Source organism: Phacochoerus africanus, chromosome 3 (assembly GCF_016906955.1).
Source record: "Phacochoerus africanus isolate WHEZ1 chromosome 3, ROS_Pafr_v1, whole genome shotgun sequence".
Classification (NCBI taxonomy): Eukaryota; Metazoa; Chordata; class Mammalia; order Artiodactyla; family Suidae; genus Phacochoerus; species Phacochoerus africanus.
The window spans coordinates 11,514,754-11,801,524 of NC_062546.1; the positions used below are offsets into that span (position 1 = coordinate 11,514,754).

Sequence of the window (286,771 nt, forward strand, 5' to 3'; positions counted from 1 at the left end):
CCATTTACCAAAATACCTTTCCCCAGGCCTATGAGGCAGGGACTACTTATCAAACCCATTTTGTGGAAGAAGAAGTTGAGGTTTAAGTGATGGTCCGAGGGAGTCTGCTGGCCCCTGCAGCTCCTGGTGTCCCCACTGACTCCATCCTTCCCAAAGGCCCAGGGTGGTGGGAAAGGCTAGCGATGCTGGATGACCTTGGGCTGTTTGCTGGTCCCTGAGCCTCAGGCCCCTCAGCCCGACATAGGCCATGACTCAGCGCCCTGAGTCCTCTCCCAAAACCCAGCCCCAGGAGGAACATTGTAACCCCCTGCTCACTCCCAGCCCAGGACCAGATCCATTAGGCTGATGTCTTGTAACATTTTTTTTTACCCAAAGCCAGTGCTTCCTGTGAAATTATAGATAATGTAACTCTCAAGCCTGGCCAAGCAGAGACTCTCCCGGGCTCTGGGGCCCAGGGAGGCAGACCCCAACCAGCTAGGCAGGACCAAATGTGCGAGGGCTGTGTGTGGCAGTCTCCACAACACCACAGCGCTGTTCAGATAAATCACAAAACCAGCTCCTTGACCGGACATGGGTATAGCCAAGCACCTTCCCGGCCTGAGTTCCTGGAAGCCAGCACAGCCCTGATGCGGAGGGGAGAGGCTGGGCAAGGGCCCTGAGGCTCAGAGAGGGATACCATTGGCCGGAGACACACAGCTAGCAAGTGGCTGATGGGAGCTTGAAAAGGGGGTTCTGAGCAACTTCATGGCTGAGCTGCAAATCAGCTGCAGCTGCTGCAGTCCTGACCCACGGGGGCGGGGCCCTAGAGACGGGTGTGGGCGTCCTTGAATTGGAGGAGCAGAGAATGCTGTGTGTGTGAGTGTGTTTTAAGAGAAAGAGAGAGAGAATGTGAATGTAGGAGAAAAATCTAAAAGGAAACATTCCAACATTTTAACACCCTCACTGCAGCCACCAGTTTGAGAACATCCAGGGACTGCCCCTGCCAGGGTCACTTGGCAATGTCACAACTGTGGCGGTGCTACTGGCATTTGATGGGGAGAAAGCAGAGGTGCTTACCATCCCGAGTGTGCAGGGGTCAGCCCCCACGGCAGGAAGCAGTCCAGTCCCCTACGTCGGCAGTACCCGGGCGAGAGACCGTGCTCTAGCCTGTGTGAATGCGGGAGGGGGCTGTGTTTTTACCCTTAAGCGTGTCCTATTTCCTAAAGAGAATTGGTGCAGCCAGGACTGGGCTGTGTGCCCTGGGCAAGCGTCCTTACCTCCCTGATCACCAGCTGTGGCCTGAGGGGCACAGGACACTCACCTCTGGTGGCTGTGGGAAGATTCAGTGAGACAAGATCTCTGAAGGGACTGACTCACTAGATCCTCAATTCAGGAGAAGTTCACCTTTGTGTCATTAGGAAAAATAACAGTAACACATCCAGGGGCTGGGCTGGCATGTCACGTAAAGTCACTCAGTTCACCCTCACCTAGCCCGCTGAGGGAGAAATTTTTTATTGAGCCACCCAACAGGATGCGGAGTTCCCCAGGGCCAGAAATCAGATCTGAGGTGCAGTCACCACCTGTGCTGCAGCGACACAGGATCCTTAACCCACTGTGCTGGACTGGGGATAGAACCTGCATCGCTGCGCTCCCAATCTCATTGCACCAAGGGGAACTCCAGAGGGAGAAATCATTTCTTTATCCCTTATTTTGCAGATGAAGAAATTGAGGCACAGAGAGGTTAGGCAACTTACCCAATGTCACACAGCAAGTGGCAGAGCAGGGATTGGAACCCTCATTTCAGAGCCTAAGTCCCCACCCCCCAACCAATGGGTCCCTCACTGCCTCTCACATCAAGTAAAGGGATTTTTTCAGTTGAGTTTTCCCAGATGTCTTCTTCAAAACTTGAGATGATTAAGTCTTTGTTGGAATTCAGATCACTGCTAAAATGGCAGGTGTCCCTTGTACCTGGCCACTGCCCTCCACCTGGGCTCCAGACACCCTGCTTTATGGTGGTTCCCGAGAGAAGGTCCAAGACCAGTGGGACTTTCACTCCCCCTCCTGTCCTGAGCCAACTTCAGAATCCTCCTTGTCATGAGCCTTTTTTTTTTTTTGTCTTTTTGTCTTTTTCTAGGGCCACACTTGTGGCACATGGAGAGTCCCAGGCTAGGGGTCAAATCGGAGCTGAAGGTGGCGGCCTTTGCCACAGCCACAGCAACTCGGGATCCAAGCCACGTCTGCAACCTACACCACAGCTCACAGCAACACCGGATCCTTAACCCACTGAGCGAGGCCAGGGATCGAACCCATAACCTCATGATTCCTAGTCAGATTTGTTAACCACTGAGCCACGATGGGAACTCCATGAGCCTTTTTTATAGGCATGAAATCCAAGCCTTGGTCCTTCTGAAGATATGGAGCTCCTTGCGGGTGGGATGGCCTTGTAGAGCCACTGGACAAGGCCACGGGGCAAGAGTTGGGCTTTGAAGGGCTCTGCAGCAAAGTCTAACCCCTCTTTGGGATTTGGGACTGTGTTCTGAGAGAGTGGGACCACAGGCCCATTCCTCTTGGCGAGCACTTGTGGGCCAGGCTGGTGCCAGCCCGGGACAGCCTTCCTCTCATCCACTCCCCACACCAGCTCCCACCACACTGGGCGGCTTTCCCCCAGTTACAGACGGGGAAGCAGGCTCAGGGAGGAGCAGCCACTCACCCATCCCTCAGCATAGAGCCAGGTTTTGGGCTCTTTGCCCTGCATCCTGCCACCGCCTCCTGACTGCCAGAGGCTGCAGCAAGAGGGATTGAGGGCAGACAAGGGGAGAAGTTCCTTCCCATTGTCCTGGCTCTGGGCTCTAACCAAAGGTGCTGAGAGTCCCTTGGGTGGACATTCTGGGGAGTGTCCAGGGTGTGGGGCATCAGCATCAGTGGGGTGAGGTCCCCATTTATTCAGCCTCAGGTGTCCCTGGGTGTGGATGTGGGTTTCTTGGTGGGGGGAGTGATGCCTGCAGAATCTGATTCCCTTGTCACTTCAGTCAGACAACTTCAACTGCTCCTCACACCCACCCCGTCACTGGCTGGACCGCCTCCAGCTTCCCCTTCCTTGCAGGCCAAGCTAGCATCCTAAGGGATGAAGGCTGTCTCCTGGCCACCCATGACTGGCCCTGGACCACCCCCCACAGCTGAGCTGCTCTTGGTCTGTCCCTCCGTTGACTTGAGCATCCACAGGAGCAGAGGCTGTATGCATTTCCTGTGGCCGCTGTAGCAAATTGCTGCAAACTTGGTGGCTTGAGATAAGAGAAATTATTCTCCCACTGTTCTGGAGAATTCAGAAATCAAGGTGTCAGCAGGGCCACGCCCCCTCTGGAGGCTCCAGGAAAGAATCCTTTCCTGCTGTTCGGGTTCCCGGAGAGCTCCCAATGTTCCTTGGCTTGTAGATGCAGCCCTCCAGCCTCTGCCTCCATCTTCACATGACCACCTGGGTGTCTGTGTCCTCTGCTCAGAAGGATACCAGTTGTTGGACTGGGCGCGCCCACCCCCAGTCCAGTATGATCTCATCTTAAGGTCCTTGACTAACGACATCTGCAAAGATGCTCTTCCAAATATGGTCACATTCTGAGTTTCCGGGTAGACGTGAATTTGGGGGGACACTGTTTAAGCCACTGCAAGTGCCTACTGTGTGCTCCAGGCCCTAGGGGTAAAGTAGTGAACTAGACAGGGCGGGCTCAGCCCTCATGGTGTTCCAGTTCAGAGGTGGGCTGGGGAGAGACAGAAACGGGTAATTACAGAAATGATGCTGCAATTAACTTTGCCAAGAAATGTTGGACTCGGGACACGAACGGCAAGAGGCGGAGCCTTGGGCTGGGCAGGGGCCAGACCATCAACCTCCTCTAGGTCTGTGTGCTGGCCTTCCTCCCTGCTCTTCGTCCCCTCCCTCGCTTCCTGGGACCTCGGCTCAGAACTCACCTCTTCTGGAAGCCTCCCCTTGACCCCACAGGTGCCCCTTCTGGGCTCCCGAGGCTCCCTGAATTCCTCCCAGCCCTGGTAGCTGGTAGAGTTGTATTTTTTTTTTTTAACTTGGAAATTCTTCAAGTTTATTTATTTACAAAAAGAACGCTTTCTATAAAAATAATAATAATAATTTAAAGCAATGATAGAAAAATGCAGTGACTTTCTCCCCTCCCTAAGTCCAAAGTCTGGAAATTATCTTTCTTGGAAGGTAGATTCACTCAGCATGGTCAGTGGTACACAGTAGGTGCTCCATAACATTTGAATACATGGATGGCCAATGCTAGGCCCTGGGGACAGCGAGATGATTCCTGACCCCCAGGAATGCATTGAGGTACAATCTCTATGTTGCCCAGTCTAGAGTGGGGCATAGAGTTGGTGCTCCATGAATGCTGGCAGTGGTTGGGGAGTTGCCTGTGGGGTCCCCTCCATCTTTGCTGCTGTCCCTGGGGAGGGGAGTCCTTGGCGCAATGAGGGTTGAGACCTTGGGTGAGGCGGGCCCAGGAGGCTGCTTGGTGGGACGGCGGCTGGGAGAGGTCCTGGCCGTGCCGCAGGGATGTGGGAAGTTCCAGCCTGTGGTCTCGGGGAATTTCCTGCTGGGCCTCCACTCCGGTGGCCAACTTTCAGCATCAGGGTCTTTGTCCATAGTCACTACCGAGGCATCAGGGCCTTGCAGGGTGGAGTCCAGTGGTCAGTCCATTAGCATTTATTGAGCACCTACTGTGTGCAGGGGGGCTGTATACATTCTCAGTGGTAAATAAGACCAGCCCTGGAGTTCCTGTCATGGCTGAGTGGTTAACGAACCCGACTAGGATCCATGAGGATGTGGGTTCAATCCCTGGCCTTGCTCAGTGGGTCAAGGATCCGGCGTTGTCATGACCTGTGGTGTAGGTCGCAGACACAGCTCGGATCTGGCATTGCCGTGGCTGTGGTATAGGCCGGCAGCTGTAGCTCTGATTCAAGCCCTAGCCTGGGAACCTCCATATGCAGCGGGTGCGGCCCTGGGAAAAAAAACCAAAAAACAAAACAGTCCTGTCTCTCCCTGATGGAGCGTGTGTTCCAGGCGGGGCAACCCCACAGACAAATCTGTAAGATGTGGGGACCCAGTGCCAGGGAGAAAGAAGGCAGAGCGGTTCAGGGAGTGGCAGATATTAAACAGATCAGGGCGGCCTCCTGGAGGAGGTGACATTTGACAGAGAATCAGAAGGGAGGAGGGCGTGTTAGATGTCTGGGAAAGGACATTTGAGGAAGCAGAGGAAAGGCCCGAGGTGTGACATTGGCTTCAGGGGCAAGGAGGAGGGAGGAGCCGGCGTGGAGCCAAGGGCGGAGGGCAGGAGGGAGCACAACCCACGGGGCCTTGTGGACACTCTGAGGACTTTGGTTGTTCTCTGGATGAGGTGGGAGTGAGCCATGCAAGGTAATAGCACAGAGTAGACGTGACTTGGGTCTAATGTGAAGTCCTATCCTCAGCACCACTGATGCCAGGGCCAGAGCGGTCTCTGTCGTGGCGCCGTCCCGAGCACTGTGGGATGTTTGGCAGCACCCCGGCCTCTACCTTCTGGACCAGTACACATCCCTTTGCCTGTTGTGGCAATCAGAGTGCCTCAGACATGGCCACATGTCCCCCGGGGATGGGGGGAGGGGGGCAGAAGCACCCTGTTGGCCTGTAAGAGGCTGTCAGGAAGCGAGACGGGAAGTGGGGAGACGGGAGAGGAGGGGTCTTCGATAGTCCAGCCAGGGAGGCTGGTGGGAGTGGGAGGTGGTAAGGAGAAGTGGTTGGCTCTGGATCTAGTTTGAAGTAGGCGCAGACGGGAGGTGCTGACAGGTTGGATGGGGTTTCTGGCCTGAGCCACTGGGTCCAGGGACCGTGGAGGGGTTGCTGTGTGATCTGTGTGGGATGGGAGTGGAGTGGGGTCTGGACACCTGGGTCCTGGGAGTCTTTGGGCTGTAGGCCTCGGTGGAGCAGGAATAAAACATACTAGACCTCCCTGAGGGGGGCAGAGTCAATGAGAAAGTACTGGATTCAGCTACACAGGTGTCAGGGAAAGCTTGCCACAGCCGCCCCCTATAAAGCATTTTATTTTGGGCTACCCTGTACCCACGTGATTTCATTTGATTCTCACAACAGCCTTTCAAGGCTGGTGCCTTTGGTAACCCCAGTTATGGATGAGGATGCAGGGACCCAGAGAGGCTGAGTGACTTGCCTGAGGTCACGCAGCAAGTTAGGCACGGAGGTGGAGAGGAATCCAGCTCACCCAGAGGTCCAAACCTGGTCTGTATCCCCGTGGCAGGCTGGGGGGTGGGGTCCAGGGGAGGAAGGCTTTATTTTCTTTTTTCTTTTCTAACTTTGTTATTTTCTTTATTTTCTAAAGTTTCTGCAACGAACACATTTCTCTTTTGCATTCAGAGAGAAACAAAGAAAGGAGGTTTGGGGCTTGTTTTTTTAACAAGCTCCTGGTGAAGCTGTTCCCGCTCACCCTGCAGGACAGCTGATTGGCTCTGGGTCTCAGTTTCCCTGTCAGCAGCATTGCTGGTGAGCTGACACAAGGAAACCAGCTTCGGGAGGGGCGAATTAGCATGAAGAGTGAATATGACATCTCTGAGATTCCTCTTAGAGCTGATCATGTAGAAAATACTTGCCTGGAAGAAAGAAAAAGAAATACTTGCTTAAGTCCCCAAAGACACCACGTATGGGGATGAGGTCCACTTCAGTGTGGTCTGTGGTAGTGAAAACAGGCAACAACCTAAATGTTCCTCAAGGAGAGCCTGGAAAATAAGCTGAGGTGACTTACCAGGGTGGAATACTACGCAGCTATGAAAAAGAACAGGGCTAGAGGGAGGGCCCAGGATATGTTGCTGAGTAAAAACCGCTCCAATGTATATCTTGATACTATTGTAAAACAAAGACAAAATAGGAAAGAGAATAGATACGGATTCGTTTGTGGATCCTCAGACAACCTCTAGGAAGGACCAGATTTATTTTGTTTTTGAAGCATGGAGAATTTCCCCAGGCCAGGGGTCGAACCCCTGCCACAAGAGCAACTGTGGCATTGCAGTGACACCCGTGCCCCTGCAGTGACAGCACCAGATCCTTAACCAGCTGTCACTATAGACCTCCCAGAAGACACTCTTAATGGGGGCAGGGCTAAGGGTCAGAAACAGGAAGAAGTCCTGGCTTTTTCTCTTTTTCCCTCCAGTTATTATTATTTATTAATACAAAAGAGTTTAGGCCAACAAAGAAAACATAAAGAATAACATCCCCACCACCAACCCAAGAAAGAAAGTGTGGAGAGAACTGGGCCCCAGTGACCCCTCCCGGGTACTTTCCTCCCCACTCACAGGAACCTCCGTTCTAAACCCGCAATTTATTCTTCCCACGAGTGTCTTTGCTACTCACTTAGCACCCTTGAATTTGACTGTTTCGTGTTTTGTTTTTTTTTCTTCTGTGTGCGTTACCTTCCCCCTCAGAGATGTAGAAAATTAATTTCAAAGAAGTTTTCTTGCATCATCACCCCTCCAGATTGCTCCTGGAGCTCCGGTTTCCTGGAACAGGGGGCTTCACCCCTGGTCTGGGCCCCCAGAGGCCCCAAGGAGAGCAGCGGAGCTGGCGGGGGAGCAGATGAAGCCCTGGGCACAGGAGTCCAGGCTCGCTCACTGGGCTTCTGCAGGCCCGGGGCGTGGAGCCAGCAGGCTGGAGCCAGGCGGCCTCCCGGGCCTCCTCACAGCCGCTTTTGATAAAGCCCCTCTGTGCATGGGGTGGGGGGGCCCGGCCGGCTGGAGCCAGCTCACATCTGGAGGCCAGCACAGGCCCGGGGCAGCCGGCGCGGCTGACAGCGGCGCCACCCCGAGCCACACGCCCGGCCCTGGGTAAACAGGCCCGCGCCCACCCAGCGGCTCACCTTTCGCCCACAAGGCTGCCTTTCTTCTCGGACCCGGGCCGAGGCCACCGCTAACATTCCTCCCAGCACAGAGCAGAACGGGCCGCTGACCTCGAGGCTGGGCCAAAATGTGAATCCAGGCGCCAGGCGGTAGGGTGGGGGGTGCATGGGAAAGCACCTACTGTGTGCCGGGTACCAACCCTGTTTCAGGTTTACTGCCACCCTGGCAGGGATACATATGGTTAAAAGTGTTTGATCTGGAGCTAGAAGACCTAGGTTCAAATCCTAGCTCTGGCTGTGTGATCTTGGGCAAGGCACTCACCCTCTCTGGGCCTGTTTCCTCTTCTGTAAAATGGGAATTAAAATAGTCCTTCCCCCAGCAGTTTATGTGAATATTAAAGAAGTTTTAAGTTTTGCTCAGAAGAGTGCCTGGCCCATAAGAGCTCAATATTATGATTCTTCAGTCACTCATTCGGCAAAGCTGTACTGAGGGTGTTCTGTGCTGGGTACAAGGGTTAAGATGGTGGAAAAAAGGGGACTCAGCTGTCAAGGAGCTGCATCCCTACTCAGCTGAGCAGGGACACTTCTGAGAACAAGGCTCTCACCTTGTCCCACAGCCTTCTCCCCTGGGACGAGTCTACTCTTCAGCCACCCAAGGGACATCCAGGGCCAGCCTGGGCTCCAGACTGCAGGGGAGTGGACAGTCAGGCCAGGGCTTCACACCCCTTTCCCCAGGGCTTACCACCCAGGACCGGCGTGGGGCCTCACCTCCTGTGCCAAGAGGTTGGTGGGTGGGGGCAGGAGAAGCAGCCAGGTTTCCTGACTTAGGACCAGGTGAAGCTTCTCCAGTGCACACCCAGCTCCTCCTTTTCCTGGCACTGGGGCCCTCGTTTCTTCATTTGCAGGGATGAGGGGGTGGGGACATCAGGTACCTCCTGACCTTCTGTTTCCCCATCTGCCAGAGGGGCAATAGCACAGGTACCAGTCATGTCATGGAGTTGGGGAGGGCCCTTGAGAGAGGCCCCGGGAAGGGCACGGGGCCTGGCACAAAGGGAGAGGTCTGAGTGGAAGTCAGGGCGCCTTCCTGGAGGAGGCCATTGTGCTCTAGTGGGGGAAGGAGAAGCAGGAATCAAAGGAGCCTCAGGGAGAGAGAGAGAGAGAACTGAACCACTACCTGGTACACAGCCCACATACCACCCAGCACGTCACCAGAGCCAGGTCCAGGTCACTGTTCCAGCAATCCAACAAAGTCTATACTCTAGCCACCCCCATTTTACAGATGAAGAAACTGAGGCCCAGAGAGCAAAAATAATGTTTTCCCTCAGGAACTAAAAGCCAGGAGGCCATAATGCCCCCCCCCCTCCTTCTTTCCCTCCTCCCTCCCTTCCTTGGGTCTCACTGCACCCTCATTCTGCGCTGATTCGCCGAGCCCCTTTGCCGATCCCCTTCACACTGCTGTCAACCACCAACCTGGAACCGTCCTTGCCTCTTCTGGGCCTCAGTTTCTCTCCTCTGAGCAATGGGTTCAACCTCTCCAGACCCTCTGGCCCAGTGTCCCTGACTCAGGGCCGCAGGAGTGAGCAGCAGCCAAGGTCAGCTGGGCTGGTGGGGGCACCCCTACTCCAACAAGGCGGGGTGGGGGTCCTCCACCTGCTGCCACCCCCCAGTTCCCCCGTGAACCTGCTCGCCAGGCTGGAGCCAGCCGCCATCTGGAGCGACGGGCTGTTTATGGAGCCAGGCGGCGGCGGCGGCGGCCCTGACCCGGCCAATCTGGAAGCGATTAGCAGCCCGGGCTGGGGAGCGTTTGGAGTTCTCATCAGTGGGTCGGGACCCCCCCAACCCCCACATCCCACACCACCCGGAGCCAAGGCCGCTCTGGGGGTCTCCAAGGAGCCCCCTTTCTTGCAGGGCACTCCGGCTCGGACCTGCTCCAAGGCCTAGAGCTCTGAAAACCGGCAGCGGTGAGACTGGGCCACACACAGGCCAGGATGCGGGGGTGGGTGCAGAGGGTGGGGGGTGGGGGAGAGCTGGGGCCTTCCTGGAGGAAACTTTATGCAGAATTGCTTTCTGGCATGTTTGGTTTTGAACATACATACGAGTGCACAGAGGACACACACACACACAAAACTCAAATAGCACAGAAGCTGTAAAAAGTATGAAGCAAAAAGTCGGTGCCCTCCCCTCCTCTTCCCAGGCCCCGACTCCCCCCATCAGACAAACCCAGTGTTCTCAGCGTCCAGAATCTTCTGAGATGGTGGGAGCATCTACACACACATCTATCTAGTTATTCTTTTTGCCTTTTTCTACAACTGGCTGCCTGCTTAACATTCTATCCTGCCTCCTCTCCCTTGAATTAATCCGTATTTCTACCTCTATTACTGTGAATAATTCTAATGTTAATAATAACAGCAGCAGCTATTATTCTAAGATTTCTAGAGGGCTTACTACGGGCTGGGCACAGTTCCAAATACTCTTCATGGATTATTGATGAATCAAGGGTGGGAAAATGACCCTACCTGAGGACTGTCTATTATTTTATCACCCCCAATTTGTAGATGGGGAAACTGAGGCACAGAGTGGTGAGGCAATTGCCCAGCGCCACACCGCGGTGACTAGCAGAGCTGAGATTCAGGCCCAGGCCTTTGGGCTCCCACGTCTATGCTCTGAAACTGCATCATCCAGCCTCTCCCAAGGTTCCAAAACATTCTACTGTCTGGATGGATCTGGTGGGTTTGATGAGGCCTCGGGTGATGCACCATTGGGTTAATTCCATCTTGGGCTGGTGCCAGATGTGCCTTCCCCCACATGGACCTGGTGGGAGGTCCATTCTCAGAGGGGCCTTAGCTTGAATCACACTGTTGTCTGATGGCTCTCTCTCCCCTGACAGAATATCAACTCTAGGAAGACAGAAATTTTTGCCTATTTTATTCATTTGGGCATCCTCAGAGCCTAGAGCAGAGTCTGGAGAACAGTAGGTGCTCAAAAAAATTTGTTGAGGAGTTCCCATCATGGTGCAGTGGAAATGAATCCAACTAGGAGCCATGAGGTTGCTGGTTCGATCCCTGGCCTCACTCAGTGGGTTAAGGATCCAGCATTGCCGTGAGCTGTGGTGTAGGTGGCAGAGCAGCTCGGATCCTGCGTTGCTGTGGCTGTGGCGTAGGCCAGCAGCTATTGCTCTGACTCGACCCCGAGCCTGGGAACCTCCATATGCCACAGGTGCAGGCCTAAAAAGCAAAAAAAAAAAAAAATTCATTGAGGAGTTTCCCTTGTGGCTCCGTGGGTTAAGAACGCAACTAGTATCCATGAGGAGGCAGATTTGACCCCTGGCCTCGCTCAATGGTTTAAGGGTCCACCCTTGCAGCAAGCTGCAGTGTAGGTCATAGATGCATCTCCGATCTGGTGTGGCTGCGGCTGTGGTGTAGGCCAGCAGCTCAGCTCTGATTCAGCCCCTCACCTGGGAACTTCCCTATGCTGCAGGTGCAGCTGTTAAAAAATTTAAAAATTGTTGAATGCATGAAGGTATGAACGAACGAATGAGTCACTGGGGAGCCCAGATCTGTCCTGAGGTGGGTGGGGTCCAGGCCTAACCCTGGGGAGGGGGAAGGAGAAGGGGGTACAACTGGGAGAGGAGGAAATACAGAAGAGTTTATAAAGCACTTGCGGTATGTACATCAGGCACTTTCTCATTCCTTGGGCCTGCAAGACCCATCACACGGATGAGGAGACTGAGCCCCGTTCATTCACTCCACAAACTCATCCTTCAGTTTCCAGACCCTGGGCTGGAGGCAGGGGTGATAGCAGAGAACAATCCAGGCACGGACTCTGGTTTTTTAGAGCTGGTGTGAAAGGCGAACCCAACAGGAAGGGAAACAGAATGAACCAGAGCTCTTGTCTGGGCATCTGAGCCACACCACTCCACAGCCAGCTGCTGATGTGAATCCTGGCGCCACGCTGAGTGACTTGGACACAAGCGATGGCTCTCTGTCCCCACTTCTGGATGTTCAATGACAATTAGTATCGTGGGTAGCACTTATGTAGCGCTTACTGTGTGCCAGGCCCTCACCTCAGCACTTTACACAAATGAGCTCCTTTATTCTCAGCAGTCCTCTGAGGGGGGACTGTTACCATCCCCACCTTACAGATGAGAAAACCGAGGCCAAGAGAGGGTAAGCGACTTGCCCAGGGACACACAGAGGTAGATCCGGGAAAGTAACATTGTGACATCGCACCTAAGGTCATGGATGACAAATTCAGGATGAAATCACGGTTAGAGGGAGAGCGAGGGCTGGTCAGGGGGGTCTCCCATGGTCTCTGCAGGTTTCATTTCTCTCTCAAAGGTGGGAAAATGGATGCTCAGTCATCATTTCCCAACTCTCTTTGTGAGTCCACAACAGCACGTCGCCACACACAACCACATTACGTGGAATGACTAACAGTGGACTCGGATCTGAGCTTTGACCCAGCTCTGTCTGACTCGGGGCTGAAAGCAGCCCGAGTGGGGGGGGGGGCCCTCCTGGCCCCCCCTCAGCCTCTGGGTCCTCCAGGCTCTCAGTGACGCAGCTGTGGTGGCGTTTGGCAATCCAGGCTGCCCGCAGTTACGACAGCCCCAGCATCTGCCAGGGCGGGTGGGGGAGCTCAGGGCCAGGCCCTGCCTCTACCAGGTGACCCTCGTCCCCCCAGCCCTCCTCTCCCGCCTCCGCCTTTCTTTATGTCCTTTTCACCAGGGGACACCTCAGTTGTTCACCGTGACCAGAAAGCACCTTGAGGGCAGGAATCTGTCTGCGCTTGTCGCCACTCTCTCTTCCCAGAACCAGCCTACAGCTGGCACTCAGTAAGTACTTGATGAACGAACAAGTGAAAAACTGGGTGGGGAGTTTCCATTGCGGCTCAGCGGAAACAAACCAGACTAGTATCCATGAGGATGCGGGTTCAATCCCTGGCTTCACTCAGTGGGTTAAAGATCTGGCGTTGCTGTGAGCTGTGGTGTAGGTCACAGACTTGGCTTAGGTCTGGCATTGCTGTGGCTGATGGCTTTGGCTGGCAGCTGCAGCTCCGATGTGACCCCTAGCCTGGGAACCTCCATATACCACAGGCATGGCCTAAACAAAAAAAAAAACCCTCCCAAAAAAACCACAAAAAAACTGGGTGAATGAATTGCAACCCCTCCTATTCTTCTTTCCTTCCTTCTTTCCACAGATCCCTGATCAATAACTGACCAGGGATCAGTTATTGAGCACCTACTGTGTGCCAGGCTCTGCACTAGGCTCCAGGGACACAGTGGTGAGTGAAGCAGGAGAAGATCCCTGTCCTCCAGGAGCCAATGTTCTTTTTTTTTTTTTTTTGTCTTTTTGCCTTTTTGCCGTGGCATATGGAGGTTCCCAGGCTAGGGGGTCTAATCGGAGCTGTAGCCACTGGCCTACACCACAGCCATAGCAACTTGGGATCCGAGCTGCGTCTGTGACCTATACCACAGCTCAGGGCAACACCCGATCATTAACCCACTGAGCAAGGCCAAGGATCGAACCCGCAACCTCATGGTTCCTTGTTGGATTCATTAACCACTGGACTGCGACAGGAACTCCAAGGAGCCAGTGTTCTAAAGAGGATGCTGTTCCCCAACGTCGTGGTCCCGAAAAATGCAGAACCGCAGCTTGAGAAAGGACAGGGGAGAGGCTCCGGGTGTCACGCACCTGCAGCAGGTGGCTGGGCCTCTGGGGGTTGGAGGTGTCTCCCGGAGGTGACTCTGCCGTGGCTCATTGGGCAACGACCACGTGCCAGGTAAGGCAGCAAAGCCTGCCCCTCCTTGGGAGGCCCGGAGGAAAGCCGTGGGAGTGAATGGGATACACGTTACACAAGAGGAAACCCTGGGGCACTGACCCTGCCCTCTCAGCCCGGAAGGGCTCCTGAGGAAGTGACGCCCTGAACACAGGGCCAGATCTGTGGCGACAGCACTGACCGTGACTTAGAGGAAGAATATCCCTTCCCGGCAGGGGCACCCGCCTTGCAAAGGCAGGAAGGCTGCCACGCCCCTCAGAAGTGGGCGGCTCTGCCCGGGATATCCCCCTCTGGCCTCACTGTACCCTTCTGCACAATGGGAACAATCCCCTCACCCCCTGCCAAAATCAAGAATGCTTGAAGGTTCTCTGGGAGCCTGTTAGGGCTGGGCAAGGTGCTTTATTTAATTGTTTATTCTTTCCCAAGGCACATGGAGGTTCCCAGGCTAAGGGTCTATCTAATCAGAGCTGCCACTGCCGGCCTACACCCCAGCTCACAGCAACTAGGGATCCAAGCCGCGTCTGCAACCGACACCACAGCTCATGGCAATGCCAGATCCTTACCCCAGTGAGCGAGGCCAGGGATTAAACTGGCATCCTCTTGCGTGCCATTTGGGAGCATTACCTCTGAGCCAAGACGGGAACTCCAAGACACTTGATTGAAATCCTGCAGGGAGAGCTGTTTTCTCCCTGTCTCCCTGCTAGGTTGTGAGCCTGTGGGAGAGGGCCTAGCACAACCTGCACACAGTAGGTGCTCAGGGAGCGTCTGTGGATTAAATGAGCCAGTGAGTCTGTGTTTCCTCATCTGTGTGATGGGATGATGCTGACTGGCCACAGGGAAGGAATGAATGGCGTTTACAGCTTGTGTTGTCTCCCTCCCCAGCTCCTCGTGGTGGGTGAGGCCTCTGTGAGCCCCCTCCTCAGACATGACCCTCTCTGAGGACTGGGGGAGATGGAGATGAGAAGGTGGAGGGAACAGCTCTCAGCTCCAGACTTTGAGGCAGGATCCTGAGATGCCTCGAAGGAAATGACAGGCAGCCTCATTTACAATGGAAGGAAACTGAGGTACAGCAACAAAAATAATACAATCCGATGCTTACTGAGCGCTTACTCCCAGCCCAGCGCTGTGCTAAGCCCTTTGACCCAAGCTCTTTCATTTAATCCTTCTAACCATCTTCCTTGTCAGAAGCTAGTACTGTGACCCTTATTTGACAAGTGGGAAAATGAAGACTTGGGGAGGTAAGTCAAGACCATGCCTCCTGGTTTTGTTGTTTGTTCGTTTGTTTTGGGGCCCGATTCCGAAGCATGTGGAAGTTCCCAGGCCAAGGATCAAACCCACACCACAGCAGCAACCTGAGCTGTGGCAGTGACAACACCAGATCCTTAACCTGTTGCATCACAAGGGAACTCCCAGACCATGCCCCCTGTTCATGGGGGATCTGGGGTGAGCATGCAGATCTGGTTCCAGAACCCAGAATCATAAACTTGGCACTTCCGGTGGGGAGGTTGGGGGTGGGGTGAGGGAAGGGATGAGGGAGCCCTGGGGGAGACTGAAGGTAAGCCCTTGGCTGGAGATCAAGGACAGTGGAACAGATAATTGCAAAAGCGAGGGATCCAGGGTCAGTTCCATGTTCTTTCTACCCCGGATGGGCAGGAGGAGAAGCCCCAGTCTCCAGCCCACCCTGGGAACTTAGAGTTTACTCTGTTTCATTCATTCATTCAATCATTCAGTCAACAGAAAACAAAATACAGGATGGCACAGACCAATTATATCCCCGTAGACAATAAATGTGAACAGGTTGAAAGAGTCTATTAAAACACAACGATTTTATATTACAGCAAAGGTCAAAATGTATTCATTTACTCATGGGACAGATTTTTTTTTTTTTTTTTTTGGTTGTGCCCATGGCATGTGAAATTTCCCTGGCCAGGGAGCGAAACTGTGCCATGGTTGTGACTTGCACCACAGCTGCAACAATGCTAGATCCTTAATCCGCTGCATCACAAAGGAACTTCCGCATGGGGCAAATGTTTATTAAATGTCTCAAATATTCAAGGTCCTGTTTTAGGTTCTAATGGTAGAAACTAAAAATAAAATTTCTGTTAAGGAAGGAAAAATATTGGGAAAAGGTGATCCGGGGAGAGAGACCTGCTGGTACCAAAGCTGTGAGGCTGCAATGATTTGGAGGATGGAGAAGCAGAAAGAGGGCTGCTGTGGTTGGAGAACCATGGCAGGGGTGAGGCAGGAAAGGCCTGCAAAATCAGGTGCCAGAGAGCAGAAGCTGCACCACGGAGGGCTGAGATGCAGGGGACTTGGCCAGAGTCTTGACACTTCCCATCGAGGAGCCCTCCCCACCGCCACCAAGAGTCTGGGAAGAAAACTTACCCTGAATTGAAGTCCTACTGGGTGCCAAGCTCTATCTTTGGTGGTTTATACACTTAATGAGCTCATTAAGCCTTGCTATCAGATTATTTTGCTCTCATTTTGCAGAAGAGAAACTGAGCCTCAGAGAGGTAGAGTGACCTGTCAGAAGGCACACAGCCAGAGAATGGCAGGCCTGGGGTTTGAACCCAGTGTCTGACACTATAACATGCCTTCTTGGCCCTGCATAGCTGCCTCCCAGGAAATGGCAGCAGAGGCCTCAGCTGGCTGGGTCTTCTCGTGAGTAGTCCTCTGACCTCTATGACCTCAGTTCTCCATCTGGGAAATTGCACTCTAGGTCTGCGTTAGGCCCTTGATGACTCTTCCCTGGGGCAGCGGGTTCCCAAAGAGCTGAGCTGGCATTTCTGATTCCACCCCCACAGAGACTCCATCTGGCAGAGGTGGAAACTGAGGCTCAGAGGAGGACGTGATCCTCCAGGGTTTTGGCCTCAGGCTCTCCCAAGGGCCTGGGACTTCTGCTGAGTGTGTTCATCAGACGATAAGAACAGGGACCCCCCCTCCCCCAAGGATGCAGAGACATTGAAGGGGGGGTGGGGGCACGGGAACAAGGACACACAGGCAGTAAGGGAGAGGAGGCCAGGACCCTGCTCCCAGCCTCTGCTCCTCGTTGTATCCTGGGGAGGGTGGGGACCTGGCCCCTCAGTCCAGATTATTTCCTGAGAACGGGGAGGGGCCACGGGAAGTCTCCCCGCATCGCCCCACTCAGGTCCTGCCCAAACAAACAGGAAATGCCAGGCAGGCCCCCCCCCCCACCCCCACCCTGGGGGCGTGGGAAAGCTCTAACTGGGATTCCAGGGCTTCCAGTGCTGGCCCAGCCTCAGTGGGGATCTAGACCCTAACACGGCCTGCATGACCTTGGGCAACGTCCTTCCCCTCTTGGGCCTCAGTCTCCCCCTCTGCCACCTTCCAGCTGTGTGACCTCAGGCAGGTGGCTATGCCCCTCTGAAGCCCAGCTCCCTCTTTGTAAGATGGACAGTGCACACAGAGTGTGCTCCATCCACTGAGCCATCACTACCCCAGGCAAGGGTGTGACAGAGAAGGCTGGAAAGATCCCTGTGGCCCTCTTGGAAGGATGGCCTGGCTTCCTTGGACCCAGAACCGCCCCAGGTGCCTCTCTGAACCTCACTTTCCCAATCTGTAAAAGAGGCGGAGCCGTGACACAGGCTGAGTCACAGGGATTGAATGTCAGGAGAAAGGATCACAGGGTCAGTTTCAGGCTGCAGGAGAAGGTGGCACAGAGTGGATTCAAGAGAGGTACAAATGGAGCTCCCACTGTGGCACAACTGGATTGGGAGTGCTGGGTTGCAGGTTCAATCCCCGGCCTGGCACAGTGGGTTGAGGATCCAGCGTCACTGCAGTTGCAGCTTAGGTCACAGCTGTGGCTTGGACCTGATCCCTGGCCCAGGAACTCCATATGGCTCGGGACGGCCAAAATAGAAACAGGAAAAGAGAGAAGTACAGATGCCGGCTTTGGGGAGCCTGGAGAACGCGGTTTCCTGGTTATTTTCTTCTCTTTCCCAGAGAGAAAGGGCAGCCAGAAATGGGGAAGATGGGAGAGATAGACAAGGCTGGACCCTATCTCTTGGTGACTTTCAGAGTTTTAGCAGGGGGCAGGGTGGGAAGAGAAACGGGCCTGGGACAGGAGTGAAGGTGGCTCTATTGCTTCTTCCTGGGCCTTCCATGCAGGAAGCAGGTGCTCCCAGGCCTTGAATGAGCAGTCCTCAAGCCTCAGCCCAGAGTCTTCTCAGCAAGCCGAGACTCTAGAGTTGGCCAAGCCTGGCAGCTCAGAGAAGCACAGCACCCTGCCCTAGGTCACACAGCTGAGTGGCCACCACTTCTTCAGGTCCTCCCTAGAGACAGTAGGAGTCTCAACTATGAACAGGCAGAAAGTCACCTGCCAGTTCCATGCTGGGATGCAGCCTGAACCCCAGACCCTAAAGAGACTTGAGGAAACTAAGGCACCAGGGAAGGGAGGTCCTCTGGCTCTGAGGCACCGAATGTGCAATGGGCTTCTGGGTTTAGGCCTCGCCACCTCCCGGTGCCAGGCATGTCCTGGGGCAGAAGAACCTGGGAAATAGGATGAAGCTCTCTCATTCCATTTTACAACCAGTGCCAAATGACTGCCCTCTTCAGGAGCTGGTTTCTTTGTTGTGAAGTATAATAGCAGGTGTGGTAAAGGTGAGAGATACCGGATATGAAGCTAGAGTCCAGAGCACAGCGCAGTAAACTAGGGCTATTGTAGCTATTACTGTTAGAGATCTGTTACTTAATCCCTCTGAGCCTCAGTTTCTTCACAGGTAAAATGGGATTAACAGTCCCTACCACAGAGTCTCATCGAGAATTCCAAGAGTTATCGCACCTAAAGCATTTACCATGTGTCTTGCTTTTTTTTTTTTTCCACTCTGGTTCAACCTTCCAGTGCCCAGCACCTAATAGGAACTCAATGTTTTAGCTGTATTATAACTATTATTATTATTATTATTATTATTATTGCTCAGACTCCAGCTGTCTGGGATCTTGGGCAACACCAACTTCCTGCCTTGCCCAACTTCACTTTCCTTCTTCAGAAAATAGAAATAAAGGAGTTCCCTTGTAATGCAGTGGGTTAAGGACCTGGGTTGCTCAGCCTTGATCCCTGACCCAGGAACTTCCACATGCTGCAGGCAAGGCCAAAAATATTAATTAATTAAAAATCAAATCAGGAATTCCCGTCATGGCTCAGCAGTTAATGAACCCGATTAGGATCCATGAGCATGCGGGTTCCATCCCTGGCCTCCCCCAGTAGGTTAAGGATCCGGCATTGCCGTGAGCTGTGGTGTAGGTCGAAGATGCAGCCCGGATCTGGCGTTGTTGTGGCTGTGGTGTAGGCCGGCAGCTGTAGCTCCAATTTGACCCCTAGCCTGGGAACCTCCATATGCTGTGGGTGTGGCCCTAAAAAGACAAAAAAAAAAAACCCAAATCAAATCAAATCAAAATAACATAGTGCCTGCCTCCCAGATCTGAACAAGGATCCATTCATATATTCTACAAGCACTGATTAACCTTTTTTTTTTTTTTTAGGAACTAGGAATACTGCTGGGGACTAAACAGAAACAAACCTCTCCCCTCACGCAGCTGACAGACTCCAGGAGGAGACAGACAACATGAGTCAGTACTTTATACGGTGTGTTAGAAGCTGATAAGAGCAGGGAAAGGCCGTCTGAGCGAGGGCTTTAGTAGTTTTACGTGGTGAGGCTGGACGGGGGAGGGGGGGAATGTTGGGCCTGTGGGCTGCGGGAGGACTGGGGAAGGGGGCCTTTCTGTGTGGGGTGGGAGCCCTGGAGGGTTCTGAGCAGAGGAAGGATGCGATCTGAACCAGGTTCTGTGGCCCAGAGCACACTACAGGGGGCTGAGGGGGGACAGAGGGGCCTGGGGAAAGGATGCTGCATAATCCAGGCCGGAGAGGACCGGGCTGCACCAGGGGCGCTGGGGAAGCCTGATAAATCCTGGGTCTGTTTTCAGGCTCAAATCCTCCTCAGGTGGATTTTGATCCCTCTTTGGCAGCTGAGGAAACAGAGCCTCAGAGGGAGCTGGTAAGAAACCCTGGATTCCAGAGCCGACCTGGCCCCAGAAGGCCCAAGGCCTGGGAAGGGCTGCTTCCCCCGGGGCCTTGGGCTGTGTCCCAGACAAGCTAGAAATCCTCGCTTCTGGGGCCTCCCCTTGCCCAGACTGCCCAGGAGGAGCATGTGAGGAGCCCAGACCCTCACCTTCTGCTGCACGAACCTCTGTCAGTCCTGCTGCCGGTGACGAGGCTTCTGCATTAGGACGCCTAGGGGTCGGCACCGTGATCATTAGATGAGCAAGAAACTATCATTATAAATTATAATACAGTTCCTGTCGTGGTGCGGCGGAAACGAATCCGACTAGGAACCATGAGGTTGCGGGTTCTATCCCTGGCCCTGCTCAGTGAGTTAAGGATCTGGCATTGCCGTGAGCTGTGGTGTAGGTCGCAGATGCGTCTCAGATCTGGCGTTGCTGTGGCTGTGGTGTAGGCAGGTGGCTACAGCTCCAATTAGACCCCTAGCCTGGGAACCTCCTTATGCCGTGGGTGCGGCCCTAAAAAGACAAAAGACAAAAAAAAAATTATATTGGTAAACTCCATGTTCTAGATGCTAGAGATACTATCATTAGCCCCATTAGCCTCATGTGAAAGCCAAGGCTGGAGTTGGAGGAGGGGGGTGTCCGCACAGGGGCAGGAGCGGGACTCCCGGATCTGAGGTTCCAGAAGCCAAGCTCTTGTCAAAGACACAGAAATAAACAAGCTGTCCAGAGGTTGCACTCAGCCCCTCCTGCGAGGTGAGTGGGGAAATAGGCCTGGACAAGCTCAGGGACCTGCCCTTAGCTGCGCAGAGACCGTAGAGCAAGTCCAAGAGGCCGAGAGGCTGTTCCCACAGGCTGGGGGGCTCTGGGCCCTACAGGAAGTGGCCACGGCTAGGACAGGCCTGCTGCTTTGATCAGCTTTACGAGCCATGGCTGTTTATGGAGGCCCAGGCCCCCACCCCCTGCCACCCGGGACTGGGTCTCGTCACCGGCACTCGGGATATTAGCCGTCCCAGGAGAGTCTGCCAGCCGGGGTCTTGGCCCCATTTCCTCCAGCCTGGCCCTTGCCCTGCCCCTTGGCCTCAGCCCCTGGGAACAGGCAGGAGAGTCCCCTCAAGCCAGCTCCCCTCACTGAGGGGCCTTCTGGCAGTTGTCTGCAAATGCAAAGCAAGCTCGGTCCCCCTCAGGGCCTTTGCCTGGAGCTGTTCCTCCTCCAGGCCTCTCCTCTGAGGCCGCCTGACCTCCTGGTCTAAAGCGGCCCCACCCATCCCCCTGCAGCACAGCCTCCACTGAATTCTTCATCACCTGTTTCACTGCCTGGAAGTTTCTTGCTCATTCTTTCTCTTAGGGATTTTCTGTCTTCTCCCCCGTGACAGGGACCCGATCTGTCCCACTCACTCCTGTGTCCTCAGCACCTAGTGTGGTTCTGGCCCATAGTAGATGCCCAGTAACAATTTCTTTCTTTCTTCTTTGTTTTTTTTTTTTTTTTTTTGCTTTTTAGGGCCGCACCCACAGCATATGGAGGTTCCCAGGCTAGGGGTGTAATCGGAGCCACAGCTGCCAGCCTACACCACAGCCACAGCAATGCCAGATCCAAACTGAATGTGCAACCTACACCACAGCTCACAGCAACACAGGATCCTTAACCCACTGAGCGAGGCCAGGGATTGAACCTGCCACCTCATGGTTCCTAACGGGATTTGTTTCCGCTGCGCCACGACGGGAATTCCCGGTAACGGTTTCTTGGGTGAAAGAATGATAAACTCTTTTAGGGAGTGAGCTGTGGGCAGCCTGAGGCCCCAACGCATTTCTGAGAGTCTCCCATGCCCCACCCTGCACATGTGCCTGGAAAATTCTCGGGCAAACATGCTGCACATGAAGGGGCGTTTCGGCCCCAATTTATGGATGAGGAAACAGAGGCTCAGAGAAGGGACATGCCTTGCCCAGTGTCCCCTCCTGAAGGAGCTGGGCTGGGATTCCATGCAGAGTCCCTCTGCCCCAACCCCCCCTCCTCTCATGTCCTTATGCCCCCCCAACCCCCTCTGCCACCTCACCCAGGGCCGGCTCATCTGTGAGGGCTCTGGACAAAAGCATGGGAGGACAGGTGTCAGACCAGCCAGGCCGGTTCTGGGGCAGGCGTAGGGGCACTCCCCCACCCCAGTCATGCCTAGGGCTGACGGTGGACACCTGCTCCCACACCTGCCCTCTGCCTCCTCACCCTCCTTCAGGCCCTTCAAATCCCCTGACACCCACAAGGCTACAATGGATGGTTTGTCCTCAGAGACCCCAGGATGCCTGCTCCCCACCCCCTCAGTCCCCCGCCTGTGCTCTGTGACCTGGGGCAGGTGGGCCCCCCTTCTGGGCCTAGGAGGGAGCAGCAATCAGGAGTTTTCCATCCTTCTGTGCACACGCACTGATGGGCAGTATCCCCCTTCACCCTAGCCTGCTGGGGAACCTCAGGGCGCAGAGCAGGGGGATGGGGGGGTGGGGGGTGGGCACCTGCTGAGGGTGGGCTGGTTCCAGTGTTCACAGAGTTTGCTAGGCTTCCCGGCAACCCTGGAGGCAGCCTGGGATCGTCCCTTATTCTAGTTGGGGCCGTGGGGGCCCCCGACTCAGTGAGGGCAGGGCCCTTGCCCCGGGGTCACCCAGCAAGCAAAACTGGAACCCAAGTGTGTGTGTTTTTCCTGTTCTTCTAATTTGTCCCTCCTTGGGCCATCATTGTCACTAGCGTCTTGGCTGAAAACCTACTAAGCATCAGGCATTTAGCCAGGTCCAAATTCATTCAAAAACCCTTGTTCAGCAGTTAGAGATTTGTCAGGCACTGGGCTGGGCCTGGAGATAGAACAGAATGAGACAGACACGGGGGCCCTGGGGGCTGACCTTCCAGTGGGAAGATGGAGAATTAACAAGAAAGGGAAGAAACCAGCCAGATGATTCAGACATGATAAGATGAAAGGGATTTTAGAAAGGGAGGGGGCTGCAGGGCTTTCGGGGCAGCGGGCCCGCGGCGGGGCGGGGGGGCGGGGTTTGCCGGTGCTTGGGCTGCAACTCGGAAGAGGAGAAGAGGAAGGGGCCAAGTGAAGAGAAGTGGGTCCCACGAAGGTGACCCACACATGCCAGGGCCCTGAGGAAGGGGTGCACGGTGTGTGTCTGAGAGATCGTGGGGGTGGGAGGTCACTCAGGGTCTGGGAGAGGGAGGAGGGGAGAAGGGGTGCCCACGACACAGAAGAAGATGGGCCTTGGTTTTCTTATCTGAAAACTGGGTCAAACTGCTCCTGTAGTTACAAAAAGACCACGGGCCTTTAAAGTGGGTGGGGCCTGCCATTCCTAAGGATGGTGAGGTCATCAGACTCCCCCCTCCTGCTCTGGGGGACCTTTCTTCTGCCTCTCCCTCCCTAACTTAAGTAAAGAGGAGGGTCTGGGCCCTGGGATCCTGGGTGAGTCAACGGCCCCCGGGAAGCTCAGTTTCCCATCTCTCAAATGGGCACAGCCCTGCTCCCCGCTGCTAGGGCACAAGGCCAGGTTTCCCAGGACGGGCTCAGCACTCAGCAGGTGCTCCGTTTAACAGGGCTCCCATCTCCTTCCTCCGGGGTGGGGTGGGGCATTGCTTAACCCCTTGGAAACTCAAACCTGCTAGGCAGCTGGACCTGTGAGCTCAGGCCCTGTCCTGCTCCTAGCTGGAAGGTTCTCAGCCCTGGTTCAGGCCCAGAGAGCCAGGTCTGGAACCATAAGAGGGATCACAGCAGAGATCCAGGGTTGGAGAGGCTCCCGGGCCTGTCACTGCCCATCCAGACAGGGGCCTGGGTGAACCCAGACTCCCACAGCCAAACTGCCTCGCACACAGATGAGGACACTGGGACTGGAGGAACCTGGGACCCAGAGAGAAGTGACTTGTCTGAGGACTTAAAGAGACAGGGCTTTTGTCATTTATTCAACAAATATGTACTGAGCACCTCTTCGGTGCCAGGCCCAAATAAATAAGCAGGGATCAGACAGACAAGCTCTGCTTTTATGGGCTTCACCACCCCGTGTGGTGGGAGAGCGAGACATCGCACCCTTCAAAAGTGAAGTGCTCCACGCTTTGCAGAAATACCCCCAGTTTGAAGTTTGAACTCCCAGTTGTCACTCATCAGATATGTGGCCTTGGGCAAGTGCCTTAACCTCTCTGTGCCTGTTTCCTCATGCATAAAATGAGAGATAATAGGAGTTCCCGCTGTGGCGCCGAGGAAACAAACCTGACTAGTATCCATGAGGATGTGGGTTGAATCCCTGGCCTTGCTTAGTGGATTAAGGATTGGCGTTGCTGTGAGCTGTGGAATAGGTTGCAGACGTGGCTCGGATCTGGCATTGCTGTGGCTGTGGCGTAGGCCAGCAGCTGTAGCTCCGATTGGACCCCTAGCCTGGGAACCTCCATATGCTGTGGGTGTGGCCCTAAAAAGCAAAAAGGGGGGACGGGGCAAGATAATAATAGCACCTACCTCATAGGGTTGTTTACCTTTCCTACTGTAAAGGAAATGCTCTCTAAAGCTATTGTCTTCTAGTTTTTTATTTTCCAAAAATTTATTGAGTGGTCTGGAAACAGAGGGACACAGAAGTGACCAAGATGACATAGTCATGGAACAAGTAGGGGTCTGGTTTGAGCCTAGGTGTCTGACTCCCAGACCAGCAGCTGGAGCACTACTTCTAGGCCCACCGCCTCCTCCAGGAGGCCTTCCACAATGACCCCAGCCTGCTGGGACCTACCTCACTCTGGGGTTTCGTAGGCCAACTCTGACACCGGGCCCTCCACCCACCGGTGCCCGGAGCTGGCGCCTGTCTCAGGATGGAGAGGCGGGCCTAAGCCCTGGCGGGATGTTTTATCCATTAAGGTTCTGACAGACGCCAGCAGATGGGTGGGGTGGAGGTGGTGGTGAGAAATGACTTTAGCAGGCAGGACAGTGCCTCCCCTGTTGTCCAGGCCTGCCTCTCCCCGGACAGTCCCAGCCCTCCACCACATGTGTCCTCCCCTCGTCCTGGCCATGGAGAACTGAACACAGAGTGGCCTGGGACTTCTCCAGGGCACATAGCAAGCTCCCAGGTTCCAGCCTCCGCCAATAGGCAGAGACCATAAATTGGGAGCCCTCGGACCAAGCCAGACCCACAGAGGGACAGAGGAGTCATTCTGACTCCAAAGGATTGGAAACAACTGGAATTCCTTGCCCCAGATTTCCATCGAAATCCAGACTTCCCGTTTCCCATGGCAATGAGCCTACTTTCCTGCAAGACAGTGAATCTTGCCCACCGCAGTCCCCACCGAGCCCTATTGCCCCACCCTTTGCTCACTTAAGGACCTGCCTGAGCACTCATGTGTGTATGTGTATGTGTGTGTCTGTCACTGCACACCAATTTGTCCCTACCTACACGTGTCTGTCCTGAAGCACACACTTATCCCTTCGTACACGCGTGTGTCACCTGTGCACACAAAAGCATGCCATCTCATCCTATGCTCCGGCATGAACTAAGTGCATGTAGTTGCCCCATCATGTATGGGCACTAACCCAGGTCTCCCTTGGGGGCCAAGGAGGCCAGAGGTCCTCGCTGGCCCCCCAGTTACTCAAGCACCCCCACTCCCAGGCCTGCAAATGTCCTCCCACTCCGCATCTCCCCTGGCGGCTTCTGATGCCACAGGGACCCTGCAAGGCCTTAGAAAGGGTAGGTGAGTTGAGCCCTCGACGCTTGTTCTCTCCTGCTTCTGCTGGCCTGGGGCTAGGAGGGTGACCCGCATGACACGGAGGAGTGGGCTTGGGGACAGGCGGGGGACTTGGGCTTCTGCCCTGGGGATCAGACTCACCCCTCCCCACCTCGACCCGTCTATTATGCTGCTGTGTGTCTGCAGGGAGGGTCTTGCCCATGACCTTGCACCCACGGGAACCCAGATGCTTGTCACAGACCATATCGCAGGAGCACAGACTCTCCTACTACACTCATGCTCACACCGCTCCCCAAAATATGCAACACTCAACACACACCTGAGCAAAAAAACAGCTCCATGTATGACATATGACATACATGGACCCACACATATACAATCACACAAAATCCCAGACACACAACACACACACACACACACATACACACTGCATGTAGCCACAGACACCTGCGAATACAGAAGCACAAACATCCCCAAATCAGACACGCACAAAGCAGATGCAGACATGGATACACACCCCAGTGCCCACATCACAGACACACACTCACCACCTACCATTCAAGGACACCTCAGCCAACCCACACTCCCACCAGCCCCACAGGGAGCTCTGTCCCTCCTGTTCCCTCCTGCTTGGCATCTGCCTCCTCCAGGAAGCCCCCCAGCCTGCCTGTCTGACATCACCCCACATCTCTCCCTGCCATCTACTCCTCCAGCAGTGGGTACCCAGTGGCTGTGGTACTTGCAACAATTGTGGCTGTGCATGCAACAATTTAGCAATTAAATATTTTTACCCCACACTAAACAGGGCCAGGGATCGAACCGGAGTCCTCACAGATACTAGTTGGGTTCATTAACACTGAGCCACAAGAGGAACTCCCAGCTTCCCAGCTGATTCTTCTTTTTTTTTTCTTCTTTCTTTCTTTCCTTTTTTTTTTTTTTTTTTAGGGCTGCACCTGCAGCATATGGAAGTTCCCAGGCTAGGGGTCCAATCAGAGCTGCAGCTGCCAGCCTACACCACAGCCACCCCAACACCAGATCTGAGTCACATCTGTGACCCATACCATAGCTCATGACAATGCCGGATCCCGCTGGACAAGGCCAAGGATTAAACTCACATCCTCATGGATACTGGTCAGGTCCTCAACCCACTGAACCATAACAGGAACTCCTGAACGAGCTGATTCTTGTAAGGGCTCAGAAAAGGGATGGCCTTTGGTGCTCATGGCTATTGTTGGAATGGGTGTTACTTCCCTCTTCCGAGGCAGCCAGTGTTTACAGCTTTTGCTGGGATCCTCCATCAGGGCATCCCCTACTGGACTTCTGAGCTCCCTGTGGGCGGCGACAGTGTCTACCTTGCTCCTCAGTGTTCCAGCTCAGTAAATGCTGGTGGAATGAATGAAGGAAGGAAGGAAGGAACCAGTCCTAGACCCCGTTACAGCTGGCCCAGCTCCAAAAGGCAGCAGGAAGACCATTTGGCAAGAGCAGGCCCCAAACAGCAAAGGTTTGGACCAGAATACTGGCAGACGCAGCTCAGATTGTGGGGTTTGCTGCTATAAATCTGTTGGGAAGGCAAAACTATTCTTGGAAATTCTTAAATTGCTTGAAAGTCACAAAAGTTTTTTTCCCCCACCCATCTCTCCTAGTGTCCCCTTGGTTATCTGCTCTAGCCACAGTGGTCTTCTGGCTGTTCCTAGAACACATTTGGCACATTCCTGCCTCAGGGCCTTTGCACTTGCTGTTCCCTCTGACCGAAATGCTCTTCCTGGCCCTTCAATAGCTCTGGGCCCCCTCCCTCACCTCCTTCAGGTCTCTGCTCAAATGTCACTTTTCAGTGAGACCAGTCCTGACCCCACTGCTGAAAGCAGCCCTTCCCTGTTCGGCTCTGTTTTATGATCTGTCTTTTGGCTGCCACTTCCCCCCACTGCTCTCACCACTACCTGATGTTGTTCTTTTTTTTGTTGCTAGTCTCTCTGTGAACTCCCTGGGGCAGGGTTTTGCTTTATTCAGAGTTGTAACTCTAGCACCTAGAACACTGCCCCGTGCATAGGAGAGGCTCAATAAGTATCTGTTGCACAACTAAATAATAAGCACAAGAGAATAGAAAGGAATGGAAGGCCTTGGAACAACTAGAACACATGGTAAAACAGAAACAGTGCAAGAAGGAGTTCCCATGTGGCTCAATGGGTTATGAACCTGACTAGTGTCCATGAAGATGCCGGCTGGATCCCTGGCCTCGCTCGGTGGGTTAAGGATCTGGCATTGCTGTGACTGTGGTGTAGGCTGGCAGCTGCAGCTCCGATTCAACCCCTAGCCTGGGAACTTCCATGTGCTGCAGGTGCAGGCCTAAAAAGAGAAAAAAAGAAAGAAAGAAATAATGCAGTGAAATTGTTATGATACACATGACAACACAACACAACACAGAAGAGCCAGGCCGACCGTCAAGGCCTCAAAAGTACTGAATGGAACAGCCAAGAACCCTCTCCTGAAACTACTCTCCAGACCCCAGTGGGACCAAGGGCTGCATTTGGACTGGGGGGCTCTTACCTCACTGCCTGCCCCCAGCTATCCTGGTCTGAAGGCTTTTCCGCCCACTCGGTCCCTGTTCCTGTCCAGCTGGACAGGTCAGGGGTGGTTTCTGGTCTGGGCACCAGGGTCCTGGCTCCTGTCTGGGGTGATTCCTGCTGACTCACCGGCCATGGCTCTGGACAGGATCCCACGGGACTGATCGTGTTGGGGGCGGCGACCACGGCCAGAGGGATGAAGCGCTAAGTCTGTGTGTGTGTGCATGTGTCTGGGGAGTGGGGGGTTGGGCTAGCCGCAGGCTGCTTCTCCCCCTCACTGGTGGTTTCTGCCTCATCTCTGCCCCCTACAAGGCTCTGGAAGGGCCCAGTCTCCTTCCCCCAGCCATCTCCCAGACCCGACCAAGGGCCTGGTTAGCCTCTTGGTTGTGAAAGAAAAGGAGAGAAGACTTAGGGTAGGCCCGCTCCCCGAAAGACCTCCATGGGGGAAGGCTGACCCGTGAGAATCTGCGCTCTGCCCAACCCAGATCCAAGCCTGACCTTGAAAGCCCCAATTCACTTTGGGGGTGGTGTCCTGCTCCCAGGCTTGGGCCTCATGTCACTGCAGGAGTGACGGAGGGGGGTCCCTGCCTGTCTGCCGGGAGGGTTGGGAGGTCCTGATTCCAAACTAAGCATTTTCCTGGTGCCTCCCTCTCCCTCGCCCCTCCCCAGTCCAGCTCTGAGACAGCCAGTTCTCCCCCTAAATCTACCTAGAATCTGACCATGTCTCACCACTTCTGTGGCCCCTCTGCTCAGGACACTCCAGAGGCTCCCACCTCAGTCAGAGCAAAAGCCAGATCCTCCACCTGGCCTGCTTATCTGCCCACCCCCGTGCCCTGGCTGACCTCATCCTGCCACGCCTACTCTGCTCCAGCCACACAGGCCTCCTGGCTGCTCCTTGATTATGTCACATTCCTGCCTCAGGGCCTTTGCACCTGCTTCCCTCTGCCTAAAACTCTTTTTCCAGATACTCACATGTTCCCCTCCCTTCCTTTCCTTCAAATCTTTCTGAGGGACCCCTTCCTTCACCCCCACCCAATGTGGAGACCACTCCCTCTGGCATCCTGACTCCACCACCCATCCCTCCTGAGCCTGCCCACAGCACATGGTAGGTACTACATGTTCCCTCATGCTAGTCTGCCCCCTTGATGGAATGGCAGCAGGGAGGTTGTCTGCTCTGTACAGTATTATATTTCACAGGCCCAGAGTAGGGTCTGGCTCCTGGATGTGGGAAATGCGTGAATAGATGAGCTAGAGGAATTGGGAGAGGAAGTAGGAAGAGCACACTTTAAAGCTCAGCTGGGAGTTCCTGTTGTGGCTCAGTGGTAATGAACCTAACTAGTATCCATGAAGATGCGGGTTCCATCCCTGGTCTCGCTCAGTGGGTTAAGGATCTGGCATTGCCGTTGGCTGTAAGCCAGCAGCTGCAGCTTCGATTTGACCCCTAGCCTGGGAACTTCCATGTGCCGTGGGTGCGGCCCTAAAAAGCCAAAAAAAAAAAGCAAAAACCGAAAACACACCACGCTCAGCTGGTCAGGGAGAACCTCTGGAACCTCTCTGAGGAGGTGACATTCGAACTAAGCCTGGGGTTGAGAAAGAGCCAGTCCCTTGAAGTGCAAATAGCAAGTGCAAAGTCCCTGAGGCTGGACCCTGATCTACAAACTCAAGAAATAGACAGGTCATGGAGCTGAGTGTGTGTGGTGGGGGTAGGAAATTTGGGGGTTGAGTTTACTGCCTGTAACCCAGAGGGGTGCAAGGATCCCACTCTGGCACCCCAGGACCCCCTCCATCTCTGACTTGCTCCTGAGAGATGGTCTCCTCTCTGTCCCCACAAGAGCCACAGCTGGCCTCCCCGCTCTCCGCCCACTCCCCAGGCTCCCCTCCCCTCCCCCCTGCCTCCACCCACCTGCCCCCTTTCCCGTGGTGCTGGCAGGACGGGAAACTGTGACTCAGGACTCTGGCGGGACAGGGGCCTCCCTCCCCCAACGTCCGTCCGGGCAGGCGGCCGGGCAGGAGCCGGCCTTGGCCGACACCAGGGGCCCTCCCGCCTGACGTCCGAAAGACGGGGCTCGGGCCAGGGGTGTCCTCCCCTCGGCAGGGCAGACACTCCACGTGGAGTCTCACTGGCGGCAGTGGTGGGAATAAGAGCAGCAGCCCCAACTGTGAAACCCTCCCCACTGCATGTGGGGGTTACACCCACCTTCCCGCAGAGGAAACCAAGGTTCAGAGAGGCTGTTAACACTCGCCCAGGTCACAAAGCAGAACGGACACCTGAGAATGCAGTGCTGGCAGTGGTGGCGCCCCGTTGGCAAGACTGCGACAGGAGGCTGGGTGGAGCCGAACCTTTGCCAGTGTAGACAGACCACACACTGCCCCAGGCACCTCCCAGGCAGGAAGAACCCTGTGCTGTAGACCTGGCCTTGGATCCCAACACCGCGCCCCCCAGCACCAGAACTGGGGTCTCCCTTCTCTTACAAATCCCCCATCCCCCCCACACACCAAGAAACAGCCAGGCCAAGAGTCCAGGAAGGAAAGTACCCAGCAAACGGGACACTGGGTACTTCCTGGGGTGCTCTACCCGCTCCCCGTTTCCTCATTAGCAACCTCCCACCCATCAGCCAGTGACCTCAGCCGGACGCAGTCACTTAATTTTGCAGAACACGAAACGCTTTTCCTGGCCTTCCCTGAGGAAGCTTCGTGCGCCTTCATCTGGCTCCTGACTGCCTGGGTTCAAATCCCAACTCAGTCACTTCTTAGCTGGTCAGCCCTAGGCTGGTTCCTCCACCTCGCTGGGCCTAAGTTTCCCCATCTGTACAATGGGGCTTATAATATTTTTATTTATTTATTTTTATTTTTTGTCTTTTTAGGGCCACACTCAAAGCATATGGAGGTTCCCAGGCTAGGGGTTGAATGGGAGCTAGAGCTGCTGGCCTACACCACAGCCACAGAAATGTGGGATCCCAAGCTGAGTCTTCGACCTACACCACAGCTCATAGCAACGCCAGATCCTTAATCCACTGAGCGAGGCCAGGGATCCAATCCATGTCCTCATGGATCCTAGTCGGGTTCATTAATCGCTGAGCCACCACGGGAACTCCCAGCGGGGCTTAAAGCCTCCTGGGCTTGTTTTTTGTGTGGAAACGAGTCAGTGCATACAGCCAGTGCTCAGTAAATGTTCTCATGGTTCTCTGTGTTTGTAAGCCCAAATCTGTGCCAAGTTCAGCCAAGAGGCTTGGGGACCCCCCAGCCCTGCACCCGCGTGGAAAGCTCATCTGTGAAAGTTCTCAGTACCTTCTCCGTCCCGTTGGAGTCACATGTCCAGGTTAGATTTTGATTCTCTGGCATCCACGTAACAAGCCCTAGTTATTATTTCTGGCCTAAAATGCAGTGTGGTTCTGGGGAAGCGATGGACCCAGGCTGCGTTCTCTTCTGATGAGGTGGCGTCCGAGCGTTGCTGGAAAACTGTGCGCTATTTTCCCATCCGAAACATTCAGCGTCGGCATGGACGTGGGACTTCAGGTGGATGCCATCTCCACCCCTGGGTTGCCCGGCCCTTCCAGCCCTGGGGCCTGTTTCCCTCCAAACCCCTCTGGAGAGGAGATTCTGGAACTCCCTTCTGCCCCCAGCACCACCCAAACCAAGAACATGGGCTCTCAGGGCTGGAGAAACCTCTTTTCCTTGTAAGAAAAGGCATGAGAATAACAATATTCATAAGGAAGACAGCAAGGGAGGGCTTCTTATTTCATCCTTACAGCTACCATGCGAGGGAGTTTCTTTCCTTAGCACCACTGAATGGGAAATAGAGGCCCAGAGAGGTGAACCAGCTTGCCCAAAGACACACAGCAAGGAAGGAACAAGGAGGATTGGAATCCAAGCGAGTCTGATAGAGAAACGCTGCCGTTAACCGCCTTCCTCTGCGTCCTCTGTAGTTGGATGGAAGACAGCCCAGTTCTTTCTCTCCCTCTCCCTGTCATGTCAACTGGGTTCAGGGTAGTTTGGAATCCAATGTAGTTTGGACCCAACCTCATCACTTCTTATCAGTGTGCCCCTGGCTCATGAATTCCACTTTCTTTTCTTTTTTTTTTTTTGTCTTTTTAGGGCCACACCTGCAGCATATGGAGGTTCCCAGGCTAGGGGCCGAATCAGAGCTACGGATGCTGGCCTACACCACAGCCACAGCAATGCCAGATCCTTAACCCACTGAGCCAAGCCAGGGATCAAACCTGCAACTTCATGATTCCTAGTTGGATTCGTTTCCACTGCGCCACGACGGGAACTCCATGAATTCTATTTTCTGAGCCTCAGTTTCCTCATCTGCAGAATGTGGGCAATGCAGAGCCTCCCTCACTAGCTTGTTGTGCGAACCGCCCAAGGTCATGGACACTTTACAAAGCGCTTAGCTGGCAGTTCCTCAATCAATTAAACATAGAATTACCATATGACCCAGCACTTCCACCCCCAGGTAAATACCCCAAAGAATTGAAAACAGATGTTCAAACAAACACTTGTACACAGATGCGCATAGTAAGACTTCACAAAAGGCAAAAAGTGGACACAAATGTGCACCAGCTGATGCATGAATAAACAAAGTGTGGTAACCCATACACTAGACGGTTATTCAGCAATAAAAAGGAACGTGGTGCCGACAAAAGCAACAACATGGAGGCACATGTGAAAGCGGCCAGACACCAAAGGCCACATGCCGCAGGAGTACATTCATATGAAATACCCGGAGCAGGCAAATCCACAGAGACAGAAAGTAGGTTAGCGGTTTCCAGAGGCTGGGGGGGGGGCGGGGAGTGGGCAGTGACTGTTTCATGGGTACAGAGTTTCCTCTTGGAATGATGAAAATGTCCTGGAGCTGTACAGTGGGGATGTTTGCACAACGTTGCAAATGTACTAAATGCCATGGAATTGCACCCTTTAAAAGGGTCAACATGGTAAATTTTAGTCTCTTTTGCCACACACACAGACACACACAGACACACAAAGTGCTTAGCCCAGTGCCTGGCGTAGAGCAAGCATCCAATGAAAGTTAAGCATGATGACACTCTAATTTCAACAGAATCCCGTTGTACTCAGGGCTCGGGTTCCAGAGTTGGCGTGTGAAGCTTAAGTCAAGTCAAAACTACAATCCACAAAACACAGGACCTGTTTTTCCCTGCCATCCATCAACGGCACCCATGCTCGGGTCCTGTGGTCACATTTTCCATGCCACGCCGCAGCCAACAGGTAACTGTGCCCAGCTGACATTGCAATTACGGGGAGAGAAAGACAACACATCACCATACACCCAATAAACAGAGACTGATGCCACAAAGTGATGAGTGTTATGAGGAAGAATGAAATGGGGGCGAGTTTAGCCAAGGTCATCAAAGAAGGCTCCTTGGAGGAGGTGACTCAGGGAGCCAAGAGGATTTCTAACTGTGATCTTCTCAGCCCTGCATGATTCACCCCAACTCCCTCAGCCCCACCAAGCTCCCCCAGTTCGCTGCATCCTAGCAACACCTTCTCAGTCCCCTGGCTTGCTCTGTTCCCAGACCTTTGCCCTTGCTGATCACTTTGCCAGGAGCCCTCTCCCCATACGCAGCCCAGACTGGCTGCTTCTCACCATCTGGGTCTTTTCTTAAATGTCACCTCCTCGGGGAGGTCCTCCTGGACTGCCCCGTCTCAAAGGGGCCCCCAGCAGTCACCTTCTGTCACTTCCCCCTGCTTGATTCCCATCCTATTTTCCCATTTGAAATTAGGTTTTTATTATCTGTCCCCCCTGTAAAAGCATCAGCTCCATGACAGCAAGGCTTTCTATCTGTCTTGCTTTCTGGTAGGTCCCCCTCTGCCCCACATATAGAACAGTGCCTGGCACACTGTAGGCATTCAAGAAATATCTGTGGAAGTAGGAGTTCCCATCATGGCTCAGCGGTTAACGAATCTGACTAGGAACCATGAGGTTGCAGGTTTGATCCCTGCCCTTGCTCAGTGGTTTAAGGATCCAGTGTTGCTGTGAGCTGTGGTGTAGGTCACAGACGCGGCTCAGATCCTGCGTTGCTGTGGCTCTGGTGTAGGCTGGTGGCTGCAGCTCCAATTAGACCCCTAGCCTGGGAACCTCCATATGCCACAGGAGTGGCCCTGGAAAAGGCAAAAAGACAAAAAAAAAAAGAAAAGAAAGAAATGTGGAAGTAAAGCACAAATAAGTGAATGAATGAATGTGAGTGAGTGAATGAATGATGCCTCTTTGCAGAGAAGGGGGGCTCAGCCCAGAAAGGGGCCAAGACTTCCTCAAGGGCACACAGGCGGGAGAGGGGGGACTTCAGGGGTCTGCTATTGGCCCAGGACTCAGCCAGGGTGTCAGTGAGGCTCTGCTTGTTGGCGAGGGGCTCTGGTGACCACAGCCCCACCTGTCTCCCTCCCACCGGAGGCCCGCTCTGCCCACACAACCTGGGAGTGCTGCCCACCTAGCTCCCCGGCCCACATCATGGCTGTGATAGCCTCCAGCCCTGGGTGGCCCCCGGGGACATCCCTAAACAGGTGAAGTCTGGGGCAGGGAGAAAGTGCTACGAAGGTGCAACGCCGGCCTTGTGCTCCCGAAATTGCCATCTAGGAAGTGAGCAGGCGGCGGGAGAGGCAGTGGGGCTCTGCTGAAGGCTCCCCCAGCACTGAGGCCCCGGCCTTCAGTCAGAACACCTGCCAGAAGGATCCTAGACGGTCGGACACACTTCTCTGAGCCTCCAGGTCCTCATGGGTAAACATGGATGGCTAATTCACCTCACAGGGCTGGGTGAGAGCAGATGGGGCATTGTGAGCAAAATGCCTCACACTGGGCCTCTCATGGGGCTGCGCGGGGTATACTTACCCTGAGACACATTGCACTGGCTACACTTGGACTAAACATTTGTTTGTTTCTTATCTGAGATGCAAATTTAGTTGGGGGAGTTCCCGTTGTGGCGCAGTGGGAACAAATCCGACTAGGAACCATGAGGTTGCAGGTTCGATCCCTGGCCTTGCTCAGTGGGCTGTGGATCTGGCGTTGCCGTGAGCTGTGGTGTAGGTTGCAGATGCGGCTTGGATCTGGCATTGCTGTGGCTGTGGTGTCGGCCAGCAGTTGTATCTCCGATTCTAGCCTGGGAACCTCCATATGCCCCGGGTGTAGCCCTAAAAAGACCAAAACAAAAAACAAAAAAACAAAGGAACACACACAAAAAAACAAATTTAGTTGGGCATCCTGGTTTTTGTTGCTGATGTTGCTGTTGTTACGGATCTTGTTTCTGTTTACACTAAGTCTAGTAACCTTAGCCTGGCACGGAATATGTTCAGAAATGTCCACTGAATGAACCAAGCTAAAATATATTAGCATAAACAAATGAAGGGGTGCTTAAAAGCCCATTGTACAGGCATTGTCATTGTTTTCTCAAAAGTTCCTGCCTCAGGAGTTCCCGTCGTGGCTCAGTGGTTAACGAATCTAACTAGGAACCATGAGGTTGCAGGTTCAATCCCTGGCCTCGCTCACTGGGTTAAGGATCCAGCGTTGCCGTGAGCTGTGGTGTAGGTCGCAGATGTGGCTCAGATCCTGCGTTGCTGTGGCTCTGGCATAGGCTGGTGGCTGCAGCTCCAATTAGACCCCTAGCCTGGGAACCTCCATATGCCACGGGAGCAGCCCTAGAAAATGGCAAAAAAAAAAAAAAAGTTCCTGCCTCTGAGAATATTCTTGCTCCTGTCCCAGGCTGAGGCCATTGGGAAAAACTGAGGCTTGCAAAGCAGAGCAAGTGACTCACCCAAGGCCCTCAGGGCCTGTCTCTTCTGAGGCCAGGCCGCCCACACCCCAGGCAGCTCCTGTCCTCCATACAGTGAATAAAGCTCACCCCAGCCTGACGCACGTGACCCATCTGACTCTCAGGACAGCCCCACCAGCCTAGGACGGCTGCCCTCCTGCAGAGCCAGTGAGGAAACTGAGGCTCAGAGAGGTGGCGTGACTCGCCCAAGCCGGTGGTAGCACCTCCTGGATGCTGCTCTTCCTCCCGGGGCAGAGCCTGGGCCCAAGAGCCACAGCTGGCAGAGCTCCAGGCTCAGCTAGAACTGATGAGTCCCACGGCCCCACGCCTGCCCTCCCAGCCGCTGCTGGATGAGGAATTACTCAGCCCCTGCTTAACTTCATGAAGGAAATTCCTCCCCCTGGCAGCCTTCCCACAAATCCCCAGCTCCACGGCCGGGAACTGCCTCCCCCAAGGCCCAGCTCACCTCCTGGCAGCGCCAGCAGATGTGGAAACCCAGGCTTGGCTCTGAGCTGGCAGACAGTGGGTGGAGGGCGGGGCCTGTGCCAGACACGCTCTGCCAACGCAGTTCAGCTCTGCAGTTCATTCAGTCATTCAACAAACATCTATGGAGGGTCTGTTCCAGGCCAGGCACTGGGCTTCTTTCTTGTGTTGTCTGGGGGAAAAGTGGGTCAGATGACAAATGTTTAAAAAGCCAAACACACAGCAAGTGCTCAGGTATCCATCCTTCTCCTCTGAGCACCTACTGCGTGCCTGGCGCCAGCCATAGCTCTGAGAGAGACAGGGTCTCCCACATTTAGGGAGGATGAGCTCCTACATGTAGGGAAAATGAGCCATGATGGAGTACATATTAATTGAGTCAACTCCCTTCAATGGGTGATCATTTATTCATTCAACAAATATTTGGTGAGAACTACTATGTGCTAGGCACTGGGGACACAACAGTAAATAACAAACCAAGCTAAAATTCTGCACAGTACTGGTAAGAACACAGAGTCTGGAGCCAGATGCCTGAGTTTAAGTCTCAGCTCTACCGCCTACAAGCTGTGTGACCTTGAGCAAGTAATCAGACCACTCTGAGCCTCAGGTTTATGTTCTGAAAAACTAACAAGAATGACAGTACTCACCTCATGGAGCGGTGAGGCTTTAATACATTTCTCTGTGCCAAGTGCTGAGCTCAGAGCCTTGTATACACTAACAGCTCAGCACACACCGGGTTTTTTTCTTTCAAATATTTTTTCTCAGATGAGTAAACCAAGGCTCAGAGAAGTTATGGCACCTGCCCAGGGAGAAAACTTCGTTGAGGTGGACCTTGAATCCAAACAGCCTGAGAGGCTGAGAGGGCCTCTCCCTCAAGGCACCAGCCTCAGGGCACTCCAGTTCAGAGGGGTCCAGAGCCCCAGCCCCTATCCTGGTACAGCTTTTAACCTTGATCTTCAAGCCTTCCAAGGACACCCTTGTGCAGTGTCCCATAAATCACCTGCATTCCAATCTCCACTGGGTCGTCATCTCCAACCGCTGTGTTCCAATAAGCTTGTGTCCCCCTGGGGCCCTGGGGTCTGTGCTGTAATAATCAGGGAGCAGGGCTAAGATGGAGGTTGTCCAGGCAGCACTGAGAGCACAACCCAGGTGTGAGGTGGGCTGGAGTAAGTGATGTTTTAATTCAGACAAGAGGGCGGGTGGGAAGAAAGGAAGGAAGGAGGAAAGGAAGCGGGGGGAGGGAGGGAGGAAAGAAAGGTGGAAGGAAGAAAAGGGGAAAGGAAAAGAAAGAAAGAAGAAGAAAGGAAAGAAGGAAAAGAAAGAGAAAAAAAGGAAAGAATTTTCATCTGGCCAAGCTTGCCCAAACCAAGTTTGGGGCCAGACCACAAGGCTCTCATTTCTCCCCTGATTTTTCTGCCAGAGGCAGGAAACATTCTCCCTTGGGATGATCAGAAATAGCTGAGTTCAAAAACTAGTCTGGGTGAGAGAATTCCAGGCTAGGGGGAGGGGTTTACACCAAAGGGCTCCGTGGAGTCTGGAGGTTCAGGGCACAGCCGCTGGCGCCAGTCGGCCTGGGTTCAAATCCCTGTTCTGTCGCTTCTTGGCTGTGTGACCCTGGATCTGGCCTCAGTTTCTGAGCCACAAAGCAAGAACCATAATGGTACCAGGCATGGCCGCAACTGGGTATTCAGATTTCATCCTCAGCACTTGCTTTCTCTCCATTTTTCCTGGCTCCTCTCTCATTCAAGCTCCCCGCTCTTGAAGCAAGATGAACTGCACGTTCCAGGCTTCCATTCAGTCAGCAACCCCAGTAGAATTCTTTTTGGTTCCAGCTAAAATATCAGACCCATACCTCATTGGCTGAGAGGATATGCAGTGCTCTGATTGGTCAATGCTGGGTCACAGGCCCCACCCCTAGGGGTAGAGTTGGCTCCACCTAAAACCTCTTGACTGAGGATTGGAGGAGGAGAGTGGGTGCTGGTAAGAAACCAACCCCTATAGGGGCCCATGAGGGATAAGAATTTGAGAGAAGGAGGATGTAATACCCGGGGAGGTCCTAGCATGTGCCACTTTATTTACAAAGTCCTGGTAAGCTTCCTGACGATCTCCTTTGGAAAAAGCTCCCTTTGGGGAAGTGAACAGACGGGGCCAAGACGACCCAGATCTTGCCTCGGCTCCTCAGCCCTCCCGGCCTCCCCCGCCTCGGCCCCCAGGAGAGGGAAGGTAGCAGGGATGACTTATGGGACGACCGCCTTGAGAAGAACAGGCCCGTTCACTTCCTCGTCTGCATCCCTATCCCTCCCCACACCTCCTGGTCGTCACCTGAGGCCCTGAGAGGTTCAGGCACTCGTCCAAGGTCACACAGCAGGGAGAGAGAAGCCAGGGATCTGGACCTGGTGCTGCCTGAGTACTCTTGGGGCCTGGAGGCAAGGCTGGCTCCTGCCAATGGGGTGGGGACAAGGGTGGGGGGAGCTGGGCCTCCTGAAAGGTGGCCTGGGTTTGAACCCAACTCTTCCTTTAACTCCTGTGTGACCCAAGGTGAGGTGAGCCCTGGTTCTCTGGGTCTCACCTACAAAATGGCCCTAAGCCCAGGAGACACCCCCTGGGGTTGTTGAGCTGATGCTCATAACCAGCGCTGGTTGAAAAGCTGTGTCACAGGACTCCGGGGCCCCAAGCCTGGCCTACGCAGTGTGGGCCAGGCTGCTGTGGTGAGACTGCCTGGAGGGAGGGAGGGGCTGTCATTATCATCACCTCCATTTTACAGAAGAGAAACCGAGGCCCAGAGAGATGGGACTCAGCGGAGGTCACACAGCCAGAAAAGGGCAGAGCAGGGATTCGAACCCAGGCCAGTATGGTTCCAGAGCCCACCTCTTAACCGTTATCCAGGGCCCTGCACACAGTCAAGGCTGACTGCCATGACGGTTCTTGCTGCTGTTACTGCTGTTTTGTTTTGTTGCTGGGTAGCTTTCTGGAGTTAGGGTCCTACCCTGACTTGGGAACTAGGATCGGCCCTAACTTTCCAGAATCCTGTGCAAATGGCCACCCTGCCGTGACCCTGCTGGGGAAACAGGCACAGAGTGGGTGTCTGTGGTGCCCACAGTTGCACAGCCCTGGAGTCGCTGCGACTTCTCAAGGCAGCGGCCCCCACCCCAGCCAGGATCTCCTGGACCACCCCCCATCTCACAAATACACACACACACACACACACACACACACACACACACACTCCCCCGTGGGGCAGGGGCTGCCTCCCCCGCCTCCCCCGGCTCCACGCTGGCTGCAGGACATTTGTTACTGTGTCAGTTCCAGCTCCCGCCCTGATGGGGGGCCGGCAGGCAGGGGGCTTCCTGGCGGCTCGGGGAGGGAGGAATGCGCCCCGCCCCCAGCCCCATATGGCCTCCATCCCGGCCCATCTGCTTCCCATTGCCTGACGCGGCCACTGCGGGGCCGCCAGAGCTCGCCCGCAGGGGTGTGAAGTTTATGTGGCCGGGCCTGGAGCCGGCGGTGACAGGGCCACACACGCTCACACAGACACACACTGGACACCCCCCACTAGCCCCGATGTGTGCACCCACAAGCAATCCATCCTTCCATCCGCCCCCAAACTGAACCATGTTCTCACACGCACACCACAAACAGCAAAGGCTCCAGGGACCACCAGCTCCCACATAAACACACACCAGAGCCCCCCCACCAAACGCTGACACACCCAACAATCCACACCCAGAACTGACTCCCCAATATAACTACTCACAATCACACACGGACTCACACACAATCACACGGCACTCCCCACCCACCGACACACACACACACACCCCTACACAAATACGCACTCACACACACACACGCCCACTCTGCCCCAGATGACACCAACACAAAACAGTGACTTACTGTCACTGGGTCCCAGACAGGCCACCAGGCACAGCCTGGCCACTCCCCCTCTTTCAGAGCCTTGTTTCACCCTCACACCTTCTAAGCCTGAAAGGTGCCATCAGGCCCCAGACCCCTGGGCTGGGCTTCTGACATTTACTGTCCTGCCCCATCGTCCCTCCGAGGGGCCAAGAGCAGGGGACCCAGGAGACCTGGCAACCGGCACTCTCCACCTGAGTCCCCCAGAGCCAAGAGAATTCGAACCCAGACTGGGGGGACTCTGCATTCAGTGCCTTCTCTAGAACACCTGAGGCTGTCCCCACCTGACTCACCTGGGCTCCTGGACCATCCCCAGAGCAACCTTGTCACTCACCACAACCTCCAAAGCCCCCGGGTGGAATTTAAGGGCCCAGGGGCTCAGGCTGCGGAAGAAAGATACATCTTGATGCTCACTAACCAGCTGAAATCTGGCATTACCTGCCCTTACGGGTGACGTGGGAAAGAAACCTCGGCTTCAGGACTGTGGCTTTGTCACTCAGAAAACACACACACACGTTGCCTTGGCCCTCTCCAGTGTCACAGAAATAGCCTTTATCCTCTTTCCACCTTCAAAATGACACTAGTTACTAGGCCCTGCCACCCGATCTTGTCATTAAATTGGTTAGCAAAGAAGCACAGCTGTTGCCATATCAAACATGTGACTATTAAATATTTTAATTAATCTATCTCAATATCATTGGTTTTCCTTTAGTCCCATACACTTTAATTTATAAATTTAAATCTAAATTTATAAACATAAAAGGGCCCCAAAGCAGGTGGGAGCCCCCCCACTAGGTCCAGGTACTGTATTATTTCACATTTTTACTGTTACTATACCTCTTTTACGGTAAGGACCATAGTGAGTTTTGTGTAGCTTGCCAGGATCACACAGCTCCAAGTGGCCAAGCTGGGATTTGAACCTGGGCAGGTTGGCTCACCTTGAGCTCTATGCTATTCTGTCTATAGAAACCCAGAGTCCATGTCCTGCCCCCAAGAAGAGGATCCCAGGGTCTAGGAGACGCCACCATATACACCATCCAGCCTGGGGCCCCTGGGAACCTGCCAGCCAGCCCAAGGCGGATCCAGCTGGCTGCTGCAGCCAGAAGGGAGCCTAGCTGCCTTTATAATGTGTGAGATTTCTCACCAGTGGCAATGACAGGTAGAGCAGGCTCCCACCTCCCAGGCCTGAGGGTCCTGCTGAGGCTGCTGCAGCAAGTTGAAAATGAGCTTCCCTCTGCAGGGCCCCAGGAGGAGGGAACAGCCGGTGGGCCCTGGAGTCCTCTGTCCCCTGCCCTTCTATTCACCTGACCCTCTGTCTGCCTGCCTGCAGCTCAGGAAACCCACCCCCTACAAGCCAGAAAGAAACAGTCACCAGAAAGAAAGGGGAGGCTTTTTTTTTTTTTTGCCATCCATGGCTTGGCTGTGTCCAATCATTCATTCAGTCCTCAGTCATTTATTGAGCCCCTACTATGTGCCAGCCTGGGAGAAGAGGCTGCAGCTTTGAACAAAATCACCATCCTTGTCTAGCTCATGGGTAAGTGGAGGAATCAGACAAGAAACACGTGAACAGGGAGTTCCCATTGTGACACAGCGGTTAACGAACCCAACTAGCATCCATGAGGACGGTGGTTCGATCCCTAGTCTCGCTCAGTGGGTTAAGGATCCGGTGTTGTGGTGAGCTGTGGTGTAGGTTGCAGCTGCAGCTCAGATCCTGAGTTGCTGTGGCTGTGGTGTAGGCCGGCAGTACAGCTCCAATTGGACCCCTAGCTTGGGAACCTCCACGTGCCGTGGGTGCGGCCCTAAAAAGACAAAAAAAAAGAGAAGAAAAAATTAGGAAAAAAAAAAAAAAAACACGTGAACAAAAAGGTATAGACTATAATAATAAAATATAAATCAGGGCCGGGGCAAAGAGACAGGCCGGGGTGGGGGTGTGTTCAAAGAGTGCCCTGGAAGGCCCTGCCAAGGAGGTGGCCTTTGAGTGGAGGCCTGGAGGAAGAGGGGGCAAGAGCTCTGGTGACCAAGTGGAGAAAGGAGCAAATGGAAGGCCGCCCCCATCCGGCTGCCCTGAGCTCTGCTTTCTGCCTTCTTTGAGGCTGAGTGTGAAATTGGGCCCTCCGGGGAGCTTGCCTTCTGTCCCCAGTTTCTGCATCCTGGGGTCAGGGCTTCCCTTCCTGCACTCATCCTCCCATTCCTCCCTCCCTCTCTCTTCCCCACCCAGGGCCCAGGGTGTTAATTACATAAGCCCCTGTGTGACTTTTCCCTCTTTCAAGGGAATCCCCTTTGGAGTGGAAGCCCAGGAGTCCGGACGCTGGGGCCTGCTCCCTGCTCTTCCCCCAGCACCTGGTACAGTGCCTGGCCCTTGCCCATTTACCAGATGTGAAGACAGAGGTTCAGAGCAGCACCCTGATGGATTCAAGCTTCGTCATGGCAGCTCTGCACCTGGGCACTCGGCATTGTCAGACTCCAGGTCCCGCGCCCATAACCTTAAAGTGGTGGGCTCTTTTGCAGCGACTGCCCTGATTCCAAGCCTGGCTCGAATCTCACCACAGGCGGTGGGGGGGGCGGGGGGGCGCCAGCCCCCAAAGCCAAATGTGCGCGGTCTTTTCCTGCATAGCTCAGCCTCAACTTGTGGCTGATGAAATCAGAATGTTAACAGGATCCACAAATTACTACCTTTGCCCAGGGCTTCCCACGGGCTGGACACCACCGCCTCTATGAATTCACTTCATCTTCCCACCCTCCCTAAGAGGGCCGTGCCCATCCACCGGAGGAGGAAGTCGAGGCGCAGGCAGCAGGGCGCCTGGAAGGGAGGAATAGCCGAGGCGGAGGCGAGCAGAGCCGAGCCGCACGGCACTCCCCGCCTCCTCCACCTGCCGGGCCACGGCCACGGGCAGCGCGGTCCCGGGGGGCCCGAGGAATGCGCGGGGGCGGAGGGCGCCCGCAGAGCCCGGCTCACGTTTCCGTTGCGGCCGGCAGCCCCCTCCGCCCCCTCGCCGCCGCCGCTGCTGGCGGCCCCCTCATTAAGGCGCCTTGCCTTCCACCTCCGAATTTTCCACGCAGGGTTAGCCTGGCGACGCGCTGTCTGCGGGCCCCATAAAGGCCGCCGTGTGCTGCATTCGTCTCGCTGGGGGCCGGCGGGGGAGGGGGCCGCGGCTGGAGGGGCGCCCGGCCGGCCCGGGAGGGCGGGGGCTGCGCCGCGGAGGCCTCGCCGGCTCCTTGCAGAAAGGGCCCCCCTTCCCGGGACGGACGCGGCCTCGAGAATGCCACATTCATAAACATCCATTAAAAAACCCAACCAAACAAAAACACTCAGCCTGCTGAAAGGACCAAGAGAGCTTCAGAACCGGCGCGTCCCACGAGGCCTTCCGAGCAAACTCCCCCAGGCAGAAAAGCTGCTCTGGGCCCCGTTTTGCAGGGGAGCAACCCAAGCCCAAGAGCTTGGAGTCAGCCGTCCACGGTCCCACAGTGTGGGGTCAGCTGAGCGAATCTGAGCACAGCTCGGGCTTTTCTATGGAGCACCTACTGTGTGCCAGGCACTGCTCTGGAGATTGGAATACGGCGGTGAACGAAGCGCGAAACTCCCTACCCTCCTGTGGATGACCTTCCAGTGGGGGAGCCAGACATTGGCAAATAAACACCTAAAATAAAGTGTCAGATGGTGGTGACTGTTGGGAGAAATAAAGCAGGAAGAGGGGGTGGGGAGTGAAGCTGGTGGGAAGGGGCTCTGTGACGGGGGTGCAGAGTTCATAAGAGGGTGGTCAGGAGGGCTCGCTCTCTTTGTTTTGTTTTGGTTTTGGTCTTTGGCATGTAGTTCCCGGGCCAGGTATGGAACCCGAGCCACAGCAGTGACAATATAATCCCTAGGCCATGAGGGAGCTCCTGGGAGAGGTCTCTTTGAAGATCCAGGGGTCTTGTGGACATCTAATGATTGAAGGGTGTTCCAGGCAGGAGAAACAGCACGTGCAAAGGTCCTGAGGCAGGAGCAGGCTTAGCTAGCATTTCTTGATCATTTAGCATAGGTATCTCTCATGCATTTTTTTTTTTTTTTCCTATTCCTTTCAACCACTCTGGCCAGTCCAGGAGTCTGTATAATTCTCCTTTCCCAGATGAGGAAATGGAGGATCCAAGGTTTTTTTCTTTTCTTTTCTTTTTTTCTTTCTAGGGCCACACCCAAGGCATATGGAGGTTCCCAGGCTAGGGGTCCAATTGGATCTGTAGCTGCCGGCCTACACTACAGCCACAGCAACACAAGATCCGAGCTACCTCTGCCACCTACACCACAGCTCACGGCAATGCCCAATCCTTAACCCACTGAGCAAGGCCAGGAATCGAACCTACAACTTCATGGTTCCCTGTTAGGTTTGTTTCCGCTGTGCCCCAATGGGAACTCCGAGGCTCAGAGATGTTAAGAGGCCTACCTAAGGTCCCTCAGCAGGTCAGTGGCCAAGGTGGGATTTGAACCACAGTCTCTTGTGCTCATAATGATGTAGTGCATTGATGTGACATGGACAAGGCCAGGTCTGACTCCCCATTTTTTAGCACAGGGACTGGCTAGGTCAGTAGTGGAGGGACGGGAGGGAGGAAGAGTTTCAGAGCAATGTCCACCTGCAACCATTAGCGGTGGGATTCCTCCTGGCGGCTCATGTCTAGGTGACAGTGCATGCAATAAATAATACCCGGATCACGTAGACGGTCTCCGAGGAAGGCAGCGAGCATCTAGATGAGTTTGTGCCGCCTGCTCCTGGTGATCACAGCGTCCTGCGACCCGCAAGGGAACCCAGAGAACAGGACAGAACACTTGGTAAGTGAACCTCTGTCTGCCTGCCCGCCCGCTTTGTTCATTTCCACGTTTGTTTTCAGGGCACAAGCACGCACGCGTGCACACACACGCACACACACCACACTACCCTCTGGTTCTGTTGTCAGAGAGGGGTCAGGTGCCCTGGACGCTGGGTTTCTCAATCATGTCTGTGTCTGAGGAGAGTGGGGTCACATCTGGCTCCTCCTGTGAAGGGCCCCCCAGCCCTAACTCCCCAAATTATATGTCAGTCTCACCCAGCTTCTCACTCTCCTCTCCAGGCACCTCAGAACCAAGAGGCGACTCTTCACCAGGGCCCTGGGCCTGTGCTACAGCCTCCACCGGCGCCCCCGGCCTCCTCTCCATCATCACCTCCACCCCAGACCAGCCAGGACTGCCGGCAGAGGCATTCTGCTCTCCCCAGACTCCCCCTGGGCATTCTGCAGAGGCACGGCTCTCATCAACAAGAAGCTGTAGGAGTTCCCTTCATGGCGCAGCGGTTAAAGAACCCGACTAGGAACTGTGAGGTTGCGGGTTCGATCCCCGGCCTCGCTCAGTGGGTTAAGGGTCCAGCGTTGCCATGAGCTGTGATGTAGGTCACAGATGCAGCTTGGATCTGGCATTGCTGTGGCTGTGGTGTAGGCCAGCTGCTGGAGCGCCGATGTGACCCCCTAGCCTGGGAACCTCCATATGCCATAGCTGAAGCCCTTAAAAAAACAAACAAACCAACCGTAGTTTTTTTCTTACTCCCATCATCTAGGAATTCATCCCCAGCCGTCTGAGAACCATCCGTGTCACCCAGCTACTCTCCAGCCGTTCCCAGATTTCTGCATGTAAATCAGCCCATCAGGGAGAAGACCCCCATCAGCCCATATACCTCTGCTCCCCCATTTATGCAGCCCTGGGTCCCAGCCCCTCCAGTCCCCACACTCCTCTGTCCCATTCAGACACACCTGGGGCCTCATGGCCACGCTCCATTATTGTCCTCTTACTCCAAGATGTGGCCAAGCTTTGGGCCAACGCGAGCCAGGGTCTTGTCTGTTTCTCCTTGTCCCGGTCACGGTCACACTCCCACCTACGGAAGGGACCCCCCCTCCACACACACACACACACACACACACACACACACACACACACACACACCTGCCCTTCTGCTTGCTCTTGTCTAACACTTGCTCTCAGAGGAGACACAGCCGATGGCCACTTGAGCAGCCTGGCCTTTGTCATCCCTTCACCGTGCAGCAGGATCCTCCTGCCTGCCAACGTCCTAGCTTCCGGAGTCCATGCCAGGGTGACCCCCAGCTTGCCTGTGTCCTTGTGGGTGACACTGCAGATGACGGTGACCACGTGTCCTCAGTGTACCTGTGTCACCGCTGCAGTGATGCCACCGCTCGTTTCCATCCCGAGCAGTTGGGAGAAAACGCGAGCATTAGTTAGATCATCCTCTTCCTCCCATCGCGCCACCACTCAGCCTCCGGCTGTCTCTCAACAGCTTTAAACCATCTTTCCCTCCTCCCTTGGTGTCCCGCTGTCTGGCCACCGCCCCCTCTTCTGTGCTCTGCCCCCCGCCTCTGCCCCTCTCCGGGGTCATCCATCACTGCTTTTGTTCTTCCTCTCCTGAGGCCAGGCTTTCCTCTGTTTTCCCAGGAAGGGGGCTCAGGCCCAAGCTCTCTATTTGTGCCCTCGCTGCTCTTCCTCTGTCTCGTCTTCCCTTCTGTGTCTGCCTCTTCTCTCCACTCTTCCTTCCTGTTTCTGCTCTCGCCGAACACACTGTCTCTACGAATCCCTCGCTAAGCCCGCCGGGGTAGGCTCATATCTCCTTTTTCTCTTTTCTCACTTCCTAGTGTCTCTCTTTCATCATTTGACTCCCTTTCCACCCTCCGCCTCTGCAGCTTTCCAAGGCCTCCTTTCTCTCCCCCCTGCTCGCTCCCTCCATCCCTGCTCTTCAATCCTGTTCCCGTTTTCACTCACCCACCTCACACCCAAGTCTTCTGGTCCCCTGCTCTTCTGAGCCCCCTTCTCCTAGTCCCACCCCATGTTCTTCCCATTAAACCCGTTATCTTAGTTCCTTCCTCCATCCCATGGCCCTGATCTGTCTCTAGACCCATCTATACTTTTATGCCCGTTATCTCCCAAATTTCTATTCACCCTGGTCCTCCATCCACCCACCTTTGGCCTTTATCCAGCTCCACCTTGACTTTCATCTCTGCATCAGCTCTCCCCCTCACCCTGCCCCCTGTGAGCTCTGTCCCCGTTGAGCCAGCTGACCCTCCCATTTGGAGGGTTGCCCCCCCCCACCCCTGACCATGTGCCCTGTCTCCCAGCCTGCTCACACCCCCTACTAATTCCACATCTTCTGCCACCTCCACCCCTTTTGGGGTCTTTTTTTGGGGGGGAACACCCGTGGCATATGGAGTTTCCCAGGCTAGGGGTCAAATCGGAGCTGTAGCTGCTGGCCTGTGCCACAGCTCACGGCCACGCTGGGTCCTTAACCCACTAAGTGAGGACAGGGATCGAACCTGCGTCCTCAGGGATGCTGGTCAGATTTGTTTCAGCTGAGCCATGACAGGAACTCCATGCCACCTCCCCTTTTGCTCTCTGTCCCTGGGCCACCTTTCTGCCCCGTCTTCCTTATATTTTCAACCCTGAGTGTGATGCCACCTATACACTCTTCTCTCCTCACCCAATGTATAAATTTTGGCTTGGCTCAATGCTAAAATTCCTGAGAGTTAAAAATTTCTGTTTTCTGGACACTGACTGAAGCTGCATATCGCCATCATGGAATGCATCTGAAAGAGAAGGGGAGATAGACAATCCTATCAGACAATCCAAATTTATCCGTCTATTTTATTATTGCTATGATTAGTAGTCCATTTTAAAGTCTGAGCTTGTTGGCAAGATTGAATTCTCTCACACTATCAGCTGCCTGGGGACCCCTTGCAGGCACCTGGGTCACCACAGTGAAGAGATGGCTCCTTTCAGCAGACACATCGGAGGAGATCACTGGATCCCTGTGTCCACAGCCACTGAATTCCCAGACACACTTTTTATTTTATTTTATTTTACTTATATTTTGGCCGTACCTGCAGCAGGTGGAAATTCTGAGCCAGGGATCAAACTTCCACCACAACATGACAACGCCGGATCCTTAACCCAATGAGCCACTGGGAAACTCCCAGACACACAGTTCTTGGGTGTGTATGTCTTCTTTTTTAGGGCCACATCTACGGCATATGGAGGTTCCCAGGCTAGGGGTGGAATCAGAGCTGCAGCTACCGGCCTACACCACAGCCACAGCAACACGGGATCTGAGCCGCCTCTGCGACCTACACCACAGCTCACGGCAACGCCAGATCCTTAACCCATTGAGTGAGGCCAGGGATCCAGTCTGCGTCATCATGGATGCTCATCAGATTTGTTTCTGCTGAGCCATGATGGGAACTCCCCAGACATACTTCTTAGTAATATGTTCTCAAGATGAAACTTTTACCCAGGATTCATGATTTGGGCAAATTTAAAACGTCCTTCCTTTTCAGCTACTGAAGTGGTTGCCTGAGGAGCAATAGCTGTAGCACATTGCTTGTTCAGCATCATAGCCTGAAGACAGGAAATAGTATAGAAAGAATGTCCCTAACCTAAAGCTCTTGCAGAACGTCTAGGGTTCTGAAATTTGGCTGGAACAAAGGCCATTATGGGTTCCTCATTTTCTCTAAATCTTCTTTCATTTTCTAAATATGCCCAAATGAGATTTTCTTCCTAAAAGACTCAGGGACCTAGAGGAAATGAAATAACTGAAAAAGATTACATTCTTAAAGGTTATATTCTTTTTATGAATTTTATTATTTATCATGAAAGCTAGCAAACCACATTATGGCACAAGTATGGAACCTCCATGTGCCGCAGGAGCGGCCCTAGAAAAGGCAAAAAGACAAAAAAAAAAAAGAATGAATTCTCCTGCTCTGTTCCTTACTATCATTTAATTATTTATAATTATTTGCTCAAGAAAAAAACAAGTTTCATCTCAAGTTATTGCTTTTGTTACTCACCATCAACTTATTTCCTTAGTTTTGATTTATTTGAAACATCTTGTCTTTAATACAGTTGGCCACATTCATGGTAAGTATTAAAATAGCCCTACCATGTTTTACTCCTTTATGGCAAATACATTTATATTTCAAGTGACTGATAGGTTTTGGGTTTTTTTTTTGGTTTTGTTTTTTTGCCCGTGCCCACAGCATGCAGAAGTTCCAGAGCCAAGGATATGAACCTGAGACACAGCAGCAGTGACAACGCTGGATCTCCAAGTGACTGATAGACTTGTAGAGCCCACAGGAAGATACTCAACTGTCCTGTAGAATTTTGCCAATGTTTGATGATGACTTTTAGAAGCAATCAGTAATCTGAACACAAGCCTAGTTCCTATCACTGATGAGGTGTGACAATGTTCGTATGTGGGCAGATCAGGCCACGGGTGGCTGGAAATGACTGAGAGAAAGTCTCGGCTCTCAGGACCAACAGGGCCATTGCAGAGCTTTTGTTCTTGTATGAGGACATGACAGGAGTTCTTAAAATAATTCTCATCTTTACTACACCACAGGGACCCCAGTAAGAGCCCTCTCTATTCTTTATCCTATTTTACCTGTTTTAAACAATGCTCGGAATTTCCCCTATGGCACAGGGGGTTAAGGATCCGGCGTTGTCACGGCAGCAGCTCTGGTCACTGTTCTGTGAGTTCCATCCCTGGCCCGGGAACTTCCACGTGCTGTGGGTGTGGCCAAAGGAAAAAAACAAAACAAAACAAAACAACAATGCTCGGTCTCTTTGATCATTAACTCCCACCCCCATTCCCACTCCCGCTAACACTTTATTTTTTTTAATTTTTATTTATTTTCTTTTGTCTTCTCTAGGGCCGCACCTGAGGCATATGGAGGTTCCCAGGCTAGGGGTGTAATCGGAGCTGTAGCCACCGGCCTACACCACAGCCACAGCAGCGCGGGGATCTGAGCCACATTTGTGACTTACACCACAGCTCATGGCAACACCGGATCCTCAACTCACTGAGCGAGGCCAGGGATAGAACCCGAAACCGCATGGTTCCTAGTCAGATTCGTTAACCACTGAGCCACAAAGGGAACACCGTCCCACTAATACTTTAGGTCCCAATGTGCCACCCCTTTTCAGTGCTTCCTTAGCCCCCGTGGAGGGGACATGCACTTTCCCCAGTGCGGGCTCCTCGGGCCAGGTTCTGATGTGGGTCCCGGAGGAGGGAGGTGAGTCCTTGAAGGATCCTGGCCTTTAGCTCCTCCTCCGTCAAATGGGATTAGCTCTGATCACTCAGATTAAGATGCTCTGTGTGAGGGGACAGGGATGCTGGTGCAGGGTCCCCTCATCCCCACATCTGTTCAGACACAGACCCACTTCCTCCACTCTGCCGGCCACAAACTCATCAAAAACCTGATACTGCACTGAACTGGTCTGACTTTCATTCAAACCATAATAATAGCAATAATAATAACACCTAACTTTCTTCCCCAGCCTTTACTCCATGCCAAACACCCTGCATTCAAGTATTTGACCCCCATGTGAAAAGCTTAACAGATGGAAAAACTGGGACACAGAAGTTCCTGGCCCAAGGTCATGCAGTCAGGCAGAGCTGAGATTTGAACCCTACCACTTGCACTTTAACCACATCTGGGCACTACAGTGATGAAAATGAGAGCAATAAAACTGCCAGCCAGTGTTTCCAGAATATGTTACGTGTGACAAATCTCTTTAGTCTATCTGCCAAACATATCTGATAAAAAAACCTTGTATCCAGAAGTTCAAGTTGTGGCACGGCAAAACAAACCCAACTAGTAACCATGAGGATGTAGGTTTGATCCCTGGCTTTGCTCAGTGGGTCAAGGATCTAGTGTCGCTATGGCTTTGGTGTAGACTGGCAGCTACAGCTCAGATTGGACCCCCTAGCCTGGGAACTTCCATATGCCATGGGTGTGGTCCTAAAAAGACCAAAACAACAAACAAACAAACAAACAAAACAAAGCAACAACCTTGTATCCAGAATATATAAACTCTCATGATTCAATAAGAAGAAGCCAACTTTAAAATGGATGAAAGTTTTGAATATTGTGTATCTTCACTAAGATACATTGGATGGTAAATAAGTGTGTGGAAAGAGGTTCAACATCATCACTCGTTAGGGCAATGCAAACTAAAATCCCAGTGAGAAACCACCAAATGCCCATAGAATGGCTAAAATCTAAAAGAGTGGCCATAGTAAATGAAGGAGCTGAAACCCTCATGCACTGCTGGTGCAGACACTTTGGAAAGCACTTTGACAGTTTCTTTCTTTCTTTTCTTTTTCTTTTCTTTTTTGGGCTGCACCTGTGGCATTTGGAAGTTCCAGGGCTAGGGGCTGAATCAGACCTGCAGCTGCTGGCCTATACCACAGCCATGACAACACTGGATCCTTAACCCACTGAGCTAGTCCAGGGATTCAACTTGCATCCTCATGGACACTACGTTGGATTTTTAAGCCACTGAGCCACAGTGGGACCTCCCAGTTTGACAGTTTCTTAAAAAGTTAATCAAACTCCATTCAATACAGCAATGATATTCCTAAATATTTACCTGAGAGAAATGAAAACACATCCCCACACAAAGACTTATCCATGAATGTTTGTAGCAGTTTTATTTGTGATCCAGCCCTCCGGTGGCCTCCATAGAAGCCACCAAACTCAGATGCTAACACATGTGTGTCTTAATGCTTGGAACGTTCTAGAAGGGCTGCTACCTAGAGAAATTCTTACCCACTCCTTAGGTCCCAACTTTTTTTTTTTTTTTGCTTTTTAGGGCCACACCCACGGCATATGGAAGTTCCCAGGCTAGGAGTCTAATCAGAGCTGTAGCTGCCGGCCTACACCACAGCCACGCAAGGCTAGATCCGAGCCACATCTTCAACCTACACCACAGCTCAGGGCAATGTCAGATCCTAAACCCACTGAGCGAGGCCAGGGATTGAACGTGAGTCCTCATGGTTACTAGTCGGGTTCATTACCGCTGAGCCACAATGGGAACTCCCCAAATTTTGGGGGGGTCGACTTTTAAATTTTCATTTTTCTAAAAAGGCTTTTTGAGGACAAAAGATTAGATAAGAAGTCAGACAGTCAGACAGGTCTGGGTTTGATCCCCACTTGGCCATTATCACCTGAGGGGCACCTTGGGCAAATCCCTCCTCCCTCTGGGACTCAGTCTCCTCACCAGTAAAATAGGGACGTGATAGTATTTGCATCTCCCAAGGGCTGTTGTGATAACCTTCATTCCTGGGTGCTAGAACCGGTTGCTCCATGTTGGTCAGGATCCTGAGAGCCTCAGCCCTTCCACTGGCCTGGCTGCAGAGGGAGAGAGTGAGTGAAAGAACTCAGCCCTCCCTTCCTCCAGACTCCTCTCTGGCTCCCCAGTACCATACTCTCCACCAAGATCATCCACAGCCTGCTTTAATTAATTCAGCGCATATCTACTGAGTGCCTGCTATGTGCCAGGCACTGGTCCTGCCCTCTCAGAGCTGGTGTCTGGTGGGGGGAGCTCACTGAGGAGGATGGAGGGGCCAGGGGAGAGAGTGGCGGGGCGGGGTGGGGTGGGGGTGTATGTGGAGCGCAGTGAGCTGTCCATTTGCTTACTAGCATGAGGCATTGGCAGTCAGGACTCAGGCCTGAGGCGCAAGAGTTGGGAAGGGGGAGAGATGGCTGGGGGAGGGTCCAGAAAGAACAGAATTCTAAAGAATTCCTCCTGATCTCCTCTCTTGAGCTCCAATTTTGCCAACAGGCACCACCATCCACCACCCCTCGTTTCCAGCCAGCGGTGCTAGAATCAATCCCTCCTCTGCCTCATCCCCCTGATGCAATCACTGTCCAACCCCACCCAGCCCAGGCACAAAGACACCTCCCACCCATTCTTCCTCTGCTGACTCTCCAGGCGGAAGCCACAGCCGGCAGGTGCCTCCTCTCCTGTCTCCCACTTCCTTTCTGTCCCCTCTGTCTGTTTCCCACACGCGGCCAGAGGGAAGTCTCTCCTCCACGTAAAATCCCCTGGCATCTTCCCATAGCTTAGAATAAAATCCAAACACCCAGCCCGCAATGCCCCTTAGGGTCAGCCCCTGCCCACCTCTCCCACCCCCTCTCCCATCTCCCTCCCCCCAGCCACACTGACCTCCTTGCCACATCATGACCCCGCCCCCAGCACATTCCCACCCCAGGGCCTTTGCACTTACTGTTCCCTCTGCCTGCAACTTCCTCTTCTCACTCAAGTTCCCTCTGCCCGACTAACTTATACTTCTTCGCTGTCTCAGGATGGCTCCCCAAATACCCCCCACACCCCTGACAAAGCTAGTGGCCCCTCTCTGCTCTCCATAGCACCCTGCACCCTTTCCAGGCAATGTCACTCCCCTCCCTGGACTGTCAGCTCCCTGAGAACAGACACCTGGCTATCTGTTCGCTGCTGCATCATGAATGCCTGCAATGGGGCCTGGCACACAGTAGGGGCTCCGTGCATAGATGCTAAATGTGGGCAGGACTGAGCTACAGTGGAGGAGGCTCACAGCTGGAGCCACAGACCTGCCCTCTGTTCAGAGAAGAGACCCAGGTGGCTGAGTCCCATTGGGGCAGCTTCTCCTTCCAAGGCAGTAGGTGCCCCACCAGCAAAAATCACCCTGGCCCTGAGGCAGGGCAGAGCCGGGTTCAAAACCAGTGCCTAAACAGAGTTACCACAGGACCCAAACTCCTTTATTTCCCCAGAGAAAAACTTATCAAAATGTGTTAACAGGAGTTCCTGTGGTGGTTTAGTGGGTTAAGAACCCGACATAGTATCCTGGATGATGCAGGTTTGATCCCTGGCCTCGCTTAGTGGGTTAAGGATCCAGCGTTGCCACAAACTGCAGCATAGATCGTAGATGTAGTTTGGATCTGGTGTTGCTGTGGCTGTGGTGCAGGCCGGCAGCTGCAGTTCTAATTTGACCCTCAGCCTGAGAACTTCTGTATGCCGCAGGTGTGATATAAAAAGAAAAAAAAAAAAAACCTTAAAAAAAAGTGCACTTTAGGAGTTCCCTTGTGGTGCAGCAAGTTAAGGAGCCAGTGTTATCACCACAGCAGCCCAGGTCTCTGCTGTGACACAGAGGGCTAACCCCCTAGCCTGGGAACTTCCACGTGCCTCGAGTAGGGCCTTAAAAAAAAAAAAAAAAAGTACCACATACGCTACAACATGGATAAACCTCAAAAACCATCTTACTAAGTGAAAGAAGCCATCACAAAAGGACACAGGCTGATCTGTGGGATCCACTTATATAACATGTGGAGAACGGGCCAATCCATAGAGACTGAAAATCGGTTAGAGTTTCCCTGGGCCAGGGGAGGAGGACATGGAAAGTGGCTGCTAATAGGCATGGCTTTCTTGTTCTGATGATGAGCTGTTCTGGAATTAGACAGTGAAGATGGTTGCACCCCTGAATGGATGAATTGCGTGGTGGTGAGTTATAGCTCAGTAAAGCCGTTTCAGAAAGAAAATCCTGATGCCACCAGTTGCCTCACAGCTGCATGTCCTTGGGAAAGTCCCCTGTGCTTTCTGAGCCCGAGCCCTGCCTCTCTCGAAGGACTGACAAAGTCACAGCTGGCTAACAGCCCTGCACGCTAACGACCCTTGATCATGGCCAACAACCGTTCCCCCCACCCCACCCCAGGCTGGAGGATGAGCTGACCATAGACACAGACGCTGAGCAGGAATTCAGCCCACGGGTCAAGCCCGGGATAAGGGAGGCTCCGAAGAGCACCCAGATGTCACCCTGCAGCTTTCGAGAAAGTGAGAGGGTGGCTGTAATCACCAAGCGTGACTTCCTTCACCTGGGGACATCGCCAAATCTTGAACATCGTTCTTGGGTGTGTGGGTGTGTGTGTTTCTGTTTAGGAAGAAAAACACATCCTCATAATTGAAAATTCTGAGATCTGTGAAGAGAATTAAAACCCCAGCCACCTCGTTGACCCCCAGGGCACATAGGTCCCGCTCTGTGAGGGCAAAGATGGATAAAGGTGGAGGAATAAGTTGATACAAATGGGATCATGCTGCCTTTTTTTTCTTTTTTTTTAGGCCAATCTGTTTCTTTCACCTGTCAGCACGTGTTCGCTCCTTTTCTTTTTAATTTTTTAAAAAATTTTATGGCCACACCGAGACATATGGAAATTCCTGGGCCAGGGATTGGATCTGAGTCACAGCTGTGACAACCCACTGTATCCTTAACCCGCCGAGCGAGGCCAGGGGTCGAACCCTCATCTTCACAGAGACAACATCGAGTGCTGAGCCACAACGGGAACTCCTTCCTTGGCTCCTTTTCCTTTTTTTCTCTCTTTTTTTTTTTTGTGGTCTTTTTAGGGCCCCACCCACGGCACATAGAGGTTCCCAGGCTAGGGGTCCAATCAGAGCCATAGCTGCTGGCCTACACCACAGACACAGCAACACAGGATCCAACCCACATCTGCAGCCTACACCGCAGCTCACGGCAACACCAGATCCTTAACCCACTGAGCAAGGCCAGGGATTGAACCCACATCCTCATGGATACTAGTCAGGTTCGTTACCGCTGAGCCACATGGGAACTCCCAAGTTCCTTTTGAAGCCAACTTGTGAGCATGTAGTTTATCTGTGAAAAGATTGATTGGTTGTTAATCAAGAGATGCTCACCGAGGGAAGCAATGCTAACACAGCAGTGGAAAATTTTAAAATTATAGAAAATGAAACGCCTTCCTCATTAGCACCTAAATCTACCCCCAGAGACAATCACTGTGAACAGTGGGTACACATCTTCCAGATCTTTCTTTTTGCTTTCCTTTTCTTTCTCTCCTTCCCATCTGTTCAGTGAGGACTAACAACTCATACATTCACTCATTCCATCATTCAAGAAATATTGGAAGTGCTTTTCATGTGTCAGATATTTGCCTTTCTCTACTCCTGTGCTACCTACACAACACGTATCTTAAAGATTGGGAGTTCCCGCTGTGGCTGAGCGTTAACGAACTTGACTCGTATCCATGAGGACATGGGATCTATCCCCGGCCTTGCTCAGTGGGTTAAGGATCCGGCATTGCCGTGAGCTGTGGCATAGTTCTCAGATGTGGCTTGGATCTGGTTTGGCTGTGGCCGTGGTGTAGGCCAGCTGTTGTAGCTCCCATTCGACCCCTAGCCTGGGAACCTTCCATATGCCGTGAGTGCAGCCCTTCAAAAAAAAAAAAAAAAAAAATTTTGTTTTTTGATTTAAAAAGCAATAAAGACTGTATCAACATTTACAGTAGCTGCAAAGTTCTCAGAATACTCCAGGACCCTGGTTCACAGCCAGTGGCCCCTTGTGCTAGGCATTTGGGTTGTTTACAGCATTCTGCTCTTCTGAAAAGTCTGGCTGGAATGTGTTTATGTACTTTTTATTTTATGATTGGGTCAAAAGTTGAACCCATTTTACTGAGGTGCAAAGTGAGGGTGAGAGAGGGCAGGGACTCATCCAGGGTCACAGGGCAAGGCACTGGGACCCATGAGGCCAGGACCGAGGTTCTTAGGAAACTCCCTGCCCAGCCCCAGGTCATTTCCCTAAGGTAAAAACGAGTTTCCCTGGGGGAATTCCCACCCCAAGCACCCTCCCTGGGTGACACACAGGGTTCCTTTCTCCTGTTGTCACCTTTTCACACCACTGAAGAGTGTATTTCAGGCCATAGCACCAGCTAAATAGAATCGGGTTTGTGAGCACTGATTCCCTGACCTGAGGCCCTTCCAGCTCCTCCACGCAGAGGGGGAGTGAACACGGGACTTCATGAAATCTTCCAGCTCCGCTAGGCCCTGCCACTTGGCCATTCAAGGCCCCAGGGGACACGAGATGCCAAATCTTGGGAGGTGGCAGGCCAGGTCAAGCCCCTGGACTCCAATAAGGTCCAAGAGACACAAATGAACCAGTAGCATGAGAATGACCCTCTGTGTGACCTTGGGAAAATACTCTTCTGGAGACTCAGTTCCTTTATCTGTAAAATGGACATAATAAGAGCCAATGCTGGAGTTCCCTGGTGGCCTAGCTAGTTCCCTAGTTTCCTGGTGTTGCTGCTGCAGCTTGGATCATTGCCATGGCACGGGTTCCATCCCTGGCCGGGGAAATTACACATGTTGAGGACGTGGACAAAAAAATTAAAAATTTTTTTTAATTAAAAAAATAATAGCCAATGGTTACAGAGGCTTTGCTCTATGCCAGGCCTGAGGCCAAACAGTTTATAAATATTCACTCATTTAAACTGCATGACAACCCCCAGAAAGAGGGGTTGTTCTTTGGATGAGGAGCCGGATGCAGAGAGGTTGAGAAACTTGTTCTAGGTCACACAGCAGGTAGGCCTTGGAGGAGACGTGTGGACCCAAGCAGTCCAGCTCCAGAATCTTATACCTGTATAGCCTAAGGTTGTTGTAAGGATTAAATCAGGTAATCTGTGCAAAACAGATAGTGACCCATCATGAGATGTTTACTGTAATTATTGTTATTATTTGCTCTTTGCCCCACTGAGTATTTCCTTTGGTTGCTGGAAAATCCAGACAAGGCCTTGTCCTTGCCCCCTCCCCCTTTCCCAAACAGCTCTCCATGGCACCCTTCCCATGGCCTCGTCTGATACCAGGAGGGCAGGGGGTCCTTGCTGCTGGCTTTGCTCCCCACACACCTGCCCATGGGATCTTCCCAAAGAATATATCCCCTCGTGTTCCTCCCCTGCTCAGACTCTCCTGTGGTTCCCCAGTGCCCTCGGGATAATTCAAAATTCCCCCCCAGGCCTCCATGGCCCTGGCCTAATCCCAGCAGACCCCTCCCTCTTGGCTCCGCCGTCTACCCCCTGCCCATCTCACCCTGTGACTTCTGAGATAAGTGATGAGCAGAGCTTTTCCCAAAGATCCCTGTCTTCCAAGAACCACAGGGGCAAAATCCAGCTCCCCGAATCTCCTCCTCAGGGTTCCCCTCCTCCAGGCCAGCCTCCCAACAAGGGCTTCTCTTCCCTCAGGGTTTGTTGGGTGAATAATAAAAAGTTCCCAGATCTATTCCAGGCCCTAAGAAAGACTTGCCACACCCTTGGCTATAGCTACCTGTAGGGGTTTAAATTGTCCCCACCCCCCAAAAAAGATACATTTAAGACCCAACCCCTAGACCTGTAAATGTGACCTTATTTGGAAATAAAGCTCTTTGTAGATGTAATCAAAATAAGATGAATCCAGTATGTAATCATACTGGATTCAGGTAGGCTCTAAATCCAATGACTGGTGTCTTTATAAAAAGAGGGGAAGATCATTGAGTAAGAAAAAATAAATAAGGAGTTCCCGTCGTGGCTCAGTGGTTAACGAATCCGACTAGGAACCATGAGGTTGCAGGTTCGATCCCTGGCCTTGCTCACTGGGTTAACGATCTGGCGTTGGCGTGGGCTGTGGTGTAGATTGAAGATGTCGCTCGGATCCCACGTTGCTGTGGCTCTGGTGTGGCTACAGCCCCGATTAGACCATAGCCTGGGAACTCCATATGCCGCAGGAGCGGCCCTAGAAAAAGGCAAAATAAATAAATAAATTAAATAAATAAATAAATAAATAAATACCAACATCAAGTGCTTTCACTGACACGTGGAATCTGAAAAAAGGACAGACGGAACTTCTTTGCAGAACAGATACTGACTCACAGACATTGAAAAACTTATGGTCTCCGGAGGAGACAGTTTGGGAGGGGTGGGGGGATGTGCCTGGGCTGTGGGATGGAAATCCTGTGAAATCAGATTGTGATGATCATTATACAACTACAGATGTGATAAATTCATTTGAGTAATTTAATTAATTAATTAAATAAAAATTAAAAATAAACAAATAAAGAGGGGAGGAGTTCCTGTCGTGGCTCAATGGTTAACGAATCCGACTAGGAGCCATGAGGTTGTGGGTTCGATCCCTGACCTTGCTCAGTGGGTTAAGGATCCGGCATTTCCGTGAGCTGTGGTGTAGGTCACAGACGCTCGGGTCCCACGTTGCTGCGGCTCGGGTCCCACGTTGCTGTGGCTCTGGCGTAGGCCGGTGGCTACAGCTCTGATTGGACTTCGAGCCTGGGAACCTCCACATGTCGCTGGTGTGGCCCTAGAAAAGACAAAAAGACAAAACAAACCAAACAAACAAAAAGTTATAATTACACCCACCCCAAAGGGAGAAAGAACAAAATGACAACAATAAGAAAAGAACTCAAAGTTTTTTCAGAGTTCCCTCGTGGCTCTGGTCACTGTCGTGGCTCTGGTCACCACGGTTTGATCCCTGGCCTGGGAATTTCTGCATTGTTGTGGGCAGGGCCAAAATTAATTAATTAAAAATAAAAATAAAGGCGTTCCCCCTGTGGCACAACAGGATCTGGGGCAGTGTCTCTGCAGCGCCAGAATGAAGGTTCAATCCGGATCTGATCCCTGAAGGGGGAAATCCATGTGGCACAGGGCGGCCCAAAGAGAAAAAAAGAAAGATGCAAAAAGAACTCAATTTGAATCCCAGCCCTGCTATTTACTTGCTTTGTGACCCTGGGCAAGTTACTTAACCTCTTTGGGTTTTTAGTTTCCTCTTCCTTGGGTTCCTTGCGAAGGTTTAATGGGTTCATTTGTGTGACGCGCTCAGCGCAGGGCCTGGCACATAGAAGGTGCCCCTAAGAATGGGGACGATATGGTCATTAATTGCTTTCACTCGGAAAAGTTTGACTGAGTGTGCGCTTCCTGTAAGAGAGATGTAAGCGACCAGGAGATCCATCAGGGAACAAAGCAGACAAGCTTTCCACCCGCGTGGCGCTGCTATTCTGGTAGCAGACACGTCGGCAGAGAAACTGTGGACGGTGAAATACATGGATTGTCGCGTGGCGGGGCGACAAGGACCATGGAGGAAAACAGCAACAAGAGGAGAGGGGGCTAGAATGCGGGGGGAGAGGGATGTGGGGGGGAGACCGGCCAGGAGGCTTCTCTGGGGGCTGAGTCTTCCGGGCGGAGGAAGGCCAGTGCAAAGGCCCTGAGGTGGCAGAGGGGCCCCCACGCGATGGAAGGGAGTGAGGGGTGGGGGAGGGGATGAGGCAGAGGTGATGGGCCAGATCCTGCCGGCGTCCGGGGCTGAGGTGAGGACTTGGCTTTTCCTGTGAGTGAGATTAGAGCCATATGTGCATGTAAATATGTATGTGTGTGTGAGTGTGTTTATATTTTTAATCTAGAAAGTTGGAAACTAAGCACTTTGCAGCCTCACAGTAAAGGCATCAGCATAGGGTGTGTGGATTACACTCACTTAAGTCTCACAGCTAATCTTTTCAATTTTTTAAAAAATAAAACAATCGATTTCCGTAACATTTGTGAAACTGACAATTTGGAAGCAAGAAAGAACAAGGAGGCCCCAGACCGCTGCTCGCCAGAGTACCCCCCCATCCCAGCTCAAGCAACATCCATGAGTAAGCCACTGGATCACTAATGGGGCCCAGATGTGCCCAGAGGTGGCTCTGGCCCCAGACCTGCCTGCCTGGACACTTGCACAGAGATCGGCTTTACGGCCAGTTTATTTCCTGGACTCATTTTAAAGAAATACCCAGGGGAGGATCTAAGGGCCAGGCCAGACCCTGCTGCTCCCACCCAATCCCTTCCAACCCCACAGCTCTGAGCCGCTGCCCAGATGGAGGAGGGGAGTTCTTCCCCACAGGAGAAAGGCAACCAGTAAGAACAGAAGGAATGATGGAGTTAGAAAAATCACCGTTTGGCAACCGCCATAGTAATCACTGATTTAGGCAGAAATCGCCCGCGAGGGCTAAACCTCGTGGGTGGAAGTTTGAGGAGTAACAGGATATTCGCGTGGTCTTGGAATGTCTCCCCACAAGATACAGATTAAGCACAAAAGGGGAAAAAGAGGAACTTTATCCAGGCAAAACCTGGCAGACACCACCTTCACCAAGTGGTCAAAGCTGACATCACCAGTCCTGGGACGAGCTGATGTCATGTGCCCCATGATACCTTGCGCTGACCCAGCTCCACTGCTGTAGTTCCGCCAAAAGGGCAGAACCCAGATTTAACCATGAGGAAGCATCAGATAAAGTCCACACTGGGGACTTTCTATAAAATACTTGGCCTGAACTCTTCAAGACTGTCAGAGTCACAAAAGACCAAGAAAGGAGCCGCCGCAGAATAAAAAGGGACGAGGGGCGTTCCCATCGTGGCTCAGTGGTTAACGAATCCGACTAGAAACCATGAGGTTGCGGGTTCGATCCCTGGCCTTGCTCAGTGGGTTAAGGATCCGGTGTTGCTGTGAGCTGTGGTGTAGGTTGCAGACGCGGCTACAGCTCCGATTCGACCCCTAGCCTGGGAACCTCCTATGCTGTGGGAGCGGCCCAAGAAATGGCAAAAAGACAAAACAAAGAAAAGAAAAAAGAAAAAGAATAAAAGGGACTAAAGAGAGGACAAGAAAATGTCCTGTGTGATCTGGACCTCTCCCACACAGCCCACCCCTGCAGAGCGCTATGGTGGCATCACTGGGCCCGTTGGAAGACTCAGTGGTGACTATGGATGAGATAATAGCATTGCACCAATGCTGCATTTCCCGATTTTGGTCACTGAACTGTGGTTGTATGAGAGGATGTTCTTCACCTTAAGACACACTTAAATACTTAGTGGTAAAGTGGTATCATGTCTACAAATGGTCCCAGAAGAAAAAAAAATTGGGTATGGGAGTTCCCGTCGTGGCTCAGTGGTTAATGAACCTGACTGGTATCTATGCGGATGCAGGTTCCATCCCTGGCCTCGCTCAGTGGGTTAAGGATCTGGCGTTGCTGTGAGCTGTAGTGTAGGTCTCAGGCGTGGCTTTGATCCCTTGTGCTATGGCTGTGGCAGGCCAGCAGTTACAGTTCCGATTCATCCCCTAGCCTGGGAACCTCCATATGCCATGAGTGTGGCCCTAAAAAGACAAAAGACTTAAAAAAAAAGAAAAAACTGGGTATGTGCATGTGTGTGTATGGAGAGAGGAAATATGAACACGATAAAACGTTATTTTGAAGAATCTGAATGAGGGAGTTCCCGTCGTGGCTCAGAGGTTAACGAATCCAACTAAGAACCATGAGGTTGCGGGTTCGATCCCTGGCCTTGCTCAGTGGGTTAAGGATCCTGGCGTTGCCATGAGCTGTGCTGTAGGTTGCAGACACAGCTCGGATCTGGCATTGCTGTGGCTGTGGTGTAGGCCGGTGGCTATAGCTCCAATTAGACCCTTAGCCTGGGAACCTCCATTTGCCGTGGGAGCAGCCCTAGAAAAGACAAAAAAAAAAAGAATCTGAATGAGATTCCAGCTTTTCTTGCACTTTTTTCTGTCAGGTTGAAATTATTTCAAAATAAAAAAATTTTAAGAAGTCTAAAAAACCTGGGAATTCTCGCCTTGGCACAGTGGGTTAAGGATCTGACTGCAGCGCCTCGGGTCCCTGTGGAGGCGCAGGTTTGAGTCCCAGCCCGGTACAGTGGGTTAAAGGATCCGGCGTTGCTGCAGCTGCAGCACAGATTGCAGCTGCCGTTCCCATTCAGTCCCTGGCCCGGGAACATCCATGTGTCATGGGTGTGGCCGAAAAAAATTTTTTTTAATTTAAAAATTTTAAAAATAAAAATAAAAATGTGTCTGCTTGCTCTCTCCTTCTTCTCTGCACTCCCCTAGAGACGGCTTTGATTGTTTTATTGTAAATCCTTCCAGGGTCTCTGTATGCACACACACCCAAGAGAGCACAACGCGCTCAAGTCCACCCTTCTTCCCACAAAGACAGGATGGTCTGAGTGTCATTTTTCCTCACTTGGCTAAACATGGCAAAATCAGGGGGGTTCCACATCAGAAAGTGGGCGCATCCTCACTATTAAACCCCCACCCTTGTCAGCGGGTCCAACATCTCCTTTATTTATTTTTTTCTTTTTGTTGTCTTTTTAGGTCCGCACCGTGGCATATGGAGGTTCCCAGGCTGGGGTTTAATTGGAGCTGTTGCTGCTGGCCTATGCCAGAGCCACAGCCACAGCCACACCAGATCCAAGCCATATCTGCGACCTACACCACAGCTCATCGCAACGCCGGAGCCTTAACCCACTGAGCGAGGCCAAGGATGGAACCCGCCACCTCATGGTTCCTCGTCGGATTCGTTTCCTCTGCGCCACGATGGGAACTCCTATGTCTTTTTTTTTTAATTCAATGACTTTTATGATAGTTCTAGTTGTACAACCATCATCACAACCTCATTTTACAACATTTCCATCCCACACCCCCGGTCCATCCCTCCCGCCTAACTTTGGTAACGGTAAGTTTTTCAAAATATGTGAGTCTGTTTCCTTTACTCCAAATAACTCTTCCTCACCAGCGTCCAGGTGTGCCAGGCACAGGGCTGGAGGCACAACTGCCAGGCTGCTCCAATCCAACCCTTGCTCCCAGGCCTCCACCACTCTGGGCCAGGCCAGCAAGCCATCCTCTCTCCTAGGGTCCTTCACTGGCTCCCAGCCCTCATTTCTTTCCTCCTCTGACTTGGCTAATTCCAGTCTCCCCCAGGCTCGGGGGAAATCAGTGTGAAAGTCCAGCAGGACTTATGGCTCCCCTGCTTACATGCCCCTGTGGCTGCCCTCTGGGCTGGACCAAAATCCCGACCCGCTCCTACCACCCACACAAGCACTGCAGGCTCTGGGCCAGCTGGCCAGCCCCACCCTGCTCTCCCTCTGCCACCCTGGTCTTTCTCGGCAGGGGGGCGAGCGCATGCCAGCTTTTGCACTGGCTGCTCCCTGCCGAGGCTGGAGCGCTCCTCCTGCTCCAGGTCTCCGCAGGGATGGGCACTGGACTCCAGCTCTCCCGCCTTATCACTCGCTGGGAGCCCCACCCTCCCTCTCCAGCACAGGCTCGCTGTCTTTAATTCCATCTTGGCAGTCACCGTAGGAAAGCAGCTTGTTTATTTAATCACTTGTTTGTTTTCTGCCTCCCCCGCTAAAACCTCAGTTCTCTGAGTGCAGGGACTGCCTCTCTGGTCAGGGCTATAACCCCGGGTCCTAGAACAGGGACTGGCACACACAGTGCTCAGCCAAATCGCCTGAATTACCCTCCCTTCACAGTTTCTGGGGAGGAAGGCACCATCATCACCCCATTTTAGAGGCAGAAACTGGGGGGGGGGGTTTAAGCGGGGGCTGGAGAGCCCTGACTCTGTGAGCCAGGGCAGCCTGGCCTATCTGACTCCAGGACGCTCGCTGGGAGCCTGTGTGCACCGACCCACACTGCAAGCTGGCTGGGGGTTTCCAGGAGGCCCATCCCTCGAGGAGTGTGAGAAATCATTTATTCATTCACCATCCATCTCTGCACCTACTGGGGGTGGACGGATATGATACCCAGGGACGTAGGACACAGTAGGCCTTCAGCAAATTGATGCTCCACCCCCCATCCCCCCAACTCCCTCACTTCCCTTCAGGGAGGCCGGCCACAATTTGGCGATTGTTAGAGAACTTTTTTTTTTTTTTCTTTTGGGAGGAAAGCTGCAAGTCATTAAGGGCTGCTCCCGGCCTGCGGGTCACCATTTCCTGTTTAGAAGAAAGAATCATCTCTCCTTTGGAACATGAAGCTCCCCCACCCCCGGCCTGACTCTGGGGCTCTGGGACGCCTGCGACGCCCGCTCAGCTCCCCGCAGGAAACTGGCACCTTCAGCACCTTTTGTGCTCAAAAAGGACACTCATTTTCTCCTGGCCCCAGGAGGGCCCCAGAGGTGAGGTCACCACGACAGGCAGCCGGCAGCCGGGAGTGAATTATCTCAGCCAGGGACGCAAGCGGACCGTCTTCCCGTCCTGTCCTCAAGCAGGAAGCAGAATGACCCCTACCCTTTGGCCTGGCTTCTCACCCTCCCGGCTCCAGCCAGCCAATTTCCTTGCATCAAAGGCCATTTGGTACCCAGTGGCCAGACAGAGGTGTGGGTCTGACAGGGAGGCCAGAGCCCTTGGAAACAGGAAGGACGTCCTCTGTCCCCTTCTTGCTCACTGCATTCCACTCTCTCACAGGGAGCAGCCACTCCCTCCGCCAAAGACCTGCAGTGCTGGGGACAGCCCCACAGCAGGCCCGGTTGATAAGGCCCAGGGAGCCAGCTGCTCACCCTGTGGGCCAGGTCCTCTTCCAATAGGAGAGGGAGAGAGCGAGCAAGGGCCACAGTGGCGAGCAGAAGAAACCTGCACACATGCAGCCTGACTGCTCACTGGCCCACAGGTGTTTCCCCACCGCCACATGGGACAGGACATCCAGGCTCCGAGGAAGCCACATCTGCACAAACAAGGGCCCTGACAAACCCAGAGGTCCAAAGCCATGTGATGTTTTAAGAGGACAAGACTTTAGGCTGTGTCAGGAGTGTCTGAGCTCCAGAATCCCTGCCCACAGGCCTTTTAAAATGCCCACTCCACTATAAAATCAAGTAGACTGTATTTATATATAAATTAACCACTTTATTGATATTCAATAAACCGTACATATAACTATACAAAACGTTTCCTTAGTACAAAATGTTGCTTGCAATATAAATACCAGTGTACCTTTAAAAATGTAAACATCTTCCTCCCGGGCCCACCTGTCGGGCCCCAGAAATAGTTCTGGGAGACACATTGGTGGGGCTGAAGCGCCCCACTTGGGCCCTCAACAAGTGAAGGCAATTACTCACAGTCCCTTTTGAGACATTGTTAAATTGCCCGTGAAACAGGTGCCACCATAACAAACAGGAGGCTGAAATAGCTGCCCAGACCCTGGGGCATCCTGGGGTCTAGACACAGTCCTTGTGTCAGCGACCACCCCCGCAGGTGCACCTGGGGGTGGATGACTGCATAGTTAGTCACACCTCCTGGAGGGGTGGCTGGAGGGTGCCTGTGGGGGACACTGGGGCCCCCTGAATGGGGTGGGAGCTTCCCATCAGTCTGCCGGCTTTTGTCCTGGAGCTCAAAACAGCTTTAGATACACAAACCCACACAGAAAGGCTACCTCTAGATGGAATGCTCCAGAGCAGCGGCTTCAGCCGTCCACAGAAAGGCCTCTCAGAGCCCAGGGAGGCACTGGAGCAGAGCACTGGGAAACGGTCCTCAGAGTCCTGGGACCAACGCAGCCAGAAGGCCGAGCTCAGCCGGGGCGCTTCTGTGGCAGTAAGAAGGATGCCCGGGCCTTCCTTCTGGACCTGGAGGAGGCCGCGGCCGGGTGAAGCCTGGAAAGGCGGGAAGGAACCTTGAGAGTCAGCGGGGGCCCCCTGAGCAGCCCGACTCTTGGTGCTTGTGGAGCAGGGACATTCGAGAGAAGGTTCTGGAGCACGTCTTGCACTGGTATTTCTTGACATCCGAGTGGGTCTGGAGATGGGCTCTCAGGTTGGAGCGGTCAGCAAAGGCACGGCTGCAGTGGGAGCAGGAGAAGGGCTTCTCGCCTGGGGAGAGAGGACAGGAGCGAGACTCAGTCCCTTGCGAGAACAACTGACAGTTACTGAAATCCCCACCCACCCCCGGCCTGCAGAACCAGGCTCACCCCAACCTCCAAGGACCCATGACACAGAAAAGCCAGGCCAGACAGCACCCAAAGGCCTGGATTTGGCAGGCAGAGCTGCTGCTTCCCACTGTGTGACCCTGAGCAAATCAGCCAGCTTCCCCCAGCCTCCCTTTGCTCATCTGTAAAATGGAGCTGTTCTTCCCCCCTCACAGGGGTTGGTAATCAGAAGGCTGAATGAGTTTTTCCTGCGATGCTGGCAGGACGTGCTCAACAATGACGACGACGATGGCAACTGTGTTTGCCGAACGCTTTGCGTCAGCGAGAGGGAGACGCAGTTTACACTTATTTCGTTTAACTCTGCCTTTGCCTTCAGTTTAGAGATGATGAAACTGAGGCACAGGGAGTACGTAGCACCTCGGCAAGAACCAAGCAGCCCGAACTCCTGCGCCCTTGATTGTAACCACTACACAGACTTCCTCTCAGTTAAGGGGGCTATGATGGGTGTCATCACTCCTGGCTTTACTTCCTCTGGGGACAAAGCTCAAGAGTCAGTCATCAATGCTGATCACGCAGGGTGGTTTTAAGTCTCTCTGTCCCTAGTCAGACTGAGACCCAGGAAGGCAAGGCCCCCTCCTCCTGACTCTGAATCCATTCCAAGCCTCCAAACCAAGGTCTAGGACCCCCCAAGAGGCTGCAGAAACCTCTTACGACTACTTTCCTTTTAAAAAGCCCCCACCTGCCGTCTTCACACCCCCTGCCTGGCCAGGCTGTGCTGGGAAAAGTCTTGCACAAGGGGTTAGATACACAGTAAGAGCTCAATAAGTGCCTGTGCAACAAGTCCTTTTTTTTCCAAGGTCTCAGTAGACCCCAACCCCTCAATCACCACCAGAAAACACCATTCACCAACTTTTCATAATTCCTGCCCCAATCAAGAAAATATAACTCCAGAGACATCAAATGCTGTGCTTCGTTTTTGCCTGGGGTCCAGCATTTCCCAAACCAAATCAGAAGAGTAACGTGCCAGGCACCCTTCTATCATACTGAGTCATTTTTCTGCGCATTCCCACCCTTCTGTGCCCCTAGGCCATGGCCCACTGGTTAAATCCTGGTGCTGGAATTAAGAGCTGGGAAGGAATGAATGAATTCCAGCAGCCTCCTGGGTGCCTGGGGCACCAAGCTCAGCGCACAGCAGGGGAGGGCGGGGTCCAGAAATCAGATGCCTGAGGCCCACCTTGGAACCACGTTCATGGGCTCAGTCTCCTGGGGCAGGTATACAAGGAAACAGGCCACCGGCAGAGCCAGAGCTGGGACCCAGCCAGAGGACTGGGGAAGGGATGCCTGAGTAGCCTGCCCTGTCGTCCCTGAGCTGCCTCTGCACACCAGGCCTGCAGGGTTTGAGGACTGCATTCATCGAGGGCTGAGAGATGGTCTTCCTCATCCACACGCTCCCCTGTGAGCTTGGGGGCCGAGGGTGTGCAGATCTGGAAAAGGGGATGGCGTGGCGTGGCGTGGCGTACCCCCACTTCCCTCCCAACCCCTGGGTGGAGGTGAAGGAGCCCTGGCTTGAGCCAAGGAGCTCTGACTTGGGTAAGGGCCTCAGTTTCCTCACCTGTAAGATGGGAACTATGCCGGCACCTCTCTCCCAGGGCTGATGGCCTGGACACAGGTGGAGGAAGCCCTGAGCACCTATCTTTAGGCTTCATAAGATCAGTCCCGAACCTGAACAAAGGGGCAGGCCTGAAGGGATGTATGAGGGGTGGAGGTCTGAGTGCAAGAGCAGGAGGCAGCAGACCTCCACCCCCCACCCCCAGCCCTTTATGGTGCTCCTGGCAGAGTGTGAAATCGGCACCAGGCCGGCGGGGACAAAGGCCGCCGAGGGGGGCACTGTACATGTGATACTCCCTGGATTAAAGGGGCCTGACACACTGGGCCAGCAGCTGTGGCTGGGAACAGGTGCTGGGCACCGCTGCCCCGTGCACCTGCTCCACCCCCCAGCTCCCGCCCCCTGGGCCCACCATTAAGGCACACAATGGGAGTCGATGAGGATGGCAATGGTGCATTTCAACAGGCTTTTTGTGTCTGAGCCATGCCTTTACATTAAAATAATGTCCGAATGGGAGGGGAAAGAAGTTGGGGGGCCCAGGGGAGCACCAACTCCCCCCACACCCCACTAGAGACCCCATCAGCTAGGCTGGCACCCAGGGCAGAGGCCAGGCAGTTGGACTTTTACATGTTAAAATCAGGGCTATCTGTTCACCGAGTAAGATGTGGGGAGCCAGGGTCTGCAAGCTACGGGGATGCCTGGGCCCCCTGGTAGGAGTAAGATGACACCAAATAGTGCCTGCAAAATGCCAGGCTTCACGAACCACCCCCCGCTGACCCCCACTGGCTCAGAGGTCAGCCACCGGGCCAGGAAATGCCAGAACTGAGTCTCCAACACGGCAGGCCTGACCCCCAAACAGTCATGACCCTTGAACCCTCTTCTCCCTCAACAGTCACTCTCCAAAGAGCAGCCGGGAGCAGGGTGGCCTCCACGAGTCACATTCTGAAAAGGTGCAGTGGCTACTTTTTCTGCATTTCCAGAAAGTTAAAGGAGAGAACAGGCTCCATTTCACAATTTTCGGCACAATCAGTGTAGCGTTTTTTAAACACTAAGATATAACTGTTTTCGGCTAGCAAAGGTTTTCCTGGGTCTGTATGACAGAATTAAGTTTACCTATTACCACAGTGCGAGGGAGGGAGGGAAGAGCAGATCTGAGAGCCAACATGATAATAAATTACTATAAAGTGATTGAGGAGCCAGTGAATCTAGATGGCCCCCCTCAAAACACTATCATAATCCAGCCTATAGATAAGGTTATCAGAGAGGCTCAGAGAGGTGAAATCACTTGCTCAAAGGCACACAGCATGGAAGCAGAAAAAATACCAACAACCACTTTTGTGGGTGCTGATCAGGTACCAAGCCCTGTCCCAGGTGCTGTCTGTATGCTTTCTTTCGTTTAACTGGCACGAAACCCCTCCAAGGTGTTCTTATGCTTTTACAGTGGAGGGTACTGAGGCTCAGAGAGGAACCTCAGCCCAAGGTTTGGGGAAGATCCCAAATCAGGATTCAGAGCCTAGTGGGGAGTCTTGACAACATCCTGTCTGGCTAGGGTGGGGGTGGGGGTGGGCTGGAAGAGGGTGGAGCAGGGTGGGCCCCTTCACACCTGGTCCCAACAGCAAGGTGTTGGTTACACCTTTCCCATATCCAGCTCCAACCCATTTGGCTGAGGAACTGAGTTATCTACTCAGCCCATCTGGGCTGATGAATGAAGAAACGTTTCCGTCAAAGGCTTCAGAGTCAGGCCCCTGAACTCGTGAGTCAGGAGACTGGGGGCCTCAGTTTCTACAACCAGAAAACAGCACACCCTGTCTTGCAAGAGCTGGCAGAGAAGGCATGGGAGGGTCAGAAAGGCAGCCAGCCTGCAGGGTACTCACCGGTGTGGGTCCGGACGTGGCCCTGCAGCAGCCAGGGCCTGGAGAAGGCCTTCCCGCAGGTGCCACACACGCAGGGCAGCGTGTGGCTTCTGATGTGCATCTTGAGAGCACCCAGGCTGACATACTCCTTGTTGCAGTATTTGCAGTTGAAGGCCTTTCGAGACTGGGGGTCTTTGGCCACGGAGAGACCGGCCAGCTGCTTGGGCAACTGGCCCAAGCCTGGGAAGGCAGCATAACTCTCGGCCTCCAGGGAGGAGGCTGAGGTGGAAGAGAAGGACGAAGGAGCTGGTGAGGGTGGGCTGGGGGGCTGGGAGCCTTTCCCACTGTCCTCGTCAGACAGGGAGGTCAGCTCGACAGCCCTGGGGATCTCCTGGGGCAGAAGGGAGGCCCAGCCAATCGGCTGGGCTTGGGGTGCCAGGAGAGAGTCCCAGATGAGCGTGGGCAGTGAGGCGGTGGGATTGAGGACCTCAGGAGGTGGGATAGCTGCCAGCAGGTGGGCCTGGTCATAGGGCTGCTGAAAAGTGAACTCTGGTGGGGAGACAGAGAAAAGGGCAAAGTTAGGCATTAAGTCGGTCAGTCAGTCTGTCAGTCAGCAAACATTTGCCTGAGGTGGGCCAGGGGCTGAGTGGGGTTGGCACTCCGTGCTTATTAAATGAATAAAAGAGGGTTACTGCTTTTATATGAGTAAAAGACAGGTTTCTGCCCTGGCAGAGCCCACTCCTCAGCCAGGTCACCCGTTCTTCCATCTCAACTTCCAGATCTTACAGGAAGGATCCCTCCAGCTCAGGGAGGTCATTCCTAGGTTTCCTTCCTCCTGAGCTGACCAAGTCCCCAGCCTGAGGAAAGACCCCAGCACCCTGGCCCCTAATCGCCTCCGGCTGCTGAGGCACTGCGCTTGTCCCAGACCCCCTTCCATACACGTCTCTTCTTCTGCCCCCTCCCCCCAAATCCTCTGGACTCCGGACTCTTCCCAGACACTGGCCGGCGGGTATCCAGACACAAGCCTCTTGCCCCCATTTCAGTGCTCTTGGGGCTCCCCGCCTCTCGGCGCCTAAAAAGTCCCCTCAGCCCAAGACCACCGCCCTCTAAAAGCCCTCTCCCAATCTCCCAGATCCACCTGCCCGGGGCTAGTCACATCCCTCTCCACGTTTCCCCAGGCCGTATCCTTTGACTCGACTTTGGGCCCTCGATTTTGACCCCAAGTCCCTTGCCCTCATATGTCGCCCCCGCACCAAACAGCCTTCACCGAGTGCTCCCCCCAACCCCTCGGGGGTCTGGTACCCCATCCACTCACCTGGAGAAGAGTCGTGTAGCTCGCTGTAGTTGGGCCTCCGTCGGGAGCAGGCGGGCTTCCTGACGAGAAAAGAGCGCGGCATGGTGGCCGAAGCAGCGGGGGGGTCACGGGGTCGCGCAGGGATCGCGAGGCCCTCCACCCGCAAGGCCGTGCAGCTGCGCTGTGAGTGGAGACGCGCCTCCAACTCCCTTAAGTACTCCACCAGCGTGTGGGCGGGGGCCGAGCGCTGCCACGCCCCCTTTGTCACCTCCAAACCAATCAAGGAGAGCCTTCGCCGGAGACCACGCCCCAAGCAGGTGCGCCTGGGGCTGGCGGGGCTCGCGCCGCGTGGCGCTGGGAGCCGGGTGGGGCAACTGGGACGCTGGGCTGAGGGCGCTGCACTCCTCGCTCCGCTGCGGGCTGCCGGAGGCGTGGCGCCAGGAACCCCGGCCTAAGCCGGACCCCCTTCGGGACCCGTGCGCCCGCCAGCTCAGCGTGGCAAAGTCGCCCGCCTCTGGCGCCCCCTGGCGCCACACGCCGTGGGTCTGGGCACCTGACTTTCCGAAAAAACCGCCACCGTCTCGGGTTTGGGAAGGGGTGGGAAATTTCCTTTGCCCGAAGGGTGCCTCGCAAAGAGCGTGGGATTGACGAGGGAGGGAGATAGGCAATGGACACCTTCAGGTGGCTGCTGGCCGTGTGCAATGCCACAGCCTTTTCTGCAAAGGAAACGGGCATCATCTAGAAAAAAATGCATCCGTTCCCTCAATTATCACATGTTTGCGGAGTGCCCACTAACGTGCCAGGCACTGTTCCTGGAGCTGGGGATACAGCCCTGAACAAAACACTCAGGGTCTCTGCCCAAAGGTAGCTCCCCGTCCGGTAGAGGAGACAGACGAAGTAAACAGACAATTCCAATGCAAAGGGAAGTGTGCTTTGATGGGGGGGAGGAGGGGGAGACCACAGGGCACTGTGACAGTCAAGAGGCGGGTCACTTGACAGGGGGTCGGGGGCAGCTTCCCAGAGGAAGTGAAGAAATACTGAGGGGAAAGGCCTGGGGTAGGAATCAGTAACTATTTCAGAGCTGCTGAGAGCAGCTCCCAGGGATGGGGGTGGGGTGCAGGGCAGAGGGGTCAGGTCTGCTGGGCGTCCAGGGCCTGGAGGAGTTTGGACTTTGCCCCAAGGGCACTGGGGAGCCAAGGAAGAATTTTCAGCTGAGGAGGGACCTGTTGAGAGTTTGAGAAAGACTGGGCAGGTGGGAAAAAGAAGAAGGGAAGGCAGGGGCTGCCATGGTCTCTTTGCTTGTCTGGGGTCAGCAGTACTGTCTGAAGGACCTAATGCTGGGCTCCACCTGGGGCAGGGGGTGGGAGGGCACTGACTGATTCAATGTGGGGACAGCTGTACCCTTGCGCTCAGCGTTCCTGTGAGCCCACCAACTTTGAGAGCTATGCCAGGCCTGAGGTAGAGATGGGGCACAGAGATAAATCCACAAGCCCCACCCAACTTGTTCCCACCTGTGAAGCAAGGACCATGAACACCTGTAAGCCTCTCCACTCCGCACCTAGAACAGGGCAGGGACAGCTGTCTGTTTGGGTCATAACAGCGGTGAACAAAACAATCTTCCTTACCCTGTTCTAATTGGTGAGGGGAGGGTAAGGTGGGGGACAGGGCATAGGCAGTCATTAGGAAGAATATATCCCCTTCTGCATCTCTTTAGTTCCAGTCCCTATTTTCCACGTGCCTCCAGAGGGAGAGAGTAAGGCTGTGTCCCTCTGCTCAAACCCTCCCCTGTTCCAGTCTGCCTCAGAGTGAAAGCTCTCTTCTCCACAGGCCTCCACCTGCTGATCTGACCTCTGCTGATCTTGTCTGGAGCCACTCTCCTCCGCTTCCCCTGCCCCTTTTTCTGTTCCTCCACATCCCAGCCCTGGCCCACCACAGGACCTTGGCACCTGCTGTTCATCATCCCTGTCCCCCCCAATCTCTTTTCCCCTAGATCTTCACCTGGTTGGCTCCTTTGCAGTCTTTGTTTCAGTGTGAACTTCGACAACTGCTCAGCCTCATTAGTAATGACTGAAATGCACATTAAAACCGAAGTGAGATACAATTTCACACTCATCAGAAAGATAAAAAGTTAAAATGTGGTCAATAGCAAGTGTTGAGGATGTGAAGGCAGGAGGGCTTTTGTCCTGTGCTGGTGAGGGTGTCATAGGGACAAGCCACTTTGGAAAAGTTTGGCATCATCTAGTAACAGGTGATTCTCTTCCCAGCAATTCTACTCCCAAGCCAACTGCATCCCAGAGGCTCTCAGCCCCCACCTGCAGATTAGATTCCCTGAGGGAACACATTAGCCTGGGCCCCACCCCCAGAGTCCTACTGATTTGATTAGTCTGGGTGGGGCCCTCTGGTATTAGCATTTACAAAACCTCCCCAGGTGATTCTAGTGAGCAGCAGAGGTTGAGACCTGCTGCCCAGCACTAATCCCAGAAGAAACAATATTCATTGCACCCTTGTTCCTAATAGCAACAAAGAACAAAACAAACAAAAAAACCTGGAAATAACTCAAGTGTTTGTCAACAGTAGAATGGATTAATAAACTGTGGTACAACCCCACAGTGAAATACTATACAGCAATAAAAACGAATTACAAGTTCCCGTGCAGAGCAGCAGTTTAAGGACCCGGCATTGCTGCAGCTGTAGCACAGATTGCAACTGTGCTGCAAGTCAACCCCTGGCCCAGGAACTTCCACATGCTGCAAGGGCAGCCAGAAAAAAATCCAAAAAACAAAGCTACAACTCCATGCAACACAATAGGGATGAATCTCAGAGACATCATTTTAAGCAAAAAGAACCAATTCGAACCAATGCATACAGTTAGTTGGATTTACATCAGGTTCAAAGCAGGCAAACCAAACCCTTTATTGTCTAGGAATGTATATGGAGGTGGTAAAACTACAAAGAAAAGCAAGGAAATGTTTAACACAAAATTCTGGAGTGTGGTTAGCTGGGGAAGGAGGGGCTTCTAGTGTGTTCTTGGTAATGTTCTGTTTCTTTTTTTAAAATTTTTAAATTATAGGAGTTCTTGTCATGGTGCAGCAGCAACAAATCTGACTAGGAACCGTGAGGTTGCGGTTTGATCCCTGGCCTTGCTCAGTGGGTTAAGGATCCATTGTTGCGGTGAGCTGTGGTGTAGGTCGCAGACACAGCTTGGATCTTGTGTTGCTGTGGCTCTGGTGTAGGCCGGCAGCTATAGCTCCCATTCGATCCCTAGCCTGGGAACCTCTGCACGCCGTGGTTGGGGCCCTAAAAAGGAAAAAAAAAAAGTATTATAGTTGATTTACAATGTCTGTCAATTTCTGCTGTCCGGGGTTATGTTCTGTTTCTCAAACAGGAAGAAATGTATTATTAGTCTTTAAACTTCATGTAGACAATTTATATACTTTTGGTAAGAATAACATTGAACATAAATTTTTAAGTCACCTCTTCGAGGGAGGCTTCTCTGATCATCCCAGCCAAAGTAGGACCCTGCCTCACCCACAACATCACTTTATTCCATTACCCTATTCAGTTTTCTTCAAAGCACCTAGTAGGTGCTCAAACAAGCACTTGGTAAGTGACAGATTACTGCTCTACCTCCTCCTGGGTCACCCTGAGCTTCAATTTATTTCCTCAACTGTAAAAGGTGGGTGTTCTATCGCGTGGAGATGCCAGGATGGGTAGAGTCCGGAGGCCGCTGGTACTCAAAACGCCATTGCCCGGGCCTCCCACTTTCCATTTTCCTCAGGTGGGTCACCTGCGCCCTCCCGGAGGTGTAAGCGGGGAGGGGCCTTCCTCGGATCTGGGCAGTGCCCTCCCTTGCGGTTTCTCCTCCCGGCTCGCCCCTGCGCTCCTCCCGCCAGGAGGCGGCCGGAGACAGCGAAGTGGGAGGAGGCTTTGGGCGAGGCCCAGGAGCCGCCTGCCAGCTCCCGGAGGTGCGGTCCCAGGCCGCCTTGCAGGTGAAGGCGAGGAGACACTTTTGATGCGGTGGTGTCAGGGCCTCCCAGAAAGGAACGGGCTCTGCGGCTGGGCTGCAGCGGACCCGGCCGGGCCAGGCCTTCTCTCCCCGCCCCGCGCCCCGGGGCGCGGCCCTGCGGCGCCCTCTGCTGGTCGTAGCTCGGGGTTGGGTGCCCGTGCCTCGAATGGGGATGGAAACTGGCACAGCTGCCTTGGAGAAGAGTTTGGGAATATCTACTGTGGCCACGAAAGGCCTCTGAAAGGAAGATAAATTTGAATAAAAGTCTGCACTTTCAACAAGTGTCCATCCCCACTAAAAGTAAGAACAATAACTAAAAATGTGTTTTATGGAGTTGCCGTCGTGGCACAGCAGAAACGAATCTGACTAGGAACCGTGAGGTTTGCAGGTTCAATCCCTGGCTTTGCTCAGTGGGTTAAGGATCCAGCATTGTGGTGAGCTGTGGTGTAGGTCGCAGACAAAGCTTGGATCTGGCGTTGCTGTGGCTCTGGCGTAGGCCAGCAGCAACACCTTGGATTAGACCCCTAGCCAGGGAACCTCCATGTGCTGCAGGTGCAGCCCTAAAAAAAGACCAAAAAAAAAATTGTGATTTATTTATACCAGTCACATTTTTACCAGTTCCTTGTATGACCTTCCAGAGATGGTCTTTATAGAGACAAGGAAAGACATACGTATGTGCATGAATCTGTACACCCCTTCTTTAAGTAACATAAGTGGGAGCCCACAAGCTAGTCTTTCCTCCCAAGTAACTATATTGTGTACCTTGAAAGTTGCTCCATCATGTCATGTGGCTCCCTTCATCTGTTGCAGAATGGCACACTTTCTCATTGTATGGATTATACCACAATCACACAATTTATCTAACAAGAGGACTTGTGATAGGCATTTAGATTAGAATACAACTTTTTTTTTTGGTCTTTTTTGCCTTTTCTAGGGCTGCTTCCTGCAGCATATGGAGATTCCCAGGCCAGGGGTGTAATTGGAGCTGTAGCCACTGGCCTACGCCAGAGCCACAGCAACATGGGATCCGAGCCGCATCTGTGACCTACACCACAGCTCACAGCAACGCCGGATCCTTAACCCACTGAGCGAGGGCAGGGATCAAATCCACAACCTCATGGTTCCTAGTCAGATTCGTTAACCACTGAGCCACGACGGGAACTCCTAGAATACAATTTTTTGCTGTTATAAACAAGGTGGCAATTTCAGCGACTCTCTTGTATTGCACACATAATTGCACCCAAAAATTATGTTACGAAAAGTGTTATACATTTTTGCAAATGCCCTCTAATGAGGTTAAAGTAAATCATGCTTCCACCAACAGGGAGATGGGGGACTTTTCTCAAAACCTGGCAGAAGTATGGTATTGTCAAATTTTGTCTTTTTTTTGTCTCTTGTCATTTTAGGGCTGCACCTGAGGCATATGGAGGTTCCCAGGCTAGGGGTTGAATTGGAACTGCAGCTGCTCAGGCCTCATCTGTGACCTACACCATAGCTCATGGCAACACCAGCTCTGGATCCTTAACACACTGAGCGAGGCTGGGGATGGAAGAACCCGAAGAACTGTGTCCTCGTGGATCCTAGTCTCAGTTCGTTAACCCCTGAGCCATGACAGGAACTCCTCAAATTTTATCTTTTCCCACCTGATAAGGGAAAGTGAGAGCTTCTAGTTACAATCTGCATTTACATGCTTGGGTGGAGCAATTTTCCATACTCCAAAGCCGTTTATTTTTTCTCTGTGTCCGGAATGAGCCCTGTGTGTCCTTTGGTCACTGAGTTGATGAACTTCCTAATCACTAAAAACTGTATGTTAGGCTAACTGCCCCCTCGATTAGATCATCATTCGGTGAGTGGATCAATCAGCGTTAATCTCAAACAGGAAGAAGACATTGTCCACGGAAAGTTCAATGAACAAAACCAGGCTCAACCTCCTTCCTTATCCTTGATTTAAAAAATAAAACCTCTTGAGTGTCTCTCACCTGCCTGAACACACACAGTGATTCAACCTTGGGCCTGACTCAGAAGGCCCTCTGTGAAGGAATCAAAGTCATCATCCTAGGACACAAAAGGCTTTCAAGGGAAGTTGGGTGTGGCCCAGGGCTGGGAGCTCCAAGAAAAACTAGATAAGTCCTTTTTATTCCAATCTGCTGAGCACCTGCTGTGTGCAAGTCTCGGTGCAGGAGCCTCACCTACATAGGTGTCCCTTTAGCATCCCCAAGTGGTATTGGACACACCCTGCACTGGAGCCAAGGCCCACGTGGGGACCAGTTAATACCTTACAGTGCAGTCAGATTAGTCCCCTGTCAAAAAGGAGAAAGTTCTATAGGTAATGGGTGTGGAATCAGATGGAGACATTAGTGGTGGAGTTCTCATGTGGCACAGCTGGTTAAGGACCTGGCATTGTCACCGCAGCAGCTGGGATCACTGCTGTGCCAGTTCAGTCCTGGGCCCCAGAACTTCCACATGGCACAGGAGTGGCCAAAAAAAAAAAAGAGAGAGAGTGTAAGAGAGAGACATCAAGTGGTAAACAGCAAGGCCCAGAATAGCACACACAATATGATAATAGTTTGCGCATAAAGAGGAAGCGATGTGTGGGTATTTCTTAGAAACAACCCTTGGAGGGAGAACTAGAAACTAGTCCGGGGTGGGGGGAGGGTTGTCTCTGAGGAGGGGACCTGGGTGGCAGCCTGGCAGGAGGAGGAAGGATCTTTTACGACACGCATTTCCTGTGTCTTAAAAATCATTTTTAAACACTTGCAACTGTTAATGTCATTACTTTTTTTCTTTTTTTCAGCCAGCCCGTGGCAGATGGAGTTCCCTGGCTAGGGATCAGATCTGAGCCACGATTGCAGCAACTCCAGGTCCTTAAGCCACTGTGCAGCACCGGGGATCCAGAGACCCAGAGACTTCACCTATTGCTTTGCACCACAGCAGGAACTCCATTAACTTTTTTTTTTTCCAGCTCATCAGCAGGTGGAAGTTTCTAAGCCAGGGACTGAAACTGCACTACAGCAGTGAAGTGACCTGAGCCACAGCAGGGACGATGTCGGATCCTTAACCTGCCTGGTCACCAGGGTATGAATCAGTTATTTCACAGGCATGTGTCACTATTTCAAATACTTTGTCATGAAAAAACCCCAGCCACAAAATCCAGGCAAATATCGACTGCCAGCCGCTGTGATCTGGTTTCTTTATCTGGTGAATATGGGTAATAAGTAGGGGGACAACTGTCCCGGTTTGCCCAGGACTGAGGGTTTCTGGAACAATCCCAGGCAACCGGGAAGAGGGGTTGTCTGAGGCCTTGAGGGTGGATGTGTCAGGGCTGAGTGGGGCCCTGAAGCTAGACCTCTCCACACCTGCTGAGCCAGCATCCCACTCGGAGAGCCACTGATGCTCCAGACCTGACGCAGGCCCTTGCGATCTTGCTACCATGCCGAGCACGGCTTGCCAGCTAATCTCCACGCATTTGCCAAAGGGGCTCACATCCATTATCTCACAGACTATCTCGCACACTAATTTGCCCTGGCAGCCTCGCCCCTCAGACTGCACTGATATCACCTGTTATCTCCACTTCCTGGCAGAAGGAGGAACCTGTTTCCAGGAAAAGCCCCAGGGCCTCTTCGCTCCCCACCTGCACCCATCTTTCACACCTGGAGACCTCTGTGCATCTCTGGACCACTAGGTGTGGGAGATGTTGCCGAAGAAGGGAACGTGAGAACAAATGATTTCCTTAGGTCGAAATAACATCCAAACCCTGCTCTTGGCTCACCTCGCCCGGCGGGCTCTTCTCCTCCACTCTCCCCGCATTCATCTGCTTCAGACTCATCGGGCCCTCTTGCTTCCTCTTCACACAGGTTCTTTTCCACAGCAGGGCCTTTGCACTTGTGGTTCTCCCCCAGATCTTCCCAGAGCTGCTCTCAGTTCACTCATCACCTCTGAGATGCTCAAGTCGTCACCCTCTCACTGCTGCCACAGTGGCTATGTGACCCCCCACAGCAAGCCCTGAGTGGTAAGCAAGGGTATTAGCCCCTTTTTACCAGTAAGAAAACTGAGGCTGGAGTTCCCGTCGTGGCGCAGTGGTTAACGAACCCGACTAGGAACCATGAGGTTGCGGGTTCGGTCCCTGCCCTTGCTCAGTGGGTTAACGATCCGGCGTTGCCGTGAGCTGTGGTGTAGGTTGCAGACGCGGCTTGGATCCCGCGTTGCTGTGGCCCTGGCATAGGCCGGTGGCTACAGCTCCGATTCAACCCCTAGCCTGGGAACTTCCATATGCCGCGGGAGCGGCCCAAGAAATAGCAACAACAACAACAACAACAAAAAGACAAAAAGACAAAAAAAAAAAAGAAAAGAAAACTGAGGCTCAGAGAAGTGACAGGCTATTATGCCCGAGTCACAGTAACCCAGTGATGGAAAGCCCCTGGTCTAGTGTCTAGCGGGCCAGGATCTTATAATGAACCGGCCGGGTCACAAACAAGCCCCGGCACCCAGAGCTCACAGGGGAGGAAGAGCGGTACTGGGCTCTCCACCAACCCAGAGGGGCCCAGGTGAGTCAGAAGGGTGAGACTGACTGACTTCAGGCTGAGGTCACAGGATGGGCAGGTGTGAGAGGAAGTGAGCAGACATTCTGGGCAGCAGTGACCACTGGCCACCGTGATTAGAGAGCCCGGGGCAGATGAGTGTTCCAGGGTGAGAAAGCAGTTCAGGTGGCAGAGGCTCCAGGACGGAGAGAGCCCTAGGCCCCTTAGAATTTCTGAGATTGCTAGTCTTTTTTGGCTGTGCCTGTGGAATGTGGAAGTTCCCAGGCCAGGGATTGAACTCATGGCACAGTGACAATGTCAGATATTTACCCCGCTGTGCCACAAGGAAACTCCTTGCCTCTTTTTTTTTTTTTTTTTTTTACTTTTTAGGGCCACACCCACAGCATATGGAGGGTCCCAGGCTAGGGGTCCAACTGGAGCTACAGCTGCCGGCCTCCGCCACAGCCACAGTAGTGCCAGATCCAAGTCGTGTCTGTGACCTACACCACAGCTCATGGAAATGCCAGGTCCTTAACTCACTAGCGAGGCCACGGATCAAACCCGAATCCTCATGCATACTAGTCAGATTGTTTCTGCTGCACCACAACAGGAACTCCTCTTTTTTTTTCCGCTGGCCACTCTCTTGGCATATGGAAGTTTCAGGCTCGTATCTGAGACCTACACTGAAGCTGTGGCAATGCCAGATCCTTAACCCGCTGCAACAGCCAGGGATCAATCCCTCACCCCAGCAGTGACTTCAAGCCACTGCAGTCAGATTCTGAACCCACTGCACCACAGCGGGAACTCCTGCTGCTCTTTTTTTAAATTAGAAATGTTCAAATGGAGTTTAGAAAACTGTGGTCTGGTTTTAATATTTTTATTGACTACATGAACACTTCTAAGACATATACACGAATGACTGCAGAGTACCAAGCTGAGGTTCCAACCTAGCCCCACCACCTGTGGTTCTGTGACCCTGGATAGGCCTCTTCCCTTGAACTACAGCTGCCACCTAGGTCAGGAGCTAGATAGAACCTGGACAAGCCACCTCAGAAGCCCTCCTCCCAGAAATGAGCACACACACACCCCTGCTCTGTCTTCACTTCACCTTGCAGTTCTCACGGATCTTGGCGATAGGGCTGCCAGATAAAACCCAGATACCCAATTAAACTAGAATTTCAGATAAACAAGAAGTAAGCTTTTAGTATAAGTCTGCATGGGAGACTTAGTCTGTATCTGAAATTCAAACTTAACTGGACCTCGTGTATTTTTATTGGCTAAATCTGGCAGCCTGACTTGGAGACAGGGCTCCTACCAGCACTTAGAGCACAATCTATAACAAGTTCCTCACTGATGGGCAATGAGGGGCTTCTCATCTTTTGCTTACCCGGAACAATAGTCCCATGAAAATCCTTGCACAAAGGACACTGACCTCGTCTACAATTCTATCTGTAGGGTGTGTTCCTAAAAGTCGCTTAGTCATTCCCTGCCTGGATTCCTGTGGCTGGGCTGTTGGGGCCTCGATGCCTCAGGCCAGCTCCCTCACTGTACCCTTGGAGAGGCAGCAACCCTTCTCTCTCCCAGTCTCTCTCTCCGCCTTGATCTTTCTCCATCTCTCTTTCTCTCTGTCTCTCTGGGTGTCTGACTCTGGCACCCTCTCTCTGTCTCTGTCTCTCCTTGGGGAGGTCCTTCTGTCTCCTCAGACTTTGTCTCTCTCAGTCTTTCTCCCTGTTTCTGCCTCTCTCAACCTCTCTCATCTGACCCAGCAGCTCTGTATATAAAATACTTAGATGATATATTTAGAAGGATGCTCACTCTAGCACTATCCATAACAGGTGTGAAAATGAATAAAAGGAAACCTCACTAAAATGGAGCTGGGAGACCAGAAGCGGGAGCGCTCCTGCACGCGTCAGTAAAAGTCAATACAGATCCCGTCATGGCTCAGTGGTTAACGAATCCCACTAGGAACCAGGAGGTTGCAGGTTCGATCCCTGGCCTCGCTCAGTGGGTTAAGGATCTGGTGTTGCCGTGAGCTGTGGTGTAGGTCGCAGATGTGGCATAGGTCAGAGGCTACTGCTCCGATTAGATCCCTAGCTTGGGAACATCCATATGCTGCAGGTGTGGCCCTAGAAAAGACAAAACAAAACAAAACAAAACAACCCACCAAAAAACAACAACAACAAAAAAGAATACAGATCCCAACACGAGGCATTCTAGCATCTCCCGCAGGAAGTGATACTATTTTACTACCACCAGCAGGAGGAAGAAAGATCTCTTCCTTGCTTGCGAACAGCTCAGCCATTGAGAGGCTGTCACAATGCAGCCAATGACAAGGCACTATACTCTGAACTCCCAGTTTGCTCCAGTGCACTTGTTTATAACAGCTCCTGGCGTTGCTGTGGCTGTGGCGTAGGCCAGCAGCTGTAGCTCCAATTGAACCCCTAGCCTGGGAACCTCCATATGCCATGGGTGCGTCCCTAAAAGAAAGAAAGAGAGAGAGAGAGAGAGAGAGAAAGAAAGAAAGAAAGGAAGAAAGAAAGAAAGAAAGAAAGATTCAGGTTATAGACAAGAATTAAAGCATTTGCCCATTTTAAGTTTCAAGCAAAAATATGGTGACCCAAGGTCAGGTAAGTATTCCACTATTGACAGAAATGGTCACTGGTTGTCTGTGAGGTGGAATGAGGAGTGGTTTCCACTTTATTTTTTTATATTTTTCTGCTTTACCTGTCTTCTGTTATTTTTTTAAACAAAAAGCATTCTAACTTTTTTTTTTTTTTTGGCTGCACCCATGTAGATGGAAGTTTCCAGGCCAGGGATTGAACCCCTACCACAGCTGTAAGCAGAGCCATGGCAGTGACAATGGCCAGATCCTTAACCCATGGAGCCACAAGTGAACTCCAAGCATTTTAATTTTTTTGGTTTTCTTTCTTTTTAAGAAAAAGAAACCATATTTCTTCCATATGCTGCATCTGCGGCATATGGAAGTTCCCGGGCTAGGGGTTGAATTAGAGCTACAGCTGCCGGCCTACATCACAGCCATAGCAGTGCCAGATTTGAGCCGCATCTTTGACCTACACTGCGGCTTATGGCAATGCCGGATCCTTAACCCACTAAGCAAGCCCAGGGATCGAATCTGCATCCTCACAGACACTACGTCAGATTCTTAACTGCTGAGCCAGAACAGGAACTCCTGTAATTTTGAACATTGTGCAGATTTGCTTTATCTTATTATCGATTTATATGTGTGTCAATAATACAGGCATGCACTACTTTTTTTCTCTGAACCATTTGAAAATAGTTTGGAACATCACGTCCTTTTAAACTCTTCCGCGCACATCTCCTAAGAACAAGGACATCCTCTTATGTGACTGTGGTGTAACTGTCAAAATCAGGAAATCTAGGGAGTTCCCATTGCGGCGAAGCAGAAACAAATCGGACTAGTATTCATGAGGATTCGGATTTGATCCCTGCCCTCACTCAGTGGGTTGGGGATCCGGCATTGCCATGAGCTGTGGTGTAGGTCACACCTCAGACCTCACAGCTCAGACCTCACGTTACTGTGGCTGTGGTATAGGTCGGCAGCTATAGCTCTGATTCTACCCCTAGCCTGGGAACTTCCTTGAGTGTGGCCCTAAAAAAAAAAAAAAAAAAGGTAAAATCCGGGAATCTAACACTGAAAAGAAATACTATCACTCATTCCACCATCCATATTTAAATGTCAGCAACTGGCCCATTAACAGCCATTAGGGCAACCTCTGTCCCATCAAGGATCCAACCCATGATCATGCAATATTGGAGCTGGTTATACGCCTCTTTAGTCTCCTTTAATCTGACCTTGACATTTTGGAAGAGTTTGGGGTGTTCTGTAGACTGTCTCTGTTTGGGGAGTTCCCGTCGTGGCGCAGCGGAAATGAATCTGACCAGGAAGCATGAGGTTGCAGGTTCCTCGGTCTGGATGACATGCTTGATGTTTTCTTCCAATCAGGCTCAGGTTTTTTTTTTTTTTCTGCTGGAAACTTCAGAAGTGCATCCCATCAAGTCACCCACAGTGTGTCCCATTAGTGGTGATACTTTTTTTTTTTTTTGGTCTTTTTTAGGGCCACACCTACGGCATATAGAGGTTCCCAGGCAAGGGGGCGAAGTGGAGCTGTAGCCACTGGCCTGCACCACAGCCATGGCAACACCACATCTGAGCCATGTCTGCAACTCACACCACAGCTCAAGGCAACACTGGATACTTAACCAGCGGAGCAGGGCCAGGGATCGAACCTGTGTCCTCATGGCTACCAGTCAGATTTGTTTCCACTGAGCCATGACAGGAACTCCCTAGTGATACTACTTCTGACCACTTAGTAAAGCAGGTGTCTGCCTGGGTTTCTCCACTTCAAAGTTACTCATTTTCCCTTTGTAAGTAATTTGTGGGGTGATTTTTTTTCAGACCAAAGAGATAGTCTAGATGATTTCTAGAGTCAGAAAAGGTATCACTCAAGTCTTGCAACCTGAAGAACTGAGCCTGTCCACCTGATTCTAACCATCAACCAAGTGGCTGTCCCACCCCAGCTGTAATGCACGTAACACCAGCCAGTCTGACATGATAGGGTTTCCGATACAAGCCTAGATGCATTTTACCTGAGGCTCTTTTTATTTTTTTTAATTACTTAATGAGTTCTATTACATTTATAGGTGTGGAACAATCATCACAACCAAATTTTACAGCACTTCCATATCTGAGGCTCTTTTTTTTTTTGGTCTTTTTTTGCCTTTTTTGTTGTTGTAGTTGTTGTTGTTGTTGCTGTTGCTATTTCTTGGGCCGCTCCCGCGGCATATGGAGGTTCCCAGGCTAGGGGTCGAATCGGAGCTGTAGCCGCCGGCCTACGCCAGAGCCACAGCAATGAGGGATCCGAGCCGCGTCTGCAACCTACACCACAGCTCACGGCAACGCCGGATCGTTAACCCACTGAGCAAGGGCAGGGACCGAACCCGCAACCTCATGGTTCCTAGTCGGATTCGTTAACCACTGCGCCACGACGGGAACTCCTGAGGCTCTTTTTAAAAAATACAGATTCCCAGGTCCCACCCACATCTACCAATCAGAATCTCTGAGGGAGGGTCCTGAAAATCTGTTTTGCAGCAACCGCCTCCCCAGTAATTCATGTCTTCCAGGCAAGTTTGGGAAACACATCACTTAATAGCAGTATTTAGTCATCAAACATTTACAGCTTCAAGCTGCTTGGGTGAGGCTGGGCACTGGGTGGTCTCGGGAAGGGAGGAGAAAAAACAGTAGTGGCTGGGTAGCTGCACCTTTATTTATGCATGCATGCATGGTTTTTAGGGCCACACCCACGCAGCACATGCAGGTTCCTAGGCTAGGGGCCAAATGGAAGCTATAGCTGCCGCCTACACCACAGCCTCAGCAACGCCAGATCCAAGCCGCACCCGCGGCCCATAACCACAGCTCACAGCAATGCTGGATCCTTAACCCACTGAGTGAGGCCAGGGATCCAACCTGCCAGATTCTTGGTTCCTAGTCAGATTTGTTTCCACTGCGCCACAATGGGAAATCCTAGCACGCATTTATTAAGCACTTATTTTGTGCCAGGCCCTGTTCTAATGCTTGACGTGGATGAGTCCTCCGGATTTCCCGCAACTCTGTGAGGAAGACATGTTTGTTAACCCCATTTTAACAGATGAGGAAACCAAGGCACAAAGAGATTAGAACAAGTTGTCCGAGGTCACAGGGCTAGTGGTGTAGACACTGGGGACTGTGCAGGGTGCTGAGACCTCCACCCGGACCACCCAGTCGTTCCTGTCCCAGCTCGGGCAAATTACTCACTCCTTCTGGCCTCCTCCACAGCATCATCTGTGTAAGGGGAAAGCTATTGGCACCTCTCCTCGCAGGGCTGGTCAGGAGGATTCAAGGAGGAGGCTGACTTTTCTGGAGTACTCCAAATGCCTGATTTGGGCCACCTTTCAGGAGCTAAGAGAGGGAGGATTATATACAAATCATTTGAGGGCAGGCACTGTGTCAGGAACCCGGGATGAGAATGACTGTCACCACTGTCTTTAGTGCTGTACTCCCCCTGCCTTGCGGGGCCCGCCATGGGACCTTCGGCCAACACGGTGGAACGCCGGGGGCTAACGAGAGGAAGGGCGGGAGAGCATCCAGGGACCACGTCGAGAACCCGGACAGGTCAGATCCTCGCCTGCCAACAGCCGTCGTACCTGCTCCCGGCCTCACCCCTCTGCCCAACAAATCCCGCCTCCTGCACTTCTGGTTTTGAGGACCTGCCTCCCCACAGCAGGGCCGGCTTCTTTCAGCTTCTAACTCTGGGCTGGAAAAGTGGCCACAGAAAGGAAGTACCATTGTAAAAGAGTTCCCTTTAGTTCCATTTCAACTCTAGAAATATTTATTGAGTCAACTAGGGGCCAAGTATGGAGGGCAGTGTCGCATCATCCTTGGCCTCAAGAGCTGAACTTATCAGTCGGGAGACAGCCACAAACAAGTAATTAAAACAAGTAATTGCATGAATGATAATTTTTTTACTGAGGTGTGAGCTTCCTGGCAAATAGCAGATGTTCAGAACATTTATTCTGCTAATAATATACATTGAGTAGGTTGTCCAGACTTAACATGATGCCCAGTTTGAAATGTGAATTATTATTATTATTATCATTGCTTTTCAGGGCCGCATCCGCGGCACATGGAGGTTCCCAGGCTAGGGGTTGAATCGGAGCTGCAAGTGCCAGCCATAGCCATGGCATTGTGGGATTCGAGATGCGTCTGTGACCTACACTGCTACTCACAGCAACACCAGATCACTGACCACTGAGTGAGGCCAGGCATCGAACCCAGATCCTCACGGATACTAGTTGGATTCATTTCCGCTGCACCACAATGGGAATGCCTTAAATCCCTACATGTTTTTAATTACTTATGCTATATTTAATACAAATGTAAAGGAGTTCCCACCGTGGCACAATGGGATCAGCAGCATCTTGGGAACAGTGGGTTGCAGGTTCGATCCCTGGCCTGGCACAGTGGGTCAAGGATCTGGCATTGCTGCAGCTGTGGCTTAGGTCGTGACTGCGGCTTGGATCTGATCCCTAGCCTGGGAACTCCATATGCCATGGGGCAGCCAAAAATGACCAATAGTAATAATAATAATAATAATAAAACAAATGTGGAAGTATTTTGTCTAGTCATTTTAAGAGTTTGATCACATGCATCTCTGACATTGGAGCAAGTGGCATCATCTGAGTAACTGTTAGAGTTATTTCAAGGTCCCAGGCACGTCCTAGTCCCATTTCTTTGAGTTGCTTGAGAGCTGGCACTTCCTGTATCTGTGCATGGTGCCAGGAGGTCCTATGTGAAGTCCAAGGTGCCCATTCCTGAAACATCCCTGATTCCCCTCCATCTCCTCATGGAATCTTTCCTTTAATTCAGTGGTCGTGCAGGTCCCAGACCTCGGCGTCCCTCTGGACTCCTCTCCGGCTTTCACACCTCTCCCTCAAGAGCTGTGGAATCAGACAACCTCAGTACCGCCATTACCACTGCACAGCCCCGGGCCGCCGCCACCTCCTGCCCGGAACCTGCAGCAGCCGCCCGCCTGGCCTCTGCTTCCTTCTTTCCCCACTGCAGTCCCCTCTCCATGTGCAGGAGAAGGATCCTATTTAAGCCGAATTACATCAGGAAGGAGAAGTATTTTCCAGATGTCCCACAGCCAGTGGCAGAGTACAAAACTGAAACACGGCCATGACCTCAGATCTCCCATGCGATGGTCTCAGGGCCGCTACTAAGTCATCTAAAGCCTCTTTCATGGAACATGGTCACTTCCTGCCTGACTGGAGCTCCCAACTGCGGGGCGGGGCAGGGTGGGCAAGGTGTCTAATCTCCAGAGAAGACAGGCCCAGAGAGGGCAGCTGGTGAAGTGTCAGAGCTGAGATCCGAGCCAGATGGGGCTCACTCGTGACAGACAAGAACTTCCCCTTAGGAAGAGCAAGTCTTCCTGAGGCTCCCCAGGCCCAGAGTTCAACAAGTGGTGGTTATTTCCAGAAAACAGGCATTACAGCTTACTGGTTGGATAAATTATGAAATTTATTTGTATTTCACCTTTTAAAAGCCAGAACATAACAAATGTCACTATCTGGAAAGTCCTCTTATTAGAAATACATGAAGTGCACTTAATACAAGGAACTCTGTTTCTTGGTACCACCCGTGAGACCACCATCATCAGTTCCCTAAACGAAGGTTTTGTCCAATTTCCCTCTAAACTTAGACCGAGGTGATCTCAATCCAGGGGGCTCGAAGTGAACTTTTTCCAGAAGTTACAGTGAAGAAACTGACCATAACATTTGGGCCCTCTCAAGCAACAGCAGATTAGAAAAAATTACTTTGCCCCCAAGAGCTGTGTTTTTGCTGGTTCCTAGGCATCTGGCTCTCGGTGGCAGGGACAGAGGGGCCCACAATAGCAGTGCACAGGCCAAAAGCCCCGTCATTTGCAGCCTCAGCCGCTGACTGGAAAAAAAAGTGTCCATATTCAGACAAGAGGTCTGGCAGGGAAAAATGAATTGAAATCCAGATGCCTTTTGGTCGATCAGAGGCTCTACTCCTATACATTACAAGCCCTTAGCCTTATATTTATTAATATTCATGAAACATGGTGAACGCCAAGCTTCTTGAGCTGCTTCTATTACCAACTTCTCAGAGGAGGGTCAGGCAGCAGGTGGTGCTCCCAAGACCTCTCTGCTTTCGAAGGCAGGTCTTTACACATCAATTCACGTGTTGTAACCAGTTTTATAAGGAAACCATTTGTGATAGAAAAGCAACACAATTTAATCTAAGTTACCAAATAAAAGATGCAAGAACTAGTATTCATGGGAGCTCACAAACTTCTTATTCATTTGAGGACTTCTTTTCATGCTTCCAGGACAAGAACATAAGCAGGCTCCCAAATCGAGAGGCATCATGACTGAGTCATCTGAAAATACTTCATCAGTTTGAAAATTAGAACCAAAAAGCTAGCGCCCTTCCACCTCTTAGCTGACCCTCCTCCCCTCTTACGGATAATTGGAATTTAACTTTCCTAACCTAGAAACACTTATTTTCACTAAAAATACGTGGTGACACCATACCCTAAAAAGGCACCATGCAGGCATTTAAGTCTGAACCAGTTAAATCCTAAGGGTGTGCAGGAATGATAGGAAAATCTCACTCATCAAAACTTCCAGCATCAGACCATGTTCAACCCAGAACATCCACCCTAACAAGACCTGTGAAATGTTTCCCATGAGGTAACTCTAGCTCCTGGCAGCTGCCGCCAAGGACCAACCAACAGGAATCTGCACAGCACAGGAGGGGGCGCTCCATCACCCATCACTCCATTCTTGCTGGCGCTCACACCCCTTGGGGACAAGGGGAGGAGATGCTTGTTTCATTTGTGCTACTCATGACCCAGAAAAGGTCCTGGCTGGTTCGGAGGACCTGAGAGATCAACAGTGGACAGGAGAAGCAGGCATGAAACGAGGAGAGGTGGAAAGCTGGGTTCTCTTCCAAAGAGGAGGCAAAAGCTCCAGGAAATGGCTGAGGAGCAGGAAAAAACCGGACAGATGACAAACAGTGAGCAGTAGGGGAAGAGCCCCAAGGAAAGGAGGGCTTGACTGGGGACCTGTTTCCCTGTCAGAAGTGACCCCATCCCAACACCAAGGCTCACTTCCAGGTCTGTGGTACATTTTAGGTGGAAGAGTCACATGTTTCACACGGACACACAATGGAAGCTCTGGAAACGGAGCCTGCTCACTGGTCAATGAGGGAGCGTTGCAGCACTTGGTTCATCATGTCCTCTTCATCAACGTCGTAATCCTACGGGCAAAGCAGAGGCTCAGCCTCAGTGACCACCTGTAGCTGTGAGGACTTTTAGTCAGGGAGCAGAGCCCCTGAGGGGTGGGCTTGGGAGAGGCCGCCAGGGGCCAGGCCCCAGGCCACTGTTTTTGATGCAAGCTGCGTGACTCTGGGCACACAGCTTGATCTGTGCCCCTGCTGCCTCACCCTGGCGGTGAACATGAGGGCTCCCTCAGACGGGATGGTGAGACCCAGAGAACACCTGAAGGAGGCCTGGCACAAACCAGCTGCTCAGATGGAGCACCCTGCAGTGAAACCAGACGTTTTGGTGCAATGAGGCAAAGTTATGTATGTGGGCTCTACTGGGGAACTGATTTCATCTTTCTCTCTTTATTTTTCGGCTGCACCTGTGGCATGTGGAAGTTCTTGGGCCAGGGATCGAACCCACACCACAGCAGCAGGCTAGGCTGCTACAGTGACATTGCCAGATCCTCAACCCACTGTGCCACAAGGAAACTCCCAATAAAAGGTTTACTTTGAACAGTTGGCCAGGTTTCTGCCACTAGAATGCCAGGACAACAATGTGTCCTTCAAAACAGCTCAGCTCGAGAGAAAGGATGTAAACTTGATGACACATTTGGCTAGTTGATGCGTTTAGCTTGACCTGAAGTACTTAAAAAATAAACATGGGGAGTTCCTGCTGTGGTGCAGTGGGTTAAAAATCCAGCATTGTCTCTGTGGCAGCTCGGGTCCCTCTTGAAGTGCAGGTTCAATCCCTGGCCTGGCATAGTGGGTTAAGGATTCCGTGTTGTAGCAGCTGTGGAACTGGTCACAGCTGCAGCTTGGATTCAATCCCTGGCCTGAGAACTTCCATACAGATGCGGAAAAAAAGGGGGAGAGGTGATGCTTCATATGGAATTCTGCATTTCCAGCTTACTGAGGTTAGGGCCGGGGAGAAGCCTGGCAATACCGTGCCTTCATTTCCCGACCATGACTATCAGCTGGAGATGATGGCAGCATAACCCGAGTCATGCACCACCCAGCCTGCAATTCCTTACGAAAATCACCTGAACTTAAGGATCCCAAACCAGGTTCTGTAACAGGTAGAAACCATACACTGAAAGAAAGTGGATAAAGGTTTTCATAAAGATAAAAAATAAAAGCAAGCTTTACTTTGCCTCAGTCTAGATGACTGGCCAGTTCATCTTCTTAAATACCACACAGCTGACATTTCAGGGAGCCCATCATGTTAGTGACAAAACTCCCCAAGGGGACTCATAGTTCTCCAGGTTAGAGAAGGGAGGTAGCTGTTCTGTCCCTCAGGGGAAGGAATTAGAGCCCAGGCTCCAGACTTACCACGAAAGTGTCGTAAGAAAACTGGTGCCGACGCTGGATGTGTTCTATGAAGTTGGCGCTCCGGTAGTTGGGGTCTCCCCATGGCATCGAGGCACATATTGGACAAACCTTTCCAAAAAGAAGCATGGTCTTAGGTACTCCATGACTGAGCTGACATTAGCCCTCTGCGACCTGTATCTGGCCGCCTTTCTCCCAGGACAGCTGTCCTGACCAGAGCCTGGTCACATCTTCAAGGTCACATTCACATCCCAGAAGACATGGTCAGTCTCCTGCTGGAGTCCAGTGACATGTAGGATGGGGTGTGGCTGAGGAGGGTAAAGGCTTAAGCCACGATAACACCCATTTTTTTTTGGCCGCACCCACAGCATGTGGAAATTCTTAGGCCAGGGATCCAACCCAACCCGCTGCAGTGACAATGCCGGACCCTTAACCTGCTGTGCCACCAGAGAACTCCAATACCACCCATTTCGGATCTACTGAGGTGAGAACAATGTGTCAGCCCAGTAGGGCCTAGACTATGGCCTTCCAACCCAGCACCCAAAATGACGTGAAAACCAGGGAGACGACAGAAGAGCAATGTCCCAAGGAAGTAAAACAGTCTTCTGTGCTATTTTTACAAAATAAATGCTCAGATGAGGGGCTTAGGCAGAAAAGCCTTCGTACAAGGGCTTGACTAGGACTTTAAAGAGCCGGAGGCATCTGGAAAGACAGAGAGTACATGGCAAAGAGGCAATCAGTCTGGCTACACGGGAAAATTCAGAGATGGGCAGAGAGGAGGGGGTCAGGGGAGAAGCAGCGTAAGGGTCTGGCTTGGCGATGGGACAAAGGGGGTGGACAAGAGGCGAATGTGACATGGAGGGGCCTCCTCGAGGGGACGAGCTGGGCAGGCAGCCGGCCCGCGGAGCCGTGCACCGTCAGGACCAGTCTGAGGAGGCGGCGGCGGCTTCCAAAGGGAAGGGCTGAAACACTGGCAGTGAGGGGCTCTCAGGAGGGAAGGCAGGATGGGGGGGCTGAAGGCTGAGAAGACAGGCTTCGCCAGAGACAGAATAATCAGAGGGATTTCAGGAAGCCAAAGGAGGAGAAAAAAGGGAGAGACAATTAGGTTGCAGAACCAGAAACCATAGAGTAGTTTAGCAATATCTATCAAAATTATGAATGTACTTAACCTTTGACCAAATTAATCCACATCTAAGACCTCATTCTTATTTCTGTCAGGAGGGAGGATGTACTAGAGGGCCTGAGTGAGGAAGGAACAGGGCCAAGCATCTCAGGACTACAGGGCCCACCATACATCCAGGGGCCATGATTAGGGATGTATCTGACCCCAGAGCCATCTGGGATAAGCCACCCTTTTTTTTTTTTTTTTTTTTTTGCTTTTTAGGGCTGCACTCTTGGAATATGGAAATTCCTAGGCTAGGGGTTGAACAGGAGCTACAACTGCTGGCCTACACCACATTCACAGCAACATGGGATCCAAGCCACATCCGCAACCTACACCATAGCTCACGGCAATGCGGGATCCTTAACCCACTGAGTGCGGCCAGGGATCAAAACCGCATCCTCATGGATACTAGATGGGTTTGCTACCGCCAAGCCACAATGGGAACTCCCGAGATAAGCCACTTTTCAGCCACTATGTCTTCAAATTCATCTGCATGAAACTTAGTAAATCTCCACTCCTTGAAGATGTGGATTTTCTGGCAGCCAGGGAACTTGAACTTGGCCTTGAGTAGGGCCTCAATTACATGCTCCTTGTTCTGTAGCTTGGTGTGGATGGACATGATGACTTGGCCAGTGTGGACCCTGGTCACTGTACCCTGGGGCTCTCCAAAGGCACCTCATACACCCGTCTGGAGCCTGGAGTGGGGACGGCACGAGGCCAGACACAACTGTCCGCTGGAAAGAGCTATCTCCAAGGTCCCCTAGGGCAACCCAGACAAGCAACAGACTGTATATCCGACTGAGGAGGCTGCCGTTTGCACAATGGGTGCGCGCAGAGAAAAGAGAATTGTTGGCTTAACTGATTAAAATCCAAGACTTTATTTTATAGAGAAACATAAACAAAGATACATTAAAATCTATGGCAGCCTTTTAAAATGTATTATGAAGGAGTTCCCGTCGTGGCGCAGTGGTTAACGAATCCGACTAGGAACCATGAGGTTGCGGGTTCGGTCCCTGCCCTTGCTCAGTGGGTTGATGATCCGGCGTTGCCGTGACCTGTGGTGTAGGTTGCAGACGCGGCTCGGATCCCGAGTTGCTGTGGCTCTGGCATAGGCTGGCAGCTACAGTTCCAATTAGACCCCTAGCCTGGGAACCTCCATATGCCACGGTAGCGGCCCAAGAAATGGCAAAAAGACAAAAAATAAAATAAAATAAAATAAAATAAAAATGTATTATGAAAAACTTCAGAGCTATAGGAAAGTAGAAAACAGTTTGATAAACGTCCCTTAGCCCCAGCACTAAGATGTGAGTCTGATATACTTACCTCAGCAATAAATGAAGCATTTAAAAACAAGACACGATAATTCACCCTTAACTATTTCAGAACAGTCCTAAAAATATGTTTCCCTTTACGAATATAACACCGTTATTCCACCCATTGGGTAAAAGTAATTTTATTGTAGCATTTCATATCCAGTCCTTAATCAACTTTTTGATTGTCTGGAACTAATCTTGATGTTTATCAATAAGAGACCAGTTAGGAGTGCCTCTTGTGGCACAGCAGAAACGAATCCAACTAGTATCCATGAGGAGGTGGGTTCGATCCCTGGCCAAGAATTTGGACTTGGCAAGGAGTCCAATGAAGTCAAGAGAAGATTTATAGTATTCTCAAGTAGATCAGCTGTATCTTCACACTTAAGACAGAAATATAAAGCATGCCACCAGGCCTAATCCTATTAACAAAAGCTCATGTAAATTCTAGAGTCTATGCACTACTTTTTACAGCAGTGGAGCTAAAGATCTGCTCATAAAACTAAGTACACAGTTCAAAAGGAGCAGAGATAAATGGGAAAAATGAAACTGAATTAGAGAAAATGTTATATTGAGACCTTGTCTGTCGAAGTTCCTGTTGTGGCTCAGTGGAAATGAATCTAATACCCACAGGGACACAGGTTTGATCCCTGGCCTCGTTCAGTGGGTTAAGGATCCGGCATTGCCGTGAGCTGGGTCGCAGACAAGGCTTGGATCTCACGTTGCTGTGGCTGTGGTGGAGGCCAGCAGTTACAGCTCTGATTCAACCCTAGCCTAGGAACCTCCATATGCTGTGGGTGCAGACCCAAATTAAAAAAAAAAGACAGGACTGGAGTTCCCATCCTGGCGCAGTGGAAATGAATCTGACTAGGAACCATGAGGTTGCGGGTTTGATCCCTGGTCCCACTCAGTGGGTTAAGGATCCGGCATTACTGTGAGCTGTGGTGTAGGTCGCAGACACAGCTCAGATCTGGCGTTGCTGTGGCTCTGGTGTAGGCCGGCGGCTACAGCTCCGATTAGAACCCTTGCCTGGGAACCTCCACATGCTGCGGATGCGGCCTAGAATAAGACAAAACGAAAAAAAGACAGGACAAGAAAAAAAAGAAAAAGAAAGACAAACCCAAGTTGAAGGACATTCTACAAAACTGGCCTGTCCTTAAAACTGTCAAGATCATCAAGGACAAAGAAAAACCAAAGACTACAGAGACACGACAACCAAATATAACACACAGATTCAGGATTTGGGGGCGGGAAGATTGCTATGAAGGGGATTACAATTGTTAAAAATTTAAACGTGAATTCCAGATTAAATATTTGATTGCATCAATGTTACATTTCCTGAGTATAAAACTTAAACACGAAAAAAATGCGGTTTTCTAAGAAAATATCCTTCTTCTTAGGAGATATATGCTGAAGTATTTAGGGGCAAAGAGTCATGACATTTGTAACTTACTCTTGAATGGTTAGCACAAAATATGTATACTGAGTATGGTTAAGCAAACATAGGTGAATGTGTGAATCGAGGGGAAAGGTACATAAGAGCTCATTTAACTAATCCTGTAATTTTTCTGCTAAGTTCGACTTTTTTTCTATAAAAACAACAAAAACACAAAACAAAACAAAAAATTCAAAGATTTACTCTTACCACAGATTTGGTGTCCGTGCTATGGACTAATTTGCAGTGTTCCACAAGCCCTTCTTGATCAAAATTCTTCTCAGGACAGTAAGGACAAGGAAAAGTATAACGGTTTGGGACATTCCTAGAACATGAAAGGCAGGAGAAAAGAAGAAACCTCTCAATGAATACTTTCCACACAATTTCAACCACTGTATTTTCCAAAAAGGAGCAAAGTTCACTGAATGTGTTCTGACAGGGATTCTGATGATCGCTTCCCAATCAGGTCAACTGTTTCTAAAATAACAGCACAGCTAATATTTGAAATGAGCATCAGAGTTGCCCTCCACATCCACACCCAGCACAAAAATTTACATCAGCTTTAACCAGCATAACAATTATACCTCCTCTTTCCAAAACTCATGAAAAAAGATATCCACCTAAAAGAGGGACAGTCATTTACCTTGGCTGAAGGGACGCATCCTTGGTGGTGGCCTTCACACCTTCCATGATGTAATTCTGGTATTTGGAACAGGTAGCCACGTGTGCCCGGATCTTGGATAGGAAAAACTTAGGCAGGAAGAATCAGAATTAGTTAGGATCTTGTATCCGGTCCAACTTAGTCTCAAAGCAAAGGCAGGATGAAAACCAGACCTCTAGCCCCCTGGCCAACAATCTCACCAGACTCCCGCTTATGCTGACAGGGCTGAAACCCTGACTGTTGCAGAGTTTCTGTTAAAGTTCTCCACACTAGCACTTAAACTGGTCTCCTTGCAGCAAGCCAAGAACCATATTCTATTACAAGTGCAGCAGAGAAAAGTAACCTTTTAGGTAAAAGGGAGAAAAGCCAGTAATCCTAGTTAAATAATAACATCCTATCACCAGATAGTGATGATCTTGAAACACCCCCAAAACAGAATCTGATTCTATTTCTCTTAAATCTAGTCTGTGCAAGATAGAGAGAACAGAAAACCCAAAGAAGAGTGCTTTATCACATGTGTTCTAAAAAGAAAGAAAAAGTGTAAGGAATGAAGAAAGAGGAGGTAAAGGGAAGATAAACAGTTTTGGAGGTGTAATGTCTGGAGGTATGATACAATACTAATTACTAATCTTTAAAGAAAATAAAAAAAATACGGAATTAAAAAAAAACCATCATGCATGCAAAACTAAAGATGAAGGTAAAAGGAAATTTTATTGCAGTATCTGAGTTTTTAAATGAAAAGAAACAGCAAGGAAAAAAATGATTCAGTATTTGAGCTCCAGCTTATCACGATGCTTCTGTCTTATCTCCAACTAAAGAACTTGACCTCAAGCCACAGAGCTCCCAATTAAAAGGGATGGGAGATAGCCCTATTCAGAACTGCAGCCACTGTGTACCCTGAAATCATTCTGAAAGGAAGGCGATGGTAAGGTGTATCCATTCTATGACTACCCATACTAGTGCGTTAAAGTAATGGAACCGACATGCAAGGGTGTCTAATTAGTCATTAAGTGAAAAAAAATTTTCAAAAGTGAAAAGAAGTTGTAGAAATATATATTTTGTAATAGGATCTATTTTGTAACAGGATCTGTGTTTGTCAAAGGGCATAAAAATATTTTGCAGCCTTTTATTTTTTATTTTTTTTGTCTTTTTGCTATTTCTTGGGGCCACTCCCACGGCATATGGAAGTTCCCAGGCTAGAGGTTGAATCGGAGTTGCAGCCACTGGCCTACGCCACAGCCACAGCAACACGGGATCCAAGCTGCGTCTGCAACCTACACCACAGCTCACGGCAACGCCAGATCATCAACCCACTGAGCAAGGGCAGGGACCGAACCCGCAACCTCATGGTTCCTTGTCAGATTCATTAACCACTGCGCCACGACGGGAACTCCTACTTTTTTTTTTTTTTTTTTGAGCATTTTAAATTGAACCATTTCAAAAGAGGTAATCTCTGGAGCGGGGAACAAGCCTACATTAGTTTATATTTCTGTTTTCTGGAATTAATAAAATCATAATACTTTAAAAACCAATAATGCTGTGTATTTCTCTTTGAAAATAAGACAATGGAGTTCCTGGATTGGCAGCATCTTGGGAGCGCTGGGACCTAGGTTCGATCCCCAGCCTGGCACGGTGGGTTAAGGATCCAGTATTGCTGCAGCTGTGGCTTAGGTTCCAACTGCAGCTTGGACTTGATCCCTGGCCCAGGAACTCCATATGCTACAGGGTGGCCAAAACAGGAAAAGAAAATAAGACAAAAGTATTTCTCCTGTGCAGTTACAAAAGATGTTAAAATAAATACTGACACTAATATTGTCATACAAAAGAGCATCGATGCATTTCAAATTTTAAGATAATGCTATCTTAACCATATGATTTCCTATTGACCTCTGTATCACAATTCCACCTTGCCAAGGGCTAAAGGTTGAACAAGTCTTTTGGGGGGGGGGCAGGTCTTTTTAGGGCCACACCCAAGGCAAATGGAGGTTCCCAGGCTAGAGGTCCAATCAGAGCTAGGGCTTCGGGCCTACACCACAGCCACAGCAATGCCAGATCCAAGCCGAGTCTTCAATGTACATCACAGTTCACAGCAACGCCAGATCCTTAACCCACTGAGTAAGGCCAGGGATCAAACCCGCAACCTCAAGGTTCCCAGTTGGATTTGTTTCCACTATGCCATGATGGGAATTCCTCCTATATTCTTTTTTTCAATTAAAAAAAAAAAATTTTTTTTTTTTTTTGTCTTTTTAGGGCTGTACCCAGGGCTCGGCATATGGAGATTCCCAGGCCAGGGGTTCAATTGGAGCTGTAGCTGCCTGCCTACACTACAGCCACAGCAACACAGGATCCAAGCTGCCTCTGCCACCTACACCATAGCTCAAGGCTACGCCGGATCCTTAACCTACTGAGCAAGGCCAGGGATCAAACCTGCAATCTCATGGTTCCTAGCCAGATTCGTTTCCGCTGCGCCATGACGGGAACTCCTGTTTGTTTTTTGGCCGCACTTTGGTATGTGAAAGTTCCTGAGCCAAAGACTGAACCCAAGCTGCTGCGGTGACAATGCCAGATCCTTAACCTGCTGTGCCACAAGAGAATTCCTAATTTTTTTTACTATAGTTGATTTACAATGTGCCAATTTCTACTGTATAGCAAAGTGACTCAGTTGCACACACACACACCTTTCTAATATTCTTATCCATCACGGTCTACCTCAGGAGACTAAAGAGAGTTCCCTGTGCTATACACACACAGGACCTCGTTGTTTATCCTTTCTAAATGTTACGGTTTGCATCTACTAACCCGAAACTCCTCCTCCACACTCCCCCTCCCCGCTGGTAACCACAAGTCTGTTCTCTCTCTGTGAGTCTGTTCCGGTTCTGTAGACAGGGAGATAGGTTCACTTGTGCCATAGTTTAGATTGCACATGTAAGTGATATCATATGGTATTTGTCTTTATCTTTCTGACTTACTTCCCTTAGTATGAGAATCTCTAGTTGTATCTATGTTGCTACAAATGGCATTATTTCATTCTTTTCATGGTGGAGTATGTGTGTGTGTACACCTTATCTTTATTCAGTCATCTGTTGATAGACATTTAGGTTGTTTCCCTGCCTTGCTATTGTGAATAGTGCTGCTATGAACATAGGAGTACATGTATCTTTTTGAATTACAGTTTTGTCTGGATATACGCCCAGGAGTGGGACTGTTGGATTATACGGTAATTCTATTTTTAGTTTTCTGAGGAACCTCCAAACTGTCTTCCACAGTGGCTGCACCAACTTACTTTCCCACCAACCCTCTTCTCCACACCTTCTCCAGCATTTGTTATTTGTAGACTTAATGATGGCCAATCTGTCATTACATTCTAATTAAAACTGTATATGCTACTTTGAGGGAATGGGTCTTTTATAGGAAAATACTGGGATAACTGATTTCTATAGCTTTCAAAGCTAAACTATGTCACATACTAAATCAATTCTTAAAAAAAAAAAAAAGCAACCAGAAAGGTTACCAAAATCAAATAGCACAGCCACCGCCACAGGTAACAAGCATGCACACGTGCTGTTAGTCACCTCGTCATGCTCTAACTTCAGAGACGACGTGGCAACAGCTCTACATTTTACCCATCTCATCAAAGAAAGGCACTGACCCTTCCATTTTATTTCCACATACATTTTTACGGCAGCCATGGCAAGAAGTCTCTGTGCTCTCAATCTGCCGCTCGAGCTCCACGGCTCGGACGCCAGGGGCCAGAGTGCTGCGACACACCCCACAGACAGGCTTCTTCGGCTTCAGACATTCCTGCAGGCATGCAGAGCAAAAGCTAGAACAGACATACAGAGAACCTGCGTCATGCATTGTGGAGACAAGACAACAAAAATGGATAAACTTTTAAAGTGACATCCATGAGTAATGAGTTAAAAACAACCTGCTCCCTACTCTCGATTCAAATACTGAGTCCTTCTAGGTGAGAAAAACGGGGATGTGTGTTCCCTGCAAAGAACACATAGGTCTCACAACAGAAATAAATGCAAACTACCATGACACATGGCAAGAAGTTTTATGGCACAGTCTTCAACCCTTAGCCCCTGCCATGAGGGATCTTGGTGGGGTTTCCCGAACTTCAGCTTCTCTTCTGTGAAATGGAGATCGCAGGACCTACCTCTAGGATTGCTGGCAGGATGGAATACATACAGCAGGCCCTTAGTACAGTGTCTAGTACATATGGAATGCACCACAAACAGGAGCTATCATTAGAGGTGAATGCAAGGCACTATGGGAACACAATGTCAAGAGCAACCAGCTGTGAACCAAGGACAGGGCTGGTAAGACTTCGGAGGCAGCATCCATGAAAGAGCCTTAAAAGAAAGAGTTTAGCAGAGGGCACGATTCGAGGCCCTTCGACTTTTACTTCTCAGGGGCATCATGAATACTTAACTTTTCCTCACGAGCAGTATGGACCCAGGTGTTTAAAGCAGGGTATCAATAAGACCAAATTCAAGTTTTAGAAAAATAACTCTAGGGTTATAAAGGACAATAGAGTGGTTGGTTTAACTTTTTTTTTTTTAGATGAGGAAAGATGAGAAGAAACCTGAAGTAGAAACCAAACAGACGGCTAAAGGCAAGAGGCTGTGAGAGCCTAACTGAAGCAATGATGAGTTCAGGGTGGAATCAGTAGGACGTGGTAATTTGCTGACTTTGGAAAAGAAGTAGAGTCAAAGATGACCAACTTTCTGTCCTGAAGCCTAGGCAGGTGGTTATACTGCGACAAAGTGCACAGAAAGAATAACAAAACATGAAAACACCCTGGCTACATACTTGACCTGATAGGTTTGAGGCAGCAAAACAAAATCTGCCAGAACTCAGGACATATAATCAAAGGTAATCTGCACATTTGATAATTTTCTGCTTTCTAAAATTTTGCTTCCTTTCTGTCATCTAGCTAGATGTTAATGCTGCTGGGCAAAATGTTAGACCAGGCTGAGAGAAGGCACAGTGGGGAACTAGCAAAGTTCCCGTCCTCATGATGCTTATATTCCAGACTGGAGGAAAACCCAAGTGTTAATTTCAGGCAGTGATAAAATTTATGAAGGAAATAAAACAAGGCGGAGATCACTGGGGGAGGAGGCGTGCATCAAAAGAAAGCTTCTTCAAGGAGGTAACAGTTGAGCTGAGACCTAAAATCATGAGGAGACCTGGACAAAAAGAGTGACACAGAGATGACACCAAGGGCAAAGCAGGGTCCAACAGGTAGGAAGGCAGGCCTCTGAGGCCACGATGTGGCAGACGACGGGGAGAGCGTAAGCAATGAGGTTAAAGAGGCAGGTGGAGCCTTATGGTCATCACTTGTACCTCTTCTCAAGGGAAGATCAACAGAGCAACCCAAGAGGGCACAGAGGGTCCCACAGAGAAAAAGGAAACAAACCAAACTCAGCTTTGTAGATAAGAGCCTCAAAACCTCCCTCAAGCACACACCGAGATACAGCTGAGACCAACGTTCACCGGCCACCATAAGCCTGAGTCATGCCCGATGAACGAGCCTGCTTTTAAACGGCCCTTGCATCTAGGACAGCTTTTAGTTTCCATTTCCTATTTACAGGCTTTTTTCTAGTTTAACCTTATAGCTGCTCCACCCTTCTTGTTACAGCAATAGTAGAAAGTCCCTTTTCTTGAGCACCCAGCCACCGGCCCTCCAACGGTATTCCACCAAGTTGAAGAGGGAAATAAAACACAGGGCTTGAAATAAAGTTTTACAAAAATTCAACGCCCGGAGCAGCCAGAGGTGCAATGATGCTTGTTTCCAAGCACAAAGTTAGCAAAAATCAACCAAGCAGAGCAAAAAGCACTTGGCTGGAGCCCAGGGAGACTTGGCTGCCCTCACAGAGCTGCTGCCATCTGTCTTCAATCAGCACTGAACTGATGAACACATGGAACAAGTAGGGGATAGAGGACAGAAAGAGCCAACGTCTGAATCCCAGTATTGCGCCTTGACCTCTGACCTAGGAAAGGTCCATCCGGCTCAAGGAAACTTCAAATTTTGCTGCTCTTTAGTTGGTAAAATGTCCTGGGTCAAGCCTCTTTATAAATGTTAACTGTAAATGAAATCCATGGAATTAATCCAAAATTAGGTAAATATGATAAGGAGGACTGATCCAGGGAAAAGAGGGCTCAATGAGAAAGCTACCTAGACACCACTTGAACTCTAAGTTTGCTTCTACCACTAATATCTTAGTTCACCCATCCCCTACCTGATCACTCTCCCCCACACAGCTTTGATCTTTATAATTAATACCTTCCCACTGCACAATGAGTTTTGACAAGTTTGAGCATTTGTTAGTACTTATTTATCATCAATTTACTAGACTGTGAACTCTGAAGGCAGAATCACCTTGTTTCTTACTATGCCCCCAAATCTGGCACACAGTGGGCATACAAGTATTTTAGTCAGTGGAATATAAGATTGGAGATGGTTGCTCAGACACTATGGTGGGCACAGGGGACAGAAAGAGACACAAAATAGATAAGGACAGGGCCTTCATGATCCCTAGGTTTTGCTCTGTGCAAAGCAGGAGAAGGAAGCCCCAGGAGAGAAGCAGGGGGTATAATTTAAATGGGGATGGTGAGAAGAGAGGTAAAACTGGGACTTGGAAGTCTGGAAAGGATCTGGGGTAGTGGCGGGGGGAGGTGCAGATGGCACAAGAAGAGTTCCAGGCTAACTGAACTGCAAGCAGGAACAGCCTGAAGCTAGAAAGATCTTAGTGTACTTGAAGAGGCAAAGCGTGGTCAGTGTGGCTGAAGAGCCCTTGCCAGGTGCCGACTGTTCTCTGGGCTGGCACACAGACACCTGCAGTCCATCTGGGAAGAGTCAGACAAGGTGAACCGGGCCTAAGTGAGCCTCATGTCCTCACCTGCAAAATAGCTGCCAATCCTCCCCCCCCTCCCCCCCGCCCCCGCAGGACAGCTGCAAAAATAAGAAGGTGTCTATCGTGCCTACTGACAGATAGAAGGACTCTAAGGCCAATAGCAAGGTGATGGCCACCATGAACATTGGGGGAGGCCATTAGAGGAAATTCAGCTCTCAGCAAGATGCAGGTGACCACATTTTCTACAATTCTTTCGACCTGGGTGTTTGCGAGTCTGATGGAGCAAGGCTTAGGTTCAACTCCGGCCAACGTCAAAGCACCTGCCCTAGAACCTGTACTGGACATTTTCACACACATTTCCTTCAGCCGTCATAGGCAGTCTACCAGCAATATGGAGGCTTAACTTCAAATACAATGAAACAAACCTCAGACACTAGTAGGAAGGCTAACAACCTCAATCTGCCAACTGCTGACCTCTTTCACAGTTAAGCAGACAGGTCAGATCTACATCAAGACTTCCCTTTTGTTCTTTTAGTTAAACGCTTCTCCAACTTCAGTGCACATTAGAATTTCTTGGCAGAGCTGGACAGATAACACCATACGTAGAATACTTTAGGAACCTCGTAAAGACTATTCAAGGGAAACTCTGGCTCTCCAAGGGCCGACTTTCAACCCGACGTTAACACCCGATAGGGTTCGACTCCACCGTCATGCGTGGGAAGGGGCCTGGCAGGCCGCCTGGAACGCGGCAGGCGCTCGACAGAAGAGCGGGACGGGTGGGAGTAAGCCGGGCCGAAAAGAGCACCCCACCAACTGCCACGGGTCTTCAGGAGCCCCGGGGGCCCCGCGGAGAGGCGCCTCTAGGCCGGTCCTCTCACTCCCGCCCCGAGACGCTCCCTGCGCGGGCCTCGCTCCTCGGTGCCATTATCCTCCCAGTTAGACGCCCCCCGAACCAGACCCCGACTCGCCGCTTACACGTGTCCGCAGGGCACCTGCACCGGCTTCTCGTACACCTCTAGGCACACGGGACACGTGAAGCGGCCCAGGGGGTCGGCCTCCGCCGCGGGCCCTGCCAGCTGCGCACCACCCTCTCGATCCTGCGGTTGGGCCGCCATCTTGCCGCCGCGGAGTGCAGCACCACTGCGACCCTGGCGAGCCGGGGGCGGGGCTAGCAACCAGCCGGGGAGGGGCGAGGGGGCGGGACGCGAGGGGCGCTGGGGGCGGGGCTTATGGACCGCGCCTGCGGCTGGGGGGCGGGGCGTGGGCCACGCCTCCTGGCTCCTCCGAGGGGAGAGAAGGAAGGAGATAGGAGAGTGTGGAGGCTTTGGCTTTAGCCACTGTTTACCGAATTTAAATCGTTATTATTATACTTCATGTTTGCTTATGGAGTTCCCATTGTGGCGCAGTGGAAACGAATCCACCAGTATCCATGAAGATGCGGGTTTCATCCCAGGCCTTGCTCAGTGGGTGGGGGATCCAGCATTGCCCGAAGCTGTGGTGTAGGTAACAGAGGAGGCTTGGATCCCGCGTCTGCGACCTACGCCACAGCTCAGGGCAGTGCCAAGTCCAGGGATTGAATCCGCATCCTCATGGATCCTAGTCGGGTTCGTTAACCACTGAGCCAGGAAGGGAACTTCCCGTAAAAAATTTTTTTTAATTTGCTTATGCATTATTACTTAATCTTTCTCGTCGAGTTGATCTTTAAACTTCAGCAAACATGTTGTAAAAGGAGATAGCCCTCCCCGAGCTACAAAGAGAAAATCAATACCACTTATTCCTACAGGGCACTGTGAAAATACAGCGGAAACAATATAGTCTTATAAATTAATGCTGGATATAGTTGAGCTGAACAGGGAGATTAACTATGATTAGAGAGGTGTTGAAGGCAGGCTGTCACCACACTGAAACTTCCTAGTGAAAGCAGAAGTAATCTCTATGGAAAGTTCCCATCGTGGCTTATGAACCAGACTAGTGTCCATAAGGCTGCGGATTCGATCCTGGCCTCACTCAGTGGGTTAAGGATCCAGTGTTGCCGTGAGCTGTGGTGTGGGTTGCAGACACCGCTTGGATAGGGCGTTGTGCCTGTGGCGTAGGCTGGCGCTGTAGCTCAGATTTGACCTCTAGCCTGGGAACTTCCACGTGCTATGGGTGTGGCGCTAAAATGCAAAAAAAAAAAAAAAGTAATCGTTATCTACCTCAGAAGCAAACTATTTAATATTGTGACACATGCCTCCTGGGGAAGGGGGTTTAGCTCCAGCTCTGTATTACATGGGAAGATGGAGGCTTGAAGCCATAGACTAAACCTCAATCTTGAAAGAAAAGGGTAGGCCTTAGAAGCCAGGTGTTCTGGGAGTTCCCATTGTGGCTCAGCGGAAACGAATCTGGCTACCATTCATGAGGATGCAGGTTTGATCCCTAGCCTTGCTCAGTGGGTTAAAGATCTAGCATTGTTGTGAGCTGTGGTGTAGGTCACAGATAGGGCTCGGATCTTGAGTTGCTGTGGCTGTAGCGTAGGCCGGTAGCTGCAGCTCCAATTCAACCCCTAACCTGGGAATCTCCATGTGCCACTGGTGTAGGCCTAAAATACAAAACAAAAAAAAAACCAACTCAGATGTTTTGAATCCCAACTTTTTTCCATGTTCCACTACACCAAATTGGCTCTTGTATATATATATAGCCCATTTAACAAAAGTTATCTCTTTTTTGTCTTTTCTAGGGCTGTACCTGCGGCATATGGAGGTTCCCAGGCTAGGGGTCCAATCAGAGCGGTAGCCGCTGGCCTACACCACAGCCACAGCAACTTGGGGTCCGAGCTGCGTCTGTGACCTACACCACAGCTCACGGCAATGCTGGATCCTTTACCCACTGAGCAAGGCCAGGGATTGAACCCAAAACCTCATGGTTCCTAGTTGGATTCATTAACCACTGAGCCATGACGGGAACTCCAAAAGTTATCTCTTTTTAAAAGGCAAGTTCTGCTAACAAGTTTGTGCGGTTTTCTTAACCAGGGAAGTCCATGATCAATTAAACTCTGCCCTGAAAGGCCACAAAGGCCTCGCAGTTAAGGAGTCTGCACAGGACAAATAAATCATGTTTGCTAAGTCAGGTTGATTGAATGCAAATTTGTGCCTTATTTGTTCTGTTCCCAGTCCTCTGGGTTGATTTTGCTTAACCTGCTGGCAGCAGGAGGATTATTTTTAGCTAGCCATGTGGGCACCTTTTGAATAATTTGGGTGTAGGCAGTGGCACAAGAAGGCCAGTGGTTACACTTTACCATTTCTTTTTCTTCTTCCTATGCCAGGCACTCATGCATCTGACCTCTTCCCAGGCAAAAGTTTCCCTTCCAGGGATGGGGGTGCCTTAGCGGGGCAGAGATGTGTTGTGGGTATTTATAAGCTTATGTGTTAGCCTTGTAGCTGCGGTAAACCCCGTGCTGAGAGCCGGGGGTGGGGGGACGGGGATGGTGAGGGCAGGGAACTCCCAGACCTGGGCTTCAAATTCACTAAGTGCTTCCAGTCTGGGCTCTTTTTTTTTTCTTTTTCTTTTTCGGCCACACCTATGTGGCATTCGGCAGTTCCCAGGCCAGGAATCAAATCCAAGCCAGAGCTTTGACCTATGCCACAACTGCTGCAACACATCACATGATCCTTAACCCACTGTCCCAGGCTGGGGATAGAACTGGCGCCGCCACAGAGAGTAGTTAGATCATTAACTCGCTGCACTACAGCAGGAACCCTCCCCTCCAGTTTGGGCTCTTTTTTGCTTGCTTTGTTTGTTTTTAGGGCCGTACTTACGGCATATGTAGGTTCCTAGGTGAGGGGTTAAATCGGAGCTGCAGCTGCTGGCCTATACCACAGCCACAGCAACACAGGATCCGAGCCACATTTGCAAACTACACCACAGTTCACGGCAATGCTGGATCCTTAACCCACTGAGCAAGGCCAGAGATCAAACTTGGATCCTCATGGATGCTAGTCAGATTTGTTTCTGCTGGGCCACGAAGGAAACTCCCCCAGTCTGGGGTCTTGAAATGAACTTTCCACAGCTCATATACTTAGTCATGGAGATAAGAGGACAGAACTGAAATAATATGATACTAATTGTGAAAGCTTTTCGTTCTTATTACTCTGAGTACTTTACATGAATGAATCCTCACAGCAAGCTATGACTTAGGGTTTTTCTTTTTCTTTTTTGACTGTGCTTGGGACATGAGGAAATTCCTGGGCCAGGGATCGAATTCTCACCACAGCAACAACTTGAGATGCTGCAGTAACAGCACCAGACCCTTAACCTGCTGTGCCACAAGGGAACTCCTGATTTAGGTTCTATTATTTGCATTTTACAACTATGCAATTTGAGGCACAGAGAGATTAAATTACCCTTTAACACAGATGGAAAAGGAGAGTTCTAGATTTGAATTTGAACCCATGCATTCTGGCTTTGGCCCCTGTGCATTTAAGAGTGCCAGTTTGGAGTTCCCGTCGTGGCTAAGTGGTTAATGAACCTGACTAGTATCCATGAGAATGCAGGATCAATCCCTGGCCTCACTCAGTGGGTTAAGGATCCAGCATTGCTGTGAGCTGTGGTGTAGGTTGCAGATGTGGCTTGGATCTCGAGTGTCTGTGGCTGTGGTGTAGGCCAGAGACTGCAGCTCCAATTTGACCCCTAGCCTGGGAACCTCCATATGCTGTGAGTACAGGCGTAAAAAGACAAAAATAAAATAAATAAAATAAAAAGAGTGCCAGTTGTAACATCAAGGTCCTACTGTATAGCACAGGATATTCAATACTCTGTGATAAACCATAATAGAGAAGAATGTGAAAAAGAATATATATATATGTGTATATATATATGTATATATAACTGAATCGCCTTGCTGCAGCAGAAATGAACACACTGTAAATCAACTACATTCCAATAAAATTAAAAAAAGAAAAAAAAAGAGTGCTAGTCATTCTCCACTCTCAAATTCTAGTGTGCGTTAGAGTCACCTGAAGGGCTCTTTTTTTTGGCCCCACTGGTGGCAAATTTCTTAGGTCGGGGATCAAATCCAATCCACGGCAGTAACCCCAGCCACAACAGTGACAATGCCAGATCCTTAACCCACTGATCCCTTAAAACACAAGTTGCTGAGGCCGACCCCCAGAGTTTCTGATTCAGCTGGTCAGTAAATTTAAGGTGCAAATTCCCAAGGATTTGCATTTCTAACATTTTTTTTCCAGGTGAGACAGCCACTGCCGACCAGGGGTGGGGTGGGGTGTGCACTTTCAGAACCACTACCCTGCATAATCCACACAGCCCCCCATCGATGCTGAGACTAAACCAAAGGTGCCTTTCCTGTTTTTCCTAGGCATCCTCAGTGAAAATGTCCCCACTGTCCCTTTCTTAGCCCTCCCTCCCCACCCTCATACTTGCTGCTTTTCAACAATCCACCTAATATGTGCGTCAAATCAATGAACCTTTCTCCTCCCATTTTCCCTTAATGTTCCTGAGGAAACTATTTCCCCCAAGCAGCTCTTCCTCTTCTTGAGTTTTTGGCATCCTCTCTCGGATTGCCTGCATCATCTAAGATCCTCTTGGGGTTCTGTCATGAGCCTGGAGTAGAGGAAGGGTTCCTGCTCAAAGACTTCACTAACTTGATTTTTACTGCCAAGGAAGACTCACTCATTCAAGCAACAGAGTCCCTGTGGGCCCTACTGTGTGGCAGGCCCTCTGGTGCTGGGGATGTGGTGCGAGGGAGAAAGACGTGATCTCTGTTAGGTAAGGTGAGGTAAGTGGGTGGTGACAGAAGCTTTAAAAAATTATTTGGGCTCAGCGGTCATGAATCCAACTAGTATCCATTAAGATGTGGGTTCCATCCCTGGCCCTGCTCAGGGGGTTAAGGATCCAACACTGCCATGAGCTGTGGTTGCAGGTCACAGATGCTGCTCAGATCCTGTGTTACTGTGGCTGTGGTGTAGCTCCAATTCGACCCCTAGCCTGGGAACTTCTATATGCTGAGGATTGTGGCCCTAAAAAGCAAAAAAAAAAAAAGAAAAAGAAAAAAAGAAAAAAAATTCAACTAAATATTGATCCTAAGGAAAGTTACAGGCAGATGTGCTCCAGTGTGAGGTGACCCAGTCACACCCGCACTTGTCACCCACGGAAACTGTAAGATAATCGATGGGTGTTGCTTAAGTTGCTAGGTATGGTCATTTGTTATGAAGCAACAAATAACTAATACAACCTCTTTCATGGGGGTGATTTGCCTAGAATTATCTAAGTTTCAAAAGCACATACCCTTTATTTTTTCTCTTTTTAGGACTTTATCCCATAGACCTGCATCTTCCAATACTGTGGCTGTTTAAATTTAAAAATTTAGGTATTTCCCCTTGTGGCACAGTAGAAATGAATCTGACTAGTATCCATGAGGATGTGGGTTCGATCCCTGGCCTCGACCCATGGGTTAAGGATCCGTGGTTGCCGTGAGCTGTGGTGTAAGTCACAGACATGGCTCGGGTCCCATGTTGCTGTGGCTGTGGTGTAGGCCAGCAGCTGAAGCTCTGATTCGACCACTAGCCTGGGAATCTCCATATGCTGTGGGTGCAGCCCCCCAAAAGACAAAATAATAATAATAATAAAAATAAATAAAATAAAACTACGAATTCAATTCCTCAGCCTCATTAGTCATGTTTCTAGTGCTCAGTAGCCCAGGTAGCCACGGACACAGCAGATAAAGAACATTTCTACCATCACATAAAGTTCTGTGGATGGCGCTGTTACAGCCTGAATCACACTGACATGTGGGAAAGATATGCAAACACAAATATCCGGGGCAGCATTGTTTACAGCAGCAAAGTGATTAGATAAATACAGATACAATTACTGGTATATTAATGCCACAAGGAAAGGGATTTTTGTCCATTTTGCTTACTATAGTATATTCAGCTCCCCAAACTGTACATAGGAGTTCCTTTGTGGCCGCAGCGGGTAAAGGATCTGGCATTGTCATTGTAGTGGCTCAGCCAGGGAATTTCCACACTTCTCGGGCACAGCCAAAAACAAAAAACAAGAAAAAAATAAAACAGTGCCTAGGAACTTCCCATCATGGCTCAGTGGAAACAAATCTGACTAGCATCCGTGAGGCTGCAGGCTTGATCCCTGGCCTTGCTCAGTGGGTTAAAGGAGCCAGTGTTGCCTTGAGCTGTAGTGTAGGTCGCAGACGCGGCTGGGATCTGGCATTTCGGTGGCTGTGGTGTAGGCTGGTGGCTACAGCTTCGCTTTGACCCCTGGCCTGGGAAATTCCATATGCCATGGGTGTGGCCCTAAAAAGACAAAACAAACAAACAAAAACAGTGCCGAATGCCTGGTAGGTAACTCCATAGGTATTTGTTAAACGAATATACAGCTGATATGGAATGGTCTTTGAAATATACACATATATATACCCATATATATATTTTTTGCTTTTTAGTGCTGCGCATGTGGCGTATGGAAGTTCCCAGGCTAGGGGTCGAATCAGAACTAAAGCCGCTGGCCTATACCACAGCCACAGCAAAGCCGGGTCTGATCTGCATCTGCGACCTATACCACAGCTCACAGCCATGCCAGATCCTTAACCCACTGAGGGGGGCCAGGGATGGAACGCACATCCTCACAGATACTAGTTGGATTCATTTCTGCTGGGCCACATTGGGAATTCCCTGAAATATATTTTTAAGGACGATAACACCAGCACCATAATGCAACTGATATGTGTATATGTATGGGTATGACAAATAGTGACTCTGGAAGGTAGAGTGACCAATGTCCCGGTTTGCCCGGGGCTGTGGGGTTTCCCAGGACGTGCGGGGTTAGGTGATAAAGCCGGGAAAGTCCCAGGCACGGTAGGACGAGTTAATCACCCTCCTGGGAGGATTCCAGAGAATCTAGTACCAGTGACTATTACCAGGAAGGGACGCTGAGGGCCTAGGCCTGGAGCAAGATTTACTTGTCATTCTCTTCCCTATTGTGTTGTCTAAAGTTTTCTATCAAGTTCATGCATTACTTGTTAAGTAAAAAGTAAACAGCTGTGCATTAGGCCTTGTGGGAATAGTTGAGATGGATTAAACATGATCCCAGCCCTCAAATCAAGAAACCCTCAGAGTCTTATCTCAGCCTCAGATCACACGAAAAATTTATTACTATGCTTATCTTAAGTAAGCAGAATTTACACCATTATGCATTTCTACATTTATTAATCTATGGGTAGATAATTTCATCTCAGTTTCAGCCAGTTCTTCAAGATTGCCAAACTGCTAACAGGGAGCCAGGAGGAATTCCCACCTGTACCACTAGGGGGCATATGAGTATCTCACGGACAACAGCTCACCGGCCCTACAGGGTGAACATGGCCTCCCTTGCTCTTCACCATTCCTTAAGTGTTTAGTGCCCCTACCCTTACTGTACAAAGTGTGGAAATAAAAACCAAAACGAAACACACACACACACACACAAAGGACACAGAATCGGACTGTAAAGAGTTTTAACACGAGTGACACTGGCATGTGAATGTCTATTTGACCAATAATTTCTTTGTGCTGGGTCTCTTGACAGGTGTTAGGAAAATGACAGTGAATGAGTTGGATATAAACAGAAAAGACAGGAGTTCCCATTGTGGCTCGGTGGTTAACAAATCCTACTAAGGGGAGTTCCCGTCATGGCGCAGTGGTTAACGAATCCGACTAGGAACCATGAGGTTGCGGGTTCGGTCCCTGCCCTTGCTCAGAGGGTTAACGATCCGGCGTTGCCGTGAGCTGTGGTGTAGGTTGCAGACACGGCTTGGATCCTGCGTTGCTGTGGCTCTGGCGGTGGCTACAGCTCCGATTCAACCCCTAGCCTGGGAAGCTCCATATGCCGGGGGAGTGGCCCAAGAAATGGCAACAACAACAACAACAACAACAACAAAAGACAAAAAAAAAAATCCTACTAGGAACCATGAGGTTGAGGGTTCGATCCCTGGCCTTGCTCAGAGGGTTAAGGATCCCGCATTGCCGTAATCTGTGGTGTAGGCTCGGATCCCAAGTTGCTGTGGTTCTGGTGTAGGCTGGCGGCTATAGCTCCTATTAGACCCCTAGCTTAGGAACCTCCATATGCTGAGGGTGCAGCCCTAGAAAAAGGCAAAAAAAAAACCCAAACAAACAGAAAAGCCACAGAGGGATGACCACATAAAAATGCTGCTTCCAGAAAATTGCGGTTCATCAGTCACTCCACCAGCTCATTGCTTTTGTACAGCATTTTACAATTTATATCAAAGGTCAGCCATGTAATGAGGTTAAAAACAACATGGATCTAGTAAGACCTGACAAGCACTCTCACTGAAAAATGGATATTATGGTTGCCTCTGGTAACCTCTAATATACTTTCTCTTTGAATTATGTGATAGGCATTTCACATAAGTGGAATCACACAATACTCCTCCTTTTGTGACTGGCTTCTTTCACTTAACATCATGTTTTCAAGGTTAATCTATGTGGTAGCCTGTGTCAGAACTTCATTCCAGGAGTTATCTGTGGCTTAGCAGGTTAAGGATCCAGCATAGTCACTGCTGCAGCTTGAGTCACTGCTGTGGCGCTGGTTCAATCCCTGGCCATGGATGTGGCCAAAAATAAAAACTTCATTCCTTTTTATGGCTGAATACGATTCCATTGCGTGGATACACCACATTTTATAGATCTACTCTCTCATCTGTTGATGGACACGTGGGTTGTTTCTACCTTTTGGATAGAGTGAATAATGCTACTATGAATATTGGTATATAATATTCTGCTCAAGTCCCTGTTTTCAATTATTTTGGGTATATACCTAGGACTAGAATTGCTAGGTCATATGGTAATTTGACCTCATCGAATTTCTCCACACATCCTGGCCAACACTTGTTATTTCCCCCCACCCCCTTTTTTGTCATCTTTTTAGGGCCGCACCCACAGCATATGGAGGTTCCCAGGCTAGGAGTCTAATTGGAGCTGTAGCTGCTGGCCTACGCCACAGCCACAGCAACGCAAGATCCAAGCTGCGTCTGCAAACTACACCACAGCTCATGGCAATGCCTGATCCACAACCCACTGAGCAAGGCCAGGGATCGAACCCGCAACCTCACGGTTCCTAGTCGGATTCGTTAACCACTGAGCCACGACGCGAACTCCCAGATATGCTACTTTTGTCCTCACAGAGTTGTCTGACTTCTAGGGCAGAAAGGTATTAATAAAAATCATGTAACAAATATCTGTAGAATTATTTTATTTGTCTTTTGTCTCTTTAGGGCCGCACCTATGGAAATTCCCAGGCTAGGGGTCCAATCGGAGCTGTAGCTGCCGGCCTACACCACAGCCTCAACAATGTGGGATCCAAGTCATGTCTGCAACCTACACCACAGCTCATGGCAACGCCGGATCCTTAACCACTGAAGGAGACCAGGGATGGAACCCGTGTCCTTATGGACACTAGTAGGGTTCGTTTCCACTGGGCCACGACGGGAACTTAAAAACATGATCTAGATTTGCATTATTGTCGCCGGTTGACTTTATACCTATGCATACATACATATGCACCCTTGCAAAATATATAGTATTTTATATATATTTGATGTTTGTTTCCCATTTCAGAGTATGTCTCTTTTTTCCTTCCAAAGTATGTCTTGCAGAGTTATGCAGGCTTACATCATTCTTTTAAAATGACACCTAGTAGTCATTAGTATGGCTGCACCATAAATATCCATGGACATTTAGAATGCTTGGGGGTTTTGTTTTTGCATTGCAATGATGCAACAGGTCTCTTTGTGCACTTGTGCTTTTTCTCTGGTAAATTCCAAGAAATCACATTGCTGGGTCATAGGGTTGCTTTTCTTTTTCATTTTTTTGTTCTATGTACGTCTGTGTCATTGGGATTCATGTGTTACTTTTGTGATAAAAAAACACTAAAAAATAGAAAGAAGTAGGTAGATTGTTCATGTTGTCGGCTCTTAGAAAGTAGAGGTGCCTAATCATTGTCACATGGCTGTTATATAATCTAATCATTATGTAATAAAATCTGACAAGGATGCTCCCATGATTTCAAGTCACCAAGCAAAGAAATCTAAGGCCTTCAGCCCTATTTAAAAGATGAGAAACATGGCTCTCTTCAGAGACTCTGGTATTTTTCTGATATGAAACGTCACCGAGAATCATTTCCTACCTATAAAGGCTTCTTAAAAATGTTTGGTTTTTTGGCTGTCACAGAATCACAGAGCTGGAGGGGACTTATTAGCAGCCTCAGGCAGTCTTGTAAGAGTTTTCAAAGGATAGCTTTTTTTCTTGTTTTGTTTTAGTTTTTGGTTTTGAGGGCCGCACCCACGGCAATATGGAGGTTCCCAGGCTAGAGGTCAAATTGGAGCTGTAGCAGCCGGCCTATGCTACAGCCACAGCAACGAAGGATCTAAGCCCTGTCTTTGACCTACACCATAGCTCATGGCAATGCTGGATCCTTAAACCACTAAGCTAGGCCAGGGATTGAACCCGAGTCCTCACGGATACTAGCTGGGTTCGTTAACCACTGAGCCACGATGGGAAATCCCAAAGGGCAGTTTTGAGTTGTTGCAAAGGAAGAGTTTGGGTGGAACAGTTTTCCTCAGTTGGAATTCCTGTAAACACCATCACCTTACAGGTGATTAAAAGAGTTTAAACATGAGATGATAAAAGCTGAAATACACAAAGACCTTAAGTGGTGCTAGACAGCAAAGGATAAATGTAGTAATTACTGCTGTTTGAATAGCAGGTTGCTGGTTCTCCAATGTTCCTCCATGTATTAGGTTGTGGACTCCTGCGCCAAGAGCCACTGACTTTAGCTGGGGACACCAAGGCTGAGAGAATCCTGCCATCAAGCAACAGCTGTTGGGTACCTCCTGATCAGACGTGTGCAGAGCTCATGAGAAATACAGATAAATAAAGAGCTCCAGGTGTTCTGGGGGGGGGTGGTGGTGTCAGGTTTAAACCTATGTAAAAATCCACTGTGGTAAGAGCTGAGATGATATTATGAAAGACAGGAGTTCCCGTGGTGGTGCACTGGTAATGAACCCGACTAGAATCCCTGAGGACTAGGGTTCAATTCCTGCCCTTGCTCAGTGGGTTAAGGATATGGTGCTGCTGTGAGCTGTGGTGTAGGTCATAGATACAGCTCAGATCTGGCACTGCTGTGGCAGTGGTGTAGGCTGGCAGCTATAGCTCCCATTTGAACGCTAGCCTGAGAACTTCCACATGCCTTGGGCCCTAAAAAAAAAAAAAAAAAAAACAGTCAAAAAAAATTATGAAAGACAGTGCAGTTGTGGGGAATCAGAGAAAGGTAGGTCTTTGCTTGCAGAAATCTGAGAAAGTTTCAGAAAGGATGCGTGGATTGAGCTGGGGCTGGAAGCCAAGAAAGCAAGGAAGGGAAGAGGGGAAAGGAAGAACATTTGTACTGAGGGAACAGCAATATAGAGGCACAGAGGCCAGAGGGGCAGAAGAGCATGGTAAGTGCCAAGAGCCAAGACCATGTTAGGGAAAGAGAACCTAGCATAGAGTGGGCTCTTAGTCTTCATTAAGCAGGCTAAGTTAGAATGAGTCGTTCAATGGCAGATACGTTCAACAAAGTCTTGAGTATGTGCTAGGTATTTTGCAAGCACAAGGATTTAGAGCAGGGGTGAACCACAAAACCAGAGCTCAGGGCAACGTGGTGGGAGACAGATCCATGAAGTGAAGTGACAAGCCACCAGTGTTGATGCCAGTGTGGTCCATACTGAAGATGTCTGGAAAAAAGTCACGAAGCAAGGAGGCAATATTTTGGCTCGATCTTTCCTAACACTGGCTTCCATTTAGGGAAGTAGAGGGCAGAATTTAATCATTTTCTTAAACAGTAACCAGATTTTAAAAACAAACTATTTATACATTATTTTTTAGGGCCGCACGGAGGCATATGGAGGTTCCCAGGCTATGGATCCAATGGGACCTACAGCTACCGGCCTACACCACAGCCACAGCAATGCAGGATCCGAGCTGCATCTCCGAGCTGCATCTGCGACCTACACCACAGCTCATCGCAATGCTGGAGCCTTAACCCACTGAGCAAGGTCAGGAATCAAACTCGCATCCTCATGGATACTTGTTGGATTCCTTTCTGCTGTGCCACAACAGGACCTCCATTTTTTTTCTTTTTTTCCCTTGTTTGGCCGCCCTACTGGAGCTCCTGGCCAGGGATCAGATCCCAATCATTGCAGTTCCCACCTAAGCCCAGGCCAGATCCTTAACCCACTGAGTGAGGTCAAGGATGGAACCAACATCCTCATGGATACTAGTCCGGTTTTTAACCCTCTGGGCCACAAGGGGGAAATCCCCCCTCACTCTTAAACACACCCTGCATCAACAGTCCTCTCAAGGCTGAGTTCAGTCTCGCATGATACTGGGCATCAGACTTACTTTTTTGGGGGGGGGGGGGTCGTGCAGAAGTTCTGGGGCGAGGGATCGAACCCGCGCCACAGCTGCGACCCGAGCCACAGCAGTGGCAACCCGAGATCCTTAACTCGCTGCACCACCAGGGAACTCCTCACTTGCTTTTTCGAAGCCTAGGGCATGTCCACCTGTACAATGGGGGTGAGGGATCCAACCGTCAGCTCCTGCCCAGGCGCAGCTGGGAGTTCAGTTCGCAGATCATCTCTGCAAGGGGCAAGTCCGAGAGGTGGAGGGAGTCTGCGCTTGCAGCTGAGCAATCCTATCCCGGCTCCAGGCCGGTTCCCATGACAACCTGGCCGGCCACCTTCCCGGGCCGATGGTTGCGTCACTTCCTGTCCGTTTATTTCCGGGTCCGAGCCCGAGACGCGGTAGCGGTCCTTCAGACCCCAAAGCAGGATTCCGCGGCTTTTCTACGCACTCTTCGGCTTTCCACTTCTTCTTCCGCCGCGGGTGGGTATCGGCTTCTGCCCAGCGCGCAGCCGCAGCACAGCCTCCATTTGGACCCGCCTCCGACAGACGTCACTTCCTAGCTGAGTGTTTCCGGGTCGCCGCGGCCCCGGGGTACTGGTCTCGGTCCCCTGCAGCCGGCCGGAGCGGCGAGAGCCCAGCCGGGCCTGGCTCCGGCGGCGGCCGCGGCTCCTTCTTGCTCCCCTCGTCCGGGGCGTCCTCGGCTGCAGTGCCGGGGTGAGTGCGGGGCGGCCGGGGCGGAAACGGCCTCTGGGGCTTTCCCAGGCGGAGGGGGCGCCTGTTCGGCGGGGCTCGGCCGGCCCGGGAGCCTGGTCCCTTCGCGGCCGTCGGGGCCGACGGGCCGGCCCGCCTTTTGGGCCCTTCAGCTAGTAGTCTTCAGGATCCTCAGTCTCTCCGGCACGGGCTGGCTCTCAGACTCCTGGGACCGGCCATGGGTGGCTCCGGGCAGTCAGGAGAAACACCCCTTCTTCGGCGACTAACACAGCAGCAGGACACCCCGATTCCACCGTGAGGCAGTTACCGCGCAGTGGTCCTCAGCCCAGGCTCTGGAGGCAGGCCCTGGGGTTTGTACTCACTCTGTGACCTTGGACAAGTCACTTTATCTTCTGAGTCTCAGCTGCCTAATTAGTTAAGCGGGGAGTGAAGCTGCCTTATAGGGCTGTGGTGGCGACGAGGTGAGATGATGCACGTGAAGCAGTCTGGCATACAGCAGGCGTCCAGTAAATGACAGTTGCTGTTATTCATTCACAGACCCGTGGGGAGGGCCTGAGTTAGGGACTAGGATGTTCTTCACAACGATGTGGCCCTAAGAGGCTGTGGGAATTACCAGGCTGGGAATAGCAGCCGCCAGCTTCTGACCTCTGCAGGGAGGGGACCCTGGTTCCTTTAGAGCCCCTTTGAGGGTGGCAGCTGCCACTGAGGGAGCCCGGTTTCAGCTTCACTGAGGTTATTTTCAGAGGTTTGGAAGCCCTCTCTGAATTTGCCTGGAATCGAGTTGGGGTGTGGGGACCCTCTGGCGTTTCACAAGGAGTGGAAGACTGGTTGGGATGTGTCTCAGGGGCCTCTGGCTTGAAATGAGTGCAGAGGAGTGGCTGCGGAGGTGGAGGGGGTTGAACTGAGCTCCCCTTGTTGCTGTTCAGAGGCCAAGGGAACTCTGAGCTGCCTGAAGCTAGATCCCTGGGCTAGCTGGTAAACCTGTGCACTGGGGCCGTGCTGGGCCCAAAATAGCTTCTGCCTGTGCAGGGAGGGGGCGCCTTCAGATGCTGCTTGGGGAATGTTTCTGCTTGAATGGGCCAGCTGAGGTAAAGCCAAGCTCATGCTTTGCTATCCAAAATCATTTCCATTCCGTTCAGTGGGGTTTTAAACATACAGCTTTCCTTTGAGGTGTTTACAAAAAATAATAATTTAAACAGCTGCTGACTCCCTGACTGCGATATTTCTCTCATCATTGATTTGCTTTTCAAAGGGGGCCGGGATTGTGGGTGCAGTAAGTGCTGACCAGGCCTCTTGGCTCTGGGCACCCGCCTGATTCTGTTAGGGATGTTCACCGTGCCTTTTTTTTTTTTTTTTTTTTTCCGCCAGACTGGCACATCTTGGCGTTCCAATCCTTGGGTTGCTTGGAGAAATTAACGGCTTCTGTCAGTGTGCTGTCTTGGTCTCCTGTAACCACGCTGTTTTTGCAGAGAGCGTGTTTTTTGTTGTTCTTGCAGAGTGCTAGGAATAAATTGCTCAGAAGAGACACCAGCTATGACCAGCTACAATGCAGCCTGTATTCTCAGAAAATGAATTCAGGAGAGATGATGTCAGCTGCTTTACCACTGGCCGGTCTCTGGCCAGCCTCTCCCTCTTGGCCCTTGAGCTTACATCATAAAGAGATCTGTGGCTCTTCCAGCCGCATTCTATGTGAGAAGAGGTCAATTTTGCTGCTACAGGAATTTTTAGAACTCAATTCTGCTTGCCCTGCCAAAGGGCCTTCTGACTTAGTCGAGCCCTTTCAAGAAGAGCTGTCCAGCAGCAGGGCAGCTTTGCCTAAAAGCAGAGCAGCTCAGAGCTTGAGTCAGGGTTTTGGCATCAGACCTACGGTTAGATCTCAGATCCACGTCTTCCTAGCCTTGTGACTTAGGGCAAGGGACTTGGCCTCTCTGAGCCTGGGTTTTTCTTTCTTTAACCTTGGGGTCGTCGTTTGGATTTCATGGTACACTTAGCAGAGGGCTGGTATGTACTAATCCCTTGGTGAATGGTACTAATGGTAGTAAATGAGTGAGATAAACGAGAAAAATCATAGGCCACAGGGCCGGCCAACCCAAGTTCAAGTTCCAGCTCTGACCCTTTCAGGCTCTGTTGGGCAGGTTATTTAATGGCTGAGCTTTCGTTTGTTTCCTCACAGAATTGTTTTAAGGATTAAGTTGGATGATGCAGTTAAAATGGAAAGCCCAGTGTTTAGCGCATAGAATGACCTCAACAACTGTAAGTTTCCAGAGTTCCCACTGTGGGACAGTGGGTTAAGATTCTGACTGCATTGGCTTAGGTCACTGGGGAGGTGCAGGTTCAATCCCTTTCCTAGCTAAGTGGGTTAAAGGATCTGGTGTTGGTGCAGCTGCAGCTCAAATCACTCCCTGGCCAGGGAACTTCCATATGCTGCAGGTATGTCCATAAAAAGAAAAAAAAATCGCAAATTTCCTTTTTCTCCTTTCTTTAGCTATCTTTTAGCATTCATTTTTTTTCACTTGTTTCCTCATCTGCCTAGGTTGGTTCAAGATCCTTCTTAGATGGGTTTCCTGTCCTTGACTTTGGGACTTTGACTCCCAAATGGGCTATTTGGATTGCTTTCCCTTATTTATTGCTTGCCAGCCACAAATGGACTGTGATTACAGAGCAGCAGACCCTCAGCTTGAGAGTGGCTGACTTTGTTTTTAAAAAAAAAAAAAAAAAATCAGTCTCCATTGGCTCGAGGCTGACTTCCTTGGAGAAAAATCACAGCAGTGTTGAAGAGGCCTGATTTCCTCTGCTAAAACTGTTCTCTGAGGTACTAAAAACAGTCACCAGGGCCAGATTTCTTTTGGATAAATACAAAATGGTAAATGTATATGGTTTTTTGTTAGAAAGGACAATGATGTTTTCTCTCAGGTTGCAGTACAGTTTTATTTTTTAAGAGAATATATGTACTTGGATATTGGGCAGTAAGCTCTTTGGGCTGGAATCCAGGGAAGAGCTTTACCTTCTCAATTGCTGGGCTCTGCTGTCCCCTACTCCCCCACCCCCCACCCCCTGGCCAGGCTAGGGCCTGGCACATGGTAGGCACCACATACTTGTTGAGCTCAGGAATCATGGGATGGTAGGAGCAACACAGGTTTTTCAAGTCATAAGGTCAGGTTTGGAATTTGGGGTCCGTCTTTTCCTAAACTTGAGCCATCTATATATATATATAGCAGATCACGTCAGGGAGCCTCGGTTTCCTCTCGCTCCTGCTGGTCTCCCAGAATTCTGCAGAGAGCTGAGTGACAAACTGGAGCATCATGGAGACTTACATGCTCTGAATCATTTCTTTTCACATGTTTTCTCAAACACCTACTATGTGCCAGGCACTGTGTTCGGCATCCTGGTGAACAGAACAGACACAGACCTTACCTTTGTGGAGTTTACTGTGTGTTGCGGGGAGACACACTGAAGAAGCTGGTAAATGAGTACAGTTGATATTTTCAAATGGTGTTTACCCCAGCGTAAAGGGATAACGGGCCACGGCAGGTGGGATTTCCTGGGGTCAGGAAATTTTGAGGTCAAGGAGGGCCTCAGAGGGATGATGTGTAAGCTGCGGCCTGTGTGATGAGAGCGAGCGAGCAACAGGACTCAAAGGAAGAGCACACAGAAGGAACGTGTGCAAAGATTTCAGATGGAAATAAGCTTGAGGTGCTTAAGGAGCAGACAGAAGGGTTCATGTGGGCGGGCCTTGGAGGAAGGGAAAGACTGCTCTGAGGAGCACCGAGAGCCTTTGGCCTTGGTCAGGAGGTAGAATTTGGTCCCAAGTGGATTTGTGTGCTCCTCAGGTCTGTTCCTTCTGTTTGCTGCGGAAGGCTGAGGCTTCCTCGGCAGGGCAGCGGGTGGGAGGAGGTAGCCTCTCTTTGTCCCGAATTCTTACCACTCGCCCCATGATTAAGGCCCCTGAGCATCTCTCCAAAACTAGAGAAGCAGAGGAGTGGTTCCTTTAGACGTGGGTGATTTGACTGCCCTCCGTGGGTGATTTGACTGCCCTCCCGAGAGTTGCCAGACTTGTTGACCTTTAGGACTTCCTGAGGGAATTCACATGTAGCTAAGAGAGTCCACAGGTCTGTCCCATCCCACAGCAGCTTCTTGGCCTCTCACCATCCCCCACAGCCAGCAGGCTCCCTCCTCACTCATAGCAGGTATTTATGCAGCAGATACCCTTCCCCCGCACTGTGCTTAGGTCACCTTCCTGAGTCATTGGGTCACAGTCCCTGCACCCATGGAGCTGTGGTCAGCACAGGTGAGTGTGAAGATGCATATCTGCTCACAATCAGAGATATTTGCCTCATTCTGATCTTACTTCCTTGAGGATGCCTGCCACCTTGGCAGGTATAGCACCATCAGGCACCAGGAATGTCTGCTCGTGTGTATCGAGGGCTTACTTTGAGCTGGCTTTCTAAAGCACTTTCTATATTGATTGCATGTAATCCTTCCACCAAGTCTAATAGGCTGTAAGTTCTGTTATTAACCCCCTTTTTCAGATGAGAAAACTGAGGCCCAGGTTGAGTAATTTGCCCAAGTAACCTTGAGAAGCAGATCAAGGGTTCACACCCAGACAGTCTAGCTTTGCAGTCTGTCTGTAACCCCTGTGCCATGTCACCTGCCCTGGCCCTAACATCCCTCAATGAATCCAGATTCGCTCCCAGCATTGTGGCACTAACAAATGGCCAAGGAGACAGCAAGCACATATAATTCCTGTGTGTCCCAGCTCAGAATGTTCTACCCTTTCCCAACAGGGGACTGTAAACAACAACAAATGCTGATGTCAAAGGCAGGAGCTCACGCTGTGGCACAGTGGGTTAAGAATCTGATTACATGGAGTTCCCGTCATGGCGCAGCGGTTACGAATCCGACTAGGAACCATGAGGTTGTGGGTTCGATCCTTGGCCTCACTCAGTGGGTTAAGGATTCGGCGTTGCCGCGAGCTGTGTTGAAGGTTGCAGACGCGGCTCAGATCCCGCGTTGCTGTGGCTCTGGCGTAGGCCGGCGGCTATAGCTCCAATTCAACCCCTAGCCTGGGAACCTCCATAATGCTGCTGGAGCGGCCCTAGAAATGGCAAAAAGACAAAAAAAAAAAAAAAGAATCTGACTGCAGTGGCTCAGGTTGCCGCAGAGCCATGGGTTCGATTCCCTGCCTGGCACAGTGGGTTAAAGGAACTTGCATATGCCATGGGTGCTGCCAGTAAAAAAAAAAAAAAAAAAAAAGGATAAAAACACTTTCAGGGGTCAGCATTCAGAGTGGTCGGTCTCTTTAAAATTGCAGATATGATTGTGTCCCTCTTGAACTTTTTAGGGACTTCATGTGGCTCTTTGAATGAAATGTACAGTTCTTTGAGACCTGGGGATCGGGATCCTGCTTCTGCTGGCAACTTCCTCTCTTGTCACTCCCCGTCTATCTCTGCTTCAGCCACTCCATCCTTCTTTCTGTTCCCATGCCAGGCTCCTTCTGGCCTCAGGAAATCAAGGTGTAGTGGTTAAGTGCATGGACTTTGGAGCCAGTCTGCCTGGGCTCTGATCTCAGCTCTGCTTCTTATAGTCCTGTAACTTTTGGGCAAGTTTCTTAGTGTCTCCACGTCTCAGTTTTCACATCTGTCAAATGCGTATAACAGTAGTTCTCCTAGTTTGTTAAGAAGATGGAGCGAGTTAGTACATGTGAGTACTTGGCACACAGGAAGCGCTGATGGTGTTAGCTCAGGGTCTTCCTCCCTGCCAGCGCCTCATCCTTTGGGTCTAACTGCCACTTTCTTGGGGACTTTTTAATACCCCTGCATCCCTACAAAACCAGGTTAGGTGCTGCCCCAATCATATTTTTCATTTGTGAGCTCTGCAAAGTTAAGGACATTGTCTGCCTTGTTTCCACTACTGCCTTGCAAACAGTAGGTGTTCAGTACATGTGTCAGTGAGCAGAAAGGGGTCTGGGGCTGGTGGTGCCCAGTATAGCTCAGGCCAGCTCTGTTTTTGTCTGGCTTCGGCAGCCACAAGCTGGTACATGGACCACTTGGAGGAATGACGTGCTTCTTGTTCTCCTTCCAGAGCACTCTGCTGGTCCAGGCAGGTGACATGCCAGTGCTTTTAGTGATGTCCCTGCCTGTAACCCAGAAGCCATGGAGGAGATAAGGTAGCCCCGGTCCCTGGATCTGATCGGATGGGGAAGCCCAGTTCAATGGATACAAAATATAAGGATGACTTATTTCGGAAGTACGTGCAGTTCCATGAGGGCAAAGTGGACACCACCCCCAGCAAGCAGCGGCCTGGCAGTGATGAGTACCTGCGGGTGGCAGCCTCGACCCTGCTCAGCCTGCACAAGGTGGATCCCTTTTATCGATTCCGGCTGATCCAGTTCTATGAGGTGGTGGAGAGCTCCTTGCGCTCGCTGAGCTCCTCCAGCCTGCGGGCTCTGCACTGCGCCTTCAGCGTGCTTGAGACGGTGGGCATCAACCTCTTCCTCTACCCGTGGAAGAAGGAGTTCAGAAGCATCAAGGTAAGGCCTAGGACAGGCGCTCCACACCAGTCTCCCTTCTCGCCCCTTCTAGTCCTTCTTGAGACGGTTTGTGCCAAGCCGATCCCACCCCTCCTTTGCCAGCAGGCCCTCCTGTGTTCCCCACTGCCTTTGAGGTAGCAACTGCAGTGACCCCACAGCTCCCCACCTGGCCTCTCAGTCTAGTGTCATCTCTTAACTGGGTCCCCACCCCTGGCAGCTAACATGGGAAACTTTGAGGTTGGAAAGGTGGGCAGCACCTGGCCAGCCAGGGCCTGGAAGCCCAGGGCAGAGGGCTGGGCTCTAGTCTAAGGGGGGCTGGGAAGCAGGCAGTGCGGGGACCAGGTTTATGTTGGAAAAGAATCCTTCTGGCTGTCATGTGGGAGGTAGACTGTAGCAGGGCAAGAGTCGGGCGGGGAGACCATTAGGAGGCTGCTGCAGGTCTGCAAGCTGGGGAAAACAGGAGGCAGGAGGATGAATTCGAGAGAGAGAATTCTGAATTATTGCAAAGGCAGTGATGGCTCAGGAGAGGTTCCACCCAGTCGGTCTCTTAAGTCTTCTACATCTTTGTAGAAGTGCCAGAGAGGCACATCCTCATTGCTTATGAAGCTCTGCCCCCGACCCGGTCCCCTTCCTTCACCCATGTTTGTCCTGCTCCCCCTCGTGGAGCAGAGCCGCCACGCCCCCTGTAGAAAGCTAGTGGCTTTGTTCCCTGTGCGGGAGGAAGGAGCGGTGTGTCCTTTCCCTCACTCCCCGTGGCCGCGCTGTCGCTGAGCATTAGCCTCTGGCTGCCGGAGTGAGACGCCGCTGCTGCCGCCGCCGTGGAGAGATGCCCGCTTCCCCTCCCTGCCCGCTCCGCTTCGGACGTGCTGGGCTGCGCTCTGCCGCAGTCTCCATTGTGTGCCTCAGAGAGAAAAACTCGCCTCTCTTTCTACCCTCTTCCTTCCCCTAGACCTACACGGGCCCCTTTGTTTATTATGTCAAGTCCACGTTACTGGAAGAGGACATCCGAGCCATCCTGAACTACATGGGCTATGTGCCCGAGTTAGGGACGGCGTACAAGCTCAAAGAGCTGGTGGAGACCCTCCAGGTCAAGATGGTCACCTTTGAACTCTTTCTGGCCAAGGTGGAGTGTGAGCAGATGCTGGAAATCCACTCCCAAGTGAAGGACAAGGGCTACTCTGAGCTGGACGTGGTGAGCGAGCGCAAGAGCAGCACGGAGGACGTGCGTGGCTGCTCGGACGCCCTGCGGCGGCGGGCGGAAGGCCGGGAGCACTTGACCGCCTCCATGGCCCGCGTGGTGCTCCAGAAGTCGGCCAGCGAGCGGGCAGCCAAGGACTACTACAAGCCCCGCGTCACCAAGCCCTCCAGGTCGGTCGACGCCTACGACAGCTACTGGGAGAGCCGCAAGCCGCCCCTGAAGGCCTCGCTGAGCCTGCGGAAGGAGCCCGCGGCCGCAGACGTGGGGGACGACCTCAAGGACGAGATCATGCGGCCGTCGCCCTCGCTCCTGACCATGTCCACCTCCCCCCACGGCAGCCCAGACGACCTGGCGGCCCCCTCCCCCAACAATGGCCTCGGCTCGCTGCGCGGCACGTACTTATCCACTCAGGATGATGTGGATCTCTACACAGACTCGGAGCCGAGGGCCGCTTACCGGAGGCAGGACGCCCTGCGGCCGGATGTCTGGGTGGTCAGGAACGACGCCCACCCCGTCTACCACAAGCGCTCGCCCCCTGCCAAAGAGTCCTCCCTCTCCAAGTGCCAAAACTGCGGTCTGTCCTGCAGCTCCTCCCTCTGCCAGCGCTGCGACAGCCTGCTTGCCTGCTCCCCGGCCTCCAAGCCCAGCGCCTTCCCCAGCAAGGCCTCTGCCCACGACAGCCTGGCCCACGGGTCGTCTCTGCGGGAGAAGTACGCAGGCCAGACTCAGGGCCTCGACCGGCCCCCGCACCTCCACTCGAAATCGAAGCCCTCCGCCTCGGCCACCTCCCGCTGTGGCTTCTGTAACCGCCCCGGGGCCACCAACACCTGCACCCAGTGTTCAAAAGTCTCCTGCGACACCTGCCTCAGCGCCTACCATTACGACCCCTGCTGCAAAAAGAGTGAGCTGCACAAGTTCATGCCCAACAACCAGCTGAACTACAAGTCCACGCAGTTCTCCCATCTCGTGTACAGATAGACTTGACCTTGCATCTCCCTGTCACAAGGGCTACACCACTGACTTCGGTTTCATAGGAAAGAAATGCCGATGCATGGATCTGGGAAGCAGAGATCTACACCTGACCATCTGGTTGTCGGGGGTCCTGGGACCAGCCGCACCATGTGGGAGATCCCTTAGTGACTCAGATATTTCAACTGATAGCTGCTTTGTCGCCTGGCAAGGGAGAGGGTGGCACTTCCGTTCAGATTCATTTTTGCTAGTCTCTCCACTCCCTATTCTGTTTTGTTGTTATTGTTGTTGTTGTTTGTTTTTTAAAGAGGATTTCTATCTCTGGGACGCTTGCCACGCCTATGGCAAAGCCAACTTGGACTGGGAAGGGCCCTCCAGGTCCCCTCCAAATGCCCACCTGGAGCGGCGAGCTAGAGGCCTGTTGGCTTGTGAAATGAGCCCTCCTGCCACACTGGGCCTCGTCCACTGGCTCATCCCTCCACCACCCCTTCCCAAACACGAGGATCCCCACCTGCACCCCTTGCTGGATTTCCCTGCCTCTCTAGGTGTCAAAGGTGACCTGAGTCCAGGATTTGCTGAATGGCATCCAGTTGCCTCCACAGCTCAGCTCAGTTGTGGGGTCTGGGAACTTTCCTCCAGCGCTCTGAGGTGTGGCCCTCCACAGCAGGACTACTTTGCCCCTTTTCTGTTGTTTGCACATGCCCTTCTTACTGTACTGTAAATAGATATTTTTGAAATTTATTTTTAAATAAATATTCAACTTGCCATGTGTTTCAAAGTGGTTAAAATATTAATGATGTAGCTATTTATAAAGATGCCCTGGGTTCTTTAGTCTTCCAAGGGAGGGGCTCATGCCCTTCCACGCTGTGTCCTCCACTCACCACAGCCTGAGGGAGAGTGTGGGGGCAGAGGAGGAACAGAGATGATGTCCCCGCGTCCCCTGAGTTGGTGGAGAGCCTCTGTCTTCCCTACAATAAATCTCTAACACCTACCTCCAGTGCGCACTTAGGGGGTTAGTCTGGGCCGAGAGGTCTGTGCACCTGCAGACTGTGACAACCTAGTGACGATTCAGGAACCTCACCCTGTGGATCTCCAGCCTGGTCTTTGCCACTGGCTGAGCGTGAACCTTGCACTCCAAACTTCTTGAGTCTTGTTTCTGAAGGAAAGTCATTTGGGATTCCCACTACCCCTCCATTTCAGTCCTCTTCTCTTCACCTGTTTCCAGGACTCCTCTGCAACATTTGCAACCTTTTTGCACTAAAGTAAGCAGGAGTCGGCGAGTGCCCATCAGACAGATGTCTCCTGAGATGCTTAGCCGAGCCTCAGCGCTTCCAGACCCAGAGCCCCCCTTAAACTCCTCTTGTGAATTACCCCGGATTTTCCTTTTGGGGTGCAGAGCAGGAGTGGGGCGAGAATTTGAAGATGAAACTGCTTCCTTGTGAACTAACAATATATTTTAGCCATAAGTGTTTGTGATGGACAGAATGTTATAGGAATTTACATGCAGTGGGTTTTCTGGTAGAATGAGGTATTCAGCTCTTGAGCAGATTTAAATCTGGCTGAATCCTGAGGCCACTGTGAATTTGCTGATGTTCTTCCAACTCAGTCGAGTGATTTTAAGGTTTTCAAAATCTTCTATGGCTCTTTTTATATATCTAGTAGATTACATGTAGATAATTCACTGTGTATATAAAGCTGAATTTCAACCAACTTTAATACTAAGACCTGCCCATTCTGGGGCATTCATCTTTGATGTTCTTCCTTTTCCCATTTCAGAAGTGTCAATGCCTGTCCCAGTCCTGGTTTTCCATTTTCAGACCGCTCTAGCACTACACTCTTTTAACCAACCGTGATGCCACGTAACTTCAACACGGCAGACAAAAGCAGGAATAACTAACTTGTCCTAGAAGAGAAAGTCCAGTGTGTGTATCATCACGGAAATACTGTATTCATGGACTGGAATAGGAAATGCTATGACTATGCTCCTCCTTGGTGTGTATCTTATTGTGTGAGGTTGCTGTGATTGAGATAGTTAAATATATGCTAATTTAAAAATGCAGATGTTTTGCTTTTGATTTCTACCAAGAGTTGAAATGTTGAGAGATAATTTAAAAAAATAATAATAAAGTGTCTTCCATTGTTAAATGAAGAGTTTGGGGTTTTTCTGTCCTCCTCTCCCTGCTGCTTTGAAATTTGGGTTACTTGGGTTTCTTTGGTGTTTGGTTTTTGCTTAAGCTGTTTTTAGTTCCTTAGTGACAGGACTCACGTGGTTTCCTCCATGAAACTGACAACAATTGCCAGCGTTGAGTGCTCAGGCATTTTGTATGCTGAGACTTCATATTCATGATCTCATATCTATAAGGTAACATAAATCCTGTTATGATGCTGTCTTACAGTGGGGAAACCAAGGTGTACAGAGTTCAGCCACATTTCCCAGGAGTGGGACTGCAGACTCCAGGAGAAATGGTTGTTGGTGGTGACAGACGTTAAATAACACTGAAGGACGTTGTGAAAAAAGTTAATCACATTTAACAAAATTATTTTTTGGTCGTGCCCACGGCACATGGAAGTTCTTGGGCCAGGAACAGACCCATGCCATAGGAGCGACCTAAGCACTTAGAGTGACCCAAGCTGCTGCAGTCACACCAAGTCCTTAACCTGGTGCACCACAAGGGAACTCCCCCATTTTTAATTTTTGATTTTTTTCAATTTAAATACCTCAAGGAGGATCCTGGTCAGTGTAATGCTAGCTCGTCTCTAACAAAGAGGACGTGGGCATCAGGCTTAGAGCCTTTGGCAGGGTCTTAGGTATTCAGCTGCCTTCTATTCAGGGAAGGCCTACTACGTTTCCACCTACAGCAGTGATAGGAGATGATTTTAAACATCAACTTAAGGCGTTTTATTTCATTTCATTTATTTTTCTTTTTAGGAATGCACCTGCAGCCTATGGAATTTCCCAGGCTAGGGATAGAATTGGAGCTGTAGCTGCCAGGCCTGCACCACAGCCACAGCAACTCCAGATCCCAGCCGTGTCTGTGACCTACACCACAGCTCACAGCAATGCCAGATCCTTAACCCTGAGGCTTAACCCTTAACTCTGATCCTTAACACTGAGTGAAGTCAGGGATTGAACCTGCATCCTCATGGATACTAGTTGGGTTCATTACTGCTGAGCCACAGTGGGAAATCCCAAGGTGTTTTTTAAAAATAAAGTTTCCTGAAACTAATTATAATATTGAAAATCCAGAAGCTTCCGTCATGGCGCAGCAGAAACAAATCTGTCTAGGAACCATGAGGTTGTGGGTTCAATCCCTGGCTCAGTGGGTTAAGGATTTGTCGTTGCCATGATGAGCTGTGGTGTAGGTCGCAGACACAGCTCAGATCCTCCATTACTGTGGCTGTGGTGAGGGCCAGCTGCCGTAGCTCTGATTCGACCCTTAGCCTGGGTGTGGCCCTACAAAGCAAAAAAAGAAAAGAAGAGAATGAAAACCCACCATACTTCAAAAATAAATAAATAATGAGGGTAGATTTAAAAGCAAAATATATGGGGAGTCTCTGGTGGCTCAGCGGATAAGGATTCGGCATTGTTATTGCTGTGGCTTAGCTTTTTTTTTTTTGTCTTTTTGTCTTTTTTGTTGTTGTTGCTGTTGTTGTTGTTGTTGTTGTTGCTATTTCCTGGGCCGCTCCCACGGCACATGGAGGTTCCCAGGCTAGGGGTTGAATCGGAGCTGTAGCCACCGGCCTACGCCAGAGCCACAGCAACACGGGATCCGAGCCGCGTCTGCAACCTACACCACAGCTCACGGCAACGCCGGATCGTTAACCCACTGAGAAAGGCCAGAGATCGAACCCTCAACCTCATGGTTCCTAGTCAGATTCGTTAACCACTGCGCCACGACGAGAACTCCTTTTTTTAATGATTTTTATTTTTTCCCTTATAGCTGGTTTACATTGTTCTGTTAATTTTCTACTGTACAGCATGGTGACTCAGTTACACATACATGTATACATTCTATTTTCTCACATTATCAGGCTCCATCATAAGTGACTAGACATAGCAGGATCTCATTGCTAATCCATTCCAAAGGCAATAGTTTGCATCTCTTAACCCCGAATACCCAGTCCATCCCACTCCCTCCCCCTCCCTCTCAGCAACCACAAGTCTATTCTCCAAGTCCATGATTTTCTTTTCTATGGAAAGGTTCTTTTGTGCCATATATTAGATTTCAGATATAAGTGATATCGTATGGTATTTGTCTTTCTTTTCCTAACTTTATTTCACTTAGTATGAGAGTCTCTAGTTCCATCCATGTTGCTGCAAGTGGCATTATTTTCTTCTTTTATGGCTGAGTAGTATTCCATTGTGTATCTATATCACATCTTAATCCATTCATCTGTCGATGGACATTTGGGTTGTTTCTATGTCTTGGCTGTTGTGAATAGTGTTGCAGTGAACATGCGGGTGCATGTGTCTATTTCAAGGGAAGTTTTGTCCGGATAGATGCCCAAGAGTGGGATTTCCAGGTCATATGGTAGTTCTATATTTAGTTTTCTTTTTTCTTTTTTTTTTTTTAAATGAGAGTTGCAATGTTTATTTCAGGTTCTCTCTTGTTTTTTGTCTTTTTTTTTTTCTTTTTTGCCACACAGGCAGTATGTGGGAATTCCTGGGCCAGGGATTGAACCTACGCCGCACAGCAGCAACTAGAGCCACAGCGGTGAGAACGCAGGAGCCTCAACCTGCTAGGCCATCAGAGAACTCCCTATGTTTAGTTTTCTGAGGAACCTCCATACTGTTTTCCATAGTGATTGTGTCAGTTTACTTTCCCACCAGCAGTGTAGGAGGGTTCCCTTTTCTCCACACCCCCTCTAGCATTTGTTATTTGTGGACTTATTAATGATGGCCATTCTGACTGGTGTGAGGTGGTACCTCATAGTAGTTTTGATTTGCATTTCTCTAATAATCAGTGATGTTGAGCATCTTTTCATGTGCTTGTTGGTCATCTGTATATCTGCTTTATAGAAACGTGTATTCAGGTCTTCTGCCCATTTTTCAATTGGGTTGGCTTTTTTGCTGCTGAGTTGTTGTGGCTCAGCTTTGGTCCCTGTCCTGGGAAATTTGCATGCTATAGGTATGGCCAAAGGAAAAAAAAAAAAAAAAAAAAAAAAGGAAAAATATAGCAGAAATCCTACGAGGAGTGTTAAGAGCAGCTGTGGTTTGGGACATTGTGTCTCTGCCCACCACACCAACTGCTCTGCTGGGTTGGCCCCTGAAAGTCCAGTCAGCTGTCGTGGAAGGGACTGAACAGTTTTCTCCATCTTGTGCACTGGCTCAACCAATATCCAGGCCTTGGGCCACACCAAGGCCCAGGTACTGGGCTTGGTTTTCGTGACAGTAAGGGAAATGGCACTGCCATCCTGGCTGCCCAGAACAGCAGCTTCCTAGAGATGAACAGCCAACCTGGGGGAGCCAAGGAAGCCAGACACTCACTCCTGAATCTAAAGTGGAGCAGAGACTCGGAGCAGATTGCTGAGTTTTATATGTCAATGACAAGCATATTTAAATATCGTCAGGCCCACCAGCTGTACAACATTGGCCTTGCTGCCAACTCCGAGCACCAACCTGTGGTACCCCACGTGCATGATTACCAGGCTCAGAGGGATGAGAGCTGTGGCAGACACTACCAGCTGCACCCCAGTCTTCACTGTCCCCTTCTCCCTTGATAACAGAAGCCCTGGCTTTTAGACATACGGCCGTCCAGATTAACAACTCCCTTCCCAGCCTTTCTTGCAGCCGGGCATGGGCATATGGCTGTGTCTGGTCCCCGGGATGGAAAAGCGCTCTGGGTGGCTGCTAAGACATGTCCTTCAAAGAAAGGCACTTGTCCTTCCCACCCTTCCCACCCTGTGCTGGCTGAAATGGAGCAGCCACGTGAGATTCTGAGGCAGAGGCAGTAGCTGGAAGGGCTTGGGTCTCTGATGCTTAGGAAGCCTCCTCATGCTTAGGCAGGTACCTAAGCAGAGGAGGTACCCGCCTAATTTCTTATATGAGAGAAATAAACTATCTTTTTTTTTTGTCTTTCTAGGGCCATACTTGAAGCATATGGAAGTTCCCAGGCTAGGGGTCCAATCCGAGCTGTAGCTGCTGGCCTACACCACAGCCACAGAATGTGGGATCTGACCCATGTCTTCGAGCTACGCCACAGCTCATGGCAATGCGGGATCCTTAACTCACTGAGCCAGGCCAGGGACCAAACCTGTGTCCTCATGGATACCACTCAGGTTCGTTACCACTAAGCCACAATGGGAACTCCCAGAAAACTTTTTTTGTAGAAGAGGCAAGACTAGTATAATGACCCCTCATGTCCATTGAATCCAGGGTTTCAACAGTTAACAGCTTCCAGCCAACTTGATTTTTTCTCTACCTGTCCGTCCACTTCCCTCACTCCTGAATTCCTTTGAAGCAAATTCCAGACATCTGTTTCATTTGTGAATATTTTATTACATGTATCTAAAAGACAAGGATTTTGAAAGCAATATCACATCTAGATTTTTATAACAATTCCTTAATCGTGACAACTATCCGTTTGGTGTTCCCAGTTCCAATTGTCTTATAAATCCATATTTTTAAAACAGTTTGTTTGTGTCAGGGCCCAAAGAAGATCTCATATTGCAATTGGTGGGTAGACCTTTAAATCACCTCTACCCTAAAGGTGAGGAAGGGGCCCCACTTTTCTCTTTCTCTTTTTTCCCCTTGAAATGTATTTGTTGAAGAAATCAGACTGTTTGTCTTTTAGCGTTTGCCAGAGTTGCAGGTTTGTTGATTGCAGCCTCTGCTGTTGTTTAACGGGTTCCTCTGTTCTCTCAACCTCCTGAAAATTGGTAGTGGGCTCTTTTTTTTTTTTCCTTTAATTCCTTACTGTTTATCTGCACATATTGTACAAAAGTAGAAAAATAAACATTTCTTATTGGTATGAGTCAGGGCTTCAGCTCCATAAATAAGGGGTGAGAGGAAATAAGTTATGGCAGGCTTGGAGCTTAGTGCATAAATAAGGTCAGGGCCCCAGACGGGGTGCGGCTGGGTTCAGGTTCTCAGATGTGCAAGTCTCCACTGGTAACACTTCTCAGGTCCCTTACGAGGAAGTGGAAGAGGTTGAATGTCACAGAGGCCTCAAGGCAGCCTTGGGACTCTTTCTCTGTGGCTTCTTGGAGCCGGTGCAGCCAGTGGTTGAGGCGGCCCTGGAGCCGGGATCCTGCCGTGGGCTGAGCCCTGATGCAAGCCTGAAGTTCGACGTGGATGTGATGCAGCGTGCGAAGTGGCTGGTCCAGGGTGACCCCCAGGGATGAGTCAGCCGCGGCCCTTAGGACCTTCAGAGTCAAGTCTAGCTCAGCCTCTAAGGCCACGAGGCGCTCCCACACCTGCAGCTGCCTCAGGTCCCGGGTCCTGGGGAAGAGGTGAGAGCTGCAGCTCCAGTTCTTCAGTGAGAGTGACTCTTCCAAAGCATCCTTGGCTTTCTTGAAGCCCTTCAGCTCCCATGGTGACAGAGATTGGAACTGGCCCATGTGGCAGCCCTTCCTGGTTGTGGTGGGCTTGAAAGTGGGGACAGGGCCAGCTCTGGCCAAGTCCAGCATCACAGTCGCCAACACCAGGAGCCAAGCTGTAGTCATGGCTAAATCCCAACTGCTTCTCTGGCCCCATGGCTCCACTTTTAGCCAGGCTCACTGGGCAGTCCCAACTGATGTGTATAAAGTGAAAAGGCAAATGGAAATAGGAATATCCACTTTAACTGCAAAGGCATGAATGGGTGGGGCCAGTCGCCAAACCAGGTGAGCCGGGACCTGTGCCAGGAAGGAAAGAGACAGGAAGGAAAGAGAAACCGAAAGTCAGTCACAGGAGAGAACCCTGTTTCTGAGAAGTCCCTATGCCTGGAGAATCTCCAGATTCGGCCAGATCTCCGGAGACGGCCTTCAGCTTGCTGACTTTGGAGGGCCCCCAGTGAGGCCAAGGCAGATGGAGGGATGGGGAACTGGCTTACGGACCCTCACAGTGGGGCAGGGACCTGAGTGGCGTGGGTGAGGCTGCTGAGCAGTAGAGAAGGGCCATCCTTTGAATGTGCAGGAGTGTGCTGTGGCCCCCTTTTCTATTTTTGCTTTTGTTACCTATGCTTTTAGTGTCACATCCAAGAAATTACTGCCAAATCCAATACTGTGAAACTTCTCTATGTTTTCTTCTAGGAGTTCTATAGTTTATGTCTTACGTTTGGATCTTTAATCCATTTTCAGCTTGCTGTACAGTATAAGGTAAGGGTCTAACTTCATTCTTTGGCATTTAGACCACTCGTGGACACTGCCTTCTCCCCACTGAGTGGTCTTGGGAGCCTGTTAAAGTTCATTTGATCACATGCATGAGGGCTTATTTCTGGTGTCTCTATTCTGTTTCATTGGTCTCTGTGTCTCTTTTTAGGCCAGTACCACACTATTCTGATTACTGTAGCTTTGTATGTAATGTGTTTTGAAATCAGGAATGTGAGGCCTCCAATGTTATTCTTTTTCAAGATTGTTTTGGCTATTCAAGGTCCCCAGAGATCCCGTATAAATTTTAGGTTTTTTTTTTTTTTTCTCATTTGTGCAAAAGTGCCATTGGGATTTTGATAGAGATTACATTAAATCAGTAGTTTGCTTTGGGTACTATGGACATTTTAACAATATTAAATCTTCATGAACACAGGATGTCTTTCCATTACTTTGTGTCTTCTTTAATTTCTTTTAGTAATGTTTTGTAGTTTTTAGTGTACAGATCTTTCATCTCCTTGATTAAATTATTCCTAGGGGAGTTCCCATTGTGGCACAGTGGAAATGAATTCAACTAGGAACCATGAGGTTGAGGGTTTAATCCTTGACCTCACTCAGTGGGGATCTAGCATTGCCATGAGCTGTGGTGTGGGTTGCAGATGTGGCTTGGATCTTGTGTTGCTGTGGCTGTGGCATAGGACAATGGCTGCAGCTCTGATTGGTCCCCTAGCCTGGGAACCTCCACATGCCATGGGTGCGGCCCTAAAAAGACAAAAAAAAAAAAAAAAGATTATTCCTAAGTATTTTATTGTTTTTGATGCTGTTGTAAGTAGAACTGTTTTTTGTTTGTGTATAGAAATGCAACTGATTTTTGCGTGTTGGTTTTGTATCCTGAAATTTAGCTAAATTCATTTATTAGTTCTAACAGATGTGTATGTGTGAGAGAGAGATCTTTAGAGTCTTCCTTTCCTTTTTTTTTTTTGTTTTGGCCACAACCAGAGCATGTGAAAGTTCCTGGGCCAGGGATTGAACCTGCACCACAGCAGTGATAAGACGGATCCTTAATCTGCTGTTCCACTAGGGAATTCCTAGGGTTTTCTATGTATAAGATGATGTCATCTGAGAACAGATATAGTTTTACTTCTTCCTTTCCAATTTGGATGCTATTATCGATTGATTGATTGCCCAGTTGCTCTGGCTAGGACTTCTAGTACCATGTTTAATAGAACAGGCAAGTGTGGGCATCTTGCCTTTTTCCTAAGCTAAAAGGACAAAAGATTTTAGTCTTTCCCCACTGAGTATGAAGTTAGCTGAGGCACATATATTTTCATATGTGGCCTTTATTATGTTGAGATAGTTTCCTTCTCTTCCTAGTCTGTGTTTTTCTTATGAAAGTGTGTTGAATTTTGTCAAATGCTTTTTCTGCCTTAATTGATATGATCGTGTGGTTTTTGTCCTTCATCCTGTTCCTATGATATATCACATGGTAGTTGACTTTTGAGGCTTGCTCAGATATGGGTTGTTGTTGTGCAGATGCTTGATAGATGTTGGCTTCTTTCATCAGGAAGCACTTGGTCTCCCTTTGGGCTGTTAACGGGCATTAAGGCTGTTTCTCAGTACTTGGATCCATTGTTTCACTGGAACCTGCAAAATGGAGATATTCCAATTCTAGTCTTCCTTGTTTGGCAACTGGAATACTTCTGTAAAAACAAACTCTTCCTGTGGTGGTGACGAAACTGCATAGAACACACACACACACACACACACACACGAGCATGTAAAACTGGTATAATCTGAACAAGTTCTATGGATTATACCAATGTCAGTTTCCTGGCTGTGATATTGTCGTGTAGTTTTGTGAGATCTTAACCCCTGAGAGAAACTGGGTACAGGGGTACAAAGGACCTTCCTGTACCATTTTTGCAACTTCCTATAGATCTATGATTTCTTTTTTCTTTTTACAACCACACCTGCAGCATATGGAAGTTCCTGGGCTAGAGGTCACATCAAAGCTGCAGCTGTTAGCCTATGCCATGGCCAAAGCAACACCAGATCTGAGCTATGTCTGTGATCTACACTGCAGCTTGTGGCAATGCCAGATCCTTAACCCTTTGAGCAAGGCCAGGGATACTAGTTGGGTTCTTAACATGCTGAGCCACAATGGGAACTCCTATGATTTTTTTTTTTAAGAATAGCTCCTTTTTATTTTATTAAAAAAAATTGGTGTGGGGGGGGCACTCCGTGATACATGGAGCTCCTGGTCCAGGGATCAGATTCAAGTCACACTTGTGATGTATGCCACAGCTGTGGTAATGCTGAATCCTTTAATCCCCCGTGCTGGTAGAGGATCAAACCTGCATCCTGGTGTTGCAGAGAAGCCGCTGATCCCATTGTGCCACAGCGGGAACGCCTACATCTGTGATTTTAATAAAGAAATGTCCCTCATCTTGTGTTTGACTACCAGTGGTATCATTTAAGAAAAGCAGGATAAACGCTTACTTCCTTCCCTTTATTTTTACTTAGAATAATTGCTGATGCTTTAGAGTCCCCCAACAGTGACTGACTTTTTAAAAAAGTAGTATGAACTCTGATTTCAGTATATTTCAAGTATTTCAACAATGCATTGCATTATTGTTATTGATGCTCAAATTCCCACTTGGCCAGTAGGAACCTCTTCCAGCTGGCTTCTTCGTCCTCTGACCTGCTCCTGAAATCTCTGATTGCTTCCTCTCAGTCTGGTATGACAAGGGCTCCAGGTTCATCCTGCACATTTCCTGCCTAAGCCCTGGACTCAGACATTTCTCCAAAGAGCCCTGGGCCCTTATACTGCAAAATGACATTTGGAAATTGCAGTCTGAGAGCTAAGGGTGTTCTCTGCCACTGGGTTGGTCATTGTTTCTAGGTCTTTTCCATGGGCAGAGCTAGGAACAGGCTTACATCCCTAACAGTAAGTAAGTAAGTAAATAAATAAATAAATGAGTTCCCTGGTGCCTGGTGGCATAAGGATCTGGCATTGTCACTGCCGTGGCTCAGATCACTGCTGTGGCATGGGTTTGATCCCTGGTCCAGGAACTTCCACATGCTGTGGGCACGGCCCAAGCAAAAAACAAAAAACCATGGTAGGTTCGTACTTATACTTTAAAGTTCAGGACTGCAGGATTTTTATTCAACTTGATTTCTTATTTATTTATTTATTTTTTTGTCTTTTGTATTTTGTCCTTTTAGGGCCACGCCTGCGGCACATGGAGGTTCCCAAGCTAGGGGTCTAATCAGAGCTGTTGCTGCCAGCCTACACCAGAGCCACAGCAACCCCAGTTCTGAGCCACGTCTGTGACCTACACCACAGCTCACAGCAACACCGGATCCTTAAACCACTGAGCGAGGCCAGGGATCGAACTCTCAACCTTATGGTTCCTAGTCGGATTCGTTTCCGCTGCACCACAACAGGAACTCCCTTCATTTCTCTTTTATCCTCACACTGAGAATCCTGGTTCTCAAGGAGTCCAGGGAAGCCACAACAAATTTCAATTTTTGTCACCACGGCTAGATCTGATCCTGATACAAGGGGTGGCCCTCGGAGCGTGTCTCAGTTACTCGCCACAGAGTCGGGAGGACTGAGGCTGAGGGGCGTTTGCAAGTTTGCACATGATTAACTCCTGGTTGCCCATGGCTCCACTAGGAAGTGAAACATCAGAGGTACAGGTAAAGCCAGGGTAGGTGTGATGCGGTCCACGTGCTCTTCCTCACCTTCCTTCCCCTGCCCCTGCCCCACTGGAGCCTTGACCTTAAGAAAGGGGCTGACTTTCCAGCCTTTCTTCACACTCCGCAGCACTGGGCTACAGCCTGACACACCACTGCTCCGCAGCATTGTTTTGCCGGGTTTTCTATGGACATGTGCTGATTCATCTATTCTTCCCCCTCATCTCAGCTTTTGAGATTTACCATGTTGATGTGTTACTCTGTTTCATCCATCCATCCATCCATCATCATCCATCCATTGGTCTTACCCGAAATCTCTGCTGTATGGGGTTCCCTACATGACTGCACACTGTCCATTCTCCTACTGGGAAGCACTTTGCTCGTTTCCAGTAATTTGCTATTACAGGTATCCTTGGAGGTACTCCTGAGTATGTATGCATGAGTATGTAAGAGTTTCTCCAGGGCAAACTTCTTCTGTAAATGGACCAATAGTGTTTTGGGAGTCAAGAGGCAAAATGTGTGTGTGTGTGAGATATGCGTTCTTAACTAACAAAGAGAGAAAACGAACTTCAATGAATTTTTTATTAAAAAATTCAAAACTGTGTGAACATGGTAAAAGCCCTTGTTAGCTCTGTGGTGGTACAACGGCAGGCGGGCTGGGCTTGGCCCTTAGCCAGTAGTTTGCCCCTCCTTGCTCTCTAGGGCATGAACCTAGTTAAGGACTTGCTGGGTTCAAGGGTCACAGGTGTCCCTACCTTTACTAGGCAATGCCAGGTGCTCTTCAAAGTGATTCTATTAAGTTGGGCTCTTGCCAGAGCATGACAAGTCTTCCTGCTTCCCTCGTGCTCTTGATATTGCATCAAATCTCTCCGTTTAATGCCTTGTTCCTCTCATTCTGGTTTCATTTCTTATCACATTTTGAAAAGTGAACATAACATGCCATGTGTTCCTTATCATTGAATAAAATTTCTTTGTAAACGAAAATAGAGGAGTTCTCTGATGGCCTAGCAGGTTGAGGCTCCTACATTCTCCTGCTGTGGCCCTGGTTGCTGCTGTGTGGTTCGATCCTTGGCCCACGAACTTCCACATGCTGCCCGTGTGGCAAAAAAGAAACACACACACACACACACACCCTACACACACCAGAAATAAAACACTGCAAATCTCATTTAAAAAAAAAATAGAAAATATATAGAGACGAGATCCTAAAAAGAAGGTACCCATTATCCTTCCACTCAGAAAATCAAAGTCCCCTCAATCGCAGCACCTATCCTTCCAGATTTTTTCCTACACACACACACCCCATTAATTTAATTACTGGAGGCTGATGCTCTATATATTATTTTGGAATCTGCTCGTCCAGCTTCACGAGGCTCTATCGGAATTGTTTTTGTTGCGAATGACATAAAGCCCAGCCTGAATGGCATCAACAGCGAGGCTGCACTGTCTCCCCCCGGTGACAGGGCTCCGGAGGGAGGTCGGGTCCAGGGCGGAGGACTTGACCTTTCTCTTAGCAGGCTGGTGGGGGCGCCCTCACAGTGGGAGGCCGAGGCCAGGCAGGGGAAGACGCTGCTTCCCTTCTCTGAATGACTGTGTGTGTGCGGAGACAGTCCTGGAAACTCCCCAGGATGTCGCTTCATTCTCCTGTGGAACTGGGTCCCAGGCCCGTCCCTCAGCATTTGCAGTCGTGAGGGGTAAGGGGTGACCAGACATGGCTCTGTCTCCCCTCAGCCCTGGGGGCTATGAGGCTCTCAACTTTGTGTGACCCTCCCCTGCGGCTTTCTGGCCTCTAAGGAAACATGCCTTCCCTGGCTTGCTCCCCTTCACCTGAGTGCTTTTTCTAGACATTGAGAAGGTTGAAATGCGAGTGAAAATACCCAGCTCCCCTCAGGCTCAGCTCTCCTTTACTCCCAGGGCTCCATCTCATCCAGGCAGACACGCTCCTGGCCTCCCCTGCAGCCACCAGTGGAATTGGAGCTGCAGCTGCCAGCCCACCACAGTTCATGGCCACGCCAGATCCTTAACCCACTGAGCGAGGCCTGGGATCGAACCTGCATCCTCAAGGATATTAGATTCATTTCTGCTGAGTCACGATGGGAACTCTCACACTGCAGGGTTGTGAGGAACTAAGGAAAACCTGCCAGAAGGTTCATGCCTGGGGTCAGGACAGGCTCTCTTACCTGGTTTTGCTTCGTATCACATGTATTTTTTGTTTGCACCTGTGCCTGCTTAGCAGCTTCGGAAGCCTCCTAGAAGTATGAGAGGGTTTAAACAAAGTGAACTTTGAGGCTTGTCACAGATAATGCCACTACCTTCCTTCAGACGCCTGCCTGGTTCAGAGCCTGGTCTCAGCCGGGCAAAGGCCCACCAGGGGCTGGTCTGCAACCCCAAGTGGCAGCGGGTGGTCGGCCCAGCATGGGAGGAAGATGAGTCCCTCGCACCCATGAGGCTGGGCCCGAGCTGAGCCCTCCTGCTTGGCCTCGTGTCCTCACAGGGGCTGTATGCTTAGGCTATTCAAGATGGCTGTTCTCTTGCCCTCTGTACATGCCCTGCTCAACCAAGGCCTGCGTCACTCACGTGACTATCCAGTCCTCTTAATTACAGGGCCTAATTAGGTCCTGGTAACTGAGCCCTCCTGACATCAATGACCCTCTTTAAATGGCAGCCTCCTCCTCCCCGTGAGTCGTGAAGACTGCTGCTGCGTCCTGCTGACCACGGTGGGCTGTCGCTCCAGGACCCCTCATGTAAGATCCTCTGTCCAATAAGCCATGGATGTCTCTGTCACTGTCACTGGGCTCTTTCTTTGGTCTCAACTACAAGGCTTGCAGGCCTGTGGGGTGAAGCCCAGCAGGGATGGAGGCAGGACTGGACCCAGAAGCCCAGGCTCCTGCCCACTAACCACTGTGTTTTGCCGGCTTTTGGCCGCGAGGGTCACAGGCATTGACAGAGTCTAGGGGCCTGTGCACCACGTGTCTGCAAAGCCACTGAGCACAAACACAGAGAGTGGCAGCACTCATTTTTATTTCTAAATAAGTATCCAGAGACACTACTGTTTTCCATCCATGTTTTAATTCTCTAAAGAGTCCAGTGAGATGAAGAGGCTCCAGCATAGCAGCTACAGGTCCCTCCACCTCCGCCCATGCTCCCCTCCCCAGCCCGCAACCGCACCAGGAAGAGCAGCAAGTCATTTCTCAGGAACTAGGACCTGATGAACGCCTCTCACAGCTTACTTGAGGGAGGACAAAAGAACAAGACTGACCTTCTCAATGGTCCTTAAATCAAAAAGCAGTACTTAAAAGTATCCTTCATTTTCACAAAGAAAATTACTCAAAAGAATACAAGGTTCTGATTAACGGTGAGAACAAACCAAGCTTTGCAGGAGCTGCACCAGAGAAGCTGAAGCCTTTGGTAGCCACAAACCTCACAGCGGCCCAGGGAGTGAGGTGCCTTCCCTGGCCTGGGCGCCCCCACGGCCCCTAAGAGCAGGGCTGGGGCCTGGCGAGGTGAGTGCCAGGAAGGCGCCGATGCAGCTCTTCCCAGCGGACTGGCTGCCTGGACAGGCGACCTTTCTCCTCTGACCACCAAACCGAGTTCCTTCAATCACAGGGCCACAGGTCTGGAGCAGAGCTCTTGCCCTAAAGCCAGGAAGCTCCTGCAGAGAAGCTGCAAGACTGGCTCCCAGGTAAGGAAAAGCCACAGATCTTGACCCCGCTCTGGGGTTAGGGGCAATGTTGGCTGGGGTGGGAAAGGGTGAAATTGGTGGGCCAGGGGAAAGAGGTCTTTCTTTTTTAACTTGGAGGCGGAAGTCCCTGAATATCTAGTGCCATTTGTATGCAAAATGACAGGAGGCTAAATGGAAGGGAGTGTGGCTGCCTGTTCGGAGCCTTCACTCTGACTTGTGGTGTTTTCACTTAAAACATATTGCCTGGGGCTTTAGAGACTGGGTTCCCAGTGGAACAACTTCTTAATGATTCTGGCTGCTCCATCAGGAATTTGGTTTCATATCCACCACCCAGCAGGAGAAACACATGCCTCCAGAAATCCTGGAGGGAATGGGGAAAGAGCAAAGGATCGGTCCTCTTTTTTTTGCATTTAAAGTCCTAATTGGAGCTCCCTGGTGGCCTGGCGGGCTAAAGATCCAGTGTTGTGCCTGCAATAACTCCAGTTTGATCCCTCGCCCAAGGACTTCTGCATGCTGAGGACATGGTCAATAAAAAAAAAAAAAAAGGAAAGAAAGAAAGAAAAAAAAGAAGTCCTGGAGTTCCCATTGTGTCTCAGTGGTTAACGAATCCGACTGGGAACCATGAGGTTGGGGGTTCGATCCCTGGCCTCACTCCGTGGATTAAGGATCCAGCGTTGCCATGAGCTGTGGTGTAGGTCACAGATGCAGCTCGGATCTGACATTGCTGTGGCTCTGGCGTAGGCTGGTGGCTACAGCTCTGATTAGGCCCCTAGCCTGGGAACCTCCATATGCCATGGGTTCGGCCCTAGAAAAGATAAAAAGACAAAAAAAAAAAAAAAAGTCCTAATTGATGGCAGATCATTGCTGTAAGGTTCCTCCTTACACTAGGATCTGGGATAAGTTCTCTTTTTTTTTGGCTGCATCCACGGCATGCAGAAGTTCCTGGGCCAAGGATTGAACCAGTCACAGCAGTAACAATGCAGATTCTTACCCTGTTGCACCACCACGGAACTCCCTTGGATCAATTCTAAGGCCAGATCCAACCTAAACTATACCTGTACCTTTGATGGCGCTAACTTGGCCAAGGAGAGGTCCACTACCACCTCCCCCACCAAAGCAGAAAAAGGATCCTGGCTGTGGCCACCTCGCTGGGGACTTTGCCAAATGTGTTACCCCTGTGAGAGTGGGAGTGTGGACCTGAGACCTCATGAGGCCACCTTCGACAGGGGCTTTAAGGAGAAGGCTACCCACCAATCTTTCCACGTTCCATTGCGTAAAAAGGAATCCACAGGCAAATCAGAGCCTCCTCAGGCTGACGTGGGGGTACTCAGGGCTGCCAACATTCTGGGCCAGGCCCTGGCCCTTGGCCTCATGTCAGCCAGGGCCCAGCCAGCCTTCCTATTGGGAAAAGGGTGGCTGGCCTGGGGGAGGGCGGGCAGGTGGGTGGGCTTCAGCCTGCTCCTGGCCTGAGTGTCTGAGCCTGACTAAGGAACTGGGCCCTCTTCCAGGTCAGCCCAAACCTGATCTCTGGGGAGCTAGGAAAAACCAGCTTCTTCTCCAGTAAGACCTCACACCCTCTGGATATGGTCACTCCCAGGAGTCTACAGTCCTAGGGCTGCAGAAAGCATGTCATTTATCCCAGCAGCTCAGAATCACAGGGAGTCTGTGGAGACACTGCCGACGGGGCTCTTACTGCCACCTGACTCCCAGGCAGTGTGTCTTCAGTGTTCACTGGCTGAGCAGCCAGCCCCCCAAAGGCACTCGCTGACCTTACAGCCTTCACCTCACTCTAAAGTACGACCTTCTCTGTGTGCTGTGGTTCTCCTGGCCCATGGCCTAGACCTACAATATGTGGGAAGTTATAGTTATGCTGGACATTTTTTTAATCTTCCAGGCATTTTATTGCCTCAAACAATAGAATTATTAGGAATGCTAAAGGTGGACAGCAGCAATTTTTGGTTCTTGGGCAAAGACATCTGAAAAAAGTTCACCAGAAAAATATGTCCATGGGCTTTGGCCTGTTTCTAAGTGTATAGGGATTGCATATGGGTTACCCTCCTTGCATGCTGCTAACCCCACGTGGCCAGCAGGGGGCAGAAGAGGGCCACAGGAGATCCAGGCTGGTGCGGGTCCAGGCCTGGAAAGGTTCCCCGCAGCCACCTCCACACAGCCTTGGGGACCTTCCACAAATCCTCCCCCACTTCTCTTGGTGTCATTCTCAGGTCTCAGCTAAAGGGGGGAGGCCAGGTGGGGCTGGTGACAAAGGGCAGCCTGAACTGAAAAGATGGTGTTTATAGGACTTTATGAACTCAGCCAAAAAGACTTCTTTTCTGGCACACTATTGAGTTTACAATGCAACTTACACCTCGGAGATGAGACTGAGTTTCAGAGGGAAAAGGAAGTTACTCCGAATCAGACTGGTCTCTGATTCCTGCCCCTACCCGCCACGGTATGACTGCTTCTCTGACTTTCCACTTAAAAGAAATAGGAAATGATGGAGACCAGACTTAACGCACAGCATCATTCTTCCAGTGGGGTATTAGGTGGAGTAAAATAATCCTGTTTGGCTCAAATTATGGGGTTAAGGTGGGAGGTTACAAAAAGAAAAATCATTTTAGTTCTATGAAGTGCAAATTTACTTCTCATGCATAAAAAGGAAACTGTGCTTCCTGCCTGCCTGCCTGGCTTCCCTTTCCCCATTGTGTACACTTTTGGGGAAAGGGAAGGCCTTAGGGCCAGGGCCTGGCCTCGCGAGCTGGGCCTGTGAGTCCTGGAGGGTCCTGAGGTCAGTCCTTGCTCACATCCAGAGCCACGCTGCCTGACACAGAAAAAAGATGGAAACAAACTTGCTGCCAGCCCAGGGTCTCTGCTGGCGTCTGTGTCCTCAACAGAGAACCAAGGCCATGCATATGAGTGAAACCACCCCAGAGGATGCTGAATCCCAGGGCTCCAGCTGGGTCCCTGAGCCACCTATGGGAATTGCCAGAGGCCTGTAGAGGGCAAAAGTCAGCAGGTAAAGGGCCAGAGAGGGGGTGGATGCCAGAGTCAGTAACTCCATGTCACCTGGATGTGACTGCCAGGTCTTCACCTTGAGATGGCTCCAGGGCTGAGACCATAGGGAGCGGGCAGGGTGTGTGGGTGTGTGTGTGTGTGTGTGTGTGTGTGTAAGAGCATGTGCAAGCACTCTGAGTCCTGGGGTAGTGGTGGCTTCTTGGGGATGGCAGGTGAGACTTGGATGCATCTGTTTTGTTTTTTCCACACCCACAGCGTGTGGAAGTTCCTGGGCCAAGGGATCAAATCAGAGATGCAGGTGCAACCTATGTCACAGCTGTGGTAACGCAGGATCCTTAACCTGCTGTGCCACAAGGGAACTTCTGAGACTCAGCCACATATGGCTCCGGGCCACTGGTGCCCTGGGAGGGACAGCAGGGAGGAGCACAGGGCACTGCCGCTCTGGCCCCTGCTCTAGTGCTTTGGCGACCCACGGGACCCAAGATGGTAGAAAACTGGGAGAAGGAAAGAAAAACTGCTGGTGAGCAGTGAAGGTGCAGCATGTGAACGATGGGCAGACCCCCTCACAGAGCCCAGGAAAAGCGGCCTCTGGACAAACAAGGCCCACTGGGTGAGGAATCGAGGGCAGGGAGGGGACTGCTAGGCTCTTGCTTCTTTGTAAAAGTGCATGAATTGAAACTGAATTCCAATAGACAGCAGTGACTGGCCAGCATAAACCCTGTGCCCCCAGGTGTTCCCTCCAGAGGGCGCTCTGACCTCACAGGCGGGCTCGCCGGCAAAAACCGGGGATGCCGCTTCCACTGCGGCTCTAGGGAGGGGCTGCGGCCTCGGGCTTGGTACCAGTGTAAACATTCGCAACGTTCCCAGAGAAGGGCAGGAGCTGCCTGCCCCCCAGGGAGACAGCCTGTGAGGTGCCCATCAGAAGTAAAGAGAGGTCACTCAGGTGTTCTTTCTCAGTGAGCGCGCGCACAACACCGCGCAGGGGAGCAGGAGGCCTGCAGGCTTCTGACCCTGCCGCTTAGTCGAGACATGCTGCTGCTGAGGCCAGGGCCACCGCGACACGCTCAGGGAAAGGGTGCTGGCTCCTCGCCCTTGGGATGAGGGAAGTGGCCAGAAGTGCCGGAACCCGCACACGGCGCTCCCCAGGACTCGTGCACGGCAGGTCCCCAGCAGGATCTCTCTCTCAGGCACCTCAGACAGATGACTGCTCCCCCAGCTGCAGAAGAAGAAACTTTACCTGCACAGGTGCTCACCCCGCCTGCGGGCTGGGAAGCCACCCCAAGAGCAGAGGTCGGGCCCAGCGAGGAGTGGGGAGAGGACACTCCAGGAGCAGCCAGCTGGCCCCAAAGGCCCAGGAAGTCCTGGGAAGTCCTGGGTTAAGACGGTTTGTGCTTCGTCCTGCTTCCATCCACCCTGAGAGCTGCCAAATGCACGTGCCTCACGCCCCTGCTGGGTGGGTGTTGGTCTTGGGAGGCCGGGTGGTAGGCTCCGGCCCAGCCTGCCCAGAAGCTACGGGGTCCCACTCCGTCACAGCAGCTCCTGCTCGTCGTCCTCAGAGCCTGAGGGGCCCTGGCGCACCTCTTCGTACCACTTGTTGGTGAGGGTTTTCATCTGGATGCGCCCGTGGTGGAGGTCCTAGGGCAGGAGACACACCAAGCCCTTGTCAGTGGGTCTGGGTCAGGGTCAGGGTCAAGGAAGGGAGGGAGAGCTGCTCTGTACTTGTGGCAGGAGATGGGAGGCAGGGGGCATGGCCACAGGCAATTTCAATGTACTAACTTCCTGCCAGCCAGGATTCTTCTCTGTGGGGGTGGAGATATCGGCAGGTCTCACTCAGAAACAGGACTATGAGGCAGGAGGGGATGTTGAGAAAAAAAAAAAAAAAAAACAACCTGGCCTCTGGACTGGGACACACTGCTCCCAGCTTTGCCACCTCCTGGCCGTGTGGCCTCTGGGGGGTTCCTTCACCTCTCTGGGCCTCAGTCTCCTCAGCTGTCAAGTGCATTAACAGCTGCATCTACTGCAGGGGTTGTCGGCAGAATGAAATGAAGCAATGATGAAAAATGTTTGGCGCAGGGCCTGGCTCACCATAAAAGGTCAGGGTGACAGCGATTGTGACAGCCGAAGGAGGGGAAATGGGCAGAACCAGAGGCAGGGCGGCAGCGGGGAGACCCCCACCCTGCCTGGGGCAGGGTGACCGTTTCAGTAAAGCAGGCCCAAGCTGGTCCCTGTGAGAGTGTGTCACTGTCACTGGAGGCCAGTGGTGCCAGGAGGGATGGAACAAGGGCCTGAGCCTCGGGCCACCGTGGGAGGCCCTGCATGTCTGAAATTCCTCAGCTGCAGCTTCGGTGGCTGATCCGCATCCCAAGTCTATCCTCCAGGAAAACTAAACCGTGTTAACAAGTCTATTACTGAACTAGCACTAAATCGGGAAGAAGAGGAAAAACAGCAGATGCCGAGCTCCACAGGCCCACTGGGCGCGCGAGCCCGGGAAGGAGAGACAGCTGAGTGCTCAGCTCGTGCCCTCCCTGCCCACCCGGCTCTTGGCCACTGTGGGTCCTGAGGGAGGAAGGCAAGGGACCCCGGCTTGTGTCTCACCTCCTGGGTCAGCCGCCGCGTGAAGAAGGGGTTCAGGTACTTGGCGTCCAGCCACAGGAAGCCTTTGAGGTCCTGCCGCCTGACATAGTGAGCCTCGTACTCCTCCTCCGTGAGCTCCGACAAGTGCTCCGACTCGACCGTGTTGCCCTGCAGGGAGGGATGGCAGCCGGCCGTCAGCAGGCACACTAGCCAGCCCGCCTCCAGCCCTCGCCCCTGGCCCCTCCTGTCCCCAGCCCTCACTGCAGCAGCAAAGGGTCTCCTGGAAGCCCATAGGGAGGCGGGAAGATGTACCCGCACTTGATGGAAACCCAGGGAAATCAGCGTGTGAATTCATGGAAGTCTGGGGCCTGGCCTGGGAGTTCTCCAGGTGGTTCTCGCGTGCAGGTGGACTGGGAACTGTTCTAGGCTGTCTCTTTACCAGGGAACTGAACAAAGGAGGCTGCTTTTGTCGGGTTTTGCCTGCAGCGGCCCATTTTGGGTAAGCGGATGCGGGGAGAGAAGAATCCTGGCAGGATCTGAAAAGGGAGGAAGAGAGGGACTCTCCACCCTCTGCAGGGGGAGACCCGAGGCAGTTCTGCACACCCAAACTTAGGTGTGCCCCTGGTGGAGGAGGTGAGGGCAGAGAGGGAACGCCCTGCTATGGCATTAGAATCGCCTGGGGGGCTGCCTAATGCCGGGCCCACAGGGCCCACCTGCAGGTCCTGATTCAGTTCTGGAATTTGCATTTCTAACAGCTTCCCACTGATGTTGCTCGTCAAGGAAGCCCAGCTTGAGGAGCACTGCCGGAGAGAGTGGTGGTGAAGAGTCTGCGTGACCTCAGTGCTCTCAGCTGCAAAATGGGGACAATGCGACCATCTGCTTCCCGCAGGTGATCAGGGCCCAGGTGCCACAGAAAACATTCCCTAAATAGTGGCTGCTCCCCATCTGAGCAAATGTCCTGGTTCTAGAAAAGCTGTGCTTTGCCCAGTATGGCTGCAGCTCCTAGCAACGTGTTAGAAATGCAAATTCTGGAGTTCCCGTTGTGGCGCAGTGGTTAACGAATCCGACTAGGAACCATGAGGTTGCGGGTTCGGTCCCTGCCCTTGCTCAGTGGGTTAACGATCCGGCTTGCCATGAGCTGTGGTGTAGGTTGCAGACGCGGCTCGGATCCCGCGTTGCTGTGGCTCTGGCATAGGCCGGTGGCTACAGCTCCGATTCAACCCCTAGCCTGGGAACCTCCATATGCCGAGGGAGCGGCCCAAGAAATAGCAAAGACAAAAAAAAAAAAAGAAATGCAAATTCTTTGGGTCTGCACCCCAGACCTGCAGGCCCCTGGTGCCCTCACCAATCCTGACACCCACTAAGAGGTTTGAGAACTTTTACTTGCACTTTGGTTAAAAACAGACAAGAGAACGGGTGGATGGGCCAGGGAGAAGTGCTGCTGTTGAGAGTGAGGCACGTTGTGTGAACCAGCCGAGTCTGAGGTCACCTGAAGGTTCCCTTCAGCAGCACAACCCTGGCTGGAGAGGCCCTGGCCAGGGACTAGAGGCCAAGATCCCAGATCTGGACCTTCTGGCATGAGAACACACATCCCCTTTCCTCGTCTGGTGCCTGAGGATTTTTGTGACTTCCATGACAGATTATAAAGCTGCTTGTGGCCTCAGACAAGGGAACTAGAAAAGAGGCAGTTCCAGAAATGTGCGTGTGGGGCGGGGGCTGGTGCCAGAGGTCAGGGCTCAGCACACAGAGCCTGAGAGTGAACACAGGGCAGGAGAGGCCTGATCGCAGCTGACCCAGGGCAGGAGGGTGGCTCGGAGGAGGCAGAGGTGGGCAGGCTCACTGCGGCTGGCCCTGGGCACCTCCAGCCCTAAATCATGCCCTCGCCGTCCTCCGTGGAGGGCCCTCTCCAGCGGCCCTCCGAGCCACCGGGAGCACCTTCCGCTCCTCAGGCCCTGGCGGAGGACCTCAGTACGTGCTGGGGAAGGACTCTGATTTTTGCCGTTTGGTGGTCTTTGGAACCGTCCTTCCAGCCCCAGCCTGATGGGGTGCTGTGGCCACTGGCAGGGGAGGAAAGTTCCTGGGAGAGAGCGGTAGGGTCCACGCTCTTACTCCACAGCCTCCATGGCTGCACGAGGCTGGCAGACCACCCAGCCTAAAGGGCCACACCGCAGAACTTGAGTCCCGCCTCCTCCTCGGCCCGGGATGCTGGTACCTGTGGGCGTGCCCAGGGCTGAGCACCCCCAAATCGTGCCTCATGTCCCCATTCCTGGTGGTGAACGGGGGCCCCCACCCCGACAGGCCGGCACTGACCATCTTCTCCGTCTTGCTGAGGTTGACGTCCTTCCGGTTCCGGCGGCGCGCCTTGGCGTCCTCGATGTCCACCAGGCGGATGAGGGGCATGGTGCTGCCACCCAGCAGCAGGATGGTGAAAAGCACGATGATGATGGTGGTGGTGCCGATGAGCTGCCGCTTCTCCATGGGCTCCAGGTCCAGGTGCAGGCTCAGGGCGTAGGGGATGGCTCCCCGCAGGCCTGCGGGACAGTGAAGGGAGTGAGAGGGACAGAGGGAGGCAGGAGGAGGCCACGGCATCACTGACCCGGTTCTGGGGGACCCGGGCCTGGCCCGGCAGCATGGCCGGTGGAATGTTCTAACGGATCCCACTGGAGACTGCGCACTCATCCTGCGAGGTTCTGGGAGTGGGAAAAGCAGGCGCAGAGGAGCAGGGCCAAGGGGAGGTTCACCTCCGGTCTCACTTTACAGGGCGGTGACCCGGCCAGGCTGGGAGGGGTGTGTGTATGTGTGTGGGAGGATGTATCAAGCCCAGTGCTCACGTTTTAGAAACACGATGGCTGTGCAGACTGAGCCCTCCTCGTGCCATGGGCTCCACGTGCAGTCTCACCCAGTGGTGGCAGGGAGCCGGCAGAACTGTCCTGCTATCCTCACGGAACACAGGTGAGGGCCGAGACTACCACACGCCTGACAGGCACAGGACATCTGCCCCACGCCCGCTGTACGTGGCGGCACCACGGCCTCGCCCTGACTCCCTGTCCTGGTCCCCTGGACAGAGCTGGGAACAGCATGTTCTCTATGAAAGCTTCCTGGCCCGCCTGTGCCATGGCAGGGGGAACAGGGGCTCCCAGAACAGCAGGGAAGGGGACCACCCCACAAGGATTCGTGTGATGGAGAGGGCCCTCGGGAGGAAGTGGGTGGGCAGAACGTGGCGACAGGATCCGACCTAGATGTGGGGGCTGATGCATCACAGCATGATGGGGTGGGGTGGGGGCTGCTGAAGACCCAACAAGGGGACACAGCGGGGAGACGGGAGGGGGTGGAAGCAAGAGGCCCCAGGAGGGAGTGGAAGGTGGGGTGACAGGGAAGGGAAGGGCCAGGAGGACGCCCAGGTCCTAGGAGGCTGTGCTGTGCAGGGGTCCAGGCACGGGGTTGGGAGTCTGGCTCCTGAGTCCCCTCCCTGGCTTTCCATGGGGCCTCCCAGGCTGGGGGCGAGTGACTCAACCCCTCCCGAGGAAGTAGGAACGGGGCCTGCCAGGTTGGTGGCCTGAGGAGGAAAGGCCTTGGCTGAGGACAGCATGTGCACAGCAAACTCTGAGGAAGAGCTGGCCACACCTCTGCTACAAAGCACATGATTGTTTTCTGTAGAAGGGGGACGCTGGCAAACCAGCCGGCCGGGCAGGAAGGTCAGTTTAGTCCTGAGACGAGATTGCAGTGGCGCCACAGCATCCGAGGAGGCTTTAGACCTAGGAGTCTGGACTGCAGAGGCGAGGTCTGGGGCAGAGGCAGGAGCTCTGGGAGGCGGGGAACTAGATGCAAGTGAGGCCACAGGACTACTGAGCTAGTGAGACTTCAAGAGGTGATGCTGAGTCCTAAGGAAGCCACTGTTTACTGAGGTGCTGCTAACAGAAGAGGGGGAGCTGGACAAGAGCCTGAGGAGCCAGAGGACGAGGGAAGAGAGGAAGAGGGTGTCCCACCTGTGAGCAGGCAGGTTGGTGGGAGGAAGGAGCCCAAAGCCAAAGAGATGGGCCAGAAAAGTCCACTGAGGAGGTCTGGCCAGGAGACAAGGAAACAGCTGGAGGGAATGAGGAGCAGGGACTGCGGCTGACGTTGCTGGTTTTTATCAGCTGTTGAAATGATGGAGGAGACCGGCTGAAGGTCCAGGAGAGAGGGAGGGAGTCGGTGGAGAGGGGCCTGGAACAGCCTGCGGGAGAATCCCCGCAGCCAAGAGCCCTCGCTGTTCAGAACCACCACCTACTTCCCCACAGGAAACCTTTCTCTTTTTTTGGCCATACCCATGGCATGTGGAAGTTCCTGGGCCAGGGATTGAACCTGTGCCATAGCAGCGACCCAAGCCACTGCAGTGACAAGTCCGAATCATTAACCTGCTTCGCCACACGGGAACTCCGTCCATAGAGTTCTCTTACCATGCCTCCCTCCCCCAAAGGGCACACATACTTTGTAAAATGCCTGACACATTTCTTAGACTTTCTGAGATTTTCAAGACCTTGGATCAACTATTTTACATTTTTCCCCCCTCCCAGGCATAAAAGATTAAGGAAAAAAGTTTTCTCACTATACATATATACATACACACCTACCTACCTATATCTGTCACAATACACAGTATATATTTTTAAAAGGCCTTTCAGAAAAAAGAAACCTGCAAAAAACTTACAGATATGCTCTTGAACAGAAAAGAGCTTACAAAACATGTTGCTAGACCCCAACCCATTCAGAAATATTTTAGTTATTATAATATTTAAATCACAAAGAACAGGATGTATTGCTCAAAAATAATTTTAAAGATGTCTATGGATCCAGTTCTAAAGGAGCCAAAGAATTATGAAGTCATTTCTATCCTTTAAAAGTGGAGGAATAGGCGTTCCCACTGTGGTGCAACAGAAACGAATCCTACTGGGAACCATGAGGTTGCAGGTTTGATCCCTCGCTCAGTGGGTTAAGGATCTGGCATTGCTGTGAGTGAGCTGTGGTGTAGGTCACAGATGCGGCTCAGATCCCATGTTGCTGTGGCTGTGGTGTAGGCCGGCAGCTGCAGCTCCGATTCAGCCCCTAGCCTGCGGACCTCCATATGCTGTGGGTGTGGCCCTAAAGAGCAAAAAACCAAAAAATAACAAAAAAGTGGAGGAATATGAGATTGAACAGCAACTGAAATGTTCAAATAAACTATCAGAACTTAGGACTGAATGAAAAAAAAAATTCCAAATCTAGCCTGCAATAAATCAGTTTCAAACTTTAACCTTTTTATTCTGAGCCCCTCGTTCCTTCTGCCTAGAAAGCATGCAGGTGAGAGTGGCCGTCCTGGGCCGCTCTGTCTGTGCAGGAAAGAGGGGAGGGAAGGAGGGCAAAGCCTGACTCTGCCCCACCCTCCGTGGCCACTCAAAACCCCAGCAGGTGCTCTGTCCCTGGGCCTGCACTTCCTCATCTGTGGAACTGACATGTACCACCTCTTCATGTGCTGTGGGGCAGGGACTGTCCTCCCAGGGCCTCTCCCAGGGCCTGGGTTACAGCAGGTGCCCTTAAATGGGAGCACGTGTAACGTGGCGCTTAGCAGATAGGCTTGGTCTCAAAGGGCACTCAGGGACGGCCATGGGCACTCTCTCCAAGGCCTGTGCCTTTATAACAGGCGTTTTCCCTCTGCAATTCATTCAAGATCCCACTTACCAGCCTTCCAGTTTAAAAAAAAAAAAAAGGGAGTTCCCGTCGTGGCGCAGTGGTTAACGAATCCGACTAGGAACAATGAGGCTGCGGGTTCGGTCCCTGCCCTTGCTCAGTGGGTTAAGGATCTGGCGTTGCCGTGAGCTGTGGTGTAGGTTGCAGACGCGGCTCGGATCTCGCGTTGCTGTGGCTCTGGCGTAGGCTGGCGGCGACAACTCCGATTCGACCCCTAGCCTGGGAATCTCCAAATGCCACGGGAGCGGCCCAAGAAATGGCAAAAAGACAAAATAAATAAATAAATAAAAAGACAAAAAATTAAAAAATTAAAAAAAAAAAAGAAAGACTGGACTCACCGCTGAACCACATGATGAACATCATCTTCGGTGTGATTTTGTGATCCCGGAAGAAATTCAGGAGGTAGGAAAGAGGGAAAATGTTCACTGCTCGGCCAAACAGCACAAGCACCTGTTAACAGCAACAATTAAGTCTTACACGGACACCTCTGGTTCTTCAAGTTGAAGCTCGTTAGGCTAACACAGGCCTGGTAACACACCCATTATCAAGGCAGCCTCCCCTGTCATCAGAGGCATGAACAGTGACAGCACAGTGCCCGGCGGAGACCCAGGAGGGGTGTGGGGCTGGAGAGGCCAATTTCTCTGTGTCTGGGAGACGACAGAGCTCTGTGCGCTGTTTCCACTGTGAGGAAGAGGACTAGCAAGGCCTCAGTGACGGCTTTGGCATCGTCAAGAGGCCGCATGTAAGTACCCAGAGATTAATTTATGGCAATGTGGCTTTCCTGAAAGGGCTCCGCCGTGGGACAGGCCTGCACTACTCATCCCCGATGCGCCAGCCCTGGAGGGCCAGACAAGGTGTTCCTGCCTCTCCGGTGAGGGCCCCACTCCTCAGGGAGAGGAGGGAAGACTGAGAAAGGCCTCCCTGCGCCCGTAAGTGCGGCTCTCGGAGCCAAAGGCCGCACGGGCAGGCTCCACGAGGAGGTCACCCCCCTGCCAAGCCGGCTGCTGGCCCTGGCTCTTGGCTCCTAACCATCTCCCAAGGCATGTCCATGTTTTTTTTTTTTTTTTTTTGCCTTTTTGTCTTTTAGGGCCCCAGGTCTGTTCAGGTTAGCTGTGGTGAGGACCAGGATGAAGACAATGGAAGTAAATAAATAGTTCTAAGAATCCACTCAGATAAGATGTAAACTTTACATAAAGCTATGTTTTGTTAGGAGCGACATGTCGGAGTTCCTGTCATGGTGCAGTGGAAGCAAATCTGACTAGGAACCATGAGGGTGCGGATTCGATCCCTGGCCTCGCTCAGTGGGTTAAGGATCTGGCGTTGCCGTGAGCTGTGGTGCAGGTTGCAGGCGCGGCTTGGATCCCACATTGCTCTGGCTCTGGCGTAGGCCAGCAGCAAAAGCTCCGATTCGACCCCTAGCCTGGGAACCTCCATATGCTGCGGCAGTGGCCCAAGAAATGGCAAAAAAAAAAAAGGAATTGGTCCAATGTAACCTAGGCAGGAAGTGGTGGAGCCAAATCCCAAACCTGGTTCAGTCCCTGAAGCCCGTGGCCTTGACTACTGAGTCTAAGGAAATCCCATTGGAACAGCACAGGCCACCTCCAGGAGAGGGAGGGCCAGCCTGACAGGTGCTCAGGGGAAGCATTTACTACCCCAGGCATCCGCCTTTTTTTTTCCTTCCTCCCAGCCCATGGCCGAGATAGTCACCTCCCTGTTTCACCCACTGAAATCCAACCCTCTGTTTCTACGCTTGTGTTTCAAGTTTGACCAAATGTGGCCCCTTTCACCCAGTGAGCACACTAAAGGCTACTATACTTGCTGCAAAAGACTTTTGCTGCTGTTCTTTTGTCCTGAAACCTGAGTGTGGAGAACAGATAACAGTGACAAGAGCAATGAGCTCGTGCCAACTAAGGCAGAAGCACCCAGACTGCAAGGGGAAACATCTTTTTCCTTAGGGTTCCTTATCTTCTCTGCCTCAGGTTCCCGATATACCAAGTAGGTTTGGCACATGGTAGGTGACAGTGATTCGAAAAATCTGCCTCTCAAGAGCTGCATTTTGTTAGGCAGAGTTGGCAGTAATAGAAGTTAACTGAAGATGAATTATGACAGCTCAACAACAAGGTGTACTTCGTAAGTGCCTGAAGTTAATGGAGAGGCTAAAAAACAGCAAAGAGATCAAACCAGGGATGGGAACAGATGGCGGAAACCATTCCCATCACTGACCAGCTGCCTGCGGGAGTTGGGCCTTTTATTTATTTATTTATTTTTGTCTTTTTTTGCTATTTCTTTGGGCCGCTCCCGCGGCATATGGAGGTTCCCAGGCTAGGGGTCTAATCGGAGCTACAGCCGCCGGTCTACACCAGAGCCACAGCAACTCGGGATCCGAGCCGCGTCTGCAACCTACACCACAGCTCACGGCAATGCCGGATCGTTAACCCACTGAGCAAGGGCAGGGACCGAACCTGCAACCTCATGGTTCCTAGTCGGATTTGTTAACCACTGCGCCACGACGGGAACTCCTGGGCCTTTCTTTTAAATCCTAAACATTTTCTTCCCTCCCACCCTATTCCCCAACCCATTTGCAAGATCTGATTTTACTGTAAACGATTACACTTCTATTTTCCTTTTTTAAAGGTATATTTTAATTTGTCTCCTTATGGCCCCCCCCCCCCCACAGTTATAACACTGTCCCCCAAACCGTCTTGATGGTAAGAAGCACCTGGGATGATTCCTCTGGATAAACCTCCAGGAGGAAATGGCCTCATAATCTTTATCTGGAACAAGTGTCCAAAATCATGCTTATAAATGGATACATTTGAAGAAAAGTATAGTAAGACTCAGGTATAGTCATTATAATTATCCAGCAAAAGAGGAAAAGAAAAAGAAATCATCCCCAGTTCTACAACCACCATAAACAGCCTGATTTTCCTACATATTTTCTTTTTTCTGTGTGTGCTGTTTTTATCTGCTTACGATCAATCAGACATTCAATTCTGAAATCTGTTTTTACCACCTCACATAAAAGCTGGTAATTTTAAAAAAAGACTATAATAATTAAAGGCCATTTAAAATTTAAAACCAAGCAAAAATCCTTTTCTGGGGGTATTTATTTACTTAATTCCATCCCTTTCTATTTTTTGTATGTTCATGATTTTTTTTTAACAAAAGAAACTTTAAACAGTTGCCTATGTAGCTGTTGACTTCAAGCCGTTAACAGTTACATAAATGAATCTAGAATGTGTGGTTACGGATCTACAAATAAGTAATTAAAATGAAAAACAAGGAAAATACTTACTATGCACCAGATGACAAAGGAAATTTCAAACTTGTGAGGGAAACTAAAAATGGACAGGCCAAGAAATGCAAACACACATGTTTCTGAAACAAACCAAAGAATGGATTATTCAGCCTCAACTATTTTCTTCCAGTATAGTACGGAATTGTAATGCAATCAAACATTCAGAAGTAAATCAGGACCCAGTATAACACTGCTTATTTTCTGGAAAATCCTGCAAACAGTACCTTGGTCAAACTTAAACTCTGATTCTCATTCTTCTCTATCACACAAGCAACATGTGCTCGCTATTCAGAGTCTCCTAACGTAATGAGCCAGCTGTCAAATACCCACGGAAATAAATACTCCCCCATCCGGGGACGATGATAAACATATGAATCTGCCCATTTGCTGAACACTGTGATTAGCAAGGATTCAACTGCGGCAAAGTGGCAAAAATTCAGAGCAAATGACTGCAGACACCACGTGACCAGTGTGAAAGGCTCTTTGTTAACTTCTTGCCAGAGCAGGCGGGCGGGCCGGGCCAAATGACTGACCTCACATATTTAATGCTGCCACAAAGTTTAGAAGACACCCGGCAAGATACGCAGGAAGAGCTACATTTCCAACTCTTGGCTGCACTCCAGGAGTCAAAAAGATCTGACATTTACTTTTGCTGTACCAGCAGTCACTTGGGTATCCCAGGAAAAAACGCCATGTATGTTTCTAGCACAGGCTCCCTGCTTAGACTGAGAATGCTCCGGAGACAGAAGCTCTGTTTTCAACAGGTGAACATCATAAAACAACATGGTCACTTTAAAACACTTCAGCAAGGTTTTTTTCTTCAAATGTGTATCCTTTTAGAACAAGTCCACAAACTAGATCGTATATTCACCCTTCTCCTTGAGTATTTTTCTTATCGAGCATTTTTTGTCATCTTTCTAAAGCAGCTCATTTAGAAAACATTCAGATCTACTTTATACTCTTCCCTGGCAGCGTAAATACCATTACGGCATGGTTAATTTAATGAATCCTTGATGAATATTTAGACTGTTTCTATTTCTAATATTACAACACCCCTGTGCACAGGCTAAATTCCTGATGGTAGAATCACTATGTCAATGAGCATGTGCCTTCTAAGTTCACCCAGATGCTGCAAATGACTCTCCAAAAAAGAGGGCATCAATGTACATGCCAGTCCACAGGGCCTGTTTTCCATATACTTTGGCCTGAAGTAGGCCATCATCAAACTTAGAAACTGATGGGTACAAAAGAGAATTGGATGGATGTTTTATGTCATACTTCGTTATGGTAAGAGAGTCAGGGTCTTTAGCCAGGGCTTTCTGGGAGGGGTGCTGTGGAAACAGTACCTACTAGACCAGGAAGAGATAGACCAGCTTCCAGACTCACTTCTTAGCCACGAGACTGTGTGCAAATCATCTCACCTTTTGGCACCTGAGCCTCCTAGGTCTCTGCACAGCCTGGCCCTGACTCCTAGCACGTGACAGTGTAGAACTTGTGCTTCAACATAAGCTGGCCCATGGAAACGCCAGGGAGGTGCTGATGAGGGCAGAGAAGGCAGAGCCACTTAGGGGCCATTGGGACAGCAGTCCCTTCACTCCCAGGTATAAACGAGGAGGAGGTACGTGGGTCCATCAGAGTGTGCCGCTTAAATGAAACAGTCATCACAGTGTCAGCCCAGCCCAACAATGACACCTCTCATGCAGGATCTGCCCGAGGCACGTCCTTTAAGATGCTCTTATGAAAAGGGTGCTGTGGGCAGGTTTGGGAAATGCTGTAACCCCGTCCTCCTCTTAGAAATTCACAACACATGTTAGCTGCAGAGTCTTACAGTTCAACTTTACCCCAGGATTCCCCAAATCCTTTTCTGACTATGGAGTCTTTTTTTTACCTAACTCTCATCAATCTAGTTCCACGGAATGCATTTTTGGAAATGCCACTTTAATATATTGCAAATACATGACTCTCATATATTCATAACTAGCAGTTCTTACTATTTTTGGTATTAAATTATAGGCATCGGAAGTTCCATTTACTAGGTATTAGCTTTACTTTATGGACTGCGAAAGCCAGAGTAACAAATAAAAGATAAGGGGGTGCGGTATTTGGCCCTGAGGAATTCTGCTGCCTCTTCTTCTGCCGGGGAAAGTCTCAACAGGCTCCTAGAACAGGGTGGGAAGAACAGTCAGCTCTGGGGAGGGCAGGACTCACCACACAGGAAGGCCACCGTCCGGAGGGTTTGCTGCATGAGGATCTGGGTGACCGGGGACAGGTTATGGTGTGTGTAGTGAGACATCACAATGCCTGAGAACAGGATTGCCATGATGCCTAGAGAGGGACAAAGGGGCAGAGTGCACAGATGTGAACAGAGCAGAAAAGTACTGGCCCTGCGACAGTACCCGAGGCCCCCAAGAGGCTGCAGAGAAATGCTAAGGGCCTTTCTCTCTGGCAGCTTCATTACTGACTGGGTGACTTTGGGCCACGTTTCTTCCCTCTCCAAGCCTCCATCTTCTCATCTGTACAGTGGGCTAATGGCATCTGTTTATGGAACCACAAGGAAGGTAATGAAGATAGGCCATGAAAAGTGCCCGTCACAGGACCAGGGCAGAACAGGTGTGAGCTGTCACTGTCATTCATGGATATGGGGCAGAAGGGGCAGGTGAACTACCCTTGGGGCAAAAGGGAACATAAGAATCTGGGCATGGAGAACAGGTGGATTTTGATTTATGTTTTTGTACTTTAATTTTGAGTTTTCTCATGATCACCATGAATTAACTTCATAATATGACAAGAGAGATGTGTTATTAAAAGGGTGATGTGCCTGTTCCTTAAAGCTCTCCCTGAGAGACTCTACAACTTCTGCTGTGTAGTCAGGATCTAGTCTCAACCTTTGCCCACTGCCCCAGTCACTGCTGAAGCCGTTCATTATTTCCTCTCAGTGTCTCCTGGCCAGGCAGCAAAGTGGGCTTTGTTGCATGTAAGGAAGCTGAGATTTTTTACAAAGTCATTAAACAAGCTGCCAAGATACATGAATTCCAAGTCAAACTTTATAAGCAAAAATTCAACTCACTTCCACCATTCTGTAGAAACAGATTACTGGCTAACTTTCCACTTAGAAAGGAATGAAAATCACAGAATTGCACTGGAGATGTTTCAATTGCTAAGCTTGCTATATAAACATACCTTACAAAATATAGGAAAACCCTACTCGTTTTGTGGTGCCCAATAGGTACTCGCTGGCCGGAGAGAGCAGTAGCTGGACCATTTCAACTCCTAGTCCTCTTAGGAAACAGCAAATTCCTTTGTTCTTTCATTTTTTCCCACAAAGGAGGCTAGACAGGGAACTTACAGCAACACTGCCCACAAGCCACACCTAACAAGCTTAGAGAAGGGACAGGAGAGGACAGGAGGCTTCTTTGCTTGCTACTTCAGAGCAGTGAGAAGACTCTGGAAGTCATGAGTCATTCTGAGCCTCTGCTTTGCTAGATAAACCCCTAGCCAAAACCTCTGGCTGTTCATCTGCTCCGCAGTAAGTTCTGCAGGTGACCACCACGGGGCTTCTCCTTCCTGGCTCTGCAACAAGACTGCGGGGGCCACTGGCAACATGAGGTGGAGCAGGGAGTGACTAGAAGCTAGGGCTGAGACCCGAACTTGACTAGTGGGGCTGAGGGAAGAGAACTCGGGGCAGACACACGTCAGCGTTTATGGAACAGACCCTGAGGTTCTCCCCTTCTCTTGCACAGGCCAGCGCTAGAGGCTCTGGCTTCTGGGCTTCAAGGGTTCTGCCCCAGCAGCCCGCTCTGGGCAGGTCCTCACCCACTGCTAAGCTGAGACTCTGGAGTGCTTACCCTGCAGGAGACGTCCACCCCAGAGGAGCCTGAGCCACGCTTGAGGTGTGACAGAAGTGGCCTTCCACTCACATCGTTGTCTTGCCCACAGCCCACGGGAGTCCTGACATCACATCACCAAGACTCCGGTCAGTCAGCTTGGACAGCAGCGAAGTGTGGAAGTTGCCCCGGGCCTTTGTATCGGGAGCTCCCACTCCCAGAGCCCCAGGGAGCCTTCCTGCCCCTGACAGGAGCCTTCGGGCTTGCTTACTTCCTGTCTTTCTTCTGCAGGCAGAAACCTGATCTTCTCTTGTTCGCTACTGCAGCTTGGAGACCAAGGGGCACTCTTGGAGCAGGGTGAGCATTTAATAAGTATTTACTAAATGGATGAATGAAGGAGGGCTTTCTTTCTCAAAAATCTAACACTGTATCATGGAGTTCTTTCCAGGGCAGTAGAACCTGTCAGATTCGTTTTCTAAGTGACTGCTAGTATGTGCCAAAGGAAGAATGGACTTCAATGCATACGCTCTCTCCCATTACCAAAGACCATGTGGCTGCTTCCAGTTCTCCTCTCGCAGGCAGTGCTGCAAAGGAATTCCCTGGATACACACCTGGGCACAGAGCGCTATGTGATACATCCCATCTGTGGCCAGCATCTTCCCAACACATCACACAAACTGTTAAGTTCTGACCCATCCTTCCACCCACAAAGTTCTGGCCTCTGTGACTCACTTGGACAGAGTCGCTAGGAGTTGGCTGAACTGGCAAGGGTGGGGTCTATTCATCTTTGAATCTTCAGAGCCAGAGGGCAAGCCGCCCTCAAAACTCACTTTAATGAATGACAGAAATAGCTAACACTGATAGAATGGGAACAAAGACTTGGAAAATAGCTAAAGCTTACTGAGTAATAATTAGGGAGACTTTGTGGTTTTTTTTGGTTGTGCTCACAGCTTGTGGAAGTTCCCAGACAAGGGATCTAACCCGAGCCATAGCACTGACCTGAGCCACGGCAGTCACAACACCAGATCCTTAACTTGCTGAGCTACCAGGAACTCCCAGGGAGACTATTCAATGTGCTGTTGAAACCAGGACACTTTCGAGAATGAAAGGGGTGTTATTAATTTATCATGTTGGGACAAAAGGGGGAAATGAGGGTGTCAGGGACACCCAGGACACATGATCACCCTAACAACACCACACATCGCCTGCCGGGATGCTTACGTGCATTCTTGCTTTTAATGTTCACAAGCCTTAGGGTAGCACTTTTATTCTGTCTACTTTGTATGAGGAAGTGGAAGCTCAGAGTGGTTAAGTCTGCTGCCTGAGGTTACACAGCTAATTGGAGGTGGAGCCAGGATTCAAAGCCAGGTCTGGTGTCTGTATCTGCTGTGTTCTACACTCAGATTTAGGTAAATGATCTGGAGGGAGCGAGTCCTGCTTAGTGCTCCTGGTAACCACTCACTCAGTCCACTGTGACAGAACACCAAGAGGAAGGAGGGGACAGCACCAAAGTCACCTTTCCCGTAGTACAGGGCGATCCCACCCTTCTCTGAAAACCCTGCGTGACAACTACCCCGAGGGCAGAGTGTGGGCAGGGCCAGCCCACCACCCAGAGGTGGAAGAGTGTTCTCGGCTTGCACATGTTCTTGTTGGCCCCATCGGTGTGGAGAGCAGAGGTCGCCAAGGAAACGAAACCCCTACAAACGGAAAACTGCTTCTCTGAAGAAAAGACAAGAAAAACACTCCCTAGTTTTAATCCCAAATTTCAAATGGCTGCATGAAATCTATCTTTGTCACCAGGTACTCAGTGTTCATCTCAAAGGAGTGGGGAACAATTTAGAAAAACAGTGGTAAAAATAGCTCGGCTAGAGCCAGATGACTCACGGGCAGTGTTCCTGTGAGTGCCAAAATTCAGGAAAGATAAGGGGAGCCACGGGATGGCAGACACTGGCATGAAATTATCCAAGAGAACGGACTTGGGATTCAAAATAAACAAGACCCTGAGGTTTTCAGCAAGAATGGCCAGGGTCCTCTCTGCCACCTCCTTGGCAAGACCTCACGGCGAGCCCATGGGTGCCTCCAGACAGTGACCTGCCGGGAGGGGAATTCTGTTTGAAAGAGTCAGTAGAAAGGGCCAGGACGTCCACGTTGCCCATGAAGAAATAAGTGCTATGCAATGGCTGTCCTGCCATAAACAACTAGAAAACCGGATAAAAGATAAGAGGCAAAACGGTGGCCACTCCAGCCCCAGGCCGCAGGCCCAGCTTACTGGATGGATGGAGTTTGAGGGCTGAGCCCAGCAGTTTCAGTGCTGCTGAAAGAGCCAGATCAAAGTCGTGGGAGGCTGGGAAAACGTGACTTACACACAGAAGAAAAATGGACAGAAACAGCCCTAGCATTGACCAAGATGATGGAATGAGCAAACAAGGACATTAAACAGTTTTAATAAACATGCTCCAGAGACTCAAGAATATAGAGACAATCATGACCATGCTGTGGAGAAATGGAGGATTGTAAAAATGACCCAAAGTGAACTTGTGTAGGGGAATAATCCAAGGTCTACAACGGAAAATGTTGGATGGGATTAACAGGAGATTAAGCATGGCAGACAAAAAGACAACAGAAAAAAAGAGATTTTTTTTGGGGGGGGGGGCTCTTTTTGAGGGCTGCACCCACGGCATATGGAGATTCCCAGGCTAGGGTTCTCATCGGAGCTGTTGCTGCCAGCCTACACCAGAGCCACAGCAACGCGGGACCCGAGCTGCGTCTGCGACCTAACCACAGCTCATGCCAACGCCAGATCCTTAACCCACTGGGCGAGGCCAGGGATTGAACCTGCAACCTCATGGTTCCTAGTCGGATTCATTTCCGCTGAGCCACAATGGGAACTCCAAAAGAGATTTTTTTTTTTTTTTTTAAAGGCAAAGCATATTCTAATTGGAGCCCAAACAAGACAGCAGAGAGGAGGAATAAAAAAAAAAATGTCAAAAAATGGATAAAAATTTACCAAATATCATGAAAGGTATAAACCTACATAAACTAAACCAAAGGAGGTAAAAAAATCCCAAGAGGAGTATAAAGAGAAGCACACCAAGGCACATCAAATTCAAACTGCCACATACCTATCTGAATGGCTGAAGTTTTAAAAATTAAAGTTAACTGTTGGTGAGGATATGAAGCACTGGAACGCTCTCATATATTCTGGTGAGAATGCAAAGTGGTCCAGGCACTTTGTAAAACACTTGGCAGTTTCTGATAAAGTAAAAATGTATACTACCAGCAACTGTACTTACTTAGTGGTATTCAACCAAGATAAATGTATACAAGCACAAACATTCATAGCCAAAACCTGGAAAAGGCCAAATGTCCTTCAAATGGCGAATGGAAAAATGGGCTCAATGAGGATGATACAGCAAAAACAAGAACAGTATGAGAACTGAAAGAAACAAGTCACAAAAGACTACATGCTACATGACTTCCCTTCTATGACATTTCTATTCTGGAAAAGGCAAAACTACAGTGAAAGAATGCAGATGGGTGGGTGGCAGGGTCCAGGGACCCTGAGGGACTGACTGTCCTTGTCAGTCTGACCCCTGGTTTTGACAGAGAGGCAACATTGGAAGAAATGGTTTCATCTCTGCTACAGAATGATGGGTCGAGAGAAAATGTGCTGTGGTAACACTGAGCTCCTGGATCCAGCCCTGTCTAAATCCAGACGTGGCCCTACGGAGCCGGCGAATCCCTTTTATTGCTTAAGCTCTTCTGAGTTATGACCATCTCTTATGATTGAAAGTGACCCAAGTGACAAAACGTCTTTCACTAGGCAGGACCAAACACCATCGACTCCAGCATGTCAATGCTCTCCAGGACTTACCCGAGAGCGAGATCCCTTCCGCGAGCCCATACGGAAGATAAGCAAAAATGATCATCATGCCGAACTCCAGCGAGGGCGTTTTCCTCAAGTCAATGTGCTTCAGCACATAAAGGACAGCCGTCAAGGAGAAGGACTCAAAAGTCAGCTGTGGGCGAGCCAGAAAAGTCAAAAAACGACTGCCTCCCAAATACAAAAAATCAACAGGATACAGAGATGTGGGAACATCCCGAGGTAACAGGTGCAAGTTCGTCATTACAGATTGTTTTTCTTTGCAGAGAGACCCTTCTTTTAAGAAAGGGAATCTGACAAAACACTGAGAGACTGAAATTCCTGAGACAAATGGTTGGGGAAAATTAAAATCACTCCAAGTCAATTCCCTTGGAAATGCTGACTTGGAGGACTGGGAGCTGCAGGGCGCAGAGCCGGGGCTGCAGACGGACTGAGGAGCCCACTCTGCCAGCCCCTTCCAGGGCTGCGTCCCTCTTCCACTCCTCCAGCGACATCAGATGTGATCACTAATGGGGTTTCCGGAACCCTGGGGTCCAATGCCTCACTGAAGGTCCTTCTCTCCTATTCCTAGACATTTATAAACGCATGCTCCTGGGCAGGAGCGTCTTGGACATATTCAAATGTTGTTCTGACAGCACCCACTCACTTGCTTCATTACAGGAGTTGATTTTTCTCCCCCTCCTTTAAAAGAAAGAGATAAATATGGAGGGAAATGCTGAACTGGAAAAAGTTTTCTTCTTTTCCATTCTGTTTATTGGTACAACATGAGAAGCTGTCAGCCGACTCAACAGAGACTTTAGAATTCTGGACAAAGGAGTTGAAGGGAAAATTCAACAGGATGGCAGACAGACATGCCTGTCTCAGGCAGAAGAGGCTCTGCTGGCCATCTGGGGAACAAACTGCTCGTGGAGGAGGACCAGGGGCCTGTCTCCTGAGACACACGCAGGCTTAGGCTCACACACAAATGGTCTGGTGCCTGTTCCTGTTTTAAACATGATGAATTTGCTATAGCAAAAAAGGTGTCAGCAGCCTTAACAAGGCTCTTGGCTTCACTGGCTGGAAAAGCTTATGGGTTGTTAAGCCACAAAATCAGAGCAAATAACTTAGAGGGAGCTCACTTCGAAAGTCTCTTTTCCGTCCTTCCAGACAAATACTTTCAGTAGGGCAGAGATTTTCTCAATTTGACATTTTCAAAGGAAATTAATGTCCAATTTTCCTAATGTGAAAAATGAGACAGCGTAAAATGAAATTCATCTGAATGCAGTTATTATTCTCTGGGAACTGAGAAGCCCCCCAAATCAGATCTGATATTCAATAGTGTACATGTTTTTTAAGCTTTGAAAAGTGACATCCTAAATTTGACATATTAAAATTTAAAATCCTTGAGTTTAAAGTGCTCTTCAAATCAAAACTAAACGTAAAAATCCTCCTTAAATATGACTTTAGACTAAAATTGGCCCCCTTAAGGAACTAGAGAAAATGATGAGAGATGGATGTAATTAAGAACAATCTTCTCAGCCACGCGTGCTCATCATATTAAAAGGATATTAATGCAGAGATTAAGCCAGTGAGAGTGCCGAGTGCTGCTGAGCCAAAGAACATTTTGAGGAAGTAGCCAAGGGCTTGCAAAAATGTTTGCCACCCACTGACATCTGACATATTTTTTCTTGTTAAACCTTCAGCTGTGCTAGGAAATAAAACAGAGACGTTAAAATGGTATAGACAAAGTTATTAGAAATTGACTTAGAACTCAAAACTTATTTCTGGCTTCTTTTCTCAGTCATTCATTGCATCACTCAATCCGTTCGTCAAACATTTATTTGTTCCCCCCTTTTTTTCCAGGCACTGTGTTAGTTTCTGGGGGTTTGGAGATGAGAACAAGACTCTGCCCTCAGGGAGCGGGCTCTACAGTCTAATGCGGGAGGGAAACAAGGTGGGAGCCAGGACCACCTCAGGAAAGAGCCAAGAGCTGCAGGAAACACAGAGTGGGCATCTAACTCTGACCCGTGGGGGGTCAAGGAAGGCGCTTCATGACCCATGGGCTGGGTTTAGAATTCGGATAAAGCGATAACCAGGGGAAGAAATGAGGGATGCGCCCAAGGCAGAGGGAACAGCATGTGTGGAGGCAGATGCAGGAGCCGGAGAATCCCTGCGGCACCGTCACTGAGAACCGTGACAAAACGCAGGGACGGGATGCGGTGGGGAGACAGGAGCAAGAGCAGCAGGCAGTGCCGGGCCCTGGGAAAGGCTTCTGGCGACCCAAGCTGAGGAGCGGGCACGTCAGCCTGAAGGCCCTGGGGAGTCACAGGGTGTGTTTTCAGTTCGGGGTGCAGGTGGGGGAGTGGGGATCCTGAGAGGGAAAAGCCGAAGCTGAGGCTGAGGCAGCGAGTCAGACTGGAATGGAGTCCCTGCTTTAGAGAAGCAGCAGTGTCAGTGGTGAGGCCGAGAGGCATCCGGAGCAAGAAGCGAAAGCAGAGGACTTGGCTTCCACTCTAACCGAGCAAAGTACCATGTCAGCAGCCCTTAAACGCAATTGTTGGTTTTATCCCCAAAGGTAGAGCCGTTATACCGTTAAAATGGAGTTACTCTCACTGACTCCCCTCCTCCTGGTGATTCCAGCTTCTCTCCAGTCCCCTCCCTCCCCTGCTTTCCTCCATCCCCGGCTTCTGCCTCACGGCTCTCTCGCTATACATCCTGGTCTTCCAAGAAGAACCCATTCTCCACTAGGTGGCCGGAATGATCCCTTGAAAACGCATATCTGATCAGGTCATCGGCCTGTTCAAAGCCCATGGTGAGTTTCCTGCTGCGTTTAGGAGAAGAGCCAGTCTTCTGCGCCTGACCTCTCCCCCATCTCCTCCTCATTCAGGCTGGGCCCCACCTCCACTGGCACCTCCCTCTAGGTCCTAGTTCACTCTTCCAGGCTCCAGCTGACTCCAGGCTGTTCTCAGAACACAGGGTCTGTGACACTTTCTCAGGGACACCAGCCTTCACATAGCCCAGCCCACTGAGAGGCTCTCCTGGTGCCTGGCTTCTCATCCACGCTGTGTGGAACTAATGAATAAGGACCAAGCCTGTGTCCATCTTGGTCACTGTCACATGTCCAGGGCCTAAGGCAGAGCCCAGCACATAGAATATACTCAACAAATTTTTGCTGAATCAGTAAACAAAACAAAGACTTGTCCACAGTAATATTCAGCTTCATTAATCAGTGTTTCATGAATTGGTATTATTTTATTTTATTTTATTTTATTTTATTTTATTTTATTTTATTTTATGGCCGCACCCGTGGAAATTCCTAGGCCAGCAGGATAATCTCTGATAAAAGGGTGGCTTGGTCAGATACCCTCAGCCTTTCATGGTGATTCATAGCACATTAAAACATAAGAAAGGTTCTGAGAAGTCCTGCAAAAAAGAACACTAACTTTTTTCACATAAAAGTTCTCTAAACTCAGAATCCTCCTGTGGTGCAGTGAGTTATGGATCCAGTGTTGTCATCGCAGCAGCTGTGACTGTCATGGCGGGGGTTCGATCCCTGGCCTGGGAACTTTCACCTGCTGGGGGCGCAGCCAAAAGCAAACAAGCAAAAAAATGTTTTCCTAACTCACCTGAATGCCCAGTCTCCCCTCTTGCCCTTCTTTCCCAGCAGATCACAGGCTGACAGCCCACGTCGGGGAACACCGGGAAGCCAACAACCGTTCTTATTGGGAAAGTGCTTTTGAAGGCTAAGATCTCACTAGTTCCCAAATAGGGTGCAGCCCCCACCCCATTTCATTACTCCAGTTGGGATGCTAGCTGGTGTTATGCTTTGTTTTCATACAAAGGGGGCTGAGCTCAGAGAGTGGCTAGCTGGTGAGGTCACACCAATGGTTATTAACAGCAGACTCAGAGCTGAGGCCAATGGCTTCTGAACCCAAGATAAATGAAAGTAGAATCTGGACTCTTTCTGGCCTGGTAATTTTTCGCTCATTTTATTTTTTCAGGTTATGTTTCTCACACCTTAAAGAATAAAAGATAGTGCTGCTTCAGGATCCATTTCATGAGCTTTAGCTGCAGCTGCAGAGAACAAAAGGTTTCCGCTACAGCAATTATTGTAAGAATAGATTGTCATAGTAACAAATCAAAGCTAAAAATAATTTAATTAAGGTTAATAAAGAAAGAGAAGGTACTTAGCTTTCTGGCACTTAGGAAAGTAAAAACATTAAAAATGGGGATAATTCACTGACATATTCAGTTACAAAGATAAATGTGTCATCAGATCACTTTGAAAACGGTCATTTATGAAATATATCCTTAAAAACAAGATGTGGTTCTACCTTGTAAGCAAGGAAAGCTAACAACAGCTCCCTCCTATGCTGTAAAACCCAGACTGGCCTGCTGCGTCCCCGTCCCCATCTCCCTCTTCCACCTCAGAGTGCCTCCCAGCTCACAGATGACTCGTCTGAATAGCCCTCCTCGAATCCTTCCTCAAAACCCTTCACAGTGGGTGTTCCCCCCTCAGACCCAAGGCACTGTGTTCCCTTTTTTTGGCCACATCTGAGGCATGCGTTAAGTTCCCAGGCCAGGGAATGAACCTGTGCCACAGCAGTGACAACACTGGATCCTTAACCCACTGGGCTACTGGGGAACTCCCCTGTGTTCACTTTTCTACGAGCATTTTTCTCCCACCTTGGACGGTGTTCATCAAATTCAACTACTCTCTGAGCAGGTCTGGCACACAGAAAGCCCTCTGAAAGCTGATGACCAGACTTTGGCATGTCTGGACATGGCGGAGTCGGTGACTCTTCCCGCAGCCTGTGTGCCAGTCGTGGGGGTGGAGGCTAGGAATCACATAAGCATGTGGTCCACTGATCCATTTTGAGAACTGTCATCATAGGTGATCTTGGCCTTCAAAAGTACTTTTCCAGGAAGAATGTTTGGCTACTTATAATGACTCCATTATTTCTCATTTAAAAAGAAAATAGCTCCTAACCTTTAACCTTTCTGTGGCAAAGAGACCTGGAAAAGCTCAGAAAAGATCCTACATCTGATAGATTTAAGGAAAAAAAATTAGGGACAAAGCAGTTGAATTTAGCTCTTAATGTATAAAAATAACTCATGATGTCATCTCCAATTTAGGCAAAATTCTTTTTTTTTTTTTTGCTTTTTTTCAGGGCCACATCTGTGGCATATTAAAGTTCCCAGGCTAGGGGTTGAATCGGAGCTACAGCTGCTGGAGGCACTTCCACCACAGTCATAGCAACTCGGGATCTGAGCCATGCCTGCAACCTACATCACAGCTCATGGCAACATTGGATCCCTGACCCACTGAGCAAGGCCAGGGATCGAACCTGTGTCCTCCTGGATGCTAGTCAGGGTCGCTACCCCTGAGCCACGATGGGAACTCTCACAGGCAAAATTCTTTGTCATGAATGTTCAATATTCACAACCAGGACAAAAGATAAAAGTAAAAAGCAGAAAGCTAAGGAGCTTTCAAAGTAGTTCTTAAGAAAAAACATTGCCCTCATATTTTTTTAAAGGTCTTACAGCATGATATATGATGATTTCCTATGAAAGCTATGGAAATTTTTGCCAAGAGAAATGTAAAAGAGCCAACAAGAGGGAAGTGGCCAAATAGACCACAGTAAATCCGCAGAAGGAATACTCTGCAACTAGTAAGAGGATGATGCAGAAGACCATTTCATCAGCTCTGTTCAACGGAAACGTTACAACACAGTATATACCTATCTACATAAGATACATGTATATTTGAAATTGTTAATTATAATTATCTCTCTGGAGTTACAATGCATGTATTTTTCCTTTTCTTCTTTCTTTGTGAGTTTTCCAAATTGTATATGTAAAATATGTGTTTTATATATATGTACATGTTTGTTTTGTTTAAGGTCTGCTGAGCACCTCTTTCGATCAAGCAATATTTGGTAAGTTCTTCCTGCAAAAATCAGATAAGAACAGGAGAAACATATGAAACAACTGCTGGGGGACAGAAGCAGACGAGGAAAGGATTTGACATTAATGGATGGCAAATGCCTCTCACATAGTATGTTTAACCACACAATCCTCGAATGCAATCCTAGGCTGGGGCATTATCATCCTCACTGTATTGTTGAGCAGCCTGTGGCTCAGAGAAGTAAAGGAGCTGACTCAGGGTCACAAAGCTATGAGTGGCCATCCCTGGGACTTGAACTCAGGTCAGCCTGATTCCACGACCTGGGCTCTTTGCATTATAAAATGTTACTTTATTCCAACACAAGTCTATGTAGGCCAGAGTAAAGCTTTTAAGAAAATGCTGACTACCAGAGTGGTTACGCTTTGCAAGAAACCCCACAACAAAGGAAACATGTCTAAACTCAGAGAATGGAAAACCTGTTCTTTTACAGCACACAGCCTGGCCCCTAAAATTCTCTTAGTTCATCTCTGATATGCTGTCCAGGGCTCTTTTCTCCAAATGCTTTGACTGTCTCATCTTCTCTGTTTTTTGGTAAAACCGTTTGGGCCTCCCACCGATACCTGCTAACAAACGCTACAAAACTCAGGGTATGAGGAGACGGCCCTGCTGCAGATAAACGCATTTGAGATGAACTTAGTTCTCCCTCAAATGTGACTTCTTGACATTTTATGAGACATCTTCAATTTCTCAGATTCTATCAACAAGGGCGGTAATACAAATGAACAATTGAAAAAGATTTGCAGTTTCCAAGGTAGCTTTCGGATCTGCTGTATAGCACAGGGAACTATATCCAATTACTTGTGATAGAATGTGATAGAAGATAATATGAGAAAAGAGTATACATACATGTATGACTGAGTCACTTTGCTGCACAGCAGAAATTGACAGAACACTGTGGATCAACTATACTTTAATAAAAAGATTAAAACAAACAAAAAAACAAAGTATCTTTCATACCACAGCATCATTTTTTTTTTTTGTCTTTTTGCTATTTCTTGGGCCGCTCCCGAGGCATATGGAGGTTCCCAGGCTAGGGGTCGAATCGGAGCTGTAGCCACTGGCCTACGCCAGAGCCACAGCAACGCAGGATCCAAGCCGCGTCTGCAACCTACACCACAGCTCACGGCAACGCCGGATCCTTAACCCACTGAGCAAGTGCAGGGACCGAACCCGCAACCTCATGGTTCCTAGTCGGATTCGTTAACCACTGCGCCACGACGGGAACTCCACCACAGCATCTTAAGGTGGACACCCTTTAGTATCACTGCCTAACTTCCAGCTGTGACAAGGAAGGTGACATGCACCCGCTCATAAGTGGGAGAACAGGGCCTCTGCGGATTGCTTTCTTCTGGAACAATGCTGCCCAAACAGTGATCCCTCAACTGCTCTCTCATCATCTGGGGATTCACCCCAGACCCACTGAACCAGAGGCTCTGAGGGCGGCACCTGGGGACGCAAGATTTAACAAGCACCACCAGTGATGCTGATGAGAAGCTGGCTTGAATTTAAAAGCACTGCTAACAGAGAGTTAGCAAGGCAGATTCTCCTCCAATCACCCTGGGCTTTGACAATGTCTCAGGTCTTGAATGTTCTGGGGCACATTCGAGGCTTGTCAGGACAGAAGGACGGAGAAGCAGTGAACCAGTCACCCAGAGGACAAGCAGCTGTGCAGGCAGCCAGCCGCGTGGAAGTCTCTGCCCTCTGCCACAAGGCTCTTTAGTTCGTCACCTGAGGAAAGCCCACTTACTTGGTCAGGACAATGGAGACGGCGTCGTTGAGAATGCTCTCCCCAAAAACCAGCATGTTGAGCACGGGGTCCACATGAAGGGCGTTGAAAATAGCAATGGTAGCGACTGGATCAACAGCAGAAATTAGGGAGCCAAAGGCAAAGCTGTCAAGGAGAGAAAAGGCCGGGGAAATCCTGTGATGCTTAACCCTGGGTCCACAGAGCAAAACATTCAGGTCAAAGACTGTACGTGGTACAACATAACAGTACACACTGCAGACGAAGTTACAGACGGTGTCTTTTTAAAAAACCTTCCTGGAGTTCCCGTCGTGGCGCAGTGGTTAACGAATCCGACTAGGAACCATGAGGTCGCGGGTTCGGTCCCTGCCCTTGCTCAGTGGGTTAAGGATCCGGCATTGCCGTGAGCTGTGGTGTAGGTTGCAGACGCAGCTCGGATCTTGCGTTGCTGTGGCTCTGGAGTAGGCCAGTGGGTACAGCTCCGATTTGACCCCTAGCCTGGGAACCTCCATATGCCGAAGGAGCGGCCCAAAGAAATAGCAAAAAGACAAAAAATAAAAAAAAATAAAAAAATAAAAATAAAAAAAAAATAAAAAATAAAAAACCTTCCTCACTTACATCATCTGCCAAGCGACACGCTACAAGGAGTTGTCAGGCATGGCCTGGTTTTTCCACTCCAGGTACCGAGACGTTACGTTGATCGAGGACGGAGGGACGACGTCGGCTTAAACCCGTGACGGACACCCCAGCCTTCTCGGAGGGCTTCCCCCACGTGGCCTATGTGTGCTTGGGCTCGATCTCTGCTTTGTCCCTTGCCACCAGGCCACCAGAGTGCCATCTGTGACCGACCCCAGCCTAACATCTAAGAAAGTGCCAAAAATCAGCAGCCACTCCGGCACGCTTCAGGGGTGGGCAGCTTGGGTGGCAGACACCAACACAGTGCTACCTCCCACCAGCCCAGCAGCTCTCAGCCCCAGTCCCCATGAAGGTTAATTACCTCCAACAAATGGGTATTAATTGCCTAATATGTTTCAGGCACTAAGACTAACGATAACAGCAAACATTTATGTGGCACTTACCACATCGCAGGCACTGATCTAAGCACTTTGCATATAATAATTCAATAATCCACACAGCAACCAGATGAAATGGTACTATTATTGCTCCAATTACACAGGAGAAAACTGAGGGACAACGAGATAAGGAACTTATCCAAGGTCGCACAGCTAAGAAGTGGCAGAACCAGGATCCAACACAGGTCACCTGACTCAGAGTCTGTGCGCTGCTTAACCACTACACTGGATACAGTGATACCCAGGGGCTAAGGCCAACTTAGAAAATGGCAAGTGTTCCACAGGGTGGGGGCGGGAGAGAGAATCTGGCAGGGGGGGTGTAGGGGGATGGGTAGAGGTCACTTAGGTTAGGTGGTCAGGAAAGACCTTTCTGAAGAGATGACACTTGTTTGAACAAGGACTTACATGACAAGAGGCAGGTGGCCAAGCCAAGACCGGGTGGCAGTGACAAGAGCACTGGGGTGGAGTAAGGCTGGTTGCCTGAGAAACACAAAAGTGAGCCTGGCAGCTGCACAGTGAGGGTGAAGGGCTGGAGATGTTGGAGGCTGGGAGGTGGGCAGGGCCAGACCACCTCCAGGCTCTGTAGGCCACCTAAGGAGCCAGATGATCATTCGCCCAGCCCTTCGAGTTCCTACAAGCCTTTGATTCCTGGCACTGCTTTCCTTCTAGCTCAGCTGAATGGTTAGGTCTGCCCCTTTCTGCAACACAAGGCAAAACATGGAGCTGCAAGGGGACGGCCCTAGGTAGAGACATAAGCCAGGGACTATGCATCCGCCCGTCTCCTGCCTCATGAAGCCTGTGGACTGGAGGGAAGAGGAGCTATTGGCCCTGGGGAGTGGAGCATGTTCTGTTCACCGTACTACTGCCACCAGCAGCCTTCCAGACTTCCATGACTCCGGGATCAGTGAGAAAAGTGCTGGTGGGAGGGGACACTTGGCTGCCTTGCCAGTTACAGTTCTCTTTGTAAATCAGTATTTGCCATCTAGGGAGTTTCCGCTGTGGCGCAGTAGGTTAATAATTTTGCTTGTCCCTGTGGAGATGCCAGTTCGATCAGCTGGGCACAGTAGGTTAAGGATCCAGCATTGCTGCAGCTGTGGTGTAGGTTGCAGTTCTGGCTCAGATTTGATCCCTGGCCCTGGGAACTTCCATATGCCATGGGGGTGACCAAAAAAAAAAAAAAAAAATCTGGCATTCTGGTTTCCATGGTAGCTCCCTGTGAGTTTGAGTAATGCAAATTCATGGGCCAGCCTCCAGGTCCCAAGCTGAGGAGCAGACCCCAAAAGAGGGTCTCAGCTCAGACTTCAGCTCCTAGACCTGCCCTGCCCTCAAAGAGCCTGTCAGTGCTTCACAAGCTGGGACTTTCTTTACCTGCCTCCCCTGTCGCTGGGAGTCCCGGGGGAGGGGGCGTTGTGCTTTAGACCTGGGTGTGCCCCCAGGAGCTGCACTGAGCTAACTGGGGAAGCGGGCAGGAAAGGGAACTCCACCAACGGCTGCCAACCTGGAAGGCCGTGATTTGCTGGCAGCTGGCCTTAAGGTCCTCATTCTGCAACCCAGACACGAGATTCTTGTCTCTCCTCCCCTTCTCTCATTCCCACAGCATCACGACAGGGGCCTTGAAGGAAGAAGAATGTCTAAAAAGTGTATCCTGAAGGGAGGGGTGGGAACCTGGGGCCGTGGCCAGTGGTCGTTGGGCATTGACTTTGAGGGGCTTGGCTGGCCCCTCCCTCCATCCCCCGGTAGGTGCAGAGTGACAGCACCCACACCCCCAGTTCTGAAGGGCACTCCAATTTTCCTTTGTGGGTCACCCTCCCCCATCCATGTAGTGTGTGGGGCTCCAGAGGAGGCGGGGGACCCAGATGGTCAAAGACCGCCATCACCAGGCCTTCTACCAGCGCACTGGGAACGAGTTGGCCTTCCTGGCAGGGATTGCCAAGGTGAGGGTGACTGTGCACTCAGAGCTATCAGGGTTGCCACGTGGGGTGAGTGCGCCCGAGGACGACGCCAACCAGGGAACAGCTGAGCTAAGGCAGTGAGAGGAGGGATTCCTGACACGATAGGCCCTAGAGGCTGTTGCCCTGGAAGCCATCAACTCCACAGATACTTCAGTTCTAGGTCTACAAACTTTTTTTTTTTTTTTCTAAATCTAGTTCAGTTGCACTGAGACTTGACTGATGTTCCCTGTCACAGTCCCAGTGGCACCCTGAACTGGGAATCAAAGAGCGGGAACTAGACGATGGACTGATGAATGGACAGAGGGCTGGAGAGATGGAAAGGTCTGTGTTAAAGGAGATCGAATGACACCGTGACTGTAGAATCTAAATCTAGGTGGTGCTGGGGCTGCCCACTGTACAGTGCTTCACCTTCTCTGTGCGTTTGATTTTTTTTTTTTTTTGCTTTTTAGGGCCGAAACCGTGGCATACGGAAGTTCCCAGGCTAGGGGTCAAATTGGAGCTGCAGCCACTGGCCTATACCACAGCCACAGCCACTCGGGATCCAAGTTGCACCTGTGACCTGCACAGCAGCTCACGGCAATGCCGGATCATTAATCCGCTGATCAAGGCCAGGGATGGAACCTGCATCCTCAAGCATACTAGTCAGGTTCTTTCCGCTGAACCACAAAGGGAACTCCCATGTTTGAAATTTTAATTAAAAGGTTGGGGAAATGTTTTGTATAAACCATACAACACATTCAGAATCTAAGCTGGGGCACAGTATTTCTGACAGTGAAAGGGAAAGTCTGAAATATGAACGGCCTGAATTATGGAGAGGTCTGAATCTAAGCAGCCACTTAATCTTGCTGTGTGAACTAATTCAGGGCATAACTATGAGTGAACCAACTGATGCACTCTACGCTGACAGAGTAAAATCTTCTGGGCAACAGGAGTTATTTCTGTATTCTTCTATAGTGCAGAAGTCTGTGGGTTTCAGGTTTGATCTGCATGGCATTTTGAAAAATGGATTAAGTTGTCAACATTTAAAAACGTGAAAATTTCCCATTAAAATCTAGAAACTTGACCTCTTTTGGGAAAAAACAATTAAGTATCTGGTTATTGTGGGCCTCTGTTCCCACATGATAATTACTAGGTGGAGCTGAGAAGTGGCTGTCCCCCTCAGACACTGTGGGCTCTCTGGTTCACCACTGTCGCCACCTCTAGACACACACCTGGCCGGCTTCCCGCTGCTAAGGGCTCTGCCAGGCCCTGCAGCTGTGTGGGTGTGGGACTGCTGGCTAATTTCCCCAGAGCGCCCCCCCTTCCGTGGGACGGTCACTTTCCAACAGGAAAGGAAATGTCTGCACCCACGGAGAGAAATTCCGCCTGGCTCTTACTCTGCTTGTCCGGGGGCCAATGAACCCTTTTACTCCTTTCTTCCTGAGCACCCCAACCATCGCTTGAATTCAACTTCACAAGGACTTGTCAAGCGCTTTTTACATGTCCAACCAGCTGCCCCAAACAGGCTGAAGGACTGAAAAAGGTGACATCTTCACATTGACCAGCTTTTCAGTTGCAAAATACCTACAAAATGCAGGGCGGGGCGGGGGCATCAGTTCTGTTTTGCTTCCAGTCCCTTGTGGGACAGGAACGTGATGTTCTCGACTTGTTTTTCTATCAAGACTATCCTACAACACGCACTTTGAAATTTGTGTTCCTGGGGAGAAATGAGCTTGGACGTGATGTTATCAGAGGCACGCTTCTCACAAAAACGGCTCCAAGATTCTAATCCCCGAGCTGCTGCTAAAGGCTGTAAGCTCTGGCTGGCGCAATGAAAGAGACCGGGGGCTGAGCATCCAGCCCCTCTTCTGAGCGCCGCAGTTTGCTCCTGGTAGGAACACTCAGAGAGGCCGCTTGCCCCCTGGACTTCTCAGAGAGGGGAAGCCAGGCTGCACTCTACGTATGCATTTTTTTTTTTTTTGTCTTTTTGCTATTTCTTGGGCCGCTCCCTCGGCATATGGAGGTTCCCAGGCTAGGGGTCAAATCGGAGCTGTGGCCACTGGCCTGCGCCAGAGCCACAGCAACGCAGGATCCGAGCCGCGTCTGCAACCTACACCACAGCTCATGGCAATGCCGGATCGTCAACCCACTGAGCAAGCGCAGGGATCGAACCCGCAACCTCATGGTTCCTAGTCGGATTCATTAACCACCGCGCCACGACGGGAACTCCCGTATGCACTTTTTAACACCAGGTCTGGTACCTTCCAAGAGATAACTGCCCAGGCTACTTCTTGCTAAGGCGACTATGGAAATTCCCGGATTGGGCTCCAGACAGAAGTTCTGAGTGCCCAATGGAGTGGCTGCAGACTGAGAAGGACACCCACGACATGGCCCTTGTCCCTGCCTGCTTCCCTCACCTCACCCTGCCCCCTGGGTGGGGTTCCAGAGTAAAGATCCACTCCCCCCCCACCCCAATCTATCAAGAAGACAACTCTTCATTATGGCCACGGAAAAGCCTCAGAAATGAGCTGAAGATGATTCTTAATAAAAGGACAGCGGTGCAGTGTGTGGGTGTGGCTGTGGCTGTGGCTGTGGGGGCCATGGTTACCTAACCAGAGTTATTCCCTTCAAAGCTGAAACTAAATCAACTGTTTCAATCAGCAACCCTCTGACCTGAGATCTTCAAAATTCCTCCATGTTTTCGACTCATTTCAGAGACACAAATTAATTCAGAATAGATTCTACAGCAGAAATCATCGGCAAAACAAAGAGAGAATAGAGAAGCACCACACCCAGGAATCAACGTGGAGAAAACGCTTCCCCAGTCAGAAAAGTAGCCACATGGGTGTTACAGTGTGAAAGATTTACCTGTCTGTCATGTTGAGTTTAGAGATTACATCAGCCTGTAAAATAAAGCACACAAACACACAGACACACACACACAAAAAAACCCCTGTAGAACAGCCAAGAAGATTAAAATGTCCATTAGTGCTTTACTACAAACTTATATGGACATTAATCTTCAGTCCTCAAACCACTTGAAAAATAAACTCTAAGTTTCAGTTTAAGCATGCATTTGATCATACAATAAAAGTATGACAAAGAATGCTACATTTGTCAAGCCAAACTAACTAGTTTTCTTCTCAAACACGTCTGACACATGTAGGAGAAATCTGCCGGTCACTGTGAGACCTGACTCTTAAACTTCATTTGCAGAACTGGGGCAGACAAACTTTCTGCAACTGACCATATTGGAAGAGAACTGAGACGTGCAGAGACATGCAGAAGGCAAAACTACAGACACCACCTTCCTAGGTAGGTCTGGTTTAAGTTAATTCAAAGTATAAAACTCAACTGGTAACACTGGGAATTGGCTTAGCAATGGTGGGAAATCCAGGGTAAATAACTCTACAGGAGGAACAGCTTAGAACTGAGTGAACACATTCAGAATCATCCTTGATCTTTAAAATCCAAAATTTTTATTAATGGAAAACTGTGTTTAACACTAATTCAGTCTGATAACATAACTGATATTGTTATAATTTGAAGGTAATATAGTCTGCTTTATTGTCAGGTATTACAACTTAAGACAATACTGATTTGCAAATAAGATCAAACATTTTGGAGATTACAGAAAAGATCCACTCAATTCCAGACACCAAAGCTTCTCGAGGGCACTTAGAGACAATTTTAGCATGCCTTTACTGTGCCTTGTTTGAGTTTGGATTTCTTTGCAGGAGAGTATTTACCTTGACGGTGAAAGCCAGGCCCCATGAGGTGTCCCTACCCCACTTCACTGCAAAAGCGCTAAGAATGTAAGGTTTTCAAAATTTTTCAGAGATGTTTTTCTTACCTGACCCAGAAAATAAATTCCTCCACCTACTACAAAAGCAGAAATTGCTGTACCAAAAACAGCAAATAGGGTGATAGAACCAATGTTTTGAAAGAAGTTACCCTGTTTGAGAGAGCAGAAATGAGACAAATGATTAGAAAAGCTGGTCCAGTCCGCAGAAGTGTGGCCCCCCACACCTGGCCCTCCTCACACCTGATTCTCTGTACAGGGCACCACCTCCCCCCTCGGCTGGCAAGCTGGAAGCCTGGCGTCTTCTTCCCTCTCCCTACTTCTAACACAGGTCCTGTGGTTTTTGCCTTCCCCACATCACTCGCATCGCCCTGCTTCACCCACGTCATCGCCAACACCACTGGCCTTGCCAAACCTGCCATCATTTCTCCCCTGGACCACTGCAGTAGCTTCAAACAAGTCTCAACCATTCCTGACCCCTGCCCTCTGTTCTCCAAGGGCTTCTAGAATGATCATTGCAAAAGATAAATGTGACTGTGCTCTGACCCTAACTTCTACTCAAAATGCTGCTAAAACCCAGTCAAAGCCTGTGAAGGCCTCTAACCTCCTCTTTGTTCTCTGGGTTCTAGTCACACTGGTAGCTTTTTGTTCTTCAAACACATCATCTTCCCTGGGCTTGGACCACTCCTCCTTCCCTTTGCTTGTCATCCTAAGACCTCAGGACATTTTGGCTCTTCCTGAGGGAAGCCTTCTCTGATCCCTTAGCCAAGTCAGATCCTATTCTATGCACTCAATGCAAAATGACTCTCTCCTGGTATCACCTGACATGGCTGAAATTTTACATTTATTTATGTAACTATTTGACTGATACCTGTCTTTCCCACTAGGCTGCAGGCTCAATAGGGGCAATGACCACATCTGCTTTGTACAACACAGTCCCTGGCACAATGCCTGTCAGATGGAAGATGCCCAATGAACAGGTACTAAAGGAATTAACTGTGTTTCATGTGATCAAAGGCCAAAGCTTATATAATTCTAATTTTTCAGTTAATTAAGGTGAGTTACTACAAAGAATGTCAAGATATAGCTTATACTATCAAAAAACGCTTTTTTGCTGCCCACATCTTTTAGATAATTTTATTTCACTCTATTAGTATCATCATCAAATATGACAGATTAAAATATATTTCTATTTATACTTTATAGCATTTAAGAGAAAATATTTACGTCTAAGCAGCATGGTGACATCTTTTAAATTTCCATAAAATTAGGAATATTAAGCCATTCATTAGAATTAAGCTTGATGATCCATGATTGTGGGTTTGGACAAGGAATCCCATCCTTTTGCTCAGAAATTGTCAAGCCATAGATAACAGGAACTGATACTTTAAAAGCTCATTTTAAAAGACTGTCCTTGGCTCAACACTGACAGCTCACTAAGCTTTTCCCTTCAGGAAGTTTCTTTGTTTCATTTGTTGCAATTTTGATTTGGCTGCCCATAATCTAACATTCAATTACATTGTTTGGCATATCAATCTTTAGCACACAAAGAACTTTAAGATAACTCAAGGCAAACACAATGATTTGGTTTCTTTCTAAACAAAAGGCTTTTATCTATGAGTTTTTCTTTGCAAAGAGCTGCTTTATTTTGTTATTTAAAAACAGATTACACTAAATCTTGGTCTGTTAATAGGAATCTAATTCTGATATAATTTATGTAGTTGGTTAAGCTGGATGTTAAAAAGGTACTCAATTCAAGTTATCCCACTACAAGAACTTCCTTTTGCTACATAAAGCAAATATATCTGCTTCTTTCTGACATAATTAATATTCTATTCTTTGTATGGTACTAATAATTTAAAGAAAAAATAGCTGCCTATGTAATGCATATCAACTGATGATAATCTTACTGAAATTTTTATTCCAAGTTCAAATTTACATCAGCAAATACAGCAATATTAAAACATTCAAAGTTGACTTCCTTGAAATCCCTATCAAATTACCAAGGACATTTTTCACAGAACTTGAACAAAATATTTTAAAGATTGGAAGCACAAAATACCAAGAATAGCCAAAGACATCCTGAAAAAGAAAAATGGAGCTGGAGGAATCAGGCTCCCGGACTTCAGACTATACTACAAAGTAACAGTCATCAAAATGATATGGTACTGGCACAAAGACAGAAATATAGATCAGTGGAACAGGATAGAAAGCCCTGAATTAAACCCATGCACCTACAGCCAACTAATCTATGACAAAGGAGGCAAGAATATACAATGCAGAAAAGACAGTTTGTTCAATAAGTGGTGCTGGGAAAACTGGACAGCCACATGGAAAAGAATGAAATTAGAACACTCCCTAATACCAAACACAAAAATAAACTCAAAATGGATTAAAGACCTAGATATAAGACCAGACACTATAAAACTCTTAGAGAAAAACACAGACCAAACATTCCCTGACATAAAAGACAGCAACATCTTCTCAGATCCACCTCTTAGGGTAATGACAGTAAAAACAAAAACTAACAAATGGGACTTAATCAAACTTAAAAGTTTCTGCACAGCAAAGGAAACCCTAAACAAAACAAAAAGAACCCACAGAATGGGAGAAAATCTTTGCAGATGAATCAACTGACAAGTGATTAATAGCCAAAATTTTATATACACCTTCTGTAACTCAATACCAAAAAAAAACAAACAACCCCATCAAAAAATGGGCAGAAGATCTAAACAGACAATTCTCCAAAGACATACAGATGGCCAAAAAACACATGAAAAGATGTTCAACATCACTCATTATTAGAGAAATGCAAGTCAAAACCACTATGAGGAACCACCTTACACCAGCCAGAATGGCCATCATCAAAAAGTCTACAAACAATAAGTGCTGGAGAGGGTGTGGAGAAAGAGGAACCCTATTACACTGTTGGTGGGATTGTAAATTGGTGCAACCACAGTGGAAAACAGTATGGAGATGCCTCAGAAAACTAAAAATAGAACTACCATTGATTGGATCCAGCAATCCCACCTTGGGCATCTTTCCAGAGAAAACCATGACTCACAAAGACACATGTACTCTGATGTTCATTGCAGCACTATATGCAATAGTCAAGACATGGAAACAACCTAAATGTCCATTGACAGAGGAGTGGATCAAGAAGATGTGGTACATATACACAGTGGAATATTACTCAGCCATTAAAAGGAAAGAAATACTGGCATTTTTAGCAACATGGATGAACCTAGAAATTATCATGCTAAGTGAAGTCAGTCAGACAATGACATCAACATCAAATGCTATCACTGACATGTGGAATCTGAAAAAAGGACAGACTGAACTTCTTTGCAGAACAGATACTGACTCACAGACTTTGAAAAACTTATGGTTTCCAAAGGAGACAGTTCGGGGGGTGGGGGATGCGCTGGGGTTGTAGGATGGAAATCCTATAAAATTGGATTGTGATGATCTTTGTAAACTATAAATGTAATAAATTCATTGAGTAAAAAAAATAATAATAATAAAACAGAAAAAAAAAACCCAAAAAACAAAGTTGACTTCCTATCTTCTTTGGGGAAGGGCGGGCAGTGGACAGAAGTCTCTGAACTCCCATTTCCAACCCACACTAGTCCCTTTCACATAATTTGTCACATTTTTTTGTTGGAAAGCTGTCAAAATTTTTTCCGAAAAAATTTCTTCTAAGAAACCACTGGAGTTCCCTGGTGGCCTACCAGGTTATGGATCTGGTATTGCCACTGCAGTGGCTTGAGTCACTGCTGTGGCACAAGAATAGATTCCAGGGCCAGTACTTCCGGCATGCCTTAGGCATGGCCAAAAAGAGAAACTACTATTTTCCTCAAATTTTGAGTGAAAGAAGCTGGATTATATTTTATTTTTTGGCTGCACCTGCAGCATGTGGAAGTTCCTAGGCCAGGGATCAAACCTGGGCAATAGCAGCAACCTGAGCCACTGAAATGACAACACTGGGTCCTTAACCCGCTGCACCACAAGAGAACTCATACTATTTTTCTCAAATTTTGAATGTTTATTTCCCCTCCATCCATAAAAATTAGAAAATAAAACTTTGCACGCTCTAAAATAATAATCTAAGTCATGTTAAGTCAAAATCAAATCATTTTCCTCAACACTGTTTTGAAGTATTTTCACAATCTTCTTACAATTCTTTTAAGATTTGTTCACAAAATGAAAGAGTGAAAGGCACTGACCTTCAATTCCTTCTTGCTTGTTTTCTAACATTTATTTGATGTCAATAATGGTTTATAAGATGTGGGTTTTTTTATTTTTTTACATATTTTTTGTCTTTTTGCCTTTTTTTTCTAGGGCCGTTTCCCACGGCATATGGAGGTTCCCAGGCTAGGGGTCTAATCAGAGCTGTAGCTGCCAGCCCACGCCAGAGCCACAGCAACGTGGGAGCCGAGCTTCGTCTGCAACCTACACCACAGCTCACGGCAATGCCGGATCCTTAACCCACTGAGCAAGGCCAGGGATTGAACCCGCAACCTCATGGTTCCTAGTCAGATTTGTTAACTACTGAGCCACGACGGTAACTCCAAGATGTGGGTTTTTTTAACATTAAACTTCCTTTTCACTTTTTCCTTTGATTGATGTATAATAAAATAACAACTTTAAAAAACCTGGGAGTTCCTGTTATGATGTGGCGGAAATGAATCTGACTAGGAACCATGAGGTTGAGGGTTTAATCCCTGGCCTCGCCCAGTGGGTTAAGGATCTGGCGTTGCCATGAGCTGTGGTGTAGGTCATAGACACAGCTCGGATCCCGCATTGCTGTGGCTCTGGGATAGGCTAGCAGCTGTAGCTCCGATTAGACCCCTAGCCTGGGAACCTCCAAATGCTTCGGGTGTGGCTCTAGAAAGACAGGAAAAAAAAAAAATCTGGCTTGCACATCTTAAGAATAATTTTGCTTTCGTATCCAGGTAGAAAATGAAAGAGTTAATTTGTATGTTTTTACCAAAATTCTCATGACAAATCTAACTCTCAAGTTTATTATTATTAATAATAATACTAGTTATATTTTATAACAAGAAGCACTACCAATTATTTAATGTGCTAGGTGGTGCTTTGCACACGTTCTTTCATCTAATGTAAATCTGTCTGTCTCTCTTTTTTTTCTTTTGCTTCTTAGGGTACCCATGGCATATGGAGGTTTCCAGGCTAGGGGTCTAATTGGAGCTACAGCTGCTGGCCAACACCACAGCCTCAGCAACACGGGATCCAGGCCCTATCTTCGACCTACACCATAGCTCATGGCAACGCTAGACCCTTAACCCACTGAGCGAGGCCAGAGATTGAACCCGCAACCTCATGGCTCCTGGTCGGATTCGTTTCTGCTGCACCATGACGAGAACTCCTAATGTAAATCTCAAAGCAACCTAGCAGGTAGGATTTGGGGGACCTTTTCTTGTTTTTTGTTTTTAATTTCTACTCAACTCAAAAAGAACCTGTAGAGGGCAGCACATGATTAGACCTAAGTCTCTCTGGCTCCAAAGTCCAGGCTCTTTCCTCTCTCCAAAGAGAGGCCAAACTTAGTCCTTCTAATCTTCCTAGGTTTTTTTAAAATCACATGCATAAAATAATTGATTTATTACTAATATTTTACATTGAATCACCTTCTTATTTTGAAATGTAAATTTCTTCAAACTTCTATTTTAAAAAAACTCAAGACAAGGAAAAGACTCAGGTAGACACACCAACTGGGTTAAAAGTGAGAAGCTCTTGCCCAGGCAGCAAGAGCACCCTGAGCTTGGAGGACTGAGACCAGAAATGCCAGAACAAAGCAGAGAACCAGACAGTGGCCAATGATGCTCCTCTCTGGGGGGGGGGGGGGTAGCTGAGAATGGGCGGAGCTACTGTGGGAGAAGGTGAATGGGCCAGGAGGAGCTGGAAGACCAGGGGAAAGGGCGGAGCTCCAGTGTGGTGAGGAGAAGCTGGGCCAGGGACAGACGGGGAAGGAATGGAGCGTGGAGGTTAGAGGGGACATCAGCTGGGAGCTGAAGCCTAGGGCAGGGCACTGAGAGGGGAGGCACTGAAGGACGGATGGGTCCAAGGAGGGAGGAAGGCTCGATTCGATGAGCTAAAAGACCAGTAGGCTGGGGGCTCTGTCCCAGTCATCCCAGGACACAGTCTGTCCTCATAACGTGGGTCAGTCTGTGTCCAAGAGGAGACAATGTAACATCCGTGCACCAGTGACCGCACTCTGGCCATCTCTTCCTAGGCAAAGCTCCCCCTACGGAAAATACTAGCTTAATAAGCCACACTGCCTGAACCCATGAAAGCAGCCCACTGACCGTGTTTGCGCCATAAGTCAGGCTGGACAGTCCAGCTTCTACCACACACCCCAGGGTGTTCAGAGACACCCCTGCCGAAAAGTAACACCCAAGCTTTTAAGGAACTTGCCTCACGAACATGGGAAGCTGGGCACCCAGACCAAAGACATTCCTGTAAGCCTGAGTCTTACCTTGTGTAATGAATATCCTGATTCAAATATAATAGGTGGAAGCAAGAGGAGGAAAAACATATTTGGACGAAACATTTCTTCCTCCTGTAAATATAAAATGAGTATTTTTAGAGGCATGAAATTTACGTAATTAAGAAATATATCCATCAGTGAAGAGCCAAAGCAATTGTTCTCTTAGAACCTGGCCCAGTAGAAACACCCAATGTTAAAATCACTACCTGATAATAAAATCAAACAGAAGGGATGACAAAAGCAAACAAACATGAATAAACAACCGCCTCAAAACAAAACCTGCATTTAAAAATGTAGGACAGAGGAGTTCCCATCCTGGCCCAGCAGTTAATGAACCTGACTAGCATCCATGAGGGCGCAGGTTCGATCCCTGGCCTCGCTCAGTGGGTTAAGGATTCGGCGTTGCCACGAGCTGTGGTGTAGGTTGCAGGTGCAGCTCGGATCTGTTGTTGCTGTGGCTGTGGTGTAGGGTTAGGGTTAGGGTTAACCTAATTGCAGCTGCAGCTCCAATTCTACCCCTAGTCTGAGAAACTCCACATGCCACAAATGTGGGCCCTAAATGACAAAAATACATTAAAATCTATCAATCAATCAATCATTAAAAATTAAGACAAATGATTTTTAGAAGGTGACCAGAGAAATGAACAGAATGAGTCACTTCCAGACACAACGGTAGTATGCTTTTTATTCCTATGAAGAACATTAATTTTAATATAGAAACATTTCAATTCAAATAGAGTACTTTTAAAGACAAGTCCACAAATTGGATTCCGCCAGGAAAAAGGTAACTGTAAGCCCTAAAACAACCCAGTTAGGGGGAGAGGAAACCCTACTCATATTTGAAATAGCCCCGCCTTTTCTCTGCCTGTCATAGACAACTCTGCCATTTTCCTAACCTTGACTGTGACGAGATAGCTCTCACCTGAAGCCCTTGCAATCTGGGACGTGGCCAAAAAGTAGGCCTCGGTCACGCTTCCAGATTCAAATATTAAGTACTGCTATGAAAGGTACTTTTAGAATGTGGCCGTCTTTGAGGGGATGAAATAATAATCTCATCTTCTATATTAATATAGCTCTCTAACTGTTGCTGGATTAGGGGAAAATATATACTGGTTCTCAAACCCAAAATGACTACATGTAATACACAGTCTTTGTAACCCTGCAAAATCAGGCCCTTTTCATATGAAAATTTTCACACTACACAATCTTGACAGTCTGATTTCTTGTCAAAATCCCTATTCAAAAGAATGATAAATGCATCCTTATAAATGTACGGCTGTTACCATAAAGACTAAAATAACATTCAAAAAAAAAAAAGTTCAAAATAGAAGCAAATGATGACTTCTGAAAATGCCTTATTAAGTCTTAAAATAACTGCCTGCATAACAAGCTCATGACTCAGATGGGGGCCATGTGAAAAGAAAGGGGCCAATCACTGTGTTTTGTGGGGCAACTTATTCATAGGATCTGTGCCCTGAGACCACTGCAGAGACCCTTTGGGAGTTTCAGAAACCAAACCTCCCCTGGGAAGAAGGAGAACCAACTTGCAGTCCTCCATCCCCAATTCCTGTCCATCTGGAACCTCAGATTTGGAAGGAGGGTCTTTGCAGATGGAATCCAGGGGAGAATCCAGCTGAGATCGTACTGGATTAGGATGGGCCCTAAATCCAATGAGAGCGTCTTCATAAGAGACAGAAAGGGACACACAGCCACAGAGAAGGCGGCTTGTGAAGACACACTGAGAAGAGCTAGGAGTTACGCTGCCAGCGCCGAGGAACACCCGACACCACCAGACACTGGAATAGGCAATGAAGGATTCTCCCCGGGGAGCCTGGATTCGCTCCCTTGAGGGAGTGGCCCTGCCAACAACCGGACTGCAGACTTCTGGCCTCTAGAACTACGAGAAAACAAATCTCAGGTGTTTTAAGCCACCCAATTTGTGGTAATTTGTTATGGAAGCCACAGGAAATGCACATACCACCTTAGAGTGAATAGTGTTAGAGAAAGGTCCCAGGGCAACAGCACCCTCAAAGTGGTCTGAGGTGATTTTAGGTGGTACTTGAGCAGTATGCGTCAAATACCACTGACCCCACGGATTGAGAAAGGCAGCCCTCTGGGATTCTTTTTCGATCCCAATTAAGCCCAAGAGACCTCCGTTTGGAGCTACCGTGTTAAGGCCTCTCCCTGAGGTGCTGATGCTCCCTTTTGACAGAGGCTTGACCTCAGGGCATCAGCGAGCATCTTTTTATTGTATTTATTTATAAAAACAATATTGGTTTCCCACAGAACACAATATTATAATGTTTCCTTTAAAATAAACGTATATAGTACATCAACGTTCATAACAACATTATTCACGACAGCCAAAAGGTGGAAACAACCCTAGGGTCTAATAACAGGTGAATGATGAACCAGGCGCAATGTACACCTACAACGGAATACTATTCAGCCATAAAAAGGGAAGATGCTCTGACACAGGCTACAACAATGAATGAACTTCAAAAATATCACACTAAGTAAAATAAGCCAGATATAAGAGGACAAATATTGTATTACTCCACTTACATGAGGTATCTAGAATAAGCAAATTCAAAAACACAGAAAGTAGTATAGGGGCTATTAAAAAAACCCCAAACAAGCAGAATTTACTAAAAAAAAAAAAAAAAAAAACCAGAAAGTAAGGAGGGGAGAATGAAGAATTGTTTAACAGGTAGATTTTCTGTCTGGGATGATGAAAAAGTTCTGGAAATAGATGGTGGTGATAATAAAATAACACTGTGAATGTATTTAATGTCACTGAATTGTACACTTAAAAATGGCTAAAATGAGGAGCTCCCCTGTGGTGCAGCGGGTTAAGTATCTGGCATTGTCACTGCATTGGTCTTAGTAGCTGCTGTGGTGCAGGTTTGATCCCTGGCCCGGGGACTTCCACATGCTGTGAGTACAGGAAAAAAAAAAAAAAAAAAAGCATTTAAAATCCTAAGTTTTGTGTTACGTGCATTTTAGTACAATAAAAGCTTTTATATTTTTAAAAACATTCTTTGGTCTTTTTTATTCCACGGCATATGGAAGTTTCCAGGCTAAGGGTTGAACTGGAGCTACAGCCACTGGCCTACACCACAGCCACAGCAATGCCACATCCTTAACCCACTGAGCAGGGCCAGGAATTGAACCTGCATCCTCATGGATACTAGTCAGGTTCAGGTTACCATTGAGCCACAATGGGAACTCCACATCACAATAAAAGCTTTTTAAAACAGTTACATGGGAGTTCCCATCATGGCTCAATGGTTAATGAACCCAAGTAGGAACCATGAGGTTGCAGGTTCGATCCCTGGCCTTGCTCATGGGGCTTAAGGATCCGGCGTTGCCATGAGCTGTGGTGTAGGTCACAGACACGGCTTGGATCTGACATTGCTGTGGCTCTGGTGTAGGCCGGCAGCTACAGCTCCAATTAGACCCCTAACCTGGGAACCTCCATATGCCATGGGCATGGCCCTAGAAAAGACAAAAAGACAAAAAAGAAAAATAAAAAGCTGTTATAAAAATGTATGTATGTAGGAGTTCCCACTGTGGCACAACAGGATTGGTGGCGTCTCTGCAGCACCAGGTTTGATCCCTGCTCTGCCCGGCACAGTGGGTTAAAGGATCCGGCAATGCCACAGCTTTAGTGTAGGCCGCAATTTTGGCTCAGATCTCATCCTGGCCTGGGAACTCCGTACGTCTCCAGGAGGCCAAAAAAAAAAGTACATACCTGAAAAAACCAAGCTGATTTAACAAAATGTATTAAGCATGTTAACAATATGTGTGGAAGGCAGTCCGGCAGGACACTTTGGAAACAAAGCTACATGGAAAGAAAACATCTGACTCCTTCACTGCTTTTAGCTCCCACTGCTCCCTGCGGCACCTGGTTTCCACAGTGTCCTGCTTCGTGCTTTGGCTTTCCGAGAATACCTGTTCCTCCAGAAGCCAGCCCAGCTGTCTTAGCCTAGATACGCTGCCCTTTTCTGAGGTCAAGCACTGGTTGCCTAGATGGCTCTTCAGGACACTTAATTACATTCACCATCCAACTTCAGTTCACTCATCTGTACTATTAAATATTTTGTTACTATTTAACTCAAAAACTCACATCTGTTGAAAGTTGGTTTAATAACACTGAAGCATATAATATTAAAAGTGAAAGATAACCTTTCCTCCTCCTCCCCAGAGCAGGGATCACCAACTCATGGGCTTCCCGGGGCTACACAGCCTTCCCCGGGGGAGCAGCTGTGCTCAGCGCCTTGGATCTCTGCTGAGTGGAATATGTGCCTGGTGTTGAGAGAGTTTCTGCTGCTTTGAGAGAAGCTAGAAGTTCACATTTTCATGTGAAATTTCTAGAATTTATATTATTCTAGAATTATGCTGTTATAAATTAACAATATTTAAAAGGAAAACTAATGATTTTTTTGGCCGCACCTGCAGCATACAGGGATTGAACCCCCACCACAGCACTGGCCCAAGCTGCTGCAGTGACAACGCTGGATCCTTAACATGCTAGGCCACCAGGGAACTCCAATAATTTTTTGTTTTTAAATCAATTCCAATATTAATCAATTGATTTCATTAAAAAAATTTTTTTTGGCCGTGCCCACAGCGTGCAGAAGTTCCCAGGCCAGAGATTGAACCTGCACCACAGCAGTGACAATGCCAGATCCACCAGGAACTCCTGACCAAATGATTTCATTTACTTTATTATTATTTTTTTTTTAATTTTTTACAGCCACACCTTTGGCACATGGGATTTCCTGGGCCAGGGGTCAAACTGGAGATGCAGCTTTGGCCCATATCACAGCCACAACAACATGGATCCGAGCTGCATCTGCAACCTACATCAAAGCTCACGGCAACACTGGATCCTTAACCCACTGAGCGGGGCCAGGGATCAAACCTGCATTCTCACAGAGGCAATGTTGGGTCCTTAGCCTGCTAAGCCACAACGGGAACTCCTCGAATGTGATAAATTTTAACCATGCAATTCTTTTAATATTTTGGAATGTATCTTATTTCCTTCCACATAATCAGTTTTGTTACATACTTGTTAAGCTTAACACACATGTTAAGTTCCACACTCAATATGGACACTTGAAGTCTGAGTTGAGACTCGAGGTTCACTTAGTCCTTGTACAACGAGATGATGCTCACACTCTAATGACCTCTGAGTAAACCTAAGTATGAACAGCCACAAACGGAGGACAGCAGGATGTGGTGGAGAAAATATAGAACACCTAGGACCAAAGGGTCTGGACGCAAGACCTAACTCGGCCATTCTCTAGCTCTGTGATGTTGGACATGTCCCAACCTCCCAGAGGTCACTTTTTTTTTCCGGCCTCGCCCATGGCATGTGGAGGTTCCTGGGCCGGGTCTTGAACCTGTGCCACAGCAGTGACCCAAGCCACTTCAGTGACAATGCTAGATCTTTAAACCACAAGAGAACTCCAGAGACTGCTTTCTTCATCAGAGGTAACACGTGGTCAATCTACCTCCAGACTGTTATGACCACAACAGAAGCTACAGTGTAAAGCATTCTGTAAGGTTTACAGTGCTGGACAGATATGTTGTATTATCCTCAGCTGTCAGAACAAAATTAGGAGTAATAAACATTGTTTAATGTTTAAAGCTAATTAGAGCCTGCCTCCCCTATACAGCAAGTTAGTCTAAGATTATAAAAATGCAAATAAGTAACAAAACATGGCACTGAATGCTTCTATGTTAACTTGGAACAGTGGTGAGATTTATGTTTTTTTTTAAAAACTCAGATGTTGGAGTTCCCGTTGTGGCTCAGTGGTTAATGAATCCGACTAGGAACCATGAGGTTGTGGGTTCGATCCCTGGCCTTGCTCAGTGGGTTAAGGATCCAGCGTTGCCGTGAGCTGTGGTGTAGGTCACAGACTCGGCTCAGATCCCGCGTTGCTATGGCTCTGGCGTGGCCTGGTGGCTACAGCTCCGATTAGACCCCTAGCCTGGGAATCTCCATATGCCGCAGGAGCAGCCCAAGAAAATAGCAAAAAAGACAAATAAATAATAAATAAATAAATAAATAACTCAAGATGTAAAGATACCAACCATTATCTAATAGAATGTTGAAAAATTAAAGAGACAATATAAACTTCACCGACAGTCAAGTAATGATAAGAAAGTCACCATAACCACCAATGTTATTAAAATTAAGAACCAATAAGAATTGTAGTTATGTCAAAAATGAACAGCTGGGTAAACCTACCTTCCAATTTGCCAGTTTTTTAAACTCTATAATTTTTATAACTGCTCCCATGAAAATACCTAGAAGAGAAAATGTAAAGTTTAACAAAACTTGAAATACAAGAAAGATTACTCAGTCTTATTATTCTAAAGAAATTGATTATTATGACGTCTCTAAATGGCTTTTATGGATTTCTGCAAGTTTTATGTCTGAAAACATAAGAATGCAAGTTAGTGTGGAGTTTTATGAGTCACATGAGTTCCTTGCATCTCAGGCAAACATACTATTATGAAGTCTATAAAAACCGGGTGCAGGGTCAGAGCAGCTTTACAAAACAAGACCTAGGGATGGTTAGCCTGACATGGGAATAAACACCTGTCATCTTTGTTTCATTCACCCATTTTCGATGTGAAATGACAGAAGGCTTATAAGCTAAGTGTGCCCTGTACTGCTTATGCCTGCTGTTTTCAAAAAGCAATCCAAGATCACTTTCTCAGACTCAGATGACAGCTCTATGTAGAGTATTTAGTTAGAGATAAAGTCCCAATGCTGAAAATAACCCAAAGTAAAAATTCTGTGAAATTCCTGGAACAAAACAGACCATCGCTGTTCAGGCATGTTTCCACAGAGCTGACAGGCTCATTACTCTCTCATAAAGAACCTACCAAAAATAATTCCTGAAGATGCACCATGGGTACAATCTAAAACTGCTCTGGTACTCACTAGATAAATGATTCTTAACCCTGTGGACTCATGAGAATCACCACAGGAGCTTTTGATAAAACAAAGACACCTGAGCAGCCCTCCAGACCCACAAAACCACAATCTCTGGTAGGGGGTGATATAAAGCAAGGCTGACCACCACAGTCACCTGCTTAAAGACAAAGCCTTCCCTTTCCCTACAGGGGAAGGGGCTTTTCCTCATCAACTACAGAAAGCAAAGAAACACATCTCATTGGGTGGGGTGAGGAGAAAAGACAAGTACTGTGAAGTCTGTTAAGAAGGAAGTTCCGCTGGAAGGCATAGTGGATTAAGGAGCCAGTGTTGTTGCTACAGCAGCCTGGGTCACTGCTGTAATGTGGGTTCGATCCCTGGCCTAGGAACTTCCGTGGGTGTGGCAAAAAGAAGGCTTAAAAAAAAGTTATTTATTAGGAAAAGAAGCTGCATTAACACTAAATGCTGCAGGGAAGGAGGCGCTTGAGGTAAAGAGAGGACCGAAATAATTTTAACTTTATAAACCTCTGTACTATTTCTATTGTTATGTATTAGTAAAACAGCAATAAACTATTTTGATAAAGAGAAAAGGGAAAAAGACACTAGATCCGGTCTAGAAAGGAAGTCAACAATCATGCTTTCAGCATAGTAGCTGCACGTTCTCTCGCCACGCGTGGCATGAAAGCCCTGATTCTAACCCCTCTCTAGAGTTCCCCAATTGCTTCTTTTTTCTGATCTTTTTCTTTTTGTGGCCATACCAGCAGCATGCAGAAGTTCCTGGGCCAGGCATCGAACCTGTGCCACAGCAGTGACGACACTGGATCCTTAACCCACTGAGCCCCTAGGGAGCCTTTATACAATTTTTTATTAACCAAATAGTCCATGAATACTTTGTAAAATGTTATAAATAAGACAAAGCTCCCTTTGTTGTTGTTGTTTTTGCTGTCAGGGATCAGATCCGAGCTGCAGTTGCAACCTATGCCGAAGCTGCAGCAACACTGGATCCTTAACCCACTGTGCCAGGCTGGGGATCGAACCTGCATCCCAGTGCTCCAGAGATGCTGCCAACCCCATTGCGTCACAGTGGGAATTCCAGCAAAGGTCCCTTTTGATGAGATCCCACCCCTACTCCCACCTTAGTTCTCCCCAAGGTAACCAACCATCCTGATTAAGTCTGGACACTATTCTACTAGACCCATCTCTATCCTCTTACATATTTATATTAACCATACAGTACTAGGGTGTGTGTATATGTACACACATGGCACACTTGTGTGTATTTACACAAAATTTATATTACCATCGTGTATCTTTCTACAACCTGCTATTTTGCTCGGTGTTAAGATCAGGGGTTACTACATATAGATCTGCCTCATTCCTTCTTCTTCTTTTTTTTTTTTTTTTGCTTTTTAGGGCCACATCTGAGACACATGAAGTTCCTAGGCCTGGAGTCGAATCGAAGCTGCAGCTGCTGGCCTGCGCCACAGCCACAGCAACACAGGATACTTAACCCACTGAGCAATGCCAGGGATCAAACCCACATCCTCATGGATACTAGTTGGGTTTGTTACCCCTGAGCCACAACAGGAACTCCCTGCTTCATTCCTTTTTAACAGCTCTACAGCATAACATAATGATGCTACAGGTTGATGAGAAGTAGATATTTCTCCAAAGAGGATAAGATGAATGGCCCAAAAGCACAAGAAAAGATGCTCATCATTAGTCATTAGGGAAATGTAAATCAAAAACACAATGAGATACCAGTTCACATCCACTAGAATGGCTACAATTTTTAAAAAATGGAAAATAACAAGTGTTGGCAAGGATACAGAGAAATTGGAACCCTTAATATATTGCTGGTGGGAATGTAAAATGGCCCAATTGCTATGGAAAAATTTGGCAATTCCTCGAAAAGTAAAACAGTTACCATATGACCCAGCAATTCCACCCAAGAGCATGGATAAACAAAATGTGGACTTTCTACACAAAGGAATATCACCCGGCAATAAAAACGAATGAAGTACTAACACATGATGCAATGGGATAAATCTTAACATGCTACGTGAAAGAAGCCAGATGCAAAAGACGTGTTTTATGATCCATTTACATGATAGTCACAAGTCTATAGAGACAGAAATGGTTGCCCAGGGCTCGGGGAGGCAAGTTTTGGGGGTGATGGCTAAAGGTTGCACAACTCTGTGAATATACTAAAACCACTGAATTGTACATTTAAAATGTAACCTGTAATGGTATGTGAATTAAATCTCAGTAAAATGGTTATTACTCCCCTGCCCCTTCCCCCAAAGCCACAGATGGTACGCTTCCAGAACAGACAAATCTAGAGACAGGAGGGAAGTTAGTGGCTGCAGGAAAAGGGGAAGGAGAAAATGGGGAGTAACTGCTAATGTGTAAAGAGTATTTTTGGAGGTGATAAATATGTTCTGGAATTCGATAGTGGTGATTGCTGCACAACTCTGTGGCTATATATACATATACACACTCAGACATATACGTATATATATTCATACACATACCCTGTGAATATACTAAAAAACACTGAACTGTTCACTGTAAAATTATAGTTTATTGTATATAAACTCTATTTTAACTTTTTTAAAAAAAATCACTATTTTTTTTTTTTAACATTCCCCCAAAGATGGCTGTCTCCAACTGTTTGCTGCCAACAGCTGCAGGGAACAGGCTAGTATACGCCTCTTTGTGTAAGAATATTTCCCTAGGGCAGATGCAGAGACAATGGCATGAGCATTTTTATCTCTGAAATTGTCCTGAAGTGGCTGTGCCAATTTAAACCACTGCACCAAAGAAAGCATCCTCACCAATCCTAGAAAATCAGCAGACTTTAACACTTCTGCCAACATGATGGGCAAGAAGTTGAACGTTAAGGTTTCAATTTGCATTTACAGTCAATCTGCATTCAGTAGTCATTCCTGATTACTAGGGAAATGGGAACTTTTTTTCATGATTTCAGGTTTTGTTTTCACTTTTTAATTTTTTTTGGCCATGCCTGTGGCATGCAGAAGTTCCTGGGCCAAGGACTGAACGCATACCACAGCAGCAACCTGAGCAGCTACAGTGACAACATGGGATCCTTAATCTGCTGCAGCACAGAACTCCAGGATTAATGCTTTTGTTATTACACATGAAGCAGTTATATTTGAGAATCGGTGATTATTCTATTGCCTAAGCTTGTTTCTATATTATTATTTATGAGGCACTGAAAAACTCCATAAAATACAATGCAATATTATTACTTCTAGCACTATTATTATTAAGTAATCCTTTTGAAATGTCCTAGGACTGAACTACAATGCAACATTAAATTGGCAAACTATACCTTTACCTGTCGAGACTGAGGTTCAAAGTTAGATCAATCAATCTACTATAAAAAAGAAAGTACTTCATATCACACAACTGGACACCCTAGAAATAATACCCTAATATATTCCCTTTGTATATTCCTATCAGTAAAACAAATTTGAGCACGCACCTTCGAGCTACAATATTTTTTTCTTTTTTGGCCGCCCTGTGGCATATGGAGTTCCGGGGCCAGGCTGCAGCCCTGTGCCAAAGCTGTGGCAACACGGGATCCATTAACCCACTGTGCTGAGCCAGGGATCGAATCTGCATTCTGGCATTGCAGATGCTGCTGATCCTGTAGCGCCACAGCAGGAACGCCCAAATTATTATTTATTATAAAAAGGTGTTACTTTTTAAACAATATATTTTAAAACAATATATAAAATATAGATTGCAAAATTCAAATTAAACAGAAACGTAAGATCTAATATTTCCTTCTGTCCCCTACAGATCTTTTGCATATACCTCATTAATGGATACCACTGGATTAATTCAAAACATTGCGAGCAATTCATCATTTTTTGTTGAGCCCCTTCTCCCAGGATTTGTCACTTTAAATTATTTTTACTCCTTGAGAGAATGCTCCAGGTAGGAAGGCTCAGAGAGTTTACACAGCTTTTCTGACAGCTCAGGGCCAGTAAGTGACAGTAGACTGCTGGCTCCCAGTACATTCTACACCTCTTGATGCTGAGACGCAGGGAGATTGCACTGCTAGAGCCCATCCACTGCTGCTATGAACTGCTAACACCTTCCTCCCAGAGTGCACTGCTGGTCTATCATTACCGCTATAAAATGTGAGTGTTCCTGAAAATGAACATTGTAGGAAAATGCTGAAAATGTTATTAAGCATAACAATTAGGTTACAAAATAGTATGTAGAACAGGATCCTAGTCCCCCCCATACACACACACACACACACACACACACACATTTATTCGCACTGTGTTAAAAAGAAACACACACTTTGTGGGGCAAGGCATTGTGCTAAGGTATACAATAAACATTATTTAAGCTCATTCTTGCAATCACCCCACAAGGTAATAAACCATAATAATATAGATGATAATAACAGCAGCAGCTAACAGTTACTGATTACTTAGTAGGCATTATACTAAGTGATTTCTATGCATTACCCTGTTTAATATCTGCAGTCCTATGAAGCGAAGGCATTGTTACCTACATTTTACAGATAAGGAAACAGAGGCTAAGGACCAGCATCACCAAGCTAGTAAATAGCAGGTCCAGAATTGTTTTAAAAATGAATTACTTTATTTTTTACTTGATTATGTAACAGATGCCCATGATACAAAATTTAAAAGGCACAAGAGAGTATACAGTAAAAACTTAAATCTCTCTCCCACCCTTGTTTCCTTTTTTCCTTCCCAGAGGGCAGTGGTGTTACCAGTGTCACAACTATAATATACATTTCTTTCTTTTAAAAAGTTTCTATGGCCACACCCACAGCATATGGAGGTTCCCAGGCCAGGGACTGAATCCGAGCCACAGTAGTGGCCTATGCTGCAGCTTCGGCAACACTGGATCCTTTAACCCACTGCACTGGGCTGCACTACAGCAGGAACTCCTATAATATACATTTCTGCTGAGAGTGTTTGTATATTTAAAATCACATACACACATATGTATGAACATATAAAATAAATTCTAAGACAAATGGTAGTACAGTATTTACACTATTGTGATCTTTTTCTTTTAACTCACCACTACCTCTCACAAACTACTTCCTATCAACACAGAAAGAGCTTCCCCACACCTTGTGTTTTGTTAACGGCTGCAGTGTACTTCACTGCAGTGATGTACCATCCAACAGCAGGCCCCTAGTAACAGGTGCTCAGGTGTTTTCCAGGCTTCTGCTATCACTGCCATCCCCGTGTAAGTACATCATTCCACCTGGGTAAGGGCAGCCATAGGCGAAACTAAAAGAGGACTGCCAGGTCAGGGGAACGGACATTTTTAATTCTGTAAAGAGCTTACCAGCTGCCTTCTGTGGGAGACAGTGTGAGGCTCACCCAGTCCCCTTCACTGGCCCCAGCTATGTGAGCTCAGGGCTCACAGCTGTCCCCTTCTCCAGAAAACCGGCTTTAGCTGCAGAAAGCCTCCTCCTCATGCAAGTTGTGCCTGCGCTACACCAGCTCATAGCCAAGGACTAACTGGTGGGGCTAAAGAAGTCCCGCCCCCTTGCCTTAAAGAGGAGATAGGCTCCGTTGTGGGTCCTGCCCCAGAGCCCTCCTAGGCTCACGCTGTTATCACACCCACTGTTTGGCTTTCTCCTTCCCTAGTCTAGTTTCCTCCCTCCCTTACGGGAGGAAAACCCCCTTTAATAAATTACATGTCCCCAAACCCCTGTCTCAGGGTCTGGTTCCAGGAGTGGAGCGTTCACAGCAAGCACAGGATGGGATTCTGGGGTTGGATCACTCGGCAGCTGCCTGGCAAAAAGGACTCCAGCACTGGAGGTAAAATACTGCTAGTCCCTCACTGGGGGTAGCCGTGCCACTGCTAGGACTCGGTTGGGACACTGGTGGGGGAGGCGGTGGCCCACACAACACCTCTGGTCTTAGAGAGCTTATGGGGGAAACAATCACTGTAAGAGCAGTGGAACTGGGGCAGCTGCTGAGCGCCACTGATGCTCTGAAAAGAGAAAATGGAATGTTCAAGCAATCACCAATTTAGCGCAAAAGGGGAGAGTCAGAGGGCCTCCCCAGCAGCATTTCAACAGACCCTCATCTCCTGTGGCCGGAAGGTATCTAGAGCTGAAGATTGGGCACAGGTCTTAGCTGCAAGGGTGGCAGGTCTTCAGAGAAAGTTGAATTCAGGAAGACAAATCTCGCATGCCTTCTCCTATCAGCGCCCTGATAGTAAAAAGTGGGACTCGGATGGGGGATGGGGGTGCCTGGGGTGAAGCCCACGAACACCTTTAACCTTTGGGTTCCCCTGGACCTTCCAGGGCTGTAGAAGTGGGCCACCACCCTGCTGGAATACAGAGTGCCCAGGCTATTTCAAGATGACACAGAAGCCCCAGATGAAGCAAGCGCCTTAGGTTAACTCCTGCTTTCTGTCATAATACAGTCCCCAGGACACAGAACATATGGACATTCCAGAGGACAACACAGTGGTCCACTACTGACATCATGCTAACAGGATGTGAGAAGCACGCAGAGGTGAGCAGATGTCTTGGTAAGACACATACGCTTCCCAGGACAGAAAGTCTCAGGGGCCTGCCTCTTGGGAAGTTTTTAGGGGGTCAAGCGATCTGGACATGTCAAGACATTCCCTCCCTCCAAGCAAAGGACAAGATCTGCTCCTTTTTTTTTTTTTTTTTTTGGTCTTTTTGTCTTTTTAAGGGTACACCCGCAGCATATGGACGTTCCCAGGCTAGGGGTCCAATCAGAGCTACAGCTGGCGGCCTGCCCCACAGCCACAGCAACTCGGGATCCAAGCCGCGTCTGCAACTTACACCACAGCTCACGGCAACACCGAATCCTTAACTCCAAGATCTGCTCCTTCTACCCTCATAAAGAAGCACAATGCTTGGGAGGCCTCCAGCTTTTGGAGGCAATATACTGCACACATGAGGAGCTACTTCAATCCAGTTATTGGCTTTTGAGAGGCTGATGGTTTTGATGAGGCCCAGAGGAAAGGCCAGCTGCAGTTCCAGCTGCTCTGCTGCTTGTGCCATACCACCTGGCAGACCGCTGGTACTAGAAGGATCTGTGGGTAGAAAGGGAGGCTGGCAGGCCCTGAAAGGAAGGTCATGCAGCATAGATCCCTAGGGTTCTGGAGCAAGGTCATGCCATTTTCAGAAGAGAACCAAATACCATTCAAAACACTCTTGAGAAAAAAAACAAACAAACAGCTCCTGGCATGTTCTTGGGCCCCGGAAGAGATAGAGTATCTAAGCAGGGGACATCAAGTGCCTTGGTGGCCAGAATCATCTTTCATAAGCTGGGTTGCCATAACTACCAAGTTGTAAGATCAGGTGGGCCCAGGAGCAATCCTTTTTTTTTTTTTTTTTTTTATCTTTTTAGGGCCACACTGGCAGCATATGGAGGTTCCCAGCTAGAGGTCGAATTGGACCTATACAACTGGCCTATATAACTCACAGCAACGCTAGATCCTTAACTCACGGAGACACCAGGGATGGAAACTGCATCCTCATGGATCCTGGTCAGATTCATTTCCACTAAGCCACGACGGGAACTCCCAGGAGTAATCCATTTTAAGACAAAGGTGTTCCATTAGCCATCAGGCCTGTGCGGGTCTAAAAGGCACAGTAAGCTTCTACTTGTGGCCCAGACCTCCATGCCATCCACTGCTACTACAGCAACATCTCTCTCGGCTCAGCTCCTACATCGGGCCTCACTGGGAGCTCTTTATGATCAGTTGACAGGAGAAAAAACCCAGGCTTGTTCACACATGACTCAGCCAGCCTGACATTGGCCACTTCAGTGTCTGTGATGGGCTCATCAACACAGTAGCCGCTATAGCGGGGAGGGGAGCCATGAAGGGCCCTATGGCCCAAGGCCATTCTAGCTACTGCCACTGCTGGGTGTACGACTGGAGAGGCACAGAGACCAAGGCTCATCTCCTGATGTACGCCCCCCCCCCCACAAGACCAACCAGCTACATGACGACAACTTGATTCCATCAGATGCCTTCCATTCTAGAAAGGGCAATGACTCATTCTGACACTGATGTGTATGCTCGCCTGGATGTCTTCTGCTAGCACCACCATCTGAGGGCCCACAAGTGTCTGAGCCACCAAAGTGGGACACTGTATAACAACCTGGCAAACCAAGAGACTCCCTTTATGGCAAAGGAGGTGCAGAGGTGGGTGTTTAACTATCCTGGTACCATATACTATACCATCCGGAAGCTGCCTGCCAGCCAAAGTGGTAAATGTCCTCTTAAAGATACAGATGAGGGAGTTCCTATTGTGGCTCAGTGGGTTAAGAGCCTGAATAGTATCCATGAGGATGCCGGTTTGATCCGTGGCCTCACTCAGTGGGTTAAGGATCTAATGTTGCCACAAACTGTGGTGTAGGTCACAGAGGCGGCTCAGATCTGGCATTGTGTGACTGTGGTGTAGGCTGGCAGCCTCAGCTCTGATTCGACCCCCGGCCTGGGAACTTCCATATGCCGAGTGTGGCCCTAAAAAGACAAAAAAAAGAAGATGGAGCAGAGGCACCAGCTTGGATATGACATCCGGTGAGAAATGGACCACCGCTCCAGGATGCAGGATTCTCCTTAAACCAATGGCCACTACAGGCTGGTCCATCCCCAGTAGGCAAGCCCAGGTACAGCACACGACGGGTACACCACTTAACATCACCCCCAGGAACTCACTGCGGAGTGAAGATTCTGACTTGGGGGACTGCCACTTCCTTAGCCTGAAACTCTAGGCTCAGTGGCCTGAAAGGGTCTGGCTACCATAAGGGGATATTTCCACTACGGTTCACACAGTCAGAGTTACAATGGCTGCTGCCTGGCTACTCTGGGCTCTTTGTGTCAACACACTAGCAGGCCTAGAAGCAGGCTGCCACACTGGCAGGGATGACTGCCTCTGATCACCAGGAGACATGATGGGGCAGAAAGGAATGTAATTCCTTATGTAATATGTTTTTGACCACAAATGATTTCTTTGAAAATACTTCAAAAATATTGTTAGCACATTTTGTCAGCTATAATTTTAGAATGACTTATGCTATAATAAGGTAATTCTGAAATTCCAGTCCTTGATGTTGCTACCTATACTAAAATAGATACTCCAAAGATAGTATTTTGAAAGATAGAAGACCTGCCAGGAAGATGGGAATCAGGACCTCAGAGCTGTCTGTTTTCTGGGGAAATGCTGTTTATATATTTTGTTTTTAAAGTAGCTTATTTGGAGTTCCCGTTGCGGCACAGTGGAAACGAGTCTGACAAGTATCCATGAGGATGCGGGTTTGATCCCTGGCCTTGCTCAGTGGGTTAAGGATCTGGCATTGCCATGGGCTGTGGTGGAGGTTGCAGACACAGCTACATTGCTGTGGCTGTGGTGTAGGCCGGCAGTTGTAGCTCCGATTAGACCCCTAGCCTGGGAACCTCCATGTGCCACAGGTGCGGCCCTAAAAAAAATAAATAAATAAAGTACCTTACTTTTTCAGTGGAATGTTATTTCTTTCTAATCCACTGAAATTTAAAGAAATCAGCCCACATATAGCAAGTTTCAGAATGTAATTCTTTAACAACCTTTCTTCTTGTAAAATTTAGACTACCTTACTATTCTGGCATATCCAGGAGATTTAAGTATAAAAGACAACTTTAAGATGATAAAATGCTGAGCCAAAGGAAGATGACCATAAAACAAGGAGTTAAAGCAAGACTCCAGGCAAAAGCACACATTACTACACACAGAGCATGCATTTAGCTAATGGCAGCAAAAGAGCAACAATCTGTTCCAAGAAAAAATTGTCACCTCTGATGCATGTTTCCAGAAACACAGAGGCTTAAAAGTGCTAGCACTCTTCCTTGGAATGCCACAGCCTGGAAAATCCTTAGAGTCTAATGTGACCATTTTGTCAATTTGACCACCAATTTTGGCCTTTACCACTAAGATAGCTACACTAATGCCAACAAATGAATGCTGGTTTCTTCTCTCTTAAAAATCAAAGCAAAAAACAAACAAACAAAAAAACAAAAAAATCAAAGCACCCAAGATGCAGGGAGAGTTACCATGGGATATCTTTTTTTTTTTTTTAGGGCCACACCCATGGCATATGGAGGTTCCCAGGCTAGGGGTCGAATTGGAGCTGTAGCCGCCAGCCTACACCACAGCCACAGCAACGCCAGATCCAAGCCACGCCTGTGCCCTACACCACAGCTCACGGCAACGCCGGATCCTTAACCCACTGAGTGAGGCCAGGGATCGAACCCACAACCTCATGGTTCCTATTCAGGTTCGTTAATCACTGAGTCACGACGGGAACTCCACTATGGGATATCTTAAGATGCATCAGCATTAGACTCTCATAGTCTAAAAACTAATGAAAACTGTTACAGTTACAGTTAGGATTCTCCCTTGAAATTTTCTTTAAAAAAACACCATTTTTTAGAACTTAAGTACAGTTAGAATATAATCACAGAATCTGATTTTTCCAGAATTACTTTTAGTCAATAACTCAGAAACAGTAATTATTTGTATCATCTTCCACTCAAAACCCCCACTGAGGAATCTATACATGGATGTATAACTGGGTCACCATGCTGTACGATAGCAAACTGAGAGAACTCTGTAAAAAGCTACAATGAAAAAAAATTAAAATCATTATATTAAATAAATAAATAAAAACCCCACTGCTGACAAAAAAGAACACTATTCTTAGAGTTCCTTTGTGGCTCAATGAGTTAAGGATTCAGCATTGTCATTGCTGCAGTGCGGGTTTGGCCTGGGAACTTCCACATGCTGTAGGTACAGCCCAAAAAAGAAAAAAAAAAGAACACTATTCTTTTTTTTTTTTTTGTCTTTCTGCCTTTTCTTGAGCCGCTCCTGTGGCATATGGAGGTTCCTAGGCTAGGGGTCTGATCGGAGCTATAGCCGCCAGCCTATGCCAGAGTCACAGCAACGCAGGATCTGAGCCACAGCACAGCTCATGGCAATGCCAGATCCTTAACCCACTGAGCAAGGCCACGGATCGAACCTGAAACCTCATGGTTTCTAGTCAGATTCGTTAACCACTGTGCATCGACGGGAACTCCAAGAACACTATTCTTAAAAAAAAAAAAAAAAAAAAAAATACAGAGTTCCCGTCGTGGTTCACCAGAAAGGAATCTGGCTAGTATCCATGAGGGTGCAGGTTCAACCCCTGGCCTTGCTCAGTGGGTTAAGGATCTGGCGTTGCTGTGAGCTGTGGTGTAGGTCGCAGATGTGGCTTGGATCTGGCATTGCTGTGGCTGTTGCGTAGGCCGGCAGCTACAGCTCCAATTTGACCCCAACTTGAGAACCTCCAAATGCCACAGGTGCGGCCCTTAAAAAAAAAAAAAAAAAAACCAGACAAAAAAATTTTACAACTGTTTGGTCAAAACAAGGAGTTAATATAACTAAAAGCAAAACATAGTTAAGAAGGTTGTGACATTTGCGTGTTCCTATTTACTCTGATCAAATGTAGTTATAAGTTAATGGGAGTTCCTGTCGTGGCTCAGTAGTTAACGAATCCAACTAGGAACCATGAGGTTGCAAGTTCGATCCCTGGCCTTGCTCAGTGGGTTAAAGATCTGGCATTGCTGTGAGCTGTGGTGTAGGTCAAAGACACAGCTAGGACCTGGCATTGCTATGGTTGTTGTGTAGGCCAGCAGCTACAGCTCTGATTAGACCCCTAGCCCGGGAACATCCATATGCTGCGAGTTTGGCCCTAGAAAAGACAAAAACAAAACAAACAAATAAATCTAGTTATAAGTTAAAACATGGTTTCTCTAACCATCAACAGTATTCAGGCTAAACTTTGGCATTTGATAGTCAAATTTCCGTTCTTAACCCCATTCTGGCCTTTCCTCGATTTGCAATAAAGTAGGACTAGAAAACCTCTATTTCCTGTTTTGCTATATATACAACGGTGGGCAGTACACTTATTTCGTTTTCATTCCTTATAAATTTCAGCCAAAATATATAACAGTAGTGACTCATCACTACATGGCTAATAAAAATAATTATGTAAACTTCACTAATACATGGGAAGAACAATAAAAGTAAAGAACATAAAAATGATATAAACTCAAACCAAGTCCAGCCATCTAAGCACTATGTGTATGTCTACACATGGTTTGGAAGAGAATGAGGCATGATAAAAACAGCTGGTTGTCCAAGAAAAGGATTTTTTCTTTTTCTGTACATCTATTTTTTAAGTGTGCAAAAAAAAATTTCTATTGAAAAAAAAAAAAAAAAAAAAAAAAGCCCAAACTACTGAATTCCCTAAGTATAGCAAGTATTTGAAAGCTCTGAACAAGGGCCAAAGAAATATCTTTAGAACTTCATGTTGATGCTAGGTTTTTTTAAAGGATGAAAAAAGTCTTGAGCATCATTTGAAAATACAATAAAATAGAAGGGCAGAAATGTGTTTTTAGCATGTAAGACAACCCTTTTCTTCATCAACAATTTCTTAGGAATTCTGAACACTTAACTACATAAAACAAAACGCCAGTGCTATCTCTAAATGACTGCAGACTTATAAGTACCCTCTGGCCAGAAGAAGCAGGGGAGGAAAACTTAACCCTGAAAGAATGAAAACCCCAATTTCTCTGGCAGCTTCATCTAAATTCTTTTTTGGCACAAAAGTTGGAAATTCTTGAAATGGTGGATATCTCAACATTTTAGTACACTTTGCTCCAGTAGGAAAAAAAGTTTTCCTTCAATTTACATGGCTTTATAAAATACATAGCTATTTTACAGCTTTGTCAGCATTTCTACATTCCAACCAAATGTCCTCTAATAAAAAATACTTTCTAGACCCCAGCACTCTGCCTAGAAATGCTCTTAGCATTCCAGTCACCTGAGTTAGCAGATAAGTACTGAAAGTCAGACTTACTTTCTTTTATCTTTTCTTCTTCTTTTTTTTTTTGCTTTTTAGAGCCACACCTGCAGCATACGGAAGTTCCCAGGCTAGGGTTGAACAGGGGGCTTCAACTGCTGGCCTATACCACAGCCACAGCAACAACAGATCTGAGCTGCCTCTTTGGCCTACACCTCACGGTAACGTTGGATCCTTAACCCACTGAGTGAGGCCAGGGATGGAACCCACATCCTCATGGATACTACTCGGCTTCATTACCACTGAGTCATGACAAGAACTCCCAGACTTACTTGCCATCACCCCTCCCAAGACCTGGCTGAAGAGGCTAGTTATTTGCACAGCATCAGCGAAGAAATAAACCTTGTGGATGGAGAGCCTTGGCTGACTCCCAACATCACTGCACTGCATGTCCAGTTCTGGGGTGGCCATTTGGTCAGAGTTCATCCTACAACTTCTGGTGGAACCAGGGAGAAGAGGAGGCCACCTCTCCAGGCTAAGGAAAGTTAGCCTGAAGCTGTCAAGGCTTAGCAGGTGGAGAGAGCCTGCCTGAGAGGGAAGCCAAGACAAAAGGAGGTATGTTGAGAAATGGAGAGAAACTTGGAGTTCTCTTCATGGCTCAGTGGTTAATGAACCCAAGTAGGATTCATAAAGATGCGGGTTCGATCCCTGGCCTCTTGCGGTGGGTTAAGGATCGGCCGTTGCCGTGAGCTGTGGTGTAGGTTGCAGACACAGCTTGGATCTGGCATTGCTGTGGCTGTTGCGCAGGCCGGCGGCTGCAGCTCCGATTTGACCCCTAGCCTGGGAACCTCCATGTGCTGTGGGTGCGGCCCTAAAAAGCAAATAATAATAATAATAATAAAGAGAAACTATAGTTCTTATTTTTAAGAAACTATGTAAGTTGACCACATAACTATTGACATCCTTAGTAGTACCGTGAAGTCCAGGGAAAATACAGGAGGGGTTGAACCAGAGGAGTAGGAATGCTGGTGTTGACAGGGGAAGAAGAAAGAACAGAGTCTGAATGTTCATTTCCAAAGCTAACCTAAACCAGTGCTATACTGGGAACGGATTATTAAATATACCAAACCAGATCCAAGGCAAAGAAAATTATACAAAGCACCAGTGGTGATAAGGGCAAATTAAACAGCATCAGTAGGCAAGTGGAAACTAGTAAAAGTAACTATAATATAACAAGCTGATGAAAGCTTTGGCTGACCTTAGTAAAACCCTATTAAGTATCCCCACCCACATGTTTGTCTTGATTTAATGCTTTCTGAGAATAGATCCCTGCTTCTCCCTTTGTTAACCACTTCAATGAACTTGCAAGTGAGCTCACATGTTATTACACTGATCCACACACGCTAAACAGAGGCTAATTATGTTAACAGTTAATTGCCACAGGAAACAAAAGAGGGAAACAGAAGTGAGGTAGAGGGGAATGCTCTCTGAAGACTCTAGAAATGATTGACATTAAAGTGAGCCATTTCTCGGCCCTAAACCATAAAGTGAAAGTCTGTTCCCACTGTAAAATTCAGTGATTCTGAAGTATCAATTACTTGCCTTAGTTGAGTGTCAGCACAGCCTAGCAGTAGACCTTAGAATGAACATGAATGTCCCTTTCCAAAGCTAACCGAAACCACTGCCATATTGGGAAGGAATTACTGAATATACTAAACCAGATCTATAAGGCAAAGAAAATTAACTTATAAAGCATAAACAATCATATATATAAAATCAACTTATAAAGCAGCGGTGATGAGGAAAAATTAAATATCATCGGTGGGCAAGTGGAAACTAGCAAAAGTAACCACAATATTGCAAACTGATGAAAGCCTAGGATGTGCCCTGAGGGCAGTTCTGGAAGGAGAAAGGGCTTTCAAGCTGTATAGAGGGACTTCCATGTGACCTGCAGGAGGTCATCACCCCTCTCGGAGCCCCAGTGTCCTCACCGATAAAGTGGGACCATAACGCTCTTCTGGCAGCTTGCGTGAAGATGAAATGAGCTCAGATATATACCACATCTCTTGTGGTTCCCTGCACTTTGGAGGCACTCAAAATATGGTATTGATACTGCTTTTATCACAGGCTCACCAATAAGCACTTACCTAAGGAAACAACAGCAACGCTCTCTGGCAGGAAATGCAATCTGTATCGGATCAGTAAATGCACCAATATGATGCAGATAGCTGTGGGGAAAAAAATAATGCATGGTTAGAACATCTCAACTTTGGTTTTTTGTTTCTTTTGGCCGGGCCCGTGGCATGCATAAGTTCCCAGGATAGGGACTGAACCCATGCCACAGCAGTGACTCAAGCCACAGCAGTGACGTTGCCAGATCTTTCACTCACTAAGTCACCAGGGAACGTCATCCATACTTCATTATATGCCTTAACTAGTTTGTTTTCCAGTTACTGAAAGAGCAAGAGACATCTCTCTCTCTTCTAAGCTGTTAAACCTGAAACAACCATTTAAAATTACTCAAACTGGAATTCCCGTTGTGGCTCGGCAGAAACGAATCTGACTAGTATCTGTGAGGATGCAGGTTTGATCCCTGGCCTCGCTCAGCGGGATAACGATCTGGTGTTGCTGTGACTGTGGTGTAGGTCAAAGTTGCAGCTCGGATCCTGCGTTGCTGTGGCTGTGGCTGTGGCTGGCAGCTGCAGCTCTGATTAGACCCCTAGGCTGGGAACCTCCATGTGCCACAAGTGTGGCCCTAAAGAGACATAAATAAATAAATAAATAAAATGACTCAAACTTCCCTGATTCTTAAAAATGGTTCTCAACTTTTTGGAAGTAATCATCAATTGCAAAACTTTAAAAGGGGAGAAAGAAGTCAATGAAATCAATCACTTTTATGCAAATATAACTGCAACAGAATATGCCCACCTGAAGTATTTTGCCACCATGTGATTGGTTATCTTTTAACACAGAAGGAAGTGAGGGTGTTTCACAAACAGGACCAAGTCAAAACTGGTTTGGTGATAAGAACATCAGAAACCTAAACGTGGGGGGGAGGGGCAGTGGTTGAGGGCTTCCCATGAGGCAGGCACTGTGAGCACTTCCCAAACGCTGTCACATTTGACCCTCGACACCCCCTCTGAAGGAGCTATAATCACCACTATCTCCTTTGATTAAAGATGAAAAAACTGAAGCTAGAGAGGTCACATTGCTGGAAGACGCTGCAGGGTTGAGCTTGAGTCCAACCCTGTGCCCTTAACCAACAGGCACCCACCACCTCCCTCCTGGGGGGCCTCCAGGCCTCAACCAGTAAAAGAAGAACAATGTCACTCTCCTCACAGGGGTGTTGTCATGAAAGAAAAGAAACAAAGAGATGTAAAACTATTTGAAAGAAATTTAAGTATTTCTGGACCACAAAAAGCAAACTTTCACATAAATAACTCCTAAATGTAACATCAAGGCTTCAAGGCCCAAATGTAGCCTGCAATTCTTTTTTCTTTCTTGGACACCGAGGAGGTATGCCATCTCCTCAATCAAAGTATTATCCTGACAGTCCTCGATATAAACGTGTGGCTTTTTTTGGTAAAGGGAAATGTTTAAACAATGCACATGGCTGTTAACCGGCCACCCTCAGAGGCCACCCTGACAAATTTGATTATCTTTAGTCCCACCAAAAAGCACCAGGTGGCCAGAGAAAGGAAACAGTTGTAAATATAGAAATTTTGTCCTCCTTTCATTCTGTGCTTTAAACTATCAATCTGTGGTGTTATTATAAATATTTAACCTAGTTAGAAAAAGCCTACATTAAATACTAAGAGCAAGAAAAAAGTTCCAGTGCATGAGCACAACACATGACCAATGAACACATCTACTGTCTAAAAAGGCAGGCATGTGAGCACACAATTAGACAGAAAATAGATCCAGGGAGTTGAATCAGTTTCTGCTCTTTCTCTGCACCAAGGCGGATGAAAAAATGTAAAGCTGGTTCTCATAAATCAAACAAGGATTTGCAGCTTTAAGAACAAAAGTGAAGGAGTTCCCTTCGTGGCTTGGCGGTTAACAACCCAACGTGGATCCTTGAGGATGCGAGTTCAATCCCTGGCCTCACTCAGTGGGTCAACGATCCGGTGTTGCCGTGGGCTGTGGCCTAGGTCACAGAACGAGGCTCGGATCCTGTGCTACTGTGGTTGTGGCACAGGCCAGCAGCTGTAGCTCCAATTCGACCCCTAGCCCGGGAACTTCCATATGCCAGGAGGTGGCCCTAAAAACCAAAAAAAAAAAAAAGGGAACAAAAGAAAAAACTGGTTGTCAACAGAGAGCTACCAGGGAGCTGATCAATGCCAGGGAATGATCTCCAGCCACGCAAAAGCTCTGTGAAGACAACTGGAGAAAAGATTTGTAAATCGTATGTCTGGTGAGGGTGTAGGTCCAGAGTACATAAGGAACTCTTAGAACTCAACAACAAAAAGACAACACAATTTTCAAAAGGGCAAAGACGTTAAATAGACATTTCTTCAAAGAATATGTGCAAAGGGCCAATAAGCCCATGAAAAGATGCCCATCACCATTAATTCATAGAAAAATGCAAATCAAAACCGCAGGGAGATCCAACTTCCCCCTCACTAGGATGGTTCTAATTGCTATAATCAAAAACAAAACAGGGAGATCCCGTTGTGGCTCATGGGGTTACAAACCCAACTAGTATCCATGAGGACGCAGGTTCGAACCCTGCCTTCGTTCAGCAGGTCAGGGATCCGGCATTGAAGTGAGCTGTGGTACAGGTCACAGTCACGGCTCAGATCCTGTGTTTCTTTGGCTGTGGTGTAGGATTGTAGGACGGCAGCTGCAACTCCAATTAGACCCCTGGACTGGAAACTTCCAAATGGCACAGGCACAGCCCAAAATAAAAATTTAAAAAACAAAACAGAAAATGACAAGTGTTGGCAAAGATGTAGAGAACCTGGACCTCTCGTGCATTGCTGGTGGGACTGTAAAGTGGTGTGGCCTCTGTGGAAAAGTTTGGCAGTTCCTGAGAAAGGGTACACACAGAGGAACCATTTAACCTAGCAATTCCACTCCTAAGTACATACCCAAGAGAAATAAAAGCATACGCCCACATAAAAACCTGTACAACAATGTTGACTGCAGCACTTATTTACAATAGCCCAAAGGTGGAAACATTCCCAATTCCCTTCAACTGAGGAATGGATAAACATAAAGCGGAGTATTATTCACCCATAAAAGGGAAACTCTGACACGTGCTACACAAATGAAACTTGAAAACTTCATGCTGAGGGAGGGAAGCCAGACACAAAACGCCACATACTGTACAGCTCCACCTGCAGGAAATATTCTGGGTAGGCCAGTTCCTAGAGACAGCAGAACACTGAGGGGAGGGAGAATGGGGAGTGACTGCTTTTAACGGGAATTAAGATTTCCTTTCGGGGTGATACAAAAGTTCTAGAACTAGAAAATGGTGATGGTTGCCCAACACTGTGAGTGTGTGAAGTGCCACTGAATTGTAGACTTTACTTATTTCATGGCCACACCAGCAGCATATGGAAGTTCCTGGGCCAGGGATGGAATCTCAACTGCAGCTGTGACCTACACCACAGCTGCAGTAACGCTGGATGCTTTAACCCAATATGCTGGGCTGAAGATCAAAGCCATGTCTCCGAAGCAACCTCAGCCGCTGCAGTCAGATTCTTAACCCACTGCACCACAGTGAAAATTCCAAATTATACACTTCAAAGTGGTAAAATTTATGTTATGTTTATTTAACCACATATACATTCTTTTTCTTAAAAAAAAAGAATGAGGTCGATAAAAAAAGCAGTAACACGGAAAGCCCTCCAAGATGTTCTGTGAGATGAAAAGGCAAGTTACAGGACCCCAGATGCACTAAAACAAACTCTGAACTATATATGCCTGCTCATCTATATGTGCATATGAATGTACATATGTATATACACATACAAGTTCATGTCTTCAAGTATGCTTGGATAAAAACCAGAGCAAGAGGGACAAGAACTTGTGTGTGGCATGGAGGGATGAGAATAAGTTAATGTGCTTCTAATTTTTCATGCCTGAAATTATAATTATGGAAAATATATTGAAACATAGACATGTCAATTTTAACAACTCTATTAAGTTTCATGGCCGAGTTCCCTTTGTGGTTCAGCAGGTTAAGAACCAGACGTAGGGTCCGTGAGGATGCAGGTTCAATCTCTGGCCTCACTCAGTGGGTTAAGGATCCAGGGTTGTTGCAGGATGTGGCGTAGACTGCAGATGTGGCTCAGATCCAGTGTTGCTGTGCCTGTGGCTGTGGCCAGCAGCTGCAGCTCTGATTTGATTCCCTGACCTGGGAACTTCCATATGCTGCAGGTGCAGCATTAAAAAGAAATAAATTGAATGGCCTACAAATTAATGTTATCTGTCAAATGACGACAATCGTTAGCTCTAGCCTAAGTCAATAACAACGACTCACCATTGCTTCTACAAGTCAAACATCAGCATTTTGTTTAGATTAAAAAGCTCATTATAATCTAGTCACTTATGATGGAGCATGATAATGTGAGAAAAAAGAACCTATGTATATGTATATGTAACTGGGTCACCATGCTGTATAGTAGAAAAGTGACAGAACACTGTAAACCAGCTATGATGAAAAAAAAATAAAAATCATTATATACATATATAAAAAAAAAAAGCTCATTATAAAAATCTGGGGGAGTTCCTGCTGTGGCAAAGTGGGTTAAGGATCAAGCATTGCTGCAGCTGCAGCCTGGGCTTGATCCCTGACCTGGGAACTTCCATATGCCTCAGGTATGAACAAAACAAAAAACCAAAAACCCTGTTCTTTGGTCTCTGGCACAAGCTAATCTTAGATACTCCACACCCTGAAAATTACTTTGAAAGTCTTACTTAGCCTTTTCACCCTCCTGTGAAAAAAGTGATTATAAAAGTTTTTCTTTTCCAGGCCTGCCTTTTATATTCGCTAACATATCATGCTGACAACAATGTAAACAGACTAATAATACTAGGATTAAGGATTAAGATACTAAAGACTTCTTGAACAAGGAAAGAACTGCTTTTCTTCTTGTATTCAACTACAAAGTTTCCTTTTTCAAAAGAAAAAGCAAACCAAAGAACAAAACAAGAAGTAATCCTAGAAATAGAATTCAATTACACTGACAGTAAAAAATTACTTGACATACTAAATCTAAATGGACATTGTATACTTGTGGTTGGTGTCCTTTTTTAGTATCCAACTCAAAAGTTTTAAAAAAAAATCTATGAAAACAAGGACAAATCCTGGGATTTTAAATAAAATTACCATCTTATTAAAAATAATTAACCAAGTCTGAAGAGACTGTGAAAGAAGTTACACTTTTCCTCAAAAACACAGCCCTAACAGACATCAGAGAAATACTTTGCACCTTTCGGTCCAATTGTACCTTCCACTCTTCTGAAAAGATCTAATTAGAAAGATGATCCAGTATCATTATGGAGGAGCAGAAAGTGTAAACTTTCAAACAAGACTTTGGAGGCTCGTATCCTAAGCTCTCTCTTCTTAGCTAATCCAAAGCGATTGTGCAGTGTCAACTGGGGGTTTTTTGGTTTGTTTGTTTAAAACAGTTATCTACTGTCCAGAGTCTCTGGAAGGCATCTAAGTTACTGCCTTTTATCTAAGCTTCTCGATCCATGTCTGACAACCTGGATGTCACTCTCTAGTCTCCCTCAAACCAGGTTTGTCAATCACTTAACCTCTCTGGGCCTAAATTTCACCTGTTAAAGGAGGATGAATAAAATGAGATAAGCTTGAGAAAGTGAATCCGTTTAGAGAGAAACACTACGTAAGTCAGTAACAGCTCGGGTGGTACACAGCTACGGCAAAAGTCACGACCAGTCAACTGTAATGACAGAGGTTAACGCGAACAGCGTGCTAGGGCAAAGGTGTCTGATCTTTTACTCAACAGCAAAACCCTTAACTAATCAAAGTTTTACACAGAGGCCTAATAGATACAAGAGACAAAGTGCTGCTCTGGTCAGAAAGTCAGAGGCTCTTCCATTTGACACCCCCTCCAGGAACCGCCACCCGCCCAGCCACCCCGGCCCCCCATAGGTGGACACTCGTGAGCAGAGTCTGAAGTACACTAAACTAGAAGATGTTAAAGGTTCTTTCAAGATCAAAGATTCTTTAATTCTTTCTTTCAGAGGACATCTAAGATGCTACATAAAGAAAGGGCTCTTCAACATTGCTAAGTTCAATGACTTTACAAAGAAAAAAGGAGCATCCTGTGATGATGTTATGAACTGACTGATCATTGACCCTCAGCGTTTGAAGTGAACCAAATGGGAGGAAGACCTGACAAAGTCAACACCAGATAGTGTTCTCACTGTGGCTCATGGGGTCAAGAACCCCACTCGTACCCATGATGCAGGTTCGATTCCTGGCCTCACTCAGTGGGTTAATGATCTGGCGTTGCTGCCAGTCTCAGCACAGGTCACAGACGCAGCTTGGATCTGGCGCTGCTTCGGCCGGCAGCTACAGCTCCAATTCGACCCCTAGCCTGGGAACTTCCGTGTGCCACAGGTGCAGCCTTAAAAGAAAAAAAAGGAAAAAAAAGAAAAAATAATAAATTTAAAAAAAGAAGTCAACAGCAGTGGACATGGGGTTAACCATATAGACAGGGCACACAGACACTCATAAGGGTAGCAGGTGGTGTTTCTGCATGCATTCACCTAGGACGAGGAGGCTGAAGAAAATGGTCATGCCGCTCGACTGCTCCTCCTGCTGAGCCTGTTCCCCTGTCTGCACGGGGAGGATGGGCTTGGCAGGGGTCGGGAGCACCAGTTTCGTAGTGACAACTGGGGTGGTGTGAAGGGTGACATTGAAACCTTCGTGAGTTGTATTGGGGAACCTGTTGGAGAACATGAAAAGCAACAGAATTAGACAAGGGACAAGGGCCCCACAGGATCAATGCACGCACAAACCAGAAAGAGAATGTGGCACAGAGCTTTATGGGACTCACAAGTCTTGCAACCAACAGGAAGGCCTTGGAGGGAAAATGATTAGGAAAATCCCTGCCTGCCACAGCAGCAAGGTACCAGCAGCCTCAGGGGCTCTGACAGAGCCACAGGACAGAGAGAAAGGGGAATCAGGGCGGGTGTAGAAACAAAATGCTGCCTGCTCTTTGCACTTAACGGGGGATTTAAATGGAAGCAAACTAGAATCTGGTGACAGTCCGAGGCCCATTACTGTTTACTTATTTTATTTCTCCAGTGGACATTCTTTCCCTGGGATTCCCCCCCCCCCTTACAAACTGAAGAAACCACCTGAATCTGCCCAGTTGCTGATCTGGTCAGAATGCCCCACCCTACTTTACAAAACCCTCCTCTGAGTTCAAGAGGCCCACGTGTAAGCCCCTCTGCAATATCCCACTCCACTCTACCCCCATGTTCCTCACAGTTATCTCTCACATTGTGCTGGGACTGTAAACTAGCCCAACACTGACACAACAATCATGGTAGATTAGAACAACTAATGTTCAGGGTTTTTTGGTTTTTTTTTGTCTTTTCTAGGGCCGCATCTGCGGCATATGGAAGTTCCCAGCCTAGGGGTCTAATCGGAGCTACAGCTGCCGGCCCATACCAGAGCCACAGCAATGCCAGGTACAAGCCGCATCTGCAACCTACACCACAGCTCACGGCAACGCCGGATCCTTAACCCATTAAACGAGGTCAGGGATCAAACCCGAAACCTCATAGTTCCTAGTCGGATTCGTTAACCACTGAGCCACAAGGGGAACTCCAGAACAACTGATGTTTTATTCCAGGGGCCAGATAACATACAATCTACTTAACATAACCTACTTAATAGGCATAACAAGTCTGAGGTAGGGTACTACTACTTTCTCTCTTTCACTCATGAATAGCAGGCTCTGAAACATATAACTTGGCAAATATCACTGTTATCGGCAGAAACAAGCTCTGAAACCAAACTGGAAATCACTGGGCCATATGACCTCTTTTGCTTTGTGCTGCTGAGGCCCAGTTTAGTGTCTGGAACAGAGAAGATGATCAACAAGTAAGCTGACTACAGAGTTCGCATCCTGGCTCAGCAGTAACGAACCCGACTAGAACCCACGGGGACACAGGTTGATCCCTGGCCTCGATCATTGGGTTAAGGATCTGGCATCGCCATGAGCTGTGGTGTAGATTGCAGATGCAGCCCATATCTGGTGTTGCTGTGAACTTCCATATGCCGCAGGTGCAGCGCTAAAAAAAAAAAAAAAAAAAGTAAGCTGACTAAATAAAATGACCACCAGGCCAAAAGACATACATGAAAAGTTGTCAGATGAGGAAGTCAAATTTCAACCACTGGTTGATTCCTTGTTACTTTTTACATACTCATTCCACAAACATATAGGGCATCTATAACATGCAATAGACTGTGCCTGGCAGGTGGGTAGATGGACTAAGAGTGGTCCTTCTCCAGAAGTACCTGGAGGACAGATAACCCCACTCCCTTTACCTCATCTTGTACAGCTAGCCCCCCTGCTCGCTACACTCCTGCCATCCTGCCTTCGTCCCTCAAAAAGGCACTCAGTTCTTTCTAGATTCGAGGTTTTTGCACCTGCTTGTTCCTCTCCCACCCCTCTTTCTGGTCATAAAGATTTCATCTGGCACACCACCTCTTTCTGAGAAGCCCCCCGCACCCTAATGCCACTGCGTTTCCTTCAGAGCACTGAAAACATGCTATTTATGGTCTTTTTTCCCCACTAACACGGAAGCTCTCTGAGAGCCGCTCCTGGTCGGCCTCCTTCACTACCATGAGACCAGGGGCCGCAAAAGATTAGATGGCTAGTTAATGAACAGATAAGATTCAGTGAAAAGAAACATATGAAAAATGATCGTTACAATGGAGGAGGCGGCTGGCTACTTATGGGGAGCGCGTGGGTGACTTTCTGGAGGCGGCGGAGCGCTGCGAAATCAGATGACCGAAAACTGGGAAAGTGAAATTTGGGTTGCAGTTTGCGCAAGACGGCTTTCGAGACCTACGCTGGGCAGCCGATCCCCAGCCCGAGGGTCCAACCTCAAGGAGGCTGCAGGGCCCAGGCCCGTCCCTCCCGCCCTCCTCGCAGGGGCCGGCACGGTCAGTCCTGGCCAACCAGCACAAGGAGCTCCGCCTTCGGGGGCCGGAGGGCGGCCTGAGGTGCTCGCCGTCACCCGATGGGGCCCAGCCCTGCCGCCTCCGCTGCCCGGGAAAAGCCCACTCACTCCTCTTCCGCCATCTTCTCCCCCATCCGGCCGAGCCTCCGAGACCACCGAGTTTGGAGCCGCGGGGCTAGCGGGCCCGCTTGTGCTTCCGGCTTCCGCTGGAGGCGCGGGCGGGTCGACGAGCGGGGGGCGGGGTCTCGGCTGCGCGAGGGCGGCATTTCTGTCCCATCGTCTCTATGGCCCGAGGGTGGGAGGAGACTCGTGGGGGGCGGGGGCGAAATCTGTGGGAACTTTCAGGATGTGTGTCCGGCCTCCGTCTCTTGACCCTGGGGCCTCACGAGGTTCCGGCTTTGCCCTTCCACAGGGTAGGGATGTTTGGGGGACGTTTGACCTGTGAGGTCACTGTGACTCACCCTAAGAGCAAGTTCTTTCCATCCAGTGCCAGGGCTTCACCATGCTAAAATTGGGAAGGAAGCTTCTAACGTAGAGGGACCCCAGGGGTATACTTAGCCAATCTGTTTTCCCCAGCAGTAAAGAGAACTAGCCACTTGTGTTTGTGCAGGATTGTGCAATATCCTTCTGTCAACGTTGAGTTCTTACTCTACCCCTATCCTTAAAGCAGATGATAATGACCTAGAGATGGATCATTCATTATTTTTTCTCTGTGTCAGCAGATGCTCATTAGACGCCTATTTGTGTCTGGCAGTGGTCTGTAGGGGTGGGGATACAGGAAGGAACAAGGTGAGGTTGGAGGGATAGGAAGGACCCCATCAGGGGAGTTGGTACCTCCCTTCCTGGTTGAAACCATCACATCTCAACAGCTTTGATAGCTTCCTATCTGCCCTTATTCCTTCAGCTTTTCCACACAGCTGTCCCAGTGATCCTTTTAAACTTCCCGGTCACTCTGCTGCTCAAAGCCTATACTGGCTTCCAGTCTTAATCAGAGGGGAAAAATTTTGGAGAACCTACAGGACCCAACCGTATCACTTCTACCTTCTGAGATGCACACTCTCCACTGTAGTCACAGTGGCTTCCTTGGAATACCTGAGACCGGGAACGCTTCCACCTCTGCACTAGCTGAGCCCTTATTCTAGAATACTCGGCTCCTAGGTTTCTCCTTGGTTCCCACTTTTCCCACTTTCAGGCTTTCGGTTTATCCTTTCCTTGTCCGTTATGCCTTCCCTGACCATCCTATCTAAAATCCAAACCCTCTCCCCTGCTCTGTGTTATTTTCCTCCATAACAGTGAGCATATTGTGTATTTTACTCATGTATTCCTATAGTCTCTTCTCTCAGTGAGAATGTAAACTTGGGAATGCGGAGGCATTTGTTCTCGGTTTATCTCCAGTGCTGAGAACAATACCTGGCACGTAGTAAATACTCAAGAACAAATGATCCTCGAATAAGCAAAAAGTTAGTCAACTCCAGAAGTGTTAGGAAACAGAAAGTTTTTGAAAAGAGGAGTACTGTGGAAAGCTGGGGGTGGGGGGGGGGGTGGAGTGGACGGGCAAGAATGGAAACCAGTTATCCAGGTGAGGGCTGATGGCACTTTGAATCAAGGCGATAGCATGGATATGGCAGGAATGGTTGGACTATGGGTAGATATTGAAGGCAGGATTGGCTGAAGGACTGTGGCACCTAAAAGAAAGAGAGGAGTCAAGGATGATGTCAGGGTTTTGGCCCTTGAGGAACTGGGTGGAGAAGAGAGCTGTTTGGCTCAAAGCTGGACTCCCCTGCTGCGCTAAGACCTCTTAAGACTGTTGTCAAATCTAATTGAGAAAATGGATGTTCTTCCTGTGGGTGTGGTGCTGGGCTATTGTTTCCTTAATTCTTTACATTTCTTTCAGGCAGGTACTATCCTCCGCCCGCAAAGTGAGGTGCAGAGAAGTCCAGACACTTGCCCGAAGTCACACAGCTGGCAAGTATGGAGGGCGGGATTCAGGTACCGTCTTTGTTTCTAACCAGTACCCCCTGTTGCTCGTCACTGCCTTAATTTCTCTGGGTCCAAAATGGGACTAACAGCCTACTTTCCTCCCTTAGCCCAGAGCTTGGCAGGAATGAACTGGCATGTAAAGTACTGAGAACGGGGTTGTCTCTGAGCCTGAACCACATTTATGAACCAAGAAGCGAAGGCTGTCACTCTTCTTCCAGCCCCAGAAAACCCCACCTGGCTGGAGTCGGGCCCCTGTGGGCTGGGTGTTGGCTTCCTTGCATCAGGCTGCAGGCTGTGGGCCAGTTGGGATGAAAGCGGGGCCCAGAATTCATCGAGGGCTGCCTCATTGTACTTGCCGTCCCACCCACGGCCTTCACCATAGATTCTGCTGCTCTCATGAACCTGTTAGCAAGTAGGAGACCATAGAACAGTGGCTCTCGGGACTGTGGGCCAATCCCGGGCCCTCTATACCTGCTCCTGGGAATAAATCTAGGACCCCTTGTCATTGCCCCCTGGAAGGCAAATATAGCCTTTCAACCTGCAGTTCTAGGTTCCTGTGCTATGCCTGGCTGAGAAGGGGCTAGCATGCAGGCTCTGGTGCCAAGCTGTCCTCTGGACCCCAACTCAGGACGCTGTCACCCTGGGACACCACAGCACCCTCAGAGCCTTGGATTAGAAAGAAAGCTCTTGCCCTAGTTCTCTGTTCTCTCTGCCCTCTTAACCCAGTCTTCCTCCTTCTTGCCATTCAGGTCTCAGCTTACATGTCACCTCCTCCGGGAGGCCCTCCCTGACCACTCAGTCTAAAGCAGGGGTCAGTAAACTTTTCCTGTATAGAGCCACACAGTAAATATTTTAGCTTTGTAGGCATTCTGATCTGTGGCAACCACTCAACTGTGCCATTGCAGTGGGAAAGGAGCCATGGATGATTTAAATAGGCATGGATGTGTTCCAGTAAAACTCTGTGGATATTGAAGTTTGAATTTCTTATGATTTTCACATGTCATGAAATGTTCTTTTTATTTATTTTTTCAACCATTTAAAAATGTGGAAACCTCCTGGGTTATATGAAAACAGGTGGCAGTCTGGATCTGGCCCACTGTGGGCTGCCGACCTCTGGTCTAGTATTTTATTTTTATTTTATTTTTTATTTTTGTCTTTTTGCTATTTCTTTGGGCCGTTCCCACGGCACATGGAGGTTCCCAGGCTAGGGGTTGAATCAGAACTGCCGCCGCCAGCCTACACCAGAGCCATAGCAATGTGGGATCCGAACCGCGTCTGCAACCTACACCACAGCTCATGGCAACGCCGGATCGTGAACCCACTGAGCAAGGGCAGGGACCGAACCCGCAACCTCATTGTTCCTAGTCGGATTCGTTAACCACTGCGGCACGACGGAAACTCCCAAGTATTTAAAAAAAATTTTTTTATTATAGTTGAACCCTGGTCTAGTCTTAAACATGAGTGTTTCTGAGACCCTTATAACTATCAGATATTTTTTTTCCCTTCTTCCCTCCCTCCCTCCTTTCCTTCCTTCCTGAGTTTATCATCCATTTCCCCCTCTAGAATATAAGTGCCATCAAAATAGGGAACTTTTCTCTCTCTCTCTCCTATCTTTCTTCTGGCCTTTATCTCTTCTAACATTTCTTGAACACTTATTCTGCACTAGGCATTATTCCAAGTACATTATGCTCAGTAATTTATTTAACCCTGTGAGGTACTCTGATTAGCCCAATTTCACACTTGTGGAAACCTGATGTCTTGTTCATCATTCTATTTCCCAGAGTTTAGAAAATGCTGAAGCTGTCGACAAAGCAAAGGTACTAATGAAAACTTATTAACAGATTTGATAGTTCATATTTTTTAAAAAGGGAATCAACACAGTTATCAGTCAAGATTCAATCAGAGAAGTAGAACCAATGGGAGATATTTATTAAGGGATTTACTGCAAGGAAAATACTGCAAAGTTATTGTTTTATAATTCTGTAGGTTAGAAGTGTCACGGGACAGGGTCCCTTGTGGCACAGCAGGCTAAGTGTCCTGCGTTCTCACTGCAGGGGCTCGGGTTACTGCTGTGGAGCAGGTTCAGTCCCTGGTCTGGGAATTTCTGCATACTGTGAGCGTGGCCAAAAAACAACAAAAAAAGAAGCGTCATGGGGCTAAACCTAGGGTGTCAGTAGGGCTCCATTTCTTCTGGAGACTCTAGGGGAGAATGTCTTTCTTTGCCTTTTCCAGCTCTTAGAGGCTGCCCACATTCCGTGGCTTGTGGTCTCATCCTGTATCTTCAAAGGCATCAGTGACATCCCTCCCATCTCTGCTTTGGTCATTAGTTCACCTCTGACTCTGACTCTGCTGTCTTCTTTCCTTTATGAGGAGACCAGTGATTTCATTGGGCCGTCCACACCCTACCCCAGATAATCCAGAAGTGTCTCCCTGTCTTCAGGTCAGCTGATTGGCACGCTTAAGTTCCCCTTGTCATGTGACATAATATATTCACAGGGTCCAGGGATCAGCACATGGACATCTTTGGGAGGCAGCATTCTGCCTACCATGCCATGCGAAAAATATGTTCTATATTGGTTTTCCTTGTATTTTTTGTTACCATTTACTATTGTTTCAAATTGATTTACACATGGGGGAGAACTGGGCATAATTTTTTAAAGTATGTGGACATTAATGTTGTAATCTGGCCCTGACCACTTAGCAGGTAAAAGGCACTAGAATTACCAAATTGGGCTTATAGAATTCATTGGAGTCAGGTGCAACAGATATGCCTAAGAGTTTGTGGAAAAAAAAAAATTCAGATTTCAGTCCTCTCACAGACCTGCTGGGTCTTGGCCATGGAGCCTAGGATTCTGAATTTCTTCTCGGTTCTCCCCTCCCCTTACCAGACTCTGCTGGTGCCTGCTCAGAATGTCTTGGAGGGTGCCACTGGTGCCTGAGGCCTTCTTCTCAGCACAACGCAAGCCAACAGTGCTGGGGAGTTGAGGCTCCCAGAACAGCCTTCAACCAGTGACTGGCAAGATTTGGAGGCTAAATACCCCCACTCCTTTGCCCCTTGGATGGGACAAGTCTGAAGTCATAGTCTAAATAGTTGCCCAGACCCTCCTAGTGGCGTTAAGCTCCAGCTGCTCACAGTGGTGACCCATTGAACACACACACACACACAACCAGCCATTCATATCCTTGGGCTCTGCATCCTTGGATTCAACCAATGGCAGATCAAAAATATTTGAAAAAAAAAAAATTCCAGGAGTTCCCGTCGTGGCGCAGTGGAAACGAATCTGACTGGGAACCATGAGGTTGGGATTGATCCCTGGCCTCGCTCAGTGGGTCAAGGATCTGACATTGCCGTGAGCTTGTGGTGTAGGTCGAAGATATGGCTTGGATCTGGAATTGCTGTGGCTGTGATGTAGGCTCACAGCTGTAGCTCCGATTGGACCCATAGCCTAGGAACCTCCACATGCCATGGGTGCAGCCCTAAAAAGACAAAGAGACAAAAAAAAAATGAAGTGTAGTTGATATGCAATATTGTGTTAATTTCAGAGGTACAACAAAGTGATTCAGTTATACCTATATTTTTTTCTGATCCCCCCCCCCCACCTTCTTTGGTCTTTTTAAGGCTGCACCCATGGCATATGGAGGTTCTATACCACAGCTCACAGCAACGCCCTATCCTTAACCCACCGACCGAGGCCAGGGATCAAACCTGCGTCCTCATGGATACTAGTCAGATTCATTTCCACTGAGCCACAACGGGAACTCCTGGTTCTTTTTTTTTTTTTTGTCTTTTTTTTTGTCTTTTTGCCATTTCTTGGGCCGCTCCCGCGGCATATGGGAGGTTCCCAGGCTAGGGGTCTAATTGGAGCTATAGCCACTGGCCTACACCACTGGGATCCGAGCCGCGTCTGCAACCTACACCACAGCTCATGGCAACAACGGATCATTAACCCACTGAGCAAGGGCAGGGACCGAACCCGAAACCTCATGGTTCCTAGTCGGATTCGTTAACCACTGCACCACGATGGGAATGCCCCTCTTTTTTTTTTCTTTTTTCCTTTTCCGTTATAGATTATGACAAGCTGTTGAATATAGTTCCTGTGCTATATAGTAAATCCTTGTTGCTTATCTATTTCATGTATCTGTTAATCCATCCTCCTACTTCATCCTCCGCTCTTTCCCTTTGGTAACTATCATTTTTTCTGTGTCTGTGAAGTTTACAATCATATTATATCAGAGTCTTAAAATTAAGACTGTTTATGCTCGCTCTACAGATTAAAAAAATATATATATATATATTTTTTTGGTCTTTTTTTTAAGGCCACACCCGTGGCATATGGAAGTTCCAGGGCTAGGGTTGAATCAGAGCTGCAGCTGCCAGCCTACGCCACAGCCACAGCAACAGCAACACCAGATCCGAGCCACATCTGCAACTTATGCTGTAGCTTTCAGCAGTACTATATCCTCAACCCACTGAGTGAGGTCAGGGATCAACCCACATCCTCATGGATACTCATCAAGTTCTTAACCTGCTGAGCCACAATAGGAACTCCCCAGTCCAGGTATTGAGTCTGAGCCGCATCTATGACCTATGCCACAGCTGTGACAACGCTGGCTCCCTAACACACTGTCCTGGGCATCGAACCCGTGCCTCCACAGTGACCCGAGCCACTGCAGCGATGCCAGATCCTTAACCCACTGAGCCACAATGAGAACTCCACATATATATATATACACACACATATATTTAATTGAGATGTAATTGACAGACAACATACCTGTACTAACTTCTGTGTCTTCTCTATATTAATTCTCTACTCCTACATCTGGGCAAACTAGGATAATCCCTTCAAGAATTTCTTATGGTAATCAGACGTGGTAACGACTTCTGAAGATAAGCCTGTTTAAAAAGAAATCCTGGTGCTTACCATGTGGCAGGCATCAGGGGTGGAGAGATGAATCAGGCATGGCCCTCTAGGGAAGGAGGAAGTGGAATTTCAACAGATGTGGAGCATTTCATTTTAAGATTAGCCCATTGAGACGTTTAGGAAAAGAGGGCCAACTAAACACAGACTTCTACTTTTGCTATACCGTTTTGGTCCCACTAGGTTGACAATAAAGCGTTGTTTTGGCCATGCCCACAGCATGCAGAAATTCCCAGCCAAGGATGGAACTTGTGCCACAGCAGTGGCAATGCCAGGTCCTTAACCCACTAGGCCACCAGGGAACTCCAAGGGATTTATTTTTTTAAAGACATAAACCCTTAAGGACTGGAGAACATGAAAAGAGACAATAGTGAGGGAGTTCCTGTTGTTGGGCAGTGGAAATGAATCTGACTAATGTCTATGAGGATGCAGGTTTGATCCCTGGCCTTGCTCAGAGGGTTAAGGATCTGGCATTGCCGTGAGCTGTGGTGCCGGTCACAGATGTGGCTTGGATCATGTGTTACTGTGCCTGTGGTATAGGCTGACGGCTACAGCTCCAATTGGACCCCTCGTCTGGGAACCTCCATAGGCCATGGGTGTGGCCCTAAAAAGCAAGAAAAGAAAAGGAAGAAAAAAAGAGACAATAGTGAAAAACATTTTGGAGAACAGAAAGCAGATGAGTTAATCAGCAGATGCCGCATTCTCAGGTAGCAGTGGGGAAAGCCCAGGCCAACCTGATTTACACCCAAAAATCCCTCCCAAAGCCTCTGAAATTGGTGGCACCAGGTGTCTCTGAAAGTAAAATTGAATGGAGGAGGGGAGCAAGTGGCAGAGAGGAGGGTGTGAAATAGAGGAAATTGCCTGAAAGTCTGAGAAGCAGTCAGATTTCCAGATCTTCCCAGGCACCGACTCTAGGTAACTGGGCACCTGCCTCTGCAAAAGGCTGGAGGTGGGTTCGATCCCTGGCCTCACTCAGTGGGTCGGGGATCTGGCATTGCTGTGAGCTGTGGTGTAGGTCACAGAGGTGGGTTGGATCTGGTGTTGCTGTGGCTGTAGTATAGGCTGGCGGCCACAGTTCCAATTTGACCCCTAGGCTGGAAACTTCCATACGCCTCAGGTGTGCCCCTATAAAGCAAAAAAAAAAAAAAGAAAGAAAGAAAAAGAAAACAGGAAGATCATGTCTTAGTTTCCAGGGACTGCTATAACAAATTACCACGGACAGTGGAAGTGTATTATTCTCTCCCAATTCTGGAGACCGGAAGCCTGAAACCTAAGTGTCATCGGGGCAGAGGCTCTTGGAGGGATTCCATTCCTGGTCTCTTCTAGCTCGTGGTGTCTCAGCATTCCTTGGTTTGTGGCTGTATCTCTATCTCCTTCATCTTTACATTGTCTTCTCCATGTTTCTGATCTCCCTCTGCCTCTCTGACAAGGACTCTTATGGAGTTCCCTCTGTGGCACAGCGCGGTAAGGACCTGGCATCTCCGCAGCGGCTCAGGTCGCTGTGGAGGAATGGGTTCAATGCCTGGCACAGTGAATCATGGATCTGGCATTGTTGCAGCTGTGGCACAGGTCGCAGCTGTGGCTCAGATTTAGTACCTGGACCGGAGAGTTCCTGTTAGGGCTCAGCAGGTGAAAAACCTGACTAGTATCCATGCGGATGTGGGTTCCATCCCTCATTGGGTTAAGGATCTGGAATTGTCGTGAGCTTTGGTGGGTGTAGACTGCAGGTGTGGCTCGGGTCCTGTGTCGCTGTGGCTGTGGTGTAGGCCAGTGGCTATGGCTCCAATTTGACCCCTAGCCTTAGGAACTTTCAAATGCTGTGGGTATGGCCAAAAAAAAAAGGGACACTTGTGATGTCTCTAAGGCCCACCTTTATATCCCAGAATTACCTCAAAGGCCTTAACTTATCACAGCTGCAAAGACCCTTTTCTACAAATGAGGTAATATTCACTGGTTCTAAGAATTTAACATGGTTACCTTTGGCAGGGGGTTGGGGGGCTTTGGGGGCCTAAGTACTGAGACAGCCGGTTCCAGTCCATTATCACAGCAGCAGGTCTGGCCCCATGGCTCACATACAGGGGCCAGGCAATTGTATGTAGTGGTCTTTCCCAGGCCATTCCATTTCTGGTAGAAGGCTGGAAAAGTCTTCTGCAAAAAATCTGACTAGACTCAGAGGAATCACCTAAAGATATATATATTTTTTGTTTGTCTGTTTTTTGCTTTTTAGGGCCACACCCAAGGCATATGGAAATTCCCAGGCTAGGGGATGAATCGGAGCTGCAGCTGGAGCCTATACCACAGCCACAGGAATGCAGGATCCGAGCCTCATCTGCAACCTACACCACAGCACACAGCAACAACGGATCCCCGACCCACTAAACAAGGCCAGGGATCAAACCTGCATCCTCATGGATATTAGGTTCATTTCCATTGCACCACAACAGGAACTCCAAAGTGTTTTAACATCAGAGGGTCCCCAACAAATGACCCAGATCAGTGTCAACAGCCTACCTCCCAACATATACCATGATCTGCTTCTTGATTCCCTACTCTTAAATATGAGCAAAAAAATCAAGAAATATCAGGCATCTGAAAATACCCTCTTAAATGAAAAATTGAGACCAAAACAAATATAAGAAAGTGACTAGAAGGAACAGATGATACAGGAGGGAAAAAACAAAACAAAAAAAGAAGAAACCAAACCCAGAACAACTTTTCAGAGAGCTACCCCGAAGTAAGTACAAGATGCTATCAAAAATAGGAATATTTTGAGAACATAGAGAGCCTCTTGGAAATTAAAAGCAGAGACTTTTACACTTTAATAAAAGGGATAGAAAATAAGTATGAGTGTTTGTTTCAGAAAGTAGGACAAAAAGACGAAGCTAGAAAATGGGAGAGAAAAGATAAATTGTGTAGGAGACCAGTCTAAGAAGTCCCACATCTGAAAAATAGGCATTTTATCAAGAAAGGAGAGAAATGGAAGGAACCATCAGTAAAATAATTCTCAAAATTTCTCCATATCTAAAGGACATATGTTTCCAGATTGAAAGAATTTACTGAGTGCACAGCACACTGGACAAAAATAGATCCATAGCAAGGAACATCATCGTGAAATTTCGAAATACCAAGAACAAACTTGCAAAGCAAAGGGAATCAGGTCACATTTAAAGCAATCAAGAACAGAACAACCGTGGACTTCACCAAAAAGCAGGCATAAGAAGGCAGAAGATAAATGCCTTCAAATTTCTGAGGGAAAATGATTTCCAGCCTAAAATTCTATACCCAGCCAAACATTAAGGGAGCAGAGAGAATAAAAACCATTTTAATATATGGAAAGCCGAAAAATCCCTGCTTCCCACAAACCCTTTCTCGGGGAGTTCCTGGAGGCTCTTCTACACTGAAAGGAGTGTGGTGTGGCCAGACAAGGAAGAACAAGGCACAGGAACCCCTTAAACAGAAACCCAGCACAGGGGAGAAGCTAACGGAATCCCCAGTGGTGGTGAAAGGAGATCCTAGGATGACAGCTGTGCATCAGAGGGGGAGTCAGTCCAGATTCCAGCAGGTCTGAGAGCTCCAGGGAGACGTCCTTGAGAAGGTGAACCCATAGAATTTCTAATGTATTGGAAGGACCACAGGCAGAGTTTGGAGTTGAACTGATAACAAGTACTGAGAAAATTAAGTCCACTTGGGACGAGGGCAGGGAACAAGACAATAACTTTAAAAACTACTTTCCTGAAAAACAAAAGGACGTCATAGTTTACCATGGAGCTCAGCAGTGAATGACATTTACATAGGCACAATTCTGTGAATAGGAAATATTGATCTCACCCAAATTACCATATACCCATCATGAGAGGGTGGAGGAGCGGGAAGGGTGTATACATGTGCTGGAGCCAAGGGTTAGGGCAGGAGGGAGAGCAGAACCCTCATCCTAGAGTGGGTTGTTCTGAAAACGAAAGGACGTTGTTCTGAAAACTGAAGAATTTAGAAGTGGCAGTAGAAGTATGTTATTTAGAGGCATGGAATTACAGATTTAAAAAATCAGTTTAAAAGTAGTCACAATCAGAGTTCCCATCGTGGCTCAGTGGAAGTGAATCTGACTAGCATCCATGAGGACACAGGTTCGACCCCTGGCCTTGCTCAGTGGGTTAAGGATCCAGCGCTGCCATGAGCTGTGGTGTAGGTTGCAGACGTGGCTTGGATCCTGTGTTGCTGTGGCTGTGGTGTAGGCCAGCAGTTACAGCTCCAATTTGACCCCTAGCTTGGGAACTTCCATATGCAGTGGGTGCAGCCCTAAAAAGAAAAAAAAAAAAAAAAAAGCAGTCAAGATCATTGCCTTTGGGGAGGGGGAAATGGGAGGAGGAAGTAAATTGGGGACTTTTTTTTTAAGAGCTGCACCTGTGGCTTATGGAGGTTCCTAGGCTAGGGGTCAAATCGGAGCTACAGCTGCTGCCTACACCACAGCCACAGCAACACCACATCTGTGCCATGTCTGAGACCTACCCTGCAGCTCACGACAACGCTGGATCCTTAACACACAGAGAGAGGCCATGGATTGAACCCACATCCTCATGGATACTAGTTGGGTTCTTAACCTGCCGAGCTACAGCAGGAACTCCAGGGGGACTTCTGTTTTTAGAAAATTTGACTCTTCAGTTCATGTGCATGTATAGCCTTGATACAAATAAAATCTAAAATCAAAAAAATGAAAAAGGACATGTGTACCGTATCTTAAAATGTTGTTTTGATAGTGGTTGTTTCTAAGGTGTGGCTCATGGGTCCTTTTCCCCCTTTTTTCTTATTTGTTATTATTTTAATAAGTTTGGTTTGCAAATGATATGGCATGAAATGAGGAAAAAGTGATGTTTTTTTAAAAGGAGAAAAAAGGAAAGGTCTGTGTGGGGGTATCCTGGAAACCAGTGTTTCCATCTGTCATCAGGTCTCAAAGTGGGGACAGTGAAAAGGATACAAAGGTTGGGGGGGAGGAATGGGGGGATTGACAGAGCTTGGTGACTCATAGAAAGGGAGGAGAGGCAGTGTCACAGACAGAAATATCAAGTAACCATGGCCTTGACTTCCTGTTTTTAAATAAATATGACAAGCAGGCATATTTCTAGTTTATGAAAGATGACTGGCAGTTACTAAATGTCCCTAGTCACAGAGTAATGTCAAAGGGCTTTACCTAACATTTTATACTTTTGCTCTCACTCACCTGCTGTTTATGTGGCAGTCCAAGTGGCCCTTTTTAAACTTTCATCAGATTATATTACTCTTTTGCTCAAAACCATCCCATGACTCCCATTTTACTGCCCGCAAACCCTCAAGTCCTCTTAGTTGTGTACAGTGCCCGGTGTGGTCTGCTTCCTGCCCCTGGGACTCTGACCTCTTACGCCTTTTCTACTCCACCCAGACTCTGTGGGCTCCAGCTCATTGAATGTGCCAAGCTCATCCCCACCTCAGGACCTTTGCACATGTGACCCATCATCTGCCTTCTTCTTGATATTTATATAGTGCCTTCTAGTCGTAATTCAGACTCCATCACAAATGTCAGCTTGGGGAACTCCAACCAGTTTGCTGTCCCCTCCAACATTTTACTTTCTTGTCTTCAATGCACATATCAACATGTGAAATTATCCTGTTTTTCTCTTTTAAAAATGTTTTACTATTATTATTATTATTATTATTATTTGTCCTTTTTAGGGCCGCACCTGTGGCATATGGAGGTTCCCAGGCTAGGGGTCCAATCAGAGCTGTAGCCACCAGCCTATGCCCAGCAACTTGGGATCCGAGCCGCGTCTGTGACCTACACCACAACTCGTAGCAATGCCAGATCCTTAACCTATTGAGCGAGGCCAGGGATTGAACCCACGTCCTCATGGATACTAGTTGGGCTTGTTAACCTCTGAGTCACGACAGGAACTCCTAAAAATGTTTTAAGGAGTTCCTGTCGTGGCGCAGCAGAAATGTATCCAACTAGGAACCATGAGGTTTTGGGTTCGATCCCTGGCCTCGCTCAGTGGGTTAAGGATGCGGCGTTGCTGTGAGCTGAGGTGTAGGTCAAAGTCTCGGCTTGGATCCTGTGTTGCTGTGGCTGTGATGTAGGCTGGTGGCTACAGCTCCGATTAGACCCCTAGCCTGGGAACCTCCTTATGCCACAAGTGCGGCCCTAAAAAGGACAAAAAAATAAAAATAAAATTATTATTGAGATGTAATTCATATAACGTAAACTTTCGCATTCAAAAGGGTGCAGTCCAGTGGCTTTTAATATATTTGTTGTGTTGTATAACCGTCACCACTGATTCCCAAACGTTTCCATCCCCGACAAGAAACCCTGCACCTGTTTGTTAGCTGTCTTTCTCTCTCCTCTCATCCCCTCTCGGTAGAAACGAATCTATTTCCTGTCTCTATGAGTTTGCTCTCCTGAACGTTTCATAGAAATAGAATCTTATATGTGGCATTTTTGTGTCTGGCTTCTTCACACTTCGCGTAATATTCTGTTTCCTTTAAAAATTTACTTCCTTATTCTCCGTCATCCCCTTTAGACTCTCAGAAGCTCTGCTGCATAGAACAGTGCCAGCAGAAGTCAAGCCCTATTATGTGCTATGTACCCAGGAGCACAGGAAGCTCTCTCCAGGGAAACTCTCTCTAATCTTTATTTTTTTCCTAAGTGATCTTCAAGTCTCCCCCTTATACATCCTTAAGGAAGGAGATGGGCCAAGCGTTAGTGGGCTGCTTTGGGGAAGTCTCCTCCTTCTTGGCCCAGCAGACAAGATCTGGCTCTCTCTAGAAAGGGACACCTGACACCAGCACAGGGGACCCAACCAATACTGAAACAAGGAAGGAGCACCTGTTTCTCAGGGGTTTCCCTCTTCCTTTCATTCTTATTCAGGACAAATCTGTGGGACAGTTAAGATATTCACCTTAAATAAAAAAGCGAAAGGGGAATTCCTGTCACGACACCGTGTGTTAAGAATCTGACTGCAGTGGCTCAGGCCTCTGCAGAAGTGTGGGTTCCCATCACCAGCCCCGCACAGTGGGTTAAGGATCTAGTGTTGCTGCAGCTGCTGTGTAGGTCACAGCCGTAGCTTGCATTCAGTCCCTGGCCTGGAAACTTCCAGATGCCATGATGCAGCCATTAAAACAAAAATAGAAAGGAAAGGACCATGGGACAAGTTGCAGAGAGAAGCAAAGAAATCAGAACCTCACTCCTAGAACAGCAAAGAATTGAATTCTGCCAATAACCTAAGTGAGCCTAGAAGTAGATTCTTTCCAGAGCCTCCAGATGAGGACATAGACAGACTGCCATCCGGACTTGACCCTGTGAGACCCTGAACGTAGAAGACAGCAGAGCCTATGTGGACTGAGGACCTAAGAATTCTGAGCTGAAGTAGTTTATTTTTTAAAATTTTTTAATATTTAATTTTAATTTTTTTATTTTTAGGGCCACACCAGCGGCATATGGAGGTTCCCAGGCTAGGGGTCCAATCAGAGCTGTAGTCACTGGCCTACACCACAGCCACAGCAACACGGGATCCAAGCCACGTCTGTGACCTACACCACAGCTCACAGCAATGCCAGATCCTTAACCCACTGAGCAAGGCCAGGGATCAAACCTGCATCCTCATGGATGTGAGTCAGATTCATTTCCACTGAGATAGAAGGGAACTCCTGGAAGTAGTTTAGAAGAGAGGAAAAAAGTGTCCACCTCTCTGCCTGCAGTCCCCCGGTAAATGCAGGCTTGCTTTGAGGACCCCAGGGCTGGCTGGCTCACTTGGGCCAGCAGGTAGGTTGAGGCCTGTTAGAATAGGAGTTAAGAAACCAGACGCTAGAGCCAAATTTCCAGGGTCCAAACCACAGCACTGCCACCTACTACTCTGTCACCTTGGGCAAGTTACCCTCCCCATGCCTCAGTTTCCCCAGTATGCACTTCAGGGTATTATTTCTAGATTAAGTGAACTAATATTAATGAAGTCTTAGAATCATGCCAGGCATGTAAGTACCTTACGGATGTTTCTCAAGTAAAGTAACCCCCACCCCCACCCCCACCCCAGATGTTATATGCAGACACTGAAAATGATGACTCACATCTGTGGATAATAACTCAGGAAAGGGCCTGTGCTCTGTCTTGGCAGTGTAGCATAGTGGTTAGGGTCATGGGCCTTGAAGCCAGTCTTTCTGTGTGTGAATCCCTACCTATAGCTGTGTGATGTTGGCTAAATCACTTAACCTCTCTGAGTCTCAGTTTCCTCATTGGTAAGAAAGAGTAAATAACAGTGCTTTTCACACAGAGCTGTTGTTAGGATAAAATGAATTAATACACAGGGAGCAACTAGCATAAGATTGTTATATAATCAACTTAGCCGTTACTCTTGAATAAAAAAAAAGTAGCACAAATAGACTTTAGGAGTTAAATATATTTCCATGCATTGAAAAAAAAGCTATGAGATAATTTAGAAAATGCTCTAAAATTATAACTGTTTTTCACTCTCTTCTTCATGCTTTTCCGTACTGTCTGAAAAAAAAATTTAATAGTAATGAGCCAATACTACTTTTGTAACCAGAAAAAAAAATGTTTAAGCTAATTCCATTTGGAGGTAGGGTCTTAATAAACAATTCTACCCTCCACTGTGGAGGTGACCAATGAGTTATTTGCCTGTCTTCGCCTTTGTGTGTTTGAGGACTGTTTTTGCCTGGGAAATTCTTGCGAGAATAAGAAGTGATCCTTGTTTGCTTAAGTTCTCTCTCTGTGAATCAGCCTGCTAAAGGCTGGGTCGGTTCTCCTGCTCCCAGCTCAGCTCTGTATTGCAGGGGAGGAGGTGCTGACTCACTCATCCCCTGGTTCCCTTGGCCATTTATTTCACTCACCGTCATTCAAGAGGTTGGGAAACAAACATGGTCCATCCAATCAACAGAATTCCATGTGTTCATCGAGGCAGGTTCAATATCTACCACCCTGAAAAGATGTTTGTGATCACACTACTCGGTGTAAATAAAGGAAATAACTACAGAATGATATTTATTCAACAAATAGGTATCGAATACTTGGCCACTCTGTTTAAGGCCCTGGGGATAGCAGTGATGAGCAGGGAAAAACACTTGCCCTTATGGAGCAGAAATTCTGGAAGAAGAGAAAGAGTGCACAAGAAAACAAAATAAATTAAGTAATGAAAATTGCTATGATACAAGGGAGTGGGAAGGAGGTGGAGCTACTTAGAAGGGGGTGGGTCATGGAAGGCCCCTCTAAGGAGGTGATGTTTGAACTGAAAATACACAGTGTGATTCCACTTTTGTAAAAAGTTTGTTATAAGCGTAGAGTAAGAATCCAGAGAGATAGTCATCAGATTGTGCTTTTAACTCCAGGTGTTTCTGGAGTTCTATGCATTGGCCTGGGAAAAATTCCCCAGACACTAGCTGATCCGGGCAGGCATGGTCCTGCCCTCAGAGGGACCCTCCTTTTCTGATGCCCCACATCACCTGGACTGGGCTGGGCTCCAGGCTCATCACTGCAAGTAACAGGACCTCAAACTAGTTTTAAGGAGGATCTATTGGCTCACATTAGAGAAAAGTCCAGGGATATAGTTGGTTCAGGCATGGCTGTATCATAGGAGCTCAACAGTGTCAACAGCCCTCTGCCTCTCTTCATCTCCCCTCTCTGCTTTCCCTTGTGTTGGCTTCACTCTCAGGCAGGCTCTTCTCATGAAGTGACCAAGATGTTTCCAGAGGCTCCCAGTGGCTGTGCTCCCATCTCAGTGATCCTCGAGAGAGAAGAACACCCTTTACCCTGGCAACACCTGTAGGGTTGCAGAGCTGCCTGTTATTGGCCCACTTTGGATCACATGCTCTCTCTGAGCCAATCACATTGGCCTGAGGGAGGTGGGCATCCAGGTGAAGATAATGGATCCACTCCTGGAGCCAGAAAAGAGAGTCTGGAGCACATCTGCAGAGAAGAAAAGACCACTCAAGTCGTTACTGGGAAGGACCTGAAAAAAGTGCATCATCCGCACAGATTGAGCTTTAACTATTTGCCGCACAGTATCGACAGGGAATAGCAATGCTTATTTCCATTTTACAGAGTATGTTTGAAGTTCAGCAGCTTTCATAAGGCCACATAGCTAAGAAATGGAGGAACTGGTGTTTAATTGAAGTCATCTGATGCCAAAGCCCCTCAAGGATGATGCTGATGCTGATAACTATAGTAATAAGGACTACTACTTGTTGAGCACCTACTGTGCTACGTTGTGCAAGCACGATCTCATTTCATCCCCCCTTCAACCCTTTGAGGCAGGTGTAGTGGACATTTGTGGCAGACTCCTTGACATTCGTTCCAGCCCAGCCACGGCCCTGGGACCCAATTGGTGTCAGCCAATTGCTTCACCTTGCTGGAGATTGGTTTGGGAACGGCCAGGTCTGACCCAAGTCTGGCCAATGAGAAGTGAGGAGATGTTTGCCACCGGCTTCTCGGACAGTCCTCCCTCTTTCAGGACAGGGTCTGGAAGTGACCTTGTTTTCCTACTGGAAATGAATGAGAATGTGTGGCCCTGACAGCTCATGGCAGTCATCCTGCAATGACAAGGAGAACCAGTCTTAGGGAGAAAGCAACACTATGGACAGCAGAACCGAGAGATGGGGAAAACCTGGGTCCTTGATGATATCATTAGGTTGCTCTGAACCACCGTGAGCCTGACCTGGATGTCTGGGGAGGGGAGGCAGGATAGCCTGTTTTGGTTAAGCCAGTTTGAGTTAGCTCCTTTCTAGCAGAAGGCATTCTAATGGACCTAGTGTGGATTTTTGTTTTGTTTTGTTTTGCTTTTTAGGGCCCCACCTGCAGCATATGGAAGTTCCCAGGCTAGGGGTCGAATCGGAGGTGTAGCCGCCGGCCTACGCCAGAGCCACAGCAACATGGGATCCAAGCCACCTCTGTAACCTACACCACAGCTCATGGCAGCTTCGGATCCCCAACCGAATGAACAAGGCCATGGATTGAACCTGCATTCTCATGGGTACTAGTTGGATTTGTTTTTGCTGTGCCACAATGTGAATTCCCAACTTAGTGTGGATTTTTAAATCTTTATTTCACAGATGGGGAAACTGAAGCTCAGAGAAATCAAGTGAATCACTGAAGGTCACACAGCAAGCCAGGCTTTAATCCAGCATTTGTCTGATTCCAGACTCATCAGGCAGTGTGGTTTCCACACAGCAGTAGCCCTCCTTTTGCTAGATAATTTTTTAAGCACTGAATCCTCATAACTACCCTGTAAAATAAATGTTTTTTTTTTTTTTTATCCCCGTTTTGCAGATCAGAAGCCTCCATAAGGGAGGGGAAGTGGTTTAGCGGAGGGGCTTTTGGATCTGAGGCTTTCATTCCCGATTTATGACAACGGTCAAGTGGAAGGAGATGGGGGTGGAATTGGGAAGTAAGGAAATCCTGAAGGTTGCAAAATGTGAGGCCGTTATTTCAACCCTGCTGACATATTAAGCCAGGAAGATTGGGAAGTAGACCCCCAGAAACTCATGTGTCCTCTCAGGATTGACTCTTCATTAATTTTAAATTTGGGTTAAAAAAATTCATTTAGGGAATACATCACCACTTTAGAAAATATTGGGGAGTTCCCTTTGTAGCTCAGTGGTTAATGAACCCTACTAGGATCCGTGAGGACGCAGGTTCAATCCCTGGCCCTTCGCTCTGTGGGTTAAGTGGGCTCTGGCGTTGCTGTGGCTGTGGTGTAGGCCAGCAGCTGTAGCTCTGATTCGACCCCTAGCCAGGGAACCTCCATATACCATGGGTGCGGCCCTAAAAAGCAATAAATAAATATTAGAAATATAGGCACATAATAGCATACTCTAAAAATCTTACCAATACTCCAGCTGTATAATTATTGACAGTTATGCTTAATCCCTGGTGCTTCTGTTTCCTCTGCATGGGGTAGTCAGAAAAGCCTTTCTGTGGAGGTAGCATTTGAGCCGAGACAAGAAAGATGAGATGGAGCCCCCCACTGGAAGAGGGCAGAGGGAGTAGCACCTACAAAGGCCCTGAGGTGGAGTGAAGTTGGCTGACTAAGGAGTTAGGGGGGTGGCCAGTGGGGTTCATGAGAAACAGTGGAGGCAGGAGTTGAAGGCGACGAGGCCAGGGAGGGACTAGAGTCAGCTTACAGAGGGCGAAATGGGTCTGGGGACCAGCAGTGGCTCCTGTGCCCAGGATACAGGTGATCAGCAGTAATCCAAGCAGAAGGTTTATTAAGTAGCATCAGGCTTCTGGGAGGACGGGCAGGTGAGAGACACTGCCAGTTAGTCCATTTTTAACGAGCATCCACTCTGTGCCAGGCCCCGCCTGCAGTCCTGGCTTCCAGGAGCATTGGCTTTGAAGATCAGAAATGCAGGGATAGCCAAGCCTATAAAGAGGCATTTCTCCAAAGAGGAGACCTGACTAGCCAACACATGGTTGGAAAGAGCCTCGAGGTCCCTCCAAAGCAGGCGATGCAGGTTAAAACACTCAGAGACGGTTCACAGCTGTAGGCTGGCAACAATTTGAAAATCACAAAACACCAAGTTGTTTTAACAGTTCAGCCTCTGGAGCCAGCCTCTTTGGGTTCATACCACGCTCTGCCATTCCCAGCTGGGTGACTTGGGACTAGTTACTTTACATCTCTGTGCCTCCATTTCTCTATCTGACAAACGGGGATGATAATTAACTCAAAGCGTCTTGAGAGGGTTACATGGGTGATTTCATGTTAAATGTTGAGAAAGCTGTTTGGGATACATTTAGTGTGATGGTGGATTATTATCGGTGAGGAAGTAGGAAACAGGAATTTTCATACACTGCCCTTTGGCATTTGAAAGGCATGCACCCTGTGACCAGCAATCCACTGTCAGGTATCCACCCTAGAGAAGCTTTCACACTTGAAGGGACAGGTGTGGTGGCTTCGCCCACAATGGGCCAAAAGTAGAATTGGCGGATAGGTATCAGCAGGTGAGCACGTAAATGACCTGTGACTTATCCCCATAAAGGAATGTCAGTGAGCAGTAAAAATGGATAAACTAGATCTCAGTAGGTCTTAAAAAACATAATGTTGAATGAGAAGAGAAACTTGGGTGATACCATTTATGCAAATATTAAAGCCACAAAACCATATTACATGTGTGGTAATAGCAGGGGTGATATTGAAATATTTAACAACTGGCATGACCCAGGCGCTGACCAGTCAGAGCAGAGGCTGACCATGTGGGCCCCAACCGGTGCTCCATGGTGTCCTTGCTTCCGGGATAAAAAAAAAAAAAAAAAAGCTTCTCTGTGCTCCCCAGTTCTCCCAGCCTCCCCACCCCTGTTCTGTCCATTCTATCACTTGCCAGCTGTGTGATGTCAGGAAAGTTTAATCTCTCTGGGCATCAGCTTTTTCATCTGTAAATGGGAATAATAGTTGGAAAAGCTAACTTTTCCATACTTAGCTAACTATCCATACACAGTTTCCCATGTGCCAGCCATAATTCTCCCCATAGTCCCGTCGTCCTCACCATAGTCCTCATAATAAGCTTGGGTGGTAAGTTCAGTTAATACTCCCATTGGTGATTGGTGTATGTGTGGAAACTGAGGCATAGAGGGCCTGAGAACTTGCTCATGGTCTGTAAAATTTAACCTATAGGATAATTGCAAATATGTAGTAAATGACACATGTTAAGAGTTTAGAAAACTCTAGCACTGAGTAATATTAACAGTTGCTATTATGTCACTGCCCTGCTTGTAAGTCTTGAGTGGTTCCCCAGTGCCCATAGGAGACAGGGTGAACTCCTCAACATGGACTACAAGGTCACGGTCCGTTCCCATCCCACCCTGCTCTCTCATTCCCCTGTTTCTCCTTTTTCTTTCTTCTCCAGTCAGCTGGCCTTCTCCCAGTTCCTCCCATACTCCGGGCCTTCTCTGCCACCGGGCCTTTGCACATATTTTCCCTTGCCTGAAATGCGGTTTCCTCCTGCTCTTTTACTTGATTAGCTTCTGAACACCTTCACAATCATGTACAATGACACATCTTTCAGGAGGCCCTGTTGGAACGGGTTAGGTCTTCCTGGTCTAGGTTCTGATAACTTTTACAAATTTCCCTTAAGTAATGCTTATCCCTCCTGGAATCAAGTCTTTAGTGATCTCCTCAACAGTGAGCTCTTGGAAAGCAGGGTGCTTTTCTGACTTCATCACTGTCGTGGGCCTGTGGCTGGCATCACGGACTGGGCTCACTCAACACTGGTCCCAGTCCCCTTCTAATGTGGCTTCTTGTTCTAAAACAGCTAGAATGTGCAAAACGACATCGTTTCCCAGACTTCCTTGAAGCAGGAGTGACTCACGTAGCCCAGGATCCCCTGGTGAGCTTTAGAGGCAAAAACAAACTCAAATAGTGAGCTATCAAATGGTGGAATCTTCTGGCAAGCACAGTGGTAGAGATATCTGGTTCTTCTAGGGGAACAGCAGCAGAGGTGTAGCTGCCAGTCCCCTAGCTCCCTTTGTTCTGAGCAGAGGGGGCAGTGGCCGCCGTGATGTTTCTGTTGGGACAGTTCAGCAGTGAAGTTGGGATTTCTCCTGGCTTTGATGCTTCTGGCCAAATGGGGCTTGTTTAGCATCTGCGGTAGGAACACCTTTAATAAATCCCTTGTTGCTTAAGCTGCCTCTAGTTGATTCTATCGTGTGCAATTTCGAATGCCTTGCCCAAGCACTCAGTAAATGTTGGTTGAATGAATGAATAAATAAATGAACGGATGAGTGATAACCTCTTAGGAACCTCCCTTTCCCACTGCTTTTATCCCCAAGTGGTAATGTCAAAAGCCCAAGGCAGTTACCTTTCTTTCAAAAGTCAGGGACAGGAGAATGACGCGGAATCTCTTATCACTGGCAGGCCTTGTAGATGAAAGAGAATCCTAGGAAGGAACTGGGGCTGTCCCTAGGGCCCGCTGGGAAGCTGGCTGGAGCCTTGGACGGGCTGGGCTTGGGGAAGGCTGACGTGTGAGAAAGAGGGAGGAGGCGGGGTGGGTCACTGAGCTGTCCCAGGGCCATCGGGGCGCGGGGTGGGGGGTCTCTTAGGGGGCCCACAACAGGCCAGTGCGCGTACTGCTTTTCAGCTGCAAAGCGTGTTAGAAAAATAACAGTTATGAGGCAGGTCTGTTCTAAGAAGGCTTGAGCTCTGTTATCAGCCAGAGCCCTTTTGGCTGTGAGTGACGGTAAACCAATCTGAGGAGACGCTGCAGTGAGGGTCCTGCAGACGTAGATCTGAGACAAGGATTTGTGCGCAAGCAGTTTGTTTGGGAGCTGACTCTCCGAAGCACTGATGGGGGAGGTGGCAAGTGCGACAAGGAAGGGAAAGAAGCCAATAGAAAGGGAGTTGCTGAGCAGGTATTCACTCTGGGCACCTGAGGCTCAAGCCCACTGTGGGTCTCCTGGAGATAAGGTGGGACACACGTCACATCTGTCCCCTCAGGGCCAAGGGAGTCAGAATATTTGTCCACAAACTCCCGTCGGTCACTGGGGAGGGTACCCCGCCCCGGGCATTCTCAGTTGGTCTGTACTCAGGGCACGGGAGGGACAAGCCCTCAGACAGGAAGCACAGGGCTGGGAATTGGAAGCCATCAGGTCACCAAGCGTCAACATGATGATTGCGCAGGGGGTACGGGCAGAGGATCAGCATCATCTGCTGCAGTGACTTAGGCCAGAAAAACCAAAACATATTGGCTCACGGAGAGTAACAGGTGCAGGGATGTGCTGGCATTCACGTACAGCTAAATTCAGGGGCTCGTAAATTATCAGACTTCAGTCTCTCTCTAATGCTCTCAGTAGTGGCTGCCTTTAAGCTTCAGGCTTTCAGATTGGTCTAGCACAGCGGGAAGGAAATAATTCTTTGCCAGTGATGCCACCAGAAACGCAAGGGTTGACTCATTGGTCCACTTGGGGCACAAGCCCATCCCTGAGCCAGTCTCTCTGGGCAGAGGGATGAGGTGTTGATTGGCTGCTGTAGGGCATTTGGTCTCAGGAGCCAAGGACAGAATTAGTTCCATGTGCCTTATGTAGACAGGGGGTAAAGAAGGAGCTTGGGGAAATCGGGATGCTATTACAAGGGGATGGGGAATTGGGTCCTGAGTAGGTAAAGCCAAGAGGACATTTGTAACTCCCCACTGTAGATGAGAAAGAGCACACCAGATGAGGTAAGGGACTTGCCCAACCTCATTCAGTTAAGACAGCAGCAGCCTAACTTCCTATCTTATCCCAGCATCTTTCCTCCAGAGGCTGGTGGCCTCTCTCTCTCAATAAACAGGGTTGGTTTATCCAATGCACACTCATTAGAGTTCTCCTGCTCTAGCGTCTTTCCTCGCTCCATCACCTGTGTGACTCTAACACATGTCCTCCTGCATTTGTTAAATACATGTCTGAACCCCCATTTCCCAGGCAGAGAAACTGAGAGTTTAAAATTTTAGGGGTTGGCAAGCTCTTTCTGTAAAGGGTAAAATAGTAAATATTTTAGACTTTGCAGGCCACCTAAGGTCTCTGTTGCCTGTTCCTCTCGTTGTCCTCCTCCTTGCTTCAGCCCTTTAAAAATGTTAAAACCATTTTCAGCTACAACGGCCATCAGGCCACAGTGTGCCAATCCTGGTAGAATGGAAGAACAGAAGATCTGCTGTCCCAGGGGGTGGACTCTGGTGCTGATCTAGAGCAGATCCCTTTGTCCCTGAGCCTCAGTCCCTCAACCATAAAGGAGAGACCCCCCCCCCCCGTCTTGAGGCTGATTGGAGAAATAAAGATTATGAATAATAAAGTGCTATATATGAGAGTACAAACTAGAGACCCAAAGTAACCTTGGCTTAATAAGGGAAAAATTGTTTTTGTAATTGAGATAAAATATACATAAAAAGGACCCAGAAGTGGGTCCAGGGAGTGTATAGGAGGGGAGCTTCCCATTGGCTGTAACTTAGTCACATTTTTCCACCTCGCTTCAAAGAAGCCTGGGATATGTGGTAAAGCTGTGGGAAGCTGTGGGTCCAGCTAAAAATCAGGTGTTCTCTCACTAGGGAAGAGGAGGCAGGAACAGATATTAGAGGGATTATTCATAATCTTTGCCCAAAGCATCTGCTTCAGAGAGGTTCTACAAAAGATAACTGCTATTGTTGTCTCTTCTTTGAAAAAACCCAGTAGGTATATTTGAAAGATGCACGTAAATACTGGATATGGATATCACCCTGCATTGAACTTTGGAATCAGTGCAATAGGGCTTAAGTCTCTATTTTCATGCCTTTCTAGGCTGTGTGACCCTGGATAAGTTACTTAACCTCTCTGAATCCTGCTTTCATCATCTGTCAAGCAGGGATAAAGACCTATGACTCATGCAGGGGCTGGGAAAATCAATGAACATAAAGCTCAAGCACAATGTCCAGCCCAAAGGGGGTTCTCAATAAATGGTCATTTTATTGATAAGACATGTGTATGATAGATAAGAACACGAGCTCATAGATCAGACAGACCTGGGTTCAAACGCAGACTCTTAATTCCTAGGTGGGCAAACTATTTAACCTCTCTGTGCCCCATTCACCTCATCTGTGAAATGGGAGCAATAACAGTTCCAGCCTCCTGGATGGGCTTCAGGCTCCAAGGAATTGCTGACATATTGAAACCAGCAGCAAGGTGAGTTATTACTAGGTTCACTTTCCTATTTAGAGTTTGTGGAAGAAGAGGCAAGTTTCAAAAGCCTATTCCTGCAAACATAATCTGCAAAGAAGTCATAACACGAAATAATTAATGCTGTATTATGCCAGCAATAAAGTTCGACAACAGGCAAAAATAATCATTAGGGTTGGAAATCAGGGTAATAGTTACCATGCTGGTGGCAACAGAGACTGGAGGGGGCTTCTAGGGGACTGGAAGTGTTCCTTGATCTGGGGGCTGGTTATCCTAGTGTGGTGCCTTTGTGAAATTTTATTGAGCTGTCACTTGTGTGTGTGCTTTTCTATATGTATGTTACACTTCAATGAAAAGTTTCCTCCGAAAAATATTTGTGGTCTCTTAGAAGACAGCAGCGGCTGCGGGGGGCAAGAGGCACAGGTGGAGGCATCCTTCCTGGCCAGTCACCACAGTTTCTGTTTCGACTCGAGTTACTGGCATCAGCTTCCCCTCTAAATGCTCAACTTGGCCTCTACCCCTGGAGCCTCTGGCCACAAAGTTCCCCTTCCCCTGTGATGTGGCCTGACTACCACATCCGGGTCCAGTCTGGTGCCAGCCAGCCTGACTGCCCATGTTATCAGCTCTTGGACTGTGGGAGAGACTTGTTTGGACAGGGAAATGTCAATAAGTTACCAGGAATGGTGGCCTTATTGCAGTGATCATACAAGTGGCATTGGAGGTGCTCGTTCTTTATTTCATTAATCCAAACACTTGGGGGGGCACCCACTATGTATGTAGTTCTAGACAAGGTTTGTGGTTGGTACAAAGATGTTTCATTCTTGCATGCAATAAATATTTATTGAGCACCTACCAGGTACTGTGCTAGGTACTAGGGATGCCCCTGTGTGGAAAACAGACATGATCCCTGCCTTCCTGGAGCTGACTTAATAGTGGCAGGAGGTAGACAACCAATAAATTAATATACAGCATGTTAGATGGTGATGAACAAAAAATTACTTAGAGATGCTGAGACATGGCTAATGATTGGATGTGAGGGGTGAGAGATAGAAAGGAATCCAAGATGGTGCTCAGGATTTTGGCTTGAGCAAATAGAAGGCTGAAGGAGACATTAACTAAGATGGTAAGAAGATAGAGCACCTTGGGTGGGGAGAAAGTTCGGAGCTGGATTTTGGGCATGTTCATTTTGAGATGGCTGTTAGATCTCTAAGTGGAGATGGGGAAGAGGCAGATGAAGATCTGATCCTGAAGTTCAGGACAGAGGACTTGGGCCAAAGACATCCATTCAAGGATGTTAGTGCTTAGATGGTATCTCAAGGCAGGAGACTAGATGGGACAAGGTTTCTGAGGACTGAGCTGTGGGGCACATGCAACACGATCAAGGTCAGAGAGACAGGAGAAAACCAGCATAGGAGACTGAGCAGGAGCAACCATCATTAAAATAAAAATGACTCCTCATTATTAAAATAATAGCCACTTGGAGTTCCCGTCGTGGCACAGTGGTTAAGGAATCCGACTAGGAGCCGTGAGGTTGTGGGTTCAACCCCTGGCTTTCCTCAGTGGGTTAAGGATCTGGCGTTGCCATGAGCTGTGGTGTAGGTCACAGAAGCAGCTCAGATCCTGCATTGCTGGGGCTGTGGCGTAGGCCGGTGGCTACAGCTCTGATTAGACCCCTAGCCTGGGAACCTCCATGTGCTGCGGGAAACGGCCCTAGAAAAGACAAAAATAAATAAATAAAATAAAATAAAATAAAATAATAGCCAACCTTGGAAAAGATTGTGTCAAGGTGGAATGCAATCCAACACACATTTTTACAAAAACAAACAAACAAAACCCCCCAAAATCCCAGGTGCAGCTCTGCATCTACTTATGTTAGTCAAAACATATGTTTTAAAATCATCATAAATTGATTCAGGCAAAAATCATTAATGAATGCTAATCTGAAGAAATTTATGAGGAACAAACTATTCCATTGTCTTCACATGGCCCCTAGTAGATTACGTATAAGTTTCGAGGAGAACTGGTATACCTTCACCAGGAAATCAAAATCACCATCACCAAGGAGTGGCAGATGACATCACGGCTGTCCAAACGTGATACCCTGAGAAAGATGCAACATCACTTAAGTCTTGTTTCAGCCAGGAATGCATAGCATGAAACAAACTGGGGCAGACTGTATTTTCCAGGTCACACCATTTATATCCCATCCCAAATGCTTTTCTAATGAGATGACATTGATATGTCTCTTCTGGAGGTAGGCTCCCTGTTCTTTGTCCTTGAACCTGGGCAGAACATTGTACCTTCTTCAACTAATAGAATGCAGTGAATATGCCGTGCATGACCTTCAAGGCTGGATCATAAAAGGCAGCAGGACTTCTTCCATTTATACTTAGCCTTCCCTTCATCACTAAGGAAGCTCAGTGCACATGGAGAGGCCTGTTGTCAGTGTTCTGACTAATGGCCCCAGCTAAACTCCAGCCAGCAGGCAGTGTCAACTGCCAGATATATGAGTGAATGAGCCTTCAGATATTTCAGCTCCTGGCCTTTCAGTTTCCAGCAGAGGGCCCAGATATAAGCAGCTGTAAGTCTTCCCCACTATCCCCTTTCTGAATTCCCATCTTATCAAAATTTGGGGTAATTTATTATACAGCAGTGTTAAGCAGGCAGGTCTCAAATGGGGAACCTTCTATGCAATAACTAATCTGTTTTCTTCAAAAATGTTAATGTCATAAAAGACAGGGAAAAGCTAAGGAATCATTCCAAATTAAAGCAAAGAGACAATGACTAAATGCTAAAAACATGGTCTTGAACTGGATCCCGTACTTGAAAGAAAAAAAAATGTTGTAAAGCATGTTATTGTAACAGTTGACAAAATCAGAATGTGGATGGCAGATTAAAGTATCATATCGGAGTTCCCGTCGTGGCGCAGTGGTTAGCGAATCCGACTAGGAACCATGAGGTTGTGGGTTCGGTCCCTGCCCTTGCTCAGTGGGTTAACGATCCAGCGTTGCCGTGACCTGTGGTGTAGGTTGCAGACGTGGCTCGGATCCTGCGTTGCTGTGGCTCTGGCGTAGGCTGGTGGCTACAGCTCCGATTAGACCCCTAGCCTGGGAACCTCCATATGCCGCGGGAGCGGCCCAAAGAAATGTCAAAAAGACAAAAAATAAATAAATAAATAAATAAATAAAGTATCATATCAAGGTAAATTTCCTGAATTCGGTAACCAAGCTAAGTTACATTAAAAAATATCCTGTTCTTAGGAAAATATACTGAAATATTAAGGGGTAAATGGGGGATGATGTATATAATCTATTCTCAGATGTTTCTGAAAATTAAATATTAGTAGGAGTTCCCATTGTGACTCAGTGGTAATGAAACTGACTAGTATCCACAGGGATGCGGAATTGATCTCTGGCCTTGCTCAGTGGGTTAAGGATCCGGCATTGCCGTGAGTTGTGGTGTAGGTCACAGACAAGACGCAAATTCTGCATTGCTGTGGCTGTGGCGTAGGCCAGCAGCTGCAGTTCCAATTCGACCCCCAGCCTGGGAACTTCCATATGCTGCATGTGCAGCCCTAAAAAAAAATATATATATATATATATGTGTGTGTGTGTGTGTGTGTGTATATATGTATATGTATTTATATATAATATTAGTAATGGATAAATACATACATATGAAGAAAGAGAAGATTTTAAAAAGTTGCAAAATATTAAAAATTGGTAAATCTGGTTAAAGGGCGTACTAGAGTTCTCTAAATTATTCTTGCAACATTCCTATAAATTTGAAACTATCTTGCAACCTATAATTGTGGTTGTGTCTGGAGTGTAGAAAGAACAGGGAGGAGGGGAGACTCACTTTTTACACTTTTTTATTTTTTTTTTGTCTTTTTGCTATTTCTTTGGGCCGCTCCCGCGGCATATGGAGGTTCCCAGGCTAGAGGTCGAATCAGAGCTGCAGCCACCGGCCTACGCCAGAGCCACAGCAACACGGGATCCGAGCCGCGTCTGTGACCTACACCACAGCTCACGGCAAGCCGGATCGTTAACCCACTGAGCAAGGGCAGGGACCGAACCCGCAACCTCATGGTTCCTAGTCGGATTTGTTAACCACTGCGCCACAACGGGAACTCCACTTTTTACACTTTTATACTTTCTGGACGTATTACCTGGTCAAATAAATAACTAAAAGTGAAAAATACCTAAAGTTCATGTATTAGACACACTTTCCAGGCACTGTGTTACCACTTCCATGGTTCTCATTTACTCCTCTTAACTATGCCCATTGCGTGGAGGAGGAAACTTAGTCGCCAAGAAGGGAGGTTCACCCAAGGCGGAACACTGAACCAGGAATTAACCCAGGTCAGTTTTATCTCAGAGGCCTGAAAGTCGGTTGGGCAGGATCTTTGCCTTAAAGGAGAGGAGATTTCTCAAAACCTTCTTCATTGTTTAAAGTATGAGGGAAAAAAAAAAAGCATCTGGCTCTTACTGTGTGGGTGTGGGTTATCCATTGTGAAGATTAATTGGGGGGTGTAGCTGTTTGACCAATTAGTCATTCAACAAACATTTATTGAAAATCTTTATTGAGCTCAAAGGCTGATTTACTATGATTTACAAGTACTGGGAGGTGTTGGGAGTTCTAAAATTTTCCAGAGTGAGTAAGGGGCAGCCAGAGTATAACTGAGAAGACTTTCGCGTAAACTGCCTAAAGAGATTTCAGAAGAAAGGGTGTTGCCTCTTGAAGTGTCTAATAATTTGGGGTGAGTTATTGGGTTTTGTCAATAAATACTTTCTTATCTGTTTCATATTATAGATTGTGTTCTTTTTCTAGAATTGCGTGAACCTCAAAACTCATAACCAGGAGTTCCCTGGTGGCTCAGTGGGTTAAGGATCTGGCGTTGTCACTGCTATTGCTCTGGCTGCAGCTGTGGCATAGGTTTGATCCCTTGCCTGGCCCTGGAACTTTCACACACCATGGGTGAGGCCAAATAAATAAATAAATAAAACCATGGTAACCACATAATACAGGGGCACATGCTCTGCAAGGGGAAGTAGAGGTACCGTAGACAGACCTGACCTGGCCACTCACAAAGTCAGGCTCTCTTCCTCCCTTTCCTCACAGTTGCCCCCAATCTCCTATTTGACTAGGAGTTGATGTTTTTATTATCCGCTTTCTTATTGTCCCCAAAGTGACATGGGTAACTGGCAACGGCTCTATAGTACATGTGTGGTAGCATTAGAAAATATAATGAAAATATAATGAATATGTGTTGTATGCAAGGCATCCCCAAGCCTGAATTTACTGAATTCATCTCATTAAGCCTTAGAATAGTCCCATGAGGGACATACTGTTACTACCTCTATTTTACAAGTGAAGACTTCGAAGCATGGGAAGATTAAGTGCTTTGCCAAAGTCACAGAGCTGGCATGTGGAGGAAACGGGAATTTAATTTGGGCAGTGCATCGACGGTCATCCAGTACTGTGGGCATCTGCAGTTCGCATCTGTTCACAATCCCAACTTGCCTTTGGAACTCCTCCCCTCCTCCACTTTGGACCATGTGTTTTGGGTGAAGGTGACCATGCCCCTTGGCCACCCAGTCCCGGCCCTTCAGAGCTGGCCATGGTGATTGATGCAAAGGTGACCTCAGCCAGGCCCATGAGAACCCTCCCTCAAACCTTTATTAAAAACCATGTAGAGAGGTTCCCTAGTGGTTAAGTATCTGGCATTGTCACTCCTGTGACTCAGGTCGCTGCTGCTGTGGCATGGGTTCAATCCCTGGCCCAGGAACTTCTGCATGCTGTGGGCATGGCTGAAAGGAAGAAAGAAAGAAAGGCAGAAAGATAGAAAGAAAGAAACTGTGGGGATGGTAAAAAGAAAAAGGTGGGGTGATAAGAGCAAAGCAGCCTACTGAGGTCATCTTTGTCACCTGCTTGAGAAGAAAGGCAATACATGCAAATGTAAGCATAGCAAAGCCCAGTGACACTGCTTGAATCCTGGATCCAGCCATACCTGAAATGCCTGTGGACTCTTGCATTATTTGAGTTGATATATTCTGTCCCTCTCCCCTTTTTGTTGACTCAGGCTAGTTAAGCACATAGTAGGAGTAGATGTTCAAACAACACTTGCAGTTTCGGTCATGAATGCAGGCCCTTCCCCTTTTTTCTTTTTTAAACTTTTTCCTTTAGCCGAGATATAATTCACATGCCATGTAATTCAGTGATTTAAGGTGTACAATTCAGTGGGTTTTTAAAAATATATATATTCAGAGCCACGCTTCATCTTTACAATTTTAGAATGTTTTCATCACCCTAAAAAGAAATCTCGTATCCATCATTAGTCACTGTCCATTTGCCTCCAACCTTCCCACCTCACCTGAGACCAGAGGCAATCTAACCTCTGTCTCTATACATATACCTCTTCTGGACTTTTTTTTTTTTTTTTTTTGCTTTTTAGGGCTGCACCTGCGGCATATGGAGGTTCTCAGGCTAGGGGTCTAATAGGAGCTATAGCTGCTGGCCTATGGCACAGCCACAGCAACGTGAGATCCAAGCCACGTCTGCGACCTACGCCATGGCTCACAGTAACGCCGGATCCTTAACCCGCTGAGCGAGGCCAGGGATCGAACCCATGTCCTCACGGATGCTAGTCGGGTTCATTAACCACTGAGCCACGACAGGAACTCCTCCTACCACGTTTTATTTATCCATTCACCAGTTGTTGAACCCTTGGGCTGTTTCTCCTCTTGGCTATAATAAACAATGCTGCTGTAAACCTACAGTTTCATATTTGTGTGGACATGTATTTTCCATTCTTGGGTGTGAAACTGGGAGTGGAATTGCTGAGTGATGTAGTAGTTCTGTTTACCCTTCTGAGGAACTGCCAAACAGTTTCCCAAAGTGGCTGCACCATTTTATATCCCCACCAGCCAATGCATGAGCCCCCGTCCCCACCTTTGCTGTGTAACTCTGCAAGTTGTTTCAGGTCTCTGGGCCTCAGCTTTCCCTATTTGAAATGGGGATACATTGTTGTGAGAATTAAAAAGAGTTCATGCATATAAGATTTAGAGCAAGTATTTTAAGTTCTGGGCCTCAGTTCTCATATGTGAGGGGGGGAAAGCCAAAGCATTTTCTTTTTTCTTTCTTTTTTTTTTTTTTGTCTTTTTGCCTTTTCTAGGGCCGCTCCCACGACATATGGAGGTTCCCAGGCTAGGGATCTAATTGGAGCTGTTGCTGCTGGCCTGTGCCAGAGCCACAGCAACACGGAATCTGAGCCACATCTGCAATCTACACCACAGCTCACTGCAACACTGGATCCTTAACCCACTGAGCAAGGCCAAGGATCAAGCCGCAACCTCACGGTTCCTAGTCGGATTGTTAACCACTGTGCCACAACGGGAACTCCCAAAGCATTTTCTTCATAGGGTTTTTCTAGGGAAGAAAGGAGACTCAGCTGCTAGAGAGGACACATGGTGAAAAGTGGCTGTAGTTATAATGTGATTTCCTCTTTCCAACTGAGCAAAACTCACCTGAACATCTCTGTGCACTGGGCTATAACGTATGTATTACTGCTCCCTTGACTTTCAAGTTGAAATTCCTTTGCCTTTCATAACTCTGGAAGATTTGTGGCCTAATCTGTGATGATCAGCTGACATTCAGGAACCCAGAGAGTGTTTCAGTGGGGTGACATGATCTGCTGATGAATGACACATTCCCTGAAATATAGAAACAGTGCCCAGCCTGAAGCAAGAGAGTGTGAAAACCCCATGACTGAGTCATGGTCCCTGGAGTGGGAGGGGAGTGCAGAAGTCGGGAAGGGGTGGGAGGGGCTGGATGAAATCGCAGGTCCTGCCTTCCTCTCTGACCTCATCACTTCCTCTCCCTCCTCCTACACGATCCATCCGTCAGAGAAAACCACTCGCAATTTTTCAAGCAAGCAGTGCTCTCCAGATCTTTGCACCTGCTGTTTCCTCTGCCAGGCGTACCCTTTCTCGTTTTCTCCCTGTCACCTAGCAGAGTCCCCTTCATCCTTGAGTTTGGGGATTAGAAATCAGCTTCTCAGGAAGCTTTCTGCAGTGGGGATCTTCTGTCTTACCTACATGACATTTATATCTTCTGGCTCAGAAAACGGCATCTCAGTTTTCCTTTGGGGAACCACTCCCTCCCCAACTCTTATCCATGGGGTTCAGATAGGAACCCCTGGCTCCATGGAGGAGCCTGGCCAACAAGCATATCCCATTCCTCCGGCCACGGTGATTGGTTCCTGGATGGCATGTCTTTCCACTGAGGCCAATGCGACTCATTCCTGGGAGTTTTGTTGGAATTATTGGGACAGGTGATCTCCCTTCCCTCTGGGGTTACTAGTTACAAGAATAAAGCAAGCTTGGTGTTCCTGCTGGCCATTTTGCCACCATGAGCAGAAAGCCTGTGTGAAAGAAAATCCAAAACAGAGAAAAGCAGAGCTGGAAGATAGAGAGGGATAAAGAGAGAGATGAAGACAGAGATGACAGAAGAGACAAAGATGTATACACACACACACACACACACACACACACACACACATATATATATATTTTTTTTTCCTGGCAAAAGGTTTTCATTTTTTTTTTAATTTAAAAAATGTTTTAAAGATTTTCATTTTTTCTATTATAGTTGATTTACAGTGCAAAGAGATATATTTTTGATATTATTCGAGACCCTCGAGTCATGCCTGAAGGCAGTTTTGCATCTCAGTTTCCTAAACCGTAGTAAGTCACCTTCTCCCACTTTATTTCATAGTTTGGTAGATATTCTTTCTCTTCCAACTCGCGTCCACCTGACCAATACTCCCTGACCCCATGCACACCCTGAGCTGGGGTGGATACCCTTTGGGGCACTCATTTACTCTTTTTTCTTTTTCTTTTTCTTTTTTTTTTTGGTATGTCTTTTTGGGGCCACACCTGCAGCATATGGAGGTTCCCAGGCTAAGGGTCCAATCGGAGCTACAGCTGCCGGCCTACACCACGGCCACAGCAACGCCAGATCCGAGCTGCATCTGTGACCTACACCACAGCTCACAGCAACGCCAGATCCTTAACCCACTGAGCAAGGCCAGGGATTGAACCCGAAACCTCTTGGTTCCTAGTCGGATTTGTTTCCACTACACCACGATGGGAACTCCATACTCTTTTTTCTCCATTTTCATTACATTTATTAGATTATATTGTAATGATCTCTTTGTTCAGTTGTATCCCCCACAGGAGTCAAGGAGCAGTTGTACTTTGTTTACTTCAGTATCTCTAGCCCTAGCCATCGCCAGCACATAATAGCGCCTCAATAAATTCAATTTTCAATTTTCATTCCTTTTTTTTTTGCTTTTTTTAGAGCCACACCTGTGGCGTATGGAAGTTCCCAGGCTAGCTGTCAAATCGGAGCTGCATCTGCCGGCCTACACCACAGCCATAGCAACAGCAACCTAGGATCTGAGCTGTGTCTGCGACCTATACCACAGCTCATGGCAATGCCAGGTCCTTGACGCACTGAACGAGTCCAGAAATCGAACCTGCATCCTCATGGATATACTTGGGTTCATAACCTGCTGAGCCACAGTGGGAACTCTCAACTTTCATTCCTTTAAAAAAATTACAGACTAGGGAGTTCCCGTCGTGGCTCAGTGGTTAGTGAACCCAACTAGTATCCATGAAGATATGGGTTTGATCCCTGGCCTCTCTCAGTGGGTTAAGGATCTGGTATTGCAGTGAGCTGTGGTGTCGGTCGCAGATGTGGCTCGGATCCCGAGTTGCTGTGGCTGTGGCATAGGCTGGCAGCTACAGCTCCGATTCAACCCCTAGCCTGGGAACCTCCATATGCTGTGGATGCAGCCCTAAAAAGGCAAAAAAATTACAAACTAATTCATGGTATCGTATATTCACGTACACACAAAATTATTCTATAATATTCTATGGGTCTATATGGAAATGCACAAAAAAATGAGAAAAATACCATCTATGCTTCATGGTGTAAGTTAGCTCACATCATGGCGGTCACAATGAGCGTGTACTTAGGTATCACTCATTATTAAAAATTAACTAAAACCCAAGCTTAACAAACAAAAGCAGCATATGTTCTTTGTAATAACAAATGCAAACAATTCAAAAGTATATGGTTAAAACTGAGAGTTATCTTGCCCCTCCTAATAAATATTTATTGAATAAAGGAATAAATGTCATAACTATAAATAGTTGATGAATGAATGATTAAATAAGAAAACAGTTCCATCCAAAGGCCTCAATTCAAGGTGACCTCTCCCCCACAACTGCCTGACCCCAGCAGGCCAGCTGGTTTCCCTGAAAGTCTGGGCCTTGAGCCAAGGTTTTATTTCTTTCTGGATTGGGCCCCAGCCTTGTAGAATGACTCACATGGTTTTTTGTGGACAGAGTCCCCTAGTGACCAGAGGGTTACCCCATCTTCTCCAAGCAGGGGGTGCTGATCAGACTTCTTATGGACCCAGGACAGGGGGTTCCTGGGTGACCGTGGCCAGCAGCTGAGTGCTGTTGCTCAGGAAACAGCCTCCAATAGACAATCAGCTCCCAGTCCTAACAGGCCGGGTGGAGTCTGCTGGCCCAGATCATGGGTGCAGGATCCAGATCTGCCAAATAGCTCGTTGTGGGGCCTTTCCCATCCATAACATGAGGGGGTTTGTGGCAGAAACGGGTCGTTGCCTGTCTAGTAACTGTCTTGCCCCTTCCTTCTTGCCTACAGAACGTCAGTGTGGGGTAGGTGGGGATTGAATTGCCATGTGTCTAAGGGGAAGCTGGGACCTCTCCCCATCCGCGGTGTTTCTATGTCCAAGTGATATGCACATATGCCTGTTTATCTTCACACACACACACCCCTTACATGGTCCAAGCAAATCACATTAATGTCTTTCATTTTCACTTCTTTGCCAGTGATGGATTCAAATGGGTAATAAAATTCTTCTCACTTTCTTTCTTTCCTTTTTTTTTAGGGCCACACGTGCTGCATATGGGGTTCCCAGGCTAGGGGTTAAATTGGAGCTGTAGCTGCTGGCTGCTGGCCTACACCACAGCCACAGCCACACCACGTCTGAGCCACGTCTGCGACCTACACCACAGCTCATGGCAACGCCAGATTCTTAACCCACTGAGCAAGGCCAGGGACTGAACCTGCATCCTCATGGGTACTAGTCAGACTGGTTTCCACTGAGGCACAACAGGAACTCCTCTTTTCACTTTCCATGTGATTTTGGGCAAGTCACTTAATCTTTGTGCCTCAGTTCTTTTAAAATAAGAAGAGTTCTTACATTCCATTGTTTGCTGTGGGCCTTAAAAATAACCAGCTAAAGAGGCCAACATCCAGCAGGAGTTAGAGTAACAGTTCTTAGATAAATCCTGTTGGCTTAATCCTCTGTTTGAAGACTTCTTTGTTCTTTTCATAGGTGACCATTAGTGACAATTTATCAACTTGATTTGCTAGTCCCATTTGCATATGTACGAATTATGTTAAAAGCACATTTTATTCAATAAGCAAAGTAATCTCTAAACATTGGAGGGGCACGTGAGGAGAAAAGTCTAAGGACAGAGGATGTGGGCCGTGAAATGTGGAGATGGACTGGTGTCTGGAAATTGCTGATTCTGGAAAGCCCTTCTATGGGAAATACGGACTTGCTCGCCCTTCCCTGCAGGTCCAGATGCAGTGGGATCTGGGATGAGGCTGGGGCCTCTGCTAACAAGAATTTTATCAGTTGAAGAATTTGGGGAGTTCCTGTTGTGGCTCAGTGATAATGAGCCCAACGAATTTCTACAAGGACGTGTGTTTGATCCTTGGCCCTGCTCGGTGGGTTAAGGATCTGGCGTTGCCATGAGCTGTGGTGTAGGTCGCAGATGCAGCTTGAATCTGACCTTGCTGTGGCTGTGGCGTTGACTGGCCTGGGAACAGCCACATGCCGCAGCCCTTAAAAAAAAATTGGAGAATCACCAGGTTTAGAGACGAATTCTAATCCCTGATTTTGCCCTTTACCATCCAGGCAAGTCATCCTACATCCATAAGCCCTGGTTTCCTCGCTGTTAAGTGGTGATGGTATTACCAACCTCAGTGGTTTGTAATATGAGTTAACCATGGTTCCCAGCCAGGGATGATTTTGTTCCTATAGCTCACAGGATGGGTAGCTGTGTAGAGATATTTTGGGTTGTCGTAACTGGGGAGAGGGGTTGATGAAAGGGGGTGTTGCTGGTATCTAGTGGATAGAGGCCAGGGAAGCTGCTAAACACCCTATAGAGCACAGTAGTGCCTCCACTGCAGAGAATTATCTGTTCCAAAATGTCAGCAGTGTTGGGGCTGAAAAGCTCCAGTTCAGGGTATTAATGTGCCACATGCTCTACAGAGAGTGGAGGCCAAGGAAACGTTTTTAATTGCCATAGAACACGCAAAACTGCCCACAACATAAAGGCTCTCCCTAGTCCAATAAAACAGAGTTAAGTGCGGGGTATGGAGAAGGTTGGGGAACAGAGAGAGCTCTATTGTTCTGTGTGAGGGGTGGTGGGGAGAGGGGCAGTGGTGCCAGAATCTCTGTGACCCACTGGAAGGAGCCAACTGGCTGCCAGCGGTTGCCAGGGTTTTCCCATGGATAGTCCCTGCAACGCAATGAAAGTGGCTTTGTTTTCCAAAGCTACAAGTTGTTTTTTCTTTGTTTGTTTGACTGTACCTGCGGTATACAGAAGTTCCCAGGCCAGGGGTTGAACTCGCACCATAACAGCGACCGGAACCACAGCAGTGACAATGCTGGGCCTTAACCCATTGCACCACCAGGGAACTCCTAAAATTGCTTGCTGTTACATTTTATATAATATTAAGAGAACATCAAGGGTTCATATCAGTGGTTCTTAACTGGGAATGATTTGTCTCCTGAACAAAATGTCTGGAGACATTTTTGGTGGTTATGGCGGTGGAGGAGGCTGCTGGCACACCGGGAGCAGAAGCCAGCGATGCTGCTAAACATCCTGTAGCACGTGGGACAGCCCCTTCCTTCCTGCAAAGAATGATTTGGCCCCAAGTGTCAATCGCGTGGATATCAGGAAACCCTGGGTTCTAGCAGGATATTGTTGTTTCTGTGTACCGTGCATCTAAAAGCCACCCCAGCTCTCAGGGCGTGGGGGTGGGGGTGGGGGGGCAGGTTTGAGGGAGTAGAAAGGATAAATTCTGTTTGGACAAGTCAGGTAGTCCCTGAGGTCATTTGGGAGCCAGAGGGGGACACTAGAGGTATTTCACAGAATGTTCCTTAAGAGCTTCTTTGAGGGCCATGCCCTCTGTGGATCATGAGAGCATCTTAGAGAGAGTTCGTCTAGCTCTGGAGAAAGTCTGGAGAGCTGAATAACAGGCATGATTTTGAGGGAACAGAGAGAAGAGCCCTGAGCTGGGAGTTCAAATCCTGACTTTGTTTCAGTGGGACCAGCAAGAGCCTCTCTCCATTCTGGCTCTGCAAGCCCTGGACTCTGAGGGGCTAAGATGACAGAAACACAGGATGGTGAGGGGTATGGTGGGTTCTGGGAGCTGGACAGACGTTTTGGCACCACTGGGGTTCCCGGGAGACAGGACAAGTTGAGGGCCAAGGAGGTCCAACAGTAAGGACAGAGTATAAGCTGACATAGGGCAGAGGAGTCCTGGCCACCTTTTTTTTTTTTTTTTTTGCCTTTCACAACTGTACCTGTGGCCTATGGAGTTTCCCAGGCTAGGGGTCAAATTCAAGCTGCAGATGCCGGCCTACACCACAGCCAGAGCAACACCAGATCTTGCTCCACTTCAGCTTGCAGCGTGCTGGATCCTTAACCCACTGAGGGAGGCCAGGGATCAAACCCACATCCTCATGGATACTAGTTGGGTTCTTAACCCACTGGGCCACAAGGGGAACTCCAACTCTTGTCTTTTTAGTCATAGTTAATGTTGACTCTTTAATACAGAAGCCAAGCCTATATCTTAACCAATTACTCTCTAACATGGTAAATGTGGTAAAAATCATACCTAGCCAAATGCTCCTTAAAAAATCTGAAATCAGGAGTTCCCACTGTGGCACAGTGGAAACGAATCCGACTAGGAACCATGTGGTTGCGGGTTCGATCCCTGGCCTCGCTCAGTGGGTCAAGGATCCGGCGTTGCTGTGAGCTGTGGTGTAGGTCACAGAAGCAGCTCGGATCTGGCATTGCTGTGGCTCTGGAGTAGGCTGTTGGCTACAGCTCCGATTAGACCCCTAGCTATGTGCTGCAGGTGAGGCCCTAAAGAAAGACAAAAAAAAAAAAAATCTGGAATCATGACAAAGTAGGGTTTGAATACATAGTGGCTCTCAACACGGCTTATCTCCCCATTCTCACTGCCAGCACTGGAACACATCAAAGCTAGTTGAGCTCCAGATGAAGGATGGCTTATATTAGGGCAATACCAAATGGACACATGAGCAGCTCAGGTGAACGGAAATTAGTTGAGGAACCATCGGGGTCCTGTCTCCTACACGTCCACTCTGAACCAAATGGCAGTGGTGGAAACATAATTATCATTCAAACCACTGTGGGATTTTTTTCCCCTCTGTCATCAGTCTCAGCATGCAGGGTTCAACTCATGGCCCAAAATGCCTGTCTTAGCTCCTGCCATCATGTTTCCATTCCTGCCAGCAGTTAGTAGAAGGCTCACCACCATCCTTAAGGATAAATTCTGGAAGTTATACACATTAACCTTACCTATACCCCATTGGCCAGACCGTAGTCACCCGGTCACACCTAGTTAATAAAGGAGACTGGGGAATGTAGTCTTTATTCCAGGTGTCCAAGTGCCCAACTAAACTCGAGGTTTCTCTTATTCATGAAGAAGAAATAATGTGAGTAATCAAACTGCTTTTCATTTCCTCAACTCCAGATTTATTGGGAAAGAATGAAAGGTATTTCCCCTATTCCTTGCCAAGAAGGTAGCTGGGATTTTGTGATTGTAAGTTCTGGGTTTATTTTACTCCTGGGGTGGAATTAACAGGCCATCCTTTCCCAAGGTCAGAGTCTCGGATTCGGTTGGGCTAAACCACCTATGCTGGGGGACCTGGAGGAGCCTGTCCTACAGCAAAGTCTCAGAACCCCAGCCCAAGTGACTCAGTCACAGTCTTTGGGGATCAGACCTGGGAATTTGCTTTTTTTTTTTTTGGTCTTTTTTGCTATTTCTTGGGCTGCTCCCTCGGCATATGGAGGTTCCCAGGCTAGGGGTTGAATCGGAGCTGTAGCCACCGGCCTACACCAGAGCCACAGCAACGCAGGATCCGAGCTGCATCTGCAACCTACACCACAGCTCATGGCAACGCCGGATCCTTGACCCACTGAGCGAGGCCAGGGACCGAACCCGCAACCTCATGGTTCCTAGTCAGATTCGTTAACCACTGCGCCGCGACAGGAACTCCGGAATTTGCTTTTTGAACATATTTCTCCAAAGGTTGAGAAACTTAGGGTTCTTTTATTTGTAAAGGACAGAAAACCCCTCTGAAACTTATGAAAAAAGTTATGGCTTATGCAAAAGGACAATTTACTGGCTTAAGTAACAAAAAATTTGGCTTAAGTAATGGAAGAGCTCTGGCTTCAGGCCTGGCTGGATCATGAATCCAAATGAAGTTGCCAGATACAGTCTCTTGCCATCTCTTGGCTTTGCTCTTCAGGGTGTTGGCTCCATTCTCAGTCTTCACTTGACAAGATGGCAACCAGTAGCTCCATCCTGCCAGCTACAGGTCTGGTGGGAAAGAAAGGGTCATTTCCTGGAAACTCTGCTGAAGTTCCAGCATTCATTCTGATTGAACTAACTTAGGTCATGGCCCATCTCAGAAACAACCGCTATCACTTAAGGAAGGCAGTGCTTTGATTTTCCAGGACTGGACACAAGTCTTTTCGGGTAGGGACATCTTTACCTGAGCCATAGGAACTAGACATGGTGGGGGAAGTTACTCAGAGAAATACTAGTGCTGTGACCAAAAAGGGGAAGTAAGTGCCAGACAGGCAAGGACAGTTGCTTTCTTTTATATATATGTATATATATATATATATTTTTTTTTAATTTTTATTTTTTGGTCTTTTTGCTATTTCTTGGGCCGCTCCCGTGGCATATGGAGGTTCCCAGGCTAGGGGTCGAATCGGAGCTGTAGCCACCGGCCTACGCCAGAGCCACAGCAATGCAGGATCCGAGCTGCGTCTGCGACCTACACCACAGCTCACGGCAACGCCAGATCATTAACCCACTGAGCGAGGCCAGGGACCGAACCCGCAACCTCATGGTTCCTAGTCAGATTCGTTAACCACTGCGACTGCGCCACGACGGGAACTCCGACAGTTGCTTTCTATGTAGAACCTCTGGTCTAGGCTGTGTGTACTTCCTGGCGTGATTGGGACTCAGGACTTCTTGGCACCCTTGAGGGTGGGTCCAAGTTGCCTTTTGGTCCAGATGATGAAAAGAGAACTAAGGCACCTACTCAGGAGACCACCAAAGCCATGAAGCGGACTTTGTGGATTGCTTTGTTCTCCTTTGTCCTTGCCAACAGAACCTAATTTTGTTGAGGTGAGGAGCAACATGCCAGGCCCAGAGAATGAATTCTGATTGGTGTAAGTCAGCCATGGGCAATCCTGTCTCCCTTTGGGGTACGTATGGGACCTAGTCCTGGCCAAGAAGGTGACAGGCTAAGTCTGCTGAGGGCTTCTGGGAAGGATTTCTTCCTTGTTAAAAGAAAGAGAAGTTTTTTCCTCCAATCCCCTTTCTTTCACAGATATTTTCTTATAGCCTTTGGATGTTGTTGTGACATTTGGAGCTGCAGCAGCCATTTTGAGACCATGAGGGTAAGACCAAGAGCCTTCTCAAGAAGTTGACTCGTTGCCCTAACACTGAGATGCTAAACTATCCAGCTTTTAGCATCCAACCAGTTGGTTTATTACTACCTGAGATAATAAATGTCCTTGAAATTTAAGGCCCTTTTAACTAAGTATCCAGTTATCTACAGCCCAAAGCACCCTAATGGATCCACCACAAATTTTAAGGAAAGGAATTCTGCCATTTCTCAGCGATTATTTGGTTCTAAAGCTGATCAGGCTTCTCCCACTTTCCTGTCTGAAAGTTCTATTGTGATGCTCTTGCCCATGATAAACATTGATAACTTATCAGATTCCTACCACCATGGACTGAATTTCGTACCTTCCTTTTAAGCCTAAAAGTTGCATGAAACTCTTTGTAAGCATTCATAACGCAGAGGATAAGAGTGGGCTGGCCTAGGAGTTCCTGTTGTGGCTCAGCGGTAATGAATCTAACTAGCATCCGTGAGGACACGGGTTCCATCCCTGGCCTTGCTCAGTGGGTTAAGGATCCAGCATTGCTGTGAGCCGTGGTGTAGGTCACAGACGTGGCTCAGATCCCCAGTTGCTGTGGCTCTGGCATAGGACGGTGGCTACAGCTCTCATTTGACCCCTAGCCTGGGAACCTCCATATGCTGCAGATGTGGACCTAAAAAGACAAAAAGACCAAAAAAAAAAAAAGGAATGCATAAGGTTTATAGTGAGTGGGAGGAGTGTAATGCTTATGAATGACAAATATGGGAGAAAGCAGAATTGATTAAAGGAGCCTCAGACTGCAATGCAGATCTGACAATGTCTTCATCAACACCATGGGGAGCTCCAGAGCAAAAAAGACTGAATGGTCAGCCCCTTGGGCTCAGCCACTGCTTGGGGGCTACTCAGAGGGAGGTTGGCCTTGGCTTGGGGCGGATCCCCTAGATGCTGCAGCTGGAGGCTCAAAGGGGAGCAGCAAATCCTTTCCTGAAGCTGTGCCTCTCCAGGCCTTCTGTAGGGTGCCTAGTGTCTGGCCTGGCTATGTTCAAGGAAGTCAACTTTGAGGTGACAAATCCATTTCTGCCCAGATCAGCATCAGCTTTGACAAAAGGAGTCAGAACAAGTGAGAGATTAGGCTCAATTCAGAAATTGAGTTTCATTTTTAGAAAAGTATTTTTTCCCACAGTAGACTATTTTCATTATAGTGAAATTGGAAATTGCACATATGCACAAAGACAAAAAAATCGGTCATGATTCTTGCACCATTGATGAGGATGATATTAATAAGGTAATAATAGCTAACATTTATGGAATGATGATTATATGCCAGCCACTGTGATAAACAATTCATATTAATTACCTCATTTAATCCCAACTCTGCTGCTTGAGCTAGTTACTTAGCCCCTCTAAGTCTCAATGTGCTCATCTGCCTAATGGGGAGATATGATAATATCAACCACATGGAGTTGTTCTGTGGATTCCATGAAATCAATCCATGTGAAGTGTTTGGAATATTGCCTGGCTCAATAAATGCTTAATAAATATTAGCTGTTGGAGTTCCCTTTGTGGCATAGCAGAAACGAATCCGACTAGGAACCATGAGGTTGCAGGTTTGATCCCTGGCCTCGCTCAGTGGGTTAAGGATCTGGCTTTGCTGTGAGCTGTGGTGTAGGTCACAGAGGCAGCTGGGATCTTGCATTGCTGTGGCTGTGGTGTAGGCTGGTGGCTCCAGCTCCGATTGGACCCCTAGCCTGGGAACCTCCATATGCCACAAGTGCAGCCCTAGAAAGACAATAAAGACAAAAAAATAATAATAAAATAAAATAAAATAAATACTAGCTGTTATTTTCATTACAAGTCCTCATTTTTTTTTTTTTTTGGCTGTGCCTACAGCATGCAGAAATTTCCAGGTCAGACATTGAACCCATGCCACAACAGTAACCTGAGCCACAGCAGTGACAATGCCAGATCCTTAACCTGCTGAGCCACCAGGGAACTCCTACAAGTCCTCATTTTTTTATCTATAATTCTAAAGTTTTTTTAAAAAGCTGTGACGTGGAGTTCCCATTGTGGCTCAGTGGTTAATGAATCAGACTAGGAACTATGAGGTTGCGGGTTCGATCCCTGGCCTTGCTCAGTGGGTTAAGGATCCAGCGTTGCCGTAAGCTGTGGTGTAGGTCGCAGACAAGGCTCGGATCTGGTGTTGCTGTGACTGTGGTGTAGGCCGGCAGCTACAGCTCCAATTTGACCCCTAGTCTGGGGACCTCCATATGCCTCGGGTATGGCCCTAAAAAGACAAAATAAATAAATAAATAAATAAAATAAAAATAAAATTAAAAAATAAAAAGCTATGACAACCCCCCCCAAAAAAAAGTTAAAGAAAATGATCAGGAGTTCCCGTTATTGTTCAGTGGTTATGAACCTGACTAGTAACCATGAGGTATCGAGTTTGATCCCTGGCCTCGTTCAGTGGGTTAAGGATCAGGCGTTGCCATGAGCTGTGGCGTAGGTCACAGAGGTGGCTGGGATCTGGGGTTGCTGTGGCTGTGGTGCAGGCCAGCGGCTACAGCTCCAATTCGACCCCTAGCCTGGGAACTTCCATATGCCGTGGGTGCAGCCCTAAAAAAGACAAAAAGACAAAAAAAATTAAAAAAATAAAAAGCTATGACAACCAACACTGTAAACCAACTATAATGGAAAAAATAAAAATCATTTTTTAAAAAATTTAAAAAAACCCTGAAAACCAGCCCAAAGTCTAGTGTCAAAGCTCATCTGGGAACAAACCCTGACCTGATCTGAGGCCATGTCTAGGCTTGTTGAACCCACTTAGTGTGAATATTCATGTGTTTCATATCAATGTTTTTGATTGTAAGATGCTATAAAATATATGGCTTATAAACCACTTTACTACTCTGAAATGGGAACATTTCTAAGTTTTGAAACACTGATTTCTGATAAGGGATTGTAGATTTGTGCTGTCAGTTCTCATGACAGCTGTGATGTGAATGCTTTTAATATCCTCATTTTACAGATGAAGAAACAGGGTCAGAGGGTTTATGTGCATCGCCCAGACCACCCAGCTAGGACGTGAAAGAGTGAGGATTTGGACCCAGGCCGACCGACTCTAGAGCTTCTGTTGGAGGGAATTTTTTTGTTTGTTTCCTTTACTGTAGGACTTTCCAGAGGCTTTAATCTGCTAACATGCTCTGTAAATCTCCAGGAGAGGACTATAGAACACAGCAATCCCCAAACACTGTGGACGTCAAGATCACTTTTTTCAAGGGATCTGGACGTCAAGATCACTTTTTTCAAGGGATCTGAGAACCAGGGAGTCCCCTTGGAGGATATAAGGAACCTTGGCCAACCAGGAGCATGAAGGAGCCAAACCCTGCGCATGGGAGCAGGCAGAGGAATCCTTGGCAACTCCCACCCTGTCACCAATTAACTATGTGACCTTGAAAAAAAAAATCCCGATTCCTAACTTGTAAAGCAGATGACAAAACCACCTTGAGGTCCATCAGCCTGCCAGCAGCATTTCGTACAGTCTTTGAAGAGGAGGAAGCCTAATGCATTTGAAGTAGACATTCAAAAAAAACTTCAAGGGGGTACAGCTGGTGCAAGTTTCCTGAAAATTCTCTGAAACACCATGCTGGGCTGGCTGAGCTGCTCAGTGGCAGAAAAGCAGGCAGGAGAATTTCTAAATGTCCCTCAAGCTCCAAAATGCTGAGTCCCAGATCCCTTTAATAACTGAATTTGCCAACATTTCTTTTTTGTGCTGTCCTACCAGCCTCTCTCAGGTAGGTGCAGCAAGGACCAGGCTTGCCAGATTTAATTTATTTCATGCACTTAAAATAAATTCTCTCACTGGCTTTTGAAGTTTGATTTTCTAGGTTTTTTTGTTTGTTTTTGTCTTTTTATGGCCACACCTGCGGCACATGGAAGTTCCCATGTTCGTTACCGCTGAGCCACGACGGGAACCCCATTATTTTCTAGTTTTTGAAATGGTAGACGCTAACCCAAGATAAACAAAATTCAAGCAGATGGCAGATATTCAGAAAAAGTAAGTCTTCCTCTCATCCTCTTCCTACTGCCTACTAGTCCCCTCCCCAGAGGCCTTCACTGTTACCCCTTTATGTGTCTCCTTCCAGGTAAACTTGAGATGCATATATTGTTGTATCTATTGAGGTGCTTTGGGCTGCAAATAAAAAACACCCAACCTACAGACATATGATTTACTTGTAAGACATCTGGATGCAGAAAGGTTTTAAAGTTGGTTCATTTAACGGAGCAATGGTATCGTCAAAGATCCGGGTTCTTTCTTTTTGTTCGTTTGGAATATGACCTCTGACTTTGCACCTTTGCGTCTTGATATTGGGCGAGTCAGGAGTGTGGGCAGCAGGAATATTCTGGCAGCCATTCCTCTGCCAGGACAGCAGGTGGTACTTCCACGATGCACAGAAGAGACAGTGACCTTCAGGATCACAGCCACTGAACCCAGACTGAGTATATCCCCAGTTAGCTTCTCTTATGCCCAGGGTTCCCCAGGGCTACCTGATGCCAGGGGAGGGAATGCGGGGGAGTTGGAGAGACAGCGGTCTTGATGATTACAGTTAAAATGCCTTATCTTTGCAGATGTCAGAATCGCATGACCCTGTGGGCACATTAAAAGGACTGTGCAGTTGAGGAGTCCTGCACTTCTCTTCCATTCTTTGCATGTTGGAGCTACTTCTAGATTTATAGGAAAGCTGGACAGGACTGAGTGATGAATTGGATATAAAAAGTGTGTGAAAGGCAAAAGTTGAGAGTAATTCTTTCTTTTTCTTTTCTTTTTCTTTTTTTTAAATGGCCATATCCACAGCATTTGGAAGTTCCCTGGGCCAGAGATTGTATTCAAGTGGCAACAACTGATCTTTTAACCCATTGGGCCAGGCAGGGGATCAAACCATGCCTCTATAGCAAAGCTGAAGCCACTGCACTCAAGATTTTTAACCCACTGCACCACAGCAGGAACCCTGACAGTGATTCTAATGAGCTTCTTGGCTTGAGCAACTAGATGTTTAGTAAGGGAGAAATAGGCTTTGGAGGGTCAGAAATCAAAAGTTCAGTTCTGACCATGTTAGAGTTCCCTGATGGCCTAGCGGTTAAGGACTCAGTGCTATCACTGCTGTGGCTTGGGTTACTGCTGTGGCTCAGGTTCGATTCCTGGCCCAGGAACTTCTGCATGCCATGGGCGTGGCCAAAAAAAAGCAATTTGACCATGTTATACTTGAAATTTCTGTAAGTAACAATTGGACACATGAGATAAGCATGTATCATCTCCAGACTTCTTGATGGGTAAATAATACATATGTAGGTTATTATTTTGTACTTGCAGCCAAAAGCATCCCAACAAAGACATCATATGCATATATATATATATATGTTTATGTGTATATGTATTAAGTATAGCTATACAGGAGTTCCCTGGTGACTCAGTAGGTTAAGGACCTGGTGTTGTCACTGCTGAGGCTCAGGTCACTGCTGTGGTGTGGGTTCGATCCCTGGCCCTGGAACTTATGCATGCTGTGGATGTGGGCAGAAAAAGAATGTAGGTATTCATATATACATCTGAATAGATATACATCTAGGAAGTTCCCATCATGGCTCAGTGGTAAAGAATCCAACTAGTATCTATGAGCATTCAGGTTTGATCCCTGGCCTCACTCAGTGGGTTAAGGACCCGGCATTGCCGTGAGCTGGTGTAGGTCACAGACGTGGCTCAGATCCCACATGGCTGTGGCTGTGGCTGTGGTGTAGGCCAGCAGCTACAGCTCTTATTAGACCCCCTAGCCTGGGCATTTCCCCATGCCACAGGTGCGGCCCTAAAAAAACAAACAAACAAAAAAATAAATATGTATACATCTAAATATATATATGTCTGTCTAGCTAGCTACCTATCCATCTCTCTATATTTATTTTTATTTATTTATTTATTTTGCTTTTTAGAGCTATATCTGTGGCATATGGAAGTTCCCAGTCTAGGGGTCAAATAGGAGCTACGGCTGCTGGCCCACGCCACAGCCCTAGCAGTGCAGGATGTGAGCCGCGTCTGTGACCTACACCACAGCTCACGGCAATGCCAGATCCTTAACACGCTGAGTGAGGCCAGGGATCTAACCGCAACCAGACCTCACGGTTCCTAGTTGGATTCGTTTGTGCTGTGCCAATATGGGAACTCCTACCCATCTCTCTCTAAATTTCCCTGGAAGGCGATCTAGGAACCTAGTAATTAAGGATGAACACATTCCAGGGATGAGGAGACTGGGAGCCGTGGGGTGGGCATGGGCAAGAGCTTGAGAGACTTTTCCTGGATACTCTTAATCTCCTTGAATAAGGTAATGGAGGCTCAAATGTAACTGGCCTAAAGTCCCATAGCAAGTGGGTGACAGAGCTGCCATTTGAAATGAGCTTGGCCTGGCCCTGGTGTCCAAGCTCCTTCTATTCTGAGAGACTCACTCCTAACAGAACGGGAAGTGGGTCCCTCCAGGACACATGTTGGTCTGCTCACCTGCCTCCCCCAGGGGCTGGCTTCTCTGTGTGTCACACTATGGCATCTCCTGTGGTTGAACATCAATAACTGCCCGAAAGTATTCCTGCCTGTGGCCAGGAAAAGGACTCCTGTCTTCTCCACAAAGCCTGTGGCTACAGATGCAGGTGAAATAATCCTGAAAGACCCCCAGACTATACACCTTCCCCAAATGGATGAATTTTTCTGCCTTCTGTTACTTAAGGAGTACCGCTGCTTGGTATTCTGGTTGGAGAGGTCCAACATCAGTTCTCTGTGCCTCAGTTTCCTTATCTGCAAAATGGTATTGAAACTAGTAGCCATCTCACAGGATTGTTGGAGGTATTCAATAAGTCAGCAGGTATAAATTGCTTGGCTCTCTGCCTACCTGGATCACTGTTAGTCTACGTGCATCACTCCTGCCTCACACACTCCCTCCCCCTACAGGGCCTTACTTAGCACAGTTCTCTTTGCCTGCAATGCTTTTCTTTAAAAAAAGAAAAAAAAAATTTTTAGTTTTTTTTTTTAATTTTTATTTTTCATCTGTACTAGTGGCATATGGAAATTCCCAGGCTAGGGGTTGAATTGGAGCTGCAGCTGCCAGCCTGTGCCACAGCCACAGCAATGCCAGATCCTAGCTGCGTTTGTGACCTACGGCTTGTGGCAATGTGGGATCCTTAACCCACTGAGCAAGGCCAGGGATTGAACCCACATCCTCACAGACACTATGTTGGGTTCTTAACCTGAGCCACAATGGAAACTCCCTTAATTAATTTTTTTAATTGAAGTATAGTTCATTTACTCTATTCTGTTAATTTTTGCTGTACAGCAAAGTGACTCAGATATATATATATCTATATATGTAGATATAGATGTAGATATATAGATATAGATATATTCTTTTTTATATCCTTTCCTATTATGGTTTGACCCAGGGTATTGAATATAGTTCCCTGTGCTATACAGTAGGACCTGGTTGTTCATCCATTCTGTACGTAAGAATTTGCATCTATGAATCCCAATCTCCCAATTCATCCCTTCCTCTTCCCCTCCCCCTTGCCAACCACAAATCTGTTCTGTCTGTGAGTCTATTTCTGTTTCATAGATAGGTTCATTTGTGCCATATTTTATTTCCTTTTTTTTTTTTTTTGCCATGCCTATGGCATGTGGAAGTTCCTAGGCCAGGGATCAAACCCATGCCAAGCAGAGACTACACCAGATCCTTAACCCACTGGGCCACAAGGGAACTCCATTTGTACCATAGTTTAGATTCCAGATATAAGTGATTATCATATGGTATTTGTTTTTCTCTTTCTGACTTACTTTACTTAGTATGATAATCTCTAGGTCCATCCATGATGCTGTAAGTGGCATTATTTCATTCTTTTTTATGGCTGAGTAGTATTCCATTGTATATATATGTACTATATCTTTATCCATCACTCTGTCAATGGACATTTAGGTTGTTTCCATCTCTTGGCTATTGTGCATGGTACATGCTAGGGGTGCATGTTTTTTTTTTCTTGCTTTTTAGGGCCACACTCATGGTATATTGAGGTCCCCAAGCTAGGGGTCCAGTTGGAGCTATAGCTGCCAGTCTACGCCACAGCCACAGCAATGCCAGATCCGAGCCGCGTCTACAACCTACACCATAGCTCACAGCAACGTCAGATCCTTAACCCATTGAGCAAGGCCAGGGATCGAACCCACAACCTCATGGTTCTTAGCTGGATTCGTTTCCACTGCACCACAACAGGAACTCCACATGTATCTTTTTGAATTAAAGTTTGTCCAGATATATGCCCAGGAGTGGAATTGCTGCAGCATACATGGTATTTCTATTTTTAGTTTTCCAAGGAACCTCCATACTGTTTTCCATAGTTGCTGCACCAACTTACAATCCCCCCAACAATGTAGGAGGGTTCCTTTCTCTCCACGTCCTCTCCAGCATTTGTTATTTGTTAAGCTTTTCATTTATTTATTTATTTGCTTATTTAGTCGTCTTCTTCTTCTTTTTTTTTTTTTAAGGGCCATACCCATGGCATATAGAAGTTCCCAGGCTAGGGGTCAAATCGAAGCAGTAGCTGCCGGTCTACAACACAGCCACAGCAATGCAGGATCTGAACCACGTCTGCGACCTACACCACAGCTCACGGCAACGCCAGATCCTTAACCCACTGAGCAAGGCCAGGCAGGGATGGAACCTGCAGCCTCATGGATACTAGTTGAGTTCATTACCACTGAGCCACGATGGGAACTCCTGTAGGCTTTTTAATAATTGCCATTCTGACCTGCATGAGATGATACCTTGTTATACTTTTGATTTACATTTCTTTAATAATTAGTGATGTTGAGCACCTTTTTATGTGCCTGTTGGCCATCCATATGTCTTCTTTGGGGAAATATCTGTTTAAGTCTTCTGACCATTTTTCAATTGGGTTGTTTGTTTTCTCATTGTTGAGTTGTGTGAGCTGTTTTTATATTTTGGGACTTAAGCCCTTGTCAGTCACATTGTTTGCAAATATTTTCTCCCATTATATAGGTTGTCTTTTTTTTTTTTTTTCTTCTGATTTCCTTTGCTGTGCAAAGTTTGTAAGTTTGATTAGGTCCCTGGAATGCTTTTCCCTTCCCTCTTTGCCCAAGTAATGGCTCTTTGTTCTTTGGATCCTCCAGCATTTGAGCGTAACTTTCATGAGGGCAGGATCACTTTGGCCCTCCACTGTGGTCCCAACCCCCAGGACACACATATATTTGGCATATAGTCAGCATTCATTAAGTATTTATTCAGAGGGTGAGTGAATGACTGAATGAATAAATGAAGATAAGTGATGAGTTAATGCTAATTCATTCAACAAATGCCCTGTAAATGAGGAAAATAAGTACCTACCTCTTTTTGGCACAATGAGGATTGAAAGTGCTATGCATTAAAAGTACCTAGAGTGATAGCTGGTAGTGGGGTGCTGAATAAGAATGACTGTTGGCACTATTTTGTATTCTTGTCGTGATGGTTATTTCCTTCAGGGGTTCTTGTGGCTTTCTGCTAGGATCAGGCTCTCTTGGCCCTGCTCTGATTGTGTTCTCCTCTGGGGACCCTGCAGAGGTCCACCCCAACAGCCAAGTCCACTTGTGCATCCAAGCAGCTCCACCATTCCCCTGAGGCAAGAATAGGTCCCATCTTGAGGAAACACACTCTTGGTTACTGCTTCTGTGACTTGGCTTCAATCTCTTTGTAGGTCACTTCATCTGGATACAGAGTGTCATGGACACCTTATGGGTGGTGCCTTCCCAGTGCATGGTGATCCCTCTCTTTGAAACAGGTGTGGGCACCCCAGGAAGCCATGCTTACAACTGCATGACCCTGCCCCCCAGCCAGAGTTGACTGGATAAAGGTGGGTGCCTGATTAGATGAGCTGATCACATTCTCTCCTCTGTGAATTTGGGATCATGATGTAGTGATTTTTGCGGAGAGCTACTTAAAGGAAGGGGTTGTGCACTCAGGTGCTGGAAGGGAACCATGTTCGGTAATAGGCTTCGTGAAGAAGAAGAGAGAGAAGGGGAAAAGAGAAGCAGAATGAAGGACTCTTTGGGAAGGGTGATAAAGAGACACAGAATATTGCTGCCACAGTTTGGGGTGGTTTTTTAGATGCTAGTTCCAGAAATGTCTGAAGCTGCTGCTCTTCCTGCCTTGGTGTTTGATGTGATAACAGGGGTTCTCATGTAAGGTAGCTGGGTGATATAGTGGACACCTATTGTCTTAGCTTTTCAAGTCTGATTCTCCTTCTTCCAGAAATAGCACCTTGATTTTTCCAGGGGAGCTACCTCTTTTTTACTTTCTGTCCATGGTGTTCAGCAAAGCAATTCCATCTTCACCTTGCTCTAAGCCAGTCCAGTCACAGCATTTTTATCCCCTGAGGGTAATAAGTGATTGGATCAGAAATGAACATATGACCCAGTTAGAACCAATGGAACACCATTGGTTCTACTCCAGTGGGAGTCACTAAGAACAGTAAGACAGACTCTCTGGCCCTACGGTTGCTGAGAAGGCTGGAGCCACTGGTGCCACTTTGTTCCCAGGAGGAGAGGCTTACTGCTGAGATGGAGGGAATGTATCTGGGGCATCATTTTAGCCTTAGAGCTAGTTGTGCCTGAAGCTGGCACTCATCCTGTTTTTTTTTTTTTTTCGATTAAATGAGCCATCCCTTTTTGCTTAACCCAATTTTAGTTGGTTTCTTCTGTCACTTACAAAGACAATGCTTCACACTAATACTCTTCACAATAAGCTTCTCCTTTTCACTTGAGCTAGTTAGAGTGGGTTCTGTTACTTATGATTTAAAGATGTTGAACTAGGATTAGGATTGAGCCTCTGTTCTGATGACATGCTTCTGTTCCTTTCGCAATGACTCTGTATGTTTCAGTGGTTTTTTGTTTGTTTTGGGTTTTTTTTTTTTTGCCATTTTTAGGGTTGCACTTTCGGCATATGGAAGTTCCCAGGCTAGGGGTCAAATCAGAGCTACAGCTGCCAGCCTATACCACAGCCACAGAAACACCAGATCCGAGCCTCATCTGCCACCCACACCACAGCTCATGGCAATGCCAGATCCTTAACCATTGTGCAAAGCCAGGGACTGAACCTGCATCTTCACAGACACTATGTTGGGTTCTTAACCCACCGAGCCATGATGGGAACTCCGGTTCCAGTGTTTTGACCTTGGTTCCTTTTCCTGACTCTCTCTTTTGAGAACCTGCCTGGAAAAAGAGAAGCAGAAACTCTCATCCATCAATTTCAATTGTGACTCTGAGGAAGGGATTGTAATTAGCCAGAAGTGAGATGAGGATCAAGAAAGCAGAGCTATACACGGAGTTCCTGTCATGGCTTAGTGGTTAATGAACCCCACAAGTATCCATGAGGACGCGGGTTTGATCCCTGGCCTCGATCAGTGGGTTAAGGATCCGGTGTTGCCATGAGCTGTGGTGTAGGTCACAGATGCAGCTTGGATCTGGCGTTGCTGTGGCTGTGGTGTAGGCCAGCAGCTGTAGCTCTGATTAGACCCCTAGCCTGGGAACCACAATATGCTTCGGTATGGCCCTAAAAGACACACACACACACACACACACACACACACACACACACACACACACACAAAAGCAGGGCTATACAGATGTGGAACTGAGCCTCAAACTGGTGAAGTGACTTGCCCCAAATTATCCATGTAGTAAATAGCCGATATGGGATTTGAGCCCTGACCTGTGTGACTTCAAAGCCTGGCCTTTAACCACATGACTATATACAACCACCTGCCCACATGACATATGTGGAAAGTCTCCAAGTTTATGCTCTTTCACCTGCAAATCCCAGGTCAGATTTTTTGGGGGGTTTTTTGTTCATTTTTTTCTTTCTTTCTTTCTTTCTTTTTTCTTTTTTTTTTTTTTTTTTTTTTTTTTTGCTTTTTAGGGCCTTACCTGTGGCATATGGAAATTCCCAGGCTAGGGGTCGAACTGGAGCTGCAGCTGCTGGCCACAGCCACAGCCACAGCCATAGCAATGCCATATCCAAGCCATGTCTGTGAGCTACACCACAGCTCATGGCAAGGACAGATCCTTAATCCACTGAGTGGGGCCAGCGACCAAACCTGAGTGCTCATGGATACTCGTTGGGTTCATTGCCGCTGAGCTGCAATGGGAACACCCAAAGATTTATTTTTAAGAACTGAAGATGTGCTTGACAACATGGAGAGTTAAAACTGGAGACAACTTAAATGTTCCCAAGCAGGGATCCAATCAAGTATGATATAGAAAATAGTGCAAAGAAAAGCTGTAATTATATATATTACAGGGTAATGGTTAAGGTCATAGGCTCTAGAATCAGATTCTCTTGAGTTCAAATCCTGACTCTGCTGTTTACTAAGCATACACTCTTAGTCAATTTACTTTTCTTTTCTGTAAAATGGGTGTAATAATAGTCCTCACTACAGAGCATTCTCAAAAAAGATGAAATGAGTTAAAACAGACCATGCCTAGAACTATCACCGTGAAAGTAAATGTGACTAAATGTATCTTATTTGAGTCATAACATTTTTATCTCCTTTGTACCAGTCACATTTTGATCTACCATCCCATTTCACTTCCCTTTCTTTTAAGGAGAAGAATGAGAGGGTTATGCCCAGGGTTATGCAGCAGGAAAAGCTCATCTTGGAACCCAAGCATCCTGCCTCCCGAGTTCAGGGCCTGACCACTGGGCTAGAGCCATGCTCGTTAGCTGTGCTTGAGGCTCGCTCTGGGGATCCCCTGGCCCATGGCCTGTCGGCCCCAGTTACAGCTGAAGCTGGTCCAGCCTGAGGGACGGCAGTGTCTCCTCAGATGGCCCCACGGGGCACCTCGCCAGGCCCTTTTTTCCTCTGGAGCCCGGCCTCGCTCACACAGGCTGCTCTGTGAGGCTGTGGGCAGGAGGCCTCTCTCGCCAGCAGTGTTCAGTTACCCCAGTGACATTCAATTGTTCCGAAGAGAAGAGCCTCGTTTTTTGGCAGCTCCTAGACCTGGATTCCAGGAAGCTCTGCCTGGCTCCTTTTCTGTTTGTTTCCAGTCAGCAAGTCCGCCTGTATCACTTTCCACCGGGTTGCGTAAGTCCGCCTGCCGATCTCACTCTCCCTCTCTTACTGTCATCTTGATACCACTCTGAGCTCACTGCCGGTCAGGGAGGAAGACCTGGGACCTATAAGGGGAGGAGACAAGACGCAGGGTGTGTCAGCAGGTATTTATTGCTTCCTAGATAGACCCAAATGGCAGCTTGGCTCAGTCCCAACATTTTCAGGGATGCGTGTCTTACCTGAGACAGAAAAGCCCAGGCTCTCGGCCCTGAAAAGAGATCCCTGAGGTGGCAGCTCGGCCCTGCAGGTGAAAGGCCCTGTCTGTATGGACCATGGTAGAGCCCCCTCTACCCTCTGTGGGATTATTTTGGCAGGCGCTTGGAAAACTGAAATGGAACACACAGCCCTGGAGGCAACTGCCTGAGTTCAAATTCTGGCTCTGCCACTAACCGGCTATGTGATTTTGGGCAAATTACTGAACCCTCTGTGCCTCAGTTTCTATACCTGTGCATGGAGACAACAATAAAACCTCCCATATTAGACTGTAATAAGAACTGAGTCAGTTAATACATGCAAAGGGCTTAGTACAATTATCGCTATAACTATAATAGTAACTACTATTATTGACATCCACTAGAGAGAAAAGTTCCTGTTTGTGCCCAAGGAGATTGGACAATAACATTCACTGCGGCATGATTTTTCACAGTGGCAGGTTGAAAGCCATTTAAATATCTCTGAGTTCCTTGGTGGCCTAGCAGTTAAAGATTCGGCATTGTCACTGCTATGGCTCAGGTTCAGTCCCTGGCCTGAGAACTTCTGCATGCCACAGGTATGGCAAAAAAAAAAAAAAAAAAAAATCTTTCTCTCAGGAGTTCCCATTGTGGTGCAGCAGAAACGCATCTGATTAGTGTCCATGAAGATGCAGGTTCAATCCCTGCCCTCGCTCAGTGGGTTAAGGATCCGGCGTTGCTGTGAGCTGTGGTGTAGGTCACAGATGTGGCTCAGATCTGGTGTTTCTGTGGCTGTGGTGTAGGCCAGCAGCTGCAGCTCCGATTTGACCCCCAGCCTGGGAACTTCCATATGCTGCAGATGCGACCATAAAAAAGCAAAAGAAAACTAAACAAAACCTCTCAGTTGCTAAACAAATTATAGTATATCCGCACTGTGGGTTTCTGTACAGCAGTTAAAAAGAAAGGGGAAGATCTATGTGGCCTGATGTGAAAAGACTCAAAATATAATGATCAGGAGTTCCCGTCATGGCACAGCAGAAGCGAATCTGACTAGGAACCATGAGGTTGCAGGTTCGATCCCTGGCCTCGCTCAGGGGGTTAAGGATCCGGTGTTGCCATGAGCTGTTGTGTAGGTCGCAGACGTGGCTTGGATCTGGTGTTGCTGTGGCGTAGGCTATGGCGACTACAGCTCCAATTAGACCCCTAGCCTGGGATCCCCCGTATGCTGCAGGCGCGGCCCTAAAAAAAAGACAAAAAGACCAAAAATATATATATATATATATGTAAAATGATCAGTGACAAAAAGCAAGAAGCTGAAGGACACACGGACGGGAATATTTATGTAAAACATAAAAATGCAAAACAGTCTGTGAGTCAGGAACATAACGTAAATGCATAGGGAAAATGTCCAGGACAGCACTGCCTGATATGGTTGTCACTAGCCACATGTTGCTATTTACATTTAAATGTAAGTTCATTAAAATAAAATAAAATAAAAAATTCAGTTCCTCAGGGACATCAGCCATACTCAAGTGCTCAATAGCCACATGTGGCTAGTGGCTAGTATACTAGACAGTGCAAATATAGACCCGCTCCCTCACTGCAGAACATTGTGTTGGATGGTGCTGGACTAGATGGGTGAAAAAGAGAAATCGACAACAGCAGTTACCTTGGCATGAAAGGAGCAAGGATGGCAGGGTATCATTTATTCTTTTTTTTTTTTTTTTTTCTGACCATGCCTGTGGCATGCAGAACTTCCCAGGCCAGGAATCAAACCCAAGCCACAGTGGTGACCTGAGCCACAGCAGTGACAACACCAGATCCTCAATCTGCTGAGCCACAAGGGAACTCTTATCGTTTATTCTTTTAGCAGATATTTATCAAGCACTTACTCTGTGCCAGGCACTGCCCTCACACTGGCACCACAGCCTGAGTAAGACATACCTGCCTTCTTGGAGTTTTCATTCCAGTGGCTGGTATGTCAAATGGAAACTGGTGTTTTGGTGAAAAATAGAGCAGGTGCAGCGGATAAAGAATGTTGGCAGATGGCCTGGGGTGATCATTAAAGACATTTTTTACATTTACCTGCATTTTTTTTTTTAAATGAGGAGACTGCCTTACTTGTGTAATTAAAATGTTATGAAAGGAAACAAAAGTACCTCAACCCTGGAGAGAGGAAGTCTGGATTCCTGCCCCTCTCTGTCCTTAACCCTTGGGCCCTATGCCTCGTGATGTAAGCTTTCTGGTCCCCCATTTCTGTATCTCCATGTGTGTGAGATAGGGGCTCTGAGGCGCCACCAGCCCCTCCATCCTGTGGTTGGATGTTTTCATGAGTCTCTTCACCTGTCCAGGAAGCCCATGGATCGCTGGAGTCCTTTGGGAATGTTAATGTGTAAAACCATGCAGGACCCTGTTGCAACAGACACAACAACCCAAGGACAGAGAAAAGGAGAAGGATGGGGAGGAGCAGGGGGGAGGCAGGGAGGTCCCCTGCGGTCAGCTGGACTCTCCAGCCAACTTCTCCTGGGAGCTGCTTGTACACACCCAAGTTAAAGCAACACGGAGTTCTTGTTATAGTAGTGCAGACAGACGCTTTAAAATAATAGCTAATAGGACTCCATGCATGTAATCTGTAGGCCTAGACCAAGTGGAAATTAATTAATTGAGGGTACTGGGTCTTCTCGCTTCTGCCCTTGCCAACCATTCCCCAGAAGCCAAAGGAATCCTAAGTCAGATCCTGTCTCTCTGCTCAGAAACTCCCATGGCTCCCGCCTCATTCAGAGTAAAAGCCTTTCTATGATCAACAAGCCCTTCTGCCACGGCCCCAACCCACATTACCTCTGACCTCATTCCTCCTGCTCCCCTCACTCCAGTCCAGCCACATCAGCCTCCTCTCTGCTCCTCTGACTCAGCAGCTGGGCCCCCTCCCCGGGCCCTTGTGTGAGCTGTAACCTCCCATGGACCTTCCACCTTCCTGGTGGAGGTGAGGTCTGAGCTGAGCCCCGAGGCAGAGGAAAGCCCTGCCTCAGAGAGTAGGAAAGGGAGGGGAGCTTTCAGGGAAAAGAGGGGCATGTATGTGTGTGTGAGACAGATAGAGAGGGAGGGAGGGAGAGAGAGAGGGAATGAATATGGCTCGTTCAAGGGACCTAAAGAAAACCAGGGAGGTCCGTGTTCCTGAGAAAAGAAACTGAGTGGAAAATGGTGAGGAGGGCGAGAGAGATAGCCAGGGACCAGTTCACGCAGGTCTTGGCAAATGTAAGAGTATTTGGATTTTCTCTTGCGGGCAGTGGGGAGCTATGGCAGAGTTTGAGCAAAGGAAGGACGCACTTGAATTTGCTTTTCCCCAGCTCACTCACTCCTTCCTGGGGGTTCTTTGCTGCTCATGACTTGCCACCTTACATGGCTACAGGTAACCCTCAGTTTCACCTCCCTTAGGGACTCCAAGAATATATATATAAAATGTCTTTTTTCCCTCTTGAGGAATATGTTTGTGTGCATATTAATTTTTTTTGGCCGTACCTGCATCATGTGGAAGTTCCTGGGCCAGGGATTGAACCTGCGCCACAGCAGGGACTGGAGCCACAGCATTGACAACACTGGATCCTTCATCCACTGAGTCACAAGGGAACTCCGTGTACATATTAATTTTTTATTTTCTTTTTGACTTTTTTCGTGCCATTTTATGTTTGGGAGGTACAGAGATGTCTACTCACCCTCTGCCTCCACACACATGTAGCTTTGCCCATTGTCAAAATTATTCACCGGGTATATAGATATTTTTTAAACCAAGGGTGAACCTACGTGGACACATCGTAATCACCCAGAGTCTGCAGTTTACCTTAGGCTTGTACGTTCACTCTGGTACATTCTGTGGGTTTGGAGAAATGCGTAGTAGTGTCCATCCACCATTATAATATCGTAAGGAGTGTTTTCACGGCTCTCAAAATCCTCCGTGCGCTGCCTGTTCATCACTCCCCCGGCCCCCCCAGCCTTGGCCCCCCCTTATCTTGTCCCCACAGTTTTGCTCTTTCCAGAATGTCGCATCATGGAGATCACACAGCGGGCAGCCTCTCACTTTTGCTTCTTCGACCCAGTGATGTGCAGTTAAGGCTTCCGCTTTTTGGCTCTCATGACTGATGCTGCTCTGACCATTTGTGTCCACGTGTTTTCCGAGGTGGGAGCCGCCATTGGACATTCCCACTAACAGTGTGTGGTGGTTCCAGTTTTTGGAAACCGTTTTATACCGTTTGTTTGGCAACTACATGAGCATACATGGAGAACGAGGTGAAGAAAGGTGGGGATAGGGTGACCAGAGGGGGCTAGAGAGGAAGCCTGGTACCCCACCCTGCAGGGCCCACAGGCCTCAGTGAGGTGTGGAAGTTTACTGTGTTTCCAGACGGGGCGGGCAGCTCTTGGGAAGCTTTTAAGCAGGGAAGAAGCATGAACTGATTTGCATGTGCCTGTGTGTACCCGAGTGCTTCATGGAAGTTTTGACACCTAATTCCTAAATGGATAATAATTCGCATGGTTCCCTTCCCCCTACCACAGGTAACTACTGTTTTGCTTGTGTATGTGTCCATTTAGAAAGTCTTTTGGAATACATATGCAAAGACAAACATACAATCTGGTTTTTCTCCTGTTTTTATCCAAGGTAGATAGCATCCCACTTTTTTATTTCATGTAGTAATGTATTTTAGAGACTTCTGTATCAGGATGTACAAAGCTTCAATGTTTGGTTTTGGTTTGCTTTTTTTTTTTTTAACTACTGCATAGTGTTCTGTCATTTGATGTATCACTATTTATTTTACCAGTTTCCTCTTAATGGACCCTGGGGTTGTTTTCTTTCTTTTTTCTTTCTTTTTTTTTTTTTTTGGCCAGTATGAACCATGTTTTTGATAAATAATTTTTACACAAATGCCATCTCACACAGGCAGAATTATCTGTAGGACAAATTCCCAGAATCAGAAAGATAAATGCATTTATCATTCTGACAGGTTTTGCCAAATTGCCTTTCAGAGAGGTGGGGCCAATTTATACCCGACCAGGAGTTATGAAGGTTTCTGTGGCCTCAAACTCTTAACACTCAGCCTTCAAGTTTTCAAGCTTCTGGAACTTTGCCAGAGTGATAGCTGGAACACGGTGGTTCCTATAGTTTTAATTTGCATTTCTTAGAGTGAGGGAGGCTAAGCATCTTTTCATATGTTTAATGGCCATTTGCATTTCCTTTTCTCTGACCTATCTGTTTAAATCTTTGGTTCTTTTTTCTACTGGGTTTTGTCTATTTTTCTCATCTGTCTCAAGGAGCTCTTCTTACATGAGGGAGACTAGCTCTTTGTGGGATGAGTTGCAAGAATTTTTCTTGTCATTTGTGCTTTGACTGCATATGGTGGGGTTTTTTTCTTTCTTTTTACCATCAGTTTGTATTTTTTTAAATAGCAGTCAAATTTATCAAATGTTTCTTTTCTGGCTTCCAGACTGTGAATCACAGCTAGAAAGCCCTCTTTCATATTCTTTTAATATTTATAGTTTCACTGTTTATGTGTTTTAAATTCAGCCACACGTTATCCTCCCGCATGTCTCATTTTATAACTTTGCCGTTTACTCGAATTATTGATACGGGAGTTCCTATGTGGGTTAGCGGGTTAAGAATCTGGCCTTGTCGCTGCAGTGGCTTGGGTCACCCCTGTGGCTTGGGCTTGATCCCTGGCCCAGGAATTTCCACATGCCCTGAGTGCAGCCAACAAAAATTAGTGATACATAGAGAAGCTTTAGTTCATTCATTTTCATTGATGCACAGTATGCTACCATGCAACTGATAAAACCACAGTTTCTTCACTGGTTTCCCCAATAATGGAATTTAAATTATTTGTAGTTTTTTACTGCTAAACTCAATGCTGCAACAACAAACACCCTGTATATATCGATTTATGCTCACTTGCCAGAATTTCTTTGGTGAGCATATCTAGAAGTAGAATTTATTTCTTTTTTTCTTTTTTTTTGTCTTTTTGCCTTTTCTAGGGCTGCATCTGTGGCATATGGAGGTTCCCAGGCTAGGGGTCGAATCGGAGCCATAGCCACTGGCCTATTCCACAGCCACAGCCACGCGGGAACCCAGCCACATCTGCAACCTACACCACAGCTCAAGGCCACGCCGGATCCTTAACCCACTGAGAGAGGCCAGGGATCAAACCTGCAACCTCATGGTTCCTCATCGGATTCGTTAACCACTGAGCCACGACGGGAACTCCTAGAAGTAGAATTTCTATCAACCTCTGGATGTAAGTATCTGATTCTGGTTTTAGTTTGCACTTCCTTGGGCCTTTTTTCATATGTTTATGGGCCCCTTGGGTTACCTTTCTCACAGAAATGCCTTTTTCACACCCTTTGGTCCTTTTTCATTGGGGTGATTGTCTTTTTATGACTGATCTATAAGAGTTCTTTATACATTTTGGATACAACCCCTTTGTTATATTGGTTGTATCTTTTCCAGCTTGTCACTTGTCTTTTTGTGAGGGCTTTCGTCATTGAGGAATAATCAATTTTGGTGTAATCTAATAGATAAATCTTTTTTCTTTATCGTTAGTACTTTTCGTGCCTGGTTTAGAAAATCCCTTTCTTTTCAAGGTCCTATGTGTTCCTTTAATCATTTTAGCGTTTAAAGAAAAAAAAAATTCTTTTGAAATCTAAATGATGCCAAAGGAGACTGAGCTGCTTTTATGTTCACTGAAATAGGGTATGGGTTAAGAAAAGGGAGAAACACAGCTCCAAACGCTGTCCATGCTGTGGCCTCTAGCTCAGGGCAGTATTACATTTGCTCTCCTACGGGCTGATTGATTATGGCCAGGCACTGGGTTGTTAAGACCCTAGACTCAGATTTTCTCTCACTGCCTTTGATCAACATTCCTCATTCCTGCCTGTGACCCTGGGGCTTCGCTGCGGTCACGGCTCCGCCCTCTGCCCCCATTACTCCGCTCAAAGTAATGCTGCTGGGTCAGAGGAGAGGAGGAGGAGAGGCAGACACAGCTGTTTTCCCTTCCTGAGACCATGACACTGTCTGATTGCTCCAGACACCTGCCACAACATGATGTCCTTGGCTAAGTGGCTTTCCCTGTTGCCAACAGGGGCGGCCTTTCCTCCAATCGGTGGGTGATATTTGGAGCCCTGTCCATCTCTTGGGAGCTGGGTTGTTTTCCACCCCAGCAGAGAAGGAACTGAACATAGCTTTGGAATGTCAGCATTCTGTTCAGGAGCTGGGCTGGCAGGGACAGCAGGTGGCTTGGAGATGAGAGTTCTTTGACCTTCCCAGGAGAATTTCCCAGCAACTTCTCCATCTAGGGTCATTTTAGGATATTCCTGGGCCTCTGGCATTGTTACTTTGTAAGGCCCCATCCACAGCCTATTAAGCATAACAAAACGCATCCCCCTGTCCTAGTCGATATGACAGTTGTAATCTCATAGGTTCAGAGGCAGGTAGCCAGTTGACCTAACAGTATATTTTGTAGACATTTTAAGTAAACTTTGGTTACTTTTTTTTTAACAGTTTCCTTTTTGTATGTTGGACTCTGTATAAATCTCAAACGTCATGTGCGCTTGACATATTTAGAGACTCCGGGCTCTGGCCTATGGTGTCCATTATTAAAACTGCCCAGCCCCCAGCTTTCTTTTGTAAGACTAGATTTGCCAAGCCCACTACAGCCCACAGAATCCCCAAGCACTTGCCAAACATTCTCCTGTGTATTAAATCATGAACTGCTTCCAAATCTTCCTCCGGTGTGTGTCATCGAGGGATATTTCCAGAGGTGCTTTTTGTCCTCTCAGCAGAGTCAAGGAAGTGTTTGCTGGACTCCATTCATCTGTGTAAAATCTTGGAATGTGTTCTGAACCCACTCCTACATATAAAATCATGAGATATTTGCAGAATACCATTTTGTGTGTACAGTCTCGGCCTGTTTGCTTTGCCCCTTCCTCTGTGCAGAATCAAAGAATATTGGCAGAACACCCTCCTATCTGTAGCATCATTAACTGCCTGCAGAGTTTCCTATGTTTGGTACCATGGAGTCTTTACAGAGCCTACATGTTCCAGGTAAAATCAGGGAAATGAATACCCTCCTCCAGGTAGAATCATTCATTGTTTGCAGATCCCTTTCCAGGATCACCAGTGGTTTGCAAAACACCTTGGAAAATCAGGGGACATTTACACAGCCCTTTTCTATCTATAGAATTAATATAATATTTGTAAGTCCCTTCTTAGGTATAAAACCATCCATGGTTACAGGGCACTTTCTGTGTATAGAATTTTAGGGTGTTTTGATCAACTTGTCCTTCCTGTATATAGATTTATGAACTGTTTTGGAGAAACATTCTTTTTTTAGGATTTATTGATTGATTGACTTAAATTTTGTGGAGTGGAGTTCCCGTTGCGGCGCAGTGGTTAACGAATCCAACTAGGAACCATGAGATTGCGGGTTCGATCCCTGCCCTTGCTCAGTGGGTTAAAGCTCTGGCGTTGCTGTGAGCTGTGGTGTAGGTTGCCGACGCGGCTCGGATCCCGCGTTGCTGTGGCTCTGGCGTAGGCCGGTGGCTACAGCTCCGATTCAACCCCTAGCCTGGGAACCTCCATGTGCCGCGGGAAGCAGCCCTAGAAAAGGCAAAAAGACAAAAATAAATAAATAAATAAATAAATAAATAAATAAATAAATAAATAAATAAATTTTATGGAGTGTAGTTGATTTACAACATTCGTTAATTTCAGATATACAACAAAGGGAATCAGTTGTGCACGTACATATAGCTATCTTTTTCAGATTTTTTTTTTTTTTTGGTCTTTTGTCTTTTTAGGACCTCAGCCGAAACAGATGGAGGTTCCCAGGCTAGGGGTCTAATCGGAGCTACAGCTGCCGGCCTACAACAGCCACAGCAGCACCAGATCCAAGCTGCTTCTGCAGCCTACACCACAGCTTGTGGCAACACCGGATCCTTAACCCACTAAGCAAGGCCAGGGATCAAACCCGAAACTTCGTGGTTCCTAGTCGGATTCGTTTCCCCTGAGCCACAATGGGAAATCTTTAGATTCTTTTCTCATATACGTTATGAGGAACCTTCTTAATAGAATCATGGAATATTTGCAGAGTCCTTTTTTTGTGCTAGAATTTTGTACTGTTTGCAGAACACCTGCTTCTATCAAGTCATTCAGTGTTTGCAGATCCTCTTTGCTTATCATTATGGAATGTCTGCAGAGCTTTCTTATCTGTTATAGACTCAAGGAGTGTTAGCTGAACCCCCTTCTGTGTTGAATCATGGAGCATTGACTGAGCCCCCCCATGGTATGGAATCATAGAATGTTACTAAGCACACTCCTCAGTATAGAACTTGAAGTATTTACTCTCATCCCCACTTACGTATTAGAAGAGATACAAAGGGTCATGGCCAGGTCATAGAGGGTCTTGAAGATTAGGCTTTCTTCTATAAACTATGGAAGAGTCACCAAAGGTTTTGTTTTTGTTTTTGTTTTTTGTTTTTTTCAGGGCCACACCTGTGGCATATGGAAGTTCCCAGGCTAGGGGTCAAATTGGAGCTGTAGCTGCCTGCCTACACCACAGCCACAGCAACCCGGTATCTGAGCTGCATCTGTGACCTATGCCACAGCTTGTAGCAACACAGGGTCCTTAACACACTGAGCGAGACCAGGAATTGAACCCACATCCTCATGGATACTGGTTGGATTCTTAACCCAATGAGCCACAGTGGGAGCTCTGGAAATTTTTTTTAATGATTGGCTTTTGGTGGGTATTTTTTGTTTAATCTGTTGAATTCATAAACCATTTTATTCATTAATTTATTTAATTAGTATTTACTAATGATCTACCACATGCCAAGCCGATTTAGGCACAAAGTTGGCAAAGATGAAAAAGAGATATTTCCTTGCCCTCAGGGAAATGTGTAGTTTAGACATAACTGTCACATAATTCATAAGAAACCAGCTGTGTGGCCTTGGGGAAGTTCCTTAATCCTTCTAGACGTCGGTCTCCTCATCTGTGAGTGAAGGCGGTGATTTTGTTGTAAGGATTAAGTAAATTTCTATTTATCTAGTGCTTAGAACAGTGCCTGATGCAGCGTTAATGCTATTTAGGTGCTTGTTTCATTATGTGCACACACGAATATACATCCACATGTACGTATATAAATATAACACAGTGTGCTCTGTTAGTGCTCTGATAGAGGTGTCTACGGTTATTCTACACAGGAGAATTTTATGTCAGGATTTACTTTAGGAAATAGAAACTACTCCAGGTATTTTAGTCAAAAGAAAATTTGATACAGTATTTAAGTGATTAACAAAATCACCAGGAGGGCTGGAAGAGTTGTCAGAGTGACCATTTTAGACTTTCAGTTTTTTGTTGTTGTTGTTGTCTTTTTGTCTTTTTAGGGCCACACCCACAGCATATGGAGGTTCCCAGGCTAGGGGTCCAATCGGCGCTGTAGCTGCCGGCCTACACCATAGCCCCAGCAACGTGGGATCTGAGCCGTGTCTGAGACTTACACCACAGCTCACGGCAATGCCAGATCCTTAAGCCACTGAGTGAGGCCAGGGATCCAACCCACAACCTCATGGTTCCTAGTCGGGCTTGTTAACCACTGAGCCACGATGGGAACTCCTAGACTTTCAGTTTTAAGGTTCCTCCACCATGCCATGTTCCAGAGGTCACCAAGCTGCTACTGCTCTTGCCATCACCACTGCCACATCTTACTGCCTTGCACTCTCCAAACTGGGGACCAGGTAGTGGACTGCACTGCCCATCCTTCTCCCATTTGCCAAGTCTGGCTGGTCAGCTGCCACAGCCACAGGAAGAGGGCCATAGCCTCCCTTCCACCCTTCAGATCGCATGCACATGCATCTAATTGACAACTTAATTTACCACTGACCTCCTCGCTGCACGGTTAGCTGGGGAATTTCATTTTAAGCTTTTGAGATTCTTCCAAATAGAAGGAGAATGAAATAGAGGTCAAGAGCACCCATTCCAAGTATCCAGACCAAGAATTCTGGGAGATTACACGATGGGGAAAAATATTGGAGCTGGATATTAAAGGATGAGAAACGAGAATACAGGGCTTCTAGGTAGCGGAAACAGTAAAGGCATGAAGGCATAAAAGAAGCTTGGCATAGTCCACAAATGTCTGTTGTTTCTGCCTACCCAGCATCTAGGCCACTGGTAACTGTACCTTGGTTTCCCTTTGGGGAGTTACCCTGTCCCACTGTTAGTCATGTGGGTCTTATGAAGCCTATCTTGACTCCTGGTTCCAGGGGTAGGCGTGTGACCAGTCCAGCCAATCAGCATACTCCATCCACTTAGTCACGGTGATTTGTTCAGGGCTGGCCATGTGACTGAAACCAAGCCAATGAGACTTGATCATAAAAACTCTTTTTTGGCAGGGATTCTTTAGCTGTGGGGACCACCTGCTGAGGGGAGCAGGTATATCTGATGAAGCCAACTCAAAGGAAAGCAGCTAAAATATGAGGAGAAATCGAGTGAGGATAATATTACGTGAGCCCCTAGACCCAGCTATGCCTGAAGCCACGTAACCCTCCTTCAGGCTATAAAAGTCATTTAAAGCAATAAATACCTTTTTTTTTTTTTTTTTTTTGGCCATGCCCATGGCATGTAGAAGATCCTGGGCCAGGGCTCAAACCTTCACCATAGCAGGTGCAAGTGTGACTTCAGCCACAGCAGTAGCAACACTGAATCCTTAACCCACTGAGCCACCAGGGAATTTTGTGATGTTCTTTTTTGTGATCTGAGTGCTTTTTAAATGGGTGTATTTGGTTTTAAAAATTCAGTGAGCTATATACACTTGTGCTATATGTTTCTGCATGTATGTTATATTTCAATTAAAAATAAAACAAGGAGTTCCCATCATGGCTTAGTGGTTAACAAATCTGACTAGGAACCATGAGGTTGTGGGTTTGATCCCTGGCCTCACTCAGTGGGTTAGGAATCCAGCATTGCTGTGGCTGTGGCGTAGGCTGTCAGTTACAGCTCCGATTAGACCCCCGGCCTGGGAAACTCCATGTGCCGCAGGTGTGGCCCTAGAAAATACAAAAATAATAATAATAAAATAAAATAAAACAAAACATGGAGTTTTGGCTCAGTGGAAGCGAATCTGACTAGCATCCTTAGGACGCAGGTTCTATCCCTGGCCTCACTCAGTGGGTTAAGGATCTGGTGTTGCTGTGGTTGTGGTGTTGGCTGGAAGCTGTAGCTCTGATTCAGCTCCTAACCTGGGAACCTGCACATGCCACGGGTGCAGCCTAAAAAGACAAAATGTATATATACATACATACATAGCAGAAAAACCTCAGCAGGTAGAAAACTTGGGGATAAAAAGAATGGCAGACCAGGATTAGACAGATTCAGGGCTCAAATTATGTCAGTAGAACTCAGTTTCTCTTTATTGCTTGCACTAGTTTCTCTCCATGTCCTGGCTTGATCACCAGGCTCCACATGTTGAGAAAATGGCTGCCATTGCTCCAACCTCACAACCTCTCATATTTATGTCTAGCATGAAAGAGAAAGTTGACTTCTCCCCAGAAATGCAAATTTAAATGTCTGGGAATTGAGTCTTACTGGCTCTGACTAGTCTGCCCAACTTGCACCAACTACTTTTACCAGAGGAATACAATGTTCTGACTGACCAGTCTGGCTCACCTAATGAGTCTGGAGGCAGAAATGGAGTCCACAGCCCCAGAGAACCCAAGAGGCTGAAAGCAAGATTAGGAGGAGACTGAAGCTGTTGCAGAAGTGAATGGATGTTAAGTAGCTAAAAATGATCAATAAATACCTGGTACCCAGACTTCTCTTCTTCCTCCTTTTTTAGCATTTAGAAAAATGCCTGGCACCTAATTTGGTACTTGATATAAGTAAGTGTTGAATGAGAGAATCACTTCTATCAGCTGATATTCCCCAGGAGCAGACCTGTCATGCCTTGAGCCCTTCTGTCCAGGATGAAAAAGGCAGTGTCAGAATTTAGAAAAGGGATCTAAATCACTGCTTTGATTGAAAAGCCACAGGCCTCTATAGAATCAATGCTCTTGGAGAACTTGTGCTAACTCTTAGGCTAGTTCCTCATATCTTACTCTTTCTTCAGAGGGGCAAAGAGACAGAGCACTGGAAAAATCTCGTCATGGTAACTGTGGGCGAGGCAGGAAGTCATGAGAACCCTTGTTCACTGCTGCAGGAGTGTGGATTGGCACACCCATTTTGGAGAACAATTTGGAAATGGTCATTAAAGCAGAAGGCGTGCATAACCTACTGCTCAGCAAATGCACTCTCTGGAGAAACCCTTGCCCTGCTGCTCGGCATACATACAGAAGGGCACTGTTACAGGTCCTAGTGCTGCCTAACCAACCACCCCAGACTTAGTGGTGTAACAAGTAACCATTTTATTACCCTCATGGATTTGGAGAGGGCACCGTGGGAATTGCTTGTCTGGGGCTTCAGCTTGAAGGTCAAGGATGACTTGACAGTTGGGGGCTAGACTGTCTAAAGACTTACTCTCTCATGTGTCTGGTGTTGGATGCTGGCTGTCAGCTGGGACTTCTGCTGGGACCTTGACCAGAGCACCTGCACATGGCTTTTCGATGTGACCTGGGCTCCCTCACAGTGTAGTAGCTAAAGGCTCCTAAGGTAGGTGTTCCAACCAACAAGTCAAGTGCATTTCCTTGGAAGTCGTGCATTGTCATTTCCACTCCTTTTTATTGGCTATAAATGGTTCACAATCCCACCCAGATTCAAGGGAGGGAAATTAAAGAAAACGTCCAGAAGAACATGGGGATGAGAAGATTGTTGAGGCTGTCTTTGCAAAAGACATTCTGCCAGAGATGTTTGTTGCGGCAGTGTGTGTGCTGGGCCACCATCCCTTATCCAAACCCCTTGGGGGACGATGTTTTTGAAATTTAAAAAAATCTTAGGAGTTCCCATCGTGATTCAGTGGTAATGAACCCAACTAGTATCCATGAGGACACAGGTTTGATCCCTGGCCTCGCTCAGTGGGTTAAGGATACAGTGTTGCCGTGAGCTGCGGTGTAGATTGCAGACAGGGCTTGGATCCCTTGTTACTGTGACTGTGGTGTAGGTTGGCAAGCTGTAACTCCAATTAGACCCCTAGCCTGGGAACTTCCATGTGCCATAGGTGCAGCCCTAAAAGGACAAAAATAAATAAAAAAGTAATTATCAGAATTTTGAAAGGTAATATGGTACATACACCGAATATTTATATAACACCAGTTGAGAGGAATGGGTCAGCCTGTAAGGAAAAATTTAAATATTTCTGCAGTGAAACGTGAATATTCACATTAAATGCAATAAAAATTATAGATAGCTTTCTGTCTATTGAGGTCAAGTTGTGCCACTAAAGAAGTTCATGTCAGGTCAGGTCTTATTGGAAAACACATTATGGATTTTAGATTTTTAGATTTTAGATTTTTTTTGAATTGTAGCTAAGGACCTATTGACCAGTAATAGTAAAAAAAAAAAAAAAAGAAAGAAAGAAAAAAGAAAACCTAAATAGAACCTAAATAGACATCATCAAGAAATGAGTAACCCCCAGCCACATGTTTCACTGGGGCTGTATCTTATACAAAGAATGTGGAGAGAAAGCAAGTTGGATGAGAGTATATGTGTGATCAGTTAGATAAGCAAGGTTATGTTGTCATAAAACAAACAGCCTCTAGATCTCAGAGGCTTATTTCTTGCTCATGTGACAGGTTCATCACCAGCCGCATAGGGTTGGGGAGGTTTCTCCTCACTTGGGGACTCAGCTGGTGGGGTACTGCTCTGTGGAACGTTGATGGTCACTGTGGTCAAGGGACAGGAGGACATACTGGCTCTTAAAGCTGCTGGCAGGAAAGGATGCCTGTCACTCCTGCTCTGAGCCTCAGTTTCCTCTGAAAGGGCTGATGAATGACTGCCTGGCTGGAGGTGACCTGGGTGAACCGCACAGTCACTGTTCGGTCAACAGGTGTTCCTGGCCCTGGAAGTACTCAGTGCCAAGGCTCATGGGGCCTAGAAAGCAGTTATGGACATGCTGGCGATCTTTATCTGTTCACTGCCTCTGGGGGTTGGAACTGAGATCATCATTGCTCTGTAATGTTATCACACTGCTAGTGATTAGCATTATGGATTGTGCAACGGTTTCCTGCTTGGAACAGTACAGTTTGAGGGGGTGGGGGGGGGGCATGGTGTTATTTCTGACTTATTTCAGGCTCTGGAGATTTTTTTTTTTTTTTTTTGTCTTTTTAAGGCCGCACACATGGCGTATGGAGGTTCTCAGGCTAGGGGTGGAATCAGAGCTGTAGCTGCCGGCCTACACCACAGCCACAGCAACACTGGATCTGAGCCACCTCTGTAAGCTACACCACAGCTCACAGCAATGCTGAATCCTTAACACACTGAGCAAGGCCAGAGGTTGAACCTACATCCTCATGGATACTGGTCAGATTCATTACCACTGAGCCACCATGGGAACTCCAGGATCCTTTTCTTTATGTGTTCTATTTGGGCAAGTCTGTAATTGGGTGTGGACAAGCATGTAAGGCCCAACTCTCACCCTCCTGGGAGTTCTCCAGGGACCTCTGTTTCTTTAGGCCATTCCTCTAAAACCTTTAAGGGCTCCCTATGGGCCACAGGAAACTATAAGTATAGGACAGTTCCCATTGATGGAACACCTGCTACATGCCACACACTTTATAGGCACTATCTCAAGTCCTCAGAGCAACCCCGGGAAGAAGGAACCATGATCCCCATTTTACAGATGTGGAAATGGAGGCTCAGAGAGGTGCATGACTTGCCAAGGTCACAGAGCGAGGGTGAGGAAGAGGCAGAACTGGTTGGTCATGAGATCTTTCTGACTCCGGGGCCCCTACTATACAGCGACAAGGTCAGGGCCCCTCTGGTCTCACCCCACCCCTTTTCCTTCTGCTTGGAGGCACCAGCTGCTCCAGGCAAGCTGTCCTCCTTTCACTGCCCCTGGAGCAAGCATGTTTCAACTCCCTTTTAAATGCCATCTAGAATCTCACAGGACCCCTCCCCAGACGGCTGGTCACATGAGTTCCACTCCCATTGCATTGTACCACAGTTACTCACTTTCCTGTCTGTCCTGCCACAGGGCTGCAGGCACCTCCCCTTAGTCACCTCTGTATTTGTCATGCCCAGATGTGCTCAGGGCACATCTGCTCTTTGTTCTAGTTTCCTTTAACCATTACGGAGCACCTGCTGTGTGCCGGGCACTGTGCTAGATGCGAGGATAAAGCAGAGAATGAGACAATCCCTGACCTTACGTTCTGATATGGGAGACAGAAAAGGAGCAAATAAGCACAACTATGCATAAGATGATGTCAGGGATGAAAAGCGCCCCGAAGAAAATAAACCTGGGTAAAGAGATGGAGAGTTGGGGGGTGAGGAGAAGGAAAATATTTTAGAGGAAAATCTCTTGGAGGAGATAACGTGTGAGCAGAGACCAGAAAAAAGGGAGCCTGTTTGATGGAGTGACTAACTAACTAGTGAGTGAATGAATAAATGAATGAATGCTCGCGTGAGCCGGAAACCTGACTTGGAGATGAAAGGGAGTGTGGAGGAAAGAATTTGACATCTTTTCCCCTTTCCATTAAAAACAACAATGGAGTTCCCGTCTTGGCTCAGGGGTTAACGAACTAGCATTCATGAGGACCTGGATTCCATCCCTGGCCTGGCTTAGTAGGTTAAGGATCCGGCGTTGCTGTGAGCTGTGGCGTAGGTCGAACACTCGGCTCGGATCCCAAGTTGCTGTGGCTGTGGCGTAGGCTGGCGGCTACAGCTCCGATTCGACCCCTAGCCGGGGAACCTCCATATGCCACGGATGTGGCCCTAAAGGCAAAAACAACAACAACAAAA

At 48.4% G+C, this 286,771-nt stretch overlaps 5 protein-coding genes and 1 pseudogene across 11 annotated transcripts; 1 reads left to right on the forward strand and 5 right to left on the reverse strand.

Moving 5' to 3' along the window:
- Window positions 1–65,344: 65,344 nt before the first annotated feature.
- On the reverse strand, window positions 65,345–71,328 carry SNAI1 (snail family transcriptional repressor 1). The gene is made up of 3 exons (XM_047770885.1): window positions 71,152–71,328; window positions 69,858–70,385; window positions 65,345–66,321 (listed from the first exon to the last, which is right to left on the reverse strand). The coding sequence occupies exons 1-3, from the start codon at window positions 71,231–71,233 to the stop codon at window positions 66,137–66,139; spliced, it is 795 nt and encodes a 264-aa protein (XP_047626841.1). The 5' UTR covers window positions 71,234–71,328; the 3' UTR covers window positions 65,345–66,136.
- Window positions 71,329–87,730: 16,402 nt separating this feature from the next.
- On the reverse strand, window positions 87,731–103,434 carry RNF114 (ring finger protein 114). The gene is made up of 6 exons (XM_047770886.1): window positions 103,254–103,434; window positions 99,088–99,238; window positions 95,398–95,504; window positions 94,965–95,079; window positions 90,848–90,955; window positions 87,731–89,512 (listed from the first exon to the last, which is right to left on the reverse strand). The coding sequence occupies exons 1-6, from the start codon at window positions 103,391–103,393 to the stop codon at window positions 89,447–89,449; spliced, it is 687 nt and encodes a 228-aa protein (XP_047626842.1). The 5' UTR covers window positions 103,394–103,434; the 3' UTR covers window positions 87,731–89,446.
- On the reverse strand, window positions 92,752–92,877 carry LOC125123793 (uncharacterized; annotated as a pseudogene).
- A 12,840-nt stretch (window positions 103,435–116,274) lies between the features above and the next one.
- SPATA2 (spermatogenesis associated 2) lies at window positions 116,275–125,895 on the forward strand. 4 transcript variants are annotated; one of them, XM_047770888.1, is made up of 4 exons: window positions 116,276–116,437; window positions 120,663–120,722; window positions 122,516–122,963; window positions 123,913–125,895. In XM_047770888.1, the coding sequence occupies exons 3-4, from the start codon at window positions 122,628–122,630 to the stop codon at window positions 125,137–125,139; spliced, it is 1,563 nt and encodes a 520-aa protein (XP_047626844.1). In that variant the 5' UTR covers window positions 116,276–116,437; window positions 120,663–120,722; window positions 122,516–122,627; the 3' UTR covers window positions 125,140–125,895. The 4 variants fall into 4 exon arrangements, with proteins under 4 accessions (XP_047626846.1, XP_047626844.1, XP_047626845.1 ...); XM_047770890.1 differs by lacking the exon at window positions 120,663–120,722 and having other exon boundaries at window positions 116,275–116,437; XM_047770889.1 differs by lacking the exons at window positions 116,276–116,437; window positions 120,663–120,722 and adding an exon at window positions 116,473–116,895.
- A 6,101-nt stretch (window positions 125,896–131,996) lies between these two features.
- LOC125122497 (interferon lambda-1-like) lies at window positions 131,997–132,801 on the reverse strand. The gene has a single exon (XM_047770894.1). It carries the CDS (start codon window positions 132,793–132,795, stop codon window positions 132,220–132,222), a length of 576 nt encoding a protein of 191 aa, XP_047626850.1. The 5' UTR covers window positions 132,796–132,801; the 3' UTR covers window positions 131,997–132,219.
- A 28-nt stretch (window positions 132,802–132,829) lies between these two features.
- On the reverse strand, window positions 132,830–215,355 carry SLC9A8 (solute carrier family 9 member A8). 4 transcript variants are annotated; one of them, XR_007133831.1, is made up of 17 exons: window positions 215,231–215,355; window positions 212,693–212,871; window positions 206,095–206,175; window positions 190,359–190,417; window positions 184,088–184,171; window positions 177,643–177,744; window positions 176,658–176,692; window positions 170,789–170,932; window positions 164,643–164,781; window positions 163,086–163,191; window positions 157,596–157,712; window positions 155,385–155,467; window positions 152,428–152,539; window positions 148,697–148,917; window positions 146,408–146,554; window positions 145,050–145,447; window positions 132,830–132,966 (listed from the first exon to the last, which is right to left on the reverse strand). XR_007133831.1 is itself a non-coding variant. In XM_047770892.1 (16 exons), the coding sequence occupies exons 1-16, from the start codon at window positions 215,254–215,256 to the stop codon at window positions 145,340–145,342; spliced, it is 1,743 nt and encodes a 580-aa protein (XP_047626848.1). In that variant the 5' UTR covers window positions 215,257–215,355; the 3' UTR covers window positions 143,078–145,339. The 4 variants fall into 4 exon arrangements, 2 of the variants coding, with proteins under 2 accessions (XP_047626848.1, XP_047626849.1); XR_007133830.1 differs by lacking the exon at window positions 132,830–132,966 and adding an exon at window positions 138,282–139,367; XM_047770892.1 differs by lacking the exon at window positions 132,830–132,966 and having other exon boundaries at window positions 143,078–145,447.
- Between the last annotated feature and the right edge of the window lie 71,416 nt (window positions 215,356–286,771).

Coding starts and splice junctions, on each gene's coding strand:
- SNAI1 (XM_047770885.1), bottom strand. CDS start 71,233: ATGCCGCGCTCTTTTCTCGTCAGGAAGCCCGCCTGCTCCCGACGGAGG. Junction 70,386..71,151: donor GCTACACGACTCTTCTCCAG/GTGAGTGGATGG, acceptor TCTCCCCACCAG/AGTTCACTTTTCAGCAGCCC. Junction 66,322..69,857: donor CCACGTCCGGACCCACACCG/GTGAGTACCCTG, acceptor CTCTCTCCCCAG/GCGAGAAGCCCTTCTCCTGC.
- LOC125122497 (XM_047770894.1), bottom strand. CDS start 132,795: ATGACTACAGCTTGGCTCCTGGTGTTGGCGACTGTGATGCTGGACTTG.
- SPATA2 (XM_047770890.1), top strand. CDS start 122,628: ATGGGGAAGCCCAGTTCAATGGATACAAAATATAAGGATGACTTATTT. Junction 122,964..123,912: donor AGGAGTTCAGAAGCATCAAG/GTAAGGCCTAGG, acceptor TCCTTCCCCTAG/ACCTACACGGGCCCCTTTGT.
- RNF114 (XM_047770886.1), bottom strand. CDS start 103,393: ATGGCGGCCCAACCGCAGGATCGAGAGGGTGGTGCGCAGCTGGCAGGG. Junction 99,239..103,253: donor CAGGTGCCCTGCGGACACGT/GTAAGCGGCGAG, acceptor TGTCTGTTCTAG/CTTTTGCTCTGCATGCCTGC. Junction 95,080..95,397: donor GATGCGTCCCTTCAGCCAAG/GTAAATGACTGT, acceptor TTCATGTTCTAG/GAATGTCCCAAACCGTTATA.
- SLC9A8 (XM_047770892.1), bottom strand. CDS start 215,256: ATGGGGGAGAAGATGGCGGAAGAGGA. Junction 170,933..176,657: donor AAACTCAACATGACAGACAG/GTAAATCTTTCA, acceptor TCTCCTTGACAG/CTTTGCCTTTGGCTCCCTAA. Junction 155,468..157,595: donor GACGGTGGCCTTCCTGTGTG/GTGAGTCCTGCC, acceptor GGTTTGTTTCAG/AAACATGTGTGTTTGCATTT.